The sequence below is a fragment of the Nuphar pumila genome, chromosome 13 (assembly GCF_984573655.1).
Source record: "Nuphar pumila chromosome 13, dmNupPumi1.hap1.1, whole genome shotgun sequence".
NCBI lineage: Eukaryota > Viridiplantae > Streptophyta > Magnoliopsida > Nymphaeales > Nymphaeaceae > Nuphar > Nuphar pumila.
The window spans coordinates 8,412,555-8,700,912 of record NC_143261.1 but is presented as its reverse complement, the minus strand read 5'-3'; the positions used below and the strand labels follow the sequence as shown (position 1 = coordinate 8,700,912).

At 37.2% G+C, this 288,358-nt stretch overlaps 8 protein-coding genes, 1 non-coding gene and 2 pseudogenes across 16 annotated transcripts in view; 7 read left to right on the top strand and 4 right to left on the bottom strand.

Moving 5' to 3' along the window:
• The window catches only part of LOC149817691 (T-complex protein 1 subunit eta), a 14,282-nt gene extending 3,300 nt beyond the window's left edge, over window positions 1-10,982 (top strand). Inside the window, exons 5-14 of the mRNA XM_089984790.1 lie at window positions 6,239-6,408; window positions 6,490-6,625; window positions 6,702-6,818; window positions 6,994-7,113; window positions 8,655-8,753; window positions 8,852-8,941; window positions 9,869-9,956; window positions 10,035-10,123; window positions 10,266-10,340; window positions 10,684-10,982. Coding sequence (XP_089840916.1) covers window positions 6,239-6,408; window positions 6,490-6,625; window positions 6,702-6,818; window positions 6,994-7,113; window positions 8,655-8,753; window positions 8,852-8,941; window positions 9,869-9,956; window positions 10,035-10,123; window positions 10,266-10,340; window positions 10,684-10,779 — 1,080 coding nt within the window. The 3' untranslated portion in view covers window positions 10,780-10,982. The remainder of the gene's footprint in view (window positions 1-6,238; window positions 6,409-6,489; window positions 6,626-6,701; window positions 6,819-6,993; window positions 7,114-8,654; window positions 8,754-8,851; window positions 8,942-9,868; window positions 9,957-10,034; window positions 10,124-10,265; window positions 10,341-10,683) is intronic.
• A 1,678-nt stretch (window positions 10,983-12,660) lies between these two features.
• On the bottom strand, window positions 12,661-21,515 carry LOC149817690 (protein DETOXIFICATION 33-like; annotated as a pseudogene).
• Window positions 21,516-26,903: 5,388 nt separating this feature from the next.
• LOC149817689 (uncharacterized) lies at window positions 26,904-37,889 on the top strand. The gene is made up of 4 exons (XM_089985137.1): window positions 26,904-27,262; window positions 28,729-28,831; window positions 37,318-37,479; window positions 37,574-37,889. The coding sequence occupies exons 1-4, from the start codon at window positions 26,970-26,972 to the stop codon at window positions 37,736-37,738; spliced, it is 723 nt and encodes a 240-aa protein (XP_089841263.1). The 5' UTR covers window positions 26,904-26,969; the 3' UTR covers window positions 37,739-37,889.
• A 24,895-nt stretch (window positions 37,890-62,784) lies between these two features.
• LOC149817688 (uncharacterized) lies at window positions 62,785-68,007 on the top strand. The gene is made up of 13 exons (XM_089984964.1): window positions 62,785-63,000; window positions 63,098-63,191; window positions 63,894-64,000; window positions 64,090-64,158; window positions 64,244-64,298; window positions 64,389-64,436; window positions 64,541-64,698; window positions 65,405-65,643; window positions 65,854-65,944; window positions 66,031-66,159; window positions 66,525-66,678; window positions 67,531-67,625; window positions 67,709-68,007. The coding sequence occupies exons 1-13, from the start codon at window positions 62,812-62,814 to the stop codon at window positions 67,889-67,891; spliced, it is 1,611 nt and encodes a 536-aa protein (XP_089841090.1). The 5' UTR covers window positions 62,785-62,811; the 3' UTR covers window positions 67,892-68,007.
• A 24,927-nt stretch (window positions 68,008-92,934) lies between these two features.
• On the top strand, window positions 92,935-112,976 carry LOC149817687 (putative protein phosphatase 2C 60). Of its 2 annotated transcripts, XM_089984479.1 has the most exons (4): window positions 92,935-93,543; window positions 94,091-94,458; window positions 111,289-111,525; window positions 112,242-112,976. In XM_089984479.1, exons 1-4 carry the CDS (start codon window positions 93,195-93,197, stop codon window positions 112,515-112,517), a joined length of 1,230 nt encoding a protein of 409 aa, XP_089840605.1. In that variant the 5' UTR covers window positions 92,935-93,194; the 3' UTR covers window positions 112,518-112,976. The 2 variants fall into 2 exon arrangements, with proteins under 2 accessions (XP_089840605.1, XP_089840606.1); XM_089984480.1 differs by lacking the exon at window positions 111,289-111,525 and having other exon boundaries at window positions 112,242-112,916.
• A 12,485-nt stretch (window positions 112,977-125,461) lies between these two features.
• Window positions 125,462-198,049, bottom strand: LOC149817685 (V-type proton ATPase subunit a2-like). Of its 2 annotated transcripts, XR_016427443.1 has the most exons (19): window positions 197,799-198,048; window positions 196,611-196,655; window positions 180,435-180,557; window positions 180,237-180,344; window positions 166,623-166,733; window positions 166,356-166,529; window positions 134,496-134,633; window positions 134,038-134,145; window positions 133,736-133,843; window positions 133,438-133,586; window positions 129,786-129,939; window positions 128,172-128,332; window positions 127,883-128,089; window positions 126,976-127,159; window positions 126,813-126,896; window positions 126,538-126,731; window positions 126,398-126,457; window positions 126,036-126,308; window positions 125,462-125,598 (listed from the first exon to the last, which is right to left on the bottom strand). XR_016427443.1 is itself a non-coding variant. In XM_089986042.1 (18 exons), the coding sequence occupies exons 1-18, from the start codon at window positions 197,937-197,939 to the stop codon at window positions 126,104-126,106; spliced, it is 2,454 nt and encodes an 817-aa protein (XP_089842168.1). In that variant the 5' UTR covers window positions 197,940-198,049; the 3' UTR covers window positions 125,802-126,103. The 2 variants fall into 2 exon arrangements, 1 of the variants encoding a protein (XP_089842168.1); XM_089986042.1 differs by lacking the exon at window positions 125,462-125,598 and having other exon boundaries at window positions 125,802-126,308; window positions 197,799-198,049.
• On the bottom strand, window positions 193,223-193,303 carry LOC149817686 (small nucleolar RNA Z195/SNORD33/SNORD32 family). Its single transcript, XR_016427510.1, has one exon. It is a non-coding gene; the product is annotated as a small nucleolar RNA Z195/SNORD33/SNORD32 family (small nucleolar RNA).
• Window positions 198,050-209,587: 11,538 nt separating the features above from the next.
• On the top strand, window positions 209,588-213,657 carry LOC149817684 (uncharacterized; annotated as a pseudogene). The gene has a single exon (XR_016427226.1). The product of XR_016427226.1 is annotated as an uncharacterized LOC149817684 (transcript).
• A 9,704-nt stretch (window positions 213,658-223,361) lies between these two features.
• Window positions 223,362-230,191, top strand: LOC149817683 (RNA pseudouridine synthase 2, chloroplastic-like). 3 transcript variants are annotated; one of them, XR_016427111.1, is made up of 8 exons: window positions 223,362-223,714; window positions 224,544-224,687; window positions 225,932-226,204; window positions 226,447-226,649; window positions 227,653-227,731; window positions 229,469-229,644; window positions 229,767-229,979; window positions 230,057-230,191. XR_016427111.1 is itself a non-coding variant. In XM_089984503.1 (7 exons), exons 1-7 carry the CDS (start codon window positions 223,394-223,396, stop codon window positions 229,885-229,887), a joined length of 1,317 nt encoding a protein of 438 aa, XP_089840629.1. In that variant the 5' UTR covers window positions 223,362-223,393; the 3' UTR covers window positions 229,888-230,028. The 3 variants fall into 3 exon arrangements, 2 of the variants coding, with proteins under 2 accessions (XP_089840629.1, XP_089840630.1); XM_089984503.1 differs by lacking the exon at window positions 230,057-230,191 and having other exon boundaries at window positions 229,767-230,028; XM_089984504.1 differs by lacking the exons at window positions 229,767-229,979; window positions 230,057-230,191 and having other exon boundaries at window positions 229,143-229,733.
• A 26,194-nt stretch (window positions 230,192-256,385) lies between these two features.
• LOC149817682 (NEP1-interacting protein-like 1) lies at window positions 256,386-263,058 on the top strand. Of its 3 annotated transcripts, none has more exons than XM_089985618.1 (5): window positions 256,386-256,553; window positions 258,317-258,498; window positions 260,708-260,791; window positions 261,437-261,595; window positions 262,792-263,058. In XM_089985618.1, exons 1-5 carry the CDS (start codon window positions 256,388-256,390, stop codon window positions 262,924-262,926), a joined length of 726 nt encoding a protein of 241 aa, XP_089841744.1. In that variant the 5' UTR covers window positions 256,386-256,387; the 3' UTR covers window positions 262,927-263,058. The 3 variants fall into 3 exon arrangements, 2 of the variants coding, with proteins under 2 accessions (XP_089841744.1, XP_089841745.1); XM_089985619.1 differs by having other exon boundaries at window positions 256,391-256,553; window positions 261,440-261,595; XR_016427382.1 differs by lacking the exon at window positions 258,317-258,498 and having other exon boundaries at window positions 256,397-256,553; window positions 261,440-261,595.
• A 9,073-nt stretch (window positions 263,059-272,131) lies between these two features.
• On the bottom strand, window positions 272,132-287,740 carry LOC149817681 (glyoxylate/hydroxypyruvate reductase HPR3-like). The gene is made up of 2 exons (XM_089984974.1): window positions 287,237-287,740; window positions 272,132-272,695 (listed from the first exon to the last, which is right to left on the bottom strand). Exons 1-2 carry the CDS (start codon window positions 287,681-287,683, stop codon window positions 272,177-272,179), a joined length of 966 nt encoding a protein of 321 aa, XP_089841100.1. The 5' UTR covers window positions 287,684-287,740; the 3' UTR covers window positions 272,132-272,176.
• Window positions 287,741-288,358: the final 618 nt, after the last annotated feature.

Here is a 288,358-nt window from a genome sequence, read left to right as displayed (position 1 = left end):
AGGTCGTGAGGACAAAACTTAAAAAATCGAAGTGATTAACATAGTGTGTATCTGATTTAGCGTAATAATACAATTATGTATCCTGATTATCCTGAAATGGCTTGGCAAAAATGGGAATAGCACCTACAGAATGTGAGTTTTGTTGGTTTAAAGTGTTTTGGAACATGGGATAGTACAGAATTTATGATAAGTAGCTATATATATAATTTTTTTTCTTGACAGTATCAAAGGCTAAAGACTGATGTTTTTCTTGCTACTTGTAACAGATGGTATAGAGTGTAATGATCCTATTTGATATTCTCTGTCAGTTTAATACAACAATTTGCATTAGTAGAGACATAATTGTGGCATCATTCAAATTACTTGATTCATTAATATCGGTTAATGATGTAATAATTTAATGAAATACTTTGTAAAGCTAATGCTAGGGATTTCTCACTTCTGCTATCTTGCTGGTACTTAACCACTAGTTGGATCTCTCTCTCTCTCTATCACACACATACACATGTGAAGAACCAAGAGCCTTCGATCACAAACAAAATGTCCACCAAAAATCAAGATGGACAAGCACAAAAGTGGCCACTATGGGCACAGAAAAAGAAGTCTTAAATATTAAAAAATATTATTTTATTGATCCACTAATTATGCAAGAATCATACTTTACAAAGAGGGGGTTCACCCTTATATATACAAGCAAAGCATGCCCATATAATCGTTGAAGCTAGTCCAATGGCTAAATTTCTAGCCATTGAACTAGCTCCAATGGCGAGTCAACTGTGTGTTGACCAAGATAAAAAGATACAAAAAATAAAGAAAAATAAAGAAAAATAAAGAAAATAAAAATTATAAAAGGTATTTATTTTATATTCAATACATACATATGTATATGTATATACGTATAAAAATATGTATACATATATAGGTATATATATATTATATACATTATATGTATGTACAATTTAACACCCCCTCTCAAACTTATAGTAGAATGATCGAAAGTTTGCTAAGGAAGTGAAATCTAGGAATAGAGAGAGGTTTGGTGAAAAAATCTGCCAATTGGTACTCCGATGTGACATAAGGCAGATTAATGATGCCTTGAAGATATTCTTCTCGAATATAGTGACAATCCATTTCAATGTGCTTTGTTCTCTCATGAAACATATAATTACTGACGATTTATGTAACATGGACTCTTCTAACAAGGCACCACACCTGCACCCTGGTGGGTGCTACACTTGGACACAACTTCCTTTGTGTTAGGTAAATTCAACCACACTTAGGTCTATTCAACCACACTGAGGTCTATTTCTATCTAAAAATAGATTCAGTTAACCCTAATCAAGTCTATTTTTATCTATATTATAAATACATAAATGCACACAAATACATGTAGTGTTAACTTAAAACTGTTAAAAATTATATATATCATCCCCACACCCCTGTACTCAAGTTTTTCAAAGTGCAGCATCGCCGCACTCGCACCCGCACCTATGTGACATAGCAGGCGATGCATATGGCAATCATATTATCACAACACATCATTGCAGCTCCTTTTATTTGAATTTTCATATTAGCTAGCAGTCTTTTCAGCAATACCTTTTTCATCGTAGTAGTTGCCATTGCTCGATATTCTGCTTTCATTGATTAAATAAAGACTTTTTGTTGATTTTTGTACCTTTAGGATATCAAAGATTCATCTAGAAAAACACAAAGACCCGTGGTTGAGTGTTTATTATTGGGATCACTTCCCTAATCTACATCAATATAAGCAATTAAATCTAATGCAAACGAAGAAGACATAAAAAAGCCTCTAGAAATAGAAGTTGTAATATATCTAATGATTCACATAATTGCCCCATGTAAACAAATGTAGGATCCTGCTGAAATTGACTAGCTGTGTAGACAATGTGAGCTATATGTCAGGTATAGTAATTGACAAATAAGAGAGTGCTCCAATTAGGTCTCGATCGGGTGTTGGATCTTCAAGGGGTTCCCCATTATTAATTTTCATTTTGACATTAGTGACCTCGAGAGTATCAACTCTTTTATCATATGTGATTCTAGATCTGAGAATAATATCATAATCAAATTTAGACTCAGATAATAAGTACCCTTTAGGGGAATAAGGGAATAAGCAACCTCAATCCCTAGAAACTATCTTGAAAAAACTCAAATTAGTCATTTCAAAATTAATTTTAAGAATCCTTTTAATATTTTCAACTCCCTGTCTGTCTCCTCTAGTAATAATCATGTCATTTACATAGATGAGTAAAATGAAAATACCAACATCAGTTTTCTTAACAAACAGTGTGTCAGTCAAGCAAGATCTAAAACCAAAATCAAGCATAACTCTACTAAATCTATCATACCAAGCTTTTGATGCTTGTTTCAAGCCATAAGTGCCTTTCTTAGGCGAAGAGCCCTTCCCTTCAAGAATGCTCATCCTCCATGTACACTTCTTCAACAAGATCCCTATTAACAAAAATATTTTTAACTTCCATTTGATATATGATACAATTTCTAAAAGATGCAACTGCTATAAGGGTTCTGATAGTAATTATCGATCAACAAGAGCAAAGGTTTCTTCATAATCTATGCTATATCCTTATAAATACCCTTTGACTACTAACCTAACCTTATACCTATCAAGGGTCCTATTACTCTTGGTTTTTACCTTGTACACTCACCTTCCTATGGGTTTCTTTCCTTGTGGAAGATTTTGAAGAGTCTAAGTTTGAGCATTTTTTAATGTCTCTAATTCTACTTTCATTGCATTTACCCATTCAGAGTTTTCTTTGACTTGGGCATATGATCACACTTTGTATTTAGAAGAAAAGGAATCGTATCATACACATTTTTTGGGGGCTTTGATATTTCAGAGGATCTCCTAGTTTGCAATTCATCTTCACTTCCAATCTTTGAATACTTTTCTAGTGCACATGGAGGTTTTTGGACCCTACTTCTAGTGTATTACATGTAGGTTTGATCACCATGGGATTGCTCTTCAAGAGGTTACACATCTCTTGATTTATTGACATTCTCAAGATCACACTTACAATCACAATAATTAATATCATGCTTTGAAACCAAATCAAGTGGAAAAGAATACTCAGTTACTTCCTTAGATTTGTCATTGTTAAAGAATTTTTCTTTTTTAAAAACTGCCACATTTCTTAAAATATATATTTTTCCATTCTTAGAATCATAACACTTATAACATTTTTGGTTGTTAGCATTTCCAAGGAAAGCACAAGGAATAGCCCTAAGTGAAAACTTGTCATTTTTGTTGGTTAAGACAACATTTGCAACAAAGACTCTTAATGTAGAATAATCGAGGTAAAAGGTTTTTCAATAAGAGAGATGTTTTGTAATGATGAAGATGACATTCTGTTTATAAGGTGCACAACGGTTAAAGCGGCTTCAGCCTAACAAACCTTTGGAATATGATTGACAATAAGTAAAGTTCTTATGGTTTCTACAATGTGCCTGTGTTTTCTTGTGGGCAAAATCTTTGATGTGTAATGCAATGCATCACATTATTAATTTATTTTTATTGTATGAAACACTTTCTTGCTCACACATGCCACTTAGTTGTGGATATCTAGAACTGCTGTGACTGTAGTTCGAAGATCATGTTCAACATGATTTGAATGTATGTGAATAGAAGTGCTTGTATGACACACCGTTATATGCACACACACCACCTAGTTGTGGATATTTAGGACAATTATGATTGTAGTTCGGAGATCTTGCTGAGCATGATTTGAATGTTTGAGAATAAAAGTGTTTTTTTTATATGGTTCAGGAGATCATGCTCATCATGATTTTAGATAGCGGAATATAGAGTGTGGCTGCTGCAAGTAATTGTTTGAGCATGCATTGTGTGGAATGTATGTTGCATAAATCGATATGTTTGACATGACCATATTGAATGCTAGTGTCAAATAATAAGTGTGCGAAACTTGTCAGGTATGTAAAGTATGTATCATGAGTGTATACTTTAAAATAAATAAATCATTGTGTGAACACGAATACGTGTTAATGCATATCCTGTTTGTATCGACAGTGAAAACATTTGGCACACTTGAGTTAATACGACATTCATATAGAATATCAAGATTTGGGGTCATGTGAAACGATGCACTAGAATTGAGAAGCCAAGGAGACTTACCAAGGGTGGAGTAAGATGAGATCACAACTCTAGTTGAAGAAGATGATCCTCTAAGAAGTGGTTGAAGTGCTTTCACCAATTGTGATAAGGACATAGCTCTAATAGATAAATCTTATAGTAAGTTGTTTACATCCTTAGTCTTTTGAGGTGATCCGACTGAAACCGCATTCTTTTTCTATCTTCTCTTTAACTTGAGACACATGTTTAATGTGTTCCAATTCATGATAATAGTGACAAATAATTTTCTTTTTGTTGTCATAGTCATTGCCTTGTCTCTAAAAATGAGGTGGTTTGCATGTTCAAGTATAGATTCTTGGCCTAGAAACAACCAACATGGATTCTTCATCATTTTTGAGTTAGTGCTTCTTCAACCTATTATAGTTATTTTTTTTATTGTATCAACAATAGAGAGAACTTTTCCTCTATGTAAGAGATCCAACTTGGTGGCTTCAAATTCGGGCCTTAATCCATTTACAAATTGATAAAAGTGCTCCATATCTATTTGCTTTTGCCGAAGCTCAATATCCAAATGACAATCCAAGTTTGGTTCAAGAAGAACAAACTCTTCTCAAAGTTCAGATAATGCATTGTAGTACTCCCTAATGCTTTTGTTACCTTGGGTCATGGTTTGAATTTTATCTTGTAAATTGCACACATGTGCAATATCTTTAAGGAAATACATATTTTTGAGGTATTCCCAAACATTATTAGCATGTTCAATTTTCGTAAGAGTAAAGCATTTCTTGATGTCAACACTCTTGATGTCAACACTATTAATAAGTCAAGATATAATCTTAGCATGTCCCATTCGCCATTCTTTTAATTTTCTCTCATAATCGGATGTGACCTTAGTTCTTTCTTTATCTAAAAGTGCAAATTTCTTCTCGTTCTCCACCTTAGTGATTATTAGTTTAGGCTCCGAATCAGATTCATCCATTAATCTCCACACTCCCTTTCCCTAAATATGATACTTCATAATTGAAGTCCTAAGTTTGATGGGCATGATGGGGATACTTTCCTTGTCTTTCATGTTTACAAAGAAGAGAGAGAGAGAGAGAGAGAGAGAGAGAGAGAGAGAGAGAGAGAGAGAGAGAGAGAGAGAGAGAGAGAGAGAGAGAGCACGGGCACCACACAGCGAACACTTTGACGAGGATCTACAAACACCCAAATAAAAAGTCAAGCCAACTTCAAAGAGTGATACACAAGCATACGAAGACGTGGATGCCAATCACCAATGAACAAGAGCACCCTTGCTCTGATACCATGTGAAGAACCAAGAGCCTTCAATCACGAACAAAATGTCCACCAAAAATCAAAATGGACAAGCACAAAAGTGGCCACTATGGGCACACTCACAAAACCCATAAAGGGCACACACAAAGAAGACTCAAATATTATTTTATTGATCCATTCAAGTGTACATGAAGCATACTTTACAAAGAGGTGGTTCACCCCTATATATACAAGCAAATGAAGCCCATATAGCTGTTGGAGCTAGTCCAATGGCTAGATTTCTAGCCGTTTGATGGCTAGTCAATAGTGTGTTGACCACGATAAAAAAATACAAAAAAATAAAAAATAAACTAAAAGTTACAAAAGGTATTTATTTTATATACAATATATATATATATATATATTATACAATTTAACAACACACACAAATGTTTAGCTGTGACTGTTGAAGCGGGCTAGGTCCATGGCATACACAGCCTTGCTTTCCTTGTCACCTTAAGTGGGTAACTTCAGGTGAGTGTATGAAGCCATTAGCCAATTTTTTTATACAAGCAAAGGAAGCCCATATAGCCGTTGGAGCTAGTCAACTGCGTGTTGACCACGATAAAAAAATACAGGAAAAAAAACTAAAAGTTACAAAAGGTATTTATTTTATATACAATACATATATGTACAATTTAACAACACACACATGCACACACAAATGTTTAGCTGTGACTGTTGAAGCAGGCTAGGTCCATGACATACACACCCTTGCTTTCCTTGTCACCTTAAGTGGGTAACTTCAGGTGAGTGTATGAAGCCATTAGCCAATTTTTTTATTTTTCTCTGTAGGTCCCAGGAGGAACAATGCGTGACTCTTTTCTTGTAAAAGGTGTTGCTTTCAAAAAGACATTTTCTTATGCTGGATTTGAACAGCAACCAAAGAAGTTTTTGAATCCCAAGATACTTTTGTTGAATATTGAGTTAGAGCTGAAGTCAGAGAAGGAGAATGCAGAAGTGAGGTAGTGTCAATAAAACTCACAATTGAAATTTATTTTATTGAACTTGGAAATGTGCAATGTTGATTTTGCTGCTGTTTGCAGACTCTCAGATCCGCTGCAATATCAGTCAATTGTTGATGCTGAGTGGAATATCATATATGACAAATTGGACAAATGTGTTAAAAGTGGCGCAAAGATTGTGCTTTCAAGATTGGCTATTGGTGATTTAGCAACACAGGTATCTTTCACTGTCGTGCAAAGTATGCTATTCATATTATGTCAAATCAAGATTTAATGTGTTGTTTATTTTGCAGTATTTTGCTGATCGAGATATTTTTTGTGCTGGTCGTGTAACTGAAGAAGATCTGCAACGTGTTGCTGCAGCAACTGGTGGAACCGTGCAGACAACTGTGAACAACATTGTTAATGAGGTCTTCTTCTTCCACTTTTGATCTCTTTAGGTCTGAAAATAATACTTGCTGGGTGTAAATATTTAGTATTCATCTCCATTTTATGTTGTTACTGGTAAAACTTCATATTTTTGGTGTTTTGCACATGAACAAGCTGCCTACATTAATTGATCAGGTTCTATGCATTGTCCATTAGGTCCTTGGCTCCTGCGAGGTATTTGAGGAACAACAAGTTGGAAATGAAAGGTTCAATATTTTCAGTGGATGTCCTTCTGGTCAAACAGCAACAATTGTTCTACGTGGTGGAGCAGATCAGGTTTTAGACATTATCTTATATCTTTGCTTCATGACTGAAAGTGTTCAGTCATTAAATTTTATGTGTTGAAATAAATGGAGACAGCATGGTTATGGCTAGGGCTGGTAAACAAACCGAGAAACTCGTGGCTCGGCTTGGTTCCGCTCGTCCCAAACTCGTTCATGTTCGGTTCGTTTGGATGGCAAGCCGAACATGAGCTCGCTCGTTATATATAGCCGAGTTGAGCATGAACAAGAGGTGTTCATCTTGTCTCGGCTCGGCTCATATAAGCTCGTTTAGATAGCTTATTTAGAATCTATTGCACTATAAACATCAAAAAAGCATGTTAGCTCAACTTGGTGGTCGGGCGTTCTTGCATGTAACAGGCTGGGAGTTCCAATCCCACTATGAACCCTTTAAAAAGTGACTTTTATTTAGGCGATCCATTTCGGACTTGGCTCGTTTGACTTGGGCCTATACGAGTTGAGCTCGGCACGCACAAGCCATACTTGCCGAGTCTGAACACTATATGGTTGTAAACGAGCCGAGACCGAACAACCCTTGTTCGGTTCATTCGGATTGTTTACCAGCCCTAGTTATGGCTTTCTATGGTCAGAGGCATGTTTCATGGAGAGGGTCATGAAGAGTTGCTTGGACGAAAGATCTTGATCGTTAATAGCCTTAGTTATCAAAAAGTTCCATAGTGTCTGATTTGTTCAACAAGAAACTGATCATATTCTCTCATGTCTTTGATAACAGTGTCCTTGACATACACACACACACACACAATCTATTGTACCTACAATCTAGTTGGAATCTCACAATGCAAGTCATTTTTACTCAATCTGACCTTGCAGAAGTGTTCAGCTTGGTTGATTTAGTGGGAATCAACCCTTGGATCATGTTTTTTTGATAAAAAATCATGTTTTTTTAGTAAGAAAAAATTGGTGCATTTCCAGCCGTTGATTTTTGCATCGCTAGACAAAAGTTAAAAACTGTACACATGTTGGATTCTGGCATTCCGAAAGCCGGTTCCTGCAAAATGGAGTATGTAAATCACATCTATGGCATTAAATTTACCAAGAAAAAAGAACAGGGTTTTGCTAAGTTGATTGTGGGTACAATCATTTGTAGCATATATATATATATATATATTTATATTTATGTATGTATGGCTAATCTAACTCCAATGCTTTATATTAAAGTTAGCAGTGTTTAAGTGATTCAAATGACCAAAACACCCTAAAACAATGGTTTTGTTTGAAAAATATATAGTTTTAAGGTAGTTTAGGTCTTTTGTTTTGGAGAAAAAAAGAAAAGTCAAACAAATCTTTTGAAAACTTATTAAAGTGTGTCATGTAATTTTAGTTTGAAAAGTGAAACAATGTGCTTGTGTAGGTCTATGACATAAGAATGAAATCAAGTATAGTATGATGTGTCCTTTGATCTGATATCTAATTAAAATGCATGCACGTTTGTTTTTTAAACTTTGCTGCATTGCCAGTTTTTGATATCTGTTTGTTGGAGTTCTTGAACGATAGGAATAATGCTATCTATTTCAGTTCATCGAAGAAGCGGAGAGGAGCCTTCATGATGCTATAATGATTGTCAGAAGAGCTCTGAAGAATTCCACTGTTGTGGCCGGTGGTGGTGCCATTGATGTACTTTTCTTTCTCTTGATCACAATTTCTTATGCTGCTGGCCTAGTGAAGGATTCTGTTAGTTATTCCTTGCTTAGTGTGTTCTATTATTTTGGTAGATGGAGGTCAGTAGGTACTTGAGGCAACATGCACGTACAATAGCTGGGAAATCACAGCTTTTTATAAACTCGTATGCCAAAGCACTTGAGGTTGGTATTTTTCTTTTTCTGGACATTTTTTGCTTAATTACATTTAGTGATACGAAATACTTCTTGCCTATGTCACGTGGAAACTTCACTTAGTGCGTGCCATGTGTGAACAGGACACAGACTCCACAACACTTTATGGAAAGAGCCAAATTCTTATATAGGATGCAAACTAGTGTCTTTAACTCCGTTTCTGGCTTTTTTATTATATCGACCCTCTATTGTGTAGTTTTTTTTCTTATAGTATTTGTCACTGATTTTATGCTTTTCAGTTTTTATCTTGGATCTGTTATTTAATGTTTATTAATCACAATGAATTATAATTGCTGTTCGAGAATTTGCACTTTTAAGGCAGCATTGATGCTTTATTGCTTTATATTGTGAATTTTTGGGCACTACTGTAATACCGTAGCTTATGGTGGTACACACTTGATTTACATAGATCTAAGCACCAAAAGTAAAACCTAACCATTTGATCCTGTTTAGCATGTTCTATTTATTAATTTCATGTGCTAAAGTTGACTCGAATATGATGTTTTATACCATTTTTAAACCACTCTTATTTTCATGCATTGTGAGCCATTGATTTTCACCATCTTAAAAATGGAATCTTATGGTGTATTAGATATGATAAAAACCTTCTAATATAGTAACACATATGTATGGTTGGATTTACCATTTGGTGGCTATATCTATACAAACAAAAGTATGTACCACCGGATGCTATCATGATACAGAACCACCATATATGTATGTGACATGGATTTTTGGATTCATTTGAGGAAATGCTGATCCAGCTGTTGATTGTGACTGAAATGCCTTATTTCGCAAGTTTTATGTCATTTTACTTGATCCAACTGAACAATCAAGACTTTCATTTTCCTTTTCTTTTTCTTTGATTTCATCTTTATTTTCTTTCAACTATTGCAGATTATCCCACGACAGTTATGCGATAATGCTGGCTTTGATGCAACTGATGTGCTAAACAAGCTCAGACAGAAGCATGCACTATCATCTGGTTCTTACATCATTCCACATTTGATTGGTTTTCTCTTCAAGAAGAAAAGATTATCTGACATGGTGTTGCCTGACACAGGTGATGGTGCGCTTTATGGGGTCGACATAAACACTGGTGGAATTGCAGATTCATTTGCAAATTTTGTGTGGGAACCTTCAGTTGTCAAGGTAGTTCAGTCCACATGACTGGTTTGGCTTCTTTCTCACTAGTTTCTCTCATCTGTTGGTGAACTAAAATCAGTTTCTGCTTCTTTCTCACTAATTTCTCTCATCTGTTGATGAACTAAAATCAAACAATATCCTATTGCAGATCAATGCTATAAATGCTGCTACAGAGGCAGCTTGTCTTATACTTGGTGTGGACGAGACTGTGAAAAACCCAAAGGTAATTTGCTAGATCTTGTAGAAAATAATTAGAGATTTTTGCATCAATAAGTTCAAAGAAACAGTTGCTGCTCTTTTTTTCAATGATGATAGCTTGCTGCGGAATATGTTCTGCAGCACTTAACAAAGTCTGAGATATTTTGGAATTAACCAAAAGGTAGAGCAGGTTCTGGGTCAAAATTGCCACATTGTTGACAAATGACAGATGATCCTTCGTGGAGCTTGTTTTTCAAGCATAAAAAAACAGCACAATCTTTTTCTTAATTATATATGTGATCTTGTTTGTTCTTGATGTTTTGGATCTTTGTTGGGCAATTCATGCTCATTTGATTGTTCTGCTGCAGTCGGAGAGTGCCCAAGGTGAGGCTGCTGCAAATGCAATGGCTGGTCGAGGTGGAGCTGCCTTCCGTGGCCGTGGCCGAGGCATGAGAAGGCGATGATTTTCAGAACCTGCGCAGAAGTCTATGGTTTTGCTGTCAACTTTTTGTGAGGAAGAATTTTGTATTAGAGGTTGGATCCATTGAGCTGCTCAAAACCTTGTATTCTTTAGTTCAGAGTTTTGATGTTTGCTTCTGGTTTTGTGGCATTCTAAAAGGTTATGCGAGTTGTTGTTCAAGTCCTTTTTAAAAAGATAATTCTTAAACTTCTATTATCTTTTTTTTTTTTTGGTTTTGATGATTGCTCCTCTAAAATGCATACGAAACATGAATGGCTGAGCTTGGGGATTGCTGCTGCATTGGACTTCTGCATCTTTGTTTAAGGCTCTGTTTGGGAGCTGGTGTCGCAGGGGAGATGGGAGTCTAGAGGAAATTGGGTGATGAGAGTGGAGTTGTCAACTACATTATTTTTAGGATGTAGTTGAAATGGGGATATGTGAGGCCATCTCCACTCCATCTTCATTTCTATCTCCCAAACCAGGGCTACCAGACAGCAGGAGTATTGGGATTCAATGAATCCTTATTTCCCTTCTCATCCCCATGGACCCCATCTCAAGTACTGCTCCCAAACAGATCCCAACTTCTTTTTCCTCGTCTCTTAATTCCTTTTGAATGTACTCAGTGAGAAACTTATAAAACAGTAATGTTTGGATAAAAGGAATGTTTTTTGTTGAAGGGTGATATGTTGAGTTTTGATAACTTATCATTTAACTGGGTGTAATTGCGTTTGTGGCCGCCAATTAACTAAATGCTTGGATCTGGTTTTTGGCTTTTCACATTTGTCCCGGAAAAAAATGAATTGATACCTGATTGCATTGTAGAACATCTCATGAGGGCAAATGGTTAACTGGGCCCAAGCTTTACGAAGAAGCTTTTTCCAACCATACTTAAATCTGACCTGGGACCTGGTTAGACTACACAATCCAACCCGGTTTACATCCCTGAGGATGTCTCAAGGATCTGTTTATGCACTAGAGGAAAACTAAGGCACTGTACAAGAAGTTTCGCAACACATCGTTACAGATGATTACCATCAGATTGTACTCGTAAGATCTGAGTTGCCCTTTTATGATATCACTATAGGGTAGACTCTACACAGTGCATGGAATCGATGATAATGGTTATAATTGTTTAAACTTGGGGAACCATTGGATTTGATTTTTGAGCCGTACTTTGATGTTGTGAATTATATTCATTAGTTAAAATGAATAGACTCAATTTTGGGTTGCCAATTTAACCCACATCCATTAAAGTGGTTCAAGTCAAAGCTTCACTCATATTTCCCTAAAAAAAGGTCCTACAATTACCTTTCTTCCCCATCCATTTGGATCTTGATCCTATCAAGCCAGAACTCTGTTAGAAAGTTTTTAAATTTACGTGCCACGTGGCAAAGATTATGTGGGAATTCCTTTTTTTTGAGAATCTAAATTGGCGTCATTTTCAAGTGGAGATTTTGTCAGCTTGTAGAAAAGCTTTAGCTTAAAGGAAAATGGGTCCTGGGGTCAAAATCAGTAAGAACCGTTTTCTTGTTTTATTTTTTCTTTAATTATTTTAAATTTTCTCCTGAGCATATATTTTGCTATTTTTATTTTCCTGAGTTATAATATTTTTTAATTACGAATGTGCTTGGTGACAAAGAATAACGGATGTAGAGCTGCTTACAAGTGATGCAAGAGCTGCTTACCATGAAAAACCGAAACTCTCCACCTCATTAGGGGAAGGAAATGTAAACCTTAATGGGATCTTCAAACCTAAAGCTAATCCAAACTCTATGAACTATCTGGTTCACTCAAACATGAGAGAGAGAGAGAGAGAGAGAGAGAGAGAGAGAGAGAGAGAGAGAGAGAGAGAGAGAGAGAGATCACAACTAAATGTATGTATGTATTACCTCTCATTTCCAAACTCCAAAAGTTGAGCAAATGTATGTATTGCCTCTCTTTTCCAGTTTGTGGCCAATGTAATACCTGTCAGGACAAGTGTTTGTAGACCAACTCCAGTGATCATCCCACTCCATATCCCCTGCATAGGAAATTTGTTGTGAATCATGCTTTGGAGATGGAAGGATTTGTTTACGGGGCTTTGTTATCGAAGGATTATGCAATTCAACAATGTAGTTATTGTATACATCCTACCTCTACTCCAAGGTTCATTTTAGAGCCCAAGAAGAAGCCAAGAGGAAGTCCAACAATGTAATAGCAACCCAGGTTAATGTAGGCTACCAACCATTGCCAACCTGCTCCAACAGCAACACCTGAAAAACAATGATATGATATGAGTCAATTTATGCTGTCAACAAGATCGAGTCTGCATTTTTTACTGTCATCATTTCAAGCTCTATGAGAAGGGTGTGTTACTGACCTGATAGCAGTGGTTGAACACTGTTGAGGAGCACGGTGAAGGCGAACACCACTGCAAGGTGAGAGATAACCTCTTGTACCTCCTTACTGTTTGTAAAAGGGATTGCATACACATTTCTTAGAATCAAAACAAGTGCCATGAATGCGATTCCAATGGTTGCTGCAGATACCACAACTACCAAAATTGAGAACTTTGCTGCTCTTGGTCTTCCTGCACCAAGCTCATTGGAGATCCTCACACTGAAAAATTTTCAACCACAACAAATCAAATGATTGCTCTTCATGTTTGTTAGTTCTAAAAAGAGATGACCCTTAGGTTTCAACTTACCTAATTGCTGCATTGAATCCCAGGAATGTCATGATTTCTCACCCACTGAGATTTATGCTGTAAATCAACAATTGCAAAAAAAGTATTAATCTGTTAGTGGTTAGTCAGATTAAGAATTATGGGCATGGTCTTCTGTTCAGCTCAATTACCATACAGAAATGGCTGCTACTGCTACTTCGGCGTTCTTCAAGCAGCCAGCCAATACAACTAAGAGCATGTAGTACCAGAACTCTAAGCTGCAGAGCACACACAGCAAAGATGTGTAATAGGGAATTCTGGGTAATGCTGCTGTCCTGATAAAGTGATACAGTAAGTCATTCGTGAAGCATCCATATATGTTCAGAGAGCTATATACAGATCTATATCATTGAACAAACACAAATTGGTTTAGTTTTCAGTTACCAGAGCATGATGGCTGAAGCAATTGAAAGCCTAGCAAAGGCACCAAGACCGTGAAAAGCACCCCAGGTAAAACCTGTCCAAGCTCCGGGCAGTACCCCATTAGTATGCAAGCAAACTGCCCCAATACCACAATCCACCATGAGATGTTTAGCGAAGCTGCTGCACCAGGCAAGCCCCACTTGAATTTCACTATGAACAACCAGCTCAGAAAGATGTGGAAAAGCATTGCTACTCCTGATATCCATGTCATGGTCATGACCTTGCTCTGTGACTGCAAGAATTTCTGTAAAGGAAAGTTGAAGCGATAAGCGAAGAGTTGTGGTATCATGTAAAGAGCAAATCTTGCTGCCATCCTTGCTATGTCTTCCTCCTCACCGAAGAATCGAAGAATGTGGTATGCAAATATGTAGAAGGGAAGCAGGAACACACAAGTGGTGTTGAGTATGACCCATGAACGCTGCATGTATACACCAGGCATACGGAGCTGGTTTGCTCCATAGGCATGCCCACAGAGTGTCTCCAATGCACTGCCCATTCCTATTTGTAAATTGAAATTGAGACTAGTTCAGTACATGCTCTATAAGAAAGCGACCTTGCACGGGGCTGAATTTGCAGCGGGATGAAGACTTTGCAGTTACCCTCGAAATCACCAGGGAGTCCAAACTCTCAACCCTTTCTTTTATTTCAATGCTTTAGTAACCACAATTACTTTTTATCTATCTATGTATGTTTGTATGTTTTCATACTGCATTTATAGACTAAAAAGGGTTCAAGTTTTGGGACACAACCCTGGGAGAAATCCCTTCATCCCCTAAGAGACATGTCTCTTGTATTGTGACTATTGGAATGACCTCCAACAGTCACATATAGCCAGACAATCATACACCTTCCACTTGACCATAAGGGACTTCCTGTGTTTATATGCTTGTTCTTAATAGGAATCTTGCATACACACTTTTCGAGTAATCTTTATTCACCCTGTGTTTATATGCTTGTTCTCAATCAGAACCTTACATACACACTTCCTAAGTAATTTTTACTCATTTACCACTTAGACATATGTGAGTCCCATCCGACTTACATGTCTAGTGAAAACATCCTCAGTGGCTGCCTTGGTTAGCGGGTCTGCTACCATGTCACTTGAAGGAACATAGTTCACTGCTATTTCATTTTTCCTTATGTTTGTATTAGTCTTATAGCAGCTTTATTGTCACAATATAATGGAACTGAATCTTTTGGAATGCCCAATTTTAACTCATTTAATAATTGATTTATCTACACACCAAATGTGGCTGCCATATTACAGGCAATATACCAGTGGCGGAGCCAGGGGTGGGCATGGGTGGGCAGTCGCCCACCCCAGAATTTGAAACCGAAAAAGAAAAAATATTGTGCCTCCAGCGATATTTTGTAATGAAACAAAGAATCTGATTTTAACTCTTGTATGCTAATGCCTACCACTATGTGTGTTTTAATTTGTCTGGTGTGTGACAAACAGAAAATAAGTGTATGTTTACTTTTAATCCAGCAATTAATCTGTTCTGGATATTATCGTCCGTGGTGTGTTGTCATTTAGATGCCGTTTGTTTTAGGTGGCGAGCACTCACCCAGGACAGCAATCAGCGAGTGGTGCTGACACGTTTATGTCTTCCCGTGGCAGCGATATCACATACACCCTAAGCTTCCACCTAATCTTGACCTGCGTCTGTCACTCCCCGAGTTCGAATCTGCATTCAACCGGGTTCTGGATTGTGCGTTTTAAGCTTTAGAAGCTGCTTTCGGAAAGCAACGTAATGTTCTGGTTTCTTGCTATTTATTTGAGCTGAATGTATGCAAGACTGATCTCAAATGATTTGAGTATATTGTGATAAATATTGCTGATTTTTTTTACATTGATAACCAATCGATTTCAATATAATTCAAAGGCTTATTTAAGTTTTATCTCTTAGACAATGCCTCCAACGAAATTTTTTTGGCTCCGCCATTGATCCGAATAAATGGATCGTCCTTCAAGACCATAGCATTGTCCCCGAGACCCGAGGTCTGCCCACCCAACGAAAAACGCCTGGCTCCGCCACTGCAATATACTCAGCTTTCTGGGTATGTTATGCCACACATCCTTGTTTCTTGCATGATCATGCAATTGCCCCACCTCCTAACATAAATACATAACCAGAGGTGAACTTTGGTTCATCTCTATCACCAACAAAGTCAGTATCTGAGTATCCTATGAGCTTTAAACTATTTGACTGATAGCATAGCTTAAGTTCCTTAGTTTCCTTTAGATATCGAAAAATTCTCTTCACTGCTTCCCAGTGAGAGAGCACGAGATTACATTGATCTCTACTTACTAGATTTACAACAAAGCTTAAGTCAGGTCTAGTACAAAGCATTGCATACATCAGGCTTCCAATTGCCTGAGCATAGGGAACATTCAATTTTACTTGTCCATCCTTTGGATAATCATTCTTACTTAGCTTTTGGCCTTTTACTACAGGAATACCTTTTTCCTGAGTACTTTCCATTCTAAATTGCTTTAAGATGTGGACAAGATATTTTCCTTGACTCAGACATAGCAATCTTGATTTTCTATCTCTGTGGATTTTAATTCCAAGGATATACGAAGCTTCACCCGTATTCTTCATTTCAAATCGATAACTTAACCATGATTTAGTCATATTTATCATGTCTATGTTATTTCCTGTAATTAATATATCATCAACATAGAGGGATAACACAATAAACTTACTCTCACTTTTCTTGGCATATACACAGTGATCCAGACTATTTGCCTCATAACCCAATTTGGTTATAGCATTATGAAAAGTCAAATACCACTGTCATGGTGACTGCTTAAGTCCATACAAAAATTTGTTTAACTTATATACTTTATCTTCTTGACCTTTAATTTCAAAACCTTCTGGTTGCTGCATAAAAATAATTTTATTTAATTCACCATTTAAGAAGGCCATTTTCAAATCCATTTGATATAAGTCAAGATCAAAATAAACTACCAATCCCAAAATAATGCGAATAGATACCAGTTTGACTACAAGAGAGTAAGTTTCTTCATAATCAATCCCTTCTCGTTGAATATAGCCTTTTGCTACTAATCTTTCCTTGAATCTATCAATAGATCCATTTGCCTTGAGTTTTTTCTTGAGAACCCACTTGCTACCAATTGCCCTATATCCATTAGTCAAGGTAGCTAGTTCTCAAACTCCATTCTTTTTTATGGAGTCCAACTCATCTTTCATTACTTTCTTTCAGAGTTCAGACTCATTAGAAGCAATTGCATCTTCAAAACTCAAGTTATCAAGAGTTTCATCCAAATCTATGGAATAACATAATTTCTCACTCAAGAATGTATAATAACTATTCAAATACGATAGAAGAATTCTTGTTCTTTTCTGTTCAGTTACTGATTGTGAAGTTTGTTTATTATTCACAACTGGATTGTTATGCTCTAACTCTTGAATGGGTATCCAAGAATCATTTATGATATCCATAAAGACATCATTATCTTCAGGATAAAAAATGCTTTCTTGAGTTTTCAAGAATTCTACCTCTCTAATCTCTATAAATCTTTTTTCAGGATTATATAGTCGATATCCCTTTGATTCCTTTGGATATCCCATGAAGATGCATTTGATAGTTTTACTATCTAACTTGTCTCTCATTTGATTAAGAATCAACACATGAGAAGGTAACCCCCACTTCCGTAAATGACTCAAGTTTAGCTTCCTACCAGTCCATAATTCATGAGGAGTAAGCTCTACAACTTTAGAAGGAACCTTATTCAGGATATACATGGCAGTGCAAATTACTTCTCCCTAGAATTTCTTGAGAAGATTTGCATTTGCCAACATGGATTTTATCATATCCATTAAGGTTATATTCTTTCGTTCTTCTACATCATTCTGTTGTGGCATATAAGGCATCGTTGTATGAGGAGTTATATTAATATCAATGCAGGTCTTAAACTCATCAGAGTTATATTCACCTCCTCTATCAGATCTGTTAACCTGGATTTTTCTTCTTAGTAATCCTTCAACTTCATGTTTGTATGCCTTAAACTTTTCTAGATCTTCTGATTTATTAGAAATTAGGTATATTTATCCATACCTAAAGTAATCATCTATAAATGTGATGAAATATGATTTTCTTTCATGTGTTTCTATGGTTAAAGGTCCATAAATATCTGTGTACCAGAACTAACAAATCACATGACCTACTTTTCTTATAAAAAAGTTTTCTTGTCATTTTTTCTGATATACATGGTTCACATTTTTTAAATTCTAAATTTTTAAGGGAATGTAACAATCCCATGCGAATTATTCTTTTTATTTTATTGACACTTACATGCCCTAATCTTAAATTCCATAAATATGCATCAACATTAAATGCACAATCAATATAACCAGAAATATTCATTGTATTACTTATAGAAGGAGTTATATTAAGACAAAAAAGATCATGGTCAGAATTATAGCGACCCTTGAGCTTCACTTTTTCATCTTTCTCAATAGTGACCTTGTCACCCCGAAAGTGAATTTCGAAGCCCTTTTTAGCAAAATCTCCCACTACTAAAACATTTCTTCTCATGGAAGGTACATAAAGTATATTTGTTAGTAGGAGACTGGTTCCTTCTATATGAAGCCTATAGGTCCCTATCCCGACCACATCACTATAGGTGTTATTGATCATATACATCTTATGATCTCTAGGATTCAACTCCTTCATTTTCACAAGTCATTCATTTGTCTTAGACACATGTCGTGTCACCCTTGAATCTATCCACCACCCTGGGGCATTACTATCTGCGATCAATGATTCAGATACACTGCATACTATTTTTCGTTCTCTATTTACTTGCTTTCCTGGAGTCTCTTTCTTGGTTCTATTTGGGCAATTATTCTTGAAATGCCCAACTTTTCCATAAGAGACACATACTCTCCTGATTGCAGTCTTGGAGTTTTTGGTTTGCACTAGATGCTTCTTGTTGAATTTATTCTTCTTAAACTTCTTAAAGAATGCGCCTTTAGGCTTGAACTTATGAGAATTTGCTGGAAAGGATTCTTGAGTATTCATAACTTCTTCATTTTTGTCTTTTGACATGTGCTCTTGCTCAAGAGCTAATTGCAGAGGGAGCTCTGTTAAAGTAAGGCTTTTCTGGTTCAACCTCATGGCAATCAACACCATCTTCCATGTTGGAGGAAGACTATTTAATATGGTGGAGTTTTGCATGCGCTTGAAAATATCATTTCCTGCTATGGCTAAGTCTTTAGCCATTACCAACATTCGATTCACATGATCGACCACGTTTTCTGACTCTTTCATCCTGCAAGAGTTGTACTGCTCTAGAAGAAGTTGAATGTGGGTCTTTTTCCTGACTTCTTTCATCATTCTTTTCGCAGTGTCAAAATCTTCAAATACTCAGATGAGGTCATCTTGCATAAATGTTAGAAGAGTTGCTCGAGCAAGTTGATCGTCTTCAATAAACTTGTTATGAGCTTTGTTCTCTTCTTCAATCGATTTATCAATTAATGAAGATTTCGTATTGTTCTATACATATAGGGTCATGTCATAAGTCAATAGATATTCCATTTTTCTTCTCCACATTCCAAAATTTGTCCCATTAAGTTTTTCGATTTTGGATAACTCAGCCATGACTATTCAATTTGCCATTTTCCTAATTATAAACAAATATTAGAATTAATAAAGTATATTCCAACTAATATTTATAAATATAACTAATTTATCATGTAATACGATCTTTAAGTATGCAAGAAACTCATAAAAATTGCTAAATTTAAGCACTTTTGACAAAAATAAGTAATAGGTGGTTTTTCTGAAACTCAGAAATACTTTTTTATAATTTTTAGAAAGGCAGAAACCTTTTTAAGCAAAACTGGAAACATAAACCTCAAAAAGAATTTTTTTGAGTTAAACAGAAAGGTTCGACCCTCTTTCTGTAATTCAGAAAAGATCAGTGTCTTTTATAATTATGATTTTTTTTCTGAGTTTAACAGAAAAGAAAGAAATCAATTTTCTGTAATTTCAGAAAAGTTGGTTGTAGTTTTCTGAAATTATAATAAATTTCAAGTTTAATATGAAATTTTGTTTTTTTTATTAAACCTTATATGTAAAATGAAAGGGGAACCCGATTAGGGTTCCCTTTTGTAAAAAAAAAATCCGAGGAAGAAGAGGGAGCCCGTCGGTGCTGGAATCTTTGACAAGGGTTCCTTCGGTCTGCTCAGGTAAGGCTCTACTTTTCCCCCTTCTGCTTCCTCTTTTTCATTTTTTTCTCTGCCATTGTAGACAGATCAAGGTCACAGCTCAATACGCTCACCTCTGACGACTTCTTTTGGTTTGTCTAGTGTCGCACACGGACGTCGAGCTCTCGTCGGTGCCCCTGGGGCTCACGATCGGTCAATCCCTCTGCTGGAATGCCTACAACGATGCACCCAATCGTCGATCTCTCGTCGGTGCCCCTGAGGCTCAAGGCCGGCCAGTTCCTCTACTGAAATACCTACGACGAGTCGGAGGCCCCGCTCCTCCCTCAGAGAATCGACTGCCTCCGACGAAGTAGCGAACTCCTCCTCGGCGCCTGCACGATTCTCGAAGGGCTGGGGAGAACCCGGCCTTTGCCTGACGCTGCAGACGGCCCATCCGATGGTTGCACATATCATCCGGCTTCCTGCCGACTGTAGGACGCTACAGGGGACTCGACAATCATCGCACGACACCTTCATCAATGAGGGTTTCTCTAAGGGCTAGAAAAAAAATGGCCTATCTGTCACTGCAGGCAGCCTATCCGACACACTTCCTGTCAACAACGACCCTCCAAAATCCAGCGCCCAATCCGGCCTCAGACCTAAAGGTATTTTTTTTTTTTAAGAATTCAGCCGATGCCCCTTTAGGGGCTTCCCTTTCGATTTGTGCCCCTCAGAATAGAGAGAGGAAAGGAAGAACATAACCTTCTTCCTCTTCTTTTTTTTTCTTATGTAAATCGGGAACACGCTTGGTTCGTCGATTTGTCTGAAAATAAAAAATTGACCTTTAGTTTTGTTTTGATTTTATCATTATTTATGCGCTTTTTCTGGCGATGAGTCACTACCGTTTACCAGCGTTCAATTTCTGCATCAAGACCCTCACACGCACATGGGACTTTCGGCGGCACTTTCAAATGTTTTTATCAAACCTTGCTCTGATACCAATGTAAGGAAGCGACCTTGCATGTCACCGAATTTGCAGCAGGATGAAGACTTCGCAGTTATGCTTGAAATCGCCAGAGAGTTCGAACTCTCAACCCTTTCTTTTATTTCAATGCTTTAGTAACCACAGTTACTTTCTGTCTATCTATGTATGTTCGTATGTTTTCATACTGTATTTATAGACTGAAAATGGTTCAAGTTTTGGGACACAACCTTGGGAGAAATCGCTTCATCCCTCAAAAGACATGTCTCTTGTATTGTGATGGTTGGATTGACCTCAAAGAGTCACTTGTGGTCACACGGTCTTACATGCTCGACTGACAACAACCATGTTTTCAGTGGAGACCGCATGGCGAAAACTTGAGTAATGGCACCTAGTAAGTATTGAGCAATGAAAGTGAAACTGGCAGGTCCTGCTAGGTACCATAGTTTCTGGCTCTCGGCCGCATAGAGAGAGAAGAACTGCTTTGTTGTAGTGATTTCGTCTTCATCAGAGCATTCTAGGTGAGGTCTGTAGCAGACTCATCTTGTGATGCCATTCTGCCTCAAAACACTTTTGAGAGTTCTCTCCTGTGTTAAGGCAACAAGGTATGGAGCCTATGGGGTTTATTTAAATCATTTTTTGGTGGGAACAAATGAAAGGTACACGGTTAGCCAAACAGGCCAAGGGAAAACTAGAACTATGCATGTTAAATTACTGAAATACCCTTTAATGGAGTTTTGACTGATGCAATTTAGGATATCAATGGGTCAGTTTTGACCCGGATCCGATCGATACTAAACCCTATAGGGTTAGGGTTTGTTGATAAATAAGGTCCGATTAGAAACCGGGTTGGATCTAAAAGATCCAATTAATATATGGATCTGGCTATGGTCTGTGAAATTTCATACCAAACCCAAGTCCGACTAAGATCCACAAATTTTCAATGTAAAGGGGATACAAAATATTATTTTACCGGGTATGATCACAGGTCTGGTTCATGTAATCATTATAGAATTCGGGTATGGTTTCTCTTACGATGGATCCGATTGAACCTGATACTAGCATCTCAATTCAGGTCTAAGTCTGTTTCCACCTGAGTCCAAACCCAACCCGACCTGCTGACACCCCTAGTTGCAGAGCTATATGAAGAAGGGTACTTTGGAAAGTTAATAAGGGGGTATAGGGTATGGTGTATGTATAAACCTCCAGCGAACTAAACGAGAAGCTCATGGGGAGGCAAGCTTCTCGTGGGTGTATGTTCTGTTGGCTTGGACGTTTGTCTGGTAGGTTATAATGGGAGAACTTTGTGGGTTTGGTGTGATGGTCAATAAATTCTGTGTGGGCCAATGTTCAGTTTGCTATCAATGTTGTTAAAATCGGTTCACTAGGTGAATCGGTTTTGAAAAAGAAAAAAGAAAAAAATTGAATCCAGAATCAACTCTACATTTTGTTAAAAAATAAAAGATATTAAAAATTATTTTTAAGCCCCAAAGAGGTTTGGCATAGTGGGTTGGGACCTAAGCCGCTAAGCAGGTGGTCTAGGCTCAAATTTCATGGGTGTCACCCCTTGCGCAAGTTGAAGCATGGCGACTCCCTAGAGGCAAGTGGTAAGCCCACATAGTTTTACATTATCAGGATAGCAACCCTAAGTGTGGAAGGCAAAGCCAACACAACTAAGTGTTTGATCTTGAGAGTGGTTTTTTTTGGGTAAATATAAAAGACACTGTTAAAAAATATGTAAAAAATGAATTGAATCAACCCTTTTTGGGTTATCTTTCGTCAGGTTCAATCTGAATCGTCCGATTCAAACCAAATTTGACAACATTGGTTGCTATTGACAAAGAGTTCAAAGTTGGTGTTGTGTCAACAGAGACCATGCTGAATTATGTTTTTTCGAGAGGGTCAAAAGATTGACCAATCCTATATAAAAAACCAAAAATGACCACATTGTCTTTGCAAAATGGCATGTTTCCCAAAATACCTAACAATTTGATAAAATCTCTTGCATATCCAAAATTTTGATCCTCAAATTTTTAGGACATTTTTACCCATTCATAATTATAACACGAATGTCTTCAAAATATGTAAACCTCCATAAAAAGAAATAGCACAGACATGAGGACATTCACAAATACAAGATTGTGAATGTCATATTGTTTTTTCTTTGTGAATGTTATATTGTATTTGCGAATGTTGTTGTGCCTATGCTTTTTTTTTTACAGAGAACTTTCACAAATGTGTGAGGACATTCGACTTTTAGTAGTGCTTTTGAAGCGCTGCTAAAACCAATTGAAAAAATGATGAGTGCTTTTGTGTAAGGGGTTTAGCGGTGTTTTGAAGTGCCGCTAAAACATTATTTTATATTTTAAAGTGCTTTTGTGTGTTTTTGCATGCTGGCAATCCATTGTTCAGTGCACATGCGTTCTATTTAAACAGGTATGGATTAAGCAACTATCTCTTTTTCAAAAATGTGAGAGTATTTAGCTAAAGACGGTTTATATATTTTAGGGACATTCACAACCATGAGTTGAGAAAGTCCCAAAAATGTGTAAACCTCCTTTAACTAAATACTCACGTATTTGTGAATGTCCTCACACTTTTGCCAACGTTGTTTGTATATAAAAAAATAACACAGAAAGGAGGATGTTAGACTCTCCTCAAAATTCGGTTTTGAAAGTTTGGAACATGAATTTGAAGGTAACCTCAAGCTAGCAACATATGCACAATTTAGTCTAATCTTGACAGAAGCGAGAGTATTGAACCTGAGATTTTTAGATAGTGGGACCTTGAGTACACGTGTCAGGTGTATAAAACATTGTTGGATGCGATAGAAAAGAGGTCTGAGGTTTCTCATAGTTATGAATTGAGCAAAATAATTAAAACATGATTAAACGGCTAAATCATGTAAGAGCGGTTTGGACTCAGTATGTGTTTCGATTAAGAACTGAAAGACACTAGTTCATGGATTCTAGGGACACCTAAGGAGAGAGTATTAGATAGGTTACTGGAGGTCAAAGATCACTAGAATAGGTCATTGGTTGGCTGAGATGCTCAAACAGGTGAAACTATACGTTTTGCCAAATCGGTAGGGTGCATTTTTTGGTTCAGGTAGGTAGGGTCTTAGCTAAGGCTAAAATCAATTTCAAGAGTTTTGTAACAAATTTAGAGAGATCTTAAAGGGTCTGCACGTTTCAAGTATGGCCAGGGCATGTGCAGAAGATCAAAAGAGGCAAAATAGCCCGCAGAACGAGACTATACTACTCATTCGAATGCGATCATGGTCTAGACAACTTAGGTGACTTTAGAGAATGTTAGAGATTGGTCCTAGGGTATGATAGAGGTCTAGGTAGTGGTATAAATACATGAGACATGTTTGTAAAGAAAACTAATCAGCAGAACCACAACTGACAGGGCTTCTACATCGGATTTCAATGTAGGAATCACTCTATAGCGAAGATGCGGGTAAAAAAAAAGGCTTGGGTCCTTGCAATGGATGAAGAATCAGCCTAGGGAGACATGATCTCATATGTATCACAGAGAGAAGAGGATGATAAATGTGAGGGAGAAGAGAGAGAAGAAGAGAGAGAAGGGGGCTAGAGGGAGAGAGCTTGATAAACTTCAATATCTTATTTTATAATTCATAAAAGAAAACCACAAATTATTTATTTATAGATGAGATGCGTGAAATAGAATCTCTATCCAATCAACTTATTTTAAAGAATAAAGACTCTTAGTGAAAAATAAAAACTGAGTAAAGGACTCTAGAGTATTTTTTTAGACAAGACTTACTCTCTAAAAATGACTCCTCAAAAGAATAAATTAACTAAAGATATTTTTATAATTAATTAACTCTAATCAACTTGTAGACTGAAGGACATCCCTTATGACTCTCTAGCATGTCATGACCTATAAGTGAACCCCACTTCTTAATTGTCATGTCTTCAAGATTGACAAATGTTTGATTTTTCTTGCTCTTGATTGAGACTCTAGATTTTTGACTTGTAAACCATTAGAAAAGTCATAAGCTATCATGTCATCATCTTGTAACTCAACCTGTGCCAGTCGTTCTCCATCAACCTCTGGAGGGGATGTATGAATCCTGGATACTAGATTCGTACAATCTTTTGAAATTTGAACTGTAACAAAGAACATTACAACTATGATGGGTGTTGCCTTGCACCAAAGAGTGATGACACCCATGAAAATTGAACCTTGACCATTAGTCTAAAGGACAATGCCTCACCTCACTATACCAAGCCCAGGGTTATACTTGAGCTGAGCTCATTACCTATTCTTAGTATTAAGCTATTGGACATGTTTTAGGAGCTCAATCGAGCATTTTATTAGCCGAACATGAGCCCAGCCCAGCCCAGCCCTACCTGGGCAAAAGAGAAAAGATTTTACGAGGGCATTTTTTATGAATTGATCATGCAGCGCCCCCCTACGCTGCTAACAGCCATCCATCTCACATTTCTTGGGATGGATACCACACTTATCTCAAGAAATGCTAAGATGGATGGTTGTAAGACAATGCATCATGCAGCACCATAATGTGAACAGGAAAAGCTTTTTATGAACGTTCCTCAAGCTATCTTTTCAAACACACTTCAACATATAGGCTGTCGTATTTTTTTTTTTTTAAATTCCTTTTGTATTTATTGGCCTTTGCCATTAGGGCTGTCAATTGGTTCCTATAGTTATTGGAAGCTTCTTGCTAACATGGGAAAGCTCGCTTCTCTTGAAGCTCGCTTTCTTTCGAAGTAAGGAAACCTTTGAGAAACCCACTTATAAAATATGAGAAACTCGATTTTCTTTAATACGAAGCTTGCTTTCTCGTTTTTCAAATCGATATTTGTTTGCTTTTTTAATATTTTTTTCTCGCTTCTTGTTACTTTTAACTCGTTTTTTCTTCTCATTTTATATTTTTTTATATTAAAAAATTATAAATTTTTAAATAACAATCTTGCATGTGGTAGATTTTATATATATATTTGTGCTCGTGAACAATCAGGATGTCGTTTTCAAATTTATACTACTTTTTAATCACACATAGTTATCGTATTTCATATATACTTTTTTTTATAACTAGAACCTAACTCAAGGGGGTTTGGGTATACATGATGTGTCATCGGGTACCTTACATGCTGACAGCTCTGGTCAGGGGTGTCAACGGTCGGTTTTACTGGGACCCAATCGGGAACAAATCCTATAGGGTTCTGGTATGGTGACAAATAAGAAGATCCAAATCAAGTATAGTTTGTGAAATTTTATACCTGACCTGGGCTCGACCCGGGAGTTCCGATTAAGACTTGCAAATTTTTAATATAAAAATAATAAAAAATATTATTTTACTGAGTATTGTCTAGGTCTAATTTATGCCATTCTTGTAGAGTTTCTTTTATAGTAGACCCAATTAGACTCAGGTCCAGACCAGATGCCATACACAAAAATTTGGTCAAAGTCTGGTTTCTCCTAACCCAACCCAACCCAACCCGTTGACACCCTAGCTCTGGTGGCGGGGAATGACAATCCATAGGTCTGATCCGTAAAATAGAAAGAGAGGGGATCACGTCAGACTCAGAGGCGCCTCTGACGGTTTGATGTCGTTCATCAACAAGCTCATTGTGAACCGTTCATTTTAAACCATTCCCATGCCGTCCATCCGAAATACGAACGACATCGGGAAAAAGAGTGATACCCATCCTAGGCATCCCATTCGTACAGGCTTTGGATGCCGTTTATTTTGAGATCAACGGCATCCAGAGGTGCTCTAACCTGATCCCCATAGAAAGTGGACTTTTCGGTCCTTCTAAACAAGCTGAAGGACCTCTTTAATGGTTTGCTGTTGACTATTGGTTGGTGAGAGAGAGAGAGAGAGAGAGAGAGAGAGAGAGAGAGAGAGAGAGATGGTGGGTAGGAAGAGTGAGAAGCATTCTCATCACCTGCTGATTTTCTTCTTCTTCATCGTATGCTGTTTGTGTATGGTGGTGTGGCCTGTGAATAGTCAGCTCATCATCCCCTCAAAGTACGACGGTTTCCTGTACAAGGGTCACAGCATCAACCCCGATTCCGTGCTCATCGAGGCCTTCTTCGACCCACTTTGCCCCGACAGCAGGGACGCATGGCCCTATCTGAAGGAGGCCCTCCGCTACTACACCTCCCACCGTGTCTCCCTCATCCTCCACCCCTTTGCCTTGCCGTACTCTCTCTCTCTCTCTCTCTCTCTTATGGGCATTGATTTTTGTGGAAAATGCATTCACCCATGTTGATATTTGTTGCAATTGATTGATATGGATGTCCAGATGTTGAGTTTACGCAAGGATAGGGCGATCATATAAACCATATAGATATATGTCCATTTAAGTATCATAAAGGAGAAACCGTATGTTGCTTGAAATCTTTTCTTTTTCCTTTCTTTTGGATGTCTGAGATCACTGTGTTCATTTCAGAGGTTGATTAAAATTCTGGATCCAGTCTCATTGTCATTGCACCTAGAGGCTAATTGAGCCGAATGCATATCAGATGAATAGAGGGCTACATCACCGGGATATGGCTTCCATTGAATCAATGTATCTGAATATGGTACAGGAGTAAAAGTCGAGTATCCGTGAGATAGGTAGAGAACTAATTAGGAAAGCCTTTTCCCTTGGTCCCTCGCCACCCAATTAGTTATCTAAATCAGATCAGCGATTACATCTTTAGCCTTATTTTGTCGATTTCTCACTGTTGATATGTAGTGCTCCTGAAGGATGCAAGATTCTTCATCTGTTGCTTACTGCAAGGTTTGAGTTGAGGATTTTCTAAGCCTGGATTGATACTGATATAGAATTGTAAATTGAATTTCATTTTGTTCAATGCCTTTGTGGAGTATATAGTTTGCATATTAGACTGATGCAGAATTTCTGTATTGAACTAATTTGGCATAAGCGTGCTGAGTGAGATCTAGGCATGAATCCACTTTAGATTATGGATTGAGGTATGCAGCTAATCAGAGAAGAATTGGGTACTAGTTGCTACGCTGGCTTTACATGAGCGGTCACCGTGAGTGTTTGCCTTTTATGTTCTAGAATACCATATGATTGTGACTCATGACCTGGTTCAGAATAATATTTGTTTCTATCATGTTGATCAGATTATCTAATAAAATCATTTTCATATTATGACCTCGGTCTTTACTTGCATTTCCTCTATCATTTGGTCCCTTCCTCGTTTTATTTTTCTATTGCTTTTTTTTTGTGGGGGGTGGGGGGTAGTCAAGCTGACAGACAGTTCCAATTGGATTTGAATCCAAGACCTCCTGGTTAGGTTAGTGCAAGTTTATCCAGTTCCAACTATCTTATTTTGTTCCTTTTCCAGTTATAGTTATTGTTTATTTATTGTACGTTTCTGATGTATTTGGAGTTGTTATTGTTGTTGCTGCTGCTGCTCGTTTGTTTGTGTGTGTGGGGGATCATATGTCACCTCTTTTTGTGCTTTGCCTTTACTCTCCATGAGAATGAAAAGATATCATGATGTGCTGCCTTTTTCTATTTTTTTTCAATTTCTTGGAATTATGAAATTTGAAATGCTTGATGCCCAGGTTTAGAAGCTCCTTTATATCTGGCATCTTTAAGGTTTCGAACTTCACTTGTTCTACTCTTTGTTGATACAATCTCTGAATCACAGTTACCATGACAACTCATTTGTGGCTTGCCGAGCACTGCATATTACAAATATGTTGAATGCTTCTGCAACATACCCACTTTTGGAGCACCTGTTCAAGTATCAGGTAATTCTATTTATTTCTATTTATTGACCAATATTTTCAGTTTATTTGGTTAGACGTATAATGACTTGAATATGAAAAAAAGGCTGATAAAGAACAAAAAAATTGGTTTAGGTGCGGACCATAGTCACCGATATTTTGAAAATATCACAATATTATCGGCAATTTCAAGGTTGCCGATAATATCAGGAATATATCGTGATATTTTCAAAATATCGGTAAATAGAAAATATTGCAATAATATTGTGATATTTTCATGATATCACGATATTTTCTGAGTTTTTTTTAAAATTTTTTGTTTAAGTTTGCATTTCCTATTTTTTTGTTTCTTTTATATTTTAAAACCTTTAAAACATGTTTCTTTATATTTTTGAAAGAAAAATAATACAAAACTTATTATTTTCTTGGATTTTTTGTTGTTATTTATATTTTTTTCAATTTTTGAAACTCCCGAGATTTATCAACTTTTGAAAATCTCTCCGAGAAATACCCTCGCCAAGAAATTACCTTTAACGATATAGGTGACTATGGTGTGGACCAATTGAATATCCACAGCCAACCTCTAAAGCTCAGAAAACTTAAAAACCCTGAACAATGCTTAGTTATCTGAAAGTCCCTAGATCTTACCAGTGTAGCTGTAATCATCAATTCATTGGCTAAATTGCCAGTGAATCATGATCAGTGTTAAAATGTATAGCTGTTTGTAAATACATATAGTAATAACTAATATGTATATACATTTAATATGTATATATATGTTGTTATATGTATATTAGGTTATATGTAATATAGTTTATTTCTTTTTTGTATTTTCTGTTTATATTATTATCTTGTAATGGGTAGTGCCCATTAGGGCCACTTTAGTCTTTCTTTTTGTAGCCGTTAGATCTAGCCCAACGGCTAGTTGAACTCCCTCTCTCCTCTTTGTAGTATATATATATAGTGCATGTGTGTGTGTGGGGGGGGGGGGGGATCTAACCCACATATTTTTATGCTTCTCTTAAGCATTTGAGTTAATAAAATTATTTATTTTTTTATGAGTGTTTTGGCCCTTTAGTGGCTTGTGTTTGTGCTATTCATTGAGAACTTGTATTTGCCCTTAGTGGCTCTTTGTATTTGCTTTGTGTGGCTTTGTATTTGTGCACTTTGTATTCTTGTAGCCCTTAGTGGTATCTACTTGTGCACACTCTTGTTTCATTACGTGGTATTAGAGTCTTGTGCCCTTGGAGTTTGTGGGTTCATGTTCATGTTTGTGGATCGTGTGTTGGAGGCTCGTGAGGGAGTTTTTGGTAGAGTCTTCATCATCCTTTCTATTTTTCTTTCTTTCTCTTCTCATTTCAATGGCCAACAAAGAAGTTGTTACAATTGTTCCCATCAAGTTTGATGGAAGCAATTACAACATGTGGGCCATGGTGGTGAAGATAATTCTCATGGGCAAAGGTTTGTGGCGATATGTCGATGGCTCATCTCCAGAACCTCAACCTATTCTCACAAAAACCGTAGTGAGAGAAGATGAAACATTTAAAGAAAAGACTCTTAAAGGAAGTGAAAGAGAAAAAGCACTGTTGGACTACAATAAAGCCCATAAAGAATGAGAGGTTGGTCATGCCAAGGTCCTCTCCTTTTTCATTAGAAGCATGAATGAAGAACCATGTTTCAACATCCTCGAATTTGAAGGAGCCAATGAATCATGAGAGTTCATCAAACAAACTTACACACAAAAGTTTGCTGCACATAAATGGGATTTACGATACCACATCCACAATTGCAAGCAATGAGATAAATCTGTTAGAAAGTACTATGATACTCTTAAAAGACTTTGAGATCAAATAGCTAAGTTGGAACCTATTTGAGAGACTCCTCATAACGCTCTTCAAAGGAAGAAACAAATCCTAGAAAAGCAATTCTTTCAATTCGTGAGGGGCCTTAGACCTAAGTTTGAACAAGTATGAGTGCATTATTATCCATAGAAAAAAAACTCTACCCATACACCCCTAAATGAAGTTTTGGCCAAAGTTATATGGAAGGGACAAGTTTGAGATCTATGTCCGAATCTAAAAAAACTAAAGATAATGTGTTGGTCGTTTCTAAACCTGGAGCCAACACATACTTATAAGCATCCTTACTTTACCAGGCCTCATTTTCGGAAGTCATGCAATGATGATGGGAGGAAGAAGATCATTTGCCATAATTGTGGAGAATCAGGGGTATATTAAGCTCTATTACCTAAAGTTCAAGGGAAGAGATGAGACGAAAGTGGCATCGGTGGGAGCTTCTCAAGAGGACAAGAGTGAGACTGATAGAGATTCCAAATTCATTGGAACCATGACATTATCTCAATTAATGGAGGCTCTACAACCGCTCCTCAAGAACTCATCTTCCTCCATCTCGGGAGCCGCAGTCTCTACCTCCTCACCTCTCGGTAAGGATTCTTTGCTCTTGGACTCTGGGGCATCTTTTCATATGACCCCAAACGATTCTTTGCTCTCAAATTGTGGCACTAATTCAAGATTTTTACCACCGCTGGGTCTTCTCTTGACATAAAAGGAATTGAGGATTTTAACAAATTTTCAAACTTCTCAATTCTCAAAATAAGATTTGTTGTAAAACTTAACTTGAATTTACTTTTTGTTTCCCAAATTGCCGACCATGGATGTAGTATCTCTTTCTTATCATACTGACACTAATTCAAGATTTTTACCACCGATGGGTCTTCTCTTGACATAAAAGGAATTGAGGATTTTAACAAATTTTCAAACTTCTCAATTCTCAAAATAAGATTTGTTGTAAAACTTAACTTGAATTTACTTTTTGTTTCCCAAATTGCTGACCATGGATGTAGTATCTCTTTCTTATCATACTGATGTTGGGTGTAGGATCTTCAGTCTAAAAAGCAAATTGGGAAAGGCCATAGGGAGGGAGATCTCTATTATATGGATTAGTTATATGGATCAGTTGATTATTCCAAAACACTTTTTGGTGTAATATACAAAACTTAGATATTTTTTTGTGGCATCAAAGGCTATGACATCCTAGCATATCTAAATTATCCCATGTACCATATTTGAAAATTTTTTGTAATGAAGATTTTCATTGTACCAATTGCATTATTGGCAAAATGAAAGCCCATCCATTTGCAAAAAGGAGTTTTTTTCATCTAAACCTCTTGAATTAGTGTACTCGGATGTTTGAGACCTCACCCCCATTGCTTATAAAGATGGTTATGTCTATTATGTTATATTTGTGGATAACTTTTCTATATATACTTGGATTTGCTTTCTTAGACACAAATATGAAGTTTTTGAAATCTTTAAAACTTTTCATAACCTTGTTGAGAATCAATTCAAAACCAACATATCTATTTTTTGCTTGGATTCAGGAGGAGAATTTATGTCAAAAGATTTCAAAGAATATTGAAAACTCAATGGTATTTGACATCAAAGCTCTTGTGCCGATACACCCCAACAAAATGGTTTACCTGAAAGAAAACAAACGCATAATTGAAACCACAAGGACACTTCTCATTTTAAATCATGTTCCAAAAGAATTTTGGGCCGAAGCTTCTCTTACCGATGTATATCTCATAAATAAAATTTCTTCTACTAAACTTCAAAACACCTCATCTCGAAAGAACTTTTCAAAATCTCTCATGATTATTCAAGATTAAGGATTTTTGGATCTAAATGTTTTGTTCTTACCAACAAAAATGACAAAATTCTTTCAACCTAGAAGGACATGAACAAAGTAATTTGAGAAGATCTGACAAGATTTCTAGACCTTCTGATAGATTTGTATCATATGAATCATTTTCTTCCCAATATAGAGTCTGTTTAGCTAAGATTTTGTCCTATTTTAAGCCAACCACATATAATCAAGTTAAAAATCACCATGAATGGATAAAAAATATGAATGATGAATTAGAGAAACTTGAGAAATCTAAAACTTGAAAAATAAAAGACTTACCAAAAGAAAAAAAACCATAGGTTGTAGATGGGTTTACAAAGTTAATACTAAAAGTAATGGATCATTAGAAAAATATAAGACGAGATTAGTGGTTAAAGGTTATTCTCAAAAATCATAGTTGTAGTTGTTGTCAGGGGATGAACCATTTATCAAATGGACGTAAAAAATGCCTTTTTAAATGGAGAACTAAAAGAGGAAGTTTCTCCTAGATATAAGATTCCATTTGGAAAGGTCCTTTGTTTAAGAAAAGTTTTATATGGGTTTAAATAGGCTCTTAAAGTCTGGTATGACAAGTTCAGTTATGTAATGATTAAACTTGGATTTAAATCTTAGAAATCTAATGTAGGTATCATTGTTTCACTTCTTTATGTTGATGATATAATCATTACTGGCGGAGACGAACAAGTGGTTGGTTATATCAAAAGTGTTCTTAAAGAAAACTTTGAAATGATTAACCTAGGATTTCTCATATTTTTTTAGGAATTGAAGTAGCTTATTCTCCTTGTAGATAATTGCTAACCCAAACCAAGTTTGCTACTGAAATTATTGACAGGTTAGGGATTATTGATGCGAAGAAGGTGGACACTCCAGAAATGATCAATGCCAAAATAAAATTGGATGATGGATCACCCCTGGAGGATACCACACCATATCGTCAGATGAAACACTCATATATTTGACTATCACTCGACTTGATATTGCCCGTGCAGTTAATATTGCAAGTTAATTCCAATACTCACCCTCACAGTACATATGAGTATTGTGATGAGAATTATTAGATATTTATGAAATTCTACTTCTAAGGGTTTTATGTTATCTTCTTTTCTCCAAACTGGGGAGGAGATCTTAATGATAGACGCTCAACTATTGGTTTTTATATCTTTTTATGTGATTATCTGGTGTCTTGAAAGTGCAAAAAGTAGCAAGAAGTGTTTTTATCGTCACCTGAAGCTCGTGCTATGGCTATTACAACATTAGAGATCATGTGATTGAGAAGATTACTTAAAGATTTGAGGCGTAACCTACAGGCACCCTTAAAATTATGTTGTAACGATAAGAGCACAATCTATATAGTTGACAACCATACATTTCAGGAGAGGACTAAACATATCGAGATGGATTGTCACTATATGCGTGAAGAATTCTTGAAGACTACCACTTTGCCTTACATTACCTTAGAATATTAGTTGGCCGATTTCTTCACTAAGGCGCTTTCGTCACCTCGATTTCACTTCATACTTACAAATTTTCAGTGTTATCACCGTAAGTTTGAGGGAGAGTGTTAAAATATATAGCTATTTGTAAATACATATAGTAATATATATGATGCAACGGGGAGGATTTCAGCCCTCACGTAAGGGTGCCGACGTTGAGGTTGTTGGTGCAGTGAAGAAGTCGAAGCTATTCCGTTAATGGGCTGACGTTGGCTGCTCCTTCCAATGCATGATTGTGCAGCACACAGTAACTCAATGGCACGTGAAGCAAAGGCTCGGATCAATGGATCCGAGCAACAATTTATTAAAAGATTGACAATGCTTACAGGGAAAAGAAATCAATAACTAACAGGAAAATAAATAACAATGATTGGAAAGAAAGAAGAATAGAAAAAAAAACATCAATGAACGTGCGGCTGCCAAGACAAAAAATAGCCCAAAGAAAGCTTTGAAGATCCAATTCGTCCCCCACGCAACCCTAGAATAGGGTTTTTAAAGGAGTCAACTGGATCCGGGTCTCGGGTCCGGTTCTGGACCCGAGTCGCCTTCTCGTTGATGCTGGACCTGGGATGCTTGGGCCTGGGCTCGTCTGGAGTAGGTACGCAGGGGTACCTCATCCCTGCTCCTTGGTACCACAATCTGGATCGGATCCCCTGCGTGGGTCCGATCCTCGATCCCCTCGTGTAGATCCGGTCCCATGCTTGGGTCAGGCTGTATGGGTCTGGGTCTGGGTCGATCCTGCTCTGCATCAATATATATATATATATAGTATATACATTTAATGTATATGTATATTAGGTTATATGTAATACCTTTTTTTTGTATTTTTTGTTTATAGTATTATCTTGTAATAGGTAATTCCCATTAGGGGCACTTTAGTCTTTCTTTTTTAGCCATTAGGGCTAACCTAACTAGCAGTGGGGCTAGTCCAACTGCTAGCTCAACTAGCCGTTGGACTAGCCTAATGACTAGCTCAACTAGATGTTGGACTAGCCCAACAGCTAGCTCAACTAGTTGTTGGACTAGTCCAACGGCTAGTTGAGCTCCCCCTCTCCTTCTCTTTGTAGTATATATATGTGGGCTCTAACCCACATATTTTTATGCTTCTCTTAAGCATTTGAGTTAATAAAATTATTTATTTTTTATGAGTGTTTTGGCCCTTTAGTGGCTTGTGTTTGTGCTATTCATTGAGAACTTGTATTTGTCCTTAGCGGCTCTTTGTATTTGCCTTGTGTGGCTTTGTATTTGTGCACACTTTGTGTTTTTGTAGCCCTTAGCGGTATCTACTTGTTCACACTCTTGTTTCATTACAGATCAATACCCCAAGTTATGAAGCAACTGCCGTTTACATGAAAAATTATTCGAACTCCAAATTCCGTTACGCATGGGGTGATAGGTGACTAGTAGTTGTTTTTACACAAGAGGGAGAGTTGATAACACCAGAAAAGGATACTCAAATGACAATAACATTGATTATTTCTAAAAAGTGGGTATCATTTTAGAAGAATTCTAATAGCCATAGCTAATCTGGTATTTAAAAGGTATTAAGAGCAAAGAGAGAAACGGATTATGGGTATGAATGTAAAAATGAAAAACAAAGATAAAGCATTGATATTGATATTTTTTTTTGGAATCTTATCATGTAATTTTTACATTTTTGTAAGGTGATATTATATAAGAGATTTACTAATACAATGATATTCTATTCATATTTCATTTAATATTAGATTTTTAACTTCCATTAACTTTTGCTTTGTACTTTCGCGAGTTTTTGTCTAATGGGTTTTGTTGTTTCTGGCTTTGCTTTTCTTAAATTTGCATGTTTGGTCTGAGTAAAAGTTTTTCTTTATGCATATTAATATTAGTTTTACCTTTTAGATATTTGAGTTTAAGATATTTGAATTATGTATAGAAAATTTGATATAAAGAATTATAATGACTTAATCTATCAACTACGATTTAGTAAATTGCTGATTAATTGTGATCAGCCAAGGAACTGACTTGCTGAGGTCAACTGATTTTCGTTTCGATTAAATCATGATTTACCCAAAAAAGATAGCATCTGATTAACTGCCTGATTATGAGGGGAGCTGCTATGTGTCTTATCCTCATCATGGGCAACCATGTTAACTACTTTGCCAAACCCCACCATCTTAACATACAATGAATCAGGGTTCAAGTCGGTAACTTCTGCAAGAAAAGGTATATGAAAATGATTCATTTTTTTCTGATAAAAAAAAGGAAACCATGTCCATTGACATCTAATATCGGGTTGTCAAAATCCAGTAAAAACTTCCACTGAACATCCCACATCTTTAAAACATTGTGCAGGTCAAACCTCCTTTAAGTAAATTAAAAAGCATATGCCAAAAGATTGTTCCAGAAAGCTATACCCCCAGAATCCTACTAATTATAAAATTGAGCACAAACTCAAAAGTAATTTCAAACATGATTTTCCTTTTTAAATTTTTTTTTTGGGATGGGCAAGCTGGGCATCTATCTTCAACCACATCCTTGAACTTATCTGTTTCATGTTTACAATTGGAATTGTGGCCCATCTGGATCTGAACTTCGAACAGCCAATTGGCTTGAAAATGAGTCGGGTTTAAATTATGTATTTTCAGTAGAGCTGCTCATTGCAAAATATGGATTCATGAAATCCAATACACCCTGCCATGTCTAGCATTTGGAAGCTGTTGTGTCAGGATGAACCCTAGCGAGCTACATGTACGGGGTGCTTGTATTGCAAATTTTCAGTTTGTAGTTGTTATAGGAGCATTTGGTAGAAGACCAGAGCTTGAACACATAATAAGGTTGCAGGATTAATCTATGGAGAAGTCCGCGTTCCACCTGGAGATCCAATCTCCACAACCTTCTTTCTACTACCCCCCTGTTAAAGGCCCATAACCTTGATGTCCTAGGTTAGAAATTTATCAATGGCCTGCAAGTTTGATGAACTAGATCTGGCAATGTTGTACCACCTACTATGTCACATAGACACGGCAACCAGGCAGCCGTACCCATGTCGACACGGCCCAACACGGGTACTGGTACCAGAAACAGCACAGGTACTTGCTGGTCTGGTTCGGGTCGGGTCCCCTACATAGTCTGTCCTAAATTGAGACTCAATTCAGGGAAAAAAAGAAAAAAATCTGGGTCGGGTCCAACATCGACCCGACCCATTTTTTTTGCCCTGAATTGAGTCTCAATGTAGGACAGACCATGTAGGCTTTTGCTGAAACTTTTGTGCATATGCTGTCTTTGGTTGTTTGCCAAAACCATTGTTGTGAAGTCGATGATGAACATGAACAGGAGAAGTTCGATAACCAGCACACGTTTCACATGTCAAGAGTTTCAGTTGTTGAGAAAATGACAAAGCTTATGGCAAAGGTATTGGGCAATTCCTCTCTATCCGCACTTGAAAGTGGCTTCCGTGATCAAGAAACAGACATAGTAACACGGATTTCCTTTAAGGTGAGGGCTATATTTTGTTAATTGCTCGACAATCTTTGCAGTCCCTTAGACAAGTTCTGATTCTGTTACATGTGCTCATTCCTGGTTGGTGCAGTATGGATGTTCGAGAGCAGTGACAGGAACACCCTACTTCTTTGTTAATGGATTTCCGCTGCCTGACCCTGGCTCAGCCGTTGACTACAATGGATGGAGGAGCATCATCGACCCGTTGGTGGGAAACCATAACAAAAGAGATGAGGCTGCCCATTCCTTCATGTGAAGGAAAATGGGACTTCTCATTATGGTATTATGTTCAATAAGAAACAGAACTGAGGGCATGAAATATGAACCATCTTTTATTTGTAAAAAAGTAGAGATTGGGAATGAAATGGTCAATTACATAAACCCTAGTATGAGGGTAATTAGCAAAATTCTGATAGTATGCCTTATTATGTCTTGGTACATTTGGATGATGAAGGCCAGGATGGCTCATGTCTGATTCTGTGTTCCATGCTGATCAGCTTGCTTCCTACGTTATCTTGTTTCCATCCCCATGCTTTGTCCTTCGACAATTCTCTCAGCTATATGGAGGGAGCAAACTGAGCACACCCATTTTAAGTGGCGATTTCCTGTTATGTGATCCTTCTATAATTGATTTCATAAATGTGTGGCACAGGTGCAAACCTTGACATGAAATTTTATTTTCCTTTTGGCAGTGATATGGTGCTTGATCCAAGGTCAAGCTGCTCTAGTCCAGTGGAATCCTGAGCCTGCTTCTTTTCTTTGGTGCAGGGTCTTATGGTCTTACTCGTTTTCTTTTTCCCTCTAAATTTTCTCCATTTTGAACAAAATCAATGTGCACATTCCAACTTCATCTTTTTAATGTTTTGTTTATGCAATTTCCCATTTTGGTGTTGTGATAAATTTGATGTCAACGAGATATTAGTGGAAACACTGAAGAGTACGCCATTGTCTGATTTGTTCTTCACTAACAATTGGTTGAACCCCCCAAGTTCTTGAAGAGTTCAAAGGTTCATGCAGAGCTTCTGTTAATCATAATCTCACCCTTTTGGTTAAAGGTAGTATTTCAATATCAATTCCACTGCCATTCTGAATCAGTCATCTTGGAAGACTTATTTTCATTAGATTCTTTATTTAACTTCTTCAATACGCATCTTGGTCATCAGCTTAGCACTGATTCATGTTGTCAGCGTCATGAGTGCATTCACTTTTGGCAAACTGGGTTAATCAATTGAATTATGGGACAGCATACGCATCACTTTCGAGTTCACCAGGGTACACTTATGATTGCAAAAAGGTTATGGAACTACCACTTATATGTATTCCTAAAGGGGTTGTTTCATGATTAAAGTACCACGCTTACACTCCACTGATAGTGAGAAGACCCAAGAACCAGATCTGGTTGGAAATCCAAATGGCAATGGCACCAAAATTTTCAAAATGGATAAAAGAGCTAAGGCTGGTTCAAATTCTCAGAAAGGATAACAAGCCTATTTTGTGCCTTAATAATAGGAGATTTACTTGGTAGCTTAGTTATTTGTAATCTCCTATTTTCTCTTGTAGTAATCTATATTTGTGGAAACTCCCATGGTGACTGTGTGTGGAGAATTACCCTCGTGGATGTAGGTGACCTTTACACTGAACCACATAATTCTATTATTGTGTCTGATTTACGTTTATAATATCAGGGCTTTGATGTTGGGAGGTGTTTGTATCTTTTTCGTGCTCACCATGGCTGTCAACAATGATGGATCATCAACAATGATGGATCATCCCCAGCTGCCCCTAAATATCCCTACCCATATTCAACTTGAACTTAGCCAACTTTTTTACACTCAAACTGGATCATTCTAATTTTCTGTTACGGCAAACAAAATTTCTTGGCTTGATGGAAAGCCAAGATATGAAGGATTTTATTGATGGTGAATGCCCAATGATTACTGCAAATGACAATGAACTCAATCCCAATCTCATTGCATGGAGGAAGTCTGATCGCCTGCTTCGTGGGTGGATCACCAGGACACTCTCTGAGGAGGCGTTCGGTTGTGTCGTTGGGCTGCAGACATCAACTAAAGTGTGGAGCACACTTATGAAGTTGTTTGCTCATGTTTCTATGGAACGTCAGTTCTTGTTGATGCAATGGCTCTAGTTGTATCAAAAGAACCTGTGGATTGTTGAACATGTCACAGGTTTAGACTCTTTGTGATGAGTTAGCTGCCATAGGTAAGCTGGTTGAAGACAAAAATAAGTTCTTTTGGCTACTCAATGGTCTTGGCTCAGCCTATGATGCTTTTGTTACAACAATGCTCAAGCTACCAATTCATGAGCATGACGATGTGGTGGTGTTCCTTCAAGGCCGGGAGACTATGAAGTCTATCCATGAGACTAAAGGCATCAACAATAATGCTGCCTTTATCAGTCAGAGAATGAACCAGTAGAGGTTTGAAACAATGGTACACAACAATTTAATTCTAAGAGGGGTGGCTTCATGCAAGAGGGACCAAAACCAGGAGGAACCAGCAAGAGCAGGCTGCAGGCTGCTAAGGTCAGTGGACAGAATGGGTTCAAGCAAGGAAAAGAGAAGAGAGTCGTGTGTCAGATCTGCAACAAGTTGAATCACAGTGCTCTCAACTGTTGGCACAAATTCCAGTCGCGAAGATGTCCCTCGGGCTCTTGCAGCGATGAAGCTCACTGACAGTCAAGACAACGCTTGGTTCTCCAATATGGGAGCCACATCACACATAACAACCAGCTTAAGTAATCTCTAAACCTTTTCTGGATATTTTGGTGGTGAAAAAATTATGGGATATTATACATGTCAGAAAGACCAAAGTTAATGTAGGAAATAAATCTCTTAAACTTGAAAATGTGTTAGTGATTCCTGAAATCAAGAAAAAATCTGATTTTAGTGAGCCAATTGACATCTAACATGCCTCGAGTTTTTTGAGTTTTCATCGAATGATTTTGTGATTAAGGACAAGAAGACGAACACAATGGTGGTAGCCTAGAATAGGATTGGAGATATCTAAAGGTTTGCATCAAATAAGCATACAAATAAGAGAAGTGCATTTCTCAACAAGGTTTAGATCTATTAGTTGAGATATCGTTTGGGTCACTCTCACAACCAAATTGCTGATTTTTTAGAAAAATCCAATGTTATTCAAATAAAGTCGATAGCCAATAAGACTACTATCTACCCAAGCTGTCAGACGGGCAAGATTTGTAGGCTGACATTTATGTCAAAAGAGGAACATTGTCAAGAAGTTTTTGAACAAAATCATTGTGATATCTGGGCCCTGCACCAACTGTTTCTCATCAAAGATTTAGATTTTGTGTTGTTTTTGTTGATGCATGTTTAAAGTATACATGACTCTATCCATTGAGGCACAAATCCAAGTTATTTTCAAATTTGTGGACTTTCACAAGTTTGTTAAAACTCAGTTTGGAAAAGAAGTACAATTTTTTCATACTGATGAGTGGGGAGAATTTTGCATCAACGAGTTGATTGTTTACCTCCAAAACCGTGGCATATTGCATCACAAGGCCTGCCCAAAGACGCTTGAGCAAAATGGCATAGTTGAGAGGCGACATAGGACCATTACTGAACTAGGCTTAACCATGATGTTCCATGCTAAAAAACCTGGTTGGTTTTAGGTTGTAACTTTTCTTACTGCTGCCTGGGTTATAAATAGGCTACCGACTCCAACATTGGGTATGAAGTCACCCTGACGTCTTGTATGCAAAGAAACCATATTCAGGTGGTGTTGTTTTCTCTTTAAGGACTATGCTGCTAAAGTTTGATCCGAAAACATTGCCATGTGTTTCTCTGTTACAGTGACCAGCATAAGGGATATAGGTGTCTATACCCTCTTACAATTCCTATATACACTTCACGGCATGTGGTGTTCAATGAGTCAAATCTGCACTATGATAAACCTGGAATATTGTTCTCTACTAGTGACAAAAATTAAGGGTTTACAACCTTTAATGAGTGGGTTGAAAACCAAGAATGCAGTAAAAAACAGGTCACAAGTGATGTTGATGTCGACATCACCCATATGATCAATGACTCTGAATTGGTCAATATTGATGTGGCTGAAATCATGCATCAAATCATATTGATGAAAGTCCAAATAGAGTTGACGAAAGTAGTCCTAAGGTTGAAGAAAATGTAGCTAATCATATACCAAGTCAGCCAAGTGATCATCATATGATTACTCGTATGAAGGACAGAATTGTCAAACCAAATCTAAGATATTTTATTGCCATGTCTGTCCTTTTGAACTAATATCTTTGAAGTCTGCCCTGGGAGTCAGGATGGAAAGAAGCTACGAAGGAAGGGATGAATGTTGTTCATATCAATGATTCTTGGGAATTGGTTTCCAGAAGATCCTATATGCATGTGATATAGAGCAAGTGGATCTTTAAAGCTAGACTAATGAGTGATGGGATTGGAACGTCTAAAGCCTGCCTTGTAGCCAAAGGCTATGATCAGGTTTCAAGAGTGGATTTTTAAGAAACTTTTTCTCCTGATATCAAACCTATATCAATTCAGATTGTTCTTACTATTGCATTAGCTTACAGATGGGATATTTGCCAACTCGATGTCAAAAACTCATTCTTACATAGGTATCTAAATGAAACTGTTTTTCTTGAGCAGCAACCAAGCTGTCAACCAGATTATGTATACATACTAAAACATGCCTATATGGTTTAAGGGCTTGGTATGACAGATTTGGATCCTTTTTACTGTCTTTGGGATTTTTCTCAAGTGTTGCAAACCCGTCATTATTTATATGTCATGATGACAACAAGATCGTTTTGTCACTTTTATATGTAAATGATATTATATCGACAGAAAATGATTTATGTTTCTTACAAGAATTTGTTGATCAAGTTAGTTATGAATTTGCCATGAAGGACCTAGGTTTCCTTCACTATTTCATTGGTATTCAAGTTCACAAAATCGATTATGTTCTCCACTTGAATTAGAAGAGATATGCTTATGAGCTTATGGATAAAGATCAAATGAGTGGATCCAAACCTAATGCCATTGGTTCTTAGTGTTGGTTCAAGTATAGAAGGAGAAAAACCATTCAATGATCCCACATTATACATGAGTTTAGTTGGGCATCTTTACTATCTAACCATGACAAGGCTAGACATTTCATTTAGTGTCAATTTTGTCAGTCAATTCATGCAAAATCCATTGAACAATAATTTTCAATTGGTAAAACGTATTTTGAGGTATACATGGCACTATAGATCAAGGGATCCAATTGTTAACCAATTCTTGATGAAAAACCTAGTAGGTTAGGATACTAAAAATAACCTATAAACTTTATGAAATTCAAATATTAAAAAGTATTATCAACTGAACCTGACATATTTACGTATAATTGCAATTAAATATAAAATTTTATTACTTTGCTTAAATCACATCTTCTATTTATTTTTTATTATTTAAAATAATTATATTAATGATAGAAACTATACACTTTTATGCGTAATCTATATGACATGTCAATTTAAATATACAAATAAAATCTCTATGACCAAATCAGTGTTCCAAATCAGTATAGAAGATTATAAATAATCAATTAAAACATCTAAGCATATCTAGATGGATCAAATATCAAATAATCTATAATTACAATTAGAAACAATCATATAATTATAATCAACAATCATAGACATGATTTTAGTTAAAATCAGAAATAAAATCAAGCTTATTTAAATAAGCAACCAAATCTCTCAAAACAGAAACCATTTGATTATCTTGAAATTTCAGACATGAATTAGAAAGAATTTGTTTTTAGCTTAAAAAGACAAAATTTTGATAATTGAATAAACTTTTCAATGCATCAAAAATCACTAAATTCTAATGTTCGGTTGCAAAATTATGACTCATGCATGGTGACTATGTCAAGTGTTATATGATTTCAGGTTATAATCCGATCCAAATATATATAAGATTCAAGCATGAATTTTAATAAATAATATATATAAATTAATAATAACATAAAAAATAAAATAAAAACATATGTTTCACCAATCAAATCTCTTAAATCCATGTTGATTGGAAAAAGAAAAAGAATAAAGCATAAAGCTATATCAACTTACTTTAACTTGAACCATCATCAAAAGAGAATCAGACTCATGCTTTTGTGTTCACCCTAAGTTTAAGAGAGCACTGAATGGGGCAAACCTAAGCTTGTCTCTTGGATACATGACATAAGGCTATCCAAAAGGATTTCTCCATTGATCTTTCATAAGGTGAGACCCACTATTTATAGAGTATGGAGATTCAATCTCTCGTTAAGAAAAGAAGTCTCAGTTGATGCCAACCTTCTATAACACTTTCTTAATTGACAAGGTCATCATTTATTTGATAATATCTTTAATTAAAATATGACACTACGAGTTGTAGAGATTTTAGGGATACAAAAAATAAAATTTAATAAACATAATAATTATAAACATATCCCCAAAACAAGACTTACAAAAAAAAACTTGTTTGGCAAACCACAATTTTCACTCAATATATTCATATCTACTAATATACTAACTGGTACCACATTGAAAGACATACTAGAAGTCTAACCTTAATATAATGTTCTCATACTAGGGATCATTATGAGCATCATAACAACTTTGCTTACCTAGTACATAGACATATGATACCAATATAAGACTAAAGTTTGCATTAAGACTAAAGTTTGCATAGTCAATCCTATCTCGAAGATTACTAACAAGTGTGGTTATCAACCATTGCTTATCAATAGGGCTACCTATCCCCACACATATCAAATTGCCATACTTACATAAGGACAATCTTAGGTCTACTGCAAACATATGCATCGTATGTTTCATGGTTTCTATTGGGTCTTTTGGTGATTTTTTCATACTAGCATTGTGAGTAGGTCTATCTCTTAAAGGCCCAATCTTCATAGAGAGTAAAATACAATGCATCACCTCAACTCACTCAAGCTTACACTCCTAACCTCATTTGTGAAACATCAAATGCAAAATATCCAAAGTTTTAAGGCTAGGGTTTTTTCTCATGTCCAAATGACAACTTATATAAATTTTATGATGAACTCATCCTGCAAACAAAACTGGTAAAAGCAAGATAAGATATTGCATAAGCCATAGTTGCATGCAATACCATAGCAATAGTTCACAAACATAATCATGACTATATTTAAATGTCCATGGATTTCATCAAAAGTTATGCAAGTCCATGTAAAATACGAAAAATGATTATATTGTATAACAAAAATGATGCATTTTCTAAAAAAACCCAATAATTTTTTAAAATCCACCTGATGTTTAAAACCATAACTTTTAACTATAAATTAACCTTTTGACCCTTCACACATGTGAATTTTTTCTAATATGTGAACTTCCCTCTCAAATATCCAAATATGTGAATTTCTTCTTGTATTTGTGATTTTTCTCACAAATATGTGAATTTCCTCCCACACATTTGTGAATGTCCTCCTGCCTACTTTCACATTTGTGAATGTGCTCTTGTCTTCTGTTACATTTGTGAATGTCCTGACATTTGCACACGAATGTTCTCACACATTTATGAACGTCCACCTGCTTATGCCCCTTATAAGATTTTTAGTAAAAGGAGTTTGTTGGAAAAACCTGACACTTCAAAGGCAATATGAGCCTTTAGTGACACTTTAAAAACACTGCTAAAGCCTTTAGCAACGCTTCAAAAGCATGATGGGTCTTTAGCAATACTTTAAAAGTACTGTTAAAGCCTTTAGCGATGCTTTAAAAGTGCATATTTGGGGGAAAATCATAAAATACAATGACATTCATATATTTTGGAAGAAAATTTTAATATTTGGGAGGACATTCACATATTCTTGTATTTAGAGAAAAAATTTACAAGTGTGTGGGAGAAAACTCATATATTTAAGAGAAAAATCACATATTTAGTTATTTAATAATTAGGAAGTTTGCGTATCCGAAGGAAATTCGCATGTGCAAATGATGAAAAGTCATAAAGTTGCGGTTTTGGCATATATATATTATTCGGGATATTAGAATCTATATTTCGCAACCGCCCACTCTTTTTTGTGATAATAATTTTGCTCTTTAGACTATAATTAAGTCGGCATTTCATGTTGAATAAAGCATGTGGAAATAGACCATCACTTTGTTAGAGAGAAGGTTGCATTGGGAATGTTGATGACAAAGTGTATTACTTCTTCAAACCAAGTGGTGGATATCTTTACTAAAGCTCTTTCCAAACAACAGTTTGAACCATTGAAGATCAAACTTGCTCTCGAATTCCCTCGAGTCCAATTTGAGAGATCATGATTGTGGGAAGACTCAAGAACTAGATCTGATTAGAGATCCAAATGATAATGGCGGTAAGATTTTCAAAATGAAGGAGATAAGATCATATGGGATAAGAGCTAAGGCTCACTTAGATTCTCATAAAGGATAGCATGCCTATTTTGTGCCTCAATAATAGGAGATTTACTTGGTAACTTATGAATGTAATCTCCTCTCTTGTAATCATGATCTGTATTAGAGGAAACTCCCATGGTGATTGTGTGTGAAAAATTACCCTTGTGGATGTAGGTGACCTTCACATTGAACCACGTAATTATGTGTTTTTCATTCTTGTGTCCGATTTACCTTTATACACATGTCATGCAGGAGTACTGGGCACAACCTTGAATGAGATAGCCGATGACGAAAATGTTAATTATGAAAATAAAACACAACTTTACAAGTGACCAAAATGTTTCTTCCTTGAGAAACTGACTTTCTGATTAGGAGCAAGTGTGGTTTGTCACCTAACATGGAATGCCACTGTTTAAAACTCACAAGGAGCGTCCCTTGCCACAAGGTTAAAGCTGGGTGTACACTCTGGTGAGTACCGAACGTTAAGAATTTTATCAGTGGGTCTGCCAATGAAAGTCAATTATGGGTTTTTTCCTTGGCCCAACAGAAAAAATAAAAAATGATTATACTATCATTATAAAATGGTGCAATTTCCAAAATGCGTCACAATTTGTAGAAATCCTTCCCATGTTCAAAATTTTAATTCTTCACCTTTTTAGAATATTTTTACCCTTTGCAAAGGTATGAACATTCACAAAACATATTTATGAATGCCATACAGACATTTGTAGACGTATGTCTTGACTTTATATGAGTTTTTAGTTAAAGGAGGTTCACATGAAATCTACTCAAAGGTTATAAAGTTCACAAATGTATGATGTGAACTTACAATATGTGTTGTGAATGTCCTTACTTTCACATGTTTATTGTAGATTTGTATCATACATTTGTCAACGTTACGATCTTCACATTGATACCATGCAAATCTTTTTAACTAAAGGCTCACATAAAGTCAATATGTTGTATGTGATTCGCAAATATGTGGTGTGAATGTTCTTACCTTCGCATATATATATTGACTGATTGCATATTTGCATCGCACATTATGAACGTCACAACCTTCGTTCAAATATCATGCAAACCTCCTTTAAATAAAAATTTGCATAAAGTCAAGATGGACATCCGCAAATGTCAGTATGACATTCGCAAATATGTATTGCGAATGTTCTTATCTTCGCATGTTTAATGATTGCTTGTAGGTTTGCATCACATTTGTGAATGTCACAACCTTCACACAAATACTACAGGGATTTTTTTTAACTAAATACTTACATATATAAAATCAAGACATACTTCTGCAATCGTCTATATGACATTCATGAATATGTGTTGCGAATGTCCTTACTTTTGTAAAGATTAAAATGTCTTAAAAAGTCAAAATTTCAAATTTTGAACATGATAAAGATTTTGGCAAATTATGAGGCATTCTCGAGATCACGTCATTTTAAAATTACAGTAGGATTTTGTCAGGGCACTTAATTTAAGTCATTTTAAAATTACAGTAGAATTTAAAGTTAGGCATTCATTATCTTTTAATTTCCCTCTCATGCGGAAAGAATGTTGTCAGGGCACTTAATTTGGAGTGACTTTTGTGTTGGGTAGGCCAATGATGACTGGATATTGGATGCTTTGACAAGGAAAAAAAACTTTGTTAATAAATGTATTTGACGTGAAGTAGAGATTTGTTGCACAAGAATCAAGTCCTTATCAAGTCTTCAATGTTGCTCATCAGAAAAGCCAGCGCGACATAAAAAAGGTAGGACCTAGGAAATGGAAATCATGAGAAATTCACCTGCCATGAAAATCTCAATAACGTTAAAAGATCTTCAAAATTTTGCCCATTTCTAATATATTGTGATATTCTTGTGATTGCTAATATTTTTAAAATTCTAGTCTTATATTATTAAATGTTATCTACAACAAGATATTTTAATATTCTGAAAAATATTTTAAGTAAAAATATGAGTACATTTTATTTGTTCTATTTTGTAAAATTTCAGCACGCCACAAACAAGGGTTGTTTTATATACACACAAACACCTACTGAAATCGAAGTAGGGACATATGATGGGCATTTGCTATTTTGCTAAAATTTTCAAAATTACATGAAAATTTTTCGTTATACTAACTTTTTTTATTTTTTATATTAAGGTACTTGTATATTGCTTAAAAAAGTACAAGTGAAGAGACCAAGATCATCATGTAGCAAAATTCTGAAACATAGAATTCTCACTCCATGGGAACCAAATCAAGTCACGCCGAGCATGAGCCTTCTGCTCATGCCAAAATCAATGAGCGCCGCGTGGCACTTAACGCCCTCATTAACTACTGTTTTTTGGTCAATGGTTGAATAAAAAATTAAAAAATAAACATACAAACCCCCAAAAATGTAGTCTTGTTGAAGATATGGATCGGGTCCAACCCATTGGGTGACCCAGTTTGACATTAAAAGAAGGTGGTGGGCTAATGGGCATGATAGTGGAAGGTAATTAATGCCATTAGAAAGGAGGTTACGTGAATGTGGATATCCACATTCACTGTATCTCCTCTCCCTGCTCCACTATATAAAGAGGAGGTTGAACAACGTATAATGAGAGACATTGTCATTCAGCCTCAGCCTAGCCTACATTTAGCATCGTAGGTTAAGGGTCCTGCTCACCCTCGACCTAAGACCTGGGCTCATCGTGAGTGTCGACTGGTTGAGGAGAACGCCGAATACCATGCATGAGCTCTATGGCGAATACAAGTACGCTTTCTATGTTTGTTTTACAGAAATCACCAACATTGGGTTATGGGCCCACCACACTTCCGCTGCACATGTAGGCACATAGGGCCTTCCGGCGTTTTGCTGCCACTATCACCCTGGGGCGACTTAAGTAGCAGGTTGACGACGATAATCATTGTGAGGCGATTGTTATTTCTGTCGCCATGAGGCGACAAAGTATCTGGCAGACTGTCACCGTGGGCGGACAACCTTCACCGGCAATAGAGCCATTCTAGTTGGTGATCGCCGTCGCCATGGGGTGACGTTGGTTGTCAGACGACGACAACCATCGTCGTGGGGCGACATTCACTGGCTCAGGTGACCCTTTAAAAAAAATAATATGCAGAGGGTCGAGGGTTTAACCTGTGTCGTTGGGTAGCAGGGTAGTCTGCCGATGCAGGGATAGCCGCGGGATTTTGTCAGGGGAGGGGCTTTTGCCAGACCGTTGGATTGCCGGTGGAGTGCGACAAACTCCTTACCTCTTGCGCTGCTCGTCGGAAAAAACAGGGTTGAACCCCCCCCCCCCCCCAATTTTTAAAACCCTTCAGCCATCGGGCTAGGGATTTCGGCAGGTGGTTTTTCATCGGGGAGATGAAGGGGCAGTGGCGGCCTTGTCGGCGCCGCTGGCTGCCTGACGACATCGTTGTTTTATCGAGTTCTGACGGTAGATCCATAAAAAAAATAGTAACCCTTACCTATCGTCGGGGTTGAGTTCGTCGTTGGGTCACCGAGTCACCAACGTCCTTGCCGGTGACATTCTCTGAACTGGAGGCCGGAGAGGATTTGATGTCGTCGGAGACAAATGGGCGCTGTGTTGGCCGCCGTCAACGGCGGGTCATACGGCTGATGACGTCGGGAAGATCTTTCTTCATCGGCGTTGTTTGTCGTCACTGGCAGCCTCACCAACGTCGGTTGCTCGTCTTCTCCCCATCTTTAGAGCGGCGACTTTCAGTTTCTATTTTCACAGAAACCGAAAGTTGGTTTTTTAAAGGGCAACCCTAACGGGTCTGCCATTTCGGGACCCAGATTCATTCGGGATCCGGGTCTGGGTCTGATCTATTGGGACAAGACCAAAGGATCTGGCCTGGGTCCATTTCAGATGGGGTACAACCCGGGTCCTTTTTTAACCGAGTCAGACCCGGGTCTATTTACAACCGGATCAGACTTGGGTCCATTTCGAATCGGGTCAGACCCATATTTCATTTGGTTCCATTATGGATCGGATCAGACCCGGGTCCAGTTCGGACCGGGTCAGACTCGGGTCCCGTTCGAACTGGGTCAGACCCGGGTCCAGTCCGAATCGGGTTATACCGGGTCCTATTTGGACCAGATTGGATCCATGTTACTACAAGATCTAGGCACTTTTTGGCCTGAACCGGATCAGGAACTGATTTGGCTCTTTTCGGGACTGGTTCAGAGCCATTTTTTGACCGATTTTCCAGTTTTTCACTGGTTTTGAGTTGCTAAGACTTTGTTTTCATAAATATATGAAGATATAGGGATTTTGGCATACAGTTATAGGGTTTTATGAGCTTTTGTTCATATTTGGTACCAATTCAGACCCTTAGATGACAGGTTTGAGGTTGTTTCAGACCGGTTCATGGTGTTTGCAAACCGGTTCCTACTTGAGGACCCTGGGTTTTACCCATATGAGCATGATTTTATTATTTTTCATGCCTTATAAAGTATTTATTCTAAATAATGCATGACTTATGCATGTTAATTCATGTATTTTGTGTTGGTTAAGTTGTGCATGATGGTTTCAAGCATGAATTATGATTAAATTCATGACAGTTAGTTTATGTATATTAGTTAAAGCATGAACTTGTATTATGTCATGAATATACATGCATTAAAATATGTACATGGGCGTGCTTCATAATACGAATAGGTTTTTGATAAAAGATCTTCATCGATCGATTCATGTAATCACCAAAGTGATCTGAGTCATGTTGATTAAGGATTCTTGGAACGATATTAAGATTCATTATTATGATTATGTGTGAGTTTATGAAACATCGATTCTACCCAAAGGTAGGTCGTTGTATTCCAAATTCATACCGGGTGTTATAGTAGATATGTTTTTCAGCCCATGAAGCATGTTCGTACCCAAAGGTACAATGTTAAATTGCCTTTGGATACACAATCTGTTAGTTTCATCAACTGAAGTCAATTCCTTGAGAATTAAAGAGACAGAGCAACTATGAGTATTGTCGTTTCCACCAAAGTGGAATGATAATGGCTCAACTATGCTTGTCTCAAAAAGGTGAAAATAAAGGATCTCACTTTTACCTTTTCAACAGGAGTCTCATTTGAGTAATAATAGTAATGTCTTTCCGTTTTCGTTCCTTGTTATATCAGGTTCCTTCCTTATCAATGGTTCTAGTAATATTCCCCTTTTAGATGGATCTAACTTTCAGATTGAAAAGAAATCATGTTATTCACTTTGGGCTATATGGATTTAGATCTGGCCCTTAGAATTGATGAACTTTCTGCTCTTATAGAGCAGAGTACAGCCGATCAGAAGGCTGCCTCTAAGAAGTGTGAGCGCTCGAACAAACTTAGCCTGTTGCTTTTGCAATATCGGGTGGCTAAGAATATTCGAGGTGCGATTCCTCACTATAAGACAGTGAAAGAATTTTTGGGAGCCATTGAGGGTCAATTCATCACTTCTAATAAGGCAAGGGCCAGTATGCTCATGTCCAAATTGGTGTCTATGAAATATGCTGGTGACAGTCATATCCGACAACATATTTTGGAAATGCGAAATATTGCGACTCAATTGAATGACATGAAGTTCACCATCTTTGACTCCTTCTTGGTCCATTTGATCTTAACCTCATTACCTATTGAATATGGACCATTCAAAATCTCTTACAACACACATAATGATGAGTGGTCTTTTAATGACCTCTTGACTAAGTATGTTGAAGAAGAGGAGAGATTGAAAGGTGAGAGGGTACCAAGTGCGCATATGACCTCTCATAAGAATAAACAAAGGTCGAGGCCAAAGAAAAACTCCTTCAAGAAGAAGAATCAGAAGAAAACCACTAGAGAGAGTTTAAATTCTCAGGCAAAAGCTAAATCCTAGTCAAGAGGCTCTTCTATAAAGTGTTTCTTCTACAAGAAAAAGGGGATAAAAAGGTGGACTGTATGAAGCATAAGAAGTGGCTAAAAAATAAAGATAACGAGTTATTTATTTCTCATGAGTATAATTTAATTCATGTTCCATTGCATAATTGGTGGATTGATTATGGTGCCACGGTACACATTACCAACTCTTTGCAGGCATTTTTGAACAAGAGAGAACCAACAGATCATGAGAGAAACAACTTTTCTAGAAATAGGATGCGTTCGCTTGTCAAGAATGTTGGGACCTGTAGAATTGTGTTTGAGTCAGAATTCATATTGGATTTGGTTGATACATTCTATGTTTCATCCTATAGTCGGAACCTGATTTCAATTTTAAAACTTGATAAGTTTGACTTTGTATTTAAATTTGAAAATTCCAAACTTATTATTATGAAAAAATCAATGAATATAGGTTCTGCATATATATGTGATGGTTTGTATCGATTAAGAACCAAATTTCAAATTCAGAAATCTCACTCTATTGAGAACACAATAATTGACAATAAATGTGGCCTAAAGGATGATCAATCCTATCTGCTTTGGCATCGGAGGTTAGGACATATCTTGAAAGAGAGAGCTCAAAGACTTGTAAAAGCGGAAATCCTCGGATCCCTTGATTTTACAAATATAGAGTCATGTGTTGACTACATAAAGGCTAAGCAGTATAACACATATAAGAAAGATGTCAAACGCAATAATGGAAAGTTAAAAATAGTGCATACGAATGTGTGTGACCCTTTTTCACTATGATATACAGGTGAAAAGTATTTTGTCACCTTTATAGACAATTACTCATGCTATATGTATCTCTACTTATTATTTGAAAAATCAGAAGTCTTTCAGATTTTTAAGGACTTCAAGAAAAAAGTAGAGAAACAAACCGATGAAGTTATTAAAGTTGTCAGGTCTGATAGAGGTGGCAAATATTATGGTCGTTTCACTAAATGGGACAAAAGGAAGGTTTATTAGCGCAATTTCTAAAAGCGGAAGGCATTATACCTCCGTATACCATGCCTGGTAGTGCTTACCAGAATGGTGTAGCTGAAAAGAGAAACTGTACACTTAAAGAAATGGTTTGAGCGATGTTGAATCACTCAAACCTTCATTTGACCTTGTGGGGTGAAGCTCTTAGGGCAACAATGCATATTCTGAATAAGGTTTCTACGAAGGCTGTTTAAAAGATGCCTTACGAGTTATGGATAGGTAGGAAACCTTCTTTGTCATATATGCACATATGGAGATGTCCAACAGAAGCTAAATTGTATAACCCACATATAAAAGCATTTGATCCTAGGACAACTAGTGGTTTCTTCATTGGTTATCCAGAAAGGTCAAAATGATTTAGGTTTTATTGTCCATCTTATACACCACAGATAGTGAAAATAGATAAAGTAAGATTTCTTAAAAATTATTCTGTTGGGATAGATGTGTCTCAAAATATTGATTTTGAGAAAATGCAGGATTCAGGTTTCACACCTGCTAAGGATAAAGACTCAATTTTTTCTATCATTGTCCCTTCAGATAATGTAAGAGAAAGCTCGGTCAATGAACGTCAATCCCAACTAGATCCGGTTGTTGATGAGGATATACAATAACAATATGATACATAAGCTCATTTTGAACCACATGTAGCACTTGTATAGAGGTCTACCAGAATCAGGAAATCTGCTATCCATCTGGACTATGTGGTGTATTTATAAGAGTCAAATGATTTCATAGACATTGATGAAGATCTCTTCACATTTGCAGAAGCTATTGAAAGTGAAAGATCAACACATTAGATCAATGCTATGAAAGAAGAACTTGACTCTATGGCAAAGAACCAAGTGTGAGATCTTGTACCTCGACCTGATAGAGTTAGATCTGTTGGTTATAAATGGATTTATAAGACCAAAACAGACTCTAAAGGTTATGTGGAGAGGTACAAGGCTAGGCATGTTGCAAAAGGTTTCACACAGATAGGGGACATTGATTATAATGAGACTTTTTCTCATGTCTCAACTAAGGAATCATTGAAGATAATCATGGCCCTCGTAGCTCATTTTGATTTAGAGTTACATCAAATAGATGTGAAAACTACCTTCTTGAATAAGGATCTGGATGAGGAGGTATACATGCAACAACCTCCTGGTTTCAGTATAGATGACTCAAATAACTTAGTTTGCAAATTGAATAAGTCAAATTATGGACTTAAACAGGCCTCCCGCCAGTGGTATAAGAAGTTCAATCAGGTAATTATGAACTTTGGATTCACTGAAAACATTACTGATCAGTGTATTTACATTAAGACTAGTGAAAGTAAGTTCATAATTTTGGTTTTATATGTTGGTGATATTCTTCTTGCAACTAATGATTTGAGTCTATTACAGGAAACAAAATATTTTCTTTCCTTTCATTTCGGTATGAAAGACATGGGTGATGCCACTTATGTTCTTGGAATCGAGATCCGTCGTAACAGAACTAAGGGTGTCCTTGGCCTCTATCAGAAATCCTATATCATTAAGGTTCTTAAAAGATATAGGATGAAGAATTGTTTTGTTGGTTCAACACCTATAGTGAAAGGGGATAAATTGAGCTTAAAGGACTGTCCTCAAGATGATATTGCGAAGGCTCAGATGGATGATGTTCCATATGCTTCAGCAGTTGGAAGTTTGTAGTACGCGCAGACCTGCACTCGAACTGATATAACATTTATTATGGGAATGCTTGGTAGATATTAGTCAAATCCAGGCATTGCGCACTGGAAGGCAGCAAAGAAGGTCATGCGCTATTTACAAGGAATAAAAGACTATATGTTGACCTACAGGAAAGCTGACCACCTAGAGGTCATTGGATACTCTGATGCGGACTCAAATGGGTGTATTGACAGTAGAAAATCCACTACTGGATACATTTTTCTACTAGAGGGTGGTGTTGTCTCATGGAGAAGTAGAAAGTAGTCTACCATTGTTGCTTATACCATAAGGCAAAATTTATTGCTCTATACGAGACTTTATCACATGTCATTTGGATAAGAAACTTCATTATAGATCTTGGTATTGTGAACTCTATGAAAGATCACTAAAGATTTTTTGTGATAATGAAGCAACTGTGTCATTTTCAAATAACAACAAGAGCTCAACATCGTATCGACACATGGAGTTAAAATATTTTATTGTTAAAGAAAAGGCTGAGAATTATCTGGTATGTATTGATACAATTGGGACAAAGAAAATGACAGCGGATCGCCTTACCAAAAGGCTAGCACCGGGATTGTATTCTCAACATGTAAAGGGGATGAGTCTTTTTTATTTTTTCTTATGTATGACAATAGATTAAGTGATCACATTTGTGTATATGAATTTGATTCTTTATGGCTTTGTATATTGTTGATTTTGCGTAAAGGATCTCTCATACGGAGTAGAGAATAACATAATAACAATATTAAAGGACCAATAGGATATGTAAGAGACCAACCTATTCATAAAGGAAATTTCAACATGCTCAAGCACTGAAAGTAAATTATAGTGTAGTACATGATAATATGATATTTCATAAAGAAGTGTTCATCTCCATGACTCGTTTGATTCATCCTTATGATAAAAGGTAACATACGAACCCATATGAAGAATTAAATCGAGATACCAGTATAAACCTCAATTTAGTGCACTTTTAGTGTCAAGGTCAAGTGAGAGAATATTGGACATATAAATCGGGTCCAACCCATTGGGTGACCCGGTTTGACATTAAAAGAAGGTAGTGGGCTAATGGGCATAATAGTAGAGGGCAGTTAATGCCATTAGAGTGGAGGTTACGTGAATGTGAATGTCCACATTCACTGTATCCCCTCTCCCTGCTCCACTATATAAAGAGGAGGATGGACAACGTATGATGAGAGATATTGTCATTCAGCCTCAGCCTAGCCTACATTTAGCATCGTAGGTTAAGGGTCCTGCTTACCGTCAACATAAGGCCTGAGCTCATCATGGGCGTCGACCGACTGAGAAGAACGCCGAATACTCTGCACGTGGTCTATGGCGAATACCAGTGCGCTTTCTATGTTTGTTTTTAAGAAATCGCCAACAAGTTCCTCTCATTTTTCTGCAGGAAAGGGGATGGAATAGCTCCAATGAAGCACCTAAACAGATAGAGGATGATTGTCTTCTTCCACTCCAATGAGGCACCTAAAACTTCAACAAGAAGAAAACTGAAAGAGGATGATCGTCGAGTGAAGTCGCTTGATCCTTCTCATTTTTCTACAAGGTTGACCCTCATAACATGTGCCATCAAACGGGTCCTTTTCTCAGGTCATTTGAGAAGCACGTCAAGGATTCAAGAAAAGATAAAGCAGGCAACCTATTGGGCTGCTTGTGTTGTCGTGTGAAAGAAAAGAAATTGAAAGAAGGCTTTGAGGTTGCAAAATGGAGGGAGGCTTTGAGGGAGGCAAGATCAGTATCAGGGCACAATGTTTGCGATGGATCGCCGTTCCCAGCGAGATGCAGTTCTTCTGGAGCAACAATCTGATTTCAACACAATGGCGAGAGAGATGAGAACGCGAGACGAGAATGGAGCGCCTTCCTTCGTTAATGGCGGGCTAGAGAGAGAAGAAAACCATGAAAGAGATGAGAGAGAGACTGCATCTTTTGGGGTCAGTATGCCTATTTTTTAATATTTTTTTATTTAACCATTGACAGAAAAGCAACAGTTAACGAAGGCGTTAAGTGCCACACGGCGCTCATCCGAAATGTTTAACGGTTGGCCACGATTTTAGCTTGAGCCAGCATGACCTGATCTTCTTCCCACGCCATTGGGGAGAGTATAACCAGCGAATTTTTTCACCTTTTCTTCATAAAAAGATTGTGAAATATGAATAACCTTCTTACCGTCAATGACGAAGGGTGATGGCAAGTCAGGGTTACCCGGGATCGAGCCACAACCCACAATCTGAGCCCATGAGCATTGTTCCATGGTGTGACCTTCAGCACCGACCACTGTTAGACACTCATGACGAGGGTTGTCATACGAACCAGGCTGGTTAAGGACGTCAGCCTGGTGAGAGCCTTATTGATGAACCTGAAAGCTCTGTTGGATTTTTGAGATCGTGGGTGTGCACAGTGAGGGAGGAGAACCATCGATAGTACAAGGAGGATAAGAGGAGATAGGGAAAACGACCTGTGTCAAGAGGGATTTTTATTTTTATTTTTGTATTTTTTGTTCATATAAGTAACTTTCCTTGGTGTAGCCGTTCCCAACTCGGTCTTAGATGACAGTTATCCAAATCATTTGTGGGAATCCTATGAATTCTCTTGTGAGACCCAATAACTAATTTTGTATCAAATATTTAGATTCATATTTTTTATCCAATACCTGTGTATGTGTATGTATGAGTTATGAGTTTCAGAAACTATCACCACACTGATCCAATGCCGAAACCCAACTTTGGGAACCATCATGTCACAGATAACCTCGACGTGAGCAGACTCCCGACCAGACGAGACCCATGCACGTCCGCTGGACCACCAGAAGATCCAAGACAAGCAGGGTTACGGCTGTCCACAGGATTACGAGAACCACCCAAAGCACCAGTGTCGCCCTGCCTGATAATACGATCTTGCTCGCTTCGCCCTGCACCACCAGTCCAACAGAAACAGCAGCAACGCGATGGCAAGTCCTCAAGAAACGATCCAGCAGAAGCGGCGTCCAGGGATGCCGATGATGAAGAACGTGACTCAGCATCTTGGTAGACCTGGGAGACGCCATAGAGGAGGCTTCAAAAGACGTGGCCTGCAGATCCGCACACGTCTTCCCTTCTTGCAGACCAGGCAACAATAAAGGAAAGTTGCCCGAAAACTTTATGTTTGCACGTTGAACGTGCAGGTTCATATCATGATCCGCCTCCCCCATCGATGGAGAGGGGAGGGACTACGGGTCTCTCTATCTCTTGCCCTGTCTCTCGACTGCCCCTAGGAATCTAGTCGCAGTAGAGAAAGGGCACGCTATGGGAAGCACCACCGGGTGATCTCGCAGAGGAGGCCGGAGTAGACGGCGCTGGTAGACCGACCGACCAATGGCCGGTGATCTCGCAGAGAACTGCACACGCCTCTCTCCCAGCTTTTTTACTCGATTCTGAGTCGTAGGCTTTCTGGAAACGTGTTTTTTTCCTTGTATTGTCCTTTGAAATTGGAAATTTATTTGATTACAAAGTTTATTATTATAATTTGACTTACAATTGACCTAAAATAGTTGATAATTAATAACAAAGGTAGGCATTTTGTTTTGACAGGTTTCAAGAAAATAGAGGCCCAAATCGGAAAATTCAGAAAGGTAAGCCATATTTTAAAAATTAGGGCCAAAAGTTTGGCCCCTCAAGAAAATTTTCCCATAAAGGGATGCCTAGCCTAGCCTACCCGTTTTCAGCCTTAGCCAAACCAGTTCCCCAGAAATTGAAGGCAACCAGAGACGAGAGGGTGGTGTATGTTCCCCCCCCGATGATTCACTGAATTCCACGTCTGTGTTCGGAGCTTTGAATGAGCACCACGTATACAAGCACATGGGGCTCGTATTCCCGTGTATGTTGACATCACTAAGCATTGAAGTCTGGTGTGGTTGCAAAAACTTCAGTACCCTTTCTTGCTATTCTTCTCGTAAAGTGATGCTTTGAGAAAATGACAAAAATGCCCTTCATTCAAAAAAGAAAAAACAAACAGTTCAAAAAAAGGATAAACATGTCCTCTATCCAGAAAGTCGAGGATGCTCTTGACTCTTCAAAGTCTTTTTCTTTTTTCTCCGTAAAACACTGTAAAACCCTCTCTCTCTTTAGAGAAGAAATCAAGGGAGGCAAAAAGTTCTCTCTGGAGAAGGCCATGAACATCAACCCTCTCACTCTCTCACTCTCTTCTATTTCTGCTTCTGTGCACATCCAGCAGAAGATCCTACATTGCTCCATCAAGCACCGACTGACCTGCACATTGACTGTTGTGGAGCCTGATTCAGAATTTTTACCCTTACAGGAGGAGGGTTTGGGGGCTCATCCCAGTGTGGGTAGCATCATTCAACAAAATGAGTTGTAGATCCTGATTCAGAGTTTTTACCCTTACGAAAGAGGGGTCTGGGGGCTCCTCCCAGCGTGGGTAGCATCATTCAACTTGAAGAGTTGTAGAGTCTAATTCAGAGTTTTTACCCTTACAGAAGGGGGGTCTGAGGGCTCCTCCCAGCATGAGTAGCATCATTCAACTTGATGAGTTGTGCAGCTTAATTTAGAGTTTTTGCCCTTATAGGAGGAGGGTTTGGGCGCTCCTCCCAGCGTGGGTAACATCATTCAACTTGATGAGTTGTGGAGCCTCATTTAGAGTTTTTACCCTTACACGATTTGTAGTGTTATTCAGTAAGCCGTCACGCGTAAATCGCTATTTAAATTAAGACCAACTTGTCGGGGACGTATCTCCCTAACCGAAGATCGGATTTCCGATCCGTAAAAAGCAACATCTTCATTATTGAGTCTAGTTTATTTTTGTCAATTTTCAGCAATTTTTATGATAATTTCAGACCTGTTTTTGGTCAAAACCAAGACCCTGTCACACTCTATATCGTTTGAGTTACTCATGTTTTTAGTTTATTTTGCAAGAGTCATATCTCCCCAACGGGAGATCATTTTTCAAATCTGTAAAAAGGGTTTTTTTGCTTTATTTGTCTAGTTTATATCTAAAATTTTTTATAGCTTTTTATATATATTTGATATTTCAAATTTGTTAAAATTTGGGACTGGTTACAAATTAATTTTATTTCACCATGATTAAACAAAACAGTTCCAGTTTTTTTTTTAAAAATTGTAATATCAAATAAATATATAAAGTTATAAAAATTTTCAGATATAAACTAAACAAATAAAGCAAAAAAACCCTTTTTACAGATTTCAAAATGATCTTCCGTTGGGGAGATATGACTCTTGCAAAATGAACTAAAAACATGAGTAACTCAAACGATATAGAGTCTGACAGGGTCTTGGTTTTCGACCAAAAACATGTATAAAATTATCATAAAAATTGCTGAAAATAAACATAAATAAACTAGACTAAATAACAAAGATGCCTCTTTTTACGGATCGGAAATTCGATTTCTGGTTAGGGAGATAAGCCCCCGATAAGTTGGTCTTGAGTCAAATAGTGATTTACGCGATTTTTATGCTTACTGAGTAACACTACAAATCGCGTAAATCGCTATTTGAATCAAGACCAAGTTGTCGGGGGCGTATCTCCCTAAACGGAGATCGAATTTCTGATCCGTAAAAAGCGACATCTTCGTTATTGAGTCTAGTTTATTTTTGTCAAATTTCAGTAATTTTTATGATAATTTCATACCTGTTTTTGGTCGAAAACCAAGACACTATCACACTCTATATCGTTTGAGTTACTCATGTTTTTAGTTCATTTTGCAAGAGTCATATCTCCCCAATGGGAGATCATTTTTCAAATCTGTACAAAGGGTTTGTTTGCTTTATTTGTCTAGTCCATATATGGAAATTTTTATAACTTTATATATTTATTTGATATTACAAATTTTTAAAAAACTGGAATTGTTTTGTTTAATCATGGTGAAATAAGATTAATTTGTAACGAGTCCCGAATTTTAACAAATTTAAAATATCAAATATGTATAAAAAACTATAAAAATTTTTAGATATAAACTAGACAAATAAAGCAAAAAAACCCTTTTTACAGATTTGAAAAATGATATCACGTTGGGGAGATATGACTCTTGCAAAATGAACTAAAAACATGAGTAACTCAAACGATATAGAGTGTGATAGGGTCTTAGTTTTTGATCAAAAACAGGTATGAAATTATCATAAAAAATGCTGAAAATTTACAGAAATAAACTAGACTCAATAACGAAGATGTTTTTTACGGATCGGAAATCCGATCTCCGGTTAGGGAGATACACCCCTGACAAGTTGGTCTTGAGTCAAATAGCGATTTACGTGATTTGTATGCTTACTGAATAACACTACAAATCGCGTAAATCGCTATTTGAATCAAGACCAACTTGTCGGGGACGTATCTCCCTAACCGAAGATCGGATTTCCGATCCGTAAAAAGCGACATCTTTATTATTGAGTCTAGTTTATTTCTGTCAATTTTCAGCAATTTTTATGATAATTTCATACCTGTTTTTGGTCAAAAACTAAGACATTGTCACACTTTATATCGTTTGAGTTACTCATATTTTTAGTTGATTTTGCAAGAGTCATATCTCCTCAACGGGAGTTCATTTTTCAAATCTGTAAAAAGGGTTTTTTTGCTTTATTTGTCTAGTTTATATTTGAAATTTTTTATAGCTTTTTATACATATTTGATATTTCAAATTTGTTAAAATTCAGGACTGGTTACAGATTAATCTTATTTCACCATGATTAAACAAAACAGTTCCAGTTTTTAAAATTTTGTAATATCAAATACATATATAAAGCTATAAAAATTTTCAGATATAAACTAGACAAATAAAGCAAAAAAACCCTTTTTACAGATTTGAAAAATGTCTCACGTTGGAGAGATATGACTCTTGCAAAATGAACTAAAAACATGAGTAACTCAAACGATATAGAGTGTGACAAGGTCTTGGTTTTCAACCAAAAACAGGTATGAAATTACTATAAAAATTGCTGAAAATTGGCAGAAATAAACTAGACTCAATAACGAAGATGCTGTTTTTTACGGATCGAAATCCCGATCTCCGGTTAGGAAGATACGCCCCCGACAAGTTGGTCTTGATTCAAATAGCGATTTACGCGATTTGTATGCTTACTGAATAACACTACAAATCGCGTAAATCGCTATTTGAATCAAGACCAACTTATCGGGGGCGTATCTTCCTAATAAGAGATCGAATTTTCGATCCGTAAAAAACATCTTCGTTATTGAATTTAGTTTATTTATGTCATTTTTCAGCAATTTTTATGATAATTTCATACCTGTTTTTGGTCGAAAACCAAGACCCTGTCACACTATATTGTTTGGGTTACTCAGGTTTTTTGTTGATTTTGCAAAAGTCATATCTCCCCAACGAGAGATCATTTTTCAAATTTGTAAAAAGGGTTTTCTTTCTTTACTTGGCTAGTTTATATTTGGAAATTTTTATAACTTTATAAACTCATTTGATATTTTAAATCTGTTAAAAAGGGGAATTGGTTACAGAATTTCAGGTTCTGTAACAGGTTCATTTTCTGAAATTGAACGATAACTTTCAGAAGTCACCATCTTCAAACTAGAAAAAAAACAGAAAAATCATGAGAAAGGGTGTTACAAAAACCTTTTGCAAGAAACAACCAAAAGAAACATGAGCACCATGATTAAACAAAACACTTTATTGCGTCGGGGGAAGCCCCCAAACCCCCCTCCTGTAAGGGCAAAATCTCTGAATCAGGCTTCACAACTCAAGTTGAACCATGCTGTAAGGGTAAAAACTCTGAATCAGGATCCACAACTCATTTAGTTGAATGATGCTACCCACGCTGGGAGGAGCCCCCAAACCCTCCTCCTGTAAGGGTAAAAACTCTGAATCAAGCTCCACAATAGTCAATGTGCAGGTCAGTCGGTGCTTGATGGAGCAATGTAGGAGCTTCTGTTGGATGTGCACAGAAGCAGAAAGAGAAGGGAGAGAGAGAGAGTAAGAGGGTTGATGTTCATGGCCTCCTTCAGGAGAGATTTCTTTCTCGGACAATCTTACAGTGCAAAGACTGTGTTTTAAATAATCATCTTCGGGGCATTTAAGTCTTTACAACCACTCCTTTTCTAAAATCATCATTTTTTTTTTTGCACCAATGAAAAAGAGGGTAATTAAGTCTTTGCAATGGCATCAAACTCCAATGCCGATTAATGTTGGCAAACATGGAGATACGCAGATGTTACATACGTGGTGCTCTTTGGGCCCCCGAAACATGAGATGTAGCTAACTGCCCTGTTAGGGGAGGGGGGGAGATATAACCTGCTTCAACCAGAGACCGTTGGCATTATCCTCAGCACTCCAAAATGTGGGCCTGTGGCTCCCGTGCTCCTTGTGTGGCCTCTGCCCTGTGTATCAGAAGACAAAGGTCTCTCATCTGTACTGTAGAAGCTTCCACCAACGATGACCACTCTGATTCTGGAAGGCCTAAGAAGGTGGTGGTGGTTGGCACCGGCTGGGCAGGCCTTGGGGCTGCTCATCACCTTTGCAAACAAGTGCCCGTCTTCATCTTCTTCTCTCTTTTCCATTTTTTTTCTCTTTGGAAAGAGTTGCAAATTCAGGATTTTAAGCTCATTTTTTCATCGGCTGCAGGGGTTTGATGTCACTGTCCTTGATGGCTATGGTGGTGTTTCAGAGAGTTCGGAGGCTTCAATTTTTGACCCTTTTGATGCCTCACTGATCCATGGTACATGCTGTCTTGCTTCTTCTTGTCGGCCCATTTGGAATTTTTGCTCCTTTTGTGTTTTTCGTTTTGGTGGGTACCCATTTGTCCCAAAATGGCTAATTGGTGACATATCGTGTATAGAACTGCCTTGTGAATTATTTGCAATAAGCAATTCAATGATTTTACAAGTTTCTTATGTGCATAGGAAACATAAACATGCCTATATGCCTGTCTTTATTCGTGTAGAGACCTTGAGTTGCTGCTGTTTTTAAGTGTTATAAGCACTGCATTATTGTTATGTGATCGCTACTGGACGCTGTCATATGGGTTCCTAAGGGACCCGGGCACTTGCTGATTGACAATGTTTGTACCTTGGGAAAATACGCTGCAATCTGAATTACGTGATATTGATTGCTCCACCATATGCATGCATTAAGAGCTGCACAAAAAACAAGTTCGTACCATCTGACATATGCTAGTTTGGTCCTTACAAAATGGAGAATTCTGCTCTGGTGTTTCTTTTGTGTAGTCACCAATTCGCCTTTAATAATGAAAGATGCATATTCTGCTTTAGTTTGCATGCTATTGGTTAATTCTGTTTGATTAATTTCCTAGTTGATTGATATCTGATAATGCTTACTATTGTGTTCACATAAGAAATGGATAAAATGCTTGGATCTTCTCGGCATGAATTTTGCCACATAATTATTATAATTCTTGCAGGCTTCAGGCATCCCTCTCGGAACATATTCTCTCTCTGTAATGAGCTAGAGATACGTCCGTTCACCAATTTGATGACTTCAGCTGTATATTCCTCAGAAAGCCTGGAGGTACCATTGTAAATCTCGAGAATTAGAACATCCAGTGGCTGTCACTGAACATTTTTTCGTGGTCCAAGTACTGAGAGATGCATATACAGGTAGAATTCCCTATATTTCAGGATTTTCCTCGGTTGCCAACTCCGCTTGGAACCTTTGTTTATCCAAAGGTACCTAAGATGTTGCACTTATATTTTCTGTCCTAAGAAAACAAAATTTGTTCGATGTTTGATATGGCTTTCTTTGTTGCTGCAGTTCCTTAACCTCTCACTGTTTGATCGATTAACTTCTCTTCCCCTCATTAATGCAGGTTAAGAATCTTTACAATAATAGCAATTTAATAGAAATATCTTAATTCCATTCTTCATTTTTGTACCTGAAAGGTTAATTTATTTTGCAGTCATTGATTTTGATAACACGGATCGTGCCTGGAGAAAATATGATTCATGTAAGTATAACTTGTTATCTCCCATAATAACAATGAATTCCATGCTTAAGCCACTCATCTCTTGTGATATCACATCTTTCTTCTTCTTTTCTTCTTCTCTGCAGTGACTGCGAGAGAGCTTTTTAGACAGTTTGGTTGCTCAGAAAGGCTCTATAGGGCTATTCTCTACCCAATGATTCAAGTTGGATTGTTTGTCCCAGGGGAACAATGTAGTGCAGCAGCATTATTAGGAATGATGTACTATTTTATGCTTGCTCATCAGGTTTGACAATCTCATAATTCTGAGCTTTACCTGTCTGCTTACTTAAGGGCACGTTTGGAAGCTTGAAAATTTCTCACAGGAAAAGAAATTTTTTACTATGAGAAGTTTTGATAATGATAACTTTTCTAAATGATTTTTTTTGCTTGTTTGTGTAGCATGAGAATAATAGAGTGAAAATGTGAGAAAATTGAGAGAGAGAGGGTCGATCAGCCCCCTCTCAAAAAGAGATAGGTGGTTTGAGCATACAAGAAAGAGAGGTCGATCAGCCCTCTTAGAGAGATAGAGAGGTGGTTTGATCATACGAGAGAGAGAGAGAGGGAGGAAGATGAAGATGGAAGAATCTCTTCTTGTGAAAGCCCATGGAATGAGATGTGTTGTGGGTGAATGGCTGCCCTAATGTAAAAATAATTTTGTATAGGAAACATTCCTCCACCCCCTCAGGTGGAGGAATTTTTCCTATAAAAAAACACACCTTTTAGATAAACTTTCCTTTCAAATTTTTTATTTCGTTTGGAACGGGTGAAAAAGTTGCCATTTTTTCTTTCATAGCATTTTTCCTATCATTTTCTCGCTTCCAAACATGCCCACTGGCAGCACATTTTTCCTGAAGTCTTGTCTTAAGTGTCAGGTAAGTTCTCTCCAAAGAGGAAAAAATTGTATACCTTCTAATCTTGTGTAATATAATGTCATAATTTGTTTCTTTCAGCAAGATTTTGATGTTGTTTGGTGCCGTGGAACAATTGAGGAGAAAATTTTCAGACCTTGGATGGCATTTATGGAAGAGAAAGGTTGCCGATTTCTTCAAAACAGAAGGATTACTGATTTTTCTTTGAACCAAGAAAGTGGAAGAATTTCAGAATTAGTATGTGGAAATGAGACTTTTCTTGTTGATGCGATCGTATTAGCTATTGGAGTCACAGAGCTCCAACGTATCATCACTTCTAGGTATCTCAAAGTTGGTATTTAAAATTCATGCTTCACAAGCTTTCGTGTTCTATTTGATAGTTCAGATTTGTGAAATATTAGTTGATGCAGTTAGTGTCGAGGCATGCAGTTCTAAAGCTTTCTTTTATGTCTAAACCTCCAGTAATGTTTGTCAACTACAAGATTTCTCTGTTGTCCTTACCATTTATTTATGCTACCTGTGTTCTGTAGTCCTCTGCTTCAATCCAGGAAAGAGTTTTCGGATGTCTTCAACTTGAAATCAGTTGATGTAATTTCAGCGAGATTATGGTTTGACAGGAAGGTAAGATTTCTTTATTTGAATTTGTAGTTTATTATGCTTTGTACATCTCTTATGAGCATCCCAGACTGAGACCCTGTGCTTTCTAGATTAAAATTTTGAAGGCAGGAAATATTTACTCTGATCTAGATGACTCAACTGGATGCGCATTCTTTGATTTGAATTCTCTCAATGATGAATACAAAGACGAATCTGGTTCTGTTATAGAGGCGAACATTGTGAGTCCATCTATCAAAAATTGACTTTTTTTTTCCACAAAAACCTGATATGCATGTGGTTGGATATTAATATAGTGTCATTGCTCACATTGCAATCCAATGAGCACCCATGGAAATGATGTGATTTAACTGGTTAATAGGAAGATGATGAATCAATGGAAAACCTGCATAATTGCCATCCTTAGAAATGGTGGGCTTGTTATGTGATACTAAGATGGAAATAACACATACTCACACACGCACAGACTTTATATATATATATATATATATATATATATATATATATAATGGAGAGAGAGAGAGAGATTCTAAAGAACCACTGTGAAGCATTCAAAACTCTATAACGTGACAGTTCCATCTTGCAGTATCATGCAAACCAGCTTTTACCTCTTGAAGATGATCAATTAGTGGAGAATGTGAGATCTATCCTTGCAAAATGCATTGAAGGATTTGAAGAGGCCATTGTGGTGAAGCAGCTTGTTCTTCGATGTCCTAAATCTGCCACACATTTTTTTCCTGGTATGAAACGGGCTTGCTAGGATGTTTGAAAACAATCTGGCCTTTCAAGCTTTCTCATATTAGTGGATGTATGTCATTCATTTGTCATTTATCGTTGTGATTATTTCCTATGATAGAACATTAGAAGTCTAGTGTTTACTTTTTTGTAAGCTTATGTTGCTTCTGTATGATGCATGGCTGTTTTGGATATAAAATGTGGCATTCTCATGTACTGAACAGAACCAACATGCAGCAGTTGAGCTTCAAAAATCTGTTCTTTTTTTTTAAGTGTTTTGTTGTAGGGGAATAATCATTGTTTTGACTAGTTCATGAAAGGAAGAAAATAAAATGCGTCCACATCTGAAGTGGATCGCAATACATGAAGGTTACTGGATACTACAAGGGCAGCACATCATAATTCAACAAAGCATGATATTACCCATTTGCAAACTGTGAAGCATCATCTTGTTGGGAAGTCAAAATTACCATGGTTCAAGATGATTTGCTTTCTGTCAAAGGCTGGTTTTGGTTTGCATTGGCTGCAGAAATCCTAAAATTTCTTGCCTTCATATAAACAAGAAACCAACACTAAAATGATCCACCTCCCAATACCAATACATCCTTTCTAAAAGTATGAGATGTTAATCATGCATCATGGAAGCACAAGTCATCAAACTTTCCAATTTCTCGGTCATCTTGTCCACTGCCATCCAAACTATGAACATGACAAGCTGAAGAATATTTTCTGTTTAGACTTATAGACAGATTAAGTGCGTAGATATTTAATAATGCAGTAGAAAAGAACTATTTCATATGATTACGTGTTGTAAATGAATTCCTCTTTCAATTTAAACACATAGTAGCTGTCCTCAGGTTCTTACAAATCCTTGATGCGCGGATCAACAAGCTTTCCAAATTTGTTTATGGCTGGAGATTGGATCATCACTCGACATGGCTCATGGTCACAGGTTCAAACTCTAAAAATTACAAACTCTGGATTAATATTTTTATCATTACTCTCGGAGTGAAATGGTTTTATATATTAATGCAGGAGAAGGCATATGTTACTGGACTTGAGGCAGCCAACAGGGTTATGGACCATCTTGAAGAAGGTGAGTTTGCTAAGATCATTGCAGTGGAGGAAGATGAACAACATATTGAAGCTCTGCGTAGTCTCAACCGTCAAATCAATGAGATAACAACCCAGTTTCCGTTATTTGATTATCTTCTCTAAAATTACCTATAATTAAAAAAAAAAATCCATATAGGTATGTGTAACTGTTTATGTAAATTCACATTCAACTTTTTTCATTTTAACAAAATAATTATGCAATAAAGGATTGAATCTCATGTGTGTGTATCTGTGTATTTCTATAAAAAATATAAAAATATAAATAAAACCATAAATAATATGAAAGTGTTAAATAGTTGTTTTTATTGCAACAAATTAACACTTTAAAAAAATAGGTTATATGATGTTAAATAGTTCTTTATCAATGGAAAACCCTGGTTCAGGTTATGGGGCCTAAGAAATATTGCCGGTATGCTGTGTAGCCCATCTTGGTGAAATAATATTTTTTTTTATATTTTTTACATTGAAAAATTGTGCATCTTAATCGGAATACAGGTCGGGCCTGGGTCTGGTATGGAATTTCACAAACCATACCACAACTTGAAACCTTTGAATCCGATCCAGATTCTAATCGGACCTCCTTCTTTATTTATCACCAAACCCTGACCCTATAGGGTTTGGTATGAGTCAGGTCTGGGTCATACGCAACCCATTGACACCCCTAGGTGCAAGCTTTATTTAACCAATTTGACCCTACAAATGTATTTAAAACGGTCTACTTACTAGAAAATGCAGAGTGGTTTCAATGTAAAAATATGACTATCAACCATGAAATGCTTATGCATGGTTGGTTGCTGAAATTTGAAGCATTTAACAGATCCATTTATATAATGTGATAGGATGTTCGTTTTGACTAACCAAACCATATATATCATATCTATGGGGCTTGATCCACAATATATGTGTGTATAGTGGTTGTGTACCATGATACCATATGGTGGTGCACACTCTTTTTGTAGACAGAGAAAGCTAGGGTTAAGCCGACCCCTACCAGTTGAACTTGGCAAATATCTCAACACAAGGTGACATGCACTAACTGCTAAGCGGAGCCCCGTTGGTACGGTGGTACATACTCTTTGTATGGATCTAGCCACAAAATGATAAATCTAACCATACATAGTTTATTTACTAGAAGGTTTTATCATGTTTAATATACTACAAGATTTCATTTTTTTAAGGCAGTGAAAAATCAATAGCTAACATTTCATTTTTCTCTCTATATATAAATAAATCATATAGATCATAGTCATAAGGTTTGATTTATAAAAAAAAAATGATTTCTATTAACGGGTATGGCTTTGAAAAATCTGACATGACTGCCCCTTGAACTTGCAGAACCACTTTACCAAGCAAAGAAACTTTGGACCACCTTTTCACCGCATAAATAAATGATTTTTTTTTACAAAAACCATGTTTAACTTTTGATCTATTTACAAAAACACGCCGAACTTTTGAGAATTGCTTTGTTAATTAGGTGTGTTTTCACTAATATCTCGAAAGGTAGACGTTTTCTTATAAATAAGCCAAAAATTAATACCAACGGTGTGATTGGTAGGAGCTGTCATTGCATGTCTCATTGTGGTGGGACGTTGCAGGTTCAAAACCCCAGTGGTTAACTGGTGGGGTCTGCCTAACCCCAGCTTGCCTTTAAAAAAAAAAAAGGCAAAAATTAAGCTTTTTTTTGTAATTTTTTCATAAATGAATCATTGTAGGCTCAAAACAGCTAAACTAAGCATGGCTATGACCCATCCTTGTCAGCCACCGAGAAAAGATACAAACTTAAGTGAAGATGAGTCTTACCAACCTTTCATGTTTGGGACGGTGGTCCCTACAAATCCTACTTCAGTCTGCCATCGATTTTATTGACAACAGGACTTGGGGTGTCAAACCATGTCCTCACTCAAACAGGATTCCTGAAAATTATTTATTGTATAATTGGCTAGCAATTAGACACTAAACAGTTTTGGTTTATGACTGTTCACATATACATAAAAATAGGAAAATTTATGGGGACTGGTATATTTTCAGAAACTATAGTTTTCATCCCTTCTCTCACTAACTTCATTTTTTTTTGACAGTCAAGCTGGGGTTAGGCGGACCCCTACCAGTGTATTAATCAATAAATTTGTAACTGCAAAATCACCTGCTGCTGGAAAATGGGAGTCAATCTTCGGGTTTGTCTTTCCAAAACTAAGCCAAACCCCCTTGCGAAATTCGCTAACTGCCTACTCAACGAATTGGAGTGACAGTAGCTGTAACTGATCTGAATTATGTCCATCTTGTACAGTACATCTAAAAGAACAGTAAGGAGGTTGGAAATTGGATACCTCCCTTCCAGAGCGAGGTTTAGACGTTTAGCAATATCAGCCCTTCCCGATTCTACGATTACATTGTTAGCTTATCTTTAAAACAGAACCAGAATGCAAAAATTGAAACGTGCTGGTAGACGCTATGGAAGATGTGAAGTGCGGGTGCTCAAGTCGATAGTGAGCAAGACCCTGAACCCAAATGAGAATTACGAGGACACACGCAATAAGCTTTAATTGTAGGATACCCTCGTCATGTAGTCAAGCCTCATGTTTATAGTGGAGGATAAGGGGGTGGTGGTGGTGGTGGTGGTGGTGGTGGTGGTGGTGGGGGGGTGTCAGTCCCTTCACATTCTTGTAACTCCTGTCCTACTAATTGCTCACTAACAGCCCACTAACCTCGTTAATGTCAAATTGAGTTACACTATGGGTTGAACCCAAACCCAAATGTCCAACATACATTTCCTCCTGGACGGTGGCTCTGTTCCCGACAGAGCCTGGACACCCGCAGGACTCCCGATAGAAACCAGAAGTAGGGGGTGCACCCTTGATGGCTAGCGTTGAAAGAATGGGTAATGGTGGCTCTTAGCACCCCCGACAACCCAAAAATGGGAGTTGCAGAGAAGAGGAGGAAGAAGGTTACCTGGCGATAGTCGAGGTTCCCGACGTAAGTGGCAGCAACATCGGGCTCACAACAGCGGGTGGCTTTCGACGAACAAGAGGAGGATGGCGGCGACCCCGATGGGGTTTCCGAACGTTACCCGAACGAGGAAAGAAAAAAAGGAGGAAGAAGGAGGGGGAAGAAGGTGAGGAAGAGATGATGTCTGCCGGCAAAGGACGACGATGACCCGATTTCGTCTAGTCTCTGGTCGAGAAAAGGAAAAGAGGGGGAGAAAGGACTCGGGCGACTGCATGCGATGGGGGAAAGAAAGGGGAAATAGGCAACAAAGGAGGAGGCTGTAGTGGTCACGGCGCCGACCCATCTGCAAACAGGGAAGGAAGGAGGAGCTTACGCGAGGAGGTAGAAGGGGAATAAAATTAGGTTGCATGAGAGGAGAAGGTGAAGAAATGGGAAAAGGGGGTTTGTGTTAGGGTTTATCGGGGTTAAGGTGTGCTATCGAGAGAGGGAAGGGCGGGGATGGGGCAGGGCAGGAGAAAGTGCCAGTCCATCCCCGCACAGGGGTGAATTTTAGCCTCCATCTTTGCCTCATGCCCTCCATCCCGGGTCCCAACGGGGCGAGGCGGGGCAAGGCCCCGCTTTCCCCCGGTCCACTGCCATCCCTACTCCTGCCTCCGATATATGTAGAATCTCCATCCACACGCTCCATTCTCCTTCTTCTAGCTTCCCTGGTCTATGAAAGCAACCCACATGATTAGTGGCACCTTCATGAGAGAGAATAGTGAAGCAGACGAATCCCAAGTACACATAAACCTCCATTCGCTTGCCACGTGTCGAGTTATAGAGCCGGGCCATAATCTGCTCCCTAACTGCGAGACTCACCTCCCTTGTTAGTTGTTGTTTGGAGATTGTTTTACCTTTGAAAGTACTTTTGTTCCTCGCTTGCCACAATTTTCATATAATAACTTGGAAAGCAATGTCCCAACTGCGTTTGATAGGTTTTTCCTTAAATTTTTTGCCCGGCCATCTGAGAAGGTCATTCTTCACGGTCAGCCCCGATGATCATCGTCCTCCAAGAAGAGCTGCTACAAAATTCCACACTAGTCTCACCCATTCACACTTTAGGAACATATGGGCACCATGTTCTTTGGTTTTTTTTACAGAAAATGCACATGCTGGGGATGTTGAAACTGAAAGCCTTAAGACAAAAACGTGTTAACTGTTGAAATATTGATAGTATTCAACCTAAAGTGACCTGGTTTGCCATGAATAGATCATGGGATAGCATGGCTCATGGTCGTTATAGGGTAGTTCTTGCAACTGCAGGGTAACCACTTATTATGGTAATCTCCTACTACAGCCTCACATTACATGCTTCTCTCCAAAGTCTATAAATACTCGTGGTAGTGTGATGAATACTACACAACAACACTACATGATATTGTCTTTCACTTTATGGGGTTCAAGGGGCATGCTCTCCACTCGACTTAAGGCTTGGGCTCATTGAGTGTGTCAGTAGGCTGAGGAGAACGCTGAGTACTCGCGTCAACACTCTTTTCGCTCACTTTCATCCATGGCGGTTACTAGTATGTGGTTTTGGTTTTTACATTCCGGTTAGGTTATGGGCCACACCTCGGCATTCACTCCACGAAATTTGTATCAGCAAACTTCTTTCTCGTTGGACTCTCGTTCAGTTTTGAGAAGTCTGATGACGACGGGGGAGGAATTGACCGACGCACCACCGCCTGCGGGTCAGCAGCTGTTGTTGCCCTCTTGCGAAGGCGATGATGGTCGTCGTAATGCCGAAATCCCATTTTTTCACCACATTTTATGGAGCCTCCGTCATGTGTTTCCCTGCTGTGAACCCCTTTGCTCAAGCCATAACCAACATGCTGCTGGCTGTTTTCTGTCATCAGCGATGGCCAACGTTGACGGCAGCTGGCTGTCGTCGCCGATGATAGTAAGGCCGGATTCCAACATGGGGGTTAGTTGGGATAGGGGTTGAAACCCCATTTTTTTGAGAGGGTGGTGTATGTTCCCCCCGAATGATTCACTGAATCCCACGTCTGTGTTCGGGGCTTTGAATGAGCACCACGTATACAAGCACATGGGGCTCGTATTCCCGTGTATGTTGACATCACTAAGCATTGGAATCTGGTGTGGTTGCAAAGACTTCAGTACCCTTTCTTGCTATTCTTCTCATAAAGTGATGGTTTGAGAAAATGACAAAAATGCCCTTCATTCAAAAAAGAAAAAACAAACAGTTCAAAAAAAGGACAAACATGTCCTCCATCCAGAAAGTCGAGCATGATGTTGACTCTTCAAAGTCTTCTTCTTCTTTCTTCGTAAAACACTGTAAAACCCTCTCTCTCTCTAGAGAAGAAATCAAGGGAGGCAAAGAGTTCTCCCTGGAGAAGGCCATGAACATCAACCCTCTCACTCTCTCTCCCTTCTCTCTCTACTTTTGTGCACATCCAACAGACAATCCTATATTGCTTCATCAAACACCGACTGACCTGCACACTGACTGTAGCATCGTTCAAGTTGATGAGTTATGGAGCTTGATTCATAGTTTTTGCCCTTATAGGAGGAGGGTTTGGGGGCTCCTCCCAACGTGGATAGCATCGTTCAACTTGGTTCATTGTAGAGCCTGATTCAGAGTTTTGCCCTTACAGGAGAAGGGTTTGGAGGCTCCTTCCAGCGTGGGTAACATCATTCAACTTGATGAGTTGTGGAGCCTGATTTAGAGTTTTTGCTCTTATAGGAGGGGGGTCCGGGGCCCCGCGATTTATAGTGTTTTTGGATCTCACTATAGCGATTTGTAGTGTTTTCCGCAAATCGCTATAGCGATTTATAGTATTTTTGGATCTCACTATAGCGATTTGTAGTGTTTTCGCAAATCGCTATAGCGATTTATAGTGTTTTTGAATCTCACCATAGTGATTTGTAGTGTCTTCCGCAAATCACTATAGCGATTTGTAGTATTATTTAGTAAGCAAATCGCTACCCGAATTAGGATCAACTTGTTAGGGCCATATCTCCCTAACCGGAGGTCATATTCCAAATCCGTAAAAAGTGGTGTCTTCGTTATTGAGTCTAGTTTATTTCTGTAAATTTTCAGCGATTTCTATTGTCATTTCATTCCCCATTTTAACTAAAAACCAGACCCCTATTATTCTATGTTATTTGAGTTGCACAACACCATTCTCGCTTGACATCCACATCTTGATTCTGGCATGCTCTTTGCTGGATTTTCCATTGATTTCTTCCAACCTTGCTTGGAACAAAAATATGTCTTTCTCACCACGATACCCTGTGCATTTTTTGACCATGACACCCGGGACCCATGCCGAGGGAGCCCCCGGACCCCCTCCTATAAGGGCAAAAACTCTAAATCAGGTTCCACAACGAATCAAGTTGAACGATGCTACCCACGCTGGGAGGAGCCCCCAAACCCTCCTCCTATAAGGGCAAAAACTCTAAATCAAGCTCCACAACGAATCAAGTTGAACGATGCTATCCACGCAGTGCAGAGACTGGGTCTTAAAAACTCTGAATCAGGCTCCACAACAGTCAATGTGCAGGTCAGTCGGTGCTTGATGAAGCAATGTATGATCTTCTGCTGGATGTGCATAGAAGCAGAAAGAGAAGGGAGAGAGAGAGTGAGAGGGTTGATGTTCATGGCCTCCTCCAGGGGAGATTTCTTTCTCGGATAATGCTGCAGTGCAGAGACTGGGTCTTAAATAATCATCTTCGGGGCACTTAAGTCTTTACAACCACTCCTTTTCAAGAATCGTCATTTTTTTGGCACCAATGGAGGAGAGGGTACTTAAGTCTTTGCAATCACATCAAACTCCAATGCTAATTAATGCTGACAAACATGGGGATACGAGACACACATGCTTACATATGTGGTGCTCTTTGGGACCCCCGAACATGAGATGTAGCTAACTCCCCTGTTCGTGGGGGGGGGGGGAACATATAACCTGCTTCGCATTTTTTTACCCCTCCTCCGCTTAGTTGATCGTCGCCAACAATGAGATGTCGTTGTTGGCTACATCCGGTACCCGCAGCCAGAGGCAGCCGCAATAGCTATTGTCAGTGGCCAGAATCACCGTTGATTGCAGTGGCTAGCCACTGGTGATAGAAGCAGCCAACGACAGATAAAAAACAAGGATTTTTTGTTTTTTGTTTGCTTCCGACCAATGTAACGACCGACGGTCACTGGTTGCCATCAACCGCCTATCGTCGGTAGTGGCGATGGCAGCCCCGGCGATGCATGCATATAAAAAAATATCCTTTTTTCTTTACCTTCATAGATGTTTGTTGGAGGGTTACTGTTGCCCCAAGGGGGGGGGGGGAGGCAGAGTTTTATGGTGGACACCATCTATGGCGTTTAGAAACCGAAGGCTATCGGGCCTTATTGGGTGCCTTGATCCGGGTCTGATCGGGTGTCCCGATCTGATTACATGGCTCGATCCAAACCCGTTTTTGGTGGATCGGGTCTCCGTCACATCTCGGGGCAGGCCTGATCCACGAACTGGATCCATTATAGACCAGGCGGATTGGGTCAAGACCCGATCCATGGGATGAGACCAGACCCAAACCCATTTGGGGTTTTAGGTCTGGGTCTAACCTGATCTAGACTGGACCCAAGAATCGAATCCAAACTGAAACCATAATGGAGCGGGTTCAGGTCTGGACCAGGTTTTTGGATCTGATTCATATCTTATTTGGACAAGATCCAAATCTAGATCAGGTTGTGGATTCGGATCCGACCCAGATTCTATTTGGATAGAGTATGAATCCAGATCGAGTCATGGATCATGGGATCCAACCGGGGACCCAGTAATAAATGAGTATGAATCCAGACTGGATTCGGACCGAGAAAACTGACTTGGGATACATTAGAAATAGATCTGAATCCGGATTGAATCGGATCAAGTTCAAAATAAGGTCCATGTACTATTTAAACCTTTAAATACTGAATCAGTTATGTGATCAATATGGGGCATTATGAGACCAGTTTAGAGCCCTTTTTGACCGGTTTCTATTAGTTTTTTACTGGTTCCTGAATGTAGAAACCATGTTTTCATGAATCTGTGAAGGAACAACAATTTTCTTATTTGGTTTTAGTGGTTTATAGGCTTTTGTACATATTTCAGACCAGCTTGATTGTTTCGGGATCGGTTCAGGCTCTTAGTTTACCGGTTTAGAGCATTTTTAGACTGATTCTAGCATGAGAATCCTGGGTTTTACCCATAAACGCATGCTTTTGTTATTTTTTTATAGGTATTTATTTTCATAGAAGCATGACTTTTGCATGTCTTATACATGCATTTGATGTTATTTAAGTTATGCATGATATTTAAGCATGAATTATGACTAAATTCATGATATATGTGATGTGTTTTCATCAAAATTTATTTATTCATATAAGTTAAAGTATGAATTTATATTTTTTGACAATATAATACATATTTCATCGTGAATATGCATGCATTATCATGTGTGCATGTGCATGCTCCATAATACAAATATGTTTGCAACAAAAGATCTTGATTAACTTACTCATGCAATCACCAAAGTGATCTGAGTTGTGTTAATTGAGGATTCTTTAGACCATGTTAAGATTCAATATTATGATTATGTGTGACTTTATTAAATAATGATTCTGCCCAAAGGTACGTCATTATGTTTCAAATTCATACATTGTGTAATAGTAGATGTGTATACAAACCTATTAAGCATATTTGTATCCAAAGATATTGTGTTTAATTGCCTCTAGTTACATGATCTGATAGTTTCACCAATTGAAGTCAATTTCTTGTGAATTGAAGAGACGAAACAACTATGAGTATTATCATTTCCACCAAAGTGAAACAATAATGACCCAATTATGCTTATTTCAGAAAAGATGAATAATAAATGGTCTCACATTTACCTTTTCAATATGAATCTCATATAGAGCGATTAATCTCTCGCTTATACGAAGAATAGAATAGTCGCTCTAAAGGCTGACTCTGAGAAGTTAGAGCACTTAAAAAGATGTCTATGAGAAGTAAGAGTACTCAAATAATCTTAACTTGTTGCTTTTGCAATTGCGAGAGACTAAAAATATTCGAGGTGTCATCTCTCACTGCAGGATAGTGAAGGAATTTCTTAAAGCCATTGGGAAAAAAATTATTGATTTAAACGAGACTTCATCTTAAGTCGTTTGGATAAGAAACTTTATTATAGGTTTTGAGATTGTGGACTCTATTGAGAGACCACTAAAGATCTTTTGTGATAGTAAAGTCATTGTGTCTTTTTTGAATAACAACAAGAGTTCAACCTCATGTTGACACATGGAGTTAAAGTACTTTGTTGTTAAAGAAAGGATTGAGAATCATTTAGTGTGTATTGAAAATATCAATACAAAAGAAATGATTGCATATCCTCTTATTAAAGGGCTAGCACCAAGATTGCAATCTCAACATGTAATAAAGATGAGTTTATTTAGTTTCTTTTGAAGTATGACAATATATTATGGTTTTATGTGATCACATTTCAGAAACTAAATTGATTCTCTATGATTTTGTGCATTGCTGATTATGTGTAAAGGATCTCTCATTTTGAAACGAAAGAATAACAAAATAATAATATTAAAATGACTAATAGAATAGGTTAGAGACCAACATATTTATAAATGTATTCTTAACATACTAAATATTGAAAATGAATAATACTATATATAGTACATGAAAATATGATATCTTATATAGAGATGTTCATCTCTATAACTCGTATGATTCATTCTTGTGATACAGGGTAGCATGTGAACCCACATGAAAATTGAATCGATATAACAGTAAAACCTTGATAAAATATTTTTTCATATCAATGGGTCAAGTGAGAGAACGTTGGAATATGCATCGTATCCAACCTGATATGACCCGGCTTAACATGGATACATCATAGGATAGCATGGCTTATGAGAGTTATAGAGAAATTATTGCAATTGTTCATGCAGAGTAAACCACTGATTATGGTAACCTTCCATTGCAGGCTTTTCTCAGAAGTCTATAAAGACTCGTGGTAGTGTGATGAGTGATACAAAACAACAACAACACTACAAGTGATATTGTTTTTTCACTCTTTAGGGTTCAAGGGTCTTGCTCTCATTTCGATTTAAGGCTTGGGCTCATCAAGGACATCGATAGGCTGAGGAGAACGCCGAACACCCATGTCAACATTCCCTTCACTCACTTTTGTTCATAGTGGTTACCGGTATGCGGTTTTGATTTTTACATTTCGATTTACGCCACCATTAACGGCTTACCTTCTCCAATACGTAAGCAGATTGAAGCTCATGGGGTGGGGGGAGGAGGGCATACACTTCTCATCAAGAGCATTTTTATTGCTCCCCAACTGATGTTATAAGTCCTGCCGAGATGCCAAGTGTGGGCATGCACATCCTCCATCACCTGAGGCAGAGTGTGCACTCTAAGGTTTGAGACTTTGATCTGCGGGTTAGTATGCTCATCAGTCATGTCTTTGATCTTGATATCACGGTGGGACTCTTACAAAATTGCTTGGGTGTTAGGGGGCAAGGTTTTAATAAGCGGGCCTCTCCTTATCCATGGATTGAACCAAAACTCCATGATTTCCCCATCTCCAACCTCCCATTGTATTCTTGCTAGAAGGGCTTCTGGTCCGTGTCGAACCCCCTTCCATCCCTGCGACACTTTTATACCTTTCTTGGGAACCCATAGAGACTCCATCTTCAAATATTTGGCCCTGACTAGGTCAGCTCAGGGACTAGGCTCGTGCTTACACACTTTTCAGGCCAATTTTGCTAAGGTCGCTGTGTTGGCTAAGGAATTCTGGACATATTCTTTTTTGCTCTGCATAAAAAATATAAAATAACCTTTGATCTGAATAGGAAATATGTACCCCTCCTCCTTGGCCATCATCTAGGATAGCCTCTCTATGATTAAAAGGAAAAAGGTACAGAAACATTGGGTCCTTTTTCTTGTACATCTATCGTGTTGGAAAAGCACCTTTGATTCTCCCTTAATAATCACTACAAATTTAGGAGATTTGAAGTAGATTTCGATCCAAGAACCATAAACTTTAAAGGTTGATTCTCTACCAGCTCTGTTGTATTCCTTGATGATCTACCTTTAAGGAAAGTCATCTGATTTCTGCTGACAGGACTCCACTCATTCTTTGGACAATGATCTTAGTGATTACTCTATATATGAAGCTACAAAGGCTGATAGGTCTGAATTGGCTTAATTTGTTAGCCCCCTCAAGTTTAGTAATAAGTATTATGTTGGCCAAGTTAATCCTTTTAAGGAGCTTACTATAAGAGAAGAAATTGATGACAACTCTACAAAACATCCTCTCCTATGATATCCCATTATTTCTGGAAAAATATACCCAAAAGAAGTAGATAAGGAGGAGGTGCGTCGTGTGGTGTTTGGAGGTGGTTGCAGGTCTGGAACGACCCTGCAGATGGGTAGGCCCTCTGATAGGCATGTGGTCACCCTCGGTCTGGAAGCGCAGGGGTCGATTCTTTTCTTTTATGCCTGAGGTTCCGCTTGCGCCATACCCTTTGAAGGTATCAATGCCTACCCTTTGAATGGCTCTAACTTCATAAACTGGAAAGAGAACATTATGATTGTTCTTGGGTGTATAGATTTGGACCTTGCACTTCGAGAGGATCAACCACCTGCTCTTACATATAAAAGTTGCACTGAGGATAAAAGAAATCATGAGTGGTGGGATTGATCCAATCACATGAGTCTTATAATAATGAAACGTGTAATTTGGAAACCTTCAGGAGCACTATATTAGAAAAGGTTAATGCCAAGAAGTTCCTCGAGAAAATTGAAAAATGTTTTGCTAAAAACAAAAAGGCTAAGACAAGTACTCTCATTTCGAGTTTTATTTCAATGAGGTATAAAGGCAAATAGAACAAAATGGAGTACATTATGAACATGTCTCATCTTTCTTCAAAACTAAAGGCACTAAAGTTAGAGTTACCTAAGGACTTACTCGTGCATTTAGTTTGGATATCTCTTCCCACACAATACAGTTAATTTAAGGTCAGTTATAACTGCCAAAAAGATAAATAAACTCTTAATGAGCTCATTTCACATTGTGTGCAAGAATATAAAAAGATGAAGCTAGAAAAGACAGAAAGTGCTCACTTGGTGATTACCTCTAAAGACAAATTTAAGAAGAAAAAAAAAGAGAATAAGAAAGCTGCAATGGACCCTCAATCGCAAAAGAAACAAAAGAGATACCAGGATATAAAGTCCAGTTGTTTCTTTTGCAAAGGCGAGGGTCACATGAAGAAGGACTACCAAATGTCATGCTTGACGTGAAAAGAAATATATATACCCTTCTTACTTTAGTTTTTTTTGAGGTTAATTTAACTTCTGTACCCAAACAACACACTTGGTGGATGGATTTTGGTGCTACCACTTATATAAGTGTGTCTATGTAGGGTTGCCTAAGTTGTCGAACGCCAATTGATAGTGAAAGATTCATCCATGTGAGCGATGACAAATCAGTTCAAGTTGAGGCAATATAGACTTTTAGGTTATTATTAAAGACTGGTTGTTATTTGAATTTGAAAAAATTCACATTGTATTGTCATTTAGATGAAATTTGGTTTTTATTTCTGCATTAGACAAATTTGGTTATTCTTGTTTATTTGAAAATAGTCAGTTTAAGTTGTTTCTTAATTCAAATCTTATTGGGACTAATACTTTATATGTGGTCGATAACCTATATTTACTTAATATTATTGTCTCATATCATGAAATCTTGAATTCAAGTTCACGTGATACAAAACAAAAATTAGCCAATGAGAATTCTATTTTATTTTGGCACAAGCACTTAAGTCACATTTTTAAACAAAGAATTGAAAGACTTGTGATAAGTGAAATTCTTGACTCTTTTGATTTCACTGACTTTCAAGTTTGTGTTGAGTGCATAAAAGGGAAACAAACAAACATAAGAAAAATAGGTGCCGACAGAAGAACAGACGTCTTAGAACTAATTCATATAGATATTTATAGATCATTCCCTACATCTTATTAGAATGGACAATAATATTTTATTACGTTCATAGATGACTATTCACGTTATGGGTACCTATATTTGATTCATGAAAAGTCTCAGTCTATAGATGTGTTCAAATCATTTAAGGCTAAAGTTGAAACCCAACTTGGCAAAAAGATTAAAGTCGTCAGATCTGACCGTGGTTGTGAATACTATGGTAGATATGATGGATCAGGTAAACAACGTCCAGGGCTCTTTGCTAAACTTTTAGAAGAATGTGGTATCGGCCCTCAATACACCATGTCACACACTTCTAGCATGAATGATATTGCTGAAAAACGAAATAAGACCTTAAAGGATATGGTAAGGAGTATAATTTCTCATTCTACCTTACTAGAGTTCCTCTAGGGAGAGGCACTAAAGACTGCAACTTATTTACTGAACAAGGTAGCAACTAAAACAGTAACCAATACCCCATATGAAATATGGTCAAGCAAAAAATCTAGTATAAAGAATTTTCATATTTAGGGATGTCTAGCTGAAGCTAGAGCATATAGGCCACATGAAAAGAAACTGGATTCAAGAACGATTAACTGTTATTTTGTTGAATATTTTGAAAGATGTAGTGGTTATAAATTTTATGACGTTATGAATAAGTCCTTTTTTTATACGAGAAACGATTATTTCTTTGAGGATACTGAGTTTGGGGGGAGTGATAAGGTAAAAGACATTGCTTTTGAAGAAGAATTTATTTTTGTTTCTACAGTTGTTGTTAACAATGATCAGATTTTAATTTCTAACATTGTTCAAACAAATTTAGAATAAGGCAATATTCAAGATCTCCCTATTCAAAATAAAGTTTTTCCTCCTGAAATACAAACTCAACAACCTCAAGAAATACCTTAAGTAATACCTCAAGTAACTCAAGAACAAGTGTCATTAAGAAAATCCACTAGAGAGAAGAGAAGAACAATTCCAGATGATTATATTGTTCTTCTCCAAGAACATGAGAGTGATACTGGCTTAAGAGAAGATGATCCAATTAATTTCTATCAAGCTATACAGAGTTCTAACTCTCAAAAGTGGACAAATGTCATGCACGAAGAGATTAAATCCATGAAAGACAATGATGTATGGAATCTTGTCTCATTATCTAAAGGTGTGAAGCCCATTGATTGCAAATAAATATTTAAAACCAAGAAGAATTCAATGGGTAATGTGAAAAGATATAAAGCTCGTCTTGCTGCAAAAGGATTTACTCAAAAAGGTAGGCATTGACTATACAAAGACTTTCTCTCTAGTTTTAACGAAAGACTCTTTCAGAATTATGATGGCACTTATGACTCATTATGATTTAGAGCTACATCAGATGGATACAAATACTGCATTCCTTAATGGTGACATTGATGAGACAATATATATGGTGCAACCAGAATATTTTGTCTCAGGTGATGTAAAGAAAATAGTTTGCAAATTAAAGAAATTCATCTATGAACTTAAGCAGACTTCCCATTAATGGTATCATAAATTTTATTAAGTTATCCTCTCATTTGGTTTTGAGATGAATGTGGTTGATGAATGCATATACCATAAGTTCAGTGGGTGTATATATATTTTCTTAGTTTTATATGTCGATGACATATTACTTGATAGTAATGATATAGACATATTGCACGAAACCAAGAGATTTTTGATAAAGAATTTTGAAATAAAAGATCTTGGTGATGCTTCTTTTGTATTAAGGATTCAGATACATCAAGATCGTTCTCGGAGTATTCTTAGATTATCACAAAAGAGCTATATCAAAAGAATTATAAACCAGGTGATACTCCTGTTGCTTAGGGAGACAAGTTTAGTCTCGCTCAGTGCTCTAAACACCAGTTTGAAGTTAAAGATATAGAAAAGATTCTATATGCTTCTGCTGTAGGGAGACTTATATATGCTCAAGTGTGTACATGTCCGGATATAACATACATTGTTGGGATGTTAGGTAGATATCTAAGTAACCCAGATATAGATCATTGGAAAGCAGTCAAACATGTTATACGGTACTTGCAAAGAATAAAAGATTACATGCTCGCATATAGGAAATCATTTTAGTTAGAGATCATTGGGTATTCTAATTCTGACTTTGCCGGATGCTAAGACAGTTGCAGATCCACGTCAGGTTATATTTTTTTGCTGACCGAAGGAGCTATTTCTTGGAGGAGTGTCAAGCAGTCACTCATTGCATCTTCCACTATGGCAACAGAGTTCATAGCCTATTATGAGACATCCAATCGTGAAATATGGTTACGCAATTTTGTCATTGGGCTGCAGATTTTGGATAATGTTGAAAGATCACTAAAGTTGTTTTGTGATAATAATTTGACAGTGCTATATTCCAATAACAATAGGAGCTTATCGAAGTCAAAGCATATTGAAATCAAGTTCTTTATTGTTAAAGAAAAAGTGCAGAATGGTTACATATATATAGAATATATGGTAACTCTATGATTGCGGATCTGCTTACCAAAGGTTTACCACCCAAGGTCTTTCACGGGCATACTGTTTGAATGGGTGTTATATCATTTAATGATATACTGGTTTAATGGAAGATTGTATTTGAACGTTCTATGATATAATAAAGTTTTAATTTACTACTTCAGTATAAAGTTCAAGTTTCAGTTTTATTTTGTGTTCATTTATTATGATTTCACTAAAAAATAAGGCATGACCAGTTGAAAATATGTATGTTTTGATCATATTACATGTAATTTTTATGCTTCACATGCATACTTGATCTATGTCGTTGGTTATTTCAATATACGTGATCATTAATGAGTGTAATTGCGATGTTTGTAATAAAGACTGCTTTGGTTCTATGTTGACATAATCAATGTACCATATTGTTAGAGATGTCATCTAATAAGATATTGTTTTTTGATCTCATAAGGTTATAATGAGTGTAAGGTGACATATGTGGCCCAAGTGCGAGATTGTTAGATAAATCGTATGGGTCTATATATGTTTAATTACATATTATAAAGTGTCTAAGGTTAAGACCCATATAAAGTGATCTTATACAGTTGGACCATATGACATCTCATAAAGTATGATTATACTATGTGTAAAGACCTCATGTGCTTTCATTTATCAAATTTTAATTTTATGATGAGCTAAATTAAAAATAAATTATAAGATGATTACAATTAAGTTATGGATCTCAAAACCATATATAGTGTTAGTTTTTTTTTGCTTTTTCATCAAAAAAAAAAGAAAATTATCTCTTGTCATGTAGATATGTTTTGTTTATGTTCTTTTCAATGATTTAGTGCTAACAAGTTTAACTATCAAAGTATTTTCTCCAACAGATAGATCTGCAGTAGTTGCAAAAACGGATGTTGCTCTCGTAAATCACCTCCTGAAGGGTGATCGCTCCGCCTTCTACTTCTATCTCGACCGTCGGAACAGGACATATATATAGCGAAACCCCGACTTTCAGACTGGCATAGTGCACCTGTTCTCTCGACCGAGTGTGGAAATCAGTTTCCAAGAGTTCGCCTAGCTCCCAGTGCTCTTGCGACACCCCCTGCCGCCACGGACTGGTAACCAAAGTGCGATCGGCCACCCTCCAGCCCCCCCGACAGGCAATATGCTTCAATTGATCTGTTGAGCTTGCTGGAATCAGAAACACCCCATCTTTGTAGGTGGATAATGACACTCCATTCATGCCTGTACACAGAGCCTTTAGGGATTCAATCATGTACTTATAATCCATGGTTTTATCGTGGATGTTCCCAGGGAAACCCACAACAACCGTCATCTCCATTGGGGCCAACAGCTGGGCGTAGCGCTTGGCCGGATCTGTGATTCTCGGTCGAGAAAATGCGTCGCCTCCCTTCTTAACCTCCACCACCAGGCGGGGGTTGAGATGTCCGCCGGAAACTACTCCCTCCCACGATGGATTTTCCGTTGTCGGTTTGCCTCTGTCTAGCGGAAGTGGCCGCTCCTCCCCACCACTGTGACCCTCGGTCTCCGTCTCCATAGCCAAATCCACTTCTGGTGTGTTCGTTTGCCTTTTCTAGCCAATAGGAGTTGTGGAAGTCACAACTTGATTTTACCACTGCCTTATATATTTGAGTATTGGTTACACTCTAGAGTACCAGCTATTCTGGCTAGAATGCATACGTGCAAGTATTATTTGATCGATCTAACTTTGCAGATGCACAAACATAATCAATTTATTAAGAAATGCACATAAAATTTTAATGTGACATAGATCATTGAATTTTAAACCTCTTAAAATCATTTTTTGATAAATACATAATTTTTTAAGTATTGAATTTTTATCATAATTGTAAACCATCAATTTTTAAATCTTATAAAACCTATATGTGTGACAGGATTGGACGATTTCGATTCTTATAAAATTAAGTATGTAGATCATATGTATAGTCAGATTTGAAAAAAAAAACTAGAATAATCTTTCAAAAGCCCGATAAACTAGAAAAGTGGTAGGCAATTATATATATATAGTAAGGGGTAGCTTCATCCTTAGATCTGTGCCTACAGCCAACCTACTAGTTTTTGAAGGGTGTTTCTTATTTTTCTCAAATCTGATTGCACAAATGTGTTCTACGTGCTTGTCTTTATATATATATATATATATATATATATATATATATATATATATATATATAGAGAGAGAGAGAGAGAGAGAGAGGGAGGGGGGTTAAGATATTTGTATGTGCAAACAACTTAAATACCTTTTTTTCATTTTATGTAAATGTGACCTGGTATATATGATCCACAAGGTCAGTTTTGCAAAGATCAACAGTTGGATTACCAGATTTTGAGGTGTAAGCTTTCCAGTGATTAAAAATTGACAGTCATAAATGCTTTGAAATTTCTCAACTCTTAAAAGCCTCTTTTTTTCAGCATAAAAACATGATTAAAGAGTTAATATAAAATCAAGGATGTAAAATTACTGCTACATTGTCGAATTGAGTCAAAATGACTAAGACCATGAAATTTCAGTTAGATTATACATACAAACTATTGTCACACATATATATAGTAATGCTCCCACCTACTAGAAATCATAGTTGTAAGTTGCACATTCTCAATCAGAGCTTATAGATCTACTTTACACAGTTTATTTGATAGGAATCATGTTTTGTTAACATCAAAATATAATTTTTTAAGTTATGGAATTTTGATACATGGTGAGCCGTTGATCAACGAAAAAAGTACTCAAATTTTGAAATTTTGAAGCTTCTATTTGGTGGGAGTAGGTGCTCCGGGAGCACCCTATCATTACTAATATATATAGGTAAAAATTTGGTACTAATAAAGGTATATAACTACTAAGAAGAAATCACTCTTTTTTTCAAAAAATTCTATTTTTTTGTTGATCAAATGTTACCCATTTGATATACATGGTTTATTTAGTAGGAATCTTGTTTTGAATCACGATGTTGGGACAAGTAAGCAAGTTTTTAAAGAGATCCAAAAATAAATGGCCCACAATGTGCCAAAACTTCAAAACTGAGATTATCATGTTTTTAGAAGCATCGCCCATGGTTGGATTCGAAGCAAAGAAACTATGTTGACCGTGTTTATGTGGTTAGATTGAATTGATACAGCTTGCACTATGATCTTTAGCTCAATAGTTTCTTACCTTCATTAATTGTAATGACCCAAACTCGTACCCATAAAAAAGTGGCATTTTTTTTTAAATAAGTATGAAAACATTTTCAGAAACTCGGGGCCTTTACAGTTAAACATAACCACCGCCACAAGAGATCTTATACTCATCTTTTAAACCAAACCAAATCATACTTTATCTATTAAAATAAGTAGAGTCTAAGATATAAGCAAATAAAATATAAATAAAGCAAAAAAAAGAGTCATGTTGTCCGAAAGAATCTGCCAAGTAGTCATGTAATCCCCGCGTAGCTCCTCTTAAAAGAAAGTCGTCTCACTGAACCTTTGAGACTGCAAAAAGTACAAAAGTAGGAGTGTCAGAATCCAAAGAATTTCGTGTATGAATCATTTTAATGAAATAAATAAGTAAAAAAAATATAAATAAGACTCATGCAATATTTCAGAGGAATGCAATTATAACAAATTTATAACTCAATCGATTATTCATGCAATAGAAAATAATTATTAAGCATGAAAAAATAATTTAATATACAACAGAGACCACAATTTAAGCAATAAATATATTTATCATGCATTAGGGAACAAATATCATGCATTCATCAATATATCACAATTAAGGGAACAAGTAAATATACATAATCTAATACATAGTAGGAATATGCATGATTTCAGTGCAATACATGAATAAATTATTATCTTTTATCAGACTTTTCTTTTCATATGCATGTCTCTATTAAATGCACATAATTTAAGTTCTTTTTTAATTACTATTGCCTGTAGATACTCCAAACGGGTAAAATTCCTGAGGTCAAGTAAGTTTTTCAGGGTAACTTAGCACACAAGTTGTATTTTATTACCGGGTTTCAAACTTAGCTTTGGCTGAAACAACTTTCAGAATATTAGACATCCAAATATAATGTCGAAGACACTAGGGACATCCAAATCTACAAATGTCACTTTCTTGGTATACCAAAACAACAATTGTGTCTACACACCACCCCCAGACAAAGTAGCAAATTCTTCTTAAAACTGTGGTCAGGAGAAGAACCTCAATATCGGGTTTAGGGGCAACAACAACGCACACAACGTTTTAGTATGCTCACGGTTTCCCAAAACCGCTAAGCCCAAGATTACCTTTCCACAAAAGGAACATCAAGGGAACGTAAATTACACAGTTCTCTTTATTTATCTTATTATTAATATTAATTTTTATTATTTGTAATTCATCATGCAAAATTAATAACATAAGTTTGCATATCCATATGCGAAGCACTTCACGGTCCACCCGTGACATCAATAGAACAGTGCAATTAGAATCACAATGTCAAATGAAATCTTCGCAATGTATAAACAAGTAAAGTAAGGAGCACACCGGCTCTAAGCTTCCACATCCTATGATTATCCATCTTGATCATCTATGCATTCATATGCAAAAATCTTAAGAAACCTGTCAATGCATTCTTTTCATATCACATGTCTTTCGATGCACAATTATAAATGTCAATTTAGAGATGTGCATGAAATAATAATATTCATATGCATGAGCATGAACTCATACACTCACATTAAATGCATGTTTTCACCCAATGCACATATTCATGTCAATTGCATGCTCCCATTCATGAAACAAACATGTGAACACTCATACATTTATTATATGCAAGAACATATCATTTCAAGTATATACATGTACATGAGACAACTATGCAATAATACTTTGATTATACATAATATATTGATTCTAGCATGTGAAAATTCTAATTTTTAGAATGCATATAGCCAAAGCTTTTTACAATAAACCAATCTGCAAATTTTGCATACCAAACTGAGTTCTATTCAAGCTCAATAGGCATAAGCATATGCATAAATTACAAGAATTGATCATATCAAATTATGTACATCATCTGAAAAAAAATATGTATATGTGGTGACAGTTAAAGTTTGACAAGCTAAGTAGTTTTCTTTTAAAAACAATTTCAGCAAGCACATGGCCCATCACTAGCCAAACCATATCTTTTTTTTTTCACTATCATGCCCAGATCACATTTCCAGTTGGTTGGGGCTAAAGCCAAGACTGTACCTAGCCAATTGACAGACGGCTGGGGCTTTTAAAGATAAAACTTTCTGTTATTTTTTTTTTCATTAGCTTTTTAAATGTCATGCCCAACCAACATATGGCTGGGCCATAGAGAGGTGTCTGACAGCCAGTCGACCCACAACAAAAGACATATATATATACCCAGCCAACTGGCAGTTGGCTGGGGTTTTCAAAGCACAACCACCACCCTGCACAGGCCGAACCTGTGCAGGTCTGCCAGTCAGCCTAGCATAAAAAAAATATATAATAAGTGTGCAGAAAAATAATTTTTAGCATTCACAAGTGAAAAAAAACCAGATTTATATGGCACGCATGCATACATATTCATCCATGTATGCATAAAAGAAATACATTGATTTACAGTCATGCATTGCAAGCTTTCATTTAGGTATGCATACTTGTGCATATGTAGACCTTTCAATCACATATGCATACATATACCCTTTTGCATTCAGGACTATGTAGATTCATATGCACATGCATGTTCATGAACATATATATATATATATATATATATATATATATATATATATATATATATATATATATATATATATATATATATATATATATATCCCAAAAAAATCAAGTATACATACATTCACGAATCTATATCTCAAATATTCATGCACAAGTAAGGTTACATTCAAGTATGCTCAGATTCATAAACCAACCAACAAGATTATACATATTTTCTTTTTTTCTTCATGCACACATACATGCATCCAATGCCTTTTATATTAGGTTATTCATGAAAATAAGATTACCATGGGACAAACAATTAATAAACGGTCTTTTAAAAATTTTGTTTTATCATGAGAACAAATATGTACAAAATTTTTAACTAAATACAAAATATATACATATTTTTTTCAAGTTTTTAACTGTGTTAAATCTGGGCCAGATTTGCGCATGTTTCAAGGATGGCAAATCTGTCCCGATTTAGGGATTCATGGCAATAATAAGGTACATATTCCAACACATGCATTGATGTATGCATTCTCTCCGAAATACAGCCCAAAAAAAAGAGAGAAAAAACTCAATCTATGCGTACTAGAGTAAATATCCAGATTTACTCTTTTCCCATGAATTTCTATCAAAATCTTGCATGGAAATCAAATTCATGCTCTTTTTTTCATTCAAAACAAGAGAAAGACCCGTACCATATGTGTAGATAAAAAAGAAACGTGGATTTGATGGTGAAAATGATGTATGATCGAAGAAAAACCCGTCTTCTTCTTCCTCTCTTTTCCTCTCATGTTTTCTCTTTCTCACTCTTTTTTTTCTTCTCTTTCTCTTTCTTTATCTCTTTTTTTTGATCTATTTATAGATCTCTAGATGGGCTAGATGAGTGAGTGCAGCCATAGCTAAAACTCTCTTCTCTCTTAGAGTTCTAAAAATTTTGAAACTCTCCAAGTGTTGACTTTTCAAATTTGAGTATTTTTGTTTAAATCTTTCTTAAAGCTTCTAAGGCATGAATAAGGGCTCTATAAAGAGTCCTAAACTCTCTAAAAATAAATCTCAAAATTAATTAAAACTATTTATTTATTTATTATTTATTAATAAATAAATAACTAGAAGCTTCCAAAAATCATATTATTGAACTATAGCACTTCTAAAGTGATTTTATATGGGTTTAAGGGCTCTACTTAGAGTCTTAAACAATTGTCAAATTAAAAATTTGAAATTACATTATTTATTTATTTAATATTAAATAATAAATAAATTTCTAGAAGCTTCCAAAAAGTATCAAATTAACTTGGGAGGCTTATTAACATTAATTAACTCCAATTTAAAGGTTTCTAATGTATTTAAAGTTGGAAAATCTTTGGGCATGGATTTGGATCTGGATCCAGATCCAAGATCTAAATCTATCTCCAAAAATCCAAATGGGTCTTGAGCTGGATCTAATCCAGATTAATATGGGTATTGGATAGAGTCCAAATTAATCCATATAAATTTGGATCAAATCTATCAGATTTGGTCTGATTCAAATATGGATCTGAACCGACAAACTGCTTAATTTTTTAAAAAATATGATTTTTGAGCAAACCGTAGCCCAAATTAAGAAAAATAAAATATTGTTACGCTCAAAATTTTGAGACGCATCTAACGATATATAACTCGAATTTTGCTTCAAAAAATAACCTGAATTTCGCTCGAATTTAAAGGTCAAAAATAAACTTTTTTCTCACATTCTGAGTGGCTCGTTTAGGCCTTGACAATGAGACCTGGACCAAGCTCAGACTCAAAACATCGGCCTAAAACCGAGATTCAAACGATTTTTCTTCTATACTTAACCCAATTTTCAATAAAATCATAAAATGACTAAGTCTAAAAATACGCGATATTACATTAATACCAATATATAAGGTAAATATTGGCTACTAATTAAGGTAAAAACTAATGAGTAGAAATCACATTTTTCTTCAAAAAAAATCATTTTTTTTAAATCAAATGTTACGGATGTGATCGGCATGAATTTTTTAGTAGAAAACTTGTTTTAAATCATGTGAATATAACAAGTAATTAGGCATTTAAAGAGATTAAAAAATCAATGGCCCGCAATGTGCCAAAATTTTATAACTCAAAAGATCATGTTTTTACATTAAAAAAGCATAATCCAAGGCTTGATCCTTGGCAAACAAACTATACTGAACACATCTATGTGGTTAGATTCATTTGATACAACTTGCACCTATGATTTCTAGCTCACTAGTTTCTTACCTTCTTTAGTAACAAATATTTTCTCATATATATATATATATATATATATATATATATATATATATATATATATCACTTTTTTTTAAAGGCAAGCTGAGGTTAAGCAGACCCCTACCAGATATCTATTAAGCCCCATGTGGCGGAAGAATTCGAACCTCGGTCCTCAGTATGACACAGGACCCCGCTTACCACATGGGATACCACTTAGGGTTCTACACACTCTTGTTTGCATAAATCTAACAACCAAACGGTAAAAGTTGCTTAGCCACTAATCATACAGATTATAAGTCAAAATGAGAGTTCAATTTAGAAGACTAAGATATTAAAACTTTTGTTAAATTCACCAAAAAAAAAACTGAGTAGAAAGGGTTGACTTCTCTCTCTAATGACAAATGAGATCAATATCGGGTCATGACAGTGTTTTAAAACGGTTTTACTTTTTTGTCCAGAATTGATGGAAGGAAACCACCACCACGACAAGGCAACTTCTGTTAACAGGTAGACAATGAGGGCGTTGTCATTCCCTTCTGATTTGGAGTTTTGCAATGACCGCCCTTTTAATGGTCAACAAAAACATATTCAAACACTGATATTATTTCCACTCCAATATTTCCACTCCAATATTTCCACTCATTCTCCTATTCTCTCTCTCTCATCAGTACAAAATTTATGTTAACCATTCTGTATATACTCCAGGACACGATGCCCTTAAGAATCAACTCTAGGATTGTTTGAAATCATAAGAAAAGTGCAGAGGTTCCATAAAAACTCTTCATAGTGGTCAGACTTGACATGATGGGAAAATGCACCGCAAAGCAAACAACAATATGTACCAATGAATGAATGATCTCGAAGCATAATCAATCAATTATGTCAATACAGTAAATGCGCATATTAATGACAAGTAATGCAATAATTAGGGAGACCCATCACTGGCTTTTTGGTTAGGTGTTTTAACTTCATCTACATTGCTGATACTTTTTTTTCTTCTTGAGAGAAAAGGATAAAGTTTTATTCAGAGAAAACAAGCAGATTATACAGATGTTGCGGTTGATGAGGCCTCGACCATTGGCGAGCAAAACAAGTCAGGGAAGGATCTGAACCCCATTTAAATGTGGGTAAAGCCTGATAATGTTTATGGTTACCATCTTTTTTTTTATTACACACTTGTAAATTGCAATGGCAATGGAAAAGTAAATCAAGAGATTAAGGGAAATTTCCATTTCAGGGCACTACCTTTTGCTTGATGTTCCTAAAAAGAGCCTCATTTAGTCACTTTTTCTAAAGATATTTCAAGACCTTTTAATTGAAACGGTCAAATGGGGATCTCAGTCATGTATAATGAAATTACTAAACTACCTTCATTACATAACAAAAAGAGGTTTGAAAACTTCTTCAAACCGAAGGTTAAAAATGATATTTAGACCAATTTTTTTTTATCGGCTTGTGATGACAATGGAACAGAAAAACCAAGGAAGGAGTGGTAATAAATGATGCGTCATCACCAATTGGAGAGTTTAGTTCGCCGGTCCCTCAAGATAAGTCCAACTTGAAAAGTTCTCTCTCTCTCTACACTTTCTCTCTCTTGCTTCTCTTGTGGGCCTGCGACTTAAGAGCGTTAAATAAGTTTTGTGGGGATCTCTCTGTCAGACGTTGTTTTTTATGGGTTTTGTCTGCTAAGAGAGAGAAAGGAAGGAAAAGCGAGAGATACAAAAACACCCCAAAAAATAACCTCTCTCTCTCTCTCTCTCTCTCTGCAAAAAATTCCACCTCCTTCGCTGCCGGTGTGATCCGTTGATAAGGGGAGGAGAGAAGAAGGGTACCCGTTGGCGCCTCCCCATCTTATCATTCTAGGGCTTATTGGTGAAAAGTTTGCTGGTTTTCTTCTCGGCGCCTTCGTTTTTAATGCAGAGAGACAGAAATTGGAGGCCGATTTGGGTGAGATGAGGGATGTTATCAGATTTGATGAAGTTTGTGAGCGCCTGCTGCCGGCCATCGGCGACCGATCGATACGCCAATGCTAGGGCGGGCGGTGCCGGAGGGGCAGACGCTGCTGCCGTTGTCGGCCGGCAGGACGGGCTACTCTGGTACAAGGACTCCGGCCAGCATTGGAATGGCGAATTCTCGATGGCCGTCGTCCAAGCCAACAACCTCCTCGAGGATCAGAGCCAGATCGAGTCGGGGGCGTTGAGCTCGCTCGAATCCGGTCCCTGCGGCACCTTCTTCGGGGTGTATGATGGCCACGGTGGCCCAGAGACGTCGCGGTACATCAACGATCATCTCTTCCACCACTTAAAGAGTAAGTTTTCTCAGAGCGGAATATCGCTGCATTAGTACGCTTTATTACGCTTTTGTGATGTGGGTGTCTTTTCTTGGCGGTTTAATTCGTAATGGGTATCTCATAAAGTAGTGGGATCCAATTTGTTGTTTTCATTGTTGTTGGGTTAATTCCTTGATTTTGTGGAATTTTATAGATCTGATTGTTGGTAAGAAGCGATGATCATTTTGTAGTTGTTTTGTTTTTAGTTTTTTTTTCTTAATGTTTATGGTTTTCTATTCACGGTGGTAAATTTGATACTACTATGACCCGAGTGTGAATTTAAGTTCATGTTTCAACTCGGTTTGTTGGTTCTTACTTTATTGAATCATTGGTTCACTACATGAGTATGTCATTTAATGCTGAATTTATCCTCGTCTGATTTAGTTTTCTTTTCAATTCTTTGATCATCCCAATCTCATTTGCTTTGTGAAAAAACAATTTTTGGGGTTCTTGTTAGAGTTGAACGGTAAAAGTGATTTATTTGAATGATGGCACGCTGTGAATGAAAGGGATTAGTTGTGTGCAGAATTCACATCGGAGCAGCAGTCTATGTCAGCAGATGTCATAAGGAAGGCATTCCTCGCGACGGAAGAAGGGTTTTGCTCTCTTGTTTGCAAACAGTGGCCTACCAGTCCTCAGATTGCCGCAGTTGGATCGTGTTGTCTGGTTGGAGTGATATGCAATGGCATGCTATATGTTGCCAACCTGGGCGACTCTCGTGCTGTTTTGGGGAGGCTAGTCAAGGCAACAGGGGAGGTCCTGCCCATCCAATTGTCGACAGAGCACAATGCAAGTAATGAATCTGTAAGACAGGAGTTGCGTTCGATGCACCCTGATGATTCACATATAGTAGTTTTGAAGCATAACGTATGGCGCGTGAAGGGCATCATACAGGTATTTTTTTAACCCTCTTTTTCTGGACAATGTGCTTTTTGCTTGGAGCTATATTCAGAATTACTAGCATGCAAGAAGTAGCTATTCCATGTTATACATGATACATTGTATGCCCAGAACTTAGGTTGCCTGTTCATCATTTTGGCATTGTAACATGCAGTCAGCTACCTGTTGCATTCCTTATTAAACTTCATTCATGTCGTCTATTTGATTAGAATGACTGTCAAAGTTCATAAATATGCTGTCAGAAAATGTTTTTGTTTTGTAATTTTTACATTTTCCCAGGACCAAGTAGATGTCATTTTTTTGTTTCTAGTGAAGGCATGGTAACACGTTGCATTTCATCTTCCTGGCTCATCTTCCATCCTCAGTGTTATTATTGAGTTGCTTGGTGAGGTTGCCTCGCTCTCCATTCTTCTATTTATATATTGGAAGGTTAAATGCAGTGGGAACTCATTATAGAATGGTATATTTTCAATAAAATATTGAGATAAAACTTTTCTTTCCTATAAGAGCAAAGCTGCTAGTTTAATGTTTTGTTTGTTTGTGTAGAGAATCAACATGTAATATTGCACATTAGAATTTTCTGTATTCTATGTCACACGGACTCTTCTAACAGGGCACCCCACCCGCGTCGCACCTGCACCCAGGCGGGTGCGACACTTGGACACAGCTTCCTTTGTGTTAGGTGAAGTCAACCACACGGAGATCCATTTCTATCCAAAAGTAGATTCAATTAACCCTAATCAAGTCCATTTTTATCTATATTATATATAAATACATAAATGCACAGACTGTATTAGTTCTGTGCACTTGAAGTACGCCTTTTCTGTATACTATTTGGAAAACACTCTTCTTTATTTATGGATATTACAGACTATGACTAAAATCTTGTTTTTTTTCTCTTTGTATTTCACAATTTAATAGGGAGAGGGAACTATTTATCTTGATCAAATATTTCTTTCGCAATCTACAGGTATCTTGTTTTCTTTTGTTTTTTTTTAGAATTTTTCATGGTTTGGATTCATTGAGAAATTCAAAATCTCGACCCTATGAAGTTTTCATATCTTGCTGAAGTTGCCGAATTTTCCCAGGATATATAAAATACTTCAAAAAGATGTCTCCTGAGAAATTTCCTTGTTTGTTTTTATCACAAAACTGATACTTGCTCTGTTACAAATGGAACTATTTATTATAATCAGTGTGTTCCTGTACAGTGAAAAAACATAAGTTTCTGTTAAGTAGGACACTTACAGGAAAATGCTAAGAAATATAAGAAAGTAAAAAGTGAATTATAAAAAAAATGGCATTTATGCACAGTTGATGTACAATCTTGGTTCTAACTTTTACATCATTAACTACAGTTGGGAACAACTAGCAAAAACATCAGTTTCAAGATTCACGACTGAATAACTTATGTTGTAGGTACCAACGGGGGCTCCTCTTGTCTGGTAGGAGCAGCTAGTGCACGTCACCTTGTGTTGGGACGTTGCAAGTTTAGGGGCCTGCCTAACCCCAGCTTGCCTTTCAAAAAAAAAAAAAACTTATGTTGTAGGAACTAGAAAACAGCAGATAAACAAAAGAAGTGAAAGGTACAACCTTCAAATTCTAACTCCAGATCAGGTAGTTAGAAAACAATAGATAAACAAAACAAGTGAAAGGTAACTCATGTTTGCTTAAATGTTTTACAATTGCAGCTAAAAATTCAGTGAAGTGTTTCATAGGCAGGAATTTCTATTTGAAGGGCCCCTCCTTTTTATTGTGATGGTAAGTGTATAATTTGTAGCATAAATAACCTAGAATTTCTTCAGAGGACAAACCATCTTAGCGAATTGAATCATCATACATCGAACAAGAGGACTTGGACAACATTGTGTCATGTTTTGTATTTCTTATATAGTGCAATGGTTGTTTCCCCCCAATCTTTTTAGAGGTGTATATACCAAGGTTGTAAGTATTGTATCGTTACCCGTATTGGTCGGGTCCAAAATAAGATACTTATCATATCGTATCGTAAAAAATCATAAAATTTTAATAAAAATTTTCAAAAAAGCATGAAAAATTACAAAATTTCTAAAAAAATCATAACACATGAAACAATGATGAATTGCACAAAGACAACCATAAAATCATATATGAAGCATTTATGTATCTATGAGCTGCATAAGACATCGTAACCAAGTTTTTTAAAAATAACACATGAAACAATAACCAAGTTTTTTAAAAATAACACATAAGAAAATAACCAAGTTTTTTAAAAAATATACCATCAATCATTATCTTCTTCTTTTCCTCCTCCTCCTCCAACATTCACATCATCTCCAATGTATGTGGGCTCTTCATCATCTACGTCCTGAGCTCATTTCATGTGTATCCACTAAATGTCTTCTTCATGCATAATGTTTGCTTTTTCTTGAACCCATGTATCCAATACATCAATTTTTTTCAAACTAATGCGATCAAATTGCTCTTTGTGCCTCCTTGATGATAACTTTTCTATGTGCCTAAAAAGATGACATGAAAAAATTAAAATTATTTAGGTTTTGTATAATATAAAAAAACACATGAAAACGACAAATAAACTTTATAAATTTATATATCTTTGCCTCAACCATGAGTTGTAGCGAACGTAGACGAGGTCATTGAGCCTTTTGTGCTCTAATATATTTCTTCGTTTTGTATGTATTTGCTCAAAGACGCTCTAATTTTTCTCGCATTCACTTGCATTGCACGTTTGGCTAAGAATGTGAATGATAAAAACTCTCAAGTTTGGAACATCACTTCCAAACTTGGTCCACCACATGTCTGAAAAAATAAGAAAAGGAGAAATCAATAAGACAATAACAAATACAATAATATAAAACATCATAACTAAATAACAATATGAAATTAAAATTGAAATAAACAAAATAAATTACTTGAACACATCGTGACACAGTTCCCATATCATATAATGCATTATCATAAATCTTTATTTCCTTATGAATTTGATTTTGAACGTTATAATCAGGGTTCAACCTTTCAATGCAATCCAAGAGTCCCTTATTAACTTTGAGAATATCTAAATGCAAGATTTAAATAATATCTTCAACATGAAGAGGTTTATGAAGTTGCCCAACCCTCCTATGATCAATGATGTTCCATATAGGGATGTACAAATATTTCTTCTCATTCAAATTATCTCTAATGACCTCTTTTGCCTTATTCATGTCCTCGTAGAGATAACTCATAGCTGGTTTGTCTTCACTGTCAACCAATCAAAGCACCTTCACTAAAGGTATAATGATTCTCAACAACTTCACAAATGAATCTCAGAATTCACTTCTGAATACAATATCTACGATTTATCTTGACTTTCTTTTTTGTGCATGGGGATATACATTCCACTCATCTAATGTCATTTTGTTTTGCAGTTCTATTCTTTACTAGACTTTGCACTTCATAGCAAATCTAGTAACTGCACTATGAATCAACTCAGAACCACTAGTGTACTTTCTCATTGAGTTCAAAATTCATGTATGATTATAAATAAATTTAGTAACTTCTTGGCAGCATTCAACTGTATGCTTTATCTCATCCATGTTGTCGATATCCTCAAGTATGAGATTTATGCAATGGGCAACACATGAGATCCAAAAGAATGACCCATAATTATCTGCCAATTCTTTACTAGCTATCCTATAATTTGCTACATTATCAGTAATGAATTGAACAATATTTTGAGGCTGAACCTCTTCTACAACCTAATCAAATACCGTGAGCAATATGTCTATTGTCTTGGGTGTACTAGATAGATCAATTGACGTCAAAAACATAGTTCTTTTGAGGCAATAAACAAGAAAATTTACCAAGGTCCTTGACTTTCTGTTTGTCCACCCATTTGCCATGATGCTACACCCATTTTCTCTCCATGACTGCCTTATCTCATCACAATATGCCTTCACTTCATCCATATTAGTATATAATTTTTTCTCTCAAAGCATGATATGAAGGCATTTTATATTCAGGCCCGATACTGCTTATGACATCTGCCATGGCCTGAAAATGAAAAGAATTTGCTACATTGAAAGGAATGCAAGCATCATAGAACCATCTCCCAACTATGACATTCGCCTGCTCAATTAAATATTGAGGAGTGATAGCATTATGAATGTTGGGTTGCGCCCCAGGGGTAGTCCTAGGAGAGAAAAAACTACTAATAGGGCCTCTGGCTCTACTTTCTCTCAAAGAACTCCCTCCTACTCTTTTTTTTGTTCTTGCAACACTACTATTAGCACCAACCACACGTTTTTCCTTCGCCACAGAACTTCCTACTTCTGATGCTATGCTAGGGGATGTAAGATCAAAAGTAAGGAACTCATCTTCATCCTCTCAAGGCTGCACATACCCTATTTCTGCCTCACTCATCTCATTTTCTCATCTTTTTTCTCTTAGACCAATGAGTAATTGCTGGCATTGCCATTTCACGACATCAAACAACTCCTTTGACATGCAGGCAACAACATTTAGATATGTATCAACTAAATGATGTCTCAACCGAGAGATACCACCCGAAAAAGCAATATAACAATAGTTGCACTCGATTTTCACTCATTACTCGAGTGCAGTGTTATAAAAAACGACGCGCCTCGCCTTGAGGTGAGGCCCTCTGCCCCTCAAGGCGCCAGTCTAAGGCGTGAAGAAGAAGAAGAAGTCACTGCTTCATAGGACATTATATTTTTCAGTTATATAATTAGTTTTTCAGTTATGGACATTATATTTTTCAGTTATATAATTAGTTTTTCAGATATGTAATTAGTTTCTTTATTACTTTTATATGTTAATCTCATATTTTTTAGTGCTTATTTGAGATTTTCTATTTTTTATTGGTTGTTATTTCATCAATAAAGCATTTCTTTATTTATTTGTATTTTTAGATATTTTTTTATAATTTTTTTACAGTTTTCAAAAAAAAAATTTGAGGCTTACGCTTTATGCCTCGCTTTAGTTTTTGGTGGATCACCTCGCTACGCCTCAACGCTTTTTACAACACTGCTCGAGTACTTCATTGCCATGTCGGATCATTTGATGTCATCTTTTCCAAAAAATAACTCAATAAGAAGCAAATATCATGGTTTTTTACCTTGACCCACTTCCTTGAGTGAAAAAAATGTTTGAAATGCACTCTTGAACAATCTGCAAAAAACCTCTCTCTTGCGCATAGATCGACCTCCAAATCACTCTCACGAGTCCTAGGGTGCGTGGATACCTCTCTAATGACTTCTACACAAATGAGGGAGTCTGCCTTCAAGAAGTCTTTAAAACCCAAAAGGCAAAAAGGTAATTCGACCCTTTTTAAAGTGCGCTCGACACAGGCTTGTATCGTACAATACAAACGATACACACTCGTATTGTGATACGAGTGTATATCCTATCGATATTCCTCATAATAACGATGTGTATCATGCGATACATACAACACTAGTATATATTGTAAGGAAATGAGTCTTTACACAAACAAGAATGTCCACAAAAGTCCCAAATGGACAAGCACAAAAGTGAGCTACAATGAGCTCACTCACAAAACCCGCTCTCACCAAAGAGACCCTTAATATAAAAATTATAATTTTATTTAATCACAAAAATACAAGAAGCATTAAAGAACAAAGGGGGTTCACTCCCTATACGAAATGAAACAAGGCATGCACAATCATAATGCCAACAAAGGGCTGCACAAGTGCACAAACACAATATGGTCCCTAAAGGACCGATTACAATCTCACAAAAGAGATACACAAAAACACAAACTTCACATGAACACAATGTAAAATAAAATGTTTTTATAACCACAACAAATATGCTTGTAAAAGCATACTTAGAATACTACAAGAATCTCTATTTGTGTGGCATTACATTGAATAAAGAAAGGAGGAAATTGGACTGCCTCCCAACAGTTATATTAGGATTATAATAAAAAACAAAAAGGACTATATAGTCTTTGTTAGACTATATTTATTCCGTAACATAAAATGACCAAAATACCCCTGATATACGTATATATATATACATTGTATTTTAACACTCACCCGTAAACTTACGATGAGATCACCAGAAGTTTGTTAAGAAACAAAAATCGTGGTAGAGGAAGAGCCTTGGTGAAGAAGTTCGCAATATAAAATTTGAACTGAACATATGAAAAGTAATTGTCCTCTTTAAGTGTTTGTCCATGAAATGTGTGATTGCTGGCTATATATATGATACTTTTGTTATCGCAACATAACTTTAAAGGTTCTGAAACATCAATACTTATATATGAAAGTAAGGATCTCATCCACACGACCTTGGTTGTTGTAGCCATCACCTTATATTCAGCTTTCGTGAGAGATAAAGACACTTTCTTTTGTTTTTTTGCATCTTCAAGAAATGAGAGAATTACCTACAAACACACAAAAATCTGCAGTTGAGTGTCGGTTATTGGGATCTCCTCCCCAATCAGAATCACTATAAGTCATAAGATTTAAAGATGGGGAAGAGGATAAGAATAGCCCTTTAGATATAGTCTTCTTGATGTATCGAATTGTTTTTAACATGACACTCATGTGAACTGACGTATGCGCATGCCGAAACTGACTTGCATTATGTACTGCATGCACAATATTTGGTCTAGTAATAGATAAGTACATTAGTGATCCAATAAGTTGCCTATAAGAAGTTGGGTCATCTAATAAAACTTCATCTTCAGCTCTCATTTTGGCATTAATCATTTCAGGAGTGTCATCATATTTTGTGTATGTGATTCTCGAGCGTGCAACGATATTAACTACAAACTTTATCTGAGACAAAATGTATCATCTTGACGAATATACTACTTTAATACCTAAAAGCTATGTCACACGGACTCGGCTCCAAGGTCGACGCACCCGCGTCGACACGCACGAACACGGGTGCGGCTCGGACTCGGTCAACCCGACCCTGGGTGCGGTCAATGCACCCAGGGTCATTTTGGTCCATTTTTTAGAATTTTTTTTAAAAAAAAATCTGGGCTACAAAAAAAAATTCTTGGGGGGGGGGGGGCTGCCCCCCTATACCCCCCCCCCCCGCAAGGGGCGACCCCCCCTGGACCGCTGACCGTGCAGCGGGATCCGCGCCGGGGGAACCCCCCCCCCTCCTGTAAGGAAAAAAACCCTGAATCAAGCTTCACAACTCATCACCTGTCCCTTAATGGGCACAACTTTGACCTAGCCTTATATATATATATATATATATATATATATATATATATATATATATATATATATATAGCCGAGTCCCCGTGTCCAAAATTTTTGACATTGCGCCACACCCGCACCCATGTGACATAGCCTAAAAGGTATCTAAAAAAACCTAAGGTCAGTCATGCTTTTGTATTGCCCCTTAGTTGGACTTGTGTATGTGCATGTGCACTTTGTGTTTATGATCTTATAAGCCCTTAGAGGCCCTCATTTTGTATTTTGCTTATTTCATTACACCAACAACCATTAGATGAGGAATTATTTATTCATGGTTAGAAATTTGATAAACAAATAAAAGATTTAGATTGAGTTTATGAATGTATCTAATTTTTGGAATTAAGTTTTTTTTTTTTAGTTTTTAAGAAATTTTCAAAATTCCCTATTCAATTTCAAGAGATTTCCCATTAGTAGTAAAGACATTTGAACACTTAAATAATGTTGACATTTAGATAATATATCAATTTTAGGGGAAACAATGCATCGAAGTCAAGGAGCCAATGAGTTTTACTGGGAGTGGAATAAGATGAAACTGCTGCTCTGGTTGAAGGAGATGATCCTCTAAGGAGGGGTTAAAGCGCTTCTACTAATTGAGATAAAGGCATAGCTCCTATGGATGAATCTTGCAAGTTGCTTACATCCTTATCTTCTTTAGATGGTCCAAACCGAAGCCACCTTCTTGTCCTCCCTTCTTAATTTGTAACATTAAGGCTTAATGTATCCTGACTCATGACAATAGTGACAAATGATTTTCTTTTGTCATATTCACTATTATATCTCCCAAAATAAGGTGGTTTATATGTGCGAGAGTAGGTTCCCGACATAGATATGTCCAACATGGCATCATCATCATTCTTTTGAGAATATTTTTTCAACCTATTCTCCTCCATATTTAACGCTTCTAAAGTGTCCATAATAGAAGGAACTGATACCACTTTAATGCAGGGAGGACTCGGTGGTTACGTCACTTGGGTGTTGGTTTGAAGATCATAGCTCCCACGTCAGGCGATGCTTAGAACCAGTCAATGAAAAAACAAAACCACCAAAGACGATGGCGTGTAATCTTTATTTCAAGAGTTTTCAAATGAACAATGGACTGAATCAAACGAATGAAGAAAACAACTAACTATAATATACGAGTCTAGTCCAATGTAACTGTTAACATAAGGAAAATCCAAAACAGAAGAAAGCTGCTGCAATATTGATCTCAATATTCTGTGTGCACGAAACCATAGGAGAGGGTATTAATAGGCTGCGGGTGGACTTGGGTCTCAGGTCCAGTCATGGGCCCGAGACGTGCTCTGTATCCTCCTTCTGCTGGATATGTGGCGTTTGGATCCGCGCTCGCCTGAAGTAAGTACGTAGCATGTCCCTGCATCGGGTCACCCTACCTGCGATCGGGTCCAGCTCCTGGGTCCGATCATCCATCCTCTGAAGTGGATCGAGTTCCTGGGCCGAGTTCGGGTCACGTGGTGCAGATCCAGTCGGGTCCTGCTCTGCATCATAGTCCCAAGCATCGTTAGTGTGTTCAAATTTAGCAAGACAAACATTTTTTTATGTCAATGTTATTGATAAGCCAAGACATAGTCTTGGCATGCCCCATTCTCCATTCTTTTCACTTTTTCTCATAATCGGATATAACTTTGGTTTTTTCTCCATCCATGAGAGTCTCTTTCTTCCTATTCTTAACTTTAGTGATTATTAGTTTTGGCTCCAGATCGGATCCATCAACTAAGCCCTACAGTCCTTTGCCCCAAATGTGGTGTTTCATAATAGAAGACCACATTACAAAATTAATATTGCTAAGTTTGATAGGCATGACATAGACACTTTTCTTATCATCCATATTTACGAAAGAGAATAGAAGAGATTGAGATAGAGAAAGAGAAGTGAGAAAGAGAGATAGATAGAGGAGAAGAGGAGGGAGCACGTCCGCTTGAGCACCACCATGAACCACACTACGAGCACTTTGAGAGAAGGTTCACGAGCACCCGAATCAACGCATCAAGCAACTCTTTGAAGAAGTGTACACGAACACGAGCACACAAGCATGTAGTAGTCAATCACCAACACTCAAGAGCACTATGGCTCTGATACCATGTTAGGAAATGAGTATTCACACAAACAAAAATGTCCACAAAAGTCCCAAATAGACAAGCACAAAAGTGAGCTACAAAGAGTTCACTCACAAAACCCACAAAGGGCTCTCACCAAAGAGACTCAATATAAAAATTATAATTTTATTTAATCACAAAAATGCAAGAAGCATTAAAGAACAAAGGGGGTATATATATATATACAAATGAGAGAGAGAGAGAGAGCAAAGAAAGGAGAGAGGAGAACCCATCTAACTGTTAGACTAAAAACTAGTTGTTGGACCTAGTTCAACAACTAGAATGACTAGTCATTGGACTAGAGCCTAATGGCTAGTTCTAGTCAACTTGAGTTGACTAAGATAAATAAAAACAAAAAATAGTTTACAAAAAAGAAGAATAAAAATATATATATCAATGGCACCGATATCGCTGATATATTGAAAACATCGCGAATCGGAAATATATCATGATATTTTCAATATATCGGCAAATTATATTTATTGCGATAATATTGTGATATTATTGCAATAAATATCGCTATAGAAAGGGAAGGAAAAGAGAAGAAAGGAAGGAAGGAAGGAAAGGAAAAGAAGAAAAGGGAAGAAAAGAATGAAAGGAAAGAAGGAAGAGAAGAAAGGAAGGAAGGGAAGGGAAGAAGGAAAGGAAAGGAAAAGAAGAAAGGGAAGAAAGGATTGTTTCTTTCATTTTTCTATTTTTTGTATTTTTACTTACTTTTTAGAATTTTTATTTAATTTTTTATATATTGCCAAGATATTCCTGAGATTTATCAACTTTTGAAAATCTCTCCAATAAATACCCTTGTCGAGAAATTACCTTTAACGATACAGGTGACTATGATATATATATATATATATATCTATATATATATATATATATACAAAAATTACATATTTTAACATATACTTGATAGGCTTTTCTCAACCAACTTAACAAGAGTGAGGAAGCATTTTTGCTATCTGTTTTTCATAGCTATCTTCAAACATTTTCATATAGTTCTATCTTTGATTAAGGGTGTGGATAATTAAGATAAGGCATGTTGCAGTTTCCCCTTTTAATTATCAACATTTCTCCAATGTTTGCATTAACCAAAGAATGTTATAGTGGTATTTTAATATGTTCTTTGTGTTAAGATGGATGTAATCTTATATATATATATAGTCAACTTGGGTTGACTAAGTCAACAAGTGTTGACTTTATATAACCGTTAGAGAGGGTCGAAGGGTTATATTTCTAGCCATTGGATCCTCTCCAACGGTTAGAAGGGCTCTCCCCTTCTCCTTTTCTCTCCTTCTTCCCTATAAATAAGGGTGGATGTGTCCATTGTAAGGTGAGAGAGTGATGGGTAGTTTCTTAGTTTTTAGTGTTTTAGTATTTTGTAGCGAAGTTCTTTTGTAATTTTTCATTTTTTTGTATTATTTGAATTTCATCCTTAATGAAATTGTTTATTTTTAAGTCTTATGTTTTATGAGTCTTTTTATTGTGAATGTGTGTTTAACTACATTGTATTCTTGACCCATGGGACGCATTTCGGAGTGCATTAGGATCCGTATCATTTCGTTATATGGTATCAAAGCTTGGCATCTTAGTCTTGGTATCTTGTTCATGTTTGTTCTTCTAAATAAAACTCTTAATTGATGAATGGCTTGGACTCGATGATCTCACATTCCGGTATATGGTAAGTGTCTATGGTAAAATTTGAAAATTTGTTTTTTTTATATGTTATATTAAAAAAATTGGGCGTGTTTTTCAAATTAATTAAAATTAAAGCTTTCTTTTAAATCTCTTTTTAAATATATTATTGCTTTATTGGATCTTGCGTGAGCATGTTGATTTGAAGTATATTTTGAGTATACTAGTACTTTTGTTACAAAACATGTTAAAAACTATGTACTAAGTAAATATGTGATTTCTTAAAGATTTTAAAATTATGATTACGTGTTCTTCATGTTTCTTGCTTTGGTGTGCCCTTAGATACTTGTTGTGTTTGTCCGTTTAGAGCTTTGGTGGATACTTTTGTTCTATCCTATATTAATAAAATATTAGTTTGTTGTGTTAACCACCTTGGGTGGATTTAGCATGTGAGCCCATCTTGTGGCTTGTGTATGTTTTTTTTATGCTTTGGTGGAAATCTTTGAGTGTCCACTTTGTTGAGTTGGTGAACATCTTTAGGAAACCTTGTTTTCTTTCATGTTAAAATTTATTTTAAAAACTTCTTATTTCTAAAAATTTCATGGCATTGGATAGAAATGATTGGAGGAGAAGGATTCATGTGGAAGACCCAGAATGATTTTCTTTTTTGGTTCATATCGCCAACCCCAATTGTTTTGGGATGAAGGCGTAGTTGTTGTTGTTGTCTAAAAATTTCATCTTCTCTGTGTTTAATTGCTTAAATTGAGCATGATCCTGGTTGATTGCTTGCTTGTTCAAATTTGTGAAAAATGGTCATCATGTATTGCATATAATTGCATCAATTGGCATATTGTTGTGCATATGATTACACTATATTCATGCTAAGGTTTTCATCTTCCTTTATTGAATTTGATTTAAAACTTGTTTTTTCAAATTAGTTATTTGATATGAACTCACCTACTTGGAAATTGATTTTCGTAAGTATTTATTACCTTCTCATGTCATTGATTTTGTCCATCACAAAATTTTATATGATGCATCATCTCCCTTAGCCTTGTTGTTGGGTCAGGGTTAGCTATTGAGGTGGGTTATGTGTGCATCTTATGTCATCTTATCAATCTAGATTCTCAAGGGTTAAGAGTGACATGTTGTCACTTGTCTTGGGTATGATTGATGGTTGATTGTCCTCTGAACTCATTATCGTTGGTATTCAGGGTTAACGGTTAAGGTGAGTTGTGTGTGCACCTCATGTCATCTTATCAATCTAGATTCTCAAGTTTATGAGTGATGTGTTGTCATTTGCCTTGGGTCTGATTGATGGATGATTGACCTCTGAACTCATTGTTGGAAATCCGAGTTAGTCGTTGGGGTGAGTTGTGTGTGTTCCTCATATCATCTTGTTAGTTCAGGTATGTATCTAACTGGTAGGTGATTGACCTCGGTTTCTATGAGTGTGTTTTATCACTTATTTGTTTATATGGTTTATTATTATGGATACTTATAACCCTGCTTATCTATTATGGCAATCTATTATTTGAAACCATTGTGTTTAGAAAGAATTGATGTTCTTTTTTGTGACATTAGTATATTTTCATTACAAGCCTTCTTACCTTGTGTGTGTTCTTCTCTTTATGCATCTTATCTAAGTGTCATTATATGTAGACAAAAGATGTTTGTTCACACCTTCGTGTGTGTTTTTGTCCATTGTTGGCGTTGTTATTATACTTTTGATGTAGTCGCTAATACACTTGTTTTTTGAATGTTATTATATGTAGACAAGAGATGTTTATTCACACCTTCATATGTGATTTTAGCTCATTGTTGGCATTATGATTATGTTCTTGTTCTCGTTATTGATACACTTGTTTTGAGTAACCAGGTGCGGTCAACCCACACCCAGGGTTATCTTTGTCCAAAATGGACTCGGTCAACTTTCATTGAGTCTATTTTGGTCCCAAAAAAAAATGGGGGTTGGGGGGGTTAGGGCACGATCACACCACCCCATCCACCCCCGACCCTGACCCCGACTCCGCCTCCTCCCCTCCTTGACTCTTCCTCCTCTTCTAGCGGCAGCAACGATGCCAAAGCCAACATGTGCGTCTCTCTCTCTTTGTTTCTTCTATTATATGTCTCTCTCTCTTTCGTTTTTCTGTTTTTTCTGTTTTCATTTTTTATTAATGTAATTATTCCCAGCCTCAAGGGCTTATTGGGAATCCCTCAAAGTAGTCGTTGAACTCTACCCAACGACTACACTTTTAGTCGTTGGGTAGGTCCCAACAACTCCTTTGAGCTTTTTCTTTGTGTATAAATATGGGTTTAGCCCCCACCCATTGTATGCATTCTTAAAGGGATTATTCCCCAATAATATCCATTACTTTTATGTGTGTTCTCTGCCCTTAGTGGTTCATTCCGATGTTTTCATATGTCGACCCATAAGAGGTCATATTCTCTAAGTGTTCTCTTGCCCATAAGTGGCACATCAAGACATATACTTCAGTTCGTGACATCTCCTTCTTCTTCTTCTTCATTCTCCTCCTGTCTTTCTTCTTCCTTCTTCTTTGCCTTCTCCTCTCTTTCTTCTTTTTATTCCTTCTCCTCCTCCCTCTGTCGCCTCCTTCTTTCTTTCTTCTTTCTCCTCCTCCTCCTTCCTCCTCCCCTCATTGTCGCAAGGGCCGAACTCAGGCCTGCTGGGTTCGGCTCTGCTGAACCCAAGTCTAAGTTCATTAAAACTGAATCCAAGAGGCCTAGGTTCGGCTCGGTGAACCCAGGCCTGGGTTCAGCAGAACAGAACCCCAGTCGATAGTTAAAATTTATATATATATATAGATAGATAGAGAGAGAGAGAGAGAGAGGAATGAAAACTTGCCCACTAAAAAACATGCCATACCTACCCACCTATATCTAATTCACTTCACGTGGGTCTACCAGTTGACTGGACGAGCCAGAGGTTCTGGGCTCACGGTGCTGTAGGGATGCCAATGATAGTTGGCGCGTCACCAGAGGTTATCAGACAACTTCAAAAAATGGCGACAAAGTCGACCGGAAAACTAGATCTCTGTAACTATGCAAGGCTCAAGTACGATAAAACAGGTCGTGTCACGAAGTATCTCTGATCGTCTATCCGAGACCACCGTTGGAAAGATCTTAAAGTGTAGTATGCCAAAAAGTACTTGGCTCTCCCAAATTCCACCGGAATTGGCTGAAATCTTTGCCAGAAGTTGCAACTGCACCACTAGTGGGTAGGTTTGGCATGTTTTTTAGTGGGCAGGTTTTCATTCCTCTCTCTCTCTCTCTCTCTCTCTATATATATATATATATATATATATATATATATATATATATACCCTCCCTGCACCCAAGTTTTTTTAAAGTGCCGCATCCTCACCAGCATCTAATGTGACAGTTGGTTACCATCAATATTATGTAGTTGGGTTGACGAGTGATGATGATGTTGTGTAATAGTATTCTTTTGTCCCCTTTGATTGCCTTAAAAGTATCCAGGTGTCACACTTAAATTTGCAGGGAAAACATCCTGTAACTTTCATTTGGGATAAACTGGGGAGAAAACTGCCCCACTCCCTGGTGAACTCATGGACGGAAAAGTCTCTGGTCCCCTCACCATCAGGGAGTACACCCAGTTTCAGCCTTGTAGTAGAGATACATATCCATCGGATTCAGACTTGCAACATCCTGTCACTTGGTGGCATTCACAAGCCTCCCCTACCAAATGAGTTGAGTCCTGTGGACTTAAATATCCTGTAATGTTGTTATGGAATAACTCTCTCTTGTTGAGACCTAAGCTAGAGCCAAATACAGTTTGGAAGAGTTCAAATGAAATTTGATGCCAGAGCTAAATACAGTTCGGAAGAGTTCGAATGAAATTTGACTTGCTGAACCTTTTTAATAGTGCCTATATATTTAAAGATTGTATCTAACATTTCTTTTTATGATATATTTTGAACTTGATGCTTAATTACCTTATGAATCTACTACTTTTCACAATAAAGGAAATCCTGCTGGATGGGCTTCATGCTTTCATTTTCTACATGAGTAGCCTTTTCCACACTTTTTTTGTCTTTTTTAGTTTCAATAGGTAAACTGCAAACTGTTGTGGCAAAACTGCCAAAGTCTCTTCTTGATTGAATCTGTTCCTGGGTTCACGATCTAATGATTTTAAGATGATGTATTCCTTTCTAAAAAAGTTGAATCGATTATTTGTGCATACATGGATCTCTTGAGAGATGCAATGTATGCTTTTCTGGTTCTTTTGGTACGAATGATGGAAATGATTGCTCTTAGAATTTGTATTTATCTTGCCCTGCATTACCACCATCTTAAGATGATTGTGAGACTGTTTCTGGTATCAAATTTCCTATTAACATATGTCTTGGAATTTTTCTTAGTTAGTTGAGAAAAATTTTGTCAAGCTGTAGGAGGCTGATCCAATACCAAGAATCAAGTGTTAAGTTAAGATCCCACATGATCAGTCTATGGTATTGTTCTTCAATCAATAATCTGAGGCAGTTTAAAATATCCCACTAATCTTTGTTTTACAGTAGCTGGAATAAATTAGTCAACTGAATGATAGTTCTGAGATTCATCCTAGATTGAAATGTTAACTTTGGTCATGCATTAAGCTAGATTGAAGAAGTGTCGAAGTAGGGAAATTGTGAATTCATATCAGGAAAATATGGTCTGCTACATAAGTTCTTGTCTTTGTCTAGAACTATATAAATGTTCCATTTTTTTAGAATATTGCAATGACACTATGCTTCAAAAGCTTGGAATTATCGTGTTATAAAAGTTGGTGTCTACACAGTGACTGTAGTTCACCTCGTATTCCTCAAATGTTGGTGAGGAAAGAGACCAGAAGTAGGACATCTAAGTGAGAAAATCTAAATTCTCATTATTGTGATTGTTTTTTTTTTAATTTATAACCTGAAGAAACTGCACCTGGCACGAAGACCTGGTCGCGCTGGCTCAGCCTGCCATACCTACGGTCATCGTGCCGGCTGCGTAAAACTCCGAGGCTAGGACCCCCTGCCCCCGGGGCCTATGCTATGCATTGACTTGCCCAGAGGGGTAACTGCCATGGAATCGAACCTTGACTGCCCATCTAGCAGTCAAGGCCCCACCCCACTACGCCAACCCCCCTTGGGGCATTATTGTGTTTGTTGAATGACCGTATCTTTTATTATTGATTTAGAACCTCTTGGTCTCATCATGACTTGAATTTTTTTATGTTCTGCTCCTCTCATTTTGCGAAAAAAAAGGAAAAGAAGCTTTTAGCCAACTTTGGAAATCATTGCAGGGTTGTCTGTTCAGGGCCAACTTCTTTTGGAGAATTTTGTTTTTCCTTTTTAAGATCTTTGATTCCACCACCATGTCAACAAAAAGAAATTTGTATGGTAGACAATGATCACTTCTTACTGCTCCAGAACACCAAAATTCAGTCACATACAAGAGGTGATTATATGGAAGCACTTGCCTTGTTAACTCCTACTGCAATCTTATATATGACAAGATCCTCACTAGATTTATAATGATATAAAAAGATGGTCAAGTATTTGTTCATAAAGAAACTGGCCTTTGGCCTACCTGGTTATTTCAGAAAAAATGAGAAGAAATAACATACGGATGAGCAGATCTAATAAGCATTGCACTAGAATCAATGGAAGTTCATTTGAAATTTGATTTGGTATATGCTTGAATTTATTCCAGCTATCAGTTTCCAAAATTTAATTCATTATGATTATAGGGATCCGGTTGTGAGGGAAATCACTGGACATATAAGATATATGCTTGTTTCTCATCTGACTGAAAGTTCTTGCATGCAGGTTTCTAGATCAATTGGTGATATATATTTGAAAAAGTCTGAATTCAACAGGGAGCCCTTATATGCTAAATTTCGTCTTCCTGAACCTTTTAGAAAGCCAATACTTAGTGCTGAACCATCAATCGAGGTGCACACACTGCAACCATATGATCAGTTTATCATATTTGCTTCTGATGGGCTTTGGGAGCATTTCAGTAACCAAGAAGCAGTCAATCTTGTTCATAATCATCCACGCAGTGTAAGATGTATTAAAGTAGAAGCTTTTTCTTTTTGCTCTGCACTGCACTTGATGCCACCTACTCCTTGAGTTATTTGGTCTTATAAAGCTTTCCTTTTCTGAGGTTTTCAAAAAAGGAGAAAAATTGAAGGAAAACCATCACGAGTGCTGCATGATCCAGTGTTTAGATGTATCTGTTTGCTTGATTGAACACATTCAGATATATTTTGTCCCAGTTCTTGAATGCCGAGGCTTTACATTATGCAAATGATAGGGCAGAAGAACAAGAAGACATCCAGCTTCAACTTTAATCTGTTTACCAAATTACTACCTGCTCTCAGTATTCATCTCATCCTTTGTGATCTTGGTTGCAAACAATGTTTAGATCCATTATAATTAGCTCCACGTCTAGTCCAACCATATCCTTTAGAATCTCACTTCTGGTTCTGATCAAGAACAGAGCTTATGATTTATCTACTTCTGATTTGCACATAAGCAGCAGTCTTTTGCACTAGGGAGATAAGAGTTTATGGTTTATCTACTGCTGCTGGCTGCTGTTTGCTTCTTTTGGTTTCTAACTGGTAGAAGTATACTAAGAAAAACCATTAAGATGATTTAGAACCGTTCTCTCATTTAGAACCCATCTGAATGCATTTTCCTTTTCATTGTAATATTTATTGATTTTACATGAGCACTATCTGATTTGGAGCATGGTTTTATAATGTTGATACATGCAGGGAAGTGCAAGGAGACTTGTCAAAGCTGCACTCCAAGAAGCAGCTAAGAAGAGGGAGATGCGGTACTCTGATTTGAAAAAAATCGAACGAGGAGTGAGGCGACATTTCCATGATGACATCACAGTTATTGTTGTATTTCTTGACCCCCATCTCATAAGCAAGGCAAGCTCAAACCGTGGTGGTTCAATTGTGTCCATAAGAGGTGGTGGAATAACTATACCTCCACATTCTTTAGCTCCTTGTGCCACACCCGTGGAAAATGGTTACTCCTGCTGAATTTTGCCTAAGTTCAGACTCCAGTATGGGGGATGGAATGGGCTCCAATTCTTCTTCTTGTACGCTGCAATCCCTAGCAAGCGAGAACCCTGTTTTCATAAGCTTCCAACTAGAGACAAGGCGTTGAGTATTCTGGGAGCACCAGGGAAGGAACCTCAAAGTTTCATCATACACCTGTGGCATTTATCTATTTCTGGGAATTTTAGTCTCTGTATATTGTGTGTAACATGGCCGGCAATCTTAAGCCTGTCCTCTGTTCTCTGGCTGTATGTTTACATCTTGAGAAACTTGTTCTTAGAGTTTCTTCTATGGTAAAGCATCTTGTTTCTTGGACACAGAACCATCCTGGATAATTTGATTGGCTGGCTGTCACGTTTGGCTTGGTGCCTTTCATGCTTACTGCTCATTGTATTGACTGCCACTTTTTTTGCTGCAATTTCATCTAAATCTTGGAAACCAGATGCTCTCTCTCTCTCTCTCTCTCTCTCTCTCTCTCTCTCTCTCTCTCTCTCTCTCTCGTTGCCAGCCAAGCATGTTTGGCATATGCTGTGGAAGTGGTGATATGCAGACTTTGGAGCATGCTGTTTGAGAGGCCTTTTACAGCCAGAGAGGTATGGCTTTTTTTCATTGCTAATTGCACTTAGTCACCGTTTGCTCATGTATTAGGTGTTGGGGCTTTACGCACAACGCATGAAACTAAATCTAGGATTCATTAAGGTAAGGAAATCCAGATCTGGGAAGGGCAAGGCTGATATACTTCAGTAGTATAGTTTATTAATAATCTATAAAGATTTGTGTGACCAACTTTCACTTGTTTTTACAGCTGCAGTAAGAGGCCTACTGTTTTTTTAAGTAACCTCGACCTCTTTAACTCTGACGGAAGCCTAAGGACGCTGTTGTTTTTTAATTTCAAGTCAGTATGTCATGTAGTTAAAACCTACATACGACATCATCACTCCAGGTTGTACCGTTTTATCTTCTTTAAGGTGGATTTCATGATGTTTTGGGATGAAAGCATAGTTGTTGTTGTTGAAGGTGGATTACATGAATGATTTTATTTTTATTAGGATAGTTAGTAGTCATGCTCTCGTTTCATGAGGTAATTAGGCTCAATAGCTGTCATACTAGGATAACATGACATGAAGTTCAAGTGAGCACCTTGCTTATAAAGGTCTATGAGGGTGATAACCAAGATCTTAAACGTGTGGATGTTTGCATATTTCTTCTCACAACGCCGGGTCACCGCTCACTCGGGCTCTCATTAGAGCACCAATGCATTACCACACATAAGTCCAATGATGTTCATATATGCTTCAATACATCATGTCAGGCATAACAAGTATTTCTACTACGGACTATGCATATAATTTAAAATTTATAAATTTTATTAAAATAATATCCATATGTGTCTGCATCCGTGTTAGTGTCCAGTCAAATAACTAAGGGCACAAACCCGAAACAGGGTGTCCCTGTGACATAAGTTATGTTAATGCAGTGAATTGTTCAACTATTTTCCCTGTAGCTGGTAGGCGCCTAACCCCAGCTTGCCAATAGAAAAACAATAATAATAATAACAAAAGATAAAGTGAGAAACACTTTACCACATGACCCAAGGAATTGCTTTTTTCAAGCATATAGCAAACAATCAACTGCTGGTTGGACTTTTTAACACTTAAATAGACATATCAGGGAGCTCTCATATCATCCTTGAGTTATTTGAAAGAGAAATGGAGGCCACCACCAATGGAAATTATCCATTTGGGAGGGCCTTCACCGGCACTGGTAGAGCCATTTTAGAGTTCTAAGGCTCTCTCTCTCTCTCTCTTCTCTCTCTCTCTCTCTCTCTCTCTCTCTCTCTCTCTCTCTCTCTCTCTCTAGCAAACTTCCAAAAACAATCAGTAATATGAATAGGGCTATCGATGGGTCTGGTTCATTCGGATTGTGCTCATGTCAATCCCTATTGGGTCAGAGTATGGTGATAAAGGAAGCCTAACTGGAATTTGGGTCAAACCCAAACAGTCCAAATGGTATATAGAGCCGGATATCGTTTGTTAAATTTCATACCAGATTTGGGTTCGACCTGGGTTCCAATTAGGATCCATAATTTTCCAATGTAACAGAAAAAAATGTTAGGGTTGCCTCTTGTGGCTATAGATTCATTTTGAGAGGGTGTTTTTTTCTTTATTGTGGTAAACTTTTCCTGTGGTGTAGCTAAACAGGTTGAGAGAGAGTGTATGTCAGTAAAATTTGGAGCTGGATATAGTTTCTTAAATTTCATACCAGATCTAGGTTCAACCTGGGTTCCAATTAGGATCCACAAATTTTCAATGTAAAAAAAAAATTATTGGATTGTCCCGTGGCTGACAGAGAGAGCAAGATAGATTTTTTTTTAATTTTTAACTGTGGTAAACTTTTTTCTTTGGCTAAACAGTTTGAGAGTTTTTATTGTGGTAAAATTTCTTGTGTGGTAAACGGAAAACTAGGGATGCACACCCAACCAAGCGGACTCGGGCTTGGCTCGGTTCAGGCTCGTCCGCTTTGTAAATGAGCCAAGCTTGAACCGGTGTATGAGGCTCGGATGAGCTTTCGAGCCGAGCTTGAATGAGGTCGATAAGGTGGTTCGTTGCGAACCCAATATATATAATATCTTTGCAAATAAATTCAGAAGTGCATTGTTACTGTAATGAGTAGGGCGTTAGCCTTTCTTCAGAATGTGATGGATTCAAATTTTATTTTTTGCGACTTTTTTCCCTGAAAATTGTTAGTATATATATAATTTTTTCAGTGATAATAGTCAAAAGATGTGTTTTGGCCTAATGGGGGGACACTTGGTTAATGTTAAAGAGTTTGGGGATTAATTCTCTCCTCAAGAACTTTTTTTTTTACTGTATCTTGTTGAAGCTTGGCTCGAGCTCCGAACTGAGACAAGTTCAGATAATGCCTTACAAGCTCAAATCGAGCTTGAACAAAGTTGTTTTGAACCGAGCCAAGTTTGAACAGCCCAGCTCGTGTGCATCCCTACTCGCAACAACCCTTCTTGTTGCACTGAGAGAGAGAGAGAGAGAACCTTGGGACTCTAAAGTTGCTCTACCGGTAGAGACCCTCCCAAATGGATAAACTCCATTTGGGTTCGACCTGGGTTCCAATTAGGATCCACAATTTTCCAATGTAACAAAAAAAATGTTAGGGTTGCCTCTTGTGGCTATAGATTCATTTTGAGAGGGTATTTTTTTTACCATTGTGGTAAACTTTTCCTGTGGTGTAGCTAAACAGGTTGAGAGAGAGAGAGTCAGTAAAATTTGGAGCTGGATATAGTTTCCTAAATTTCATAACAGATCTAGGTTCGACCTGGATTCCAATTAGGATCCACAATTTTTCAATGTAAAAAAATAATTTATTGGATTGACCCGTGGCTATAGATTCATGACAGAGAGAGCAAGAGAGATTTTCTTTATTTTTAACTGTGGTAAACTTTTTTCTGTGTGGCTAAACAGTTTGAGAGAGTTTTTCGTTGTGGTAAAATTTCTTATGCGGTAAACTAGCAACTAGGGATGCACACCCAACCGAGCCGGCTCGGGCTTGGCTCAGTTAAAGCGTGGTTCGGGCTTGTCCGCTTTGTAAATGAGCTAAGCTTGAACTGGTGTATGAGGCTCGAATGAGCTATCGAGCCGAGCTTGAACGAGGTCGATAAGGTGGTTTATTGCGAACCCAAATATATATAATATCGTTGCAAATAAATTCAAAAGTGCATCGTTACTGTAATGGGTAGGGGGTTAGTCTTTCTTCAGAATGTGATGGATTTAAATTTCATTGTTTTTGCAACTTTTTTCGCTGAGAATTGTTAGTGTATATATATATATATATATATATATATATATATATATATATATATATATATATATATATATATATATATATATATATATAATTTTCACTCCACAAAATTTTTTTTTACTATATCTTGTTGAAGCTCAGTTGGATCGCCGAACTGAGCCAAGTTCGGACAATGCCTTACAAGCTCGGCTCCAAGCTCAAGTCAAGCTTGGACAAAGTTATTTTGAACCGAGTCGAGTTCGAACAGCCCAGGCTCCACTCGTGTGCATCCCTACCCGCAACAACCCTTCTTCTTGCACTGAGAGTCAAAGGAGAGAGAGAGAGAGAGAGAGAGAGAGAGAGAGAGAGAGAGAGAGAGCTTGGGACTCTAAAGTTGCTCTACCGGTAGAGACCCTCCCAAATGGATAAACTCCATTGGTGGTGGCCACTATGGCCACCTCCAAGCGGTAGCTATAGCATTTCTTTATTTGAAATGAGATCAACCCTCCGAAGTGATCAGATCCAATTTGATGGATAAGATATTGTTTATTGAATGCAGTAGAAGTTTTTTTTTGAAAGGCAAGCTAAAGTTAGGCAGACCCCTACCAGATATCTCTTGAGCTCCATGTGGTGGCAGGGGGATTCGAACCTGGGCCTTCAGCTTGGCACAAGACCCAGCTTACCACATGGGGTACCACCTGGGTGTTGTTATGCAAGAAAAACATAGTTTTGCAATCAACTGGGCTCCACTTGTGTCTGGCAGAAGCAGTTATTGCACGTCACCTTGTGTGGGGACATTGCAAATTCGAATCCCAATGATATATGATTGTATTACTGTCTAAAAAAAACATAGTTTTGCATAGAGGTGGCAAAATCTGACACGACCCGCCAACTCGCTTCTTAGCCGGGTTCGGGTTTGGCTTAAACGGGTTCGTGTCATAAACGGGTCGACCTGCCTAACCCGTTTATTAAACGGGTCGGGTTCTGGGGTATGCCAACCCGGCTGACCCATTTAATAAACGGGTTAGGCGGGCGGATCAACCCGTTTACCCAAACCTGATCCGCCAACCCATTTACCCGACCCCAACCTGCCCGCCAACCCGTTTACTCGAACCCGACCCGCCAACCCGTTTACCCGAACCTGACCTGCCAACCCGCCAACCCATTTACCCGACCCGACCCATTTATTAAACGGGTTAACCGTGTCGTGTCCGGTTACCCGTTTAATAAACGGGTCGGGTTCGTGTTGAGGTATGCTGACCCGCCAACCCGACCAGATTGCCACCCCTAGTTTTGTATGTCATCCAAAGGTAGGTCTCTCAATCAATGTGACATGATACAAGTGAAACTCACATTTCTCATTTGCAAATCTGACATTTGTATGGAGTAGGTCAAACATTGGCTTTGGTGGACAAGTGCTCAGCCAAAACCATAGTTATCTGAAGCTTCTTGCTACATGAAGAATCTCTTTTATTCGAAAGCAGGATACTCTTAGCTTCCTGGATAAGAGGGGAAGCTTTGGAAAACCCGCTTCTGAAATATGAAAAACTTAATTCCCTTTTAGTGAGAAGCATGCTTCATTGTTTCACAAATGTTTTTTCTTAACGTTTTTCTCTTGCTTTTTCTTTATTTTTTATATTTTTTATTTTAGAAAATTAAATTTTCTATAACAAACTTAGGTATTGGTTTTGTATTGTTTGATATTTATGTCTAGTTATTTCTTATTTGCTTCTTCTGCTCGTTCTTCGTATTGTTTTCTGTGTATTTTTTTCATTTTTCATGCACTTACATAATAGCTTCATAACCATGTCCTGTTTTCCGCTTGATACTACTTTTTATCACTCACTTCGCCGCTTCCTCTTCACGCATCGCTTCTCATATTCATTTTTATTTTCTGGTAACTATGGCAAAAACATAAATATTGCGATATTTTGCAAATTAACATGGCCAACTAAAATATGGTCATTTCTCATACTATTTGAAATATTTATCTTAATGCATGCATGTCATTATGGAAGCCAACTCTTTCGAGATACTGTCAAAAAAACTCGTTTAGGATTAAGCAGCACCGTAAATAAGGAAAAGTGAAAACTATGACATACCAGAAATACATAACCAATTATTGTAGAGCAAAAAGATTGGCAAGGGTACACACGAATTTGCAACTCATTTCTTTTTACTTGTGAAGGGCATACAGTGAGTTTTTTGCATTTACCTGGGATTTAAAGATCACCCAGGAAATTTGCATTTACCACCCTCCTTACTGGAACTGAACCACATGGTATGGAAGCAGATTTAGTGACTGCTTGCCACAACCCACGCCCCCCGTACTGCAAAAGGACTCAGTTCTTTAAACGGAAAATGACGTGTATGGATAATTTGATGCATTTTCTTAAAAAACTTTCAATTTTTGACATTCTTTTCATGTTCAAAATCGTAAATATCTAGATGTAAAAAGACCTTTTTATCCTTCACATACAAACTTTTTCTATATATGCAAACTTTCTCCAAAATATATGATGGTTGTTTGCAGAACAATATCTATTTTTATATTTGTATCTCTCTAATCAGATGACAACTTATGTTTTCATAGTCCTTGAAAAGTTGAGACAAATGCCTATAACTTTCATGTTTTGAGTCAGAACCAAAAACCCCTTTAGGGTTCTCGTTTATGAATTCTAAAACCGGAATGAAAACATGCATCCTCTAGGGTTGTGCATTTTCTTTTTGTTCTATGTTATTTTTTAGGTACATGCACCGAAAATCCAAAAAACAGAAAAAAAAGAGACATCAGGATGTTAGCTTTCCATTGATACCAAGATCGCCTTAATCTGATGAGTGGTTAGAGAGAAATATCATCTGAAAGATAGATTATTCCTCTTAAACATGCAAACAATGAACATAGGTAAGGATGAAGAAGTCCACTTAAAATGAGATCCGCATATTTGTTTTCTGTGAACTTTACGAAGTTTGCATAAATTTATATGTGAATTTTCTGTTAAACTTGAACAAAATGAGGAAGTCTCACTTGCCAAGAGAATTTATTTGCCAAACTTATACTCTTTCGGCTCTGAGGTGTTCTCTTCTATAGCTTTTACTTTTAACATATTCTTAACAACAAAATAAATTATATACGATTAATATCAAATATACATATATGATTCAAGATATTGCTTATACCTCATGTATGATCGGATGTTCCTTGCTCTTCGAAACTCGGGGCCCTTTGAATCTTTTTTTTTTAAGAACGTGTATGGATATACATTTAGAAGTATCTAGATATACACATAAAGAATCAATTCATTAAAAAATACTGAATATAAACAAAGAATCAATTCATTGAAAAATATTGGATATAAACAAAGAAGCAATTCATTAAACAATTCTGAATACACAAAAAAGAAAACAATTCATTAAAAACACTCGATATACACACAAACAATCAATTCATTAAACAACACTGGATATATATACATATTGTTATTTGTGGTGTCGCCTGTTGTAGTCAACCTCACAACATACACTGCACTTGTATGGCACATCTTTGTGTTATGTTTTTCCTCTATTAATCTTAAGTCGCTCTGCTTTGCGAACAACTTTTGGTAGATAAACAACTATAAGAGCAGGTAGAGCAATGTGTGGGACATTATCTATCATAAAAAAAAATGAATATTGATTATATACAGTTTGATATGATTCAACTGTGAAGAACTTGTCGTAGTAATCCTCTGGTAGGTTGCCTTCATACAAAATGCATGTTCGAAAGGAATCTCACCAACCTACCACTCTTCACAAGAGCACAAACACTTCTAAAGATCAACACTATAACTGTGAGATCGATTGCGGGTTTTGTACTGTTGAAGGCAATGCACTACTTGCACACATATTTGTTGTGTCTTTTTCTTAAATTCCTCTAGCTTTTCTTATATTTTTGCCACTACAATGTCTGCCATATGTTGCCCGATAATATATCTTTTCTCAAACAGTTTCATCAGTATGAGATAAAGCTTTTCAATAAGTAGAATTAGGGGCTTATCATGTATGACAAAAATTCATGAATTAAAGTTATTTGCTATATTAGATGTTAAGCAGACATATATTTTCGTTGAAAAGTAACAATTAGCTTAATGTTTCAGATCCATGTCAATGACAATATAATTGTATGTATCTGTGCTTTGTTCCTTAACTTTGTTAAGAAAAAATTTGCATTGTTGTTTCGTGGCTGCTCGAGTTGCACTCCACCAAAGTGCACGGAGTGGTAAATCAATTTTTTTTTAAAAAAAATCTCTATCAAATGTTTCATGTAAAATTCAACATGACATGCACGCCATGTGTAGGGACAACATACTTTCAACCTGGATGCTTATCTGAGATAACTGTCAATACGCATCTCTCTCTAAACTCATCAAAGTGTATGAATTCATATTTTAATACATCTAAAAATCATGCCCATAAATATTTGGATTCCTTATCAACAACTGTAAATGCTACCAGAAATATTTCACTACAAGAATCAATACTACGAGTCAACAACAATATATATGTATATCTTCTTTTTAGGAATGTGTCAAACTAGAGGGCATCATTTCAAAAACTCATCAATGCTTAGCCGAAAGGATAAGAATGTTTACTTAAATCGATCTTTCTGATCGGTCTTAATATACTATAATGATCCTGGGTTAGCATTCATCAAATGATCCAAATAGTCGAGAAGCATCTTGAAGGACTATTCAAATGAACCATATAATGCAATCTTAGTGTGTTTCTGTCCACGCCATGCTTGTTTATAGGTAACCTCTATACTATCCTCGCAATTGTATAATTCATTATTTCTCTTAGAGTTATCTTCGGGTTATTGTGCATATATTTGTAAATAACACTTGAAATCCACTTGAAAGACACTTTCTCTACATGATTGTCTAGTGATCCATTACATGTATGCTCATTATCATACATCTTCACTTGAAAGAAACCTACTTCGCATACCTTAGTGCAGTGGTTCTTTTAGGGGGCAATCAAATGTCATATAAGTGTTTTTCCTCGTACATACTTCAGTGACTCTATTATTGCAGCTCTTTAAGAATTTTGCTTTATAGTTATTGTTGATCACATGATTTTTTAAAAACTCATGACAGTGTTGAAGATCATTAAACCTTTTGCCCAAAGCAATTTCTCAATCGTTTAAGTGTATTGATAGCCATTAGAATTGTTCACAATCATTAAGCATTTCATTACGCAATTGTTCATACAAATCAAATGTCTCCACTTTAATGATTTTTAATTTCTCTTCATTATATGAGGATCTATTGAACGAGAACCAAGAGTTCACATTCTTCAATATCATTGGTGCATAACTTTCACCCACCCTTATTTGTCCAATGTCATCAATGTCTTCATCGTCTCCTATCGATATGGTATACTCATCATCATTGATATCATCTGATTCTGCATTGTCAACATGATTGCTACTATCACTAATTGATTGTTTGGTTGCACCAACTAAATCAAAATTCATTGCATCTATCGCTTTATTTGCTTTCATGTATGCATTATTCCGACATTCCAACATTCAAGATTAATCATCAAAATATCACTTTTATCATCACACCTACATCTCAACCATAAATTACATCAAAACTATTTGTATTTAGCATTGTCATATACTCGAAAAGGTTGCATGTCATTCAAATTATTGTAATGATCACTGATGCTTTTTTTCTCATTATTTGGGACACGTGGTTTCATATCCTTTATAGTGATCCATCGATCATGTACAACATCAATATCGTTCACTTTTTGGGACAGTTGAATAATCAGTAAAGGATTCAGCTCGATAAATGGTGCTTGAGATACATGCCCATTGTCCACGGGATTTGCATTATGTCATTGATCAACTACTCCTTGTTTAACTGCTTCATCATTAACTTTGGATACTTTTAAGTAAACATCACTATTGGTTAACATTGATTTTATATCATTATCATCTTCAACATCTATCCCAAGTATACTCATCACCATCGATATCATCCAATTTTGCATTATCAACGTGATCGTTGGTATCACTAGTTAATTGTTTGGTTGCACCAACTAAATCAAAATTCATTGTATCTATCGCTTCATTTACTTTCATGCATACATCATTCTTTTATTTTCAACATTTAAGATTAACCATCAAAATATCACATTCATCATCACACCTACATCTCAACCATAAATTACATCAAAATTATAACTTTTACTTAGCATTGTCGTATGCCCAGAAAGACTGCATCTCATTCAAATTATTGCGATAAAGATAATTGGTACTTCTTTTTTCACTATTTGGGACATGTGGTTTCATATCCTTTGCAGTGATCTGTCGATCATATACAACATCAATATTGCCCACTGTTCGGGATATTGGATAATCGACAAATGACTCAACTCGATAGATGGTGTCTTAGATACATGCACATTCTCTACGAGATTCACATTATTTCATTGATCAATTACTCCTTGTTTAACTGCTTCTTCATTAACTTTGGATACTTTCAAGTAAACATCACTAGTAGTTAATATTGATTCCATATCATCATTATCCTCAACATCTATCAACATTTCTTTGTTGTTTGGAAAATAACTATACCGAGGGCTCAATAAGTTTATCGAATATCTGGTTTTACGAGACATCAAAGCCGCAAATCCTTAAAGATAATATTTTTGGAGACCAGTAAATATTTTCAATTAGTGTAATCGAACCTACGGTAATGTACTTTAGCCCTTTCAGATGCCATCATTGACTGCCTACAACAACCACGATAGTATACTTTAACATTTTCAATACATGTGCATAGTGAACCCTAACCCCATTATACCAACACAAGAACAACAAATATTAACTAAAGGACAAGCAAACAATCATAAATTATCTACAACAATATATAAATTTCTATGGAAAAAAATGTAAACATAGTAAACCCTAAACATTAAATTTGATGGTCGGAGACGTCGATAACAACACAAAAAAATAAACAAAAAACATCAATAGCAACAGCAAAATACAAACACGCATGAGGATATTCAATTATCGCGAGTTGGACTCATTCACACCCCTGATTGTAGGCTGCCATGTTAAACAAAAATACGCATGGGGATACCCACGTATATATTGTATGGAACTCACCTTTCGAACTTGTAGATGGGAAAGTCAATCACAAGGATGATACCGCAACCTCTTTAGAATGCAGGAATCGCCGCAAGGGTTCTACAAAGAAGTTCTTTGCAGATACAAATGAGAAGAAGAAACCCTAAAACTAGAGTATATATATGATTTAACAAAATCGCATATAATAAAAATTTTGTAAATATTTAAGTAGCATATTTGTGATTTTGTTAGTTCCCTTTAAGTGAAGTTTCACACATAAATTTATGTGATTTCAGGATATATGCAAAATAATATGATATTTGCGAGAGGTATTTAGAAAAAATATATTTTTATACAATTTTTTGTATTATATGTGAAAGCATAGGATATTTGTGATTTTGGTAGTTTTAGTTTCACCAAAATTTCACAAATAAATTTATGCGAGTTTATAAGTTTTCGCATAAAAAAACTATGATTCTAGAATTAACTGGGTGTTGGACATAACCGACGGGTGGTACGATTTTATCACAAAAGGCCTAAATTTATAGTTGTGAAAGGTAAAAGGGTCCTGGCGATGTTGGATATTTGTGATTTTGGACATCGAAAGAATAAAAAAAATTCTAGGGTTTTTAGAGAATCGGGTCAAATTACTGTACAGTACGATCATTTTTTGTATATTTTATATGAATGAGGAATTCTGCATATATTTTATGCGTGGATGAGGAGCTACGCATATATTTTATATAAGGATGGGAAAGTATGCATATATTTTACGTGTGGATGAGGACGTCCGCATATATTTTATGCGTAGATGAGGAGGTAGAGGAAATCCGCATATATTTTATGCAAGGATTAGGAAGTATGCATATATTATATGAGGAAGACCACACAAAGTCCACATAAAATATGTGAACTTCCTCATATTCGCATAAAATATATGTGAACCTCTTCATCCTCGCAAATATTGGTTATTTTTTCATATATTTTATGCAAACTTCATGAAGTTCGCAAAAAAAATATGAATCTACCTTTTAGTTAGAGTGTGATACAATCAAAAAGTCAATCTTTCAAAGGAAATTTTTGTCAAACTGTTCATCGATCTTAGTGGTGTTGGAAAGCTATTTTTTTAGATTTCAGTGCAGAAGGCCAAAAAAAACCATAGAATAACTAGACTTTGCACAACCACATCTATTCATCTTCTTTTCTCAAAACGTTGTCGATGATGTATTTCAACACTCGTTCGTCATTTTTCAACAATTTAGATATCATTGAAAAGATATTTTTTCTAATTTCTTTTTTTATGTGGTTTTTCAGAGTTCATTTTTTGGGGTCAAAATATCCCTTTCCGACTCAAAACAGAAAAATTATAAGCCTTTGTCTCAACTTTTCAACAACAATAAAAATACAAGTTTTCAACGTCGAATCAGAGAGATAAAAATCTGATAACAAACTGTCAGGTAAAAAACTCACATATTTGAAAAAAAATCACATATATTTGAAAAGTCTGAATGTACAAAAGGTAAAAAAGACTTAAAAACTGAATATTTATGATTTTGGACATGAAAAGAATAGTGAAAATTGTAGGGCATTTACAAAAACATGTCAATTCATTTTTCGTACTTTAAAGGTATTGTCTAATCACTGTGAGTGATTAATATATTGGTAACGGCACTCAGTAGGATGACGACAAAAGGCACAGACTGGATACCTTCCTCTTTAACGTTGCTTAGGACCACTCAAAAGCTCCCCACAGGTAAACAACCACTGTATACCTGAACTACTCATACAGGAGTTTCGGGAGGTTGTCTAATAAACGAAACGAAATTCATGTTACTGGTTCACTTATACAACTCTTCTTGCCTCTTTCGCTTCCTTGATTGGATTCGTATCACGGAAGCTGAGGGTTTTACTTTCATTAAGAACATTCCTTTTGGAAGCTCAACAGCGAGTTATTGGCCCCAACAGCAAACAACCGGCTCAACTGAGCGGACAACTGTTTGAGCCACCAGCCTGACCTTAACACGGGCAGCAATGGCATGGGTCTCCGCCACCAGGTTTAGAACACAAAGCGTCTGGAAAGCCTTGGACAACCGTATCCACCTCTAGCCAGGTGAGCGCACCCACGGTAGGCGTAGCAAGAATTACCTACAAAAATCCAGCAGTTATTGACACTTTCTGCCCATTACAAAATAGGAGTCATGCGAAACAACTATAGTTACGGATCTTGTGTAATCATTGATGGAACTTGGCAACACTAAACAAGGATTGACTTCAAACAAGCAAAACCAGCACTTGAAGGCCGATCCATCACGGAATGATAATTCATTAGTTGGTCATGTGGCTCGGTTATCAAAACAGTTGCATGAACACATTTATTTACCCGAAAGTTGGATTATTATAATTACAACACAAGTACCTATATCGCGCATTCAGGTTCTAGCTAGAAACGTAGCCTTGATAAATAACGAAAAAATTGAAAACTCAGAAACTAGACCCCGAGATAAACTACAAATAAAAACTACTACCATGCAACACTTGCTCTACAAACAAAAAAAAAAAAGAGGCGCCGTAGCTGTTTTCACCTTCCATTTTCACGAACACGCTTAAGGACATGCTGTATGCTAATGCTGGTCCCCTTGGGAATGTAACACTAATCATCGTCTTCGCTCAACAATGTGAAAGAAAATGGATAGAATTTGTAACCATCCCCTTCATAGAACTTGTTCTGGAACTCAACCCAATGAAGCCTCAAAGCATGCAGAAATGCACTTAGTGTTTCCATCACAAGCAGCACCCCAACGGTTGCAAAAATAAACACAATGGCTCCAATAATAAGGATAAGTATGTTGTTGAACCTGCAGACCCACATCACAGAGAATCAATGCCTCATAGACAATGCCAAATTAGCGGCAATATTAAGAAAAATAAGCAACAAATAACCCACCCCCATGCAAGAAGCAGAACCTTCTCGTAGAAGACAGTTGACAATTCTGAGTGGGCAAGGCTGTGCAAAGTAAACATGTAATGAGTATAGAAGTTTAGGTGAAAACAAAGAAACTCAAAGGCGAAGAGTCTAAGGAGTACCTGAGAGCCCATAATCGAAGATATGAAGCAGTGTTAGAGACAGCTCCAAGAACAAACTCTATGGTGTGTATGAGTTGGTGAACAAAGACTTCGCTGAACTCAAACTCATGCTCAGGAGAATCATGAACCATATCAGGTTCAAAGGAGTCGGTGTCAGAATTATGAATCATGGCATACGAATGTCCTCTGTGCCTCTGTAATAACAGTGTCACTTTTAAAGGAGGAAAAGGTATGTCACTTAGAAGAAAACATATAAATTTGCAGCGCATAGATACCTCATCGTGTTGCTTCTTCAACAGGAAGGGCTTAGGGAGCAACATCCATGGGACTGCAACCAATGCCAATAATAGTAATACAATCTGCCAGGCAGAGAGAGAACTAATCAATATTCCATAATCCATGATGATCAAATGTTCAGTATGAACCAAGAACTGTTACCTGGAGCATTTTCTGGCCAGCAAAAAGCTGGTTTTCACCAAGGTCATCGGTTGGACTCAGGAACATGTATATCATTACGTGATACAGATCAGCTTTTGAACCCGTGCACCATTTAATAATAATTAGAAGAGAAAGGTAACCGAAGAGGCTGTTTAGAAATATAATCTGTGGAACAAATTGGTACCTGCCATGGCAATCATAACTTGGTTCAACAATATACTAAAACCAGAAAAAGAAAAAATAGTGCAGAAATCCAAAATAAAGAGTATCAACTCTCTTTTGGATATTGAAAGAGGAAATTTGTTTCAAAGAAAACTCAGGAACGATGTATTGCCCAGAAAGAATATAAAAACAAAGAAGATTTCTGAAAAGAAGATGAAACAATACTTAAGACACGAACCCCATTCTTGCATGGCAAGAAAAGATCCAAGAAATACCATCACCGGACATCTTATGTGTGATCTAGTGCAAAATTAGCTTTACATTTGTGGATATGACTAGTGTTGGCATATACATTCATCCTTGTGTGTTCCAAAACATCAACACATCCATTTCAGACACAAAACTAAATATATAATTATTTGTCCCTTCTGTCTCCATGAAGGGATCTTAGTAACTACTATTTGTTTCTCACATAAAAACATGTACACAAACAATTCTTGGATATTCTGTTTCATCCCAATAATCTTATATTCTGTTTTATTTTATTGATACCATCGATTGAAATTTTCCTTATTTAAATTTTTCACCACATTTATCCTATTGGTTCTGGTGCTCACATGCAAAAGTGCACAACATGCAGGCAACCTTGCATCCACCGCACGTTACCATGAAAGTAGAAAGCATGCTGATAACTACAAAATTTTACGAGCATCATGCACAAGATTAAGCAACTAATGTAGTGTACCATATATTAAGATTGTTCCCAAAGAACTTGGCATTGAAATAGCTCAACACGATACCCAGATTCATTTGTGCTACCCCAAGAAGGATTGACAACTTCATCTTCAATGAGTTGAGAAACGGCAGCTCACTACGGCTACCATGCCAAACAGGATCCACACCAAATGGGTAAGCACTCCGCACTTTAATCAAGCCACTAGTATAAGCATCACTGAGAAATAGTAGACTCCATCAGAATTTGATTAGACAAATAGGAAAAATGATGACTAAAAGTTTTAATGATTTCATTTTACCTGCAGGAAGGTTCACGGCATTCATATGCAGAGGGTCCAAAAAGATTGAATGAAACAGAGAAGAACTCGTTATAAACCAATCCCGTATAAATGGAGAAAACTGCCATCATAAGAATAACATAGCGACCACTAAATGTCATTTCCATGATGTCGCCAAGCTTCTGCAGATTGAGGACAGCAGCAATGAGTTGAAGTCTGATCAGAAACACACTCACGCATGAGCACGCACACGTGCTCACACACATGCAATACATATACCAAACACGATAACCAGAAAAGGGGAAAAACTAATTAATATAATATGTTTACGACAGGAATGCGGACAGAACGGACAGCCTAGGGGCTAGGGCACTCCGATCTTGGAGAATCACGCAGAGAGAGAGAGAGAGAGAGGTGGAGGTCTCTCTCTCTCTCTCATATATATATATATATATATATATATATGGGAAAGCATTTATTGCCCTCGTGCTGGAACTAGGGCGGTCAACTTGTCGCCTCAGATATCCAACCCATCAGGCTATACCCAAACGCCCAAATAAATCCAGTTGTCAGATTCAACTTGCAGTTTCAGGTTTTGTCAGGTCAAGAAAATGAAATACCAAATCTGAACCCATACAATTCAAGAAGCATAGTTCGCTAAAATTACATTATAAGATACTCGAGCCAAGCCAGATCAGGTCGCATATCAAACAAAAATAATAACCCAAAACCAACCCACATATTACTCTGGTTGGATTCGGGTTAACCCAAATAATACTCGGGTCAGTATTTTTTATGCCCATGCCCGGGTATTCAAGAATGGGCCAGGTCGAGTATCTAATACAAACGCAACCCATTGACAGCCCTAGTTGGAACTCATGGAGAAAGTTGTTTTGATCAAATCTGACTCCATGGATGCGTTCAGCATGGTCAAAATAGTAGGAATTTGACCCTTGGATCATTTTTATTTTCATAAAAAAAAATGAGGGTTAAAAAATTGGCATATTGTAGGCCTTGGATTTTTTAACCCCCAGAAAATTCGACACAAGTCAGAAAAACATGATCCAAGGGCTGCTATCTACTAAACGAAACATGTAGATCACATCTGCAGGGTCAGATCCCCATATATATATATATATATATGTGGTCATAGCACCATTATGGCATAATGATTCATTTAGTAGGAAATGGGTTTTGGATCATGTAATTACAATGTGATTAGGTTTTTCAATCCCTTGAAGATTCGAAGGTCCACAATAAAAATTTTATGGCTCAAAAAGCCATGTTTTTACATAAAAAAATACACAACCCAAGGTGCAATTCATAATAAACAAACTGTGTTGAATGCATCCTTGAGGTCGGTCCAACTGAGTCAATACAGCTCACAGTCTCACACCCATGATTTCTAGCTAGGTTGGCAGTCAATGCTATGACCAAAATTATCGCATATACAAAAGACATTCAAAACAGATGATAACAAGAGTTCTAAAACACAAAAGCATTGGATGTATATGAACATAGCATGAACCGACACATTATACAGAAAACCAAGACATGTACAGTGCTTTAACAAATACAGATCCTCATTTACGCATGATGAGGAATAGACACAGACATGCATGGATAAAAGATCACCTGGGTAGCAAGCTTCTTTTCTCTGACTATGAAATACAATGTTGTCAGCAATAAGCATATGCCATGACCCCAGTCACCAAACATGATTGCAAACAAAAATGGGAAAGTAATAATAGTGTATACACCAGGATTGGCTTCTTGATACTTAGCCACACTGCAAAAGGAAATTTACAACATGAGTTGAAGTAGTATAACTAGTGATTGGTTACTCATTTATCCAAAAATTATGATACCATCACACTGGTAAGCTAGCAAATTGGTGGGTCAAGTACTCTATTTATATGCTATATCACACGGACTCGGCTCCAAGGTCGACGCACCCGCACCGACACGGGTGCGGCTCGGACTCGGTCAACCCGACCCTGGGTGCGGTCAACGCACCCAGGGTCATTTTGGTTCATTTTTTGGATTTTTTTTTTTAAATTTCTGGGTTACAGAATTTAAAAAACAAAAATTTCTTGGGGGGGGGGGGGAGGGGGGCGCTGCCCCTCTATAACCCCCCGCTAGGGGCGGCCCCCCCTGGACCCCATATATATATATATATATATATATATATATATATATATATATATATATATATATATATATATATATATATATATAGCCGAGTCCCCGTGTCCAAAAATTTTCAAATTGCGCCGCACCCGCACCCATATGACATAGTTTATATGAAATAGAGAATAATGAGAACATTAAGCCAAGCAAACAAAATAGCTGGAAAAATCACATAAACAGTGGACTGCATAATCTCATAGAGAATGCCAGAAAATAATGGTGATATATTAAACAAACACAAACATACAGATGCAAAAGCTTAGCTTTCAACTCCTTCCTCATTGAGGTCTATGTTTACTAACTAAACATTCTCTGTGTAGCATTCTGAAGGCTACAATTGGTAATTAATCCACCCAAGCAGGCTAGACCTGCATGAGACAAGGCACTAAGCCCTAGCCTAGTTGAACTCAAACACAGAAATTGACAAACGTTGTTGAAGCAAAGGATTCACTGGTTGCCCCAGCAAGTGGAACTTTTACCATCTATTATCTAAGTTTAAACCATTTCTACTTTCTGGGTGCTCGACTAATTATCAAACAAACCCCAAGTGTGGTGCTCATGAAAGTTGTACCATTACTTATAAAGGGTAAACTAGGTCCTTTTTTTAGGGAAAGGTAAAAGTCGAACAAGATTTGCAAAAGTAAAAAAGGTACTGTAATAATTTTAGTTTGATGAGAGTAGAAGCAATTTTATTTTATTAGTAACACATTTTCAAAGGTTCTGTCTTCTATTTTTGTGAGAAGAAATGGTGCTGTCACCCTGAGGGCAGTTTGATAATTGTATGCTAGTTAAAGGTTTAAACTTAGATAAAAAAAACCACACATAACACATATCTTCCTGAAAAAAAATCTAGGGAAATTGCCATGTCAGTCTTGCTGACTTGTTTGGGACGATATCTGCAAGGCCAGTAAAAGCTGAGGAGTAGAAATTGCTTCCAGATCTTAGCAAGATAATCTGTTCAGAACTCTCAGTAAGATCACCTGGGCAATAGTCATCCTTTTTTATTCCTTTTTGAACAGACAACTTTGTTCACTTAGGTTCATACTATTCTTTTCTTTTCCAGTCATATGTACAAACTACAAACCCTTTTTTTTATAATACTCACATGCACAAACCTGATCAGTCTAGTATTACATTAAATCTACTATAAGATTTCAATTAATGGTTTAGGCTTCTAAGACAATAATATATCATTGAGAATTTTGCAGACAAAGGCTAGGGAATAAACATTCACCAGAAGGGCTTTTTCTTCCGCAACCTAGCTAAGGAATAGCAACTACTCATGCATTACAACATCATCCGGAAGTCCCCGTGTCAATCCAAGTTTTGAGTTTGCTAAGCTATTTGATGGATATAATGTTTAAGGTTATCATTTGTTCTAAAATGTATCAAGGAGGCCAATGATGCTTCTTCCCTTTAACGTTTCTTGCATGATGGGTCACCCGTTGCTAAATTTCATGCATTCTTTTTTCCCCTTAGCCTTGCAGTATAAAATTGCACTAAGAATATTGATTATAGTCCATTTCTTTCCATATGCTTCTGAATCATTTGATCGTGCCAAAATATAAAGATACCAAAAGATGCCAAAAAGTCACCAGATGGGCAACAAATTGTTTTCTTTTGTGCATCTTGTATACTATACATGTACTAGTGAGGTGCTAACCCCTTTTTTTCCGAAACATGGGAGGTTTAGCAGTTTCTCATTGGTAGGTTCAGAAACCAAGTAAAACCGTGTAAGGGAGGCACTAAACCCATTCTTCAACCAGAACTTGGTATCAGATCTTGACTATGAATGCCCTCCATGCACCTTTTGTTCATCTGGGCCATGTCCCTTGTGTTGCTGACTACAGAGCAATACTGAATTCAGCTTGTGAGGCCCATGCTCTCTGGAAACTCTTACTTGAAAAACACCCCTTCTACTCCAATGTCCCAAATCTGGTTATTTTCTGCAGTTCTGCTAAAGTTATAATGGTTCATGTTGAAATGATGTCTTTCTTGCCCCCAATTGGAACTAAGAAAAATCAACACATATCCCAAGACCCATCTTACGAGTCCCCTCCCTGCTTTTAAATGTTACCTTATTTGAGAGACATTAAAGTCATTTATCCATCCCTTCCAACAAACAAGTGTGAGTGATAACTCCATATATGAAAATAAATCATAGACGCCTGTATCACTCAAGGTAATATCTCCAAGGGGTTTTCCCTCCGATGATTTAACCGCAAAACTCGGCGAAGCAGTGTGGCGTCCATTCTGTTGCGCTAGCTGTGATTTTTCACCATTACTGCCTTGTAGTTTGTGTTGATCCTGCATCTGGCCAAGGTGTATATTGGACCCCCAGTATTGTCCCAAAACAGATTTGCTCCTCCAGGAACAGGACCACGAAGGGGTATGAGAAGTTTTGTGAACCCATGCTGGTTGGGAGCCGACCATGGATACACGAACCACAGACTTTGGATCATGGGGAACGGTGTTCGAGCGAGTCCAAGAAGGAACAGCCAGAAGGTTTGGGTTGTTCAGGTGGACACTTCTATTGCACTAGAGACATTGAGTCCTCTTGAAGTTTAGAAAGATGCACCTCTCACACCACAAGTCTCCGACACAGGCCGGATATGCACTCACCCTGTTAAGAAGCTGTATAGTTTTCCTCTCTCTTCTTGATAAAACCCTCGTCCATTTCCCCTCCTCCCTACCTTGTTCCAGGAAGAACGGAATACACTACTCTGCAGTCAGCCAGAACCTTCATTGGAATAGACCGAAGGAAGGAGTTTCCCACCATTCTTCTCCGGTTCAACAAATAATGTGGCTTTGTGTACATAAGATCATTTCTAGCAAAAGAAGCAGATCAGTCCAAGATCCCCCGTGTAATGAAACAGAAACAACTACATGAATGAAAAGTGGGTGTAGCTGTCATTCCCTCTACTAAACATAGCACCACTGTTAACACTCGGAGCAGTTTAACCATCTATATGTGTAAGTCAGATCTAAGGAAAATTAGTCCCAGTGAAGTACAACAGACAAGACAGAGTTACCATGAGCAGAGCTATCAAAGCAGATATATGCATGCAATAACAAAGGCATAAAATTAATAACTGACCCATATGCATCAACAATTTCTTGAAAAGAATCAGTAAATTTGTTTGTCCGGAAATATGTAGGTGGAGACTCCCTAGTATGCAGAACCTGGAAAATAGTTCCAACTTGAGAATTACTGTCCAAGCTTGCACGTTGAAGTGCATCCTGAATCTGCATACATCAAGCCTTTTGCTTCAGACGCAACAGCAATAGTAAAAAACCTTAACTATGACTGCAATGATCAGAACTCACACAGCATTCTAAATTAGAAAGCAGAAGTAGCATTGTTCTCAACTAGAGTAAATAAATAGAGATCTTGCCTGGTTCTTCGCAAACACAGGGCTCCAACCTTCTCCCACTAGACACTTTTTTGTAACATCAAGACTGAGCATGTTTAGAGTATGATAAACAGCTTTCTCCTTTCTAACCTGTAGGGATGGAAGAAAAAAATAATAGAGTTAACATGACTGGAACACCAAGAATACACTTTGTTTTTTTAGAAAAACCAAGAATATACTACATTCAAGAAGGGAAGTCCAGATGAAACTGGACGTGTCAAACATTTTCATCTAAAAGGTTCTACTACCACGTTGACCATATAAGTAGCAATTGTCAAACTTACTAAAAGGTTCCACTGCTCAAAATGGTAAGCAATTGTGCTCAAAACACTGTCCCTGTGCCTTAGTCCAAGATCTATGGTGGTCTTCAGTTCTGTAAGCCTTCCTGACACCTACACTTGAAAATTTTAAAGACTTCAGGAGATGTCAAAAGGGTTAATTGTACTTAAATTAAATGGATTTGATACTATGAAAGATAGAATGCTGAAAATATGATCTGATACTAATAAAAAGAAAAGGAGAAAGTCTCAGGGTCCACTAGCATAAGTAATTAGTGAACACAACCCAAAATGATTAAAGAAAAATAAAGCCATAAAAACCAGCTTAAAAAAAATTGAAAATAAATACAGTCATGGAGTATCAATAAAACTGCCAATGACAAATACCAAGCCAACTAGAACCACAAGTTTTAAAACATGTTTGTTATCCTCGGAGGCAATCCAGTATATAGAAAAAGAATTACTTCTTCAATCATCCGCCTTTGCTTGTTCCACTCCTCTGGAAATGGATAGAGATTTGCTCCAAAAGCTTCACAAATCTTCAGAATTTTAGTCTTAGCTCTCTCTCCAGAATAAAATACCACAAACACATTTTTCTGAACCTGCAAAATGAAGGTGAATGATTGATATCCAAAAGATAAATTTGGTAAGAACAAAGTATCAAAGAGAAAAAGGATAAAAGTGAACACATAATTCTGCCCCAACATAAAGTGCAGTATACACGTACCAAAAAGGAAGAATGAGAAAAAGAAAAAAAAGGAATATTTCCTTCAACATCTAGGTGGAAGATTTCTGGTTCAAAACAACTCCTAATTTGAAAATTCAAACAAATATCATATTTAAGCCATCAGTGACTTAAGATGAGAATTATGGGCATTAAATGGCATATATGGAAGCTTAGTTGTTAAAAGCGGCACCTAAGCAAAGCCCCACCACCTGGGCGACTAGGCTTGGGCAGTGGGGCCCTAATTTAGCGCCTAGGCACCGCCTAGCTCGCCTAAGTGGCACCTATGCTGGGACCGACTAGGCATAAGCCTAAATCGGTCCTGTTTTTTTGTTGACCCACATGGGTCATATAAAAGGGAAAAAGGGAGCCCTAATTTCCTCCTTTTCCCCCTTTTTGCATACTCTCCCTCTCTCCTCTCCCGGCTGCACCCTTTTCACACACTCTCCCTCTCTCGGTTTTTGCAAGAAGAAGAAGAGGACGACCCAGACCCAACCAAGGTACTCTCTCTCTCTCTCTCTCTCTCTCTCTCTCTCTCTCTCTCTCTCTCTCTCTCTCTCTCTCTCGTTTTTGTTTTTTGCAAGAAGAAGAAGAGGGTGACCCTGTTAAGATTAGCCCTCTCATATATATATATATATATATATATATATATATAAAACCGAAATACCCATCAAGGGCATTCTGGTCATTTTACATTGTAATAGGCATCAGCCCATTAGAGGCTGACTGTGTATCTTTATTTCTTTTTATTTTTTGTTTTATGTAATGATGTGGAGTTGCTCCCAACGGTCACAAACCATTGGGAGCAGCCCAACAGCCTTTGCCTCTTATGTCTTATAAATAGGGCTTCAAGCCCATGTACATTTTAATGCCTTTAGAGTATTCTATTCAATACAAAAACATTTGTTTTGACCCTTGTGCGGATAGTGTGGCTTGATCAAGTGTTCTTTTTTATTGTTTGTGTTCTTGTAAGTCCATAAGGGACATTTATTTACTTTTGTGTTATTCCATTTCATGGTATCAAAGCTTTGGTGCACTTGAGCTGTTATTAATTTGGAAAAGCCAAGAGGAGGATTGTGAGATTGGTGGAGCATTAGTTCGTGGGATTGTTGCATCGGGAAGCGCACTATCAAAGAACTCATCAACAAATCTTTGGTTATCTTTATTTCTCTCTCTTTCTCTCTCTCTCTCTCTCATTATTATAAAACATGGAGAATGAAAGAGAAGTGATCGTCTCTGTTCCCGTGCGACTCAATGATACTAATTATGTGATGTGGGCATCCATAGTGAAAAACAAAATATGGCAAAAGGTTCTATGGGGTTTGGTTGATGGTACCGAAAGAAAGTGTAAGCTTATACTTACCAAGATTGAAAATGGAAAGAAAGTGGCTCTTTAAGGAGAAGAGATGTCCAAGGCCGTCACCGAATAAGAGAAAAAATGAAAAGAGTGGAGGATAGGTCATTCCAAGATAATTGGATGGCTCATCAATAGTGTTAACATCAACAAGGGATCTAGCTTAGCAAAATTTGACTTCGCTAGTGATGCATGGAAGTATCTTAAAAATATGCATAGTCTCAAAGATATTGCTCACATATTAAATGTGCAAAATAAAGTGAGAACTATGACCCAAAGAGAGACGAGCATTAGGGAATATTACAATGTCATATCTCTTCTTTGGGATGAATTGGCTCTTCTAGAGCCAAAATGGCATTGCTCCCAAGATGTAGAACTCCGTAAAAAATAAATTAGAACAGAGTATTTCTATCAATTTGTTAATAGGCTTAGACCTGAATTTAAAGGGACCAAGTCACCCTTCTTCGTAGAGAAGGTGCACCTACCATAGTTGAAACTCTTGAAAAGTTAACTATAGAGGAAAATAGGTTGAAAAAAACATCTGCTTCAAAGAATGAAGAATTCATGCTTGCTATGTTAAAGCCTGAAATTTACACAAGGAGTTATAAACCTGCTCACTTTATAAAAAAATAATGAGAATGGAAGAAATTCCAATGACTATGGAAGAAATCAAAGTGATAAAAGAAGTGATCATGAATACAAGAAGGGTGGCAAAATAATATGTTACCATTGCTATGAATCGGGACACATCAAGCCTTTTTGCCCCAAAAGAAAGAAAGAAGATCAAAGACATAATAAAAGGGTGGTTTTGGTGGGACCATCTTTTGAAAGAAATGGTGTAGACGACTCCAAATACATTGACTCATTATCTTTGGAGCAATTCATGAAGGCACTACAACCAATGTTCAAAAATCAGGCTTTTTCCTTCTCGGGGGAGGCTGTATCCACAAGTGGTGACCCTGGTAAAACTTCTTGAATCCTTGACGATGCTTCTTTTCATATGACTCTAAATGAGTCTATATTATTCGAATGTCATACTAACCCAAATAATTCTTATGTTTCAACCGTCGATGGAACTTCTTTAAAAATTAAAAGTTTTGGGGGTTTTCAAAAACAACGAACTTTCTTTATACCAAATATTATATTACCAAAATTGAATTTAAACCTCTTATCGTTTCTCAAATTACGGATAATGGATGTAAAATTTTGTTTTCATCTAATGATTGTTTAATACAGGATCTCCAATCCAGAAAGCCGATTGGGCGAGGCCATAGAAGAGGAAATCTCTATGTTATGGACAATCTTGAGTTATCAAAACATACCTTTTGTAATTTTGTGAAAAAAGAAAAATACAGAAAATTAGCACAAAAGACTATAACATCTTAGTATGTCCAAATTACATTTGTTTCCATTTTTTATAAGCTATAAAGAAAGAGATTTTGTTTGTGAAAATTGCATCCTTGGTAAAATGAAATCTTTACCCCTTTAGGCCTAGACATTTTATATCTAAAAATTTATTTGAGTTGGTACATTCAGATGTATGGGACCAGCTCCGGTTGTATCCAAAGGAAGAGTATCTTATTATGTTGTGTTTGTGGATGATTATATTAAACACTCTTTGATATATTTTCTCAAACACAAATCCAAAATATTTGATTGTTTTAAAAAATTTCATTGCTATACAAAGACTCAATTTAGAACCAATATTAAAATCTTTACAACCGATTCCGAATGAGGATTTGTGTCAAAAGAGTTAAAAAATTATCTTAACTTACATGGGATTATTCATAAAAATTCTTGTCCTCATACTCCTCAACAAAATGGACTAGTCGAAAGGAAGCATAAACATATTGTTGAGACCACTAAAACACTTCTTATATCAAGAAATGTTCCAAAAATGTTTTGGGCCGAAGCCGCTCTTACGACGGTTTATTTGACAAATAGAATGCCTTCAAAAAAACATTGAAAACATTTCTCCTATTGAAAAATTATTTAAAACTTCTCCTGATTATAAAAGGTTGAGAGTCTTTGGTTGTAAATGTTTTGTCATTACCAACAAAAACGACAAACTTTCCCCAAAAGCAATTCCTTGTGTTTTTTTAAGCTATGCCGAAAATCAAAAGAGATATAGATGTTATGACACTAAAATAAACAAATTATATGTTTTAAGAAATGTTACTTTTCTTGAAAACAAAAATGGGTTTGGTAAAGAGAAAATCCAAGAGCATTGTGACTATTCATTTATTTTTGACCTTGTCAATAAACATGAAAGATGTGATAGCATTCATGATGTGCATGAGAGTAACAACGAGGACACTCATGATGCACATGAAAAAGTGAATAAGGGTCTTGATGGTATAGACCTATTTCATAATGAAATTCAAACCTATATTTGACATACCGAAGACCATCCACCATGTGTTTTAAAAAGATATTCTCAAAATCAAGATATAGATTCCCAAAATCAAGATATAGATTCTCCTAGGGTTAGAAAATCCATGAGAATTTCAAAGGCTCCTAGTAGATTCGGATCATATGATTCTTTTGAACCTAGGTATAGACCTTGTCTAATAGCTATACACTCATATGTAGAACCAACATCTTACCGTGATACTAAAAATCATCAAGAATGAATTAAGGCAATGAATGATGAATTAGAAGCTTTAGAAAAGACAAAAACTTGAGAAATTTAAACTTTACCTAAAGAAATGAAAACTATAGAATGTAGATGGGTTTATAAGATAAAAACTAAAAGTGATGGGACATTAAAACGATATAAAGCTAAGTTAGTAGCCAAAGGATGCACTCAAGAATATGGGATAGACTATGATGAGACATTTACTCTAGTCACTCGAATGACCACTGTTAGAACCCTTGTTTTTATAGCATCAATTAAAAAATGGTCAATCTTTCAAATGGATGTAAAAAAATATTTTTTTGAATGATAATCTCAATGAGAAAGTTTACATGGATCATCTACCAGGTTTAAGTTTAGCACATGAAAAAAAAAAATCGATTACGAAAAGCATTGTATAGTTTAAAACAAGCCCCAAAGGCTTGGTATGATCGGTTCAGTAGTGTGATGACACAACTTCACTTTAAATCTTATTATACTGATATTGCATTGTTTGTCAAGTCTTTTAATGCAGGAATGGTAATATTACTTCTTTACGTTAATGATATGATTATCACAGGAGGTGATGAGCAGGGAATTAATAATGTCAAAGATGTGCTCAAAGATAACTTTTGATATGACAATTCTTGGTTTTTTACGATATTTTCTTGAAATAGAAGTGGCTTACTCAACTCGTGTTATTTTTTGTCGCAGTAGAAATCTTAAAATGATCAGGACTCTCAGATGAAAAATGAGTTGATACTCCAGAGGTCATAAATGCAAAAATGAAGAAAGATGATCGAAAACCTCTAAAGAATCCAACTCCATATAGACAAATGATTGGAGCTTTGTCTTATCTCTCTATTACTCGTCCTGATATTTCTCATGATATTTATTTTGTTAGTTAAACTTCGCCTGTGTAGTTATACACTGCCGGTCCCAAGCCCGGATAAAGGAGGAGGGTTGCGGTAGGCCTGTGGCAGCCAGCATAAAAACTTTGTCATATCCTATGAAAATGAACCAATATGAGAATTTCGTTGGGGCGTTCCCTACTGAGCGACGCGCTGTACTCTCTAGGCCCGGAGGCAGTGATAAATGTGCAAGGGTTGCTAGGTCGTCGCCCAGAAGCGACGCGTCACACCGGCGCCCGGGTGTGGTGTCAAATAGGCAAGGGTTCCCTCACTTTGTTGGACGGGTGGGGGTAAAGAAGTTAGTCCAAGACCATAAAATTAGGTTAGCCACTTGGAACATAGGGTCTTTAACTGGTAAGTTGGTAGAGTTAGTAGATGTTATGTGTAGGAGAAAGATTGATATTTTATGTCTTCAAGAGACCAAATGGGTAGGTGAGAAAGCTAAAGTGATAGAACCTTGGGGATATAAGATTTGGTATACAGGAATAAATAGGAATAGGAATGGAGTAGGGATTGTTATGAGTCGTCAGTTTATAGATAATGTAGTGGAGGTCCGTAGGAAGGGTGATAGAATTTTACTTATTAAATTAGTATTAGGTACGGATATTATTAATATTATTAGTGTTTATGCACCTCAAGTAGGTTTAGATGATTCCATTAAGCATCAATTTTGGGAAGATTTAGATGGAGTAGTACAAGAGACATCTTATGGAGAAAAGCTTTTCATCGGCGGTGACCTTAATGGACATGTAGGCATTAGTAGGGATGGATTTGAGAATATCCATGGAGGCTATGGTATAGGAGAAAGAAATGAAAGTGGAGAAAGGATTTTAGATTTTTGTTTGTCCTATGATATGATCTTAGCAAACACTTGGTTTAGGAAGAGGGAGTCTCACCTAGTAACATTTAAAAGTGGGGTTAATACGAGTCAGATAGATTTTTTCCTACTTAGAAAGAGAGATAGGGGTTGTTGCATCGATTGTAAGGTTATACCGGGAGAAAGTGTAGCTACACAACATAGAGTCTTAATTTTAGATCTTAGAATTAGACAATGCCGCAAAAGGGATAGACATAGGATAGATCCTAGAATTAAGTGGTGGGCACTGAAAGGAGCTAAACAAGGAATGTTTGTAAAGCAGGTAGTTAAGGAAGTTGATTGGTGTCTCGAGGAGGATTCAGAATCAATGTGGAATAAGATAGCGGGTGGTATGAGAAAAGTAGCTAAGGAGGTATTGGGTGAGTCTAAAGGCGGTGCACCACTAGGTAAGGATACATCATGGTGGAATGAGGATGTCAAATTAGCTATTAAAGTTAAAAGAGAGTGTTATAGAAATCTAAGTAAGAGTCGTGATAATGAGAATTTGGAGAAGTATATGATAGCAAAGAAGGAAGCTAAAAAAGTTGTTCGAAACGCGAGGGCTAAGGTATATAAGGAGGTTTATGACAAGTTGGATACCAAAGAAGGCGAGAAGGATATTTATAGGCTTGCAAAGATGAGAGATAGGAAATCGAAGGATTTGGGTATGGTTAGATGTATCAAAGATGAAACGCAAAGGGTTTTAGTCAAAGATGAGGAGATTAAGGAGAGATGGAAAGATTATTTTGATAAGCTATTTAATGATAGTCATGCTCAAGATCTTGGAGACTTCTCCATTCCTTTTCATGAGATAAATCGTGACTTCATGCGCAAGATTCAAAAGAAAGAAATTGCAGAGGCTTTGAAGAAAATGAAATCAAGAAGGGCAGTTGGCCCAGATGGTATACCTATCGAGGCTTGGAAATGCTTGGGAGAGAAAGGTTTAGAATGGTTGACAAATCTTTTTAACTTGATTTGGCGAACAAATAAGATGCCTAATGAGTGGAGGAAGAGTACTTTGGTGCCTTTATATAAGAATAAGGGTGATATACAAGATTGCACAAACTATCGTGGTATAAAACTCATGAGTCATACTATGAAACTTTGGGAGAAGGTGATTGAGTCTAGGTTGAGGAAGGTTGTCATGATATCGGAGAATCAATTTGGTTTTATGCCTGGAAGATCAACTATGGAAGCTATACATCTTCTTAGACAACTTATTGAAAGATATAGAGAGAGGAACAAAGATTTGCATATGGTTTTTATTGATTTAGAGAAGGCATACGATAGAGTACCTAGGGACGTTCTCTGGTGGACAATGATGAAGAAAGGTGTTTCTCTCAAGTACATTAGTATAATTAAAGATATGTATGAAGGAGTAGTAACCAATGTCCGCACTTGTGGAGGGGTGACAACCAATTTTCCGATAACGGTTGGGTTACATCAAGGATCTGCTTTAAGCCCTTTCCTATTTGCGATAGTGATGGATGAGCTTACGAGATCAATTCAAGAAAATGTACCGTGGTGTATGTTGTTTGCTGATGATATTGTTTTGATTGATGAGTCTAGAGCTGGGGTTAATGCTAAGTTAGAATTATGGAGACAGACATTGGAAGCTAGAGGTTTTAAGTTGAGTAAGAGTAAGACTGAATATATGGAATGTCGGTTTAGTAAGCAACGAAGTAGTGATGGGAGTGTAGTGAAGCTTGGTGAGCAAGATATACCGGTGAATGATTATTTCAAATATTTGGGATCCATCATTCAAAAGTATGGAGAAATTGATGGAGATGTAAATCATAGGATAAAGGTTGGGTGGATGAAATGGAAAAGTGCTACTGGAGTGTTGTGCGATCGTAGAATGCCATTGCGGTTGAAGGGAAAGTTTTATAGGACGACTATTAGACCCGCTTTACTATATGGTACGGAATGTTGGGCTGCCAAGAGACATCATATTCAAAAAATGAGTGTAGCTGAGATGCGGATGCTTAGATGGATGTGTGGAAATACAATAAAAGATAAGATTCGGAACGAAGAGATACGTAAGAAGGTAGGTGTTGCACCCATTGAAAATAAGATGCGAGAGAATCGTTTACGGTGGTTTGGACATATTCGGCGAAGGCCTAATGATGCTCCAGTTAGAAGGTTGGAGAAATGGGAAAATATATTAGTTAAAAGAGGTCGGGGTAGGCCTAGGAAGACTTGGATGGAGATGATAGGAAAGGATATGAATGCTTTGAACCTCACCGAGGACATGGCGTTGGATAGAAATGATTGGAGGAAAAGGATTCATGTGGAAGACCCAAAATGAATTTCTTTTTTGGTTCATATCGCTGACCCCAATTGTTTTGGGATGAAGGCGTAGTTGTTGTTGTTGTTGTTGTTGTTGTATTTATTTTGTTAGTTAATTTTAGCATGCTCTCACTACAGTACATATGAGTGTTGTAACGAGAATTATTAGATATATTAAAAATTCTATTAATTATGGGTTATTTATTTCATCATCTTCCTCGTTAGAAGTTATTGCATATTTTGATTCTGACTGGGGGGATGTCAATGATAGACGTTCAACCACAGGTTCATGTGTTTTTGTAGGTGATTCTCTAATTTCATGACGATGTACGAAGCAACAGAAGGTGTCCCTCTCTTCCACTGAAGCAGAGTAATATGCCATGACAACCACTACGTCTGAGATAGTATGGTTGACACACTTATTGGAGAATTTGGGAGTTCAGATTATAGAACCGTCAAGATTATGTTGTGACAACAAGAACGCAGTAGAATTTGGGAGTTCACATTATAGAACCGTCAAGATTATGTTGTGACAACAAGAACGCAGTATACATTGCAAGCAATCATACATTCCATGAAAGGACCAAACATATTGAAATGGATTGCTACTACGTTCTTGAAGAATTTCTGAAGACCATCATGTTGCCTTATGTTCCATCTGAGTATCAACTAGCAGATTTCTTCATTAAAGCGCTCCCGTCACCTAGGTTTCACTTCCTACTTGTCAAACTCTCGGTTGTTACACCGTGAGTTTGAGGGGGGGTGTTAAGATTAGCCCTCTAATATATATACTTGTATGTATATATATAAAAACCAGAATACCCATCAAGGGCATTTTGGTCAGTTTACATTATAATAGGCATCAACCACCATGTATCTTTATTTCTTTTTATTCTTTGTTTTATGTAATGATGTGATGTGATTGGGCAACTCCAACTAGCTGTTGGAGCTGCTCCAAATGTGACCGTTGGGAGCAACCCTGCTCCCTTTGCCTCTTATGTCTTATAAATAGGGCTTCAAGCCCATGAATATTTTAATGCCTTTAGAGCATTTCATTCAATACAAGAACATTTGTTTTGACCCTTGTGTGGATAGTGTGGCTTGATACGGTGTTCTTTTTGGTTGTTTGTGTTCTTGTAAGTCCATAAGGGACATTTATTTACTTTTGCGTTATTCCATTATAGACCCAACCTAAGTCACAGGGACTCGGCAAAGCAGGTGCCACACCCGCGTTGACGCGACGCGATGCGGGTGCGCGTGCGACACCGGGTACGGTCAACACGACCCTGGGTGCGGTCAACGCACCCAGGGTTATTTTCGTCCATGTTTCGAACGTTTAAAAAAATGATGAAAAGGAGGATTAGGGCAAAAAAAATTGCCCTAATCTCTCCTCTCCCGCGCAGCTCAGCTCGAGCTCTCTCCTCCCGATGCCACCTCCTAGGCTCCTTCTCTCCCTCGTCGCAGGTACGTACCCTCTGGCTCCCTCTCGCTCTCTTCTTGTGTTGGCAGGGGAGGGGTCGAGCCCCCCCCCCCCACCTCTCGCTCTATTGTTGGGTCGGCAGGGGAGGGGCCGAGCCCCCCCCCCCCCCCCTCCCTCTCTCGCTCTCTTGTTGGGTCGGCAGGGGAGGGGTCGAGCCCCCCCCCCCCCCTCTCGCTCTCTTGTTGGGTCGGCAAGGGAGGGGTTCATGTGAAAATGTCTACAAAGAGACAATACGCATACAAACACAAATACCTTGCACGAAGGCACTCTCACAACACTTGAACAAAATACGCAAAAAGGATAAATGTAGCAAACATGCACTAAGGCATGTATTTCATAAAATAGCAAATGCTTGAGACTCTCAAGCTTATTTTACAACAAGGGGAAACACCCCTATTTATACAAGAGCAAAGGGGGGCTCCCCAAAGGAGTCATTGGGGGGCCCCCAACGACTCTACTGGGGGGACCCCCAATGCACCTTTTATAAAATAAAAAGAAAAAATAAAATTAAAGAAAGAATTACAAAAAAATAAAAAATAAATACAGCATATTCCAAATGGAATATGCACAAAATGTGAAATGACATGAATACCTTTTTTGGGTAAAAGAGAAAAAGGGAAAAATATATAAATATATATACTTATATATAGAGATACGTATACATATAATATATGTATACGTATCTCTATGTATATAAGTATATATATTTATACTTACAATAATGTTTTTTAGTATACATTTTAACACCCCCCCTCAAACTTACGGTGCGATAACCGCAAGTTTGTCAAGAAGGAAATGAAATCTGGGCGAATAAAGAGCTTTTGTGAAGAAGTCCGCAAGTTGAAACTCAGACGTCACGTATGGTAAATCAATGACCTTCTTCAAGTATTCTTCCCTAACATAATGGCAGTTCATCTCTATATGCTTTGTTCGCTCGTGAAAGGTGTGATTTTTGGCAATATAGATTGCACTTTTATTGTCACAGCATAGCTTTGTTGGCTCTCTGATAAGCACTCCCATATCTTCCAAAAGGCGTTGAATCCATAAAATTTCCATGGTAGTGGATGTCATGGCTCTGTATTTGGCTTCTGTGGATGACAGAGAGACCTTCTGTTGCTTTTTACATCGCCATGAGATCAAAGACTCACCTAAGAAAACACAAAAGCCAGTGGTGGAGTGACGGTTACTAGGGTCACCTCCCCAATCTGAGTCAGTATAAGCAAGTAATTTTAATTCAGAGGAAGAGGATAGAAATACTCCCTTGTTCATTGTTCCCTTCAGATATCTGATGATGCGAAGGACAACACTCATATGAACGGTTGTAGGAGCGTGCTGAAACTGGCTGGCGATGTGTATAGCATGAGACAAAACAGGTCGAGTAATGCTAAGGTACATTAAAGAACCTACCAACTGCCTGTAAGGAGTAGGATCAGTTAGAGGAACTCCGTCGTCAATCTTCATTTTTTATCCCACGACTTCAGGAGTCTCGCATACTTTGTCATCAGAAATTCCTGATTTGTCAATAATCTCACAAGCAAGTTTAAACTGAGATAGAAAATAACCACGTTGCGAATAGGCAACCTCAATTCCAAGAAAATATGTCAGAAAACCCAAGTCTGACATCTCAAATTTTGAAGTCAAGACGGACTTAATACCCTTGACTCCTTGAACATCATCACCTGTAATTAGCATGTCATCAACATAGAGTAATATAATCACAATTCCTGCATTAGATTTTCTAGTAAATAGAGCAGTATCAGTATAACATGAGAAAAAACCATTTTCCATCATTACACTTGTAAACCTGTCATACCAAGCTTTGGGGGCCTGTTTCAAGCCATAGAGGGCCTTGCGAAGGCGAAGAACTTTGTCTTTAGGAATCTTCATGCCTGGTGGGGCATCCATGTACACTTCTTCGTTAAGATCACCATTTAAAAAAGCATTTTTCACATCCATTTGAAAAATGTTCCAATTTTTAATAGATGCAATAGTAATAAGACATCTAACTGTAACCATTCGAGCTATAGGAGCAAAGGTTTTTTCATAATCAATTTCATATTCTTGCCCATATCCTTTTGCGACTAAGCGAGCTTTATACCTTTCCAAAGATCCGGCGCTCTTAGTCTTAACCTTAAAAACCCATCGACAACCTATAGTTTTCTTTCCTATGGGTAGAGTTTGGAAATCCCAAGTTTCAGCTCTTTTAAGAGCATTAAGTTCATTTCGCATAGCTTCTTGCCATTCTATACATTTTTTAGCTTCTTCAAAATTTCTTGGTTCAAAATAAGAATGAATGGCACTAAGACAAGCCCTATATCGGAGTGAAAAGGAATCAAAAGAGACAAAACGAGTTGGAGGTCTCCTATTCCTCTCAGATCTTCGGTGATCGAGAGCAGGAACAAGCTCACTATATTGATCAATAGCACTTCTAAAGGTGTCTTGGTTTCTACGTGAGTAGGTTATTGGATCACTTGAAATTCTGTTTTCTTGTTCATTGAGTGGGTTATGTTCTTCAACATCACCATCAATTTCCTCATCATGGTTTGATGATACATCATCATCACTAGATATATCATCATTACTAGACAATAAGTCAAAAAGGAAGGAGTAATCAAAATTTTCTTGTTGAGAAACATTTTTTTCAAATCCACTTTCATTTTCTAAAAAAGTTACATTTCTAGAGACATATAACTTATCATCTCGAAGATCATAACAACGAAACCCTTTTTGAGTTTCGGAATATCCAAGAAAGGCGCAGGGAATAGCTTTGGGAGAGAGCTTGTCATTTTTATCCGTAAGTATAAAACACTTACACCCAAAAACTCGTAACCTATTATAATCAGGTTCAAGCTTATATAAAATCTCAAAAGGGGAAATTTTCCCTAATATCCTAGATGGTAAGCGATTTATCAGATAAACAGAAGCAAGAGTTGCTTCAGCCCAAAAATTTTTAGGAATGTTTTGGGAAATAAGAAGGGTTCTAGTGGTCTCAATGATGTGCCTATGTTTTCTTTCGGCCAATCCATTCTCTTGAGGGGTTTTAGGACAAGACCTTTGGTGAATAATTCTCTGATCCTCAAGATATACTTTAAATTGGTTGGAGAGATATTCTCCTCCAGAATCACTTCTAAAAATCTTTATATTACTGTTGAATTGATTCTTGATCATTGAATGGAAGGTTTTAAAACACGTAAAAACTTCATGTTTGAACTTAAGAAAATAGATCCATGAATATCTGGAGAAATCATCCACAAAAATGACATAATAAGAAAAGTCGCCTTTTGAAACAACAGGTGCGGGTCCCCAAACATCGGAATGAACAATTTCGAAGGTTTAGATGAAAACATAGTTCTTTGCTCAAAAGGTAAACTTTGCATTTTTCCGAGAATACAATCATTACAAGAAAATGAACTTTTACATAGGTCCTTCGCAAAATGTAAATAAGATAACTTGGTGATATTAGGATGACCAAGTCTTTTGTGCCACATATTTATATCTTTATTTCGAGCAACATTACAAAAAGATTTTGGAACTTGAAGAGATTCCATATAGTGTAAGTCTCCTTTTCTAAAGCCTTCCCGAATCAATTTCCCGGACCGACGATCCTGTATTAAACATTTATCACACGAAAATTTAATATCGCAACCATGGTCCTAGAGTTGAGAAACAGAGAGAAGGTTTAAGTTTAGTTTAGGTATAAATCTAATTTTTGGAATAAAAAAATCTTGAGTTTCAAAATTACCTATTCCTTTAATTTCAAGAAAGGTTTCATCCGCAGTGGAAACAAAGGATGGAGAACCATTTTTTGAATAATCGGAAAGCGAAAACATGTTTGGGGACATATGAAAAGATGCACCTGAGTTCAAAAGCCAAGAGACTTTACTTGGAAAGGAAGAAGTAGACACGGCAGCACCGGAGGTAGCTCCCTTGAGGAGAGATTGAAAGGCTTCCACTATTTGATTTAAAGAGAGTGACCCACTTGATGATGCCTCTTCCTTTTGTGGTACACCGGTGATAGCCATGGCGAGAAGCTTCTTCCATTTGGGACATATGGGCTTGATATGCCCCGGTTCTTTACAAAAGTGACAAATAATCTTGTTATAGTCTCTCTTTCCTCTTTGTCCACCATCACCACCTTGATTTTGTGATTTGAAATGAGGAGGACGATAGGTCTTTACATTATTTCCGGGTCTTGATACGGCATTGACCTCATTGTTTTCTTCATAATTACAAGGAACCGCAAGAACATTTGATCCTTGTTTACATAAACTCATACGAGTCTCCTCACCACTTAATTTAGTGAGAACATCTTCAAGAGAGGGAGGAGTAAACGAGGATAGAAGTGATGACCTTATTTGCTCAAATTCCGGTCTTAACCCATTCAAAAAATTGAAGAATCGATCTTCTTCAAGTTGCTTGTGGCGGAGTTCAATTGTCTCTCCACTCCATTTTGGTTCAAGCATGGAAAGCTCATCCCAAATGGAGGAAAGGTCGGCAAAATATTCCCTAATAGACATTTCACCTTGAGTAAGGGAGAGGGCCTTCTTTTGAAGGTAATACTTATGGGATAGATCTCTTGATGTATACATTTTCTCGAGATAATGCCAAGCTTCTGATGCTCTTTTGAACTTGACAATGTTGGCATTAATCTTTGTTTCAACGGATGCGAAGAACCAAGAAAGAATCTTGAAGTTCTTCATTTCCCATTCGTCGTGCTTCTTGGAGTATTCTTCAAGAGCTTTGATCCTTTCCTCTCCCTCAAGAATCTTGATTTCACTTCCGTCTATCACGGTTATTTTGGGTTCCGGTTCCGGAATTGTGCCTTGCACATAACCCCATAATCCTTTACCTTTTATGTGAGTCTCCATGTTCCCGGCCCAAATATGATAGTTGGACCCATTTAACTTGAAGCCAAGAGCAAAGTGAGACTCTTTCTCACCCATTAAGGAGTAAAGAAAAGGAGAAAAAGGGCGTACCAACACAATGTTTCAATTTCTAGCTTGCACAAGATCCTTTTAAAATATTTGAGAAGCAAGATCCACCACTTCAACCTCTAAAGATCTGAAGGCACGGTTTTTGAGGTACTCGAAAAGAGGAGAATCCCACGATCCTCAATCACCAACCTGGCTCTGATACCATGTGAAAATGTCTACAAAGAGACAATACGCATACAAGCACAAATACCTTGCACGAAGGCACTCTCACAACACGAACAAAATACGCAAAATGATAAATATAGCAAACATGCACTAAGGCATGTATTTCATAAAATAGCAAATGCTTGAGACTCTCAAGCTTATTTTACAACAAGGGGGAACACCCCTATTTATACAAGAGCAAAGGGGTGGCAAATGCTTTAGACTCTCAAGCTTATTTTACAACAAGGGGAAACACCCCTATTTATACAACACCCCTATTTTACAATGCACCTTTTATAAAATAAAAAGAAAAAATAAAATTAAAGAAAGAATTAAAAAAAAAAAAAAAGAAATACAGCATATTCCAAATGGAATATGCGCAAAATGTGAAATGACAGGAATACCCTTTTTGGGTAAAAGAGAAAAATATATAAATATATATACTTATATATAGAGATACGTATACATATAATATATGTATACGTATCTCTATGTATATAAGTATATATATTTATACTTACAATAATGTTTTTGAGTATACATTTTAACAGAGCCCCCCCTACTCCCTCTGTTTTCAGCAGGGGAGGGGGTCGAGCCCCCGCCCCTACTCCCTCTTATTTCAGGGGAGGGGCTGAGTCCCTCCCTATTTTTGGCCGGGGAGGGGCAGATCCCCCCTCCCCTTACTCTTGATTTTATATATATATATATATATATATATATATATATATATATATATATATATATATATTATATCAAGATAATGTCTGTATAATTGATTTGAAATTTTGAATGTATTTTTTTTTGTGTTTTCAGGATAAAAATGATGGATAAAGGGAAAGGACTTGCGTCATCCTCATCCCAACATGTGAGTTCTGCTGCTAGTTTTGCTGATAGTTGTAGTGGGATTGATTATGTGGGGCCACTATGGATACATGTAAATAAACTTGCAAAAACTGGAGAAGGAGGTGGTGGAAACAAGAGATTTCGATGCAAGATCTGTGAAAGAGATTTTGTTGGGTCTTATACAAGAGTGAAGGCTCATTTGCTGAAGATACCAAGACATGGCATTTCAGGATGCAGAAAAGTTGATAAGGCAATGTGAAGACAATACAAGAAAATACAAGAAGAGTATGAGAAGAGAAAGGCAATGGCTGATTCTTGTGCAGTTAGTATGTCATTTGCAAGCCACCAAGAAGACGCTGAAAAAAAAAAGTCAATATAGGAGATAGATGAACGATACAAGCAGCATTCAATACATATGGAAGAGAAGAATTGGATAGAAAAGTTGGGAGGTATTTTTATTCTAGTTCACTCTCATTTAATGCGACTAGAAATCCTTATTGGAAGGATTTAGTAACATTCTTGGTAAATTGTAATTTGAGTGATTATGTGCCTCCAAGTTCAGAAAAAATACGAACCACACTTCTTGTAGAAGAGAGGGCAAATATGGAAAGGTTGTTGGAGATTAAAAAATATTCATGAGAGCAAAATAGAGTTTTTATTGTGTCTGATGGATGGAGAGATATTCAACGGCGTCCACTGATCAATTTCATTGTTTGTTCGCTTAGTGGCCCAATATTCTTGAAAGCAGTTGATACATCTGGGGAATATAAAAATGCAGAGTATTTGAAGGGATTGTTTATAGAAGTCATAAAAGAAGTGGGTGATCAGAAAGTGATACAAATCATTACAGACAATGCTCCAGTTTGTAAAAGTGCAGCGTTGAGTTTGGAGAGTGAGTACTCTCATATTTTTTGAACTCCCTATGTAGCACACAGCTTAAATCTAACCCTAAAGAGCATCTGCAACCCCAAAGAAGAAGAAAATTTACAAGCATATGCTTTATGTTCATGGATTGAAGATTTAGAAATGTCAAAAGCATTAGGAATTTTGTTGTTAACCACCATCGTGCTCATGCTATATTTAATAGGCATTCTGATTTGAAATTGTTGAAGGTCGTTGAAACATGTTTTGCGTCCATCATTGTGATGGTGAAGAGGATTATAAGAGTGAAGAATATTTTGATTAACATGGTAACTGATGAAAATTGGACATTCTATCGTGTTGATGATGATATCAAGGCTCAAGAAATTAAAAAATTCATTCTTGATGATGAGTTTTGGGACAGAGTAGCATACTTCATTCAATTTACGCAACCTATTTGAAAAATATTAAGAGAAGTTGATAAGAATGAGCCCATGTTTCACAGAGTTTATGAAATGTGGGATAATATGATTGAAAAAATACAAGCTATAGTTTTCAAGCATGAAGAAAAAAATCATGCATTGGATGATTCAGAATTTTTTAATCATATTCATTCAATTTTAGTCAGAAGATGGGATAAGAGAAACACTCATTTGCATTGTATGGCACATTCTCTTGATCCAAAATATTAGGAAAATAAGTGGCGGGCTGGTGGTATTGGTCGTGTCCCTCCAAATTTAGACCCAGAGCTATCAAGACATAGAAATATGTGTATGACAAGACTTTTTCCATAAGCATATCTTCTACATCAAGTCACACAAGAGTTTAAAAAATTTTCATCTTCGAGATTATATGGACCGGTATTATTCGCGAGAGAAGATAATATAGATCCTATCACATGGTGATCAACATTTGGATCAGAAACACCTCTTCTCCAACGTCTTGCATTAAGATTGTTATCGCAGCCTGCTAGTTCATCTTGTTGTGAAAGAAATTAGAGCACATATTCTCAAATCCACAACATGAAGATAAACAAATTCACCAGCAAGCGTGCAGAGGATTTAGTATATGTTCATTCAAACCTTCGATTAATTTCGCGAACCAATGATGAATACAGGTATTAATTTGCTCTCTTAGTTATTTGATTATTTCTTAGTTTTTCATTTAAATATACTTGTGTTGTATTTAACATTTTCAATTGGGTTTGTAACGCAGACAAGGAACATCCAAATTTTGGGATGTAAACCCAGAAGAGTGTGACTTCGAGGGAGAGCATGATTTCAACATAACAAACATGGATTTAGCTGAGCCCAGTATTCCTTCTAATGATGCATTTGATGATGAAGAAGAAAATTATTAAGATCGATTACTTCATCAGGATATACTTTGGAATGTAATTTAGTTCTTTTCTGTTTTACTTATTTGATTGATATTTAGGTTGATTTATGTAATTGCTTTATTTGATTGATATTTAGGTTGATATATTGTATGCATACAACAACTACGCCTTCATCCCAAAACAATTGGGGTCGGCGATATGAACCAAAAAAGAAAATCATTCTGGGTCTTCCACATGAATCCTTCTCCTCCAATCATTTATATCCAATGCCATATCCTCGGTGAGGTTCAAAGCATTCATATTGCATGCATGATGAATGATATTATGACAATGTTAACTGTTAAAACTTCAAAATTATATATATATATATATATATATATATTTACATTTTTGCCCCTGCCGCACCCCCTCACCCAAGGTTTTTGAAAGTGTCGCACCCCCGCACCCGCACCCATGTGACATAGGACCCAACCAAGGTACACCCTTTCTCTCTCTCATTTAGTAAATTCTTAGGCGATCATCAGTGGGATTCCAGATTTCTTTCCTTTTTTGTTGTTGGTTGTTGGTTTCTGTGTGTGTTTGTGTGCTAAAGAGGGTATGAGTGTGCATGCTGCCGTGTTGAGTTCACTCTCTCATGTGTTTTGCTTTGCTGGACTGATTCTATGATTCATTGCTGTTTTATTTTTGGTTGATTCTTGCTATAATTGCATGTTGGTCGGCTTCTTTTTCATGGGGTTGTGTAGCAGTTTATTGGAGCTTTGATTTTGCTCTTGATGGTGGTGGTCGTGATATGAAGTCTGTCTCTAGAGTCTAGACACTTTTTAGAATCTGTTTCACATTTTCATGATCATGATACACCTGTGTCAGTGTGCTATATCTAATGGAATTAGTTTATCTTCTTTATTGGGATATCATTGAAAGGGCTATTGCTATCTTAATCAGACTACTTTTCTTGCAGTCATCAAACTCTAGTTATTTGAAGCACCTACGTATCCTATTGTCATGTTTCTTTAATCATAGACTAGAAAGGTCGGTCACAAGCATGCACATGGGCACACCCACACACACATGAACACTTACTTACTATCACATACACACACTCTTTGATTTGAAAATTATCCATAAATGAGCTCTCACCCACACACACATGCACACTTACAGTTTTATATGTGTGTGTTACTATGCTTCTGTAATTTTTTCAGTGAAATGCTGAATTTTTATGTATATACTGATTTAGTATTATATTTTCTGTGAAATGCTGAATTAGTATTATATTTGTTTCTGTGAATTCATATTTTGTTTATTATACTGACACACACTAATTGAACATTCTGTGAATTCATATTTTGTTGATCATAAACATATTATACATTTATTGTTTATAAAAAATTATATTATTTGCATTTACTGTTTACTGTTTAGTAGGGGTGGGCAACCGGCTCGGCAGCCCGATGGACCAAGCCGACCTGGCCCGCCATGGGACGGGTTTGGGCCATGATTTTAGGCCCGGGCCCGTTAGGTACCAGGCTGAAACCCAGCCCATTATATACGTGGGCCGAGCTCGGGCCGGCTCGATGGGCCTGAGTTATTTATTATTTTTTTTAATAATATAAAAATTTTCAAAATTAGCAATTACATAGTAACTTTGATAACTATTATTATTTGCCTAATTAGTTGCAATGGAAACTTGCTATTTGTTAATTATTACTATTTACCTAATTAGTTGCACAAATTAGGAATTAGTTGCATGAAAACTTACTATTCTCTCAATAACCCATAATTTCAGTCTAGCATTTACGCATTTTAAGATTGGGTCAGGCCGGGTCGGACCCGGCCTGCTTCACATTAGCCCAACGGGCCAATGGGTAGGGCCATGGGCTTCTCTTCAAAACTGAGCCCGTTAAGAACTGGGCCAGCCCAATTCCACCCCTACTGTTTACCGTTTACTGTTTAGTGTGCTTTATTTCACTGTTTTTTTGAGTTATATTTTTTGTTGACTGTTTAGTGTTTAACTATTTATGATTTATGTATAGTTTATGTATTTGTAATTTTGTATATATTAACATATTATAAGTGTATGTATTTATGTATACGTATATACTGTATAGTTTATGTATTTATTTTTCACATATACGATATATATTAATATATGAGCTTATGTTATTTGTTGCTTACTCCTTTTAATTTAGTGAATTTACATATTTTTTTTTTTTTTAGATTCTTATCATTTTTTAGAACAACAATGGAAGGGGATTTTTCCGCAAGTGCTAGCGAGTCCACTCCAAGTTCCACATTTCGAAATTTGGAAGATATGTAGAACTTCAAGCAGAAATTAGGTGATCCAGCGTGGGAGTGAGCATATATTAAGGATAAACAAGATCTGAATTATGTGACATGCCTTAAATGTAGATCAATTTATAAATGAGGCATACCCAGAACAAAGCAGCATCTACTTGGGATTGAAAGAAACACGAAGGCTTGTAATCAGTGTTGTCAAAATCGTTGAGGTGTAGTGAGGCGCTCCACCAAAAACTGATGTGAGACGTAAGCCTCGAGGCGTAAAGCATAAGCCTCAAAATTTTTTTTAAACTTAAAAAAAATTATAAAAAAAATATCTAAAAATGCAAATAAATAAAGAAATGCTTTATCGATGAAGTAACAACCAATAAGAAATAGAAAATCTCAAATAAGTACTAAAAAATATGAGATTAACATATAAAAGTAACTAAGAAACTGATTACATAACTGGAAAACTAATTATATAATTGAAATATATAATGTCATATAAAGCAACAATCAATAAGCAATAGAAAATCTCAAATACGTACTAAAAATATGAGATTAACCTATAAAAGTTAAAATATATGAGATTAACATATAAAAAGTAAATAAATAAAGAAACTAATAAATATAACATATAAAAGTAACTAAAGATTATTCTTCTTCTTATTCTTCGAAACTGATTACATAACTGGAAAACTAATTATATAATTGAAAAATATAATGTCCTATAAAGCAACAACCAAAATAAGCAATAGAAAATCTCAAATAAATACTAAAAAATATAAGATTAACCTATAAAAGTTAAAATTCTTCTTCTTTCTTCTTCCTTTTTTTTTTGCGCCTCATGCCTCAGGCTGGTACCTTGAGGTGCAGAGGGCCTCGCCTCAAGGTGAGGTGCGCCTTTTGCACCTCAAGGCGCGTTTTTTATAACACTGTTTGTAATAAAACAACTGCAGAAATCAAACAAGTACTTTCTAAGTATATAGAGGAATCGAAGAAGAAGAGATGAAAAAAATAAGAGAGACAGTTAATATATATGAAATAAGTGAAAGTATGTTCTCAGCTTCCGATTCTAGCGAAGGACATGTTGCAGTTTCGCAGATGGAGGGGCAGCCGAGTAGTACATTTGGTTTGACACCACAACAGGCAAAAGGGCCTATGAATCTGTACTTTCGAAATGATCCAGAGAAAAGAAGGCAAGGAAATAAACAAACCACATTAGAGAATCTCTTCAAAAAGGAAGAAGGAGAAACAATGTGTGAGTACATTAGTAGGTGGTTTTATGACGGTGGAATACATTTTAATACAGCGAAGTTGCCTCCATTTTACAATATTATTGAAGCTATAGGCCATCTGATAAAGTAAAAGATGCAAATTTGCTTTTCGCATTGTTGAATGATATTATTGAAAATGTTTGGGAGGAGAATGTGGTTCAAGTTGTTACTGATAATGCTTTCAACTACATCAAAGTGGTTAAATTGATGATGGATAAGAGAAAACATTTATTTTGGACTCCTTGTGCTGCGCATTGTATATATATGATGTTGGAAGATATAGGAGAATTGAAAGAGTTGAAGAACATTTTTGGAAAAACAAAGCAATTGGTGGTATTCATATACAAACATACTCAAGTATTGAGTATGATGAGAGCACACACAGAGGGACTTACATAGGCCTGCAGTGATGAGATTTGCTATTAGATTTTTTACTCTAGAAAGCATATATAATTGCAAAAAAGGCTTAAGGTTCTGCTTATTGGAGATGATTGGGCAAAAAGTAGTTTCTTAAAAACATCAATTGGCAAGATATGTGAAAGCATGATTTTGAGCAGGGTTGCCGGAAGCACCATAAGCAATGGGGAAGCGTCGAAGAGCGTTTCGAAAGCGCGAAACGTAGTGCTTCCGAAACATGCTGAGAAGCGCCAAAAAAATTGGGAAGCGCGCTTCCCAATTTAGGGGAAGCTATCTTCCCCTTCTTTTTTCATTTTTTTGTGTTTTTATTTTTATTTTTATTTCTTTTTTCTCTTTTTTCGCTTTCCCCTCACTTCTCCTTCGCTTCCTAGGTCGCTTTTGTTTCGCTTTCTAGGTCGCTTCCGAGACGATTCCTGGTTCGCTTTTAAGTCGTCCTGCGCTTCCCACTTCCTAAAATTTTGAAAGTGCCTCACTTCTCGCTTCTCGCTTTCTGCTTCCTGAATTGTTTTCTGCTCTTGCTTCCCCGATTGGCAACTCTGATTTTGAGTTACAAAATTTTAAAAGGGAGTAAGTTGTATTCTTAAAACAATGGCCCTTTTAATTGAAGTGCTTTGATTGGTTGATAGTGATGAAAAGCCTGCTATGGGTTACAACTACGAGAAAATAGACCGTGCAAAAGAACATGTCAAGATATAAGTTAAATTTTTTGTATTCTACTAATTGTAAATTTTGTTTTAAAATTTTAACTTAGCTTATAATGATTATTTTCAAATATTTTACTTAATAGGTAAATTTGTGGGATAATGAACAAAGACATGGCCTGCTTTGGGAGATAATCGATAAAAGATGGAGCAATCAATTGCACAAACCTTTGCATGTAGCAAGATTATATTTAAATCCAACCATATATTATGAGTATGAAAATATTGAGTCTAATGAGATAAAGAATGGCACATATGATTGCATCAACCGTCTTGCTCGAAGCGAAGCCGATAGAGATGCACTAGTAGACCAACTCATAAGATATAGAACTGCTAGTGGGGTTTTCGGGATGGAGTTAGCAAAGAAGAAGAGGAAAGTGCAAACGCCAGGTAAGATGATTAAATTTCATATAACTCTACTTTAATTATATCTAATTTGTTTTTTTAGTGGAGATTTCTTTTGTCATTGGTTGTCCCCAGCTCCATACCTTTGTTGTTCAAGTCTTAGGCCTCACATACAGTGCATCCAGTTGCGAACGTAATTGGAGTACTTTTGAAGCGATAAATTATAAATTACTACTAATTACTAAATAATATTTGTCAGATTGTATATATTTTAACTTTATATTTTTTTTTTAGATTCATATCAAGAAAAAAAAAAGACTTTTACATAAGAAGTTGAAAGATTTGGTTTTTGTGCAGCATAATCAGAGATTGAAGCGAAAGCAGTGTTATTAAAAACGCACCTCAAGGCACAAAAAGTGTGCCTCACCTCAAGGCGAGGGGCTTCATGCCTTGAGGCGCATGTGTAAAGCGCAAAACCTATGAGGCGTGCGGCTCATAGGCCTTGAGGCGCACGCCTCGAGGCAAAGCGCGCCTCAGAATGAGGCATACACGCCTCGATTTATTTGGTCAAATGAGGGTCAAAACCCTCATTCAACCAAAAATTAGGGCTTAAACAAAGCCTTACCGACCCTCTTATGTTTTGCTTTTAGTTTTTTTCTCACCCTATCTTTGTTTTTTTCTCACAACCTTCTCTCCCTCATGGCACAACATTCTCTCTTGTGGTGGAGACCCAAAACAGGTACGGGTTTTTTTTCTCTTGTTCTCCTCTTCTTCTTATCTCTTCTCTCCTCTCCTCTCTCACGTGATACAACATTCTCTCTCTCTCTCTCTCTCTCTCTCTCTCTCGTGATACAGTCGCCCCTCTCTTTTTTCATTTTTGTTTTTTTCTCACCCCTGTATCTGTTTTTCCCCATCTTTGTGTGCATAGACATTGTATATGTCAATCTCTTTATAGAGTTGGAAGAGGGGTGTGATCGCAGCTTCACATTCATTTGTCCAGTTGAGAAACTTGAAATCACAGACGTAAGATATGAGGAGATACATGTTATCTGGTATGACTGCATGACTCCATGCATATTCTACCAGCCCCTTTGAGTCGAAGTATGAATCTGTTTCTGGGTTCCCCACCTGCATCATGACTCGGGTCAACAGCATTAGTTGCTAGCTAGCTAGTTAGTGGTAACAAACCAACATTTGCACCTACATGTGCTGCTCTATATATGTGCCATTGAACTATGCTTTCTTTTCTCTGTCTATTGATTTAGAATGCATGTAACCAGATGCAGAACGACACGTTATTTGACTCATTCTAGCAGTACATTATATGTTTTCTATAGATCCAAACTCAAAGGCCAAAAAACCAATCCTTGGATCATGTTTATTATGTGCATTCTGTGCTTATTTTTCATGTGGTAAAGTTGACTACGACATGATGAGTAGGGTCAAATTTGCACCTTTATCTTCTTACAGTCTTACAACCTATCTATGATGATTAAGCTTGTTAAAAGAGTAAATAAACTATGCTAAGCACATCATAACCAATCTATAACTTTAGCAACCAAATCCATGCTAATAAAACAGTATATACCATTATTGATCATATGGGGCATCACTGATTCTTGTCATCAATGTATATCCTCAGTCAATTTCTAGCATGTGACAACTAATTAAACATCAAGGTTGGCATGGAAGTGCATTTTTTTCCCTGTGGGCGGCTTAGTATGGTCAACGGATAATTGTAGTGATTCTGAATTAATATATGAATGCATGTGTCTGCGCATGAACACTAGAGAACGTGGATGAAAAATAAATGTGTCAGAAATGACTAATTTCTTCTTTGCTATGACAAAATATATTTAATTAGTTTTCAAGTTGTATACGTTGATTCTTATTGAATATGAATCCAATTTTTTGTGTTAATATATATTTTCTTATATGCATTTTTGCAGTTGAACAATGGGAAAAGATGTAGGATGGGATCATGGAGCTAAAGTTTCAAATCCCACTAAAGATCTCAAACTCGTAGGACATGTAATTTGAACAGACTACAAAAGGCATCTATAGGTTAAAGCATCACTTAGCTGACACAAAATATGGTGTAAGCATGTGCGAAGCGGTTTCACCTGAAAAAGATTTTTTCATAATCATCTAAGGGATCAGAAGCAAAAGAAACAAGAGTAAGAATAAAACAAGTTGGATATCGGGAGGAGTGTTTATTTTGGATCATCAACAGGCGATAATGTGAACAAAGGAACCAGTGGATCATGTATTGATGCAAAAACAAGCACAGGTGGTCTTATGGACCTCTTTGTGAACAAAGAAACACAGCAAACCACAATAAACACTGCTTTCAAAAGGAATGAAAGAAAAAATGTACGTCGTGCCATTGATAGATTTTTTTATTCAAATGCCTTATCATTTAATCTTTGCAACAATCAATATTTTGGTGCAATGGTAGAAGCTATTGCAAATTATGGGCGAGGGTTTAAACCGCTTTCTTATCACGAGATCAAAACGTGGATTTTGAATGATGAGGGAGATTGTACTCACGAAACTTTAAGAGTTCAAAAAGAAATGGCCAAAGTTTGGTTGCAACATTATGGCAGATGGTTGGACAGATGGAAAAGAAAAAAACTTAATTAATTTTATTGTGAACAGCTCATCTGGGACAGTATTTTTGAAGTTCGTTGACATCAGCGACATAAAAAAAACTGGTGCAAATTTGTGTAAATTGTTTGAAGTTGTTAAAAAAGTTGGTGAAAGTAATGTGGTAAAATTCATTATAGATAATGTACCAAATTATGTGGCAGCTGAAAATATGTTAACAGCAAAAAAAACATGTTTTTAGACACCATGTGCGGCGCATTTCTTGAATCTTATGTTATAAGATATTGAAAAGATATCAATTTTTAAATATACAGTGAAAAAAGCAAAAAAATTTATAAGATATATTTATAGTCATGCATGGGTATTAAATTTAATGAGAAAGTTTACAAAGAAGAAAAAACTTCTACGTTCAGCCGTCACTCGTTTTTCTATAACATATCTTACGCTTCATAGTATTGGATGTTATAAGAAAGAGTTGAAGTCGATGTTCGTATCTTCAAATTTTACATTATCTAATTACTATAAAAAATTTGATGCTAAGAACATTTCTTATATTGTTCTTAATGATCATAAGTTTTGAGTTGCCATATCATATGCAATTAAAGTTATATTGTCTCTCGTGAAAGTGTTGCAATTAGTTGATGCAGATGAACCTGCAATGGGATTTTTGTACGAGGCAATGGATAGAGCAAAGGAGAAAATTGCTTCAAACTTTGACAAGCTTGAAAGAAAATATAAACCTATTTGGGATATCATTGATAGACGATGGGACTCATAAGACTTTGCATGCAACTGCATATTATTTAAATCCACATTTTCATTATGCTGACAACTTCAACCCGGATGGAGAAGTTATGAGTGACAAAAAATTGGTTTATGATGCAAATGTTCGGTTGAAAATTACAACACAAATTGATGTGTTTAAAAATGCAAAGGGGTTGTTTGGTAGAGAGGCAGTTGTTACAACAAGAAAATTAAAAAGTCTTGGTAATTTTGCAATTATGTTGTTATTTGTTAATATTTTTTTATATTTTTGTTAATTATGGCATTCTTAATGTTTTTAGCAATTTTGTATTGTTTTATTTGAATGCAGCTGATTGGTGGAGTTCATTTGGGCACGAAAATCCTAAGTTGATGAATTTTGCAATTCGAATTCTAAGTTTGACATGCAGTGCATCGGGCTGTGAGAGGAATTGGAATACTTTCTCATTGGTTTGTGACTTTGTATTTTATTTTTGAAATACACTTTTATAAGTGCAATTATCTTATAATTGATTCTCAATGATTTGAAATTATAGGTGCATACAAAACGGAGGAATAGACTTGAACAAGAGAAGATGAATGCATTGGTTTTTTTAATGTAAAATATGAAATTAAGAGAGAGAAATATGAGGAGGAGGGCTACCAAAGACCATATATGTCTAGATCATATAGACTCAGACGATGTGTGGATTGCGGAGAAGGAAGATCCAGTGTTGCCTAATGATCTCAATTGGTTGGAGGATTCATGGTTGGATCTGAACTTCGACATAAATGCCATTGAGCACGTGCTTATTGAAAAAGTCACTTCACCTCATGATTCACAAACTGGTTTTAGGCAAGACAAGTCTTCAAGATATCGAGGTAAAGCTAAATTCCTTTTACCTTGCTATAAATATAAATATATTTTTTAATTACATAAAATAAGTATTTAATATATGATTTTTTATTGCAGGAAAAAGAAAAGCAAAAGAAGTGACTGAGGATATGGAGGAAGAAAGTGCAGATGATGAAGAGTCAGAGAATGACGATGAAGGAAAACCTATTTATATGGATTCCTCAGATGATGACATTGAAGACTTAAATATTGATGATGACGAGACACAAGAAGAGCCTAGACCCTAATTCATATCATAGAGCTATGGTCATTTATATGTTTTTTTAGGTCTTTCAATTGCAATTGTGAATGTTAACACTCTCATTTTGAAAAGTTTTGGACAAATATATTAACATTTGGTTGTTAATGCTAACATGCATTTTCTAATTATGACATTGTATTGTTAATACTAAGATGCATTTTGTTGTTAATGTTAATTTTTTATTTAATGAATGCCCATGTTTTATTTTTTAGATACTTACATAGATAAAGTTGTTGCATTAATGTTACTTTTACATGTTAATCTCATATTTTTCAGTATTTATTTGAGATTTTTTATTTCTTATTGGTTGTTGCTTCATCAATAAAGATTTATTTATTTATTTATAATTTTAGATATTTTTTATAGTTTTTTTAAGTTTAAAAAAAAATTGAGGCTTACGCTTTACGCCTCGCCTCAGATTTTGGTGGAGCGCTACGCCTCAACGTTTTTCACAACACTAAGCAAAAGTACGAGGAGCGAATTAACAAAGGAGATCTTGACTCATCATCTTAAGAGAAGTCGATAACAACGATTTGTGGCCAAGTGAAGATGAGGTGGTCTTCGAAGATGATACGTCACTTATATGGGATCTTATTGATAAGGCGTCTAGAGTGTTGAGGCATAGGGCGGGGGCAAGAACGTATACTACTAAAGACCTAAGAAGGAAAAGGTCTGACGAAGGAAAGAAGGTGGTGAGGGTGGAAGAAGAAGAGGAAGAAGCTAGCTCCACAGTAACTGAAGAAGAAGAGCAATATATCGATGAAGATGATTCGGATGATGATGATAGACCTTCAAGTTCACCATCTAAGGATTAAATTCTTGTTATTGTAAACTTATTATAAACTTATTAGGCTTCTTTGTAACTTGGATGTGAACTTAATATTGTTAAGGCTTTAATTGTGTTTAAATTATGAAGTTGTTGAGCAGGTTATCAATTGGATGGTTTGTTTATTCAATTGTTCATTTCTTTTTCTTATTTGTCCATTGCTTATATTATGTCTATTAATTTTTTTGTATACATGATTTTATATTTTGTATATTGTTTATTCACATTGTTAGTTGTAAGGTTTGATTATTCAATTGCTCATTTATTCTCAATTTTTTTAGCAAGTTATCAGTTACATGGTTTGTTTAATCAATTGTTCACTTTTTCTTCTTATTTGTCTATTGTTTATTTTATGTCTATTGTTGTTAATTTGTTTGCATACATGATTTTATTTTTTATATATTGTTTATTCACATTATGTCATTTTGATCGTATCATATATGTGTGAGAAAGGGGTTTGTTTATTCAAGAGTGTGTATCGTATATGTATTGTACGTATCGTAATTAGCAATTATCGTATATGTGGGAAAGGGGTTTGCTAATTGAAACTTCTTCTAGAAAGGGTTTGCTAATTGCTAATTCCACATTATGTCATTTTGATCGTATCGTATCTGTGTGAGAAAGGGGTTTGTTTAAATTATGTAATTTGTTTGCATACATGGTTTCTTTATTCAAAAGTGTATCACAGGGTTGGCACACATAAAAAGGGGTTGAATCATATTTTTTTAGTTTTGGGTTTTAAAGACCAGTTAAGGGCCGACTCCATCATTTGTGTAGAAGCCATTAGAAAGGTATTCATACACCCTAAGACTCGCGAGAGCGATTTGGGGGCCGATCCGTGTGCAAGGGAGAAGGATTTTGCGGTTTGCTAAAGTAAAAGTGCATTTCCACCATTTTTTCACTCAAGAAAGTGGGTTAAGGTAAAAAAATCTTTATTATGAGTAAAATTACAAATCTACCCACTAAAAAATTCTACCTTTGAGGGCGTTGCGCCCTTGCAACCCCAAGTCAACTTACCACCAAGTTGGATCTGCGAAAATTAAAATTTTGTATCAAGGTAGAAATAAGGCTCGACACTCCAACAAAGATGGCATAAAATGATCTGACATGGCAATAGAGCACTTAAGTAATGAGTGAAAACCGATTGAAAATCGAGTGCAACTATTGTCATAATATTTTTATTCATGTTCTTAATTGCAAGATATTTAATATTTTGCATTGTTCTTGTGATGGATGAGCTTACGAGATCAATTCAAGAAAATGTGTCGTGATGTATGTTGTTTGCTGATGATATTGTTTTAATTGATGAGTGTAGAGCTGGGGTTAATGCTAAGTTAGAATTATGGAGACAGACATTGGAAGCAAGAGGTTTTAAGTTGAGTAAGAGTAAGACAGAATATATAGAATGTCGGTTTAGTAAGCAACGAAGTAGTGATGGGAGTGTAGTGAAGCTTGATGAGCAAGAAATACCGGTGGATGACTGTTTCAAATATTTGGGATCTATCATTCAAAAGTATAGAGAAATTGATGGAGATGTAAATCATAGGATAAAGGTTGGGTGGATGAAATGGAAAAGTGCAACTGGAGTGTTGTGCGATAGTAGAATGCCATTGCAGTTGAAGGAAAAGTTTTATAGGACGACAATTAGACCCGCTTTACTATATGGTACAGAATGTTGGGCTGCCAAGAGACATCATATTCAAAAAATGAGTGTAGCTGAGATGTGTATGCTTAGATGGATGTGTGAAAATATAATAAAAGATAAGATTCGAAACGAGGAGATACGTAAGAAGGTAGGTGTTGCATCCATTGAAAATAAGATGAGAGAATCGTTTACGGTGGTTTGGACATATTCGACGAAGGCCTAATGATGCTCCAGTTAAAAGGATGGAGAAATGGGAAAATATATTAGTTAAAAGAGGTCGGGGTAGGCCTAAGAAGACTTGGATGGAGATGATAGGAAAGGATATGAATGCTTTGAACCTCACCGAGGACATGGCATTGGATATAAATGATTGGAGGAGAAGGATTCATGTGGAAGACCCAGAATGATTTTCTTTTTTGGTTCATATCGCCGACCCCAATTGTTTTGGGATGAAGGCGTAGTTGTTGTTGTATTGTTCTTGTGAGATAGTTGGAGTTTAATGATGTCTTATGCAGGACATAAATGATTCATATGTGAAGAAGAAAAAGAAGAAGAGGACGAAGAAGATCAACTACATAATCAGGTTTCTCAATTATATAATCAGTTTTTCAAAGAAGAAGAAGAAGATCTATATAATTAGTTTCTCAATTATATATATGTAGTTTATAATTTGTTTCTAAGTTATATAATTAGTTTCTCAATTATATAATTAGTGTCTCAGTTATATAATCAGTTTCTTAGTTACTTTTTATAGTTTTTTTTAATCAGTTTTTTTAATCCTGTTATGTTGTGTAGTTTTTTTCACAGCTATATAATTTATATAATTAGTTTCTCAATTATATAATCAGTTTCTCAGTTATATAATCAGTTTCTCAATTACTTTTACATGTTAATCTCATATTTTTTAGTACTTATTTGAGATTTTCTATTTCTTATTGGTTGTTGCTTCATCAATAAAGCATTTTTTTATTTATTTGTATTTTTAGATAGTTTTTATAGTTTTTATAGTTTTTTTTTAAGTTTTCAAAAAAAAATTTGAGGGCTTTATGCCTCGCAGTTTTTGGTGGAGCACCTCGCAATGCCTCAGCGCTTTTCACAACATTGGTTATGATTTTTTAGAATTTTTGCTAGTTTTTTCTGACTTTTCATGATTTTTTTAGAAGTTTTTGAATTTTTTTATTAAAAATTATGCGCTTTTACAATATGTATCTTATTTTGGACCCGATCGATACGGGTAACAATACGATACATACAACCTTGGGTCAACCTACTTTTGAATCTGACGAGTTCCAGACCTGATCCATTACCTATTATGTGTGATCATTTTAATCCATTTTTAAGATGTATAGAATGTTGCTTTCATATATATATATATATATATATATATATGAGTAATGGTATGGTGCACTGGGAGCACCTATACCTACCTAATAGAAAACATAGGTGCAAGATTCATCTTCTCACAATCTGACCTCATAGATGCATTCAGTCTAGTTTATTTGACAGGAACCATGCCTTGGATCATGTTTTTGGATATAAAAATATGATTTTTTATGTCATAAAATTATGGTACATTGTGAGGCTTTGATTTTTTAAGATATTACAAAATCTACATGTATGTTATAATCACATGATCCAAAATTTGTTTTCTACAAAGATATGCAGGTAGATCATATTTATAGGATCTGATCAACAACAACAAAAGCTCAGGAACTATGAAAAATTATAGCTTTTAATAGGAGGGCGCAGGTGCTCCTGCAGCACCCTATCATCAATACCCACACTTCTAGAAATTCCATACCTGCAGCCACACCCACACCTATGTGACAGTTGCCAGTGCATTAAAAAAACAACTCCTACCCAAAGAAGTATGTTGTCATCTATAGCAAGGTAGAAAACAATGTGGGTAAAGTGCAAACCTTCTCTCCAGATAATGGATCAGTAACAGGTTCCTCAACCACAGCTTGCTTCAGAAACATATTGCCCCTTGTAGCACGGAATAGAATCCTTTCAAAAGCCATTGACTTTGCTTTTGGTATGAGACCGCTGATAAATCCCAACTTAATCTGCTTAGATGGATCAGTGAGCATTTCCTGCAAAGGAAGCATCCAAAAACTCATAAATACAATAGCTCATAGCAAATGTGACACAAGTGGAAGAGAATGCAGCAAGGCTGTATTTTTTACTTGTTCCAATAGCAATGGACTGTCAATAGATCCTTCACTGACATGGTGTGCTTCAATTTCTCTCTGCTGAGCTGTAGCAACACTGCGAGCAGAGTAGAAAAAATCTCCGCACTGAAAGAAAAACAAATGACCAGACAAAAGTATGTTTAAAGTATGAAGTCAACTGTAGGTTTGAAATTAAAACCAATGCTAAAACTTTTGAAAGGTTAAACAAAAGGTTGCTATCAGCTTTACATATAGCATAATAGTCACTGGACAGAAATTCTAAGCAGTGAACAATTTTTAGAGAACATGTATACTTTTCCCCAGAACATGGAATTACTTTTTAAGGGTTCATTAATGAAATTTTATTTAAAGTTGAAGAATCCATAGAATTAAATAAGAAACAAGAGAATACAAAAGATCATGTCCACAAAACTTAAAATATTAGTCACAAAATTAACGGAATGGCCCCAATGATATACTCCTCAAAAAAGGAGACCTATACCATCTACCCAGCAAGCGAATATTTCTACCACAGTTACCAGATCAAGTATATGCGAGAAGTCATGCATAAAGCATGAAGCATTTAGGAAGCATAAGGGGAAGTGAGCAAGAAGCAACAATGGAAACAAGTAAAGATGACACAAAAATGGATTTAAAACCTGTGATGTTTGCTCAAACTGAATCTGAAGCCCTCTTTTATAAAGAATATTTATATATGTAAATATATAACGAAAACATAATAGTAAAAAAGGTACAACCCTTTCAGTGCGAAAGACATTTTTCATTATCAAGGGAGTCAATTTTCATACCAAGATGAGCAAGTTTTCCACCTTTTACAGTGAGCTTCTCATAAAGCTTTGGAAGCATGAAAATTATCAGTTTTGCCTTGGGACGCATGCCCTGCACATGTAAGGGAGCAAGAGGAAGAAAGGAGAAGGTTTAAGCTGCAACCACTCCCAGCAACAGAACAATGCTGGACATCCCTCTATTTGAAAGTATGGGGTGCAAAAAGAACAGATTTGGTCCGGATCCAAGTACATCTGACTCCAAATCCTTATTCCCTAGATAGAATCTGAGTCTGAATCTGAATTCAATGGGATCTGAAAGGCCAACTCTAAACCTGATCTGATACTATTAAACACTAAATCAAAATCATACTGAGGTCTGAAAATCCAAATCAGACTAAACAAATACAAGGATTAACCAAATCTCCTTATTTGTGTTCGAATCATTATCCAATATTCAACACATTTTCATTTTGCTATATCTGAATTTCCAAACAAAGCATGAAAAATAAACTGATTCGGTAGTTTTTTTGTGTCAAAATTTCCGTGAAAACAAGAAACTTTTTCATGTATCAAAAAGCTTAATTAGGGCATATATATATATATATATATATATATATATATATATATATATATATATATATATATATATATATATATATATATATATATATATATATATATATATATATATATATATATACATTTTCTAAAACGAATCTGGTCAGCTGGAATCAGGCAACATTGCCCAAAGAACTGGATTGTTTAGCCATGTCAAGGCTCCAGATGTTCAACAAAACCTTGATTGTTAAATGGTGATGGTACCTCTCAAATGAGGGCAAGGCATGGACCAAGTTTGTCAAGAACAAATACCAACTCAGAGGGGTCCTTGGAGTTAGGAGTATAGAAACTGTTGGAAAACATGGTCACCATTATGGACAAATTGGGTTCAAATTCTGGATGACTTTGGAAGCAGCATCAAGTCCATGACCAAAGGAGCTCAACCATTAGATCCTTGTCTGATACTTGGCAAGATTAGGTCCATAACGCCTTCTTGGTCTAAATCTTAGGCCTGACCCACCCTCCTAGGCCAACAAGGTAGCCAAGACCGTTTTGATTCCTCAGACAGAATACATGCCAGGCAATTGACAGTGGCCAAGAACTTAATACTATTATTTTAGGAGAATAATTATATAGTGAGACAATCAAACTTGAAGTTGTGAGTTTAAAATGAAACAAGCACTTCACGTACTTTTTTTCCCGTGTTCTATCATCTCAACAGAAATCAAAACTCAAATAAATAAATTAGATCAGATGTCCCAAATGATGAATACCGCCCAAGAATAGCACAGAAGATGAGAAGGAAGTAGAGTCATATGCCCAGCCCACAGAGGACCTGTTTGTTGCACAAGATAATCAAAGTTCAAGGGCCAGCAATTAGTAGCATTGTTGGGACAAATTCTAGTGACCAAAATCACAGGATTGCCAACAAATTTACATTTGAAGAAGTTCCACAAACTTCATTGCCTGCATAGACCCAACCTTATTGAAGCAAACATACAATCTTAGTTCTTTTCCTCTTTTCTGTCCAATGTCCATGTATATCTTCAACTTTGCACTAATATTTCTTCAGGAAGCATTTTTCAGTCAAACAAATTCACTTTATTAATCACATTTCCTGGGATACACTTATCACTTCGTGAGCTCTAAACCCCAAAGTTCATGAATATTGTCTTTAGAAGATCCTAATCTGTTAGACAGGGCAGCTATCGTGCATTTGTATTGTATTTGTTTTTAAGTTTGGATCTGGATCTGGATCCGGATCCGGATCCAAACTACCTTTGTGTAACATGTCCAGCCAATATTAGGGCATACTTGTAAATACCTGTATTAGGTTTTTTTTTATAAATTAAAAGGTAGAGATCACGATTTTCACATAAGGGAAAATCGTGAATAGTTGCAGCCCCATTCTCTTTTCTTCTCTACAGTTTCCTGATCGTTGATTCTGGAGAAAACTTTCATGGTATCAGAGCGAGTCTGATCCGAAGGCTGATATTCTTTCCAGCAGGTGTGTCCTCAAGAGATCTTATTCCCTTTTCTGTCTCTCCTCTAATTTTTTTTGTTGTTCTACGTTTTTCATTCTATTCTTCATCTTCAATATTCTGTTTCCAAGTATTTCTTGATCTCTAGATTCTCGTTCTTCTTAATCTTTTCTCTCAGACCTGATACACAAATCAGACCAGTCATCTGGTTTGCGTCAAATCAGGTTCAGACCTTTCCCCTCTTTTGAAATCAGTTTCACGACAGCCCTTCTATTCCAAATCAGTTTCGTGACATCTTTGGTATCAGTTTTGCGTCAAACTGATTTGGGTCGAGTTATTTTTCACACAAATCAGTTTCACGACAAACCCAAATCAGTTTCACGATATTTCTTTTCAGTTTTGTGTTAAATTCATTCTCGTTGTTCATCGGATCTGTGTGATAGGTCTGACACTTCATGGTATTTCCCAGATTGATGCATTAAATCTGACTATTGGTTAGAGTCAGTATGTAGACTTGGTTTCACCTGTTCTCCTCTGTTTTCATTATTGCTGTGTGGAATCTCAAAAAAAAAAATCGTGATATATAATCTTCTTCATTTTGGTCACTTCACTTCTTTGATGCAATCAAAATAGATCTGAGACCTAACTTTTCTCATTCACGTTGAATATTAGAGCTCTCTCCCAAAAAAAAAAGGGGGACGAGACTTATTTGTTGCATCTTGGTCTGAGACCATTTTACATTCTGATTGCACACGTCAAAAAAAAAAATCTTTAAAGTCATGGATTCTTCTTCCCATTCATTTCTCTCATTCAATTTCCTCGGTCAACTCATTTCTGAAAAGCTTACCAATTCCAATTTTTTGATTTGGAAAAGACAAATTCTTCCATTCATTAAAAGCCAAGGTCTCTCTGGACATCTGAATTGATCAATCTCAGCTCCTCCAGAATTTGTTATACAAGAAACTAAGAATGGAAATGAGGCTGATTCTACACAACAAATTCCAAATCCCCAATACGAGATTTGGATGAAGCGTGATCAAGCTGCAGTTGCCTTTATTATTTCTACTATCTCTCAAGAAGTATTGGTGGGAATTCCGGACGAGTGTTCAGCAAAGGAATTGTGGGACAGGTTGGTCAAGACATACTCTCAGATATCAGAGGCTAAAATTTCTTTTCTTCAGCGTGAATTTCAACTCTTGACTAAAGGCTCCATGTCCGTCATGGAGTACTTGAACAAAGTTAAGAGTATCAGTGATCAACTAGTCGTTGTAGGGTATGAAGTGACAGATAAAGACAAAGTCAGGCAAACCTTGAATGGCTTGGGACCGGAATTTCATGTTCTTTCAACTTCATTGTTATGTTTACCCGACTTACCGTCATTTGAGGACTTGCAAGCAAAACTACTTCAATATGAGATGACTTTGAAGGGGATGTCACATGAGACTGGTGGACAAGTTCTTGCTACAGGAATTTCTTTTGGTCAGGGACGTGGGGATAGTAATTTTGGAGGTGGCAGAGGACGAGGACGAGGTACTCCAGGGGGGCGTGGGTTACTCCCTATTCCGAATGTTACACCAGTTTATAATGTAAAAAATGTACCAACATGTTATCTCTGTAACAAGCGAGGTCACATCAAAGCCAATTGTTGGCACAATCCACAGAACAAAGGAAAGTTCCAAAAGGGTGAGAGCTCGTCAGGACGAAAAGAGAACTCTTCAAAGTTTGGTGGGGATGTGAAAGAGCTTCTCTTGGCCACGTTGTCTGATCTTGATCTGAAGCGTGATGATAAAAGAGTGTGGTACATTGATTCAGGGGCAGTTACTCATGTCACAGGTAATGCAGGTAAATTCTCTAATTTAATCCCCTATCTTGGAAAAAGTAATATTGTCACTGGAGATGGGTCACACCATCCCATCACTCACATTGGAAATGTTTCTATTCCCTTGTCTAAATCCCCACTTCATCTTTCCAATGTCTTGCATGCTCCAGATATTAAGAAAAATATAATTTTCGTTTCTAAGCTTGTTGATCATACCAATTCTTCCGTTGAATTTACTTCGTCTTTTGTTTATGTCAATGATCTACAAACGAAGAAGACGTTCGCTAGAGGGGAACGTCGGGGAAATATGTATGTCTTCCAGGAGGATCCTTCTACTTGTGTCCGACCTACCTTGAAGTCTCCTCAATCTATGTCGTCAAAGAGTATCCGTGTGTTCAGTTTGCAATCTTCAAATAAATGTAATAAGCCTGATTTTTGGCATTCTCGTCTTGGTCATTGTGGTCGAGTCTTTGTTGAACGACTGGTATCTAATGGACTTATTCCTGAATCTAGCTTGATTCCTAGATCAGATGATAAAATATGTTTCAGTTGTCAACTGTGTAAGAGTCATGTTCTTCCTTTCCATTCAATAAATGAGAGAGCTTCAAGGCCTTTTGAAATCGTCTGTTCTGATGTGTGGGGACCGGCCCCTGATTCCTCTAATTCTGGCAGCAGATACTATGTTATTTTCATCGATAATTTCTCTCGTTTCACCTAGATATACTTCATGAAGAATAAATCGGAAGTCTTCTCTATAATTAAAACTCAGTTTTCTTGTAATATTTTACATTTCCAATGTGATGGTGGGGGGAATACTCCTCTAGGGAATTTATCAATTACCTCCAAGATAGTGGAATAAATCGTAGAGTATCTTGCCCGCATACACCTCAACAAAATGGAGTTGCAGAACGGAAACACCGTCACATTGTGGAGAGTGCTATGAGCATGATGCACGGAAGTCGTGTTCCTATAGGATTATGGCCAGAGGCTTTTCATTCTGCTGTTTACATCATTAATCGTCTGCCCATGAAGATTTTAGAAAATAAATCACCTTATTTCGTTTTATTTGGGAAGCATCCTAATTATGATGAACTAAAACTTTTTGGCTGCATGTGTTATGTTCATATTGACTCTTCTCTGCGAAATAAGTTTCAGGCTAAGGCGTCAAAGTGCAGATTTGTTGGATATGCAGATCACCATAAAGGGTACAGATGTTATGATCCTGACAACAGGCGAATCAAGATATCTAGAAATGTAGTTTTTGATGAAAATGATTTTGGAGATGGAGAATGTGCTTCTGCCCAAACCAATATGAACGCTTTTTTCTATGATCCATGGCTTAGTGCAGAGCTTTTTCCTGAAACAAGCAATGAGTGCTCTTCCTAGTGTGCTCCAGGGATATCCTGTCAAGATGGAACCAACAGAATACAGGAACTTGAAATAGACAATCCTCCAGAGATTGATAAGTTTGCTGGGCAAGTTTATAGGAGAAGAGAAAGGTCCCTTTTGACCCCAAATAATATTGAACAAGGAGCTCTTACGTCTTATTCACCCAATGACCCCCCTACTTCTCCAATTCCGAATACCGTAGCATTCCCGATCAGACGATCAGAAAGAGCTCGGCATCCTATTGAAAGGTGGGTTAGTTATGAGAATTTCACCATGGATTTTCAGTTATTTTTGTCTCAGATTGAAAAAGAGACCGAGCCTAGACATTTTCATCAAGCTATTAACTCCAAGAAATTGATTCAGGCCATGAATGAAGAGATGGAAGCTTTATACCAATGTCAAACATGGACAGTTGTCCCTCGACCTTCAGGTAAGAATGTTGTTGGATCGCGATGGGTTTACAAGATCAAATACAAACCGGATGGGAGTGTTGAGCGATACAAAGCTCGTCTCGTAGCAAAGGGATTCACCCAAGAATTTGGACAAGATTATGATAAAACCTTTAGTCCAGTCGTGAAAATGGGCACAATTCGCATTGTTCTGTCATTGGCTGTAGATTATGGTTGGAGAATAAGCCAGCTAGATGTGAAGAATGCTTTTCTTCGTGGGGATTTGAAGGAAGAAGTATACATGGAACAACCGCTAGGGTACACAGAAAGAGATTCAAAGGAGTATGTCTGCAGATTAAATCGAGCCCTCTATGGCTTGAAACAAGCATCTCGATCTTGGTTTGAGAGTTTCTCCCTAGAAATTCAAAGACATGGTTTTTATCGATCGCAATTGGATCATTCTCTTTTTATTCATCGAAGTAAGGAGTCTACTACCTTCTTATTGATATATGTCGATGATATAATTATTACAGGAAGTAGTGAGAACCATGTTCAAAAGACTAAAAATCTTCTGAGCCAAAGATTCAAAATGAAGGACCTTGGAAATCTTCGGTACTTTCTTGGAGTAGAGGTGGATAATCAAGAAAATAAGCTTACTTTGACCCAACATAAATACACTCTCGATCCGTTAGAAAAGGCTGGAATGAAGGATTGCAAACCTCTTGCTACTCCTAGTGTGCTTAACCAGAAATTAAGTACGCAAGACGGAGACTTGTATCATGATTCCACCAAATATCGGAGTTTAGTGGGAATGCTTCAATATCTCACGTTTATCAGGCCTGATATCACATATTCAGTCAATCAAGTTTCTCAATTCATGCATGAGCCAAGAACGGGACGCATGGATGCAGTAAAAAGATACTGAGATACTTGAAGAGTACTGTTGGTGATGGACCTTTGTACACTAAAAGCAGAACCATAAGTACTGCTCATTGTTAAAATGTAAACTGCAATATATATATATATATATAAATATATATATTATTTAATATTATTATATTTTCTTTTATTATTTTCTTTTTCTATTTTTTTATTTTCTTTTTTAGCATCTAGTTCAATAGAAACTAGATATTTTGATCCAGTCAAGTTCCTGTTTGAGCTCTCCTCTCTCTCACATTGTTTTGTATATATAGGGGTGAACCCCTTCAATGTAAATAACCATGCTTCTTAAGCATTTTGTTCATGAATAAAGTATTATTTATTTTTCAAGTGTTCTTCCCTTTATACCCTTTCAAGGGTCATGCTTGTAGTGTCTCCAATAGACACTTGTTTGTGAGTTATTTGTGCATTTGTTGAAGACCACCATTTCATTACATGGTATCAAAGCTACGAAATCCTTAGATCTTGAAGTGCTTCCGCCTCGATTTCCGTGCCACATTTACAAAAGGTGTTTCATCACCTTGTTCTTGGCTCAAGAAGATTTGTTTGAAGAAAGGCGAACTTGTGCTACAAAAAAATTTTGTTTTGTATCCTCTCTTATTCCTTTGTCTACTCTTTTTCTTTTCTTTTTATTTTTCTCTCTCTCCTCCTATTTATTCCTCTCTTACCCTTGTAAAAGATGGATGACAATGATAAGATCACCATCATTCCTATGAAGCTAAATGATACTAACTATGTAATGTGGGCTTCGATTATGAAGCACCACATTTGGGGAAAAGGTTTATGGGGTATAGTGGATGGTTCCGATTTGGAACCTAAACTATCTCTTACCAAGAAAGAGGGTGATAAAGAGGTTCCTCTAACGGAAGAAGAGAAGAGTAAGGCATTAACCACTTATGAAAAGAAATGGAAAGAATGGAGGATAGGGCATGCAAAAATTATGTCATGGCTCATCAATAGCATAGACAATAAAAAATGCTCTAGTCTAGCTAAGTTTAAGCATGCCGATAAGGCTTGGGAATACCTCAAAAACATGTATTCCCTTAAAGATATTGCACATGTATGCAATTTACAAGATAAAGTTCGGACAATGACTCAAAAAGATAAAATTATTCGAGAATATTATAATGAGTAGTCCGAACTTTGGGAAGAGTTGGCTCTTCTTGAGCCCAAATGGCATTGTGCCGAAGACAACGAGCTTCGCCAAAAGCAACTCGATATGGAACATTTCTATCAATTTGTGAATGGTCCAAGGCCGGAGTTTGAATCCACCAAATCGGCCCTTTTATATCGTGGAAAAATTCCTTCTATTGTTGATACTATAGAAGAGCTCACTATGGAGGAAAATAGACTTAGAAAAAGTACTCCAAAAGTTGATGATGACTCCATTTTAGCTGTATCTAGACCGGGGAATCATACTCGTACTTACAAGCCGCCTCATTTTGGAAGGCAAAACGGCGACTTTGATAAAAGAAAAGTTATTTGTCATCATTGTCATGAACCGGGGCACTATAGGCCTCAATGTCCAAAGTTAAAAAGAAGAGAAGAAAAAAGAGTTGCATCTGTTGAATCTGAGTCAAAAGATCAAGATGCACCTGTGTCTATGGCTCAACTGATGGAAATCCTTCAACCTCTTCTCAAAGGGGTATCCTCCTCAACCGAAGCCTCAACTGGAGCGACAGTTGCATCTTTCTCCGGTCGAGGTAACTTTCCTTGGCTTTTAGATTCTGGTGCTTCGTTTCATATGACCCCAAATGTTAATAGTCTATCCGAATGTCTTAAAAATGACTCAAGTGTGTCAAAGGTTTTTACAGCCGATGGCACATCTCTCGAAGTAAAAGGAATAGGATGTTTTGAAAATCTTCAAAAATCCAAAAGATTTTTTATCCCAGAAGTTAGATATATCCCTAAACTTAATTTGAATCTCTTATCTGTCTCGCAAATATCTGATTATGGATGTAATATCTCCTTCTCTTGTCATGGTTGTTGGGTACAGGATCGCCAGTCAGGGAAGCTGATTGGGGAAGGCCATAGAGAAGGAGGACTTTATTACATGGACTTTTTGGAATTACCCAAGAATGCATTTTGTTATAATATTCAGAAATTAGAATTGGATTTATGGCACAAAAGGCTTGGCCATCCTCATATGTCTAAAATTCAATATTTTCCAAGTTTGGAAAAATTTTGTAATTCTGAAAATTTTTCTTGTAAAGACTGCATTCTTGGCAAAATGAAAAGGTTACCATTTCTTAGTAGAACTTTTGTTTCCTCACAACCACTTGAGTTAATACATTCGGATGTTTGGGGCCCCGCACCAGTTATTTCCAAAGGTGGTTATACATATTATGTCATTTTTGTTGATGACTTTTCTAGACATACTTGGATTTATTTTCTTAAACATAAATCTGATGTCTTTGCTAACTTCCAAATATTTCATAAAATGGTTAAAAATAAGTTTCAAAATGATATTTCTGTTTTTCGCACTGATTCAGGGGGAGAATTTATGTCCAACGAATTCAAAGACTATCTCAATTTACATGGTATTACACATCAAAGATCATGTCCACACACTCCACAACAGAATGGCCTAGCCGAACACAAACATCGGCACATTATGGAAACTACTAGGACATTGCTAATTGCAAATCAAGTTCCAAAAAGTTTTTGGGCTGAAGCGGTCGTAACTGCCACCTACCTCATTAATAGGATGCCATCTTCCTCATTAAAGAATACAACTCCAATAGAAAAGCTTGTTAATTTAACTCCAGATTATTCTAGATTAAGAGTCTTTGGATGCAAATGTTTTGTTTTCACCAACAGAAATGATAAACTCTCTCCTCGTGCAATCCCATGTGCTTTTTTAGGATATGCTGATAATCAAAAAGGCTACAGGTGTTTCGATTTTCAAAATGACAAATTATGTGTCAAGAAATGTATCTTTTTTGGAAAAATAAAGCTTCTTTGAATTTGAAAAATCCAAGGATGTCACTGAATACTCGTTTTTAATTGATCCAACTTCAAAATCCAATGAATGTGATGTTGGATATGACCTTGACAATGATCAAAGTCCTATTGTTGTTGAAAATGATGATAATGAAGAGCAAATCCATAGGGATGTTAGTCTACAATATTCAAGACGTAGAGAGCAAAATCTTCCATGTGCATTACAAAAATACTCTGAAGTCCCACCTAGAAGAACGTCTAGAATCTCTAAACCTCCAGAAAAATTTGTGTCTTATGAATCTTTTTCACCCACGTATAGGGCCGCCATTACATTAATACAATCATATGTTGAACCATCATCCTATTCTCAAGCAAAAAATCATATAGAATGGATAGAAGCCATGAAAATAGAATTGGATGCACTAGAAAAGGCCAATACTTGGACGATACAAGATATTCCTCCGGGTAAGAAACCTATAGGTTGTAGGTGGGCATACAAAGTCAAAACCAAAAGTGATGGGACCCTGGAAAGATATAAGGCCCGTTTAGTAGCAAAAGGATATGCCCAAGAGTATGGCATCGATTATGAAGAAACATTTGCTCCTGTGGCCCGTATGACCACTGTTAGAACTTTAATAGCCTTGGCCTCCATTAGAACATGGCCTATCTTTCAATTAGATGTCAAAAATGCTTTCCTGAATGGGAATCTCGTTGAAGAAGTATACATGGAAGCCCCACCTGGTATTAGTATCCCTAAGGGTAAAGCTCTTTGTCTAGAAAAAGCTCTTTATGGTCTTAAACAGGCTCCAAAAGCCTGGTATGACCGATTTAGTCATGTTATGCTTGATATTGGTTTTCAACCTTGTTTAACTGACACTGCTTTGTTTGTTAAGAAATCTGATGCAGGCATCATTATTCTTCTTCTCTATGTGGACGATATGATCATCACCGGAGGCGACAAACAGGGAGTTGCAAATATCAAATCTCTTCTTAAAACTCACTTTGAAATGACTGACTTAGGTTTATTAAGATATTTTTTAGGCATTGAAGTTGCTTATTCCCCTCGGGGGTATTTGATATCTCAATCTAAATTTGCTCTTGATATCGTTTCCAGGTCTGGAATTACAGATGATAAGAAAGTAGACACTCCAGAAGTTGTCAATGTTAAAATGAAAATTGATGATGGAGAACTTCTTGATGATCTTACTCCTTATAGACAACTTGTTGGAGCTCTTTCTTATCTTTCCATTACTAGGCCAGATATAACTCATGTGGTTCATACAGTTAGTCAGTTTCAGCATGCTCCCACCTCCGTGCACATGGGAGCGATTTTGCGTATTATTAGATACTTAAAATCCTCTCTTTCACGAGGACTCTTCTTGTCTGCTTCATCTTCATTAAATTTAATTGCATATACTGATGCTGACTGGGGAGGTGATCCCAATAATAGACACTCAACTACTGGTTTTTGTGTGTTCCTAGGTGAAACCTTAATTTCGTGGAGGTGCAAGAAGCAGCAGAAAGTCTCTCTTTCCTCCACCGAAGCTGAATACAGAGCCATGGCAACCACCACTATGGAGGTTGTTTGGCTCAGACGATTGCTAGCAGATATGGGAGCTAAAGCAACGCAAGCTTCAAAGATGTGTTGTGACAACAAAAGTGCGATCTACATTGCAAGCAACCGGACATTCCATGAGCGCACTAAACACATTGAGATGAACTGTCACTATGTCAGAGAGGAATACTTACATGGAACCATTGATCTGCCATATGTTACATCAGAATATCAATTAGCAGACTTCTTCACCAAGCCTCTCGCTGCTCTCAGATTTCACTTCCTCTTAGACAAACTTTCGCTCATTGTACCGTAAGTTTGAAGGAGAGTGTTAAAATGTAAACTGCAATATATATATATATATATATATATATTATTTAATGTTATTATATTTTCTTTTATTATTTTCTTTTTCTATTTTTTTATTTTCTTTTTTAGCATCTAGTTCAATAGAAACTAGATATTTTGATCCAGTCAAGTTCCTGTTGGAACTTGACTGTGCAAGTAGCTGTTGGACTGTAGTCCAACAGTTATAATAAATGTTGTTGGACTATAGTCCAACAGCTATAATAATAAATGTTGTTGGACTGTAGTCCAACAGCTATATTAAGAGACATTGGAATCCAACGTCTCTTTTTGGAGAGCTCAAAATGAGCTCTCCTCTCTCTCCCATTGTTTTGTATATATAGGGGTGAACCCCTTCAATGTAAATAACCATGCTTCTTAAGCATTTTGTTCATGAATAAAGTATTATTTATTTTTCAAGTGTTCTTCCCTTTATACCCTTTCAAGGGTCATGCTTGTAGTGTCTCCAATAGACACTTGTTTGTGAGTTATTTGTGCATTTGTTGAAGACCACCATTTCATTACAATGACATCATTGCTTATTCAGATGCAGACTGGGCCGGAGATCCTGATGATCGAAAGTCAGTTTCAGGATACGGGGATTTCATTGGTGCCAATCTTGTTTCCTGGAGTAGTAGAAAACAAAAGGTAGTGGCTAGATCTAGCACGGAAGCCGAATACAGGGCGATGGCTGCTGCTACGGCAGAAGTAACATGGACTAGACATTTGTTAACAGAATTAAAGGAATCGATTGCTAGTTGCTTCCTCCTTTGTGACAACCAAAGTGCTATTCAAATATCTCTTAATCCTATTCATCACAGCAAAACCAAACACATTGAGATTGATCAGCATTTTATCAGGCAGAAGATTGAGGAAAAAGAGATTCAGCCCCATTATGTTAGAACAGAAGACCAAGTGGCTGATTTGTTCACTAAGGGACTCACAAAGTGTCGTTTTTGGTTCCTAAAGAGCAAGTTGTCCATGATTCAAAATCATGCACAACTTGAGGGGGACTGTTAGACAGGGCAGCTATCGTGCATTTGTATTGTATTTGTTTTTAAGTTTGGATCTGGATCTGGATCCGGATCCGGATCCAAACTACCTTTGTGTAACATGTCCAGCCAATATTAGGGCATACTTGTAAATACCTGTATTAGGTTTTGTTTTATAAATTAAAAGGTAGAGATCACGATTTTCACATAAGGGAAAATCGTGAATAGTTGCAGCCCCATTCTCTTTTCTTCTCTACAGTTTCCTGATCGTTGATTCTGGAGAAAACTTTCATAATCATCCTTCCAACCACCAATGAATGCTACAAGACTAAAACCAATAGAAGGAAAGAGAAAACAAAATTGCCACGAATCTATATGCCATCTGGTGATTCTGTGTTCAATTGGTCTAAAGCAAGAAGAATAATGTGTACCTTTTGCATCACAAGCTTATATTCAATAAGCTCATTATAAGTTCGCTGCAACTTCTCACTGTTTGCATTCATTTCAACAAGTTCTGCTTCAAGTTCACTAAGCTTTTTCTGCAAATGAAAAGTTATTAACAAACTTCACAGTTCACAGACATCAACAAAATGATATCATCATTATTCTTTAAAAAAAATCCAAATCACCTCTAAGTCATCCATGTCAATATCAGGACCAGTAAGAGTCTTTCCCGATGGTGATAGCCCAGCTTTGGTCATCTGATCTCTAAAAAAGCGCAATTTACGGGCCATTTCTCCACATCTTCGAATCTAGCACCATGATTATAAAGTGAAGTTAGAAACACATACTAGCATGATTAAAAGTGACTGGGAAAAAAAGATTCCCTTCTAAGCTATCAATACTTGATAAATAAGACAAAAACTTGGAAGGGAAACAGAGGGAAATCCATTTTACACCGTGAACAGTGTTCCCCACACTAAAAGAATATATCAAATCTTAAAGGAGAGAAGGAATGAACAAACTACAACATGAAGAAAATACAATGGTTTGTAGAACAAAAGAAAACCTATCAGTAAACCTTCATCACTTTTCAATCCCCACCTGCCTCTTTAAAATATTTTCTGGTGAATGTTTAATGTAATTTGAAATATTTCTGGTGAATGTTTAATGTAAATTTGAAATATTTCTGGTGAATGTGTTCAGTCATGAAGAGCAGAATTGAGTCCTACAATTCAAAAACATGAGTCTCAAACATCTCAAAATTAGCAAAGGCAGCAAATTCCTCGAGCAAAGAGTTACATTGGAGGTGCGTGAAATTATGAATTATTTCTGCTGAATTTCAACTGTTTCATGTCAGTAGCCCAGCAAAATGTTGAGCAACAGTTCTATAGCCAAGCTAAACATAATCCACAAAGAATAGAAGCAATGGATGAAAAAATAAATCTTACATTGATGTAGCACAGAGATTGTGGATCACCCTCTAGACAATGATATCATTAATTCTAAGTGGGTTTACCCAAAAAAATGCAAATATGATGGTAGTATTCAACACTTCAAAAAGGGATATACATAAGAAGATGGACTGGATGATACGAGACCTTTAATCCATTTGTCAAGACTCAAGATACATATCAAGATATTTATTATCGACCATTAGTTTTGGATAGGAGTTGCAGCAACTTGACATTAAATGTATTTCTTCATGGTGATTTACATGAATGTGTACATGGAGCAACCACTTGGATATATTTGAGGAGGCCTTCATACTGAAGTTTATTATCTTTAAAAAGCAATATAGATCCTAAAACAAGCACCTTGTGCATGGTTCGGTAGCTTCTATCATGCATTTTGTGAACATGGTTCTTCTCAAAGTTAGGCAGATCATCTCTTATTTTTCTAGTGAGAAGAATCTCACATGACTGTTATTCTTATATATGGACACTGTGTTCTCCCAGCCATATTCTAAAAGTAACACAACTCTTATATGATAGGCTTGAAATAAAAAGCTCTGCCTGCTATATTTTATTGGGATTGAAGACAGACCAAATTGTTTAGTATTGTTTCCACATAAGTATGCATGGACATTTGCACAAACCAGGAAGTTTTGTGCAAACCTGCCTGGACGCTAATGGCTATAGACGAACATTTAGTGGATAATGAGGCTGAACTGATAAGTAAGAAATGTTGCAGACTTGTAGTAGCATTATACTATTTGTTTTGTAAACCAGACATAGTAATTGAAGTTAATTAAGCATCAGAATTCATAAATGCTCCTAAAGACAATCACCTTGAAGTAGTTAATGCAATAAGCAGATACGTCAAAAGGAACAAGTAAATATGGTTGGTGTGCTTAGTTCCTCCTAATCCAGCAGAAAAAAATTTATAGCAACTATAGCTGCAAAAATCTCTTAATTCAAACATCTAATATGTCAATAGAAGTGCAGATGTCATTTGAGTCAATCTAGTGCATCATCAGGAGAGAGCATACTGAGCTGGATAAACATCTCATTCAGAGATGACTGAAAAAGCAAGAGCTTGATCATAGACTTGTATTTGGAAGGCAACTGGCAGACTTGTTCAGCAAATCTTTATTAAGATTGTATTATAAACTGGATCGGGTTTTCCAGTTAATGTTGGGTTCTTTAATGTAACATATAACTTTATGTTTGGGTATGGATCTAAACATTTGGTCCAACCCAATTACTACTTTGTATATTTATATACATGAAGTAGGGCACGGCTTCGATAGTGGAGTCTCCCCATTTACTGCCGCAGCTCTCTCTCTCTCTCTCTCTCTCTCTCTCTCTCTCTCTCTCTCTCAGGGCCATTCTCACATGGTATCAGAGCGGGCTTCTGCACCGTGAGTCGACTCCGAAGGGCATGTCCAGCGAGATCGACACTGCAGGTGCTGTTTCGTCCAGGACTATCCAGCGAGATCAACGTCCCAGGTGCTGATTCTTCCAGGTTCTTCCATCTGCCATCTTTTCTATTACCGTGCCCTGGTATTTAGTCGACCATCCTCTCCTCTCCTCTCTGTTTAGTCGATCATCCTCTCCCCTCCTCTCTGTTTAGTCATCGACTGCTTCTATTTCTTCTGTTTTCTTCAACTATCGGTCAGATCTGATCGTAGATCTAATAGTAGATCTCTTTACCCTGCGTGACTGCTGTCCTCTTTACCTATATTCCCCTTTCTTTTTTTTTTGTTCATCACGTCTGATTTGGATCAGACAGTCGGACCCAAAGACTATCTGAAGTCCGAATCTGCCCAGACGTGTATTCTGATATCAGATATGTTTTCTTAGTTGCTGCGTCTTCTTCCCCTGTCACGGTTTGATCTGAGTTCACTTCAGATCTGAAGCGAATCATTTTTTTTCTGATCCAAATTCATCCCTTTATTCCCGATTTCTGATTTCTGGTCATTCCTTCCAAACCTAAAATACCAATTCTTTATTCTTTATTTTATTTTTTTCTTCATTTAATCTGGTCTAAAGTCATTCCTTAAGTGTTTGGCAGCAGTCAGATACATTCAGTTTTTTGTTCAGTTTTCATGGATTCTCCTACCCTGCCATCTAGTTTTCTAGGTCAACTTATCTCGAACAAACTGAGTAACAACAACTATTTGACCTGGAAGAGGCAGATACTGCCTTTCATTAAGAGTCTTGATCTCTATGGACACCTAGATGGAACGATCTCCGCACCACCAGAATTTATTGTGCAGGAAATTGTGAACGATAAGGGAGAGGCTTCTAGTAGGTCGGTTCGAAATCTTGAATTCACCACTTGGAGAAAACGAGATCAAGCAGTTGTAGCCTACATTACCTCTACTCCTTCGCAAGAGGTTCTTGTAGGTATTCCAGATGAGTGCTCAGCAATGGAGTTGTGGGAACAACTTGCGAAGACCTATTCTCAGATCTCAGAGGCAAGGATTATGCATTTGAAGAGAGAGTTTCAACTCCTAAAGAAAGAAAGCATGACTGTTACAGAGTATATGAACAAGGTGAAGATCATCACAGATCAATTGGCTATGGTGGGCTGTGTGATTTCTGATAAAGATAAAGTTCAACAAGCGCTAAACGGACTTGGCTCAGATTATCATATGCTGGTAACATCTCTCTTGTGTCTTCCTTCACTTCCTAACTTTGAGGACCTTCGAGCGAAATTACTACAATATGAAATTTCCATTAAAGGAGAAGATGTAGGCAACAATTCAGGAAACCAAGAAGTATTGTTTACAGGGACAAATTCAGGGAGAGGACGGGGCCACTTTCGAGGAGGACATGGACAAATAAGAAATAATCAAGGGGGGCGTGGATTGCTGCCCACGCCTAGCATGCCGTCAGGTAGCTTTTCGGGAAATCACAATTTCAAAAATGTTCCAACGTGCTATTTGTGTAACAAAAAAGGGCATATCAAGGCAAATTGTTGGCACAACCCGCAAAACAAAGGGAAAATGAATGTCACAGGGTCGTCGAGCAAGGGAAAAGCTGGAGGAAATCAATGGGATGAAGACAATGTCAAGAGCCTTTTAATATCAGCTTTGTCAGGATTGAATTTCAAACAGGGTGATCAGGGAACTTGGTATGTTGATTCTGGAGCTGCAGCTCACGTGACAGGTGATATTGGTAAGATTTTGAAACCTATCCCTTATCATGGAAATGCAAGTATTAAAACTGGAGATGGAGCTCTCCATCCAATAACTTACACTGGAAATGTGAATATTCCTCTTTCTGATGGTTCCCTAAAATTGTCCAATGTTTTTCATTCTCCTAATATTGTCAAAAATATCATTTCCGTTTCTAAATTGGTTGATGACATTCATTCTTCCGTCGAATTTACTCCTTCTGTCTGTGTCAAGGATCCACTCACGAAGAAGACGCTCGTTGAGGGAAAGCGAAAGGGAAATATGTATATCCTCAAAGAGACTTCTTCACCTGTTCGTAGAGCTGGATCAAAATCGTCCATTGGTCAACCATTCAAATTGGATTCATCTAAGGATTGTTTGAGTTTATCTTCGTATAATAAGCCAAATATTTGGCATTGTCGTTTGGGTCATTATAATAATGCTTCTCTTGAGAAACTGGTGTCGAGCGGCTTTATTTCACGGTTAAGTTCGCATAATAAGGCTGATGGTTCCCTTTGTTCTAGTTGTCAGTTGTGTAAGAGTCATGTACTTCCCTTCAATTCAATAAATGAAAGAGCTTTTTTTCCTTTTGAACTTATTCATTCTGATGTTTGGGGACCTGCTCCCCAACCCACTTTGTCTGGCAGTCGCTACTATGTCACATTCATTGATAGTTATTCCAGATATACTTGGACTTATTTTATGAAATACAAATCTGAGGTATTCAAATTCTTTCGTTTATTTCATGCTCTTGTTGTCAATCAATTCTCGACAAGTATTCAACAATTCCAGTGTGACGGAGGGGGAGAGTATCTATTAAAGGAATTTACTGAATTTCTTCAAAACAATGGGATAAGGCGTAGAATATCTTGCCCACACACACCACAACAAAATGGGGTTGCAGAAAGAAAACATCGTCATATTGTTGAAAGTGCCCTAAGTATGCTGCATGACACTCACATTCCTTTAAGTCTTTGGACAGAAGCTTTCCACTTTGCGGTTTATGTAATAAATCGTTTACCGATGAAAATGTTGAATAATTTGACTCCTTATTTCGTGTTATTTGGTATCCAGCCTCAATACAGTCAACTACGAGTGTTTGGATGTGTATGCTATGTTCACATTGACAGTTCCCAACGTAACAAATTTCAGGATAAAGCTTGTAGATGCAGGTTTGTTGGGTATGCTGAAGAGTATAAAGGATATCGATGCTATGATCCAGACACTCGACGCATTAAAATCTCACGAAACGTTGTCTTTGATGAGAGTAATGTCCAAATCTTGAACAAAGATGCAAGGGTTACTAAGGAGGAAGAAAGCTATCAGCCATGGCTAGCGAATGAATTGTTTGATCAGCTAGAGATGGATAACTCTGCTCCATGTCACACAGTGATAGATGAGTGTGAGCCCATGGGAACCAATGCAGAATCTAGTGGGAACATGTTGACAGTTACTTAGGGATCTACTGTGCCTCCCATCGCAGAAGAAACCTTGACATCTGGTACTGCTCGTCCAGATGACAGAAGATTCAAAGGGGCAGTATATGCCAGAAGAAGGGATACACCCCACATAACTGAGCAGGTTAGACGTTCGGAAAGGATCAGACATCCTATTGAAAGATGGGTAAGCTATGAGAATTTTTCCACAGAAATGCAATTATTTGTTGCACAGGTTGAGAAACAGGAAGAACCCAACGATTTTCCCCAAGCATCCTTGTCATCAAAATGGGCAGATGCTATGAATGAAGAAATGGGAGCTTTACATGAATGTAGGACCTGGGAAATAGTTCCTAGACCTCCGGATAAGAATGTTGTAGGGTCTAAGTGGGTATATAAAATCAAGTACAAACCTGACGGATCCATTGAAAGATATAAGGCAAGACTAGTTGCTAAAGGCTTCACACAAGCATATGGAGAAAACTATGACGAGACCTTTAGTCCAGTTGTAAAAATGAGAACCATTCGACTTGTGTTATCCTTGGCGGTTCAACATGGATGGTCTCTAAGCCAACTTGATGTTAAAAATGCATTCTTACATGGTGATCTAAAGGAGGAAGTTTACATGGAGCAACCCCTTGGTTATGCACAAAACAGTCCTGAGACACATGTCTGCAGGTTGCGACAAGCTATTTATGGACTAAAACAAGCATCTAGATCATGGTTTGACAGTTTCTCCATTGAAGTACAACGATATGGATTCGTCTGTTCTCAACTCGATCATTCATTGTTCATCTTTCAAGAACATCAGGTCAACACCTTACTTCTCATATATGTAGATGACATTATTATTACAGGAAGTTCTTGTAAGCATATAGAGGCTACAAAGATCCTATTGAGCCAAAAGTTCAAGATGAAGGACCTGGGTGTCCTACGATATTTCTTGGGGGTTGAAGTGGATCGACATGACACTAGCCTCTTGTTGACTCAACACAAGTACGCTCTGGATCTTTTGGAGAAATCAGGAATGAAAAACTGCAAGCCATTGAATACTCCTAGCGTGTTAAACCATAAACTCAGTGCTCAAGATGGGGAAATCTATGAGGACCCGAAATATTATCGTCGTTTAGTTGGGATGCTTCAATATCTTACTTTTACGAGGCCGGATATTGTATATGCAGTGAATCAAGTCTCTCAGTTCATGCATGATCCACGTACATAACACATGAATGCAGTTAAGAATTCTTCGGTACTTGAAGGGTACTCTTGGAGATGGGCTTGCTTATCGTCAATCAAAGGCAAAAGGAGAACACAGACAACTAGAAGTGTATGCAGATGCAGATTGGTTGGGCAGGAGATCCAGATGATAGAAAGTCGGTCTCTGGGTATTGTGTGTATGTTGATGACAACTTAATAGCGTGGAGTAGCCGGAAGCAACGTGCTGTTGCGCGTTCGAGCACAGAAGCTGAGTACCGATCCATGGCCTCTGCCACTGCCGAAGTTACGTGGTTAAGACATTTATTAACAGAGATAGGAGAAAAAGTGAAGGTTGCGAATCTGTTTTGTGATAATCAAAGTGTCATTCAAATTGCTTTCAATCCTATCCACCATGGTCGAACGAAACACATAGAGATAGATCAACATTTTGTCCGACAGAAGGTAGAAGACCAAGAAGTTATTCCAGTCTATGTACCAACAGAAGATCAAGTTGCTGATCTACTTACCAAAGGACTTACGAGTGCGCGGTTTTGGTATCTCAAAGGCAAGTTGTCCATGGTACAAGACCATGCACAACTTGAGGGAGGGTATTAAGATTGTATTATAAACTGGATCGGGTTTTCCAGTTAATGTTGGGTTCTTTAATGTAACATATAACTTTATGTTTGGGTATGGATCTAAACATTTGGTCCAACCCAGTTACTACTTTGTATATTTATATACATGAAGTAGGGCACGGTTTCGATAGTGGAGTCTCCCCATTTACTGCCGCAGCTCTCTCTCTCTCTCTCTCTCTCACAGGGCCATTCTCACAATCTTTGCCTATTTCTGACGCTGAGAATGGAAGAGAAAGCTATTTATGGTATTTAGTCATGCAAACCTCGAGGGAGGATATTAGTGTAAAGTTAAGTCACACGGACTCGGCTAAAAGGTCGATGCACCCACGTCGACACGCCCCGACACGAGTACGGACACGGGTGCGGCTTCAGACACAGGGCGGACACGGTCAACTAAGTGTCGGACTCGGTCAACGGACCGGGGCCGAGTCCGTCCACATTTTGGACTCGGTCAACTTTGACCGAGTTTATTTTTGTCCATTTATTTTGGTAAGTTTGTGTTGTTACTTCAATAGAATTACTTTTTTATTTTTTGTTTTAAAAATTATAATTTTATTATTATCATATATATATATATATATATCCGTGTCCCCGTGTCCAAAATTTTTGAAATTGCTCTGCACCCATACCCGCATCCATGTGACATAGGTGTAAAGAAATGAGAACCTCCAACAATGTATTCTAAATCACCAAAGTGGATACACAAAAGAAGCATGATAAGATCCACTGAAAACACCACAAAGAGCCACAATATGGGCTCACACACAAAACCCACTCAATGGGCACACAAGGAACAATTACAAATAAAAATATTATTTTATTCAGCTCAAAATCCATGCAAGAAGCATACATATGAGAGGGGTTAAACCCCATATATATACACAAGAGAGGGAAGCTCAAAAGAGTCAACAAGTGTTGACTAGTTCAAACAAAGACATTTAGTTAGAATCTATGTCACACGGACTCAGCTCCAAGGTCGACGCACCCGCGTCGACACGCACCGACACGGGTGCGGCTCAGACTCGGTCAACGCACCCAGGGTCATTTTGGCCCATTTTTTGGAATTTTTGTTTAAAAAAAATAGGCTACAGAATTTAAAAAAAAAATCTTGGGGGGGGGGGGGGTGCTGCCCCCTATAACCCCCCACCAGGGGTGGCCCCGCCCGCTGACCGCGCCGGGGGGAACCCCCCCCCCCCCTCCTGTAAGGAAAAAAACCCTGAATCAGGCTTCACAACTCATCACCTGTCCCCTAATGGGCAAAACTTTGACCGAGTCTTTTATTTATATATATATATATATAGTCGAGTCTCCGTGTCTAAAATTTTTGAAATTGCGCCGCACCCGCACCCATGTGACATAGGTTAGAATTTAACCTAACTAATCCTACTCCTAGTTACACACACACACACACATATATATATATATATATATATATATATATATATATATATATATATATATATATATAAATACATATATGTATTTACATAATGTATATTTACATTTTTAACACCCCCCCTTCAAACTTACAATTGGATAACCAAAAGTGTGCCTAAGAGAAAGTGAAATCTAAGAGCAACAAGAGTTTTTGTGAAGAAATCCGTCAATTGATATTCGGAAGTAACATAGGAAAGATCAATAGGGTCATGTAGATACCCCTCTCGTAGATAGTGACAGTCTATCTCAATATGTTTGGTTTGGTTGTTGGCGATGTAGATGAAATTTTTGTTGTCACAGCACATTCATGATGCTCCTTTAATTTGAACGCCTAATCTGTCAATAATCTTCTTAACCAGACCACCTCCATAATGGTTGTAGTCATGATACGAGATCAACGAGTCACCTAAGAAAACACAAACTCATGGTTGAGTGTCAGTTATTGGGATCACCTCTCCGGTCAGCACCAGTATAATCAATTAAATATAAAGATGAAGAAGCAGATAAGAAAAAGTCCTGATAAATGGAAGTCTTAGTATATCTAATAATGCGTAAAACTGCTCATATGAACAGAGGTAGTAGCATGCTGAAAATGGCTGGTTGTGTGAATTGCATGCGCTATGTCAGGTCTTGTAATCGAAAGATAAGACATCGCCTTGATAAGTTGTTTGTATAGTGTCGGATTTTCAAGTGGTTCTTTATCATCAATTCTCATTTTAGTATTAACAACTTCGAGAGTGTCAACCTTCTTATCATCTGAGACTCCAAACCTGAAGCAAATTTAGATTTAGTGAATAGATAACCTCTAGAAGAATAAGCCCCTAAGAGGTAATCAAAGTTTGAGATTTATTTTAAATCTCAAAAACTCGATTTTTTCTCGAGTTTTATCTAGGTCTTCAAAAACCCAGATCCATCTTCAGAAATCCCACTTGGATCTTCAAAATCCAATTCCAAAATTAGGATCCAATTCAAATTAGGATTTCAGATCCCGGATCCAATCCAATCTTGGATCTCAAACCTCGGATCCGAATTCCATTTTAGGTTCTAGATTCTGGATCCAATCCAATCTTGGATCTCAGACTTCAAATCCAAAATCAAAATTAGGATTCCAAATCCCGAACCTAAGCCAATCTTGGATCTCAGACATCAGATCCAATTCCATTTAGGATCCAGAATTCAACTTTTCCTGGATCTCAGACTTCAGATCCAATTCCATTTAGGATCCAGAATCCAACTCTATCTCGGATCTTAGACTTCTGATCCAATTCCATTTAGGACTCCAGAATTCAACTTTATCTTGGATCTTAAACTTGGGATCCAGTTCCACTTAGAATTCCAGAACCCGGATCCAACCCTATCTCGAATCTCAGATCTCAGATCCATTTCATCTTAGATATTAGATCAAAATTTCATTTCAAAATCCAATTTCAGTTCCAGATTTCAAATCCAAATCTATCCAGATTTCCAGATTCCAAAATCCAATTACATTTTCAGATCCCATCTGGACTTCTTAAATCCGTTTCTATTTTTAGATTCCATTTGGATTTCCCAAATCCGAATTTCATCCTGATTTCAAACTTTAAATCTGAAATTCAATTCCATTTCAAATTTCATCTCTATCCAGATCCAAAATTCAAATCAAAATCCATTTTTAACTCTGAAATCTCATTTCTTTTACTTCAGCTTCAAATCCTTCTTTTCAAAGTCAAGATTTATTTTCCCAACTCTAATTATTTCAAAGACTTAGAACTTCACATCTATCTCAAGTTCTAAGTTACAGATACTTTAATATCAAGAAAATATTTTAAAAAATCTAAATCAATCATTTCAAAATGTGTTTTGAGAAGTTTTTTAATGTGTTTAACTCCATGTTTGTCCCCTTCGGTGATGATTATGTTGTCTATATAGAGAAGAAAAATAATAATATTTGCATCAGAATTCTTAATAAACAAAGTTATGTCAGTCAGGCAAGATTGAAATCTAACATCAATCATAATTTGACTAAACCGGTCATACCAAGACTTTGGTGTTTGTTTAAGACCATAAAGGATTTTATCCAAACGAAGAGTCTTTCTTTTAGGAAAAGTTATACCAAGCAGTGCTTCCATATAAATTTCTTCAGTCAGACTTCCATTAAGAAATGCATTCTTGACATCCATCTGATATATTGACCATCTTCTCACGGAGGCAAGGACTACTAAGGTCCTAATTGTGGTCATCCTAGCAACTGAGGCAAAAGTTTCTTTATAATTTATTAAATCTAAAGTAATATGGGAGTAGTTGAAAAAGTTTTTCAATAGGTGACACATTTTTCAAAGAGGATGGCATTTTGTTAATGAGATAATCCGCAGTTAATGTGGCTTCATCCCAAAATTCTTTAGGTACTTGGTTTGTAATAAGCAAAGTTCTTGTTGTTTCTATAATGTACTTATTTTTTTCAGCTAAACCATTTTGTTGTGGAGTGTAAGGACAAGATTTGTGATATGTAATACCATTTAAATTTAGGTAGTCTTTAAATTCTTTTGATAAAAATTCTACCCATGAATCAGTGCGAAATATGAAAATATCAGTTTTGAAATTATTTTTTACCACATTGTGGAATATCTGAAAATATAAGAAAACTTCATATTTGTGATTAAATAAATAAATTCAAATGTGCCTTGTAAAATCATTCACAAAAATTATATAATACACAAAACCACCTTTAGATATAACAGGTGTTGGGACCCAAACATCTGAATGCATCAACTGAAGTGGTCAGAAAGAAACAAAGGTTCTTTCTTGAAATGATAATCTCTTTATTTTACCAAAAATACAATTTTCACAAGTAAAATTTTTAGAATTACAAAAAAAAAATCATCTTTGAAAAATACTGAATCTTGGATACATGAGGATGGTCAATCCTTTTATGTCATAAATCTAAATCTAATTTCTGAACATTACAACAAAATATATTATTGGATATTTCCAAAACAATCCATATAATATAAGTCTCCTTCTCTATGGTCTTCCTCAATCAACCACGTAGGGATGGCAGTGGACGGGGGACAAGGCCTCCACTCCCGTCCCGTTTCAAAAATTTAACCTTCAGCCCTGGTCCATCCCCGTGGCGGGGGAGACTTTGGACCTCCACCCCCGCCCCGTCTCAAAATAATAATCCTCGTCCCCACCCCTGCCCTGTCCTGTCCACGCCCATCCCCATCCCCATCCCCATCCCATCCCCATCCCCGTCCCCGTCCCCGTCCCCGTCCCCGTCCCCGTCCACGTCCACGTCCACGTCCCCGTCCCCGTCCCCGTCCCCGTCCCCGTCCCCGTCCCCGTCCACATGAAGATTGCATTTTCCTTGCCATTTTTAATAAAAAAATATGCAATGTCCAAAAATATTTGCTTCTCTGTTTGATCAAGTCCATCATAACTTATTTTTAAACTCTGATGAATATTTTTATGTTGATTCTTTAAGGTCTTCAAGATGCTTTCCCATTCCTCTATATTGCTCTTATCAAAAAACAGTGAGCCTAATACTTCAAGTGTTAATGGTAGCCCACCGGTACTCTGCACAACTTTCTCAGATAATTTTTTCAAAAAAAATGAGTTTATTTTTAATCAAACGCTACAATATTTGCTAATTGAGAGTAGAAAACAAATTTTAAATAATGTGATCATGACTTTATGAAAGCTTTTTAAGATTTTCAGTGAAAAACAACCCACAAAATACCAGAATTTCATTACTTAAATTTATATATTTATGTCAAGAAAAATATGATCTAACAAACTATGCTGATTTGGTTGAAGCAATTAACAGGAAAAGCAAAACAGTAGTAGTTCCACCATAATCTGAACCTAGAACAGATAAAAATCAGATCCAAAAAAAAAGAAATTTTATGTGCAACCTCAGCCAAAAGATGGTGAATGGTTAATGAATAATCATTGTCACGCTCAATAACAAAATTCGATATCATCATTGATTACACCAACATAAAAAATCAGACAAGAAAACTTTAGGTCGCAATTGGTTGCACACATTTATCGTACCAACAAATAGAAATCTTGATCCAATGCAATTTTAAAGAAAATGGGCGCACCGAGATAGACCCTTCAAAATCCCATAGAAGCAACAAAAACAAATTAACGCAGAGAGAGAGAGAGAGAGATCAGATGGTAGTGCATGTTATAGATTCATCACTCTATTACAAATTTGATTGGGTTTAACCATCATCACGTCTCCCCAATTCAGTACCCCAAATTGAAAAAAGATCGTGTGTACGAAATGAAGAAACTCGCACAAAGAAATAGAAAAGGGCGAAACAAAAAAAAGAATGAGATATGGTAATCCTTTCAAATGTACAGAACTCAGGGCTAGATTTTCTACTTCTACAGAACAAAAAGGGCTTCTGGTTGCAGCTTCTCATAGATGGTATAAAAGAAGAAAACGAAAATTTACCTTCTCTCTCTCCTTTGGGCGGCGACGGTGAGTAAGGATGATACAGTATTTTGTCTAATAAGATTTAGGGTTAGGGTTAGTAAGTTAGTAGTATATATAAACATGGTTGTTTTGTAATTTTATTACTTAACTTAGGGTATTTTAGTAATATTATTAATGGGGCGGGGATGGGGCGGGGCGAGGGAAAGTGTAAGTCCATCCCCGCCTCCATCCCCGTTTCATTCCCGGTCCAAACGGGGCGAGGCGGGGCAGAGTCCCGTTGTCCCCTGGTCCACTGTCATCCCTACAACCATGAGAGGAGAAGTAAATGTTACACCCATGGTCAGATAATTGAGAAACAGACAAAAGATTTAAATTTAATTTAAGAATATATTTAATTTTTGGGATAGAAAATATTTTTGAACATTGATAAATGTTTTTTAAATTCCTTATTTCTTTTATCTCAAAAGATGTCCCATCGGCAGTAAACACATTTGATCTACTTGAGTTATGACATTCGGATAACACATCATCATTTTGTGTCATATGAAAAAAGGTACCCGAGTCAAAAAGCTAAAGAGATTTACCGGGATCGAAGAAGCCAAAGAAAAAAACTGTGGCTCCAGTTGATGAGGATGCTCCTTTGACTAGAGGTTGAAGAGCCTTCACTAGTTGTGTCAAGGACATGTTCCCAACGAATGGATCTTGTGTGATTTTTACATCACTTGACTAGGCAACCTTCTTCTCGTAAGGTCTTTTCAACTTAGGATAATAGGTTTTTACATGTCCCGGTTCACGACAATAATAGCAAATAACTTTCATTCTCTCATACTCATTACCTTGCTTTCCATAATGTTTATCGTTTGGCCTTCCATAGTGTGGTAGTTTGTAAGTATGAACATAGTTTCCCGGTCTAGATATGGCTAGAATCGAGTCATCGTCACTCTTAAAAATTCTCTTTTTAAGCCTATTTTCTTTCATACTTAATTCTTCTATAGTGTCTTCTATTAAGAAAACTTTTCCTCGATGAAGAAGAACGTATTTGGTAGATTTAAAATCACATTTCAATTTATTAATGAATTGGTAAAAATGCTCTGCATCTATTTGATTTTGGCGAAGTTCTAAATCTCCAGGACAATGCTATTTTGGTTCAAGAAGAGCCAACTCTTCCCAAAGCTTGGGCAATCCATTATAGTATTCTCCAATACTCTTGTCCCCTTGAGTCATATTTTGTATCTTGTCTTGCAAATTGTATAATGTGCAATAACTTTAAGATAATACATTCTCTTGAGATAATCTCATGCATTGTTTGCATTTTCGAATTTAGTAAGACTAGAGCACTTCTTGATATCAACACTACTAATAAGTCAAGACATAATTTTGGCATGCCCCGTTTTCCATTCCTTCTATATATTCTCATAAGTGGTCATTGCCTTAGTTTTTTTATCCTCCGTAAGAGGTACTTCTTTCTCACCTACTTTGGTAAGGATTAGCTTGGGTTCTAGATCAGTCTCATTCAGTAGTCCCTACAACCTTTTTTCCCATATGAGGTGCTTCATAATTGAAGCCAATGTTACATAGTTTGAGTCATTAGAGAAGAAGAAGAGAAAGAAGGAAAGCAATGTGAAGAACATGAGCACTCCACCACTAAGCGAGCACGTACACTTCTCCACCAAGTAAGCACCACCAATCTGATCACGATTTCACAAGCGCTTGAATAGGAATTGCAAAAAGAGCTTCAAATCTTTTAAATTTTGAGTAGCATGTTTCCCAATGTACCAAAAACAAATTCAGCTTAATCACCAAGCTCTGATACCAAGTAAAGAAATGAGAACTTCCAACAATGTTCTCCAAATCACCAAAGTAGATACACAAAAGAAGCACAATAAGATCCACTGAAAACACCGCAAAGAGCCACAAGATGGGCTCACACACAAAACCCACTCAATGGGTACACAAGGAACAATCACAAATAAAAATTATTATTTTATTCGGCTCAAAATTCACGCAAGAAGCATACATATGCGAGGGGTTTCACCCCATATATATACACAAGAGAGTGAAGCTCAAAAGAGCTGTTGAGGAGGTCCAACGGCTCTATTTAGAGCCGTTGGGCCTTCCCAACAGCTCTTTGTTTGACTAGTCAACAAGTTTTGACGAGTTCAAACAAAGACATTTAGTTAGAATTTAACCTAACAAATCCTAATCATAGTTACACACACACACACACACACACACACACACACACACACACACACACACACACACACACACACACATATATATATATATATATGTATTTACATAATGTATATTTAGACTTTTAACCGTTAGTTCAAATGTGTATTTTGTTAAATACATGTAGTATTACAATCAATGCAATGTACTTTGTAAGTATCTCAATGTAGTGGCATGTGTGTAATGTACCCTGCAAGTATTTCAATGTAGTAGCTTATATGCAATATATGTACACATAAGAGGTATTTCTAGTATTTGTTCCAGAACCCTAATATATTCAATAAAGGGTCAGCCAATGTGAGATAGGCCAACTATTATTGCTTCTCAACGTCTCTTCTTCCCTCTTCTCCATCTGCAACCTAAATGTGCATATCTTGACCCAGCCCCTTTAAAAAACTTCTTCTATGCCTTGTAAGTATTGCATCCCTCGTTAAGAACTCGAGACATGATTTTCATGGACCAATGCCATATTTAATTTATTTCAACTTTATGTGATAATTAGAAATCAAATTAAACGCAACAATCGCTATTTGCAACATTGGCATCGTGAACCAATTAGGATCCTACATTTGATTATTTTTAAAACAAAAAAAAAGCCAATTTAGCATGAGCATCTCCAAAAATGATCCCTTGAGTAGACCCCCTACCTTCAAACTATTTCTGACAGCCACATATAACCTATAAAAACATAAAGCTAAATGGCAAAATAATGCATCCAACGAGATTTGGTGAAGTGAAAATTCTCAATTTAAATGTAAGCAACTTGCAAATTTGAGCTAATATTTAAAAAACCATGTAACAACTAAAGAATCTGCAGATTTAATAGGTTAATGAGTAAGTGGAATGAAACAAATATGGTGCAGGAGAAAATTTACCTGATTAGCATATGTGCGTTGGAATGGGCTTTTATCTGCATTCAGCTGTGAGGAACATGTTTCAAATATGGGTAAGTCAAAGGACAATTGAGGAAGTGGAAAGAAAAAAAATTAAGCATGCACAGAGTTACATAACAGCTTTCCGAACTTGATCCCTCTGAACAAATACAGCTATACAAGCTCAGTAACAGTCACTAAAACATTAAAATAAAAAATGGAAAAAAAACATCGAATCTAAGAATTGATGAAGCCCCCACACAAAGTGGTATTACCAGAACTTTGCTTAAATTTTCAAACTTGAACAAGCCTCAGCGCAAGTTTGGCAAACATGAAAAACATGACTTTTTAGTGAGTTATATTTGCAATTTGATGATTCCAAATTTTTGTTTGGTATTTCACTAGAACCTTACATTTTTCAGCATCATGGATGCTCAACGCATAAGTTAAAACCCTCTTTTCTGGTTACCTTTAATGATCAGGTTTCTTGTTAGTCACTTAGCTGTTATTAATTAGCATTGCTACTTGCACTCCATTATAAGTTATCAACGTATAACTTTATGATACTTGGCATGGGTTATTAGATGCAGTTTCAGGATTCCAGTATTCTAATTTTACCTAGGAAATCCGGTAGACTTAACCAAATTATCAGCAATCTCAACTACAATGATGAGAAGCAGTTTCACAATTTGGACGGAGATAAGTCTAGACTTGTTCGACGAAAAGCGGTGGGTGAAGATCTTCTGTCATGACATTTTACAATCACTGAAACAGACCAAAGGTTGTTTTCAGTGCGAAAAAATTCAGATGTTTCGACGAAATCTTTTCATACGTTTCTGGTACATCAACTTCATCTCATGATTCGATGCAATTCACAAGTTGTGTAATTCCGTGCTATTTGTTCACCATGGATGCCAACCATTGTTTTTACGGGTTTTTTACCTAATTCTAAAAAAAATTAACAACTCGCAAGGGCAGAGACGATCAAAGGAACGGAAAAAACCACTAATCAAACATCAAATCAATCAAAGACTCAAGACCAACAATTCAGAATTCGGAATAGGGTTATGGGTGCCGTCGTGATTGAACACCCAAATGGCAGATCGACGAATCGATCGGCAATTTTCCGAAAAAACTGCATGTCGGAGAAAGATAAGTAAACGGATTGAAGGAAGAAAGGGAACGTATTACGTCTTTGAATTGGAGGAGGCCGAGGTCGCCGAGGTAGGAGACGGTGAGGTGGGCCGACTCCATGGGGATGATGAGTTGAACCAACTGCATCGGCTCCGACCGGAACAGATCCATCGACGGGCAACACCCTCCGCCCTCCATCTCCCTCCCTCTCTCTCTCTCTCTCTCTCTCCAATCCCCTGATCGCACCGACCGACTCACCACCCAATATTTCCGTCCTCGAGAGTTCTTCCTTCTCTCTCGATTTTCTTCTCCCTTTTTTCTTATCGGTTTTTGTTTTTCTGTTGTGACGGTGCCGTGTGCGTCGCATGCTGTTTGCATCGTGAATCTTATGTCACAAGGACACGTTTTTTTTTTAGTGCGCCTGAGCCGTACGATACGGTAATACGCCACGTAACATTTTTTTGCTATTTATCTTATTCAATAATAAAACATATTTATATATAACCGGAAAAATCTCAGCTTGAATTGATTTTGAAAATGATTTAGGGAACCGGCCGGTGTGAATTCTGATCTGAAACGGCTAGTTTTCAATAAGGATGTAAACGGTTTGGTTTCAACCGGATACCCCACCCTAATCTGAGTTTATTAAGCAGGTTTGGTAGTCAAATTTAGGGTTTGGTATTAAGTTTTGCATTCGAACCTGAATCTTAATCCGATTAAAACCCTGACAGATTAAGTGTAAATACAGAGATTTAAGGGTTTGGTTTTATATTTTTCATCTAAATCCAAATTTAAATATGAATCCAAAATTGATTAAGCCAAACCCCCATTAAGTCTAACATGGTAATGCCTAGATCTGACCTAAATTCGAATCATTTACTACCACGGGATGACATGTCAGTAAAATAGTATCTTAAAAAAAAGACATGTCAGCAAAATATTACTTAACCTACCCTGACATGCATTTAAAATCTTCAAGATGAAGACACAACTAGGGGTGTAAATGGGTCGGGTTTACCCGAACCCAACTCAAACCAAACCCTATAGGGTCTCTAGGTATGGTGATAAATAAGAAGACTTGGGTCCGGACCCGAAGGTCCAAATGATCATGGACCTGGGTATAGTTTGTAAAATTTATACCAGAACCTGGACAGACCTGAGTTTCTATTAAGACCTGTAATTTTTCAATGTAAAAATGATAAAAAATATGGTTTTACCAGTTATGGCCACGGTCTGGTTCATGTAGTTCTTATGGGATCCGGGTATGATTTTTCTTATGATGAGTCTGATTAGACCTAAGTTTAGACCCGAAACCAAACCGGAAAACAAGGCCAAGTCTAGTTCCACCTGGTTCCTAATTCAACCCGTTGACACCCTTAGACACAACTAGGGGTGGCAAAACCTGACACGACCCGCCAACCCGACCCGCCAACCCGCCTCTTAGGCGGGTTCGGGTTGGGCTTAACCCGAACCCGTTTAATAAACAGGTCGACCCGCGTAACCCGTTTATTAAACAGGTCGGGTTCGGGTTGGGGGTATGCCAACCCGCCAACCCGGCTGACCCGTTTAATAAACGGGTTAGGTGGGTGGGTCAACCCGCCAACCCGACCCGTCGACCCGCCAACCTGACCCGCGAACCTGAAAACCCGTTTACCCGACCCAACCCATTTATTAAATGGGTTGGTGGGTCGTGTCGGGTTACCCGTTTATTAAACGGGTCGGGTTCGTGTTTGCCACAGCCGACCCGTTTAATAAATGGGTCGGGTTCGGGTTAAGGTATGCTGACCCGCCAACCCGTCGGGTCGACCGGCCAACCCGACACCATTGCCACCCCTAGACACAACCACCCAACCTTAAGTGCTCGCCCATGCGCCAGCCAGAATTTTTTATTTGATAGTTTTTTAAGAAACTTGTGGTTTATATCAGTTTTTTTTTTAAATGTACTTTTTTCAACAAATATTTTTTTCAAAAAAGTTTGTTTTTTTCAAAAATAAAATTAATTTTTAAAAATAAAATTTTAATAAAGGACAAAAAGGTAGCTCATACTTTTTTTGTGTGTTTTTCCTCAGCCCTTCTTCTTGTCAGGAGAGCAGTTATTGCACGAGCTTTGCGCCAGTCCAGCACGCCATGCTAGCCGTTGGATATGAGAAGTTTGGCCCTCTGCGCCTGTCATTGGGCCCACTTCTCAACGTCTAAGCTGGCTCTTGAGCTGTAAAAGAGGCAGTGAATCAGAACCGTCCGGTCTTCGAGATCTGACGGCCACGTGCCTGTCTCGGCTATAAATCTGACTCTGAAGGGGAGTCACTGGCCGTTGATTGTATGGACAAGAGTGTTTCCAACATTGGGTGCAGTGGTCACAAATATTTGCAAGATCAATCAAATAGCTTGCTACCCGTTCTTGTAGGTTTGATATATAGCGATATTATCTTTTAAACTGATATATAAAAGGTTTTATGTATTTGTGTATAATATCATGACAATTATTAAAATTATAGTTTTCATTTTTTGATGAATTCTTAACCTGCTTGTTTTGTTGGGCTTTTCAGTAAATCTTGAGAAAAATGAATAAAATTTAGACAAAATTTGCAACTAATCCTTTTGTTAATAATGATAAAAAAATGGTCCTGCTCGTCAAGTTGATTGACATAAAACCTTAGGATGCATCTGATTGTGCATCGCGTGCCACTGGTTTGCGATGTTGTGGCAGACGCGCGTAACATGCGTCCACCATGTCCGTCGAATGCTAAAACATAGTTCCATTCCACCCACCCACTCCGTTGTTACGTTGAGAACCGTGTTGGGGAAACAACCTAATATATATATATATATATATATATATATATATATATATATATCGGACAAAGTGAGGTTACCCTCTCTCTCTCCTGTGCAATGGTAGGGCAGGAGGTCAAGGCACAATTCATGCTCTCTCTCTCTCTCTCTCTCTCTCTCTCCCTTTGTTCCTCTCCATCTTCCCCTTTCTATTTGTTTCTCTCTCTCCCTCTTTCCTTTCTTTGTTATTCTTTTAAAATTAGGGAGCTTTTTCTTTGATTAAGGTTTTTTATTTTTATTGATTATAGTTTTTTATTTTTATTAATTATATATGTTTGTTTTTATTAGGGTTTTTCTTTGAATTTCATTTATTAGAAATTTTTCCTTTGATTTCCATTGATTAGGGTTTTGAATCAAATATCTTTAATTAAGGCTTTTGTTATTTAATTTTATTAGAGTCTTATTTTGATTTAATTAATGTTTTTTTGCTATGATTTTGAATCAAATATTGTCAATTAATGTTTTTGACATTTAATTTGATTAGGGATTTTTTTTTAATTTATTTGATTAGGATTTTGAAATAATTTTTTTAATTAGGGCTTTTTATACTTAATTTGATTAGGGTTTTTCTTGTATTTGATTAGGGCTATTTTTATTTGATATTCTTTTATTAGGATTTAAGTTAGGGCTTTTATATTTAATTTTGTAGTTTATTTATGGTTTTTATAATTTATTTTATTGTAGTTTGTGGTTTTTGGTTTATTTATGATATATTTTATTGCATTTTAAGGTTTTATGATTTATTTGTGGTTTTCACATGTATAAAAAATATAAATTCTTATTTTTTTCTCAAATTACTCAAAATTTAAATATTTTTTTGTACTTTAATCCATTTTTTTATCCATATTTGGGTCTAAGATCCATAATTTTTTTATAAACTTTCATAATTGGATCCAATTAAAGTATTTATATATATAATATTAATTCTTATTTTTTCTAAATTACTCACATTTTAAGCATTTTTTAAAATTTTAAATCCAATCTAGAATCCACAATAAATATGTCAAATCACTTGTATGGTTGGGCAAATCGACATAAGTGTTCAAGTTGTTTGCATAATGTAAAAATCAAACACTAAGCACAAGAAACACAACTTATTGTCAAATCCAAACAGATACTAGCCTTAATCGAGTTGTTTTATGACAAACAAAACATGATATTGGACGCACCCTTTGGTCCCCATTGTTCACCATAGAGTACACTCAACTTGATCATCGTGGTGGCAGCACAGCAGCTTACACTCATATATGTTTCAAATACACAACATCCTATCAACTTGGTAATGTTTGCAAGTAGCCCTATTAGATTAGTGGAGCCCTTGTGGGCATTCTATTGCTTCACAAATGAGTATCATCAAACTCTTCACAAATGAGTATCATCAAACTTGTTTTTTTTTATTAATATGTCTAGGTACATATAATAGTGTCATTCGTCTTAAAAAAAAATAAAACAATGCCGTTACAACAAATACAGAATTTTCATTGGCTTTTAAATATTTTGACTTATAAAATATAATGTGGTAATTGCTAAAACTTCTGTGATTGATATTTATGTTTGTACATACCATTATGAAAAATGCATACTAAAATACTACTCGATTTTTTAGAAGCCGTACAATGTTTATTAGAAATTCATGTCAAATTTTTTTCAAGTGGCATCAGTAAGTGCTTCAAGAAAAAATATATATGAAAGGTTGAAACCTTTTAAACTCCCACAAGTCATAGCCCGCACTCAGTTTTAGCAACTACTATTCAATCACCCCACTAAGTAGGCACTTCCGCTACTTTAAATAAGTAATTTGCAGCTTCTTGTCCACCTTGTTTGGATGTTTGTACCTAGTGGGTGTGTTTGATCACGCATCATGAATGATGCAGTGAAAATCAAACTATGGACGCAGCGGACCCGTCCCTTTGTTACATCGAGAATGGGACAAAGGGAATGCCACTTTAAAAAAAAAGCTGGTTGATGGGGTCTAACCCCCACACTCTCTCATTCTCCCCTGTTATTTCTTTTTATCTTGTGTAGCGGTCGAACAACGAAGCTGGTGACAAAAGGTTTACTCTTTCTCTCTCTCGCTCTCACTTTTCTTCTTTATTCTTAGTTTATCTGTAACGCCATAAAATCCTGGACTTGAAACCTTTTATGAAAAAGGTTGAAAGCTTTGAAATTGGTTATTTATCAGAGTTTAAAACATGAGTTCAGCGAAAAATCAAGTTTGAAATAGCAAGTCTCTGGACCTTGGACGCATTACAGTGCAAACTTTTTTTTACAAACCGATTTGCAACTCAAATATATATTTATTGAAATAAATATAAGAACATAGTTGTGGTAATACAATTTTAATAATTCAGAGTTTTAATTAAGAGGGATGCTTTTAAAGAAACTCTATATTATATTTACCAAAATATTCTAAAGAGTGTAACGTCAAGGAAAGGGTCTCGCCTTGAACTCATCATGTTATCGTGTCATCGCAAACTGCTTCAACCTGTCCACTACATGCCCATGAAACAGGTCAGTTTCACAAAAAACTAGTAGGGGTGTAAAAGACAATGAGGAACAAAGACTGCAATAAGCAAAATAATTGCTCAACTAAACAGGTGAAACAAAATAGAGCTAACCATACATACTGTCGAGTATGGCAAGCAAAACTCCAGTAAAATGAGAAGTAACAGACAAAGTGTTAAATATACAAAATAAGCAATTATAGTAGTCTGACTAACTCTACAGGTAGGGAGAAACTAACTCCATCAAGCAACCAAGCATTGTAAGCCGAGTAACAGAATAAACATTGACAATCGTAACAAAGCTTACCATATATGCAATAACCGTTGAATTCTTTAGTTCACCGACAAGTAACTATATTAACCATAAAGTGCACATCATTCCACAACAAACAGTTTATAAGTTATATGTGATAAGCAATCACATGACAACAGTTATATATAAACTGCAAAGTATAAGCAGTTTGTAAGACAAATAGCTACATTAGTTCTAGTTGTAGACAGTTCGTAGATTACGAGTCGTGAGTAGCTACATTTATCATATAAACAGTTCATAGATTACGAGCTGTAAGCAGTCACATTCGTCATAAAAGACGCAAGCTAGCAAGTGCTATATTTTAACAAGCACGAACAGTTCCACCAAGTAATGGATCAAGTCACATGCTAACATATTGCAACTAGCGTAATACTTGTTATCACAAGCATTTAACTAGTACAAGCAACTAGTTATTTCTAGCAAGAAACTGCGTAAGCAGTTTAACCAACTGGAACAACGCCACTACAGGTGTGCATAGTTGTACGAGTGGTATACGTTGAACTACAAAACAACCAAGCAAGTAAGCCATGTCACAGTACACACACATCTCATAATAAGGTGAGCAGGTTATATTTGTATTCTCATTATTAGCGGACTACTGTGGGTACGCACAGGCAAAACGTAAAAATAGTCGAGATCGATCCGGGGATGTATTATGTCATATATTTTATGATACCCCGAATGACTGACTGAGTCCGCTCATAAGGGGATGGTCAGTGACCAAGAGAGTAAATCTTCACAGGCATTCGTGGTCTATGAATTCATCCAAACTTCGGCAGAAGTGGCTTGAAGGCTATCTTTGTAGCATTTTTCTTAACTTTAATGACTGAGAAAGCTGAGTCATTGCCCGAACTAACCATTAATGGCATGTCCATCAGAGTTTTATATCATCCATCTTATCTTTTGATGAACCATTTCGAATGAGCACGATGAGAGTTTTTTAACCGCCGCCCCATTCTACATGCTCGTGACCATTATGCCGGCTCGAGCATCTTGTTTGTGAAGGCGCATAGTCACCGTTATGTGAATTACAATCGTCATTTCGCATTTGAGGCAACCACACACCTCTCATCCTACTCACCGAAATATGCAATGTACCTATTTAAAAGTACAACTGTGATGAAAGGGGTCAACTCATAGTGAGGGTGAAGACATCATCATTTTGATTATCTCAAAATACGTGTCATTGCACATTCGAGGTAAACACAGACCTCTCGTCCTACTCATCATAGTACGCAATGTACCTATTCAAAAGTACAACTATGATGAGAGGGGCGTGGATTTCTCAAAAGGAAATCCCCACAACAATGTTTTACCGATAAGATATGGTGTAACCATTCCAATTCAAACTTGTCATGCTCAGATACTTTAGACCGTCAAAAGTCTCTTGCTTGTTAGGCTAACATCGATATTACATGCTTAGCATAAAGTGTCAAAACATGCCTCGAGGTTACTATCGACCTCTCATCCTGCTCCTCATAGACTAAACATATCATACATGAATAAGGGTACGACTATGAGAAGAAGGGCATGAATTTCTCAGAAGAAATCCATCAACAATAATCTCGTGAATGAAGGAAAAACTCCAACTATCTTAGTTTGGCCAAAAAACCCAACAACTAGGTCTCGCATCAAAGGTGATGCATCACTGGTCTAACAATGACGTAGGTTCCTTAGTAGAACCTTCACCCATCTCATGTGCATTCCCTTAAACAGGGTTATTCGAATTGTATCAGATACATAAATAGAAGTTGTAAAACACTGCTCCCAAATGCATCTATTTGGGAGATTGAGCCGCTATCTCACAAAAGGCTTTACAAAACTATACGTTTTGAAAATAGGTTGGTGTCTAAAAGTCATCATTTTTGAAGAATCAAGTACATAAGTGTGCATCATATCTTTTAAGACAAATGAACAAGTTGAAATACGCTCGAAGCTGCACTCAGCGAGTGTAAGCCAACAATGAGCAAGTCTATGCATGTTACAATGCGACGATAGAGTATGATCGATCCGCTAAGTGTGAAACTGTGTGTCAAGCATAAAACTTCGTAAGCAGTGCACAAAGTGCAAAACTGTACCTCAGCTAATCAGTCAAGCAGATACGTGAACACTCAAAGAAATGCACGAGACACGAGACCGTACCTCAACCAAATCAAACATGCAAGCAAATTAGTACACAAGACAATGCACGAAGTACGAAATCGTAACTCGGTTAACCAGACATGCAAGCAAACAATATGCAAGGTAGAAGAGCATACTGAAAGGAAAGCCTTGGCGCATAAAGCGCGGGGCAACATAAAAAAAGTACAGAAAGCAAATGCACAATAAAAGCCTTGGCACATAAAGCGTGGTGGCAAAGTAAAGACAAGTAAAAAGCTATGGCGCATAAAGCGCGGGGCAAAAGCAAAATAAAGTGCATAAAGGTAAAGAAGACAAGGATCGTAAAACCGCATTCATGAATTAAAAGACATGAAATATAAAAATATGAATTAAAAGCCTAGGCACATATAGCGCGACAACGACAGAAAAAGAAAGTGCAAAGAAAGTAAAGAGGATAAGGATCATGAAACCGCGTCCTTGAGTTAAAAGACTTACGTATATATTTTATACATATACATATATCATCGTCCTCTTTCATTTTTAGTTATATTTTCTTAATTTAGCACTTATCCATTCCTTGTCCATTTACGCAAGAATCTCCTACCTTGAGGGGTTGCGGTCTAGCATACGCTTGCGAGCATAGGTAAGCATGAGCTTAAGCTATGGAGAGTGAGCCAACTCCATCGTTCAACCTGTGAGCATAAAAGCGTTAGCATACCAAAATACAAACAAGAAGCGGGTTCGGTAATACCTGCAACAATACCGAACCTCGATCAGAAAGCTCAACTCTCTGCAAAAGGACAACAAAGGTAGCAGGGTAGGGTGTCATGGGTTCCCTGCCTGGTCGAACAACAAAGGCCCCTTGATAGGGACTTGCTGTCCACCGACAACAAGTAGTGGCAGAGACAAAGACTTCCCATGCAAGACGAGCAATGACAGGGAGTGGCAAGGGCAAGGGGGGTTCCGCTAAACCAACATGCCGAGAATGACAGAAGGTGGTAGGGGCTCGACCCTTGCCGGCTTGCCAGCAAGAAGAACATGCGACAAGGAGCTTGGCCCCTGCCGACTCGCCAGAACCACATGGAGGAGGAGGGCTATGCCCCCCTACCTACCTGACAGGGAGAACACATAGGCAGGGGCTCTACCCCCTGCCTGCTAGAAAGGAGCAGAGACAGGGGTCGGGCCCCTGTCTGCCCGACAAAAGCGGAGAGAGGAAAGAGGGGAGCAGGGAGGGCTCAACCACTCCCCGCCAACTAAAACGCAGGGACACGACAAAAGTTGGCCCCTGTCGACCCATCTGAACACAGGGAGGTGGCAGGGACTCGACCCTTGTCCACCCAATCAAGAAAGAGAGAGAGAGAGAGAGAGAGAGAGACAGCGACAGAGCTCGACCCCTGCCGTCATTCCCAAACTCAGGGAGGTGGTAGGGCTTGACCCTTGCCAACCTACCGAGAACAAGAAGAAGAGAGGTGGCAGGGGCATTGCTCCTGCTGACTCACCTGAACAAGAGGCAGGCAGGGGGGCCTTGTCACCCTGCCGACCAAGGCACGAGCAGCCCCTCCCCCGGAAGCCCTATGCCCGAGAGAAGAGGTGACGCAGGCGGCAGCCCTGTCGCCTGCCGAAAAGGAGAGGGGGAAAGAATGAGGGGAGGTCCACCGACCCTTGAACAAGAGGGTCGAGAGAGACGAAGAAGAGAGAAGGAGACGAGGAGGAGGGGTGCTCGACACCACCCTTCTGGTATACCCAGAGCCACCCACGATGGTGGCTCTGGTCCACCGACAACAAGCAGGGAAAAAGAGGGGGGAAAATGGAGGCAGTAGGTCGGCAACCTTCTGTCAGTGTCTCCAACAAGAAAACAACGAGAGAGGGAGTGAGGGAGATACCTCGGAAGACAGCAACAATGGGAGAGTCTAGGCACGGCTCGGGAGATGGCAGCGGTAGGGGTGGCAAAACCTGACACGACCTGCCAACCTGCCTCTTAGGCGGGTTCGGGTTGGGCAAAAATGAACCCATTTAATAAACGGGTCGACCCGCCTAACTTGTTTATTAAATAGGTCGGGTTCGTGTTAGGGGTATGCCAACCCGCCAACCCGGCTGACCCGTTTAATAAACGGGCTAGGCGGGCAGGTCAACACCCCAACTCGTCCTCCAACCCAACCCGCTAACCCGCCAACCCGTTTACCCGACCCAACTAGTTTATTAAGTGGGTTGGTGGGTCGTGTCAGGTTACCCATTTAATAAACAGGTCAGGTTCGTGTTTGCCACAACCAACCCGTTTAATAAACGGGTTCGGGTTCGGGTTGAGGTATGCTAACCCGCCAACCTGATCCGATTGTCACCCCTAGGCGGCGGTAGCGGGACCTCGTTCGATGGGAGAAAAGGGATGAAGGAAGGAGAGGATGCTCTCGGGGTCACTAGTGTCAGGCTCCGACGAGTAGAGGGAGCTCCGACGTCAGGGGCTCCTCTGCGGAATCGAAGAGGCACGAGGGAGAGGGTAACAGGGTCATCGGGGGTTGCTCAGGGAACTGATCATCAGGTGGCCTCCGGCAAGCAGCGGGTGACAAAGACAGAGGGGTTGGCTGATTCCATTAGCGCCTGAGGATGGACGTGAGGTCTCATCGCCAGGACTCACAACCACGCTAGCGTCAGGCGACCGAAGAAGGGGGTGTGTCTGCTGCGACCACCATACTGGGGGTGGTTGCCAGCGAACTTCGAGCATAGGCGGCGATGATAGGGATGCACTACAGAGAGGGAGGAGAGCAGTGGTGGTGGCATCAACCGGAGACAAGGAGGAAGACGATGTCGGGGACAAAGGGGGGAGGGGTCGTCGATGCTTGGAGGTCGTCGATGCTTGGAGGTCGGCGACACTTGGAGGTCGGTGACAGCAAGGATGCCGACGAACGTGGTCGGAGAGACATGGTGTCAGGGAAGGGTGGCTCACCAGAGCTCGGAGGTCGTCGATGACTCCAATCGGCGATGTATGCAAGGAAGGGGACAGAGACGAGAGGCGAAGCAGATGAGAGAGAAGGGGTGAGGGTTTTGCCCCTCGTCTGCGAAGCAGAGCTCAAACATTCGAGTGCCCGGGTCCAGGTCGAGCTCGACACGGTGGACCAAACCTCGACACGTGTCTGACACATATTTTATTTTTAAACAGACTTTACGTTAATTCTCCCCCTCCTCATTTTCTTTTTTTTTTCTTTCTTTTTATTCATCTCTTTCTCTCTTTCTTCTTCGATTAGGGCCTTGATTAGGACAGTAAATCCAAGAAATCTTTGATCAGGGTTTTAAATAAATTTTTAAAATTAAAATTTTTTATATTTAGTTTGATTACGACTCTTTTCTTTGATTACCATTGATCAGAGCTTTGAATCAAATATCTTTAATTAGTTTTTTTTATTTAATTTGTTTTTTAGGGTTTTGAATCAAATATTTTTAATTAGGGTTGTTTTTTTCTTTGATTAGGGTTTTTATATTTATTTTTACAGTTTATTTGTTTTTATGGTTTATTTTTCTTGTAGTTTAGGGTTTTATGGTTTATTTATGATCTATTTTATTACATTTTAGTGTTTTATGATTTATTCATGGTTTTTGTATTTATATATAAAAATATGAATTCTTATTTTTCTCAAATTATCCAAAATTTAAACATTTTTTTATTCTTGATTCTAGTTTGAGATCCATATTTCAGGCTAAAATCTATAATTTATTGATAAACTTTCATAATTAGATTCAATATAAATATCACTGATGAAAGGATTCATATATCAAAAAAATACCAATTCTTATTTTGTTATCAAATTATTCAAAATTAAAATATTCGTTGGTTTTTAAATTCAATATAATATTGATATTCAAAATTAAAATCTATAATAAACATGTTAAGAGCGGATCAAGTCGTACTATACAATAAAATGAAGAATGAAATTATTTAACACATTACCCATATGTGTCTAAGCTGTCCGCACAAGTAAAAATTAAAGGTTGGTGAAAAAGAACACAGCTTTTTGTCCAGCATAGTTGTTGAATTATGCCAGTCATGTTTTGATGATAGGTCCAATATTGTACAAGCAATCAAACACTACCAGTGGGAACAGGAGGCATCCCTCTCTCTCTCTCTCTCTCTCTCTTGCATAGCCGGAAGAGGCCGCCGGCGGGAACAAAGGGGTTATTGGTAACGTCCATTTCCTGTAATCTCTCTCTCTTATGTATAGCCGGCAAAGGCCGCCAGCGGGAACAAAGGGGTTATTGGTAACGTCCCTTCCGATCTCTCTCTCTCTCTCTGCAATGAAGGTAGAAGAAGTGAGCCGATGCCAAATTCAAGAGTGGTACCCAAAGTTCAGATCCCTCTCCATCAAGACCATCATCCACCAACTCCCCGAATCTTTCGTCCGCTACCTTCTCCAAGATTCGGGCCCCCTCTTCCTCCCCACGTCCGTCTTCGGGGAGGACGCCCTCCCCAATAGAATCCGCCCCCAATTCCCCGACCTCCAAGCTGAAGACTACCACCTATGGGACGACGAAGAAGAAGACCAATTAGAAGAAAACCAGGAATCTTCACCACCATCTTTCCCGGAACTCGAATTGAAGGTGAAAGAGTCGATCGAAGCGCTCGGTGGTTCTGTGATTCCCAAGCTCAATTGGAGTGCTCCGAAGGATGCTGCATGGATTAGCCCAAATGGTACCCTCAAATGCACCTCCTTTAGCGAGGTAGTTCTTCTGTTGAAGTCTTCGGACAGTCTGGTTCATGATCTATGCCATGCATTTGATTCCTGTGATGACAGATTGCACGACAGGCCTCCCCAATTCTACCTCGCATTACGAAAATGGTACCCAGGTATGCGGCCGGAGATGGAATTTAGGTGCTTTGTTCGTGGCGGTTCTCTCGTGGGGATTTCTCAACGAGAGGTGACGATGTTCCACCCGGCTCTACTCGAAGAGAAAGGGAGAACTGGAGTGAGAATTTCCGGTTTCTTTCGAGATAATTTGGTGGGGAAGTTCGGGTCTGACGACTATGTGTTTGATGTTTATGTGACGAGAGATGGGCGTGTGAAAATTTTGGATTTTAATCCTTGGAGTGCATTCACATTGCCACTTTTGTTCTCTTGGGAAGAATTGGAAGGAAATTCTGAGGGATTGGCAACTGTTTCTGATAACATGGTCGAGTTCAAGATTGTTGAGAGCAGGTGCGGAGTTCGTCCCGGATTGAAAACTGCGGTTCCTTACGACTATATTGATACAAGTGCAGGAAGTGGTTGGGATGAGTTCCTGAGGAAAGCTGATGAAGAAATGAGGGGAGCTTAGTGGGTTATTCATACTTGAGATCATAAGGTTGCTTCTGGTTCACCTCATTATATTACTGATCTGTAGCTATTGTACACTGATAATGCTAGGCACTGCTAATATGTATTAGAATTTCTGGTTTTTGGTGTTTGATGCCTTGTTTTATATAATATAGAATATCTTAGGCCTTGATGTTGTCTGCGGTTAATTGTCACTGATATGCTTGGAAAGTATATCGAAATATAAATGGCTGGTTGTTGGGATGTCGTTTGTAAGTTACAGTTTATTAGCTTCTGTATTGCTTTTATCCTCCGATGGAAAATGTGAAAAAAATGTATTCTTGTTTGACAAATGGATGGGTCACAAGTCCTAGCCTCTCTGGTACAAAGTTCCAGTCACATTTAATTATAATGGTCATTCACCCTTACATTTGCATCCTCATTGATATGGTGTATCAGAAGGTGTCTTCACACCAAAAATAGTTTCAACACACTGGACTTGTACACCTTAGGCATGTATCCAAGAATTCAAAAGTTTGTTCCATTCACTACTACACTTTCAGTAAGTTCCCACTTCAACTATCTCAACAAAACTTGTTTCTGTGAGATGCAAAGAGTTATTTTGAATTACTTATTTCCCAATCTCATGTTACCATGATTCTTGACTTAGACTTTCACATCTTCAATTAAATATTAAGAATTCTCAAAGATCACATCTGGTGTAGGCAATTCATTGTGATACTTTGTATTTCAAACATCTGTATTATCAGCTCATGATGCTAAATCTACTTCATACATTTCATCAAAGACATTTGTATAAAATAAAGCCAAGTACATTTAAGGTTTTTTTGTTCCCCTATACAACTCAAAGTTCCACTCATGCATTATGATGTCGTTGTTGTTTAAAAAATTAGTTTGAATGCTCCAATTCTTGTGGCAAAATTCTTCATTTAAACTACCAACCACCAAATAGGTAATCACTAATCAGAAATATCTGGAGTTTTTAAGGATCATTTTTTCTAAAGCAAGAAGTCCATCACTTCCACAAAGGTAGGAAACACCAGATAACCAAATATCTTGTTCTTGTAAATTATGCTTGCCATACCCAATAGACACAATTCCCCATACTCAGGATATATGCTTCTTAAATCATGAATATTTCCTTGCATTGAAATCTAAGGAATTCCCCTGATATGGGAAACCATAGTTCCTAAAAAACCGCTTTTAACATATCTAAGCAAAAAGAAAAAAGACACAAGGGTATGAAAAATTTATGTTAGGAGTCTATTAACACAACTTGCAGATTGTACTCTCCATTGCTTAAAAAATAATAATAAAAAAAACCTTGATAGCACCCTCATTTCCATCAGTTAGGGCTGCCAACAGGTTGAACTATAGCCATACCCAGTTGGCCCTGGACCCATCTACCATTAGTAAATTGAAGCTAATGGGCCGAAATGAACCACACCACCTCTTTTTTTCTCATTTGGGTGGGGAAGGGGGTGGGGTTGCTGTTTGAGGGATTGGGGTTTTGAGGTAGTACATGAGCAATATATATTTTAATTGAATCTTCATCTAACAAAATGCAGTTTATACACATCAACCAGGTTCAATCCACTTATGTCTAATATTTGGACCTGATGTGACCTGAATAACTCACTGGGCTTGTTATTTCTTGATCCAAGGTCATGCCAGAATTGTCTCCAACTCAGAGGATTGTAATTTTGAAGCTTTGAGATTATTCTTGTACCTTGCCGATAACCTGTAGAGAATTATGCAGATTGGCTTCTTTGATTGATTAAAACCAACTTTCTACCAAATGAAACGATTCTTGATTTATTGTAGCCTACGCAAGTGGCGACTGTGGTATCTTGGTAAAATTCATTTTGATTTTGTTTACCTTTTTCTGTCTGTAAATTATTTATTTATTTCACATGTTAACTTACAGGGGAAAGATGATTTCCAAATAATGTTGCTTCAAATTCTGGAGTCAATAGCTCTAGAGGCTGCTGCTGTTCTTGAGCATTTTGAAAATTTTCCTTAGTAGAGTTCTTCCAAACCTTGCTGTCTTATCCGAAGGAAACAGTTATGGAGATGCTAGGTTCTTATGCTTGAAAATTCTGTTTGTTTTGATGGTTTTCTGAACTTGCCAAGCTTGTCTGAACATCAAAATGATGAAAGATGGAATGAACTGAAAGCAACTCTACCCAATCTTAGTTGATGATGAAGATTCAATTCCTGCTATTGCATAGAAGCTCTTGTTCATGCTTTTCGAGTTTAATCTTGTGCAAGTGTCGGACATACTACGTTAGAAGATGGCCTCACAGTGCCTTGTGTTTTTACTTGGTAACCTTTCTTGTGCAGATGTAAACAATGCAAAGCTCTGCCTGGCCCTGGCATGTGTTCCTGAAATGGAAAACAGGATTTTTTTTATACGAGGAACCCTTGCTGAAGCGAGAAAAACCCCAGGTGGGGCCCCACGACCACCCTGCCTTATGTGGCCCACATCTGAAAGCTACGTACACACCCATACACCAGTAGAGTTTGATCCGGCACCTTCATCTTATAATGAAACACCAAGTGCACAAACACAATGCCACAAAAGGGCTACAAGTGTGCACATCCACAAATACACAAGCTACTTATGGGCCAATTACATTGAGCCATTAAAGGCTAACACATGAATCTCTCAAAAAGAGCAAGAACACAAGTAAAAAATAACAATCTTATTCAAATATGCTTGCAACAAGCATTACCAAATACGAGGGAGTGCCTTTAAATAGGCACTCCCATACACAAGAGACTGGCCCAACTAGCTGTTGGGACTGGTCTGTTGGGCCAGCTCCCAACGTACTTTTACAACAGTCAAAACAAAAAATAAAGAAAATAAAAAAGAGGAAGTTGTCAGTCCCTAGTGGACTGACACCTATTACAATGCTGAAATAACTAAAATACCCTTGATGGGTATTTCAGTTTACATACACAGACAAATATATATATATATATATATATATACACACACACACACACACACTACATTTTATCATATACACAATACATTTTAACACCCTCCTTAAACTTACTGTGTAATCATTGAAAATTTGTCAAGAAGAAAATAAAATCGAGGTTACAAAAGCGCTTTGGTGAAAAAGTCTGCTAGTTGATACTCGGAAGCAACATAAGGTAGGGTGGTCTGCCTCAGAAATTCTTCACACGTAGTGGCAATCCATTTTTATATGCTTGGTTCTTTTATGAAATGTATGGTTGACAACTATGTATATTGCACTCTTATTATCATAACACAGTCTGTAAGGTGTTTGAAGATAAACACTCATGTCTTCAAGTAATCTTTGCAGCCAAACGATCTTTGATGTTGTCGTAGCCATTGCATGGTACTCGGCTTCAGTGGATGATAAAAATATTTTTTATTGTTTTTTGCACTTCCACGACCCCAAAGAATTACCTAAAAAAGCACAAAAACCAGTAGTTGAACATCGATCATTTGGATCTCCTCTCCAATCTGAGTTAAAATAAGCAATCAACTCAAGAGAGGAATAGGAGGATAACAAAAGACCTTTAGAGGTAGAGGTTTGTAAATATCTAACAATTTTCATCACAACACTCATGCGAACTGTGGTTGAAGAATGTTAGAATTGGCTAGCAGTATGAACTACATGCACAATATCGGTCCTAGTAATAGTTAAATAAGTCAAGGCGCCAATCATTTGGCGATATGGAGTAGGATCATCTAGAGTTGTCCCATCGTTAATCTTCATCTTGACATTAATAACCTCAGGTGTGTCCACCTTTTTTTCATCAATAATGCCTGACCTGTCAATAAGATCATTAGAAAACTTGGTTTGAGAAATCAAGTATCTTCTAGTAGAGTAAGCAACCTCAATTCCAAGGAAAATCTAAGAAATCAAAGATCAGTCATTTCAAAATATTTTTTAAGAATACTTTTAATATACTTTACTCCATGTTTGTCTTCACCTGTAATGATCATATCATCAACATAAAAGAGAAGTATAACAATCCCTGCATCAGATTTTTTAGTGAACATAGAAATAACAGTATAATAAGATTTAAAACCAAACTTTAGCATAACAAAACTAAAGCGATCATACTAAACTTTGGGTATCTGTTTCAAACAATGTCACATGGGTGTGGGTACGTGTGCGGGTACGGGTATGGGTATGGGTGCGACACATGTGTGGAGCAATTTAAAAAATTTTGGACACGGGACACAACTATATATATATAACAATAATAATATTGCAAATTTTAAAGCAAAAATAAAAAAGTAATTCTATTAGAGTAACAACACAAACTTACCAAAATATAACACATTAATTTTAATAAATGGACAAAAATAGACTCGGTCAAAGTTGACTGAGTCTAAAATGTGGACGGATTTGGCCACTTTGCGTTGACCGAGTCTGACACTTAGTTGACCGTATCCGCCCTAGGTTCGAAGCCGCACCCGTGTCGGGGCGTGTCGATGCGGGTGCATCAACCTTTTAGCCGAGTCCGTGTGACTTAGGTTTCAAACCATAAAGAGCCTTTTTCAATCGAAGTACCCTACCAAAGGGGACTTCATATCAAGAAGGTGAATCCATATAAACTTCTTTTAAGTCTTCATTTAAAAATGCATTTTTTATATCCATTTGGTAGATAGGTCAATCCTTAATAGTTGCAACAACAATGGGGATCATAACTGAAGTCATCCTAGCTACTGGTGCAAATGTGTCATCATAGTTTATCCCGTATTCTTATGCATACCCTTTGACAACTAACCTGATCTTGTTTCTTTCTAAGGTCCCATCACTCTTAGTTTTGACTTTATACACTCATCTTCAACTTATAGTTTTCTTACCTTTAGGTAAATCAAATATTTCTCACGTCATAGATTTTTTGAGTGCCCCTAACTCTTCATTCATAGCTTTTATCCATTCAAGATATTCTTTTGCTTGTTTATATGTGGTAAGTTCAAAATATGACAAAATTTTAGCTAGACAAGCCCTATATTGCGGTGAAAAAGACTCATACGAGACAAATCTATCAGGGGGTCTAGAAGTCGTATCTGATCTTTTGACTTCTTTAGATTATTGATTTTCTAAGGCGGAGTATCGTTCTAAGGCATTTGGTTGACTATCAATTTCTCGTCTTCTATATTGAATTATGCTAGGTCCTCCAATTTCAATGTTTTTATCATCCTGATTTGATTGAAGCTCTTCATCTCTATCATTCTAAAAAAAATCATTCTTATTTTGAGGCAATAATTCATGCAAAAAGGAGTACTCAAATTCTTTCTTAGGCAAATTTTGAAAAAAACTTTCATTTTTTAAAAAACAAACATTCCTGGATATATATAGTTTGTCTTTGTTGAAGTCAAAACATCTAAAACCTTTTTGAGTTTCTCTATATCCAAAGAAAGCGCACGATATGCTTTAGGAGATAGTTTATCATTTTTGTCGGTGAGAACAAAGCACTTACATCCAAAAGGTCTTAGTCTAAGATAATCGAGAGAGATTTTGAAAAGTTTTTCATAAGGAGAAATGTTTTGAACCTTAGATGACAAAAGTCGATTGATGAGATATACAACCGTCAAGCATGCTTCAGCCTAAAAATGTTTTGGAACATTTTTTGCAATTAAAAGAGTTCTACTAGTTTCAATCGTGCATATATTTTCTCTCAGCTAATCTGTTTTGTTGAGGAGTATAGGCATATGATCTTTGATGAATAATTTCATTATTTTCAAAATATGTTTTGAAATCGTTTGACATAAATTCTACCCTAGAGTCAGAGCGGAAGATAGAAATTCCAGTCTTAAATTGGTTTTTCATAAAGTTATGGTATTTTTTAAAGTTCTCAAAAACCTCATTTTTGTGCCTAAGAAAATATATCCATGAGTATGTAGTATAATCATCAATAAATATTACATAATAAGTGAAACCACCTTCACATAAAATAGGAGAGGGTCCTTATACATTCATGTGCATTAATTCAAAAGGTTTAGAGGAGAAGATTTTTTTTGCAAAAGGAAAAAGCTTTCATTTTGTCAGGAACACAATCCAATCAATAGAATTTTTTATTACAAAATTTGTTTAAATGGGGTATACATGAGATACTTTTGATAAACTAGGATGTCCGAATCTTTAATGCCATAAAGTTAAATTTACATTGTGAACATTATAACAAAATATGCTTTTTGAAAGAAGAAGACGATCCATATAGTAAATGTTTCCTTCTCTATGTCCTTCCCCAATCTGCTTTCCAGACTGTAGATCCTCCACAAAACACTTTTTGGATGAGAAGGAGACTCTACACTCATGGTCGGTAATTTGCGAAACATAAATGCAATTTAAATTTAGTTTTGGGATAAGCCTAACTTTTGAAATAGAGAATTTTGAAGTACTTTCAAAATTTCTAATGCTTTTTATGCTAAGAGAGTAACCATTGGCAGTAAAAACATTATTTTGTATTGAATTAGTGCAACATTAAGAAAGTAAAGAAGAATATGGAGTCATGAAATGAGGCTCCCAAATCCAAAAGTTATGCAACCTTACCAGGAAGTGACGATGTTGAGGCCGCGACACGGGAAAGAGAGGAGTTTTTGATTAGTGGATGAAAGGGCCTCCATGATTTGAGAGAAACATAGTTCCAATAGATTTTGAATCTTCATTGGTTCCACTTCTTTCTTCATGAGACATTCCCACAGATGCCACCTTTTTGTTTTCTCTTTCTTTGAGCTTGGGGCAAAATGGTCTAATATGTTCCCAGTTCTCCATAATTATGACAAGTCAATATAGTTATCTTCTTGTTGTCATCGTATTTAGACTTCCCATAGTAAGGTTTTGAAAATGTGGTGGTTTATAAATATTTGTATTGGCACCCGGTCTTGAGACGGCCAACACATTATCCTTTATCTCTTTGGATTCCGACATAGATCTTAATCTTGTCTCTTCCATACATGCTTGAGCTAAGACTTCACGTAAGGGAAGATGTTTTTTTCTATGAATAATATTGACCCGAACTTGTTCAAATTTAGGTTTAAATCCTCTAAAAAATTGGAACAATTGTTCCTCAAGCTTGTATTTCTTACGTTCTTAAGCATCATTAGGAGTCTCCCATATAGGCTCAAGTTTAGCTAATTGATCCCAAAGCCTTTTGAAGGTACTATAGTATTGCCTTACGATTTTATCACCTTGTTTGCAATTATGTATTTTGTCTTTGAAGTCCTATTTGTGTGCCATATCCTTTTGGATATATGTTTGTCTAACATATTCCCAAGCCTTATCGGCTCATTCAAACTCAAGGATATCGGAGCAAGGTTCCTCATGCATACTACCCATAAAGAGGGAAAAAAACATTAGACATGACCTACTTCCCACTCTGTATAGGCTTTTTTTGTATTCAAAGCATATAGCCTTTTCTCTTTCAATCCCCTTAAGGTTTTCTTCTTTGGATTCACTATCGGTTTTAACAACCAAATTTTTGAGGATTGGTCATGGTTCCAATGCGGATCTATCAACAAAATGCCACAAATCTTTACTCATGAGGATTCTTTTCACTGCTGTGGCCCACGTATAGTTTTTCTCATCAAATTTGATGGGAACAACTGTTACAACTTTTTTTATCGGCCATAGTGGAGGAAAGAAAAAGATATAAGAAAGAGAAGAAAGAAAAAAAGATAGCAAGAAAAAAATATTGAAGAAGTTTGATGGCGTGTTTCCCGAGCCAACGAACCAATGCTCTACCAATCCTACGATCCTACTCTTTATGCACAAGCTTTCATCCAAGAGCACTGATAGCTAGCTCTGATACCATGTAATTAAACACCAAGTGCACAAACACAATGCCATAAAAGGGCTACAAGTGTGCACATCCACAAATACACAAGCCACTTATGGGCCAATTACTATGAGCCACCAAGGGCTAATACATGAATCTCTCAAAAGAGAGCAATAACACAAGTAAAAAATAAGCTTCATATTCAAATATGCTTGCAACAAGCATTACCAAAAATACAAGGGAGGGAGTGCCTACCAACCCCAACGGCTAGATTTTTAGTTGTCGGGAGCTGGTCCAACAGCTAGTTGGTCCAGCTCCCAGCACACTTTTACAACAGTCAAAACAAAAAATAAAGAAAATAAAAAGAGGAAGTCGACAGTCTCTAGTGGACTGACACCTATTACAATGCTGAAATGACTAAAATACCCCTGATGGGTATTTCAGTTTACATACACAAATAAAGATATATATATATATATATATATATATATATATATATATAATACATTTTATCATATACACAATACATTTTAAAACATCTCAGCACCCTCACAACCACCCGGCTGGCCACACGGGCAACCCCCGCGGTGGTCAGAAGAATAAAAAATGTACTGAAGTTTATTAATGCAAAAAAAATGAAATACTTTCTTGAACCAACCCTTGGTCTGTGCAGAGCCTTCATTCTGCTAGGTATTGACAGCAGGTTAACTAGCTAAATTAAAGAGCTCTCTTTCTTAAGTAGTACCACTACAGCTATGGGTTAAGCATTTGTTCTGCATCAGTACGTTGAGGATGTGCCTGACTTTGGTTGCAACATTACTGCCTTTCTGGATTTAAATGGAATTCATAAAGCAGGTATTGCAGATTCGCACTAGAATGCGTAATGGTGTTTCTAAAGGTGGCAGTTTGGGAAGTGACAACTGGGCTGCTCACAAACGCTCAAGTCTCATTAATGTCCTTGAATCTTATTGCCACCGTTGCTGTGGCTCAGAGCTGGGTGTTTTTGGTTTAATAGTGCGGCACCTACTGCATGCTGGAAATACCCATCTCGAGCAATAATGCTATCTAGAGTCTATACCTGGAACAGGGTTTATGAATTTGAATCTCTAGCTTGTAATATTGAACACTTCTCGTTTCAACTTCATGATTCAATGCACCTTGTTGTTGCACAACTCAGTTTTCTGTTGATTGTATTAGTTACAGTGACTCTAGGGTGCATGCAAATTTCCATAGAAAATTACTCTGGACTGCAAGTTGGCAGCAGAAATTATGAGATGCTGGTTTCCAAATTGTTATTGGTATAGTAGTAACCATTTAGTGCAGAGTTTGTTATTGGAATTTGATGTTCTACTAATTGAGAATGTAATATTATTGCATAGTCCATACTGCAAGAATCAGTTTCTTGTTGAGTAGCAGCATGTGCAGGATGTTTGCATCATTTTGTGGGATCATCAGGCATCTATTGGACTGAAATTGTCTTCCTTTTATTCTCTACATGACACGCCAAAGGTAATTTTTTTTATTTTTATAAGCATGGTTAAGTGAAATTGCAGGCGGATCAAATGCATAGTCCATTATTAATAGCTTATATGCTTCAGGGAAAAAAAATAACAGTTATCTGGAAACCCTACTTGTGTGTGTTACGTCCATTACATGTTCAGAATCCTGCTTCATTAATCTCTGTTGGTCAGTACTTGAGAAGTCAATAGTGAGGTAAGTAAGACGATATCTGAAAACATCACTTTTAGATTTAGACCTCCAATTGCTCCAACTTTTGAGCTTCATTCTTATGAGGGAAAGAATTTCTGATGGGGTTTTCATCTGACATTGTACACAACTTTGTTCAACGTTAGCATCAACATGTCTGCTCTTAAATTTTCAGGTATTACTATTACTTTAGCCAGAATGCTAGTCCATGTCCATTTTTTGGACTTCTCATCTGGTAATCATGAAGGAGATGCAGGCCTTCAAGGGCTTTACTTTCCTGGATAGGGGCACTGTGGTTTGTCACCTGACATGAGATAACCATGGTTCGAAACCCATGAATAGTGTTCCTGCCATAAGGTCGTAGCTGACTGTACTTCATGGTGGGCAAGGGAGACCTCAGAAAACCAGAGACTTGCCCAGCAATAGTGGGGTTTCTATCTCCATGACATTAAAGAAGGAACATAATTATTTTTTCAATTTTGATTTTCAAGATAAATATGGGTTTCTGTCTGCCTAACCTCAGCTTGCTAATAAAATAAACCTGGCACTTTCCTCCGAACCAATTTCTTTTCCTTATGTTGTTTTTAATGGAGCATGCGGATTCAACCACTTGTCTTTTGGTTTTATAGTGTAGGATATTTTGTTATCTTTTAATGGTTTTTAATAATAGTTCAATAATAAAATCTTTTTATATATGTTAAAATACCAACAAAATTATCTATGAAATACTTCAAATATTTGTCCTTGTGTTTTTGTTTTCATGGTATGGGGTTAGAACTATGATTTTTCTCTGGTATCTGACCTGACATGGCCTACTTCGAGTATATTTTCTTTTATATTTTTTGTGTAAAGATATACTTTTAATATTTATAAATGATATGAGTGGGGTTCGGGCTTCTACTTTCTCCTTTTTTTTTGAGGAAGAAGTAAACTCGGTTTTATTAAGACGAAAAAATAGAAAGCTTAGGGAGATGAGGAATCGACCCCCAGCTATAAAACAAGATTGGGACAGGCATCCAAAATGGGTTGCATCCAACCCAAATCTGTTGCCAGCCATTTCAGGGCAACCATGTGAAAACCATCAGACAGAATATGAGCAAGCAATGCTTTCTCGACTTGGAATAATCCAAATCTGAACCCAAACTAGGCTACTTGTTTACTTGGGCAAGTTTAGGTACATATTAATTGGTTAAATACTCGAGTTGTCAATAGCCCTGCCTTGTATCCACCATATTAAGATGTCTCCTTATATACAACTTTTTACATTTCTTTTTTTTTTTAAGATATTTACAGGGAGAAACTGTCCACAGGATCAGAGACCTAGCCTTGCTGCTCTGCCTGCCGTACTTACGGTCGCGCGGTCCTGGCAGTGTAAAATGTGTCTAAATTTCTCAAATCCATGATATGAGGCCCACACCAAATATGGGTTATTTAAACATGCTTACATTGTGATTTTTAAGGAGCATAGATTCATTTTTAGGTCAAATTAATGTATCTCTAGTTAGAGTTACATGAATTTAAGATCCTTATTTTTCAAATCTAATTTGTAGAAATGGAGATCAAAGGCATCCAAATGCGCTGTTAATTTTGCCTCAATAAAAAAAATGCTGTTGATTTGGATTTAGACTGGAGAAACAAAAAATGTTATGACCACAATGCAATGGTAAATTGATCATCCTAGATTTAGACCATTTTTCCTTACACAATCTTATCAAATGTTGCACACCATTGACATAATCTTAAAAGGCTAAACAACTAATCTTTTTGCTTGACCCAGAACAATTAAAAATTAAAATCTATAGAACTACTTACCATGATTCAAATGAAGCTGATGATTGATACGTTGGAGTGGCCAAGCTAATGGATATTTAGGTAATTGGTGGGTTTTTGTAGCCAAATAAAATAATGAACATCATTGCAGTCATAAAGAAATATAGATGAATATTATCAACAAAGAAAATAGTTCCACTTTTATGCTTTGTCTATTATACAGTGTTTAATCTCTATTTGGGCATTCAAATTTAACCAACTCTAATAAACCACCTTTTCATCCATATCACCCTCGCCCCAGAGGGGTTTGGTGCAGTGAGATGGGGTCTAGGCCGCTAAGCAGACGGTCTAGGTTCAAATCCCATGTGCATCACCCCTTGCGCAAGCCGAAGCACTCCCTACGGGCAAGCGGTAAGCCAACAGTGTTTTACGCTGCCAGGACAGCGACTGTGAGTAGGGCAAGCAGAGCCAGCATGACTAGGTCTATGATCCTGAGAGTGGTTTCCCCGTGTAAATATAAAAAAAAAATCCATATCACACTCTCCCCAATTATACAATTTGTAATTTTTGTGTACATTTTTTGCATATACACTTCAATAGTAGAGCATAGTAACAAATATCAACAATATTTAAAAAATATCATGATTTTATCACAATATTTTCAAAACCAGATATAATCCTGAAAATTTGCTTTATTTAAAATATTTCTTATTTCATAAACATTTAAAATATATTTTTGATTATTAATGTTATATTAACTTTAATATATTTTATTTTAAATGTTTTTATTCTATTTTTAATACCTTTTTTATATATTTATAAAATTTAAACATACCAACATTTGCTCATTTTTTTTTATAAAAAACCATTTTTAAAAATATTACAAAATTATCCTTCGCTGTGAAAATCCAAAAATTCGAGATTCAATGGCACACCATTTTGGGGTTAGAGTTGGACACGCTACGAAACACTAACACATCCATGACATGTATGAAAATTAATTTAATATTTCAAATATTATTTTAAATTTTAATAATATTTCAGTGAAAATACATTTAATATATTAAAACATAAACAAATAGTTTTTATTTATTAAAATATTAAAAAATCCAAGTCGCGTATCTTATTTTTGAAAAAGATTTCGAACATGCGCGTCGAACTCGATTCACGTATCGGGTCGTACCCGTATCTTTGTGACACATGGAGAGAGAGAGAGAGAGAGAGAGAGAGAGAGAGAGAGAGAGAGAGAGAGAGAGAGAGAGAGAGAGAGTATAATCGCTTCAGATGAGAAACGCGTTGATAGAGCAACCTGTGCCGCCACGCGAGGCGGAGCACCACCAACGGTCCAACGCCATGCTAATCCAAGGACAGGCCGCATCAAGATTCCACGCCCTCCTCTCTTTCAGGCACCTACCAACACGTCACCCTCTCCCTCTTCCGTCTTCCTCCTCTAGGAAGAGGACTCTCGGCCCCCTCTGCTCTCTCGCTCCCGAGAGCCACGAGGCTCCGGTAGACCCTCTACGCACCCGCTTCTCGCATAGCGTCACAGATGGCTCGGAGAAGGCGAGGCTCGACGCGTGGATAGCTTCTCGCATGGAGGGCGTGAGCCGGGCTCGGATCCAGGCCAGCATCCGCAAAGGGCTCGTCTTGGTCAATGGCAAGCCTGTGAAGAAGGTTCCCTTCTTCCTTCTTCCTCTTGGTTTATTGTCTTCCCGTTTTTCCTGGTTCTGGGTTTTGTGTAAATGGGGAAAAAGAAGCTTTTTGCGTTTTTGGGGTGCTCGTTTAGATGCACCAACTTATCCAGAAAAGTAGGATAATGTTGCGTTATGGAGCACAAGGCGATATCCCAACTTATCCTAGTTTTCTGGACAAGTGGCATTTTGGATGCACCCCATTGATTAAAAAAGTTGGGATATTAAATTTTGGAGGATTACACAATCTCCCATCTTGTACCAGTTTTCTGGATAAGTGGGTGCACCCAGACGTGCCCTTTTATCAGAAATCGTCATATCTGATCATCATTAAGTTCTGTTTGCATTTAATAGAGTAATCAAGAAGGGAAGCAACAAGAAGGACTAGTTGAATTTAGCTAAAGAATGAAAAAAGTTTGAACATTATGCACCATAATCACTAATAATATGAAACGTCAAGCAAATTGTGATTATTATCTATACATTTTAGGGCCAACTTGTCAGGAGTCCATTGAAAAAGGTTTGAAACAAGTGAATAATCCTTTCGTAAGTATAATAGATCATGCACCATAATCACTGATAACTAAGAATCCCACTAGCAAAAAACGTCAAGCCATGCGTGATTATTAACTTTACATTTTAAAGACAACTTGTCTGGAGTCTGTTGGATCCTGAGCGGCGCACATGTAAATTCAGACCTGATTCATGATATGTTAGAGGATGTGCTGCTGAATTCTGAGTCGTTAAAGGGATTAGACAATTTTATCTTTTGAGCTATAATTTTTTATGTTGAATGGCGTTTCTTTTAACAGGTATCACATGTCGTTAAAATGGGTGATTGGGTGGACTGTACTGTTTCGGATCTAGAACCGCTGAGGGCTATGCCAGAAGATATACCGCTCAATGTCGTCTATGAAGACGGGCATGTTCTTGTCATTAATAAGCCACCACATATGGTACCTCTCTTGCTTAATGCACGAGCAACTGTTTAATGCTTCTAACTTTGTGCTAAAGCTTCTTAATTGACAACTTGTTGCGTTGAAAACAAAAAAAGTTTTAGAATTGTTATCATAACAGATACAATGAAATTTAGAAAAAGTTTTAGAATTGTTATCATAACAGATACAATGAAATTTATCAGTGTTAGTATGTAAATGTGGGGTTATGTTGATCGCCTTGATTGGTATATATAATGCCGTGAAATGCTTCATTTTAGTTTTTTTTTCTGTGTTGGCCTGAAATAGTAGTTGTCATTGGCAAACAATTATTTTCTCATGCTCAAGAAGAAATTTTAGGGTGCATGTTGTAAAGTAGATATGTTCTTCAAGTTTCCCACAATGCTGATTAGGCCCTTTAGCAGAACGAAGATGGAGTTTAATGGAGAAAGAAGAGAATCCAAAGTAGGAATTGATAAATATATCTTGTATAAAAGCCAAAACCTATTGGACCTAGGTGGAGATTGTTGGATTTCTTTCCCATTCAATTTTCTCCTCATCTCAAACAAAGCCACAAAAGGGATCTTGACACTGAAGAATGGAGATGGGAGGGACATGTACATATTATGGACTCTAAAAACTTTTGCAATGTTTTCCGGCAAAGTGGCCATTGGGTCTCACTCGCATGCTAATGAGGCATAAAATCTTGGGGAACCCCAATACCATGTCTCTCTCTCTCTCTCTCTCTCACACACACACACACACACACACCTTTTATAGTTCGATTTATTAGATCACAATTTATGTATCACTAGGGTATCTTTTGAACCCTTGGGATTTTCATGGTCCTTGTTTAATAATGACTTATCATTAATTATAGTGGTAGTTTAGTACAATGATGATCAGATTGCATGGAAAAATGTTAGTATAGTATAGCTTTTGTGGTTTTACTATTTCACGATAGTTGCTGTATCTTAGCTTATTAAAGTTATTGTTTGTGGAAATTAAATAATATTGAAGGTGGCAGTTGAGTATTTTCTTTGTTCCACCAGATGTAGATTAGTTTCTTTATGTGCATGTGTTTTGTGTGCATGCAGATTACTCATGTGCGTGTGTATGGCCTATAATTGCAACGACAAACTATTTGCAATTCAATATAATTTTATCGGTGTCTTCGCTAGCATGCTTTGTGTAAATAATCAGTTAATTGATGTATTTCTTCACTGGTTGTTAATTTCAGCTTCTGTCTGCTGGATGCTTTCTAGGTTGTTCATCCTGCCCCTGGTCATCCAAATGGCACACTTGTAAATGGCATTCTTCATCATTGTGGCCTTACAGCTGTTGGATTTCCGATCAATGAAGATAGTTCTGACACAGAGGATGATGCAGATGACATGTGCAATGATGATGAATTTGACAACCTTCTGGCTGATCGAAAGCCTGTCATATATGATAATTCCATCATAAGTGCATCTGTACGCCCTGGCATTGTACACAGGCTGGACAAAGGGACAAGTGGGTTGCTTGTTGTTGCTAAGGTGAGTGCCATTCTCAATATAATGGGTCCAGTGCTTGAAATTGGTTGAGTTTCATCACAGTTGATTTTACATTTTTCTTTTGCATCTTCACATCTGAGAATAATTAGGATTTTCTTGAAAAGAGACATTTAAATAATTTATTGAACTTCTATCAGTTGCAAAACTTTGCAGTTTCCTCATTCATTGCCATGTATGAAATGGCTGTTAACGAGTGTAGTTGTTGCATTTTTTCTTTCCAACAGGATGCACATTCTCATGCTCATTTAGCAGGACAGTTCAAGAAGCATACAATTCGCAGAGTGTACATCAGTCTTACAGCTGGTGTTCCTGCTCCAAGCAGTGGACGTGTTGAGGTTCCAATAGGCCGTGATTCAAGTAACAGAATTCGAATGACTGCTGTTCCTTGCCTGAATAACAGTGGAAGGGCTCGCTTTGCTGCTAGTAGGTGATTTTGTTTATGTTCCCGTTCTCATGCATTTTTTTAAGTTTCATGGATGCAAAACTTTTCTTATCTCTTGTTCACTCGGTTATTGAAGTGTTGAAGTCTTCATTGAAAAAAGAAAACTTACTAGGTCTCCATTACAGGTGGGCCTGTCTGTGGCAATAAACACTTATCAATCAAAGATTGTTGGAATTGCCCCTAAATATGACACATAAATGCTTTCCTTATAGAGGATGAACTGGAAAGCTAGGTCTCTCCTTATTGGAGTTCTACATTTCTCAGTTGCGCCCATTTTAAATATTTAGGTTTCTATGGTTAAAGCTTGCCTTCTCTTTCTCTATTTATTTATTTGCCACGTGTGTGTGTGTGTGTGATATACCATTTTTCACCCTTTTGTAACCATCTATCTATTATTAACTTCCTAATTGACAGATCCATCTGTTCCTGCAGTTTCTAATCCTTCTGTGCCAAAAGGTTTTGATTGTTATTTTCATGTTGTGTGAGCGTATGGTTTTCCTAGACCATGAAAGATTGAGAGCTTTTGCATCTACAGAATTCACAGTAGCCTTTCTCCACCGTTTCTATCTCTGGTTCCTTTGCTTTCGGGTGCATTTTCAGCGGTACATATTTTGCATCATCACTGTATAGTTCTATAAACATATATGAGGTTCAAAGAACTAAAATGTCAATATTCATACATCAAGTGTTCTGAAATGGGGGAAAACAATCTTTTATGCTAGAGCGGGCTGATTTCATACAAGTTTGGAACCTAGTGAGAACTATTGTATATAGAACTCATGGTATCACTATCACTGATATTGATTTCTTCTGTAGAGCACGAACTCACATCACGAGAATATCTGATAGTATTCTTTTAGGAGTATGCTTTTGCCAAACTTTGCTCATAACATGTTGTGAAGATATGTGGCACATGCTTTCAAGAACCTTAGAAATTCTGGAATCATGCGGTATTTCAGCAATAATGACACTTTTTTGAATAATTTAGGTACCGGGTGATTGAAATACTTGCTTGTGGTGGTTCTGCACTTGTGGAATGGAGATTAGAAACTGGGAGGACCCACCAGGTATTTGAAATGCTCATTTCATAATAATACTTTTTGTGTCTTTGATTTATACGCTTCACTAAAATCTTGGGTGGATAGATTGTGTGATTGGGATTCTTTGGCTAGAAATTTCAAGTATATTCAGGTTTAGCTAAGGATCCTAATAGTCGGGTCAAGGACTGTTGGCATGAAACTGATGGGTGGAGTATCCTGCTTAGGAGAAATTTCAAGCATGAGGAAATTATAACATGGATTGTGCTGTTCTCATGGATATGAATTCAAATAAGATTTCTTGGTTGTGTGGCAAATCTGGTATATTCACAGTTTTGTCATTTCATAGACCGTTGCTTACATCCGATATGGGCTGGTTGCCTAGGTTATCTATTTGTAGCTATGGGCCCTTCCTGAGGTTCAAAGATTTTGCATGGCCAGTCTTCCTAGACAAAATTAACACTCAAAATGGTTTGGAGAAGGGAGAGATTCAGCTGGCTCACCAGTTGATATATCATGTATGGACAAGAGGAAGAGATGCTACTCAACTCATGCGGTTTCTTTTTGAAACCTTTTCAATTAGCTTGGCTTTATATGTCAGTCCGTACCAACTTATAGAAGCATGCATCTGGAAGCTATTGAAGGTAGAAAATGGTGATGCATATAGCGATGGTGGATTCTTTGAGCATTCTGGCTCTCACACAAAGAAATAAACCATTGGATTTTCAATAGGAAATTCTCTAAACCTTAATTTTTTACATTTCTTGGTGCAATTCAGCATTGTAGTTTGTGCAAAAACAAATTGGTCAACTTTGGATATTTCATGGATTTTCCCATCTAGGACTGGCCATGTTTTATCATGTGATGTACCCAGCTTGTATAATTTGTTTTTTTTTTAAATGCTGAAGGGGAGATGAATTCTTTCCTTCTCAGGTACAAATGTGAAATTGCATTGTTGTGGGTGTAATGACCTGGTGATGAATTTTTGTTGCTGACTTGTTTAACTTCTATGTGATGAAAGCTGTGCATCTATTATTTGAGTGGGGATAGTGGTAATGCTATCCCCATTAAATTCAGTATACCTTAACATCTCTCAAGCCAGGCTCTCAGGAAAAAAAAGCATGTGCTTGTTCCTTCAACATTTTATGTGTTAGTTTTCTTTCATCTGGCATTTTTTTACCATCAAGTCTACTATCTTTTTTTTTTTTTTTTTTTGAAAAACACTGGGAAGCTTTTGATCATCAATCTTGTTTACCTTTTTTTTTTTTTTTTTATAGGCAAGCTGGGGGATAAGCCCTGTGGGAAATTGGGAATTGACCTGAGACCCTTGTTACGATAATGTGACTCAACTTGTTTGCTAATACTTTTGTCGAAAACTTTAAATAATGATGTTTCATCTCTGCACATTTCCCTTGAAGTCGTTTTGTTTCCCTTTATTCAGGTGCGGTTCAATCTGATGTGAATTATCAACAGCTTAATAAGAAAGGTTACCTTCTGAACAATCCCTAGCAATGAGATAGCAGTAAATTTTCTGGATGTTTTGGTGTTGAGGAAAATGACAGATAGTGAATAGTTCCTATATCTCCAGTTGTAGTCTGTGTTTCAAATACTCCATTTTTTCTTGTAAAAGCTGTGTTATTTCTGTAGAATCTCTTCAGTGCTTTTATCATTGGCTTCGATGCCATGGTCCATGATGCCCATTTTATGTGTGTTCAATTATTTGGAGTATATTCTTTTCTCTTGTTCCAACTGTTATGTCTACTGTAGATCCGTGCCCATGCCAAATATTTGGGAATTCCTCTTTTGGGAGATGAAGTCTATGGAGGAACTGAGGGTATGGTTTTATCACGGCTCCAGCCAAGAACGCCCTCTAGTTATCATGGCCGTCTGTCTCGTCTTGTGTCCAACATACAAAGGCCTTGCCTGCACGCATTAACTCTTGGGTATTGTTTATTCTTACTGTTTACTCTATCATCTTGAACTTTTGAGATATTTCTAAAGACAATTATTTAGTTTTATTTGCTTTTGATAACATTGAGGACTTGTTCTACCCAATACTTTGCAGTTTTAAACATCCACACAGTGGTGAAGATGTAAAATTTTCATGCCCGCCGCCACCCGACTTCACAGAGATTTTATGCGAACTTCGAAACATTAGTACAAAGAAGGAGGTTTCTCCTGTATAGTTTCATAAATGGTGATTGGTTAAGCTATTCCATACTTGGTCATTGTAAGTTGTAAAGGAGCAACAATCTTTTGATGGGAAGAGTTGAACAAGGTACATAACCTTTTCACGTGTTGTTAATGCTGAAATACTTGCATTGTGACAAGGGCCCAATACTGGTAATCATGCAGGTACTTGGATTGGCAATATAAAAGAATGATAGAGCTTGATGAAGCAAATCACAGAACTACAGTTTGGCAAACAACAAAAAATTTTCCTGCATTACTATCAAACAACTTCTTTGGTAATCCTCGATTGGGACCTGTAACCCAGACCCCTCAAATAAGATTAGGCAAGGGACAACAAGGATGTGAGAATGTGTTGGATATTGGGTAAACCTTCATAGTTTATAGGCATGATTCCATGTGTTTAAATCTATTATAACAGCATGAAGGTATCTATATCTGGTAGATCAGTCTTTTATTTTCTGAATTAGCTGAAGAAACCACCTCTATGGTTTGGACATCCCGTTGCAAGTCGAGAGGTGTCATGTTGACTATGGACCTGAGTTAGTGTCTGCACTCGATACGGCTGCAGGTTCAGCTGTATCGCCCCCCAAAATAATAAACAATTATTGTGTCAATCATAACGTGACATGTGTTAAAATCATTAAAATAATTTAAAAATAATATTTCAATTTTTTTTTTGGTATTTTTTACATTTATTAAAAATTAGCTGAATCGGCCCTTCAGCGTATCAAAATTTTGCCAATACGATGTAGTATCGGCGCACCGATACTGATATCATTGCTCTTCATTTTCTCAAACCAACTCCATATCAATACCTAATTATTTTGGTTTCACCTAGTTCTAGAACAAATCCACATAACGTGTTTATGGTTTAGAGGTATTGCATTTCTACCCATAAACACGTACATATTGTGAAGGTTTTAACTGGGTTGACTCTTTTTGTAAAAACACGCACAATTGACTCTTTTGTAAAACACACACAATCAGGCGGGAAAGAATCAAACGCATTACACGACGCACAATGCACTTGGCTAGATGTGAGGAGAATTTATAACTTGGATGAGGACTTTCAACCAACTTCAACTTCTTACGGTGGTTGGGGCTCTCTTGATTACCAGAGTACTGAATTCTTATGAACTTCTAGAGGCTTTACATCTTTGGACTCTACATTGGGAGGACTCTTGGAAGCTTCTCTACACAACAGGTCTTTACGTTTTGGAAGGGTGGAGGACTCTGTTAATGTGGGGAAGTCTCACTGCTTCAACACGCCTCCTCAAGCCAATCTTTTTTGAGATTGAGCTTGTCTCTTAAAAGTGAGGACCAGTTAGAGGCTTAGTTAATATCTGCTAACTGATGTTAAAATGAAACAAACTTTACTTCAACTTCTTGTTTGACCACCTTAGGTTTTGTTCTTGCATGAAACTTTGGATTTACAAACCAGATATGTTGCTCTCAAGTTGTAACATCATAGAGTAGGGGGCCGTGAGACTCGACCCCGAGTTCATTGATCAACTATTTGAGCCACAACAGTTGAGAGGCTCTTCTTGCCAAAGCCTTATATTCAACTTCAGTACTAGACTTTGCTACAAAATGATGTTTAGTTGAGCTTTGGGGCAATCCCACGAAAATAAGGTAGCCATTGGTAGATTGTCTATCATATGGACACCCAGCTTAGTCAACATCAGTTTGAGAGACTTAGAACATGTCATGTGCAACTCCATGTTTATTGTTACTTTTAGATATCTGAGAATTCGTTTTAACATATGCCCAATATGCGTATGCTATGTCTGGCCTAAAAAATGTTGCATATTGTAACACTCCTACAACACTGCAATACTTTGTTAGAACCTCCATAACTTGTTCTTCAAATTTTGATAATTGAACACTTGTTACAACAAGATTAACATGATGTTTGGCATTTTTCATCCTAGTTTTGACCAGAATGTCATAAATATATTGGTCTTGGGACAAAATAACCCCATTGTCACTGAGTTTGATTTCTATTCCCAGAAAATAGTGCAACGTGCCAAGATCTTTTAATAAGAATTCTTTGCCAAAAGCTCCCAAGTCCGATTTAAACCTCGATATGGGTTTAACCCTCACCCAAATCCAATTGGGTTGACTTGACTCATTTGGAAATACAAATAGTGTGGATCAAAGTCTTGTAAGCCGATACAGATATGTTTGAGTTCAGATCTTCTTCCTGAATCCAAAAATATATTTTAAGATCTAGTATGTTTCATGCGAATATTCTAAACTTGGTTCACATGTGGGTTTATTTTTTTGGATTTCTTATCGAGATCCAAACCCAAATACCACTTTGAAAAAAATCCAGATTGTGTAAAATAATAACAATAATCATAAATTACGTAATTATTCAAAGTTCATTAGAGAAGATCTATATTGAGAAGATAAAATCTCTCAACTATATATATTAAAATAATCAAAAAAATTCTCGGATATTACAAGCAAGATGCATAAGCTTCCATTTGAATCATATGAATCCGTTACTAAAGTTTCATTAGAATTAATTTATGTTGATCTCTGGAGTCACGCTCATGTAGCATCTAGAGAAAAAGTACTGCTATTATCTGCCGATTGTTGAGGATTTTTTAAGATTTTCTTGGTTATTTCTCTTGAAAAGAAAATTTGATGCACTTGCATGTTTTCAAAACTTCAAAAGTACTGTGAAAAAATAGATAGGCCATAATATTAATAATTTTCATAATGATGGAAGAGGAGAGTTTGTTAATAGCATTTTTAATGCTTTTTTGGATCATCGTGGGATCTGAAGATGTGTCCACATACTCCTCAACAGAACGATATTATGAAACATAAACATAGGCATATTACTGAATGTGGGCTTAACATGCTTACACATGCTTTATTGAATTTAATATTATGGGTTGATGCTTTTAGACATACTGCATATCTCATAAATAATTTATCAAACACAAAATTGAGTGAAAAACCTTCTTATGAGCTCCTTCTTAAAAAATGTTTGTGTATGGTCATATGAAAGTTTTTGGATGCACTTGTTATCCTTTGTTGACTCCTTATTCAAGTTTTAAATTATCATCCAAATCCAAAGCATGTGTATTTATTGGATATGACACCAATTATAAATGTTATTTGGGGTATGACATTGTTGTTAATTGAGGTTATATTTACAGGCATGTCACATTTAATCAAAAATATTTTTTATATGTTGACACGAGAGACCCAATCACTAGTGATGGAGTGTCAAATTGGTTAAAGAAACCTGGTAGTTGTTCAACTCGAGGTCATTTTCAAAATCAGTCAAACCGTCAACCCAATCCACAATCTTCTTGTGAGCTGCATCCAGTTGAGTTTGTGAATAATCTCATTGCCCAATTCATTGCCTATGTCAAACAAAAATGAGTCAATCCAAGTAGTTAACACTAAATCTCTCCAAACCAAGTTGTCCCAACCTGAATAGCCAACTACAATATTATAAAATTCACTACTATCTTAATCGTTATGTCCGTAGCTATCGGTCAAGGATGGGCAATTCCCCAATTGGATGCAATAATGCATTTTCACAAGGTTATCTCACGGAGGAGCTATACATGAGTAAACCAGTTGAGTTTAAAGATAAGATATTTCTCCAATATGTTTGTAAACTCAATCGTGCACGGTCTTAAATGGCCCCCAAGGCTTGGTTCAATAAGTTAAAGGTAATATTTGATTCAGTCAAGGTTCGTAAGTTCAAATGCAAATATGTTTTTGTTTATAAAAATTTCTCAAGGAATAACTTTGTTTGTCTTGGTATATGTAGACGATATAGTTTCGACATGGAACTCCAATATTAAAATTCCATTTGCAAGACCCAAATGGATCCTACTAAGAAAATAATATTTTGGATCCATTTAAAAACTCAAATGGATCCCGCTAAATAAAAGGTATTTTAAGATGTATTTGAAAACTCAAATGGATCCTGCTAAATAAAAGTATTTTCAGATTTATTTGAAAATCCAAATGGATCTTGCTCAATAAAGATCATTTTGGATCTATTTAGAAACCCAAACGTATCTCACTAAATAAAAATGTAATTTAGATGTATTTGAAAACCCAAATGAATCTTACTAAGCGAAATAAGGTTAAGATTCATTTGAAAAATCCAAATGGATCCTACTAAAAAAAATTAAAAGTATAGATCCATCCAAGCCCCATATAGAATCCATGAATTTGGGTTTGTTTAGGGCCCAAACTGATCCAAGGTAAGGTATATAAGATTGAATTTGATGATAGGACCCAAATGGTTCTTACCAAATCCAAAAACCTAATCCAAATAAAAAACACATTTTGCACCCAAACTCAAAACCCCAACCCCTGCACTTTATTTCAAACCTTATAAAAGTTTTTACCAAACGTAAGATTTTGAATTTAAAAAAACAAACAAACCCACCCGACGCCCTTTTTGGAGGGGCCACCGCTGGCCACCAACCTGCCACCGGCAGGGTGGCACCTCAGCAGGCCGCGCTACCCCCACTACCGTACCACGGTGGGCATGACCACCATGCCACCCGACACGATGGCCTGAACCCAAGGCCGTCGTGGTGGCCTGACCCAGCTGGGTGGCCCGGCGCCAGGCACGGTCGAAGGGGGGCGGGGGGTCAGTCCCCCGCCACCCACAACCTGTACGGGAGAGGGGCAGGGGTCACCTCTCCCGCCACCTCCCTCTTTCACGAAAAGCAGGGTTCAGGGGTCACCTCCCCCACTGCCTCCCTCTTTCACGGGGAGGGGGTCACCTCCCTCGCCACCTGCGTATCTACCCTCCTATAAAAGGGAGAGGGACTCTCCCTCTCTCTCACTCGCTCAGTCCTCTCTCACTTATAGGTCTCTCGACATCTCTGATCATCTCTCAGAGGTCTTTCGACCTCTTTCTGATTCTCTCTTTGTTCTCACCTCTCTCACCCCGAGTCTCTCTTGCTGTTTCGTGGGTTAAGAGAGAGTCACTCGAGTCTCTCTCTTCGGCGACAGCAGCACCACCCCGGTGCTGCCACCTCGCCGGAACTGTGGCACCACTCAAGTGTCGGTAAACCATCACTGCCACCGGATCGGGTGAGCTTCCTGGTCGCAGTCACTGCATGGTTGTCATCTCAAGAACTGTGTCATCGACTCATCGCTACCTTCGCAGCCTCTTCCCGCTCCTCATAAACCTATGTGAACACCAAGGTAGAGTCATGCTATTTTTTAATATATATATATATATATATATATATATATTTATGCGAGAAATGCGATAAGTATCGATCACAAGATTTTCAAATAATGTACAAACTTTTATAAGCTTTTGAAACATTTACGAATTTTTATGAGCTTTTGGAAGTATTTACGAAGTTTTAAAATATTTATGAGCTTTTGAAACATTTTTGAGTTTTTAAAATATTTATTTATGAGTTTTTAAATTATTTATGATTTTCACCTGATCATAGACCATTTGTTCAATTCATCACTCGGGTAAAAGTATAACTCATGAATAATATTCTTACAAAATGTTGAGACGGTTTAAGGTGATCATTTTTCTCATGTATTTGAGAAGACTGTAATCAAGAGAAACAAAGATTCTTATTCACACTCTTTTGGAATGAAAATATGCATGCACATTTTATTCTGAATAAAACTGTGTTTCTTCACTGTTATTAACTTTGGAACATATCATACTATTTTCTATTAACTATCACATGTCTTGATAAATTATTTTAGAATTGTATCATGCCTTGATGAACTCTGATATCTTATATGAAAATAAATATTTTGATATTATGTAATTACTTGGGATTGATATTATACTTATTAGGCTTTCACGAGTTTGACCCTTAAAAGAAATTTGATGGACAATATTAAGAAACAGAACCTCTAAGGATCCAGGGCTAGACTTAGAATTTTATTTCATTTTGATCCTAAGTGCTTGTATAATTGCTACTCTTTTTGTTTTATCCATCTTATTACATTTTATGAATGCATACTTTAAAAAATATAAATTATTTTAGTTTTTATAACTGGTTGGGGAATAGTTCTCTGAATTTATGCTAATTGCTTCATACCTATAACCCGCTCCAAAGCCTTTCAACCCTCATAGAAAAATATCATTTTTCATTGTTTAAAGTTTATAAGAAATTTTTTAAAAATTTCCTAAAAATTTGGGTTAAGATTTTGGGGCATTAGAGTACTCTGGTTTCATAACCTTGGTCTAGAACTTCTGGTTTGAATCCCAACTTACATCAGACATCACACCATGAGTATTCCTACCTTAAAATATTTTGTTTTTGTGATAACATCTTATGTTTTGAAGCTTAAAAATGCTACAAATTCTTTTGAATAGATGTCATGCATTGATATGGTTGAGGCACTTAATGCCCTAACTAAGGTTGTGGAACAACACCAAGAAACCATACAAAACTTGAAACACCAGGTTCAAAAGTTGGTCCATAGGAACACCAACCGAGAAGGGTTTGGTGACAACTTGAGATATGTTATGAGATTTACTATGGTCCGATCTATCCGTAAGAGCTAGAGGAATATCTCTACTATGGAGAAAAGGGTCATTTGACTTATGGCTGCCACCTCAGGTAGGCCCGTGACAAAAAGCAACTTATAACAACAGATCTTACTGATGAGGCCTTATGCAACGGTGGCCTCTGAGACACCAGTTTCGGTAAAAAAGATTTCTTTGAACTCGTCATCAAGCACACCAAATGTCAAAGAACTTATCTATACTTCGCCCTTACCTATCTATACGTCGGCTTCACCCTCTACACTCCAGACACACCCTTCTACACTTCAAATTTGCCCTTCTATACCTGGCTTCGCCATCCTACACATCGCGTAGAGAGAGGCATACGAGAAATATGATAAACTATGTTAACCATCCTAAGTAGGACCAGAGGGTAGACAAGAGTTTTTGTCTTGGAGTTAGATTACTGAACTCCTATTAGATGATTTTTTTTTCCAATGCAAGTTAACCAACAATGTTGGATTTTTAAAGCATATTCATATATGTACTAAGTTGACTATGCTTAATATATGCTTTTCATATGTACTTATGGGTCATCTCATGAGTTATTTATTTATTTACAAACCACTGACCCAAGGCCTTGATAATTTAAGATGACTCACCGAATGAATGGGCTGATCAATGAGGATTTGTGATAAAAACGCAAAACACCTTTGTTGCAGCCATACAAGACCAAGCACAAACCCGATAGGAACATGCTACACGTAACCAAGACGTGGTTACATACAAAAAGTTTCTAAAGTTGGATCCTCTAGTGTTCACAGGAAAGATAGATCCTGAAGCAGAGGAGAATTGGGTCCTAGAGAACCAGAATCCAGTATGATAGAGAAATACCCCAAGTTATTCCAATAGTCCTTGAGAGAATTTAGATGACGAAATTCTTTTAAGAGGAGTATGATGTAATATTCGTAAATTTTTATGATTATTTTAATACATAAAATTAAGGGATTTACCTACCCAATATGGATCTTCGCTAATGGACTTTGAATAGTTACACACTTTATGATTATTGTTATTATTTTACACAATCTGAATTTCTTTTAAAAGCGGTATTTGGGTTTGTGTCTCGATAAGAGATCCAGGGAAATCAACCTAGAGGTGAACCAAGTTCAGAATATCTGCTTGAAACATACTAGATCTTAAAATATATTTCTGGATCCAGAGAGAAGATTTGAACTCAAACGTATCTGTATTGGCTTGTAAGACTTCGATCCGCACTATTTGAAACTCTCAAAGAGTTAATTCAACCCAATTGTTTTTGGGTGAGGGTTAGACCCATATCAGGTTTAAACCAGATTTAAGAGAGATTTAGATTCATTACAAGACCCAAATAGATCCCACTAAGAAAAGGATATTTTGGATTCATTTAAAAGCTCAAATGGATCTCGCTAAATAAAAGGTATTTTCATATCCATTTAAAACCCAAATGGATCCTATTAAATAAGAAGTATGTTCGGATCCATTTGAAAACCCAAATGGATCCTACTAAATAAAGAGTGTTTTAAATCCATTTGAAAATCTAAATGGATCTCAGTAAGTAAAAAGGTAATTTGGATTCATTTTGATAACTCAAATGAATCCCACTAAGAGGAATAGATTTTTTGATCCATTTGGAGACCCAAATGGATCCTACTAAGCGAAATAAGGTTCATATCCATTTGTAAAATCCAAATGTATTCTACTAAAGAAATAAGAGGATAGATCTGTACGAACCCCAAACGGATCTCATGATTTTGGATCCGTTTAGGACCCAAAAGAATCCAATTTGGGAGGATATATATATAGGATTGGATTTGATGTAATCCAAATCAAAAACACATTTGGCAAACTCAAAACCCAACCCCTGCACTTTATTTCAAACATTATAAAAGTTTTTATCAAGCATAAGGTTTTGAATCTTAAAAAAAAAAAAAATCCACTCGACGCCCTTTTCGGAGGGGCCATCGTCGGCCACCGGCATGGTGGCACCTTAGTAGGACGCGCCACCCCCACCACCGTGCCGTCGGCATGGTGGGCTGGAGGTCGGCACGACCACGGTGCCACCCGACACAGTGTTTTGAATCCAGGGCCATCGTGGTGGCCTGACGACCACCATTGGCCTGCCCTAGATGTGTGACACGACGCCAGGCACGGTCGAAGGGGGGTGGGGGTCTCTCCCCCGCCACCCGCACGGGAGAGGGCGGGGGTCACCTCGCCCACCGCCTCCCTCTTTCACGGAACGCAGGGGGACGGGGGTCACCTCCCCCACCGCCTCCCTTTTTCACGGGGCAGTGCAGGGGCGGGGGTCACCTCCCCCACCCCCTGCGTACCTCCCCCTCCCTCCTATAAAAGGGAGAGGGGGCTCTCCCTCTCTCTCACTTGATGAGTCCTCTCTCTCTTAAAGGTCTCTCGACCTCTCTCTGATTCTCTCTCAGAGGTCTTTCGACCTCTCTCTGATTCTCTCTCTGTTTTCACCTCTCTCACCCCGAGTCTCTCTCTCTGTTTCGTGGGTTAAGACATTCTCACCCTAGTTTCTCTCTCTCTCCAGCGGCACCCCTACCTTGCCGGAACTGTGAGGCCACTTGACTTTTGATCTTTTTAAAATGCAAATCGGATGGCCACGATGTCAGCATGAGCAAAAACGCTCAGCATGACCTGATCTGCTTCCTTAACCAGGTTCATGAATAGTTCTATGAATTTATGTTGTTGTTTCAGGGCTGGAACCGCCCCCATAGGCTATAGTCTTTCTTTGCATAAAAATATTAATTTTTATTGTTGAAAATAAAAAAAAAATTATTTTTTTTTAAAATTTGGGTTAAGATTTTGGGGGCATGACATTGCTAACCAAGCATGTAAAACAAAAGTTCAACCACAAAATTTAACTCTTTTTTTAAAGCAAATTAAGAGTCTTTTGACTATGGTGCGCTAGTTTAAGATACCACTAATGAATTGTAGAGTCTAAAGCTACCACAAATGCCTTTCTTCGATGATCTGACTTTTCCTCACAAGTCAGCCACACAGACCTCCTTTACTCAATCTTTTGAATTATATTCATTTTCTGCAAATTCTTAACATAAAAGCAGTTCAGGTGAAACTCAATAAAACAATTATCTCTAGTCAACTTAGTTATTGAAATTAAATTTTGCTTAATTTGAGGCACATACAACATTCTTAAGAGAAAAACTATTTATTTTGAGTTTAGAGTTACATTACCAATATTTTCAATCGAAGGTTCTATTACCGGCCATAATATTGTCTGTCCCTTGGTATTTCAATTTTTATGTGATTTGGAGTTGTCAAAGGTCATATGATGGGACACCCTACTATGTGATACCAGTTGGCATCATTGACAGAGTTCAATGCCATGGTCATGAATGCCTTAGGAATATCATAGCACTAGTGAATAGTATGATTCCTTCTCCCCCAGAACTGACATACAACTTAATTCTCATTTTGATTGGGAAGGACTATCGTTTTGATATCCCTCATTCTAACCAAACCCACGACCAGAGTTTCTGTTTCTACCATACCCATAACCTCTGAAATCAGTGGCGTAGCTAGGATTCATGTGTGTGTGTGTGGGGGAGGATTTGGTGGGGGCAGCGCCCCTGTTTTTTTTTTTTTTGAGATAAAATAAAAAAATGGCTACAATTATTAATAAAAATCTATTTCATATGGACAAATCAAACTATCTATTGCAGTATTTCTCAACCTCAACGGAAAGTTCTTAAACATTATCTGGCAATATATAACACTGGTGTGATAATTTGAAGTTCATAACAATGCATAAATTTTATGACATTTAAGGAATGAATATCATTTCACACAAGATAAAAAGACAAAGCATGACCATGGAGAAACAATGCTTCATTCTGTACATGCAAAGTAGCTTGGCCTTTCCCTTGCAAGTAAAGGGCAGGAAAAATAACTCTTAAAAGGCCTTTCTTATTTATTCAGACAAATCCTTGTGGAGGAAGCAGAAAAAAGTGTCAACTATCATTGAGGCATTCAAATTGTACAAGAGGATAAAAGAAAAGTTGATACAGACAAAGAATGACTCATGGTTATTATATATTCATTAATACAGAATGAACTAAGCATAATTCTGTTCTCTAAAAAGGCAATGCATTCAAATCATTTCTATGTATTCAGCCCAAGTACCAAAAGACATTGATTGTACAACTTGTGTGCAATAATAGTAGTAGTAGTAGCAACAACAATAACAATAATTTTTCTTAACGCAATGAGTGGGGATTAGTAATCATTTAGGGCATGTTTATCTTGATCACGGGTTACATGTTTGCATATTTGCATATTTGCAATGCTCTTATGAAAGTTCTAAAATGTGATTCAGAACCACAAGAAACCTGTGAAAGTTACAAAAGCACAGGTGTTGCAAACATGCCCTGAAACAACGTTTGGTAAAGCCTACAAGACAAAAATCTATGTTGGCTATCATATTCATATGCTTGTGGCCATTGCAAAAGAGCTAAAGTACTTGTCTGAGCATACATGTTTGCCAAATAATTGTGAATTAATTTAGAAGCACATTTATCTAATACTGAGAAAACTCACCACTTTAGGGCATGTTGGCTTTGTCCACAGGTGGGATGAACAATCATAACTGAGAATCCAAAAGCTGTGATTGTTGGTCACAAGTTCAGACTTCTGACCAACTTTGATAGGATTCAAGGGAGAAGCAGTTTCAAGAATCACAATTATAATGTGCACTTTCTCATATTTTCCTAAACGTAACAATGAGCCATGACTGATTTGGAATCACAAGAAGCTGAGAAAATCCAAAAAACAGAGTGTTGCAGCCATTTTTACTTGTGATTGCCATCATCAAAACTCTTGACCCCTGATATTCATCCGTCTAAGTAGTTTTCGGTTCACCATGTTTCTTTTACAAATTAAGCTATATGAGGACACGTTCAAATTGGCAAAAAAGAGAAGGGCATAGAATGAAAAGTAAACAGGCAGTAAGATAGCTGAATCAGCTAGAACCCTTGGGTTAGACTACGTACCATCATGGACATTGGAATAACAGAGGACCACAAAGTAAAACAAATGGATGCTTACCAAATCTACACTGAGCTAATTATGGATGAAATTTTCAAACAAAGAGAAAAAGAGAAGTGATTTCAAACAAAAAGAAAAAGAGCAGTGATTATGAAGTTGAAGGCTAGATAGAATCATCACAAACTTCTAAAGAGAAATTCGCATGATTGTGAATGGGATTTAACAAGAGATGAACACACATGTAAAGAAGACAATGACTAGCACAATCCAAAGATCAAAAAAATCAAGCACATAAGTTGGTTAGGCCAACAAACAAGATATCCAATAAAATTTACTTATTTTCTTCTTAGTTGGCCAGAAAAAGAATAAGTAGTAAAAATAACAAACATTTTACACAACTGATTACATGAATGCATCAGTCACTTACAAGCTTCTATAGAATAAAATTGGACAAACAATTGTTTGCTAAACGTAATCTCCTAGGTTACCGACGATCGTATTGAGTAAAACTAAATAAATAAATGTCTTACTAAAAGCAGTCTTTTTGTTTATCAAAGATCATACCGAGTATCACAAATTCAACCAAGAAAACACAAAAAATTTGTTCATAACAATTCCCAGTAAAAACTTCAAATAATTGCTCTTTGAACATTTTCAACACAAAAAAATGAAAATTAAACAATTTTCACTAAACATAATTTCCTCGGCTAACGATAATCATACTGAGTAAAACTAAATAAATAATGTATTGCTAAAAGCAGTCTCTTTGTTTAGCAAAGATCATATCGAGTATCATAAATTCGACCAAGAAAACACAGAAAAATAATTCACAACACAACAGCTCCCAGTAAAAACTTCAAATAATTGCTCTTTGGACATTTTCCACACAGAAAAATGAAAATTTAGAAAAAAAGAAGAAGAAAAAAGGCAAACAAAAATAGAAAATCACAACATAGAACAAGATCTACAAGCTAAATGGCCGCAAAAAAAAAGCAGAGAAAGGAAAAACGTGCAGAGACCAAAATCGTCAAAATGACCTTGACCGTTCAAATGCGTGCTTCATATCGAGTATCATAAATTCGACCAAGAAAACACAGAAAAATTGTTCACAACACAACAGCTCCCAGGAAAAACTTCAAATAATTGCTCTTTGGACATTTTCCACACAGAAAAATCAAAATTTAGAAAAAAAAGAAAAGAAAAGAGGCAAACAAAAATAGAAAATCACAACATAGAACAAGATCTACAAGCTAAATGGCCACAAAAAAAAAAAAAAACAGAGAAAGGAAAAACGTGCAGAGACCAGAATCGTCAAAATGACCTTGACCGCTCAAATGCGTGCTTCTAGAACCCTCCAGAACCTCCTCTTTCCCTCGTCTGCTCATCCTCTTCTTCTGATAAATCTCTGTCATTATCAAGCCTGAAAGATGAAGCAAATAAATGAAGAAAGACGATGAAAATCAACCTAGAGAGAGAGAGAGAGAGTTTGAAGATCACTGTCCGAGGCTTGCTGAGGAACTCTGCAACTCACCAGAAGCAGACACTGAAGCCAACACCGAAAGGGAACAAAAGAAGCACTAGCAGCGGCGACCGTATCTGGATTCCACCGACATCGTCGGCTGTTGCAAGCAGGGAGAGAGAGATGGGGGAGAAAGGGAATACAATACGTAATGGGGGCCATGATTTAAAACCCAACCGGGTTTCGGATCCGGGTCGGGTCCGACCCGAGTTTGACCCGACTTCTGAGGCAAGACTGGGCTACAACCTAGTCCTGCCCCACTCCCCCTTCCCAAGCTCCGCCTTGGTCTGAAATTTTGTCCATGCTCTCTTCCTCTTTGAGTGAAGAAGGAACTATTGAAACTTTCACCATGTTGACTAAATTTTGGGGCACGAATTTGGACTCACTTTTTTTGGTTAAGAGAAATCTCATAAATTTCAACAAAATCAAGGAGTTTCCTAAACTTGATGATAATAATCACAAAACTTTCATATTCACAGTCAAGAATTTCATCTTCCACATCACCTCAAGAATCAAATTTGATTGTGTAACGACCCCAACTCTGACCTGTCAAAGTGACAATTTTTTTTTTTGAAAATAATTACGAAAATATTTTCAGAGACCTGAGGCCTTATCGTTGTAATCACATCCACAATCACAAGGGATCTTACACTACCATCACTGAAAGCAAACCAACTTTATTCAATCAAATTTATAATGTCTAGAGACCAAGAACATGTGCCATAATAACAATCACAATAATAAAAATAATAAATCTCAAAAGTGAAGCCCTTCTGTCTAAACTAAACATTGTTTAGCAGTCATGTAGCTCTTGAAATAGCAAATCCTATCACTGAGTCTCAACACTGTGAAAACAGAAGAAGTAAGGTATCAGAATGCGAGATCCTACGTACAAATTCTTCTATCAATTCAAATAACTAGAAAGAACATAAATTAGATTCAAGCAATATTTTTAGAAGAAATATAACAACTATCTCATGCCGCAATTGATCATTTATGCATTCTAAGAAAAAAAATATGTACCAAAAGATATCACATTCCATAAACCAATAAAATTGCATGATCTAATGCCGAACAGTAAAATGCATGGATTCAATGCACATGCATAAATAGCTTATTAAGTTATTATCAAAGTTTTCTTTCTCTATACATGTCCATATTTAATGCACACATTTTTGTTTCTCTTTTTATTACCATAACCCGCGGATATTCAAAACGGGTAAACAATTTCCTAGTTTAAGTTGGATCCCTAGTTGTAGCTTAAGATATAAATTAGTATTTTAATACTGGGTTTCTTACTTGACCCTCAACCGACTTCAGGATTCAGCACTATTCATCAAAACATTAGAATTCAATATCTAATGTCAGAACATTAGGAAAATTAGCATCTACTAATGCCACTTTCTTGGTATACCAATGACCACAACTGTGTCTACACACCACCCTTAGGCAAAGTAGCAGAATCTTCTTAAAACCTGGTCGGGAGGTGAACCACCTAGTTGGGTTTAGGGGCACAATCGCATACAGAGTTTTAGTATTCTCATGGTTCCCTAAAACCGTAGTTCAAGATTCCCAAACTAAAAAAGGGACATCTAGAAAAACATTAATTACACTGTTACCTCGTTTATCTTTTCATTTAAAATAATAATTTATTTTAATTCTTTGTCTTGCAATTCAGCATGCCAAAAAGACCAAACATTTCATTTCGCAATTCAACATGTGAAACTCATCACAGAACCACGACCTGTTATCACATGAAAAAATGCAATTAGTTTAAAAATATTAAGTTGATTTTTGCGATGCAAAAAACTAACCATGGAGCAATACCTGCTCAAGGCCCACTAGGCCTGCGATGATATACTTTTGACCACCGATGCATCAATGCAAAAACTATAATGAGCTTTCACATATGACATCATTCATCATGCTCACAAATGCCCATTCAATCAACCATAATGAGAATGTACATGTATGACTATTTCACTTACGCCTATGACCACATGATTGCAAAATATATCATTCTTTTCATGATTTACTTCATGAAAGTGCTGTAGGATCGATGCAACGAGCACTAGAGGGAGGTGAATAATGTTTTTAATCTTCGTCTTTGAAATTTGAAGGAATTTGAATACTGCAAAGCAATCACACACAAAGAACACAAGAATTTTATCTTGGTTCGGTCTTTCAGACCTACATCCAGTCCCCAAGCAAAACTCGCTTGAGATTTCCACTATCATACTTGTGTCACCATAAGATCAAACAAACCAAAACCAGTCCCACTTTCAGCAACAACCCTTTTGAAAACAAACTTCTCATTTAAACCAAGGAGACTCTGTCCTTTTACAGAAAAATTAAAATAACTAACTTACAATCAACCTACGAGCCTTTCTTATGAATGCAAATGGAGTGAAATAGGCTTATAAGGCTGCTGAAATACTCAACTCACAATTTCACTAACTCACAAAAAGAATTGGAGTGAAAAACTAGAGTGAAAATATTCAGTGAGTGAGAAAACAAATACTTGAATGAATAAGAGTGAAAAATAAAGAATTCGATCTCTCAAATCAATGTAATTCGATTATTTTGTGTGCAGATCACATTCTTATTTATAGCTGAGGAATTCAAGACATTGATGGTACAAAGGGGTGTCAAATAGAGGTTTTTGAATAGTAAAAAATGTTTGAAAAATGAAAGAATGCAATTTCTAAAAGTTTTAAAAAATGACTATATTAGTCGACTGAAATAGTTATTAGTTGACTAAAATCAAATATTAGCAGACTGACAGTTAAAGTCAGTCGACTACTGTATCTAGCCAAACAGTTTTGAATTCTGGTTTTTGAAACTTAGTCATGTCTCAATCCTAGTCTCAAATTGGTGATGAAAAATGGATCACAAGTCACAAAACCTCTGCATCCAAAACAATGTCCAATTTAAAGCACCCCTACAATTCCACACAGTGAACCCCAAGACACCCTCTCGAGGGTGTAAACGAGTCGGATTCAGTTCAGATGGAGGTATATTGAATATTGCTTAATTGGACTTAGGTTAGACTATGGACTTGGATGGAAAAACATAAAACAGAATCCAAGTCCATAGTCTAACCTAAGTCCAATTAAGCAATATGTATTGGGATTTGAATTATCTATTAGATCTGGAGGTAAAAAGTACCGAAATTGAAACCAATTATTAATTGAATATTATGTGTTTTACTGAATTCGACTAATTAGATTTGAATTCAGTCAGATACGTGACCCAAATCTGATCCATTATCATTCCTAGAAACATGTGCTTTTAAAATTTCAAGATCAAATGTACCTTAGTAGTCCCAGAAAAAGAAAGTCGACTGATGAAAATCATCAGTAGACTGAAAAAAGCTTTCAGTCGACTCCTACTAAATTTTTCAGAAATCGAACATTTTAGCCGGTCGACTAAGAAAACTTCAGTCGACTTCTGTTAAACTTTCCAGAAATTGAACTCTCGGGTCGGTCGATTGATGAGTCTATTGGTCGACTGATAAACCTGAAAATGTGGGTAAAAAGCTTTCTAAAATGGTTTTTGCCAAGGATTATTTTAGAAAAGTTTTTCTTAAGTATTTTTAGGTGAAATGCAAGTAAGATATGCAATCAAAGTAAGACTCTTACATCCAAATCTAAATGTCGTATTTAGAGTCATTGAAGGGCCAAAGGATTGACTTGTCATTAAAATAGGAAATTACAAAACTGATAAACACCGCATGAATAATCGACCAACATAGGGAAGCTGTCCAACACTGATACCATGTGAAGGTTTTAATTGGGTCGACTCTTTCGCAACACACACAATCAAGCAATAAAGAATCAATGTATTGCACGACATATAGTGCACCAAATTTAATGTGATTCGACTAGATGTGCCTACGTCCGCAATGAAGATATATATATATATATATATATACATATATATATATATATATATATATATATATATATATATATATATATATATATATATATATTCTCTCACATTTGAGAGAGGAGAGTTTATATTTATAACTTAGATGAGGACTCCAAAACAACTTTAACTTCCTAAGTTGGATTGAGACTCTTGATTACAAGAGTTTTGAATGCATATAAATGTCTCATTGGCTTTACATCTTTGGACTCTACATTGGGATGACTCTTACGAGCTTATCCACACAAGTCTTCAGGTTTTGGAAGGGAGGAGGACTCTCTTAATGTGAATAAGAGTCCTACTGCTTCAACACACTAGAAAGGAGATTTGTTCACATATGTATAAATTGTCCTGTTCTTGATGCTGATTTTTTGAAAAAGATGTGTTTTTTTTTCAAAGTTTTATTGAAAAAGACGTACCTAAAACAGAGTTTTGCTAACTATGACAAACTCAGTACCTTAGAATCAGGAATGTTGTGGATTTGGATAGGCTGGCCAACCTATTAGCTATTTAAAAAAAATGTTCAAGTTTTTTTTTAAATTAATGCATTCAACATACTTAGTTTTTTTAATGATTTCCAAATATGTACCTAAATTATCAAGTCATCTTTTGTCCTTTGTTGCTAAAATAAACTAAGTTAAAAAAAACAATAATGAGGGCACTTTGGTCAGTTTCATTAAACAATGGTCAATTGAATGATTAAGCTTTACTTCTTTCAAGCAATGATGAAAAGCTTAGTCTGCTTAAAATGTAAAAACTGGAAGTTGGGTGCATTTCTGTAAATAGTTGGTATGTTCGCGGTTGCTTGCAATTTGCACTATTGTTTATCAATTGCATGAAATGCATCTAATAAAAAGGAAGTGGGGTTTTAGGTATGCTTTAGGAATTTCTCTTTTTTTTGGGTGGAAGTATATTTCATGTGGCAAAACCATAGTGACAAATCTTGCGGAAAATTACCTCAAAGTTTAAAAATGGTAATTTTTTGTGATATTTGCAATTTCTCGTAGATTTTTCGTTAAAAACATAAACATCATGTTTTAAACACGATATTTATGTTTTTATCGGCTATTTAAACTGTGGTTTTTATTTTTAAATATTTTTATGTATATTCTTTATAAAAATTAAAATTTTTATATTTAAAATTTGTTCTTTCAAGTTTTTGCCAAAAAAAAATGAAAGATTTTCAAAAAAAAAAAATCCATTTCTCACAAGTTTTTTAGATGCTAGTATTTTGCCATTTTTTAAACTTTTGTCACTGTAGGCAATTTTTTTTTTGACAGAGAAAACTGGGGTTAGTCTTAACCCTACCTATTATATAATTATACCATTGGGATTCAAACTTGCAACGTCCCATCAATGATGGATCAAATTACTTCATTTTGGATAGTATGACCCGATTTGTCCACCATTTTACATGTTTTAACAAGTTTATTATGGTTTTTTAATGAGGAAAAGAGAAGGAGGCGCGAGGGGCTGTCAAACTCGATCAAGGTTTGAACCAAGCTGGGCTCAGTTAAAGTTTGAACTGAGTCGAGGTCAGCGCAACTAAGTTTGAACCAAGCATCAACTGAGCAAGGTCTCGGTTGAGCTTGAGCCGAGCAACAAAGAGGGGGGACGGGGTGGGGCTGCCCGACCGGGACTCAACCGAGGTTGGCGCAACTGAGTTCAAACTAAGCATCAACTGAGCAAGGGCTCGGTTGAGCTCGAGCCGAGCAGCAAAGAGGGGGACAGGGGAGGAGCCGAAAGATTTGGCCATTCTCCCCTTACTGGGCTTCCCCCAGAGCTTCTTCACAGCGATGACCTCTCTGCCTGGCATGAATGCTCGAAATACGCTACCTGTCGAACCCATTCCGACAATGTTTTCGCCAGAATTCAGTCACCGAAGCGCTGCATCCACCGTGAAGTTTAGCCTCTCGAATGAATGAATGGTGTACACATCTTTAATGGTCATTCCAATTTCAAAGTCCAAATATCCTTAATATGGAAAGTAAGCAATCTCACCCAGCGTTTACAATCACAAAACCCACCCCACTGTAGCTCAGTACAAGTGAAGTGAGAACCACAGATGGGCTCTCTTAAGATGTCTTTTGCAAATTTAACCACCACCACCAAACATAGTAAGAGTAGTAGTTATGACTCCTGCAGACCATCCCGTGAAGGTGATGAAGGGAGGGCCCAAATTGATAGAAAATAACCCACAACTACTTTGAATAACCTCTTAATCTAACACCAATTGTACATCATGTAATAAATGAGTGAAACTGACAACACCAAGCTGCCGGAGAAGAACCGCAACTCATCTCAAGCCTAACCTGCTCACAATGCACCCTTTTTAAGAAACTTCCTCTTGATTTCTCTCCCTTCCAACACAGTAGTTGAGCTACTTGGTTCGTCTGTCAATGGTGTCATTGGTTGGAGATCTTGTTCAAACTTAAGTTACTTTGTTGAATACCATACGATCAATGGGACCATTGGGCCGCCACTGATACCGAGTGATGAAAGCTAGGGGAGCAAATGGGATTAGATATCCCGGTCGTCTTAGCCGGAAAACGATGGATACTAGGTGCTACGGGTATTGACCCAACTAGATCCAGATATTGCAATATTATGAGTTAGGGATTGAGCCATTGTCAACAAATCTTGGTATGCCTAATGTTTGGCACATTGGATCATCTGAGTGCCACATGGTTGAATGATGGTCACATAAATCTGCTGTGAACAAAGGCCTTCTCTACAGTGAATTCTCAAAGATTTTCTGCAATATGATGGTAACCCTTCTAATATTGAAGATCTAAATTCTGGTAGGAGTGGCGTGTAGGTCTCTCTCTCTTGCAGGTACTTCACGTGTGCGATCAAACATGGACATATCCGGATAAAAGTATGTCTTTGCAAGAGAAAGCAGGTCAGCTCATATTGTATATAAAACCAAGTTTATTGGTTATGCTCAATCCCCAGTACCGTACATCTCACTTGATGAAGGTGTGACTTGTGAGGCCCAATCTCAATTTTAATTTCAGGTTATGAGCGCAACTTATCCCCGACTTGGCTTTGTCTTGCATTATGGTTTGGTACATGTGGTGCAATCTGCCATTTAGGACCTAAAGGTGTCCTTGTCCACATGTTTCAGTTCCAGGGGTTTGAAAGTACCATGCCCTAAAAGCCAAGCCTAGCATCAACATTTAAGTCCATGAACTGAAACATGTGGACAAGGACACCTTTTTTTTTTTGAAAGTTAAGCTAGGGTTAGGCGGACCCCTACCAGATTGAATTAATGCTAATCAAATGAGAGAGAATCATACCCATGAAAAACAAACCTTGCCAACATGCATGTTTATGAAAGACTCAACAAAGCTAAACTTTTTTGGTAATACAAAATTGAGTAGTAACTATAGCCTCTCGCCGTAGTTAATGCTAAAAAAGCCATAATATATACCATAGTAAATAATACCGTATCTAATAATCATTAACTATGATCGAACTGTTATGAATATAACCGTAATAAATGTGTATAACATTAACTATGGTCGATAACCATAGCAAATGAGGATACTGATCCGACTATTATCTGTGACTAAAGGCCGTAATCAGTGATGACTATTAATTACAGTTAGTAGTCACTGGTGAATATTAACCATGTCCCATGGTATTTTTTTTACATGCATAGTAGGAAGATATGAAGGCATACATTTCATTCATTACTAAGGAAATCTAACTACGAAAACCAATGATCTTCCCAGAGGTGTCTACATAGAAGGGTTACTTCAATATCCACATAATAGAGAGGACACTGAAAAGATGCTCTCATATCCTCATCTCCCTCTATGCCATGCAAGCTTACACGTGATTCTCTTCATCATAAGAATTACTTTATTAAAATGCTGGTAAAAGGAACTGAATTGCATATGCTTGTGAGAAGGAAAGGGCATGCTAGTGGCACCACAGTTAATGAGTCATCTCAAATAGCATAAAATACATGTTCAAAGCATGGCCTTTCAAGTATCTCAAAGGAACACTGACAATGCCTTTTATAGCTGATTTTTCCAGTCAAAAAATAAATAGAAGCAAGGCACACCCTCATTTGAAGCACTAAAAAGATGATGCTGGAGATATTTTTTGCATATCAACATCACTGGCCTTATATGTAACCAAAACTTGCATGGCTATACTAAGATGATATATAGTACTATATCATAAATAAAGGAAGAATCTCAAAGATGAGAAGGCTGTATTTAGATAAAGACTTGAGGGGAAAAAATGAAATCTAAAAACTAAAATATGAAGCAACTAAATGATTCAGATGAATGTCCGATGGATCTTAACATAGAGGGAAATCGTGCTAATCATATCAAACACTAAAGAACATCAACTTATAAATGAACTAGCTGAATACATGATCAAAATTCTATTCCAACTCCAATAACGGACAAAAAGCAATCACTTCATGTGCAAATTTAAAATTTTCATATTGAAGACCATCATCATCAACACAAATTAACAACTATATCACATAGATACTTTGTTTTGAGTCTCATTTTGTATCTCTTTATACATCAGTCACATTCGAAACTTCACAAAAATGGCTGCATCCCTGTATCCACAGCCATATCCATGTGAGATATATAGGTTAATAACCACAACCTTCAAAATGAACATCTGATGCTATTATTTGAGGGTTGAAAATAGAGTGTCCGAATATCATCAACACATAAATTACATAGCAAGCAAAAGGCTCTACTAGATATCAACTTCATTTGCATAATAGAACAATTTGCAAGTGTTTAAAGCTACATGTTAGTTATGAATGCTCATCACTTATACAATAACTAGTGCACTTTAGAAGCATATGATACCACTTGAGCTAAATGTCTAAGTAAAAAGATCCAAGAGTGAATTCCAACCAAAGGTATCATATAAACATCTATGACATTTTCACGACATGAAAGATCATGTATAAGCAATGAGCGGATTATGTTTGATTGATTCATTGCCACCCATAAAGAAATATTTAAAGGGATAAGAATAATCAGTCACATGTTGTGTCCAAGACATGCTACAAAAAGGATTGAAATCATCAGTTATTAAAGCAAGTTTGACATTTCGACTGTCTGTCGCAAATGTTAGATACATTGCATCCAAGTGTTTTCATGCTATAAAATTGACTGAATGCCTGCCATCTCATGTTTGTTGTAGTTTTTCTTCACATGTATAAGCATTGAAGTTTTGGTTTCAAAGGGAACCATCATATAATCTTTTCTAAAATTCTTTTTTTGGCACTAACTTTTGGATTCTTTTATCATAAAATTTTACAAACATCATATTTGTCTTTGAATTCTCACTCTTTATAGTAAAACATATGGTCTCTTGAGCAAACATATACTTTTTTGTAGTAGAATCCCAAGCCTAAAATAATCCTCTTGCACTGAGAGAACTTCTATGGTAAACTCGATTCCTTTGACAACACTTCTCTTATCAATTCAAGTAACATCTTGAATGACTTGTTGCTTCACCCTCCAAGAATTTCGATATGCCAAAGTTTGACAAAAAAAGAAATGTCGTATGTGTTTTACAACTAAAAAATAAAGCTTTGCCCAATTCATATGTATATTTATAAAAAACAAAAGTGTTGACATTGGGTAGCTCACTTCCTTTTGAAATCTCTTGATCATCTTCTTCAACCAGGGCCTGGTTTTCAAATGTGGCATGAAATAGACCTGCCATATCATGATCTGGAATGTCTTCTGCATCCTCCTCCAATTGGTCATCTTCAGTTCTTAGCATGTGCTTATGTCTAATATTGTTAATTCTTGAGACACTACAACTGTCACTGATGCATTAGACTCTACAATGATTATCCCCCCCCCCCCCCGCTCCAACAACACGGGTGAGTCTCAAATTGGATTAACTCTGATGATTTGATCCCGTATGTCATCCCTTGTATGAAAGCTGACCATCATGGTATATATTCACCTTATTATTTCTTTGAATTCCTTAATCACTTGATTGTGACCTCTATCCCTTGTCAATCATGCCCTAACTGTTTTGCGTTTCCACATCTACCATCCTTTCTGTAGGTGGACCCCATTCTCATGCAGATTTGTGAGCCTCCCCATCAGCCATCACCCTTGCTGCCCACCAATTGATTGACCCTATCTCTTTATTACTTCTAACCCCAGTTGCTAAGCCTACCCACCCCTCTCTTGATTGCCCTGCTTCGGCCTGACTTGTAGCTCAGGCCATACAATATAACTATTCATTATCCCATATATTATCATATGTTCTTTAATCAATTCTCGACTTCGATACCTTGAATTAAAATATTTTATACATAAACACTTAAATATCCCATCAATGGTCATGTCATGAGCTAAACTATAATTAATGGATGCATCCAACCCTTCATCATACTCTCTAGAGGTTCTATCATTCCTAACCCAACTCTTACCATCATCATAATCTTTTTAAAAAATCCTACAACACTAAACAAGTAAATTATATCAAAGTTTAAACATAAATACGTTAAATAGAAGCAATATAAATTGCTCTCAAGCATGTGAAGTCATAAACATGACATAAATAATAAACATTTCATAATATTGCTATCAATATCAAAATAAATATAATATGATGAGATGCTACTCTTGAACGAGTCACATGGAGATCATATGGATATTCAATGAACATGAGGAAAAAAGAAATAAAGTATATTTTTGAAGAAAGATAAAAAGAAAGGAATATAGAAAAATAGAAAGATAGACAAACATAAATAGATAGACAGATAGATAAAACAAACTGACATGTTCAAAGAAAACAGGGAAAATAAAAAGGAAGACTAAAACATGTGAAACAACTGCAACTGTTTAAGAGCAACAGTTGATGCAAAATTTATACTCCCATCTCCTTTAGAAAATGGGGTTAAGAAAAAAAGAAAATTATCTCCAATTAGGATGGCTATTCAAGGGTGACAGGTTTTTGAGGGTCTGAATGACATTCTTCTAAATGGAAAAAAGATGAATACTAGTCAATAAATCAGAATTACTGTGGGCAACCTCATAGCACAAAAGATACATAACAAGAGCTAAGCATAATAACATGAGATGACAAAATGTCATCCAAATCCGATAATCCATAATAATAGCTAAGGATATATCGAGGTTTCCAGGATCTGATATCAGAGCAAGCTGAAAATCTACATATTTATGAACTGTTTGATTGTAAACATGTTTACTGGACAGAAGCTTCACATAAAACATACTGCCATTCTACAAATTTGAAACTTGATGCACCTAAAATATATGCCAAATACAGCCCACGATAATCTCGAAATATATATCTTTCTCATAAGTAAAAATTCATTTAACCTTCTATGTAGTATGTCAATATTGTCTGCATTTGTATCTCCATTTAAGGATATTTCAGTTGCATCTGCAACCCATGCTTGACATGCACGTCCAACAATTAAAGATAAATCTTAAATAATATTGACAAACAGAACAACAGATTACCTATCCATAGCATTTGGGCTTCAAAAGATCTAAACATGCTAAAATGTAAGAGAACAGAATCCCACAATAATTAAACTTATTCTGAGAATGTCTGAAAACACGATGAAGAATTCTTGGAAGATCAAGTAAAGATAAGCATAACTTACAACAAGATTATTACCAACAGTGGATATGAAACAAGAGAGCTGAAAGTAAAGCAGATTAACCTCATCAATAAGGTAAAGTAATGCAGCATGAGAACCGTACTTATTAGCAGTTAGGAATGAAGAATCATCCATGTTTCCAGCTTACTCGATGCATGCTAGGAACCAAGGTAGAGGATGTGAGAGTGAGAGAGGGGGATAACGAAAGAGGGAAAAACAAGAGAAAAAAAAGCAAAAAAGCAAAAAAAAAAAAAAAAAAAGAATATTAGAGGTAAAGTGTCCAGAGCGCAAAAACAAATTAGGGATTTCCGGCGCATCACTTCCAAAAGCCAGAAATCGTTTACCATTGCTGGAGAAACAATCTCTTGCAACAATTATTGGAAGCACTCCCAAACAAATCCTCAAGAGGTGATCCTTTGCGATTATCGACACCAACAAGAGAGAGAGAGAGCTATTGGTAGTGGATGGCAGTTTGTGGTGGTTGTCATTGCTGATGGTGGTAGGGTTTGAGAAGACGAGAGGAAAATGAAGGTTCGAGGGAGAACGAAAAAAGGAAAAGCAGAAGAGTAGAATTTATTTTACTCGCCTTGCAAAAAGTTTTGCGAAAGAGTATTAACTATGACCTGAAACCGTAGCTAATACTTAAAACAACCATTTAGTACGACTTCCTTGTAGTCGTAGTTAAAATGCTATACTTTGTACCATGATTGAAGCCGTAGCTAAAAGTTAAAATGACCACCGTTAAATGTTTTATGACTCATTATTAGATATAATTTTTTATTAAATTGTAGTTAATAACTACGACTTTCAACTGTGTTATACTTAAATACCTCTTTATTTTGTAGTGTGGTTAGGTCAATAAAAACCTTCTACATTGCTTGGGTTGGTAAAGCCTTTGAAGTCACCCCTGCTCCGCCCTGCCTGCAAACTAGAGAGTACACCAAGCTTATAAATTTCATATATAATCTGCATCCTAATACCCAATTCATACAAAGAGCTCAGGACTGCATTGAAACAATATTCATTCTTTTTTATATTTACATACCCTCAGGATCAAAGACCTAGCCCCCTTGACTTTGCCTGCCGTGCTTAAGGTCGCTGTCTTGACAGCTTAAAACTCGGTGAGCTGACCCCCTTGTCTCAGGTCCAAAATAATTTTGATCAGCCCAATTTTCAACCAGTATGGTTTGGTGATGTATGCATGTGTGTCCCTTTTGGTAATCAGTCAATCTCATATGACCATTTTATTATTGAAAAGCTTCATAACCATCAAAATTGATCTCCTGTACCACCTAATCCCTCCATTTCCTATGAACACGGATCCCATCAATTTAAATAGGATGGGTTTGGTCATACATTCAATCTTAACCAATCGATGGCTAAATGGTTCTGGTGGATGGTTAGAATTGAAGGTATCTTATTTCAAATGATGGGAATCGTTTCCATTTCCCATTGGGTTGTGCATACATGGGATCATCATCACCATGATCACGTGATGCCTCCACCACATGATCCAACCCGCCCCCAAACCGTCGATCATGGCTAGTGCATGTGATGATGCACCATCATGGTGGGACCCACAACTGATATTTTTTCTCCGCCCCCAACCCCACATTGATGGCCTTTTTGATAATTTACGGATTGGGATTGGGATATTTTTCAGCACCGTATCTGTTTTAAATGTTTGATTTGAAAAAGAAGCAGGGAAAGTTTGGTGTTCGTTGCGTTTGTCGTAATCTTTCTTTTCGTTTCCTTCTTTACCAAGTCTAACCACTTTGATGATGAGAAGTCTCTCTCTCTCTCTCTCTCTCTCTCTCTCTCTCTCTCTCTCTCTCTCTCTTTAAATAGGCATTTTCTATGACCTTGTTCTGCATATCAATCAGAAAAGCAACAATGGAGAGTTTCTCTGCGTCAGCTTCTTCGATTCCTGAGGGTCAGAGAGTGAGAGATGGTCACAGTGGTGCTCTGTCTGCTCTTCTGAGGAAGACCACCTACGCCATTTTCACTTGCGTTTTCGTTACAGGTTTGGCTTCTTCTTCTTCTTCTTCTTCTCTCTGTTCTTTTTTTGCATTGCTCTCTGCCTCATAAGCACATTTTTGTTTTTTGGATGATGAAAGAAAACCTTCACCGCACGCCAGAGGGATTTGATCCTGGGCTTTCAAATTGACACAGGACCCCGATGACCACATGGGTAACCACAGCGGTGGCCATAAGCATAATCTTTTTGTTAAACATTTTCTCTCTTGAATATAAGAAATATCCATCTAAGCTGGTGCTCTTTTGGAACAGAGGAAGGGCAATTCTGAGCTTGTTTGTTTTCTTTTCCTTGTATGTTATGACAGTCTCTGTCACTTGGAGGTGATAATGAGGCAATCATTGTTTTCTGTTAAATTAACACATTGTTAATGTTTTTAAAATTTTAACAGCAGCATATACATTTTTTTTTTGTTGATGTTCTAAAAATTTATCAGAAGTTTTTTTTGGATAGACAGTTTTTTTTTTTTTTTTAAATTTCTGCACAGAGGAATACAAATCTATAACTGAAGAGTACCTACCACAGGGTTCTGATCTTCTTTGGGCAGTTGTTTCATGCCTCATGCCCTTTCCCATCAAAGAGGGCCTCTTTCATAGGAAAGAGGGCATCTTTCTTAAGGGGAGTGGAACAGACATCTCCCTGATAAATGTGCGGCGTGGTCCACATAATAACTGCAAAAAACAAACATTTTCCCTATCAAAATGCTGTCACAGCTCCCCAAGGAAAAGCATTTTCCTTGGCATCCCTTTTTAGGAAAAATGGCATTCCTTCAGTGGGCATTGTTCTCAAAAAATAACTATAGAAGGCTACTGGCTCATCCAAGCAAATGCAAGGACTCAATGAACTCAATATGCCAATCTGTTTGGTTCAAGTGCTTCTTGGGTTCTGGTTCCTTTTTGTGGTCTCTCTCTCTCTCTCTCTCTCTCTCTCTCTCTATATATATATATATATATATATATATATATATATATATATATATATATATATATATATATATATATATATATATATATATATATATATATATAGCAATGCCAAGGTGCTCCAGGAGCACATACTCCCACCTACAAGAAATGGTAGTTCTATGTTGCATCTTCTCAATCAGACCTTATTGATGTATTTAACATAGAATATTTGGTAGGAATCATATTTTTTTTATTTATGTTAAAATAGGATTTTTTAAGTTATAAAATTTTGGTAAATTGTGAGCCATCAATTTTGAAGATCTTAAAAAACCTACATACATGCGATAATCACATGATCCAAAACTGGTTTTTCACTAAATAATAATTGTAGATCATATCTATAAGGTCTTAGCAATAAAAAAACTAAAAAAATTAGAAAAATTGAAGTTTTTATTATGTGAGAGTAGGTACTCTGGAAGCACACACACATATATATATATATATATATCAAACCCGGCTAGCGCATGGGTGTGTCTGTGGCTTTTGAAGGCCAGCCACCTAAGGTAGGATGGTGGGAGGCTCCACACCCATGGTTTGCCTTGCTGAGGGTGGGTGCATTAAGTAGTCCAATTCTCTGCAAGGATTCCTCATGATAAAAAACCTACCGAGTGCAGGTTGACGGTCCGACTAATAGCTAAATGAATGAAAATCTGAGTAGGACCCATCAGATCTGACTCAGTGGATTGAATCCTGTTGACAAGATATATGCAGTGCTATGAAACACTGATCATATTTTCAAGTTCCAGAATCTGATAACTTCTCATTACATTACATTTATGTATGCAGTGGGCTCTGCAATTGGGGCATTAATCATCATGTTGGGAGGAAAAGAAGAAAACATGGGCTTCCTTCATGGAGTAGGTGTTGGGGCCCTCTCCGGTGCCATACTTTCAATGGAGATACTGGACTCTGCCCTTGCATTCCTTCACTCACACCCTTCACAATCCAGGGGTACCCTCCTCTTAGTGGTCAGTACCATGTCAATTCTTTAGTAGATGTCATCAACCTTTCTGATCTTTATATTATTCAATGAGAGAGGCTCACGTCAGGTGTCACCTCTGGCGCCATTGATTCCGTTCATCTTAAAAAAAAAAAAAATGAATGAATGACACGTACCCATCAAAACAGTGAATATGCTCATTGTGAGCCGTTCATTTTAAGCCATTCCCATGCCGTCCATCCATCCGAAATATCAAGAAAAAGAAGAAGAAGTGGGGGCCCATCCAAGTGATGGGCAAGTTTTGGATGCCGTTGGATGGGCAAGTTTTGGATGCCGTTTATCCAACGGCATCCAGACAATACCGTCGGAGCACACTCTGACCTGATCCCCATCTCTTAATTGGTAGATGTTAAGACTTTGGGGTTACCCCCATGTATTTATGAATTTCAAAACCAGAGACTGTTGGGTGCAGTGTTGTCAGTGTCGGTGCGTATCGTATCACTAGAAAATCGATACGATAAGGATGGTTACTTTTAATAAATATAAAAATAGTTTAAAATTAATTTTTTAATATTATTTTAATGGATTTAACATGTGTCACGTTCTGATTGACATGTAATATTTTTTAAAATATTTTTTGGCTGATTCAAAACGAATCACTTGAGAATCGGTATCTCACCTGAATCGTTGGCCAAACGATACAGGTCCGATTCCGAAACTGACAACATTGGTTGGGTGAGTCAGTGCAGGCTCTACTCTATGCATGTGCCCAACTAGTAGTGCCTTTTTACGTCCATAGTAAAGGAATGAAAAAGACTTTCCTATCAAAATTTCTGTCTCTAATTTTGATAGCAACATACTAACTAACAAAAAACAAAATCGTTTTATAACTCAATCTGATACCACGGATGCATTTAGCATGGTTCATTTATTAGGATTCACGCTTTGAATTGAGAGATGTTCACATAAATACATGAACAACAAAGACCTAGCCGCGCTGGCTCTGCCTGCCCTACTTGCGGTTACTATCTGTGATCATCGCAAAATTTGGGGTGTTAACACTATCCCAGGCTCCTAGCAGCGTAAAACTCCGTGGGGCGCCCTTGCCCCGCGCGAGGGAGTCGCCACACTTGGGCTTGTGCAAGGATCGCTTTTTTGTAGCCTATATAACTATATTGTGATGACTTTATAAATCATATTTCTCCATTCCTTCTTATCTAGCCTATATATAACTTTGCTCACCTTATAATCCTTCATCACTTCTCATTGCCTCCTTTTTAAGCATTGGTTGGTCATCCTCTTTTCCTAACTCCCTACACTTGCATCCATGCATCATGTCAAACTGTTTAGTCGGGGCTGTAATTAGTCATAATATAACACAAAATGTTGTTTTATCCAGGCTTGCATCTAGCTAGTACTAGCAGGATCAAAACCCTTAATTCAGATGTAAATAAGTATGCCAAAAGAAATAATCTAAATTATATGTGGAAAAACATTTGCTACTAATGAAGGTAAGAAACTAATGAGCTCAGCATGGTTTTGTTTGCTAAGGATCAAGCCTTGGATCATGCTCTTCTGATGTAAAAATGTGATATTTTAAGTAAATGAAATTTTGGTGGGGCCATTGATTTTTTATACCCCCTTTAAAAACCCATGTATTTGTCATAATTACATGATTCAAAACAAGTTTCCTACTAAACAAACCATATAGATCACATCTATAACATTTGATCTACAAAAAATTGGAAATTTTTGAAGAGTGATTTCTATTCATTAGTAGCCAATATTTGTTCATGAATTAATTTACCTGGATGTTAGAATTTTTAAAATCTCTTAAAAAAGGATATAAATCAACCTGCTAACTGGGTTTAGTTAGTAGGGTCTATTTGAATGTCCATGTAGGTTCTTGTTAGCTCCATTTGGCAGAGCAAGACATTCCACTGACTTGAAAAAAATTGAGACAACATTAGGTTAAATTACAGTTGCCTTTGCACTGGTCACTTTTATCACCATTTTTTTTCTTTTCTAATGTGTACTCACTTTTTTTTTTATTTCAACAATCTTTCAAATTTTCGCTTGTAGCTATTTTTTTATTTTAACTCGGAGAAACCGCTCTAGGATCAAAGACCTAGACAACTCAAGCTCTGCCTCACCCCCCAGGTCATCTGTTGCTATTATTTTATCTTCCCTTTCCTATTTTCATAGATGAGCTAATTTACAGCCTTCTTTAAGTGCAGATTAAGTTTTCTTGTGGCTACGTAAGCAGAAAAATTGTCCAAGAACGAGTGGTTCAAGCTATATATGCTACGCTACCAAGACAGGTATGCATGCCTCTAAATAGTAAATCTGATGTGAAGCAACTACGGTTCAAAACCTACTGGGGGCATCCTTTGCTACAAGGTCGAAGCTGGGTGTACTCGCCATTGAATAGTAAGGGTGTCAACGGGTCAGGTTTGGTTCGATCGGACCCAGGTAGAACCAGACCTAACCCTGATTTTCGGGTATGGTATCAGGTCCGGACCCAAGTCTAATCAGACCCACCATAAGATAAACCATACCCGGACCTGATAAGAACTACATGAACCAGACCCAGGCCAAACCCGGTAAAATAATATTTTTTTACCATTTTTACATTGAAAAAATTGTGGGTTATTAATCTAAACTCGGGTTGGGCCCCGGTCTGGTATAAAATTTCACAAACTATACCCAGATCGATGTATTAATCAGACCTTCGTGTCTGGACCCAGGTCTTAATTGGGTCTTCTTATTTATCACCATACCCAGACCTTATAAGGTTTGGTAAGGGTCGGGTCCAGGTAAACCCGACCCGTTGACACCCCTATTGAGTAAGGGAGACCTAAAGGATTTTACCAAGCGAAGGCCTAACAATGTGCGGCCCTTAGTGAGATCCCTGCCCTTTATGCAAACTGTATAATTCTTAGCATTATATATGGAATTCTCAAAAGCAGGTGAACGAGTTGGAGGAAACCCGAGACATATTCGAGACTGAAACCCACCCCAGTGGGTTGTCCTTGCTTTCGCTTCAACGGCTTGGAAAAGCAAACTTTGATGTGTCACAAAGGGGTGGTGATAGTAGCAATTCAACTTGTGCTATATGCTTGCAGGTTGGTTAAGAATAATGCAATATCCACTGATCTCTTCTGTTTATGTGGTTGAATTGAATGCATATAATTTGTTGGCATTGATCCAATGTTAAGAAAGTTGAAAATTGTTAGGTTACTAGCTGAAAATTACAGGTGTGAGATTTACCAACCCAATCTGACCTCACAGATGCGTTCAGCATGGTCTATAATGGCTAGGAATCACACCTTAGACCATATTTTTTTTTGACATACATGGTTTTTTGAGCTGTGAAAATTGAGTGTTACGAGCCCCTTGATTTTTTTAGACCGATGGAAAACCTACCTACCTCTTTTTTTGATTTGTTACACGGAGAAACCCGGTCCCCGATAATAGGTAGATCTTAGATGGACCCCTCTGGGTGCAGATCACGTCCATAGGGTCTCACCTGCAAAAAAAAAGAGCTGAAAAGTATATGATAAAATGACATTTTCTATTCATTATGACATAATAATGCCAATATATATATATATATCTGCAAAAAAAACTCAAAGTATAAGATAAAATGACATCTTCTATTCATTATGACATAATAATGTCAATATATATAACTGCAAAAAAAAACTGAGTATATGATAAAATGACATTTTCTATTCATTATGACATAATAATGTCAATATATATATATATATATATATATATATATATATATATATATATATATATATAGAGAGAGAGAGAGAGAGAGAGAGAGAGAGAGAGAGAAAGAGTTTTACCCTGACCCAGCCAGGACAGTGACCGTTAAGTATGGCAGACAGAGTCATGTTCCTAGGGCGGTTTCTCCGTGTAAATATAAAAAAAAAAAGTGAATGTGACGTATGGCCTATGGGAGTAAACATAAATGACAGTTATGGGCAAGGTTAACATGCAACCGGCTCTATGTGAAGCCCTTATGACATCATCTGAGCAGCATACTTTTAAATTTCATCTTATGACCCAGATTTAATTTCATTAGTAGCAGCTAGTGCACGTCACCTTGTGTTGGGACGTTGCAAGTTCGAATCCCAATGATATCATTGTATAACTGGTAGGGGGTCTGCCTAACCCCAGCTTGCCTTTCATAAAAAAAAAAAAAATGCCAAAACACCTGTGATTGTTACTTTGTAAATTCATATATACAATGCCTGTGGCTTGTGTTATGTGGCTAATGAAACCTGTTTTTTTGTTTGTGTATGTGAAGGATTTCCAACAAGGAGAGACCATAAGGAGTTTGCCTCTTTGCTCCCATATATTCCATCTTCCTTGTGTAGATACTTGGCTTGTCAAGCATAGCACATGCCCTTTTTGTAGGCAACATTTTGATCACTACTTGTAAATATTTGCAGAGGATGAGGACCATCACCTCTTTTTTCAAATTTTGAACCCCGGATCCTTGTTGGTCATTGAGGTGTATTTTATCATTTTATTCTTGTATCTATTGAGCCTAGACTGGCTATCTATTGTTTTATTATTTGTGGAACTTTTCATTTAGCTTTCCATGTGCATTGTTTGTGGACTGATGAAAACAAGGCCTGTCAATGGGTCAGGTCTTACCCAACCTTACTTGGTACTGACCCTACAATATTTGGGTCTGGACCTACTAAGATAAATACATTTAGCCAATCAGTTCTGATCCAAAAGACGCGAGCCAGGTATGCTTTCAACGCAAGGCTGCAATTATCTATTACAATTTTTAAATAATGATGCTTAACATCGTGTAATCAAAAGAGGGATCAAATCTTAAAAATCCACCGACTGTTATCATATATTATGTCCATTGCATAGGCTATATAGTCTATCTCTGATAGAGATGTAAATGATTGAGGTGGACTTCAATAGTTAATTTGGGCATGGATCTGGATCCAGTGGATAACAGTGGTTTGTTGTCTCCTGGATATGTGGACCCAATTTTCCTAAATATCCAGATCAAATGGATAATCCAACATCCCATTGAAGAAAGGATTTAGGCTTTGTCAGAGCCAAGATTTAACTTTGACAGTCACAATGTAAACTGAAGGAGAAACAAGGGGATGAATTCCAAGTGTTGTAGCTGCTGCAACTTCTGTTGCACAATATATGAGCGCAAGCCTACATCACTTGAAGCAACTTTCTTGCCTTCTCTCAAAAATAAAAAACTTTCTTGCCCATGGATGGAGAAGCCTCATAATGATGTTGATCAGAATGGGTCTAGGAGGAAGCATGTAGATAGGGATGTCAACAGATGGGACTGTATCTGATATATGATCGAATTCGACTTCATTTAGTCAAATTTAGCAAACTGAAACCATATCCAATTATAATCGGAAGCAGATATGGTTTTGATTTTTTGCTACTGAATTCGATGAACATTCGGATTTAGTGGATATCTGAATCCATTTACATGTAAAAATGCAGTCCGGTATGAGTTTTTTTACCATCCAAATATGAATTTGAAACTGAATCCATTTAGGCAACATCTGATTAGTTGGATCTGGTATTGGTTGCTGAACCGGATGCAAACTGTTCACATCCCTACATGTGGGCATAGTTCTTGCAGCAAACCCAAATTGATGAGTGTTCTACCTGTGAGCTTCCCCAAACTGACCTTCTTGTGGAGATCTACCATCAGTTGGTCACATTATCTTCTGGTAGGGGCGACTTGTGAATGTCACAAGTTCGAAACTCTAGGTGGCATCCCTTGCTGTAAGGTTGGAGCTAGGTGCACTCCTTGGTGGGTAAAGGGGACCTCAAGGGTTTTACTTTTTACCAATCAGAGGCCAGCCAATGTGCAGTTGGTGATGAAGGGGTTGTTTCCTTAGATTATACAAAAAGAAGATTCTTGAAGGAATCAGAATTTTGAACATAGGAATCATGAATCTTGAAAAGGTCGAGCCCAGTTATGAGAATCGGGATTCTCACATAAGAAAATTAAGATTCACATGTCATAGGAATCAAGATTTTTAAGGGAACCTACTTATCCAAAGGAATCGTGATACCTTACCATCTCATAGTCAACCATGTCCATCTCGACTTCATTGAATTCCCTGTCATTTTGATGCTCTTTTTAAATTTCTAGTATAGTTAGGGGACAGGGGCCAAAACCTGGGCTTTCACCAACCTGTGTTTTGCTTCAATCCAGGTTTTTGACAAACCTAGTTTGCCAAAAACTAGCACTGTTTAGTGAATGCATTACAAAGGCCAAATACCCATCTCAAAGAAAGAGCACAAACGTGTGAATTTGTAGTTTGTGGTTGTTATGCTCAACTTTGCTTTCATCGGTGATTGCAGAGAACCTTCCTTCAGTTGTGGTAGCCCTAATCATGGATGTTGGTGCACAACAATCATGTCCCATTGTGCTCACACTTGGTAACTACCATAATTATCCATCAGATGATTGGCATGCACTCAACACTATCATAGAATGGGAGATTTGCCGATTGTAATGATATTTGTTATGGGTGTCAGTTGTCACAAACCTCTTCTCAGGGTGACCGCGGTATGGACCTGTTCAGTTTTTGTCATTTTCCCTTCGAAACCAGCTAAAATTTTGTTCTTTTTTAATATATATATAGTCACTTTTTTTTTTCAAGTTGAGGTGCGAGAGCTTTCCGGTTTACTGGAGATTAAGGTTTTGAAAGCTCTGTATCTGGTTGTTGTATTTTCATGCATCTTGCTAGTGGATTTCATTCTTCTTTCACTCGTGAACGTAGCTCCCTTCTCGAAAACTCGCTTCAGAAGCCTGATACTTCTCGCTTCCGAAACTTCATGGGAATTTCAATTCCCCTACACTTCTTTTATGCTTACCACACACACACGATCTATGCTTTCTATATGCTTTTCTCACGTTTCTTTTCATGTTTTTCATGTATTTGCTCTCACACATCCACTCACTTCTCATTTCCCATGTTTAAATTGGTAACCATCATTGTTAGATTTTAACAAAAAATTAACTCTTTTACTGAAAAATCATGAAATATAAGAATGATCAATTTTATTTTAGTTTTTATCTGATTCTTGTTCGATTCCTATTCAGTTGCCATATTGCTTTATTTTTTATTCATTGTGATTCCCGCTTCCTACAAATTTTAAAATACCTCGCTTCTCTCTTCCTATATCGTTTTCCCCTTCCTCTTCCTACTGAAGCACATAAATCTCATATCTTCTCTCTTATATTTTCTTTTCTTTTTTATCTTGTGGTTTTGCTTTGCTATACGTGGTTTGCATCTCCAAAGACACCTCTTTTACAAGTAGCAACATGACATAATGGAGCTTGACTGTTGGATCCTACTGTAATTCAAGTATTTTCAATCTTTGCATGACACAGCCATCCATGTTCAGTAACATAGAATATCTGACCAGATTGGTAACTGGCACATTTCCTTGAAGGAGTCTCATCTAGTGAGTTAGATCCAATCAGATCCAGATACAGGGACAAGCACAGCACATTGAACGTGGATTCAAACCCAAGATGAATCGGAAAGACTTTATGTGCAAGATATGTTGATCGGTTTTGGATAATTACAGATCATGGTTTGGTTGCATAGCACAGAATCAGGTCATAACTGGATCCAGCTCATGCACCAATTGTGCCAGAGATGGATTTTGTTGGTATGGCCACTCTGAGTAATACTTTAAGAGAATGCATCACACTGCCTTCCCTAAATAATAAGGCTGTGATATTGCTCATTCAGCCAAGTCAGAGCCCAGTCAGGACAACAACTGTAAGTACGGCTAGGTCTCTGATCTTGGGGGTGGTTTTTTCGTGTAAATATAAAAAATGGAAACAGTCCTTCCATTTCTAAGCTCAAAACACATGCGAGGGCGGATCAGGTGCAATCACATTGCATGCTCTGAGTGTGCCGTTGCACCTGACTGCCCTCCATCTCTGGGATACAGCCTGTTAGCTGTGGGACCAAACAGAAGATAGAGGGCAGATCAAGTGCAGCGTCACAATAAAGTGTGCAATGTGATTGCACTTGATCTCCTGTCCTCTGTTGCATCCTTGAACGTGTTTTAATAATTACTGGATTATTTATACCATTGAATAGATATATATGAGTGCCCTTCCATCCACCGCAACTCTTCAAGGCCACAAATAATATGAAAAATGTCATGTTGATCAGGTTTTTGGTTTGAAAATTAAATTCTAACAAGTTGATTGCTACCTTTGAAGTTGGCAAGCTTTCTTTCCAAAATCTCCTTGAGCTTTTGTGTTAACTCCAAACATGCTTTATTTTGTATCATAGTCACAAACCTTTTTTTTTTATATTTTACTCGGATAAACCGCCCTAGGCGCAAAGACCTAGTTGCACTGGCTCAGTTTACCGTACCTACGGTCGCAGTCCTGTCAGCATAAAACTCTGAGGGCTTACCCCTAGACCCCAAGGAGTAACCAAGCTTCGGCACGGGGTGACTCCAATGGCATTTGAACCTATACTGCCTGTCAAGCGCCCGCCTAGGCCCGGTCTATATATAGTCATAGTCACAAACCTTGTTTTCAAGAAAATAGGAGAGACAAAAAATCTCATGATATATTGAAAAAATAAGAAAATGTCTATATATATCCATGCTACGGCTGATCTTTTATAAACGACTTGGCAACTCCATCTTTTTCCTTCATGTACCAAGTCCTTTATCTTGAAAATTGACCTAAAAAAAGCTCTTGATTCACTTGATTGAAGATTCATATCTTATTGTATGAAATATATGGAGTTGGGTGAGAAGTGGGGGACAATGGGTGGATTGATTGCTTTCTGCAACCTCGATTCTGGTAACAATCAATGGAAAAAATGACTTATTTTCTAAACCAAAAAAGGGGTTGTGTCTAGGTGACCCACTCTCCCTTCTTTTTATAATGGCTTTGAAGTCACTATCGGTGATGATTTCAAGTGTGAAGGAGGAGGGTGTTTTTCGGGGATGTAAGGTGTCAGAATCAGTTAATATATCACACATTATCTTCACGGATGACTTGTTGATTTTTTGAAAAGCTATTGAGAAAAATATGTAAGCCTTATCAGTGATCCTTAATGTTTTTCAGAGATTTTAGGCTTACGTATTAATGAAGGAAAAAGTCAAAAATCACGGTGTTCAATAATCAATCTAGAGGCTTGCAAAAGCTTGCCTCTACAATATTTAATTGTGAAGAAGGGTCCCTACCAATGAAATACTTGGGCCTCCCACTTCACTTTGGGGTCTCTAGGGAATCACATTGGAGCATGGTAAAAGATAAAATTTGTACAAAAATTCAGTCATGCTCTTCCCATTTACTCTCAAGAGCGGGAAGGATTAATCTCATCAATTTTAAAATCTTCCCTTCGGTGACACACCTTCTACAAATTTACAAGATGCCCAAGAAGGTTGAAAAGTGCCCCAATACTATGTTTCAAAAGTTTGTTTGACATGGGTCGATTGAAGAGAAATCTAGAGCATCGGTAAGTGGTTGATAATCAAAATATTTGACATTATTTTGAAAGGATGAGTGGTGGTGTTGGATCGTTTCAACATGCAGATTCAGATCAAGGTGAAAAATTGTATTGCAACTTTATTTTGGCATGATGCATGGTGTGGTGACACCAACCTAAAAGACTCTTTTCCTCCCTTATACATAACTACTAAGGTCAAATATGGTAAAGTTTGTGGTTTTTGGTTTAGCAGGGAGGGCATGTGGAATGTTGTTTTTAGGAGAGAACCATCAGAATTGGTCTTTCACGAATGGACAACACTCAAAGGCTTATTGTTGGGAAGGTCTTTATCTCAAGGGGAGGACACAATTTCATTGCTACTTGCTAGTGATGGACCCTTCTCCACATCAACTATGTACCAAGCCCTAGGCACACTGGCACCTTTATGGCTTCTGAAGAAGGCTTTATGAGCTGCAAGTCTACCTCTCCGAGCATCCCTTATGAGTTGGATGCTACTTCATGACGTGGTTAATACTGAAATCCGATTCAAAACCCAGGGTTTTCACCTTGCTAGTCATTGCTCATTTTGTTATTGCGAAGAAGAATCCTCTCATGACCTCTGTTTGAATTGTATTTTCATGTGTTCCCTATTGCATCAAATACGGAAGGACCATTTTTCAGAGTGAGACAATATATCATTTCCTAAGGAACTTTGATTGCAGCCCATATGCACTCTCAAACCTCTAATGAAGAGGATACTATCTTGGTTATATGCTGCAAATGAGACCAGATCAAAAGCTCAAAAAGTGTCCAAATCTCAACCTGATAGAAATTGAATCTCCCTAGGGTCGAGATGTAAGCCCTCAAAGTTTTATGCTGATATGAATAGAGACTGTAAGTACAACAGGATGAGCCAACATAGCTAGGTCTTTGCACTTGGGGCGATTTCTTCAAGTAAAAAACAAACAGAAAATGATTGTACTGTACAGACAAAATGACATGTTTCCCAAAAAACTCCAAAATTTTTGCTATTCTTCTCATGTCAAAAATCACAAATACTCAACTTTGTTAGGACCTTTTTACCCTTCACATGTGCAAAAAGATACAATTTTGTGATATATTGCTTCACACGCCAGCTAGTGCAAACTCTCACTTAAATGTACAATTGAACATTTTCTTAAGCGAACCTTACGAAGCTTGCATAAATTTAATTTTGAACATTTGGTTAGACTAAAACTTCGAACATCACAAATATCCTACCTAAGTCGCATATTTAATACGAACATCACATAAATGTATTTGCAATTAGACTAAAACCTCTAATATCGTAAATATACTATTCAGTCTGCATATATTTCACAAAGTTCATATAAAAATATGTGCACTTTTATGTTACTGTAATATTTGTTTGACATTTTTACATGCATAATATGCGAACCCCATGAAATTGTATAGCGTGAAGTCCTTTTTCTTCATGTGCATTTCTCAAAAAACCTAATGCTCGTTGCTCCTATTGAAAGGAATTAAGAGTTTGCAACATAAACCGAGTTTAAGGTGTAAGTGCACATACAAATTTAAAAGCAAAATGCATGTAAAAATTTAAGAGTTGCAAAGAACCCAGTGCACGTAAAAATTTAAGTTTTTTAAGTATGCAAAGTTGTGTAAGAGCTAACTTGTCAGCTTCAATAAAATGATACGATAAGTCCTTGCTCTCTAAGCAGTTAGTTGCCTCGGTTCATTGCCTTTTAATTGAGATCATTTGTTGTGAACAAACAAAGTTTACTAATTAGTTTTTATTAGTTAATAGAAAAACAATAGAAACATAGCTTTTCGAACTCATAGAAAAATACAAGGTAAGATAAAGGGTCTTCGGCAAGTCATCTTCATTCGTGTCCTTGTTGTGACTCGCTTGAAGTCTATTTATAAATCTTGCTAGATGCTACATAGTCAAAATATGAGGTACATTCATGTTAGATTCAATAAAGTCTACATGTAAATGTAACAAAAAAAATAAACAAACGAACATGCAAACCTAACACTTACTTCACTTGCCAACAGAGTTTCTTTGCCAAATTTATACCTTTTCGGATATTTCGTGATATGTTGCACAACTTTTTTGCATCATTCCATTTATCAACTGCTTCTTGTAGATCACTTTCAATAACTTTTTGTTTAACTACTTCTTGACTAACTTTGCTAACATCTAAGTAAACATCACCACTAAATAATATTGATTCTATATCATCATCGTTTCAAACATTTATCCATATTTGTTGACTATCTATGTTTGGAGAACAATTATATCGAAGGCTCAATAAGTCTTCTGCAAATTGGTTTTACGAGATATAAAAGCTATAAATTTCTTAAAGCTATTGTTTTTTGAGAGCACTATAAATCTTTAATTAAAGTAATCAGACCTACGATAGTGTAGTTTAGTCTTTTCATACGGCATCATTATTTGTTTATAACATCCACCGTAGATCTTCAAAACCTAGCATGTGAGAAAAGGCCATCCATATACACTTCATAAATTTAACTAACAACACTACCTACAACAAGAACTTTGAAAACTAACTATCTCATAATTCAATGCTTGTGCACAGTGAACCCTAGCCCCATTACATTAATACAAAAATAATAAATATTAATTAAAGGATAAACAAATAAACATAAATCATCTACAACACAAATATATATATATATATATATATATATATATATATAAACCTTAAACATAGTAAACCCTAAATAATAAATTTGGTAACAAATATTAAATAAAACATAGAAAACATAAAAAAAACATTCATAGCAACAACTGAACATAAATATCTATATGGCTATTAAATAATATTATTTATGAAAAAAAAGTTCAGAGTTGAAAACAAACAATATGCATATATATGTATTGTTTGTATGAAACTCACCTTCCAAACTTGTAGATGGGGAAGTCGATGACAATGAATGCAGAGGTGTTTTACAGGAAATTACCGAATTACACGAGAATCACTGCAAGGAGAGAGGAACAATGCAGAGGGTAGTTCTACACTAAAGTTCTTTCTAGACACACACAAAAAAAGAAACCAAATAAACAAAAACGAGTTTATAACTGCAAAAAGTATGGAAACTCATATAGTATTCATCCCAAACATATGTGATGTATAAAAAAAATGCACATATTTGTCAAAAAAAGCTGCATAAATGTAGAGATTAACACATAAATGTCTTAAATTCATAAATATTTAGCTAGTATTTGAGATGTTTTGATTTAAGCAGAGGGTCACACATATGTTTATGCGGGTTCATAAATTATATGCAGATTAAGCAGGATATTTGTGAAGTTGTGACATTGAGTTTAAGTGAAGGTTTGCATATATGTTTATGCGAATTTGTAAAGTATATATGGGTTAATAGGATATTTGCAATGTTAGAGGTTTCAGTCTATCTAACCAGATGCACACAAATAAATGTATGTGATGTTCATATTATATATGCAACTTAAGTAGGATATTTATGATGTTTGAAGTTTGAGTCTAATTGGATATTTGCAAATAAATTTATGCAAGTTTTGTGATGTCTGCATAAGAAAACATGCAATTATACATTTAAGTGAGAGTTGGTACTAATTGACAAGTGCAAGGGATATATCTCAAAATTCCATTTGTTCGCACATGTAAAGGGTAAAAAGGTCTTAATAAAGTTGAATATTTGAGATTTTTGACATGGGAAGAATAACAGAATTTTTTGGGCATTTTTTGGAAAACGGGTCATTTTGTTCAAAAAAAAAATCAGAATCTTCCAAAATATGGAAGTATGATCACTATTTGGAGGCGTACAGTAGGGCTGACATTGGATTATTTTCCAACGGCAAGAAAGAGCATCACATTATTGATGATACTTGATGGAAGGTTTATAGAGAATACGAAACGTTTTAGTAGCAACCGACGTGCTTTGGCTTTGGATGTTTGGAAAAAGCAGAACAAAATGAGTTTTTAAAGCATTGGTGGTCTGCTAAGGGCCCCCAAACCGCATTTTTGGTCTAAGACTTGTACACAAAACTGATTCTGATTTCAGTTTAAAACTCTCCATGTGGGGAAAACAAATCAGGGATTGCTAAATCTTGCAAGTGTTTTTCTGAATCTTTTTTTTTTTCCCCTTTTCATTAGTCTGTTGGGAATCATATTTGATTCAATAATCCTCGGTTTACACTTATTCAACCACAGTTAACAGTGGTTTGTTCTCAAAGAAGGCTGTCAGATTGGCAACCATGAGATCACACACTGCATGTAGCGCCTCCGAAGTTCGCACAGCTGCATGGGGGGACAACACGACGTTGTCCATAATGAGAAGCTCCTGAGGCACGTTGGGCTCGTTCTCAAACACATCAAGGCCTGCGCCACCGATCTGTCCTTGGACCAAACTCCTCACCAGTTCTTTTTCATCGATGAGAGCCCCTCGTCCTATGTTGATCACCACTCCATTCTTCCCCAGTGCAGACAGCACCTCCTTGTCAACAATGTGGTGTGTCTCTTCCGTCAAAGCGCATGCTAATACAAGAGCATCACTTTCAGCAGCGAGATCACGCACCTCAGCAAAATAGATGAAAGGAACCAAGGGTTTCTTAGTTCTTGAACTGTATGATATAATGCAGCCGAAGGCCTCTAGCCTTCTTGCAATTGCTGAACCAATTCTCCCTAGGCCAACTATGCCTACACGCTTCCCTCCTACCTGCACAGCGTTGGCTGTCTTTAGTGAAGAATAAAAAAATTTGTAAGCACACATGCATGTACATGAAAATTGGTTCTAATTTGAATTAACATGATTTTTTTTTTTGGCTAGATCATAAATGACCAGGTAAATATGAACCTCATTAATTAAAAAACAAAATCCTAGAAAAATCAAGACTTAAAAGGCACAGCATTTGGCACTCTCGCACTTCTCTGCCTGTAAAAATATCATCATAATCACCTGTTGAGATGGAAAATGAATTCCTATATATTGAAAATGGTCATGTTTGGGAAAATTGTGGAACTTGACAGATCTATCGTTTTGCTTATTGCAACAACTCCAATGCATGGTGTGATCAACGTAAACCAAAATCCCCGCTTGTGGTATCCAAAATTCCAAACAATTGTGTTTGCTTTTTACACGAAGCTGCTTAGTTATGACTTATGAGAGTGAGACCTAACCAGCAAGCTATCTCATTATACCTTGCTTTTTAAGAAGTTTAAATATTAAGAAATCGCATTTTCTGACAAGAATGGTGATCATAAATATAAGAAAAAATTACAAAAAACAAGATTAACTTTTAGCATATTTACAAACACATGCGCCTAACTTTTGAAATATTACATAATACACTTTAAGTAGCAATGAATAGAGAAGAGATCATCAAATCAACAAAAAAAGTAATGATGAGTTTTGATGAAGGCAGAAATATCCCTGTGTCAGAGAGAGAGAGAGAGAGGTACATGAAAATCCTAAAAATTTATGGAAGAATGGTCAAATCAAGTCAGGTTTGATTTCAGTATGGATTGACTTGGGGACCTGAGGTTGAGACCACTCAGACCGGAACCCATCCCAAAATACTTAAATAGGTCTGCATTTTTGCACTGATCGTATTGACTCTATAACAGCGTGAGGCAGGGTCAGGATTTGTTCTAGTGGGCCAGCCCAGCGGGTCACGCATGTACCGGGTCGAGAAATTTTTTGCCAGCCCTAGTTTTTGTAACAGTGGAGGAAAAAAATATCACGGAACAAGTCAACTAATTGTAGCCCTAGTTTATTCACCTTAGAAAAAATTATAAACTAAAAATACAATATTACAATTTTTAATCCCAATAAATACTCTCAAGCAAAATATATAACTATTGGGGCTAAAATTTGCTACATCATGGGTAAGGAACCTTTTGCGAAAAAACTGTAATTTTTTTTTTCATTTGTTCGATATATAACCCTCGAAAAGTAATCGCTATGTTTAGTTTAATAAAAGCCAGCCCTTGGATCATGTTTTTTTTACGTTTATATAGGGATTTCATTGGAGTCGAAATTTAACAGTGTATAAAATTTCAATCTTTAAAAAATGGTATTTTTTTCATAAATCCTATTATTTTACAAGGGTTGATTCCTATTAGTTTAACTCATATTCATGAAGTTGATTTAGTCAAAGCAATCTCCTTCTATAAGTTCTATAACTATATAATTCTTTACCCATCCAATACTTTTCGTATCTATTGTAAGCAAATCAAGTGCATGGGTATATTGACTTACATTTGGAGTAATTAGTATAGTGCTCATTTGTATAGTATATGAACCAAGAAAAACAAAAGGCCAGAAGAAATAGTGCAGAAGAGTCGTGTTTATGCACGTTATTTGCAGGACACAGATCAGGTCATTCGACGGTATCGGCCATCGATCTGTGTCCTCTGGCGAGCATCTTTTAGGGTTAACCGGTAAATTATGTCGTTAACCTTATTTGGTGTAAAAAAAACAAAAGGAAAATGCGATCGGCTATCCCTTTCGATCAGATGATCCTCCTGACGGAATCCCTCGCTGGGCTGCCGTGACACCTAGCCATGGCCGCCCAACAATTTCAAACCCTAGAGCTCTTCTCCAACGGTGGAGATCCCTCCGGCAAACCCTCTCGTGCTCCTCCTCCAGGTTCTTCCCTTCCTCTACAGCACCATCGCCCTTGCTCCCTCCACCCTCTTCCTCCTCTCCCTCGGCGGCCTCCTCGTCGTTGAGATGCTGACCTTCGGCCTTCTTGTTGCATACTTCCTCGACTCCTTCAGCCTCAACCAGCCTGCCTTCTTCCTCGTCTGGTTCTCGTTCATCACCTCCCAGATCACCGTCCTCTTCTTCGACAGGCACGCCACCTTCTCCTTCTCAAGCAGCCTACTGGTAGCATTGCAGACGACGCAAACGTGGCTCTCACTGACAGTTGCCTCTGTTGGAGCAAGGGCAGCATAAGCAGAGGCAGATCGAACTTCCCGAGTGATAAAAGAAAGAAAAAAGAGAAGAGGAGGAATTGAGTGACGTCTTTGAGGTTTGCTTCGAAGGCTTCTAGTTACAGAGGTAGATTTCTCTGTGTATATTTGTAGGGGCCGAGTTCCTTAGATTTATAGCTTTTGGTTTTCCTCTCTCAGCTCAACAGTCAGTTGAGAGAATCACGGTGAGTCGAGGTTTTTGATAAAGATAAAATGCGAATTTTGAAATGCTTTTATAAAACCGACTATGCTTATCAATGAGCAAGCCTACTCATGGATAAGCATAATGTGCAGCACATGGCCACACGCACCAACATCTTTCACTTGGACATGAGACTGCTCAGTTTACTCCCACTAGTGTGGGCTTCCTTGAACTGATTACAGATTTTTCATTAAAGATTTTCTTCGTAATCATACATATCTCAATCCCATACGGGCAACGTGATTGGTAAACAAGTCTTCTGAAATACCCTTTGTTAAGGGATCAACTACCATATCCAATGTAGGAAGGTAGTTTACAGATATTTCATTATTTTCAATCATATCATGCATGTAGTGATATTTCACCATTATATGCTTGCTCTTGGAGCTACCAGCTTCACTTTTTATTAGAGCAATAGCAGCTTAATTATCACAGTATATTTATACAAGTTCACATACTAAATCTATCTTTAAGTCTTTAATGAACCTGTTGATCCTTATTGCAAATGTCGTGGTTGCATTACACACGATATACTCAGCCTCTTGAGTATGTTGAGCCACACAAGCCAATTTCTTACAGGACCAAGCAACAACTCTTCCTCTAAAGAGGAAGATGTAATCAAAAGTAGATTTGTTGTCATCTTTGCATCCCGCAAAGTCAACATCAGAGTATCTGATCAAGTCAAGGTTGTCAGCTTGAAAACTCGGTTGTAAGACTTTAGAACCTTTTAAGTATCAAAATATTCTCTTAACAGCTTGTCAGTGAGGCCATTCTAGATTACTTTGATATCTGCTAACAAGACCTACTGTGAAGCTTATGTCAGGTCTTGTATATAGCATCACATATATTAAGCTTCCAATAGCCCAAGCATAAGGAATTTCAAGTCTTTGTTGGCCCTCACCAGGACAATCACTCTTACTCAAGTTTACTCCTTTAGCAACAGGAGTCTCAATGGATTTGAAGTCATGCATTCTATATCTCTTCAGAATATACACTACAAGAAACCTGTGGATTAGCGACAACCTAAATTCGTCGCTAAACTGTTTAGCAACGGATTAGCGTCGGATTAGCGACAGATAACTTTCATCGCGATATTTTCGACGCTAAGTAGTGCCACAACTTATCAACCGCTAATTACGTCGCTAATTTGCGACGGATATGATCCATCGCGAGTCCTTCGCTATTTTAAATTAGTGATGGATAATATCCGTCGCTAATCCGTCGTTAAATTTTAAAAAAAAAATTAAAACAAAAATTGCTCCCTGCCGACGCGTTCTCCGACAGGGAGCAATTTTTTTTGTACAGAACTGACATCGGGACGCTCTTCCGCAAAGAGCCAGTCACGGCTGGAGACGAGATCTGGCGAGGGAGACGGGATCCGGCGAGGGAGAGGCGGGACAGGCGGTGGAGACTGCCGAGGGGCACCGCTGGGAGGAGCGGTCAAGGCAGGTGGCGTAGCCAGGGTTCACGGGGGAGAACTTGCAGGAGGCGTCGGACTGGACGACGACGTGGAGGATGGAGGTGCCATTGGTGCCCGAGCAGTCTCCACCGAGAGGTGCCTGAGAATGGAGGATGGAGGTGTCGTCGGGCTGGACGACGAGACGGGGACGAAGGGATCGCTGCAGAGCGGCTGCAGAAGTTATGCGTGGTGCGAGAGGTGCCGTCGGGCTGGACGATGAGACGGGGACGGAGGGATCGCTGCAGAAGTTGCGCGTGGTGCGAGAGGTGCCTGAGAAGGTCGACCTTCGTGGTGCGAGAGGTCGTTGCACATCGTCAGAGGAAGGTGGGAATGGTTTAAATCGAACGGGAGGAGGAAAAAACAGAGGGAAGAAAATTTTCGAACGGGGGGGGAGGGAAAATTTCGCGCCTCAGGAGAGACGATTTTAAATAAAAAATTAGCGACGAAATTTTTGCGTCCCTAATCCGTCGCTAATTAGCGACGGAAAAATTCCCTCGCTAATTTCGTCGTTAATTATCATTTTTGTAGTGTTTTGGCGACGAAAAAACGTTGTCGCTAATCCGTCGCTAATTAGCGACGGATTTAGCGACGACTATATTTTTGTCGCTAATTTTGCAAATATTTTAAATGTTAGCGACAAATAGTTTTCGATCGCTAATCCGTCGCAAATTTGCGACGAAAAAAATCCGTCGCAAATTTCCGTCGCTAATTAGCATTTTTCTTGTAGTGATAGTCAATATACCTTTCTTGACTTAGACAAAGAGACCTTAAACCTCTGTATCAGGTGATTTTAATTTCCAAGATATAAGAGGCTTCACCCATATCCTTCATTTCAAAGTTGATATATAACTATTTCTTTATGTTGACTATCATTTCATTATAATTACCAGTCAATAGGATATCATCAACATATAATGATAGGATACATAATAGACTCTCATTTTTTGACACATATACAAGTGGTCTAACTAATTCGGTATGTGTCCAATCTTTGTTATGACTTTGTGAAAAGCCAAATACCACTGTCTTGGTGATTACTTTAGTCTGTACAATTTTTTTTTCAACTTGTACACTTTATCATTATTTGTCACATAACCTTCTGGCTGAGTCATATAAATAACTTCTTTTAAATCACCATTAAGAAAGACAATCTTTACATCCATCTGCCACATGTCCAAATCATAATGAGCAGCTATGGATAATATTATCCTGATGGATATAAATTCAGCAACTGGTGAATAGGTTTCTGTATAATCAATCCCTTCCTTTTGAGAAAAACCTTTTGCAACTAGTCTTGCTTTAAACTTGTATATAAATCCATCAACTTTATACTTTTTCTTAAGAACCCATTTACAATCAACCGGTTTCCTTCCTTTAGGAAGTTCAGTTAATTCCCATACTTGGTTCTTTTTATGGATTCAATTTCTTCATCCATAGCCATTTTTCATTCTGATGTCTCTTTCAAATTAATTGCATCAGCATATGAGAGATTATCGATAATTTCATCAAGGTCTATAGAGTAGCAAAGTTCCTCACTTAAATACACATAGTAGTCATCCAAATAGAATGGAGGAACTCTAGACCTTTTATGACAACTTAGTCCTTGAGAAATAGAGGGTTCAGAATCGGTTGATTCATTGCCTAATTGTTTCACAGTTGGTTCACTACCTAACTGTTCATCTTGATCATCAAGATCATCCAGCAATTAAATCAAATGGATCCTCAATTGGATCATTGAATTCATTGTTAGGATTTTATAGAAACTCAATATCTCTACTCTCAATTAGTCTCAATCTTTGGTGGTACAACCTGTAGCCATTTGATCCTTTTGGATAACCAATAAAGATACACCTTGCAGATTTGTTATCCATAGTTGGATCTAAGATCTTCACATGAGCTACAAATCCCCATCTCCTAAGATGATTTAAATCTGGTTTCATACCAGTCCATCTTTCATATGGAGTTGTTGGGACAACCTTGCAGGGCACTCTATTTAAAGTATACTTAGATGTATTTACAACTTTACCCTAAAAAACTTTGGGTAGTTGTGCACCTGCTAACATGGATCTAACCATGTTCAAGAGGGTTCTATTACACCTCTCAGCAACACCATTTTGTTGCGGTATTCTTGGCACGGTTCTTTGCCTATTAATGCCAAGATCCTTACAATAATCACAAAATTCATTTGAGGTGTATTCATCACCTCTATCATATCTTATAATTTTAATGTATCTCCCAAGTTGTCTTTCAACTTCATTCTTGTATTCCTTAAATTTCTCAAGTGCTTCAGATTTGAGTCTAATAAGATACAAGTATCCATATCTTGAGAAATCATCGATAAATGTTATAAAATATAACATGCCACTATGTGTTTGAACTCTAAATGATCCACAAATATCTGTATGAATTATCTCTAATAATTTGGTGGCTCGTATAGCATTAGGTGGAAAGGGTTTTCTTACCATCTTTCCATATATACAGGACTCACATTTTTCGAAGTGAGATTCATTAAAGGTAGGAATTATTCCTTGTTGTGCCAGTTTTTTCATTTTCTTTAGACTTATATGCCCAAGTCTTTTATGCCATGTATTCAGATCAATAATTAAGGCGCAATCAATATAAGAGCAAAAATTGTCTTTATTATCGCATAACTTAAACATGCCATGTTCTTTGTCAAACTTTCCTTGAAACAGTATCCTACCATATTTTTCCATTGTGACCTTTCTTGGGATAAAACAGACCTCAAAGCCTTTTCCAGTCAAAGCTGGTACAGACACAAGGTTCCTTCTCATTGAAGGGACATAAAGAACATCTTTAAGTAAGACACTAGTCCCTCTAACATTGAGTCTGTAAGACCTAACTCCTAATACATCATTGTAGGAGTATTGCCCATGTAGACTTTGTACTTTCCTAAACCCAACCCTTTGAGATCCACGACTCCATCAATAGACTTGGCAATATGACACATAGCTCTAGAGTCCACTCACCATCCAGAGAGTTCTTCATTCATGAAGTGGCATTCCGATACAACATAGATGACTTCTTTTTCATCGTTCTTCTTGTTTGAAGTGTTGTATCTTTCATTGTTCCCGTTGTTTTTATTGTTGGAAAACCTTGTCCTGCAATTCTTCTGAATGTGTCCCATCTTGCCACACTTGAAACACTTGACTTGCGAGCCCTTGTTGCCTTGAGGTTTGAAACCTGCATTTTGCCCTTTGTAGAACTTCTCATTGTCCTTCTTCTTAAAGTTGTTATGTTTAAAGGGTACTTGGCTATTGGATGGTGTATCTTGAGCCATCATCAACTCGGTCTTCTTTTCTTTAGCCATATGTTCTTGCTCTATGGCTAATTGTAAGGGCAACTCGGTCAAGTTTAGGTTCTTTGAGTTCAACCTCAGTGCAATTGTCATCATTTTTCACGAATGTGGGAGACTATTTAGTATAGTGGACACCTGCATTCTGTCTGGAATGACATTTTCAGCAATGACTAGGTCTTTAGCCATGACCAACATCCCATTCACATGGTCTACTATACTTTCACTTTCTTTCATCCTATACGAATTGTATTATTCAAGTAGTAGTTGAATATTAACTTCGTATGTGGTATCGTGCTTCGTGGCGATTGCCTTCATCAACTCCTTGGCGGTCTTATAGTCTTCAAAGACCCTAATTAGGTTATCGTCCATATAGGTGAGGATAATTGTTCTAGCTATTAGGTCATCCTTTTAAAATTTTCCGAACTTATTGATATCATTTTGGGTTGCTTCGACACTTGGTTTGTCCATAGTGTTAAGAAACCAAATCTGATAAATATAGAAGGTTGCAGATCAGATAAGGATAGAAGGTGTCATACGATACCAGATCCTAAAACCAAGGATCTGATCTTCTATGATAAGGAAACAGTTCACAAATGTGATTCTATTGTTAATCAAGATCCTAAATCTAAGGATCAGATTTGTAAGTTACCTAAAAGATTGGTAACTCCAAAATGTAAAGAGCTCATATAGAATTCTATATAAACAGGGACTCAGAGCCGTGAAAAGATATTGCTCTCCCTCGTGGATGTAGATCTCACGATCGAACCATGTTAAAAAGATTTGTCTTGATTTCTTCTCATGGTATCAGAGCCATGGCAGAAGCCACTCCAGTGAGTTCCGAATCAGCCCCAATGTCATCTGTTCTCCTTCCAGGACTACCGACTCCAAATAGTTTTCAACATTTCCTCTCAATAAAGCTCAATGATGAAAACTATGCCATGTGGGAATCTTAGTTCAAGCCTCTTCTAATCTCATACGATCTTGACAAGTTTATTGATGCCTCTTATCAAAAACCAAATCAGTTCTTGGTTTCCAATGGCAAGCAAGAAGTTAATCCAGAATATATTAACTGGCGTCGACGAGATCAACTCTTACTAAGTTGGATTATTTCCTCTCTCACAGAGCCCATTCATGCTCAAGTTGCCGGCTTGAATACCTCCTTTGAAGTTTGGCATACTCTAAGGAGTGCCTACGCAGCCCAGTCAAGAGCTCGAATCATGCAACTCAAAGAGCAGCTATAATGCTTAAAGAAGGGAGACAAATCCATCAGCGAATACATTCAAAAAGCTAAGTATATTGCTCACCACTTAGAAATTGTTGGAAAACCAGTAATGGAAGAGGACCTCATGCTTCATATTCTTCGAGGCCTTCCTAGTGATTACAATGCCCTAAGGGTATCTATATCTACTCCCGTTGAACCTGTTTCCATGGCAGAACTTTTCAGCCTCCTTCTCACTCATGAAGCCTTCATTGGCAGTCGAGAAGGGGAGAAAGATCTTGAAACTCCATCCATAGTCAATATTGCTCAGAAAGGTAATCCTAACTTTTTCAATCAAAACTATGCAAACAATGGAAGCAACAACTATCGAGGAGGTTGAGGCCGATTTAGAGGCCGTGGTCATGGAAGAAGCTATTTCTTCCAACATAATCAAAAGGGCAATGATAATCGGCAACAAGTTATTTGCCAATTCTGTGACAAACCAGGTCACACAACAAAGACCTGTTGACAAATCCAATCTGAAACCTTCAGCCTGCCACACGCCTATCATGTTGTTGTTGCTGACATCGGCATGGACGAGTCATGGTATCCCGACTCAGAAGCATCTCACCATGTAACACCTGACTTAAACTCCTTATCTCTCCATTCATCCTACATAGGCAATGACTCTGTCAAGGTGGGAAACGGTACAGGTTTAAAAATTTTACATATTGAAAATTTGACCTTTGAAATTGATAAATCCAAACTTGTGTTAAAGGACATTCTACATGTCCCTCTTATTACTAAGAAACTCTTATATGTTCAAAAGTTTGTGCAAGACAATAATGTCGTATTTGAATTTGATTCAAGGGAGTGCAGAGTTAAAGAAGCTAGAACCGGGAGAGAGCTACTTCGAGGACCTGTGAAGAATGGAATCTACTTAATGGATTTCGATACGGCCAAAGAGAAGACAACATTTGTGGGAGAAAAAGCAGATCAAGCCATCTGGCATAATCGTTTAGGACATGCAAGCCTCCGAATAGTGGAGCAAATTATTAAGAATTTTAAATTACCCTTCATTGATTCCGTGTTTAAGATTTGTGCTTCTTGCCAATCTGGAAAAGCACATAAACTACCTTTTGAGAGAATCGACTATAGTAAACTTGAGTTACTAGAAATTATTTTTTTCGATATTTGGGGTCCTGCACCCATTCAAAGTATAGGCGGATATCGATATTATATTTTTTTTGTTGATGCTGCTTCCCGGTTTACTTGGATATATCTTCTCAAATATAAATCAGAAGTCATGGACACTTTCAAAAAATTCAAATTATTGGTGGAAAACTTGACAGGAAAAAAAATAAAAAATCTGCATACACATGAAGGGGGTGAATTCAAGGCTCCGGATCCCTACCTAGAGCAGGCTGGAATCAAACACAGGTACTCGTGTCCTCATACTCAAGAACAGAATGGCATCTCAGAATGAAAGACCAGACATGTCGTTAACACAAGTTTGACCTTACTTGCTCATGGTAATGTTCCAACTAAGTTCTGGTCATATGCCTTTCGTACTGTCGTTTACCTCATTAACATATTGCCTTCTAGCAGCATACTTATCAAAATCCCTCTTGAAATCATGTTTTAGAAAACACCTAACTACAAGTTTTTGAAGACCTTTGGTTGTGAGTGTTTTCTAAATATGCGGGCTTACAGAGAACACAAACTCAACTTTCGGTCCAAACCACGTGTTCATGGGATACAATGAGAATCACCATGGATATATTTGCATGGATCCTGGCAATCTCAAAATTATTGTGTCTTGAGATGTTTTTAATGAAGCCCATTTTCTCTTTCGAAAGGAAAATATCAAAGGTGTTAGAAATGCGGCAATCCAAGTACCTCTTGTTATCTCTACCTCGGAACATGAACCAGATAACAACCACCAAGAAGGTACAATTCAATCTATCTATGGCGACTCAAATGATAGAGTCGAAGAGACACCCCTTGAATCTCCTCCTAAAAGTATTGAGCCTCAAGAAGAATCAACTCTTCAACCTCAGCATGCCCATCACATGGTGACACGAGCCCAAACTGGAAACCTAAAACCAAATCCTAAGTATGCTCTCTCTAGTGAGCTCATTTTCAGCCTAACTCAAGATGTCGAACCAAAAAGCCTTGACGAAGCTTATCATAGCTCCAAGTGGAGATCCGCCATGATAAATGAACTTGAAGCTCTTCACAAAAATCAAACCTAGGATCTTGTCCCACCGTCACCATCTCAGAATGTCGTGGGTTGCAAATAGGTTTACAAAGTTAAGCGTAAGTTTGATGGCACCCTTGAACGGTTCAAAGCCTGCCTTGTTGCTAAAGGGTTCATCAAGAAGAAGGAATATATTACTTTGAAACATTTAGCCCTATCGTCAAACCAGCCACAATACATACAATGTTATCTCTTTCCTTAGGAAGGGGATGAAACATACGGCAACTTGATGTTAACAATGCTTTCCTTAATGGTACCCTTTATGAGGAAGTCTATATGGCTCAACCGCCAGGATTCGTTGATTGTGATAAACCATCATATGTGTGCAAGCTAAAGAAAGCTCTTTACGAGCTCAAACAAGCTCCTCAGGCCTGGTTTCAAGAACTTAGTCAGTACCTTAAAAAGATTGGATTTATAAGCTCAAAGGTTGATCTATCTTTATTTATTTTGCGTCAATATACTACAACTGTTTATATATTGGTGTATGTGGATGATATCTTAATAACAGGGAGTTCCTCTGACATGGTTGAGAAGGTGATCAAGATGCTCAATCAACGATTTGCGCTAAAAGACCTTGGAAGACTTCATTTCTTTCTAGGAGTTGAAGCTTTATATAAGCCTCAGGAGATAATTTTATCTCAAAGGAAATACATCTTTGAGTTGTTAAAGAAGACCCAAATGCATGAGTGCAAACCAATCTCCACGCCAATGTCCTCATCTTCAAAGCTTGTTGCTGGGGATAACCCAAATTTTGAAAATCCTTCTCTTTACAGAAGCAATGTTGGCACCCTACAATATCTAACTATTACTCGTCTAGATATTGCCTTTAGCGTCAACAAAGTATGCCAGTTTATGCATAGACCATCCAATCTGCACTGGAGTGTAGTCAAAGGAATCTTGAGATATTTGAAATCTACTATTCAATATGGGCTCACATTCAAAGCGTCTCAAAACAAGCACATCTATGTTTACACAGATGTCAACTGGGCTGGATGCCCCATGGACAGAAAATCCACTTCAGGATATGTTGTTTACCTTGGACCAAACATTATTTCATGGAGTTCAAGGAAGCAACACGTTGTATCTCGTTCAAGCACCGAGGCTGGATATAAAGGCATTGCGAATGCTGCTGCTGCTGAAATCTTATGGGTGCAACATCTCTTGAAAGAACTTCAAGTGGACGTTCCAAATATTCGTGTGACAACATCAGCACAAACTTTTTAGCAGCTCATCCAACCTTCCATACTCGAAGCAAACACATCGAGACAAATATTCATTTTTGTACGAGACTTGATGGCAAAAGGATTAGTTCAAGTTCAGTTCTTATCCTCGAAGGATCAAATTGCCGATGGCTTAACCAAACCACTTGGTGCATCTAGTTTTGCTAGTTTCGGAACCAAGCTCAACATCAAGCACAATGAGTTTCGCTTGAGGGAGGATGTTAAGAAACCAAATCTGATAAATATAGAAGGTTGCAGATCAGATAAGAATAGAAGGTGTCATATGTTACCAGATCCTAAAACCAAGGATCTGGTCTTCTATGATAAGGAAACAATTCACAAATGTGATTCTATTGTTAATCAAGATCCTAAATCTAAGGATCAGATTTGTAAGTTACCTAAAAGATTGGTAACTCCAAAATGTAAAGAGCTCATATAGAATTCTATATAAACAGGGACTCAGAGTTGTAAACAAATATTGCTCTCCCCCGTGGATGTAGATCTCACGATTGAACCACGTTAAAAAGATTTGTCTTGATTTCTTCTCACAGAGATGTGTTTAGGACATATTCTAGACCTTCGAGGGTTAAGGCCAAGGGTATTATTCTTTTCCAAACTGAAAAATTAGTCTCATTCAGTTTGTCAGTTTTGGCTAGCTCAAAAGCACAAACTCGACTTGTTATTTTATACTAAAGTATATTATTTTATTATTTTATGGCAAGTCAACACAAAAGGACAAATAAAAATAATAATAAAAGATTTCTGTCAGGCTAAAAAATGAAAATAGAATTTAAAACAGGTCTCTGTTTGTGAGACAAAACGATTTCGGGTCTTAAAATAGAATTTAACAGAAACTAGAAGCTAATTAGTAATAAAAAACTTATTTCTGCAAAACTGAAACTGTTGCAGGTACTGATTTTGAATTAAGTCTAATTTTGAATATTTTTTGGAAATTTCAACCGATGCAAGCCTGTTTTTGAAAATTAAAAAAGTAAAAAGGGGCGGCTTACAAATTTAAGAATTATAACAACCTTTTTGAAAAAATGCATAAAATCTCGGGGCAAAAAAATCTTTTTGCCCACTGGGATATAAAAACCCCAAACTCTGTCAAAAACTTTATTTCGACAGGGTTTTCTCTCTCCTCTTTGTCAGAGCTCCAGAGCGATCGAAACGACTGGAGAGTTTTCGGTCGTTCTTCGACGACGACAACCCAACTCTGTGGTTGGGTTTGCTCCTCTCGACGCATGCTCCCTCTGCACACAAACCCGGGGCCACACGATGATTGAAAATCGATTTTTTGGTAACTTAGGGTTTATTCCTGACTTTTCTTTTTGCCTCCTGTGTTTGGTCTCCTGAGTTTCTATTGTTTTTCTTGTTCTGTTTTTGTGTTTGTTCTGTGATTTGGTATTTGCAAGTTGTTGTTCGGCCACTGAGGGTTTTACCCTTTGCAGAATCGGGAGCACAGTGAATGATGCCGAAAAGGAGAGGGCTTTTATTTACAGAGCCTAGATCCACTCGGCGCTGTCGAAAAAATGATAATCGATAACCTTAATTTGGCAACAAAAAAAACTTCTTTTTTTTTGGTTTGCAGAGACAAAAAAGGAAAAGACTGCCTCTTTCATGAAGAAGTTGAGCCTCTATATGCTCTTTAGGGTTTTCAGAGACAGGAAAAAAAATATAGAGGAGCAGACTCACTAGTTAACGCTTTTTCTTTCCCGCAGGTTAGAGGCAGCACAACTTGGGGAACGTCCTCGAACAACGATTTTGATACTACTGTTGGAGCAAGGGCAACGAAAGCAACTCCAAAAGAAGCAGAGGCAGATCGAACTTCTCGAGTGATAAAATAAAGAAAACGAGAAAAAAGAGGAATTGAGTGGCGTCTTTGAGGTTTGCTTCAAAGGCTTTTAGTTACAGAGGTAGATTTTCTGTGTATATTTTTAGGGGCTGAGTTCTTTAGATTTATAGCTTTTGATTTCTCTCTCTTGGCTCAATAATCAATTGAAAGAATCACCGTGAGTAAAGGTTTTTGATAAAGATAAAATGCAAATTTTAAAATGCTTTTATAAAACTGACTCTGCTTATTGTGAGTGGGCCTACTCATGGATAAGCATAACGTGCAACACATGACCACACACACCAACAACCTCTTAATCCATTTATATATTTATACATTATGTTTTATGGGGCCTGAGGCGGAGGGAAAAAATGGGCCCCCTATTAATAGTAGGAGTTCGGGGGCAACGCCTCGGAATTTTTTTTAAAGAATCAAAATAACAATAAAATTTAAATTCACATTAAACAAATATAATATTTCAAATATTTATATTATATTAAATAAAAATATATAAAATATTTATATAAACTAGCTAAACAATACTTTACCCGAACCTTTTCTAAGCAAATGGAGAGCTCGGGCCTTAAAAATGGGCCTCCAATTTTTTTTTGGGCCGAGGGGCCCTGAGGTCCAAGCCTCATTGGCCTCTTTATAGGTGCGCTTCTGTGGAAGGGGTGGTAACGATAATATTGATAAAATATCGGCATATTCACGATAATATTGGTAAAATATCAGCACTGACCGACTTACGCCTGAAAAACTTCCGAACAAAACGTTGCAAGAAGAAGGCTTACCTTGCAAGAAACAGGGAGTTGGCAGAAACCAGGCGTTGACCAGAGGCCTCGCCGGAGGAGGCGTTCGGAGGCGGAGATTCGGCGGAGGAGGTCGAGCAGGAGGCTGACAGCGTAATCGGAGACATCTTCGGTGAACACGTCGCCGGCGTTGGCGACGACGATGCCTTTGCTCCTGCAGGGGAGAAGGTCGATGTGGTTGACGCCGGCGCTGGTGGTGAGGACGAGGCCGAGGGAGGGGAGGCTTCGGAGGAGGGCGTCGTCGACAGGGACGTGGCCGGAGACGAGCATGGCCCGCACGTCGCGGCAGCGGGAGGTGAGGAAGGCCTCCCGGGACTGGTCCGACTCCCAGGGCTTGAGCAGGCGGAAGCCGTGGGACTCGAGACCGTCGGCTAGTCGGCTGTTGGGGGAAGGTCGGAGGAAGAGAACCGTGTGCTGCTGCTGGTCCATCACTCCCGCCTGCCCTTTTGGTGTTAGGTTCTGGAGTCATCTTTCTGCTTTTATCAGTTTTTCTTTTCTTTTTTTCTTTTTCTAAATGAAGGCCGGGAAAACACCCACTGAATATACGGTCTGTCCCAACAGTGTTAACCCCTCACCCCTAATAAGTGGCCAAGCTTAAAAGTTCTATCCCTTATATATATATATATATATAATCTGAAGAAATCGTAAAGGTACGAAGACTTGGTCACGCCCTAAAACTCTAGACCCTTGCCCCGGGGCCTATGTTATGGGTTGGCTTGCGAGGGCAATGCTCATGAGAATCGAACCTTGATTGCTCATCTAAGAGCCAAGGCCCCCACCCCACTAGGCCAACCCTTTTGAGCCTAAGGTTTATCGCTTACTCATTAATGAGGGCACTCTGTTGGTTGCCACTGCACCAAACCTTTGGACTCCTTTTCAGTTGTAACTGATACAAGTGGTTGATGAAACAAAAATCAAATTATCACATTCAATTAATTAGATCTAAAGCATGATTTTTAGTAAATAAGCAATGACAGACACTTATATAGATTTGGAATTAAGCAAAAGTCGCTTGCAATTATGCATTTTACAAGTCTTTAGGATGTTTGGGACTTGAATGACACTCAAAAAAAATTGTGGGACCCATCTAAGAAAAACTTATCG

Coding starts and splice junctions, on each gene's coding strand:
- LOC149817689 (XM_089985137.1), top strand. CDS start 26,970: ATGGTGGGTAGGAAGAGTGAGAAGCATTCTCATCACCTGCTGATTTTC. Junction 27,263..28,728: donor CTCCACCCCTTTGCCTTGCC/GTACTCTCTCTC, acceptor TCTGAATCACAG/TTACCATGACAACTCATTTG. Junction 28,832..37,317: donor AGCACCTGTTCAAGTATCAG/GTAATTCTATTT, acceptor GAACATGAACAG/GAGAAGTTCGATAACCAGCA.
- LOC149817688 (XM_089984964.1), top strand. CDS start 62,812: ATGTGGGCCTGTGGCTCCCGTGCTCCTTGTGTGGCCTCTGCCCTGTGT. Junction 64,699..65,404: donor ATTTTATGCTTGCTCATCAG/GTTTGACAATCT, acceptor TGTTTCTTTCAG/CAAGATTTTGATGTTGTTTG. Junction 65,644..65,853: donor CAACGTATCATCACTTCTAG/GTATCTCAAAGT, acceptor TGTGTTCTGTAG/TCCTCTGCTTCAATCCAGGA.
- LOC149817687 (XM_089984479.1), top strand. CDS start 93,195: ATGTTATCAGATTTGATGAAGTTTGTGAGCGCCTGCTGCCGGCCATCG. Junction 94,459..111,288: donor GCGTGAAGGGCATCATACAG/GTATTTTTTTAA, acceptor TCTTGCATGCAG/GTTTCTAGATCAATTGGTGA. Junction 111,526..112,241: donor TTCATAATCATCCACGCAGT/GTAAGATGTATT, acceptor TGATACATGCAG/GGAAGTGCAAGGAGACTTGT.
- LOC149817685 (XM_089986042.1), bottom strand. CDS start 197,939: ATGGAGGGCGGAGGGTGTTGCCCGTCGATGGATCTGTTCCGGTCGGAG. Junction 196,656..197,798: donor GCCTCCTCCAATTCAAAGAC/GTAATACGTTCC, acceptor TGTTCCTCACAG/CTGAATGCAGATAAAAGCCC. Junction 134,146..134,495: donor AAAGGCGGATGATTGAAGAA/GTAATTCTTTTT, acceptor TTTCAAGTGTAG/GTGTCAGGAAGGCTTACAGA.
- LOC149817683 (XM_089984503.1), top strand. CDS start 223,394: ATGCTAATCCAAGGACAGGCCGCATCAAGATTCCACGCCCTCCTCTCT. Junction 226,650..227,652: donor GCTCGCTTTGCTGCTAGTAG/GTGATTTTGTTT, acceptor TGAATAATTTAG/GTACCGGGTGATTGAAATAC. Junction 227,732..229,468: donor AAACTGGGAGGACCCACCAG/GTATTTGAAATG, acceptor TGTCTACTGTAG/ATCCGTGCCCATGCCAAATA.
- LOC149817682 (XM_089985618.1), top strand. CDS start 256,388: ATGACCTTGTTCTGCATATCAATCAGAAAAGCAACAATGGAGAGTTTC. Junction 256,554..258,316: donor CACTTGCGTTTTCGTTACAG/GTTTGGCTTCTT, acceptor TTATGTATGCAG/TGGGCTCTGCAATTGGGGCA. Junction 258,499..260,707: donor GGGGTACCCTCCTCTTAGTG/GTCAGTACCATG, acceptor CTTTAAGTGCAG/ATTAAGTTTTCTTGTGGCTA.
- LOC149817681 (XM_089984974.1), bottom strand. CDS start 287,683: ATGGACCAGCAGCAGCACACGGTTCTCTTCCTCCGACCTTCCCCCAAC. Junction 272,696..287,236: donor AACTCCCTGTTTCTTGCAAG/GTAAGCCTTCTT, acceptor AACGCTGTGCAG/GTAGGAGGGAAGCGTGTAGG.